The sequence below is a fragment of the Microchirus variegatus genome (assembly GCF_963457635.1).
Source record: "Microchirus variegatus genome assembly, chromosome: 6".
In the NCBI taxonomy this organism is placed as follows: domain Eukaryota; kingdom Metazoa; phylum Chordata; class Actinopteri; order Pleuronectiformes; family Soleidae; genus Microchirus; species Microchirus variegatus.
The window spans coordinates 14,359,214-14,610,184 of record NC_139807.1 but is presented as its reverse complement, the minus strand read 5'-3'; the positions used below and the strand labels follow the sequence as shown (position 1 = coordinate 14,610,184).

The window sequence follows — 250,971 nt, the reverse complement described above, 5'->3', positions numbered from 1 at the left end:
TTTTTTTTGTTTTTGGTGCATTTAAATAGAATAAAATTACAAAATAAACATTCAAACCTAAGATATAAAAAATCGATACAATAAGACACACACATGACATTTACACAGTGGGTTAAAATTAATCATTACCATTACCTTTTAATATGGTTTGTGTTAATATGACGCACAAATATGCATTGTTATAACAGCGTATTAGGCACTCGTGGTGCAAGAATGTAAACATAGTGGATTAAAAACACAATTTATTCCTATTTACCTCACTTTCACAATTTCAGAATAACAGAAATGAGTAAAATACAACAAAATAGAGTGACTGGATGGTTCAGCCTTTCAATCAAATCTGCATAGGATGTGAAAAACACTGCATAAAAAGCATGTCCTCTAGTCTATAGATTTATAATCTTGTAAATGTTCATTTAAGTTGCAATCACTACCACAAAAGAGCCAAATCACATCGACTGTCTCTGCTTCGAGCTGTTATCTAAACCAAACTACACAGGTGCTCTGGATGGTTGGCTTTAATATTTATGATACCTCTTTAATCTTATAGTCTTGTTATGTTGTTTGTTATGCACTGAAATGTCAAATCAAATTTCTTATATGTTTAAAAACTAGAAGAAAAAAATAGATTCTGATTCTAGGCATGGCTACCAAATGCTTCATTACCCACATCACATTGTCCTACATTGACATCTGATTTTCTATTTTATTCTATGGATTAAAATGTAGATGCATTAAACCAGGTCTAGTCAGAATGTAAAACAGGGTTTTGGAATCATTGGACTATGCAGCATATCACATAAACCTGTAGCAGTATTCTGGATGAAATATTGTGCTGTAAAGTTTATTATAGAGAAATCATAACTCTCCACGTCAGAGAAGCATCATTACTGTACCGACTCTGTCAAATAAAGTGCACCTCTGTGAATATTGTGAATCTACGTGATATTACCTGAAGATGGGGCTCTTCCTCAATGTTTGTGTGCTGGTGACACGACAATAAATCTCCCACAGCCTCAACGGTAAATGTAAAATGTGTTGTGAAGGTATAAGTATTAGCTGAAAGGTCAAAAGGTGCTTTTTCTCTTATAATTCAAACTGTACTTATGTTGAAATATACGTGCTTAATGTATACATTAAAAGTACCTGTAACATAATTAATAAATAGTATTTTCCTATCACCAAGACTAAAGCTGGGTCACATTTTCCTCCTCTTACTAATATGTGGAGTTTCTAACTTTTTTTTTTCAAGGTGCAATTTCTAAAGGTGCAAGATTACAAGATTACAGATCACAGATGATCAGCATAAAATATAAATGTCACAAATAATTTCCATTAACAAAACGGCACCCACTTAAGAAAAGGCTTGTGCATGATATGATGCAAGTGAGCGCTGGTGAATGTAAAAGCCCAACAGAATTCCCCTACAGCAGGGGTGTCAAACTCATTTTCTCTGAGGGCCACATCAGCATAATGGTTACCCTCAAAGGGAAATGTAGTTTATGGTCAACGCACGCCTTAAAACTGCATAGACCTATTTTAACGCCGATTTGTAAGACCAATTAATCACTCGCGGGCCACATAAAATAACGTGGCAGGCCACATCTGGCCCCCGGGCCTTGAGTTTGACACACATGCCCTACGGGACCTCTGAGCAGACAATGAATTATAACAATAATAATTTAAATATCATAACAATGGCAAGGATGTGAATAATAAAATAAATAAATAACGTTAAAACCGTTAAAGACAAAATATTCCCCAAGTGCCTACACACTGACACCTCAGTCATTTAGCAGAGACAGGAAATACCCAAGTCACCAGTTAATAACTTGGTTCCATTAAAAATGATCACATTTTTGGGCCTCTCCAAACTGCCCAAAATGTAAGACTATTTTAGGGACAAGATTTCACTGCCTCTGGGAATGTGAAAAGATGCAACGGATTTGACAATCTGTATGTGATGAGGTTAATGTGATCATTAAGCAGCAACTACAGCCTAACCCAGTATTGTGTTTATTGGGATATATCCCTGAATCACTAAGATCACGTAAGAACATCTTTTGTTTACGTTGGGCCAAAAGGCTGTTGTGAACAAATGTGGGTAGGAGATGAACCTCCTCCAATACAGCTGAGGAAGTCTTTGATATCACACTATATTTCTCTGGAATGACTAAGATTGAGACAGAATGACCTTTTTACAGCAAAGTTTGACAAAGTTTTAAGGCACCTGGGAACTCAGAGTGCAACTGCCTGAAATGTAAGACCTAACAAGGATCATTGCGATGGATGTATTCTGGATTTGCTACATATGTCATGTCATCTGCATGCACTGTACTGGACTGTTATCATTTTGAAAATGTTCAATAAAAAGAATGTTAAAAAAAAAAAAAAGATCACATGCAGTTCATTGTAGAGAGGATGGAACACGTGTCATCTTCACCAGTGTTTTTCTGCTGTGACACTTCAAAATGTCATTATATTCGACTGCCATCACCTCATAAGCAGTTAGACTTTCACTGTGAAATAATGGTATTTGGCCATTACATGAGGCGCTAACTCCAGATGTGTTCTGTTTTTTGTTTTTTTTAAATCTATTATATTAGGAAACTTATGGTCTTCGTCCAAGATAATGATCAGATACTTGAGCTGATAATTAATAGCTATAACTGCTTAGTAATACATTACCAGGAAGCCCATGTGGAACATTTGATAGTAAAACAGATACACATCATTGGTTTGTTCCTCTGACGTGTGATGTTCTGTGGTCTGGAGTATTTGAGTGACAGTATATGTAGCATGGGCAGAATGTGTGTAGCATATTCAACTCATTCTGCTCATCGCGACAGTGTCGACTCGTAATCTCATCCATAGACATGAAGAAGTTCAGTGTCGAGTGCTTTGCAGTGATGGCGACGGTGATGGTGATGGCGATGGTGATGGCTGAGACGGCTCGTGTACACAACTCAAAGCATCGTGTAACTCCACATCAAAAAGAGCACCAGCTGAAAGAAATTTTAAAAGAAGCAGAGGCTCTGAAAAAAATAACGGTGATGAACTGCATTTCTATAATCACTTTTGTTGTTTGTTTAATTGTGTACTGACTTTCTTATTCTGTTTTTTAAGGATCAAACTACACATGTGATATATAATAGAATCAAACATGGGACCTGCCCGGTATGTTGTAAACCTTTTATTATTACTGTTACTTGTGCACACAGTGATTTTTACACTCTGCAAGAACTTTGAATCTATTCAAGATTCACACCTGTCTACGAGTTTGTTGGACAGCATCACTAACTGCAACTTTCCTCCACACAGACGGAGTTCTTCTGTTTGGCTGAGAAAACCCTGAATCATCTACTTGAATTAGACAAGCTCGAAAAGCTCAAAGTGCTCGAAAAGCTCAAAGAGCTCAAAAAGCTCAAAGAGTTCGAAAAGCTCCAAGAGCTCGTGCATCATTACAACAATATGGTAAAGGAGAACTTTGTGACTCTTTGTGGACATTTGTTATTAAAAAATGAACATTCTCTCCATCACCTGGATACTGTATTCAGGTAGATTTCTGTTAACATGAAATTAAGTTTTCGATGTTTTCATTTTCAGACCGGGAATGTTAACTGTGACCTGGACGATAATCATAAAAGTGATCTCGGCAGCTTTCTGCAAGACGTCGTCTCTTGCTGCTTAACAAGGAAGACCACTGTCAGCCAATAAGGTGCCCGTGGGCTCACTTCACCTCACTTGCTTGTATCCATATGATCACTCAGTAAAATATCATTGATATTGTTTATAAAAAAAACTGTGATCATCTTTAGGAGTAAGCACTGGAATTAATGTGTATGCAATATCCATATTATTCTCTACCCTTCAGGTAGCTCTCGCACTCAAAAAGATTGGTGATCCCTGCTGAAGAATGTTCATGAAATTTTGGAAGTGATCATATTATTTATTAGAAAATGTCATATTTATTTTCTTACAGATGTATTTTTAAACAATATATGTATGTATAAATAAATTATCATATGAAAGCAGTTTGTTGTCATTATAGGTTGTTTTTTTTCACATCATGTCTGCTTAAAATCTTTTATTTGTCAATGACGTATCCAAATCATTCTAGTATGAATGTTCAGTCAGCCATTTACAGTTGTTGTTTTTGGAAATCAAGACTTTTGACAACACCAATTACTTATTGGGTTTAAAAAATAATAAAAAATAACAATGAACAAATCTCCTTACGGCTGTTATGTGACAAAAATGTCCGACAAACAACTTTGCTCCCACATCTTGAACATTACATTCAAGAACTCCCCAAGATGAATTTCAATTGAATTCAAGGACCCAACACATAGTATGAGACATGAACGACGATAAATTATAATCAGCTATAACACAAAGCACTTTTATTTTGAATATTTTATTTTTCAACTGCCTGGCTTTACAGAAGCAGAAGCACTTAAATTGAGGCCGACTTAAAGGTGTCAGCCCTTCTCAGCTGTACTTTGCTGCAGTGGCGTTGGCAGAATGCGTTTTCGGCGTTATACACAGACAGGATTTCAGAGAGTATCACTAACTGAACACAGAAAGATGAAGATGGGAACAAACATGTAAAATAATTTAATAAATAAAATATCTAGGGTGCATGTAAACACTTGACATACAGTATGGTCCAAAATAAAAGTCAGTTTGAAAGAACATAACAGCAAATGATTTCCACAAAAGCCTCATACAGTACTTATGGTGCATCTCAATAAAACGCAGTATTTTTTTTTGAATACTTAAAATAAAAAAGTGACTTGCTTAGATCTTGAAACAGCACAAACACAAGAGCTTCTGACCTAAAGGTAAAATTACACAGCAGACCTTTCAGTTACATCGTAGTTCTGCTCTTCTCGATGCTATCACACTATCGTTTACTTTTTTGTTTCTCCACAAAAATGGCATATTTAGTCAGTGGAAAGCAACACTAATGGCTATGGCTTGTGCTGAGAAGGATTGTTTATTTTCATTTTTTATTGATTATTTAAGTGCAAGTGCACTCTTATATCAATCCAGTTATGGACCATTAAATATGAAACGCTGTTTCTTCAGAAGGCAGTAAAACGGATACATGTGAAAACTTCATCTGTGCAGCATTCTTGACATCAGACTTGAACTCAGCAGTTACGTGCACAATTCTATTTTCAGCATTCTGTAAATTTTGTCGCTGCGTTCCGATTTTCAAAGCAACTGAAAATGATAACTGTTGCGAGTGAAATGTGCCCATGAGATTAATTTGATCATTTTAAGTCAAGAATGATGTCACTGAAGTGTGCATCAAGGTCTTACACTGCACTATGAATCTCTTAAACCTATCGTGAACAAACCCTTAACAACAGCACTTTCAAATTCCAAACCTAATCAGCTATGTGGTGCATTCAGATAGCATTTTAAATGATCTTCGACAGTGACATATACACACTTGACTGACTTCTTTTCATAAGGTAACATGATAGTTCCGATGACATCTCATCGGCCCTTCCGCCACCTTCACTGCAAAAGGGATTCGATCACAGATTCTGGCTTTGCAGATCTTTTCCTGTGTGGAGATGAGTGTAAGATAAATGTTATCATCAACTTCCGAGAGGTTTCAACTTTCTGATTTCTCAGAAGAGAATACCAAGATAATGTTTCATGCATACATTATATACACACACACACCTACCTACATGCAAAATGTGCAGCAGGGCAGAAAACCAAACTGACAACAAGATGTAGCTTAATGCTCATTTTTTAATTTAAACATCTTTATTGCACATATTGCAGGGTAATTTGACTGAATGTTGTCTCTACATTCCTGAATTGCAGACAATAACTAGATGTTAGCAGGTTGGTGGTTTTTTTTTTGACCAGCGGAAAATCATTTTAATCCACTTTTCTCACGTCCCCATGTGCTCACAGTGCCAAAAACTAACATGTTTAACTGGAGCTTAAGAGGCTGCTATGTTCAAGCTCATGTCATAATCAAGGCAGAGTGGACCTAGCTGAAATAGAGATGGAAAACAAACTTAAATGGCAAGGAGCTACACCTTGAATAAATTCAGCAGGTTTTGTGTCATTTTACACAAAGTAGATTACCTTCGCCCAGTCTTGGGTCGACCACTCTTGCTACTTTTGGAGGTCCTTGGCCTTTCTAGTTTCATCAGTGACTGTCGCATGCTTTCCTCTGTGTAGGCCAGATATACATGGGACAGATCCACCTCAAATGGCTAAAAGACACAGCAAATGAGAAACGTCAACAATTCTTTGTGAAGGACAAAAGGGAGAAAGAAAACGTGACAAAAAAAAAATCTCACATCTTTTTCTTTTTTGTCTGGGGCGGGAGTCTGTTTTCTCATGTTATTGCCTGTGTATGCCACACATTTCTGAAAAAAACATTGATGACAAAGACGACAAAATGTTAATAAGCCATCCTACACATTCAGACTGATGATCATTAAAACGGCGAGTTGAAAGTGTGCTCACCAGCTGCCATTCTCCAATGTCTTCATTCCAGTGCACGTAATTCTCGATCATCTCCTACTCACAAAAACAGGACAAAATGTGACAACTGAAAAAAACAAACATTGTGCTTACAGCAAAGCACCTCCAGGTGCAGAGCTGCTCAGTGTCCGCAGGTATACGCACATGTGCTAGTGGTGCCATCTGCAGGGAAAAAAGGAGCTACTACGTCTCACCACATACAGTGGAACCAGCACAGCTGTTGTTTGTGTGCATGTATTTTAGGTTTGTTTGTTTCATATTTTTATAAATTAAAAACTTTAAGTCCAATGTTCAACAATTTCAAACACGTAAAGCAACAGAGATGGACAGAAACAAAGTGTCACTCTCACGATTCACACTTGTTTCGTCATGCAGTGTGACTGACAGTCTCGTCTTTGTGTGGTCATTTTATCCTCAACTGTCAGAATAGGATGAAATCATATTCAGGCACATTACACCCATTTTTTTCCCACTCCTGCTGTCATCTCTGTAAAAATTAAAAATTACATTTTATACTAAAATTCAAAATACCGAGGTCTTTTAGGTTTCGTTTTCTCCACCATTGTAGCTCAGACGTAACTGGCAACCCATGGTTGCTCAACAGCTGAGACTCTACTGACTGCAATGATTTGTTGACAGCGGTAGGTGGCGCCACATGCCAAAACATGATTTCAAAACATAAACATGATTTGCGGTCTGCAAAAGATTTTTTAATATGAATATTTTGGCTGTACTGTTGTTGATGGTGAGTTCAGTATGTTATCTGAACATTATTCCTGAGTCTCTGTGACATATTAGGAGGATTTTACGGCCAGTTGCTTTAGATTTATTACATAATGCACTTTTAAATTTTCCTCCTTAATTATAAAACAGCTTCATCAAATCCATTCATTACCGACCATGTCGATGTCAATCAGGCATCTCCTCTGTGTTACGATGTCCTGTCTACCCAGATACAGGGTCACAAATGTTTAATGCTACAAAAATACACAAAAAAACACCCAATAAGAGTAACTATGTTTTCTTTAGTAGGCGGTGAGAGTAAGCTGAAAATAAAACGGTGCATTCATGAATACCCGTGGACACAGGATCACATAACAAGTCGGTCTCAGTTGGCCTAAACTACTAAATCAGGCTATAATGGATGTACAATCAAATCCTTTATAAGATGTTACTATATTATATATATATATGCATGTTATGATGGATGACTTCATTTGTATGACTTAAGAGTGGTTGAGGCATAATTACCACGTTTCTCCCAACAACAGTTACAAAAAGTCAGCTAGCGTTTGAATGTTATGCTTCTGCTTTGTGTGCACAGATGTTAGACATGGTAAACAGAGCAGTAGTGACACACACACACACACACACCTGGTAATCCTGGGGAATAAAGTTGTCGATAATGAGCATCTGGAGCCGGAGCTCTCGGCTCAGTTGACGGATATTCTCCAGGAGGCCTTCAATCTCCCTGTGATGCTCTTGCTGTAGATCTGCCATCTAACCGACCAAAACAGATTGAATTTAGAATATGTTCAGCTTAAAGCTTAAACTAAATTCATTTTGATACATTCTAAACAGTTTTGAAGCAAATAATATCATACAATGTACAACTGCTCCCATATATCTACACAAAACTCTGCTGTCCCGCCATCAGGGCTTTTAACTGACCACTCGATATTACTCTTACTTCAGATTTGGCAGCCATCAGCATGGTCCACACTTTCTTCAGTTTCTTGGTCTTTCCTTGAGCCTCTTCCTGCAGACTGGTGTATTTCTCTTCTATGTCCAGGCGTTCTTGCTATTTTAAGGAGGAGAGAGATCAGTGGTGATTATGCAGAAAGAAACTTCAGGAATATTGTTTTATTGTCTGTAGTCACATGGACATGGAGTCAATATAGATGAAGGGGCGACGTAAAAACAAAAATTGATTTCAAATCGTGATGGTTGCCTCACTTGAAACATTGACCCTAACATTAATTTTACATGCGCATGAAGAAAGTGAACGGAAAGAGAGCAAGAGAGCGTGACTGTGGTATTTCCCAACCACAAAGACGCAAATCAAACTAATATTGTGGTTTCTGTTGTCATATCCTGTTTCCCCCAAGTACCACATGGAAGAGATGTAGAAGATGAACGTCATACGTGTGGGAGATTGTACCATTTAAGGTGTGAAAGTGAATTACTTACAACGTACTGTTGTTGTTGTGTGTCACTAAATATTTTAACACATTTTTAAATCTAATTTGACGACATGGATTGCCGTTTGATTGTGATCAAATCGGTTATACACTGGAAATGTGTCAGCTCATAGGAAACAAGGCAGCTTTTAATGGCAGGGTACTGCAAAAGCATTACTTAATCCTTACTTCTTTCTCCTCCAGCTCCTTCCGCAGCTGCTCTGCTCTCCTGCGACGCTCTTCAAGTTCACTGTTGGACTCTTGCAAAAGCTTCTCCTGCTCCTCAGCTTTGGCCAAGAGGTCCACCCCACCCACGATCACCTTCTTCTCTAAGGCTGACAGTTTCTCCTGGAGGAGCTGATGTTCCTGCCTAAGGGGTTAGAGAGGTGTTATTTCATCTGCCATACAGATGTACAAACCATACTCAATAATAAATATTGTATTTTTCCCCCATTGACTCACTGGGCTTTAAGCAGGTCCTTCTCCCTCTTCTCCAGCTCTGCTCTTGCCTTGTTCCTCTCCTCCTCCTCCATGTCTAACTTGGCCTCCAAAGCTTTTCTTTCCTCTTCAATCTTTGCCTGCATTTCCACCATCTTGTCTGGAGAAACCTTCTTCCTGCCTTCAAAGAGACACACAGAAAACCATAGTGTCCTTAAATGTGTTTACCTCATGAATTATATTAGCTGTGTCTTCTCAAATCAACCACATCTCAGAATAGGTTAAATACAGATTCATTTCTTCAATATTGCACTTCAGGGTTAGTATTTTTTTTTAGTACCTATGCAGTTTAGTTCATTCATTTGCATTACATAAATTACATTTATGAGATTTTGGTGGAACCTGGGTCCTAACAGTGAGTGTCAGTGAGATCCAGCTACATTAAGTTATGACTTGCTTGTTAGTGTAAGCAATTTAAACTGAAATATGATTGATGACATTTTTTATTATCAAATTAGTCAGAATTAGTGACATTACTACTAAGATACATCCATTTGGACAGTTAATGGGCACACTGCACCTGGACAGTATGACCATCTCACCAACCTCTTTCTTCTTGAATTAAGAGGTGTTTAGCATGTCACACGGGCAGCATTTGCACCGAGAGGAGAGAAAGAGAGAGACACAGACAGAGAGCAACACATTACAGAGAAATATTGACAGTCTTAAGACCCTAGAGATGGAACACATGAGGAAGGAGTGAAAAAAGAGTGGGCAAACTGAAAAACTTAAAAAAGTGCAATGTCATGATTGAACAAAAATGTATCACTTCACATAAAGCATTAAACATCATGAGTACAATTATGCAATTATGTGTGGAAGAGGTGAAAGCTGAGGTTTAGGGTGCCCAAAAACTAGTAACAGGTAATGTACGAAATTAATGGCAGAATTTCAAATGATGGTAATCCTTTGGAAGGACAAGTTTGAGAGTGTAAGAGGATCTCTACTGAAACATCACTGCAACAGCAGCACATCGAGAAACTTTTTTGTGTAATTCAAATGGCACATGCTGTGTGAAGAACATGAAAGTACAGGAGTATGATCAGCAGCAGTGGGATGATCAGGGCTGTGTACACAGAAGGGGCTATGGGTCTCTGAGGGAAATTATAATGACCGTTAACCTTTAAATTCAAAGTTCGAGAGTAGATTAAGAGAGGCCAATGTCAATCATACACTTGACATAATACAGCGATCTTATGACTTCCTCTGTGTAAAATGCACAACCTTCTCAAGGCAAATAAAAGTATAATAATAATAATCATAATATGAAATATGTATCTTTTTGACGAGGAAAAAAACACGGGAAAATATATGTTAATGATCCAGTGTGTATATATTTGTGATATCTAGATATCTAATAGTGAGACTATAGGCACTAGGGGTGACTCCACTGGTTGCAAAAATGAGTCTGTTTAAATGGAAGTCTATGGGTAAATGGGACTACTTGATTTACAACATATGTAAACATTTTAAGAGTTAATGGTCTCAATCACTAGTTTCAGGTCTTCCAAGGTATATGATTCAAATTTTGGAAATGATATTCCCATTTAGAGGAAAATATACAATAAACTACAGCACATATGAATGGAGACTCATTTGTCTGAGCCAAATCGTGAACCTCAGGCTTCCAAACAGGAGTTCACATTCCTGCGGGTGGTGTCAGGACCAGTTAAGACTTGACTGCAACAAAAGGACATTCTTTCCCTAGTGTTGAGGAGTAGCTATTGCTGCTGCTGCTCTCACTACTGTCTGGAATGGAAGCAGAGGACGTGCCTTACCCACCAGAGCTGTGAGAGAAAGGTTGTGATAGCGATAGACAAATCAAGGAGCCAGTGGCATGCAGAGCTTAAAGCAAAAATGTGCACTTTATGTATGTGAAAAGGTAAAATAGTGGAACAAATCACTCAGTTTCTGGGGGCATAGTGTAGATTCAGCACCACCCGCGTGGAAGATGGTTTGGTTATTATTAACTAATACTATATGATCTAATACTAAATTTGGAAATAATAAGATTGATGACTGAAGAGAGACCAGTATCAACTTTCCAGGAACATAAACCTCACAGGAACTTTGGTGTCACAATTGCAAACCAACCAAGTTCATTGTAATTTGGTGTGACAAGGGGAACTCCTAAATAAGTAGAGTGCAATGTTTATACAGAAGAAAGATCGCTATGAATCACTAACCTTAAATTGACTTCTGCCTGATAAACATCTAAAAGTTACTTACTGCCGAGTCACTAAAATAAGGGCTGGGCTAGATGTTACCAAAATCAAAAACCGCTATCCCCACAAGACAGAAGATTGTATTGATGTGTAGTCATTTTTCTGTACACTCTTCACACTTACATTTGTGCACTCATCATATATATTTACCTCTTCTTCTCCTGCGACCCTCTCCTGCCTCTCCTCCTTCATCTTCACCTTCATCCATCTCTTCTGATCCGCTGCCCTCTGAACCAGAGATCTCTTCACCTAGAATAGCACAAAACAACATTTAAAAAACCCCACAAAAAAATTAGTTGTTGATGCAAAGGGAAAACTTTAAGGCGTGTGATGTTTAAAACAAACCCAGACAGCATACAATTATAACTTCCAAGATCATTACCCTCTTCTAGTTTCTTCTTCAGCTCCTCAATCTCCTTCTGAAACTGGCGCAGCAGTGCATCCTTAGGATCCTCATTGATCCTGGCTTTGTTCTTGATGTTTTTAGCCCTGTTGGCATATCGCAGGGTACTAATGGTCTCATCGTAGTTATAGTCTGCAGGGCCTATATTTGCACACTAGGGAGGAGAAAAAGGTATTTAAAAATGTGAGGCAAAAAAACTGCAATGTCAGCATTGATTAAGTATGGACAATGATATGTGGTGATTTTCTGGAGCAGGTTGAAACCTTTACTGTACCATCATGGTCTTTGAGTTTCCTCCAAGTGAATCCTGCAGAAGACGAGTGAGTTTGGAGTTCCTGTAGGGCACATGCGTACTCTTGCCATCCACCAGGGCAGAGATGACATTACCCAGAGTGGAGAGAGAGAGATTGATCTTTGTCGCTTCCTTTAAACGCTGACCTGTGGCTCCAGTCTTGCCCTGCCTCTCTGAACCCTGTGAACAACGAGTGGGAGATTAATTGGTAGTGGTTAGATTAATTTTACATTTGCAATACTTTTTTTTAAGCATTACTCTGATTTCGTTTATACATGTGCGTGTATACATTTCTGGCCAGATACATACTGCTAGGTCGACCAGATGAAGTTTTCCCATACGAACGTGCTGGTTTCCATCCATACCCTTCTCACTGCACTCGATAGTGATGGTGAAGATTGCATGAGAACGGGAGCTGTGTTCATTCATGTTTGTGGCACCGACAGAGCCTGAACATAGTAAAAGGACACAACTAAATTAATTTTAATTTCGTACTCTTTCATAATTTTATTTTTGCTTCACAATATCATCAAAAACTTGATGATCATCAAATTATCAAAAACATACGGTTTTTGTGTCCCAGTGTCATAATCCGGTCCATATCATCAGCATTGTTCACTACATAACCAGACAGGTCTTTGATATATACACCCACATCTGGTCGCTCTTTCACCTGCAATTAAAACAGTTAATGTTTAAATATGGAAAGAAAAGAAAATCAATATTTCCTCCATTACAGCTAAATAATTGAACTCAATGTTCTGGCCTAAACTATAAATATCTTTTTACCTCAAGCCTCTGCAACTGATCCTTGCCCAACAAGTCCCGCACTTCCTCGTTGTAAATCTCAAGGTATGAAACACGAACCAAAAATCTGTGAAAGTCAAATGTGTACAAAAAGGTTATGAGAATTAAGACCTTTAAAAAATGTGCATAAGTAATGTATTCTGTTTATAACTGTTTATCTAAAAGAAAATCAACAAACGGTCAGTGTCACTCAAACTTAGGCCAAATATTTTGACCCCCCACTTGTGTAAAAAACACACTTGATAACAGACTCCATCATGAGTGATATCTAAGTACTTTTTGATTAATTTAAATAACTGCTGTCTGAGACAGGCGTCATTATTTTGCAGGGCAGTCAAGGGAAAAGTCGCCCTTTATTGAATGAATCTTTGTACATTGAGATGAAACACTTGTGCAAAACTATGCTGTGTGTTTGTGGCAGCTGATTGGGTACTCTCTTACCTGGTATCGCCCTCTGCCTTGGCAATGTGACCAAAAATATGAGCAAAGGAATTTGGGATAATCCCTCTGAGTTCTGGCACAGCTCTCACGCCCTCCATGGTGAACGTTTTACCTGTTCCAGTTTGTCCGTATGCAAAAATGGTGCCTGGAATGAACAGTAGAGTGTAAACTCACACAATCTGTGTCATATGGAAGATAGAAATTAAATAGAAAATAAACAACAGTAGTTCTTATGTAACTACAATTACAACAATGAAAAAACAGAGACGAGATGGGAAAGGAGGATATGATATGACTAAAAGGGTTATCATAATAACAATATTAATTTCAGTTAATACAAGTACCACAATCAATATCAGGTTATTTATTGATATAAACGTATATGTATTGATTTTGTAAAAGTAAGTAAGACATTTCCAGTCATTTTCTGGAGATTAGGGGTGTGGCTCAAGGAAGATATCACTAGATGTGGGAGATGATGGTCATCATTGTTTTATTGCCCATCTCTAGACTATGTGCTCCTGTTTGGCTGTCTGTACTAGATGATGCAGACATTACAATAATGATTCTGATTTTACAGCAAATGGTTTTTGAACAAAAAAAGAAAGAAACTGTGACATGAGATGAGTACCGTTGTAGCCCTCTAATACTGAGTTGACGATGGGGCGGGCGGTGAGATTGTACACATCCAGTTGTTTGCTCTCTGGTCCAAACACAGTGTCAAATGTGAAGGTCTTGGGGGGTTCATGAAGAGTCTCCAGCTTGTTGACTGTAATGGTCCCACGGATCTCGTCCACAGAGACGGCCTGTTTGTGGCCCATCACCTTCTCCTTCTGGTTGAAGGGACGACATCTCACCACCACCTTGACATTATCACTGACCTCCTGCTTGTCAGGCTTATTGCTCTGTAAAAGGAAAATGCAAGCTTATATGTAGTTATAATTACAGCTTGACCTATATGGGTTTTTCTAAGGTCAATGCTGATCTTTAGAAATGAGTGCAGCCAATGGCCTATGATAAAGTATAATACTTTAAGGACAACAAACCGTACACAAAATCGCTTATCTGAAATAAACATTCATGGAACAGTGAGCCTTCTGCACGGCAGTGTCTTGTATATTTTAAATTATAATAAGTAAATATTAAATAGACAAAACTAGGTATGGGGTGATGTGAGGAGGCCATTTCATAATTACTCAGATAAAAATAAAGCAATTCATGATATTATTGTAAAAAATAAGGTTTAAAGTGAGGTTTTAAAGATTCTGTATGTCACACCGTACCGTACATTTGATACGAGAACATATATGTTCAACAATAAAAAAATAAAATAAAATGAACCTTTCATATTTAAACACAAAAATCTTCAGGGACCTGCATGTAAGAATTATTGACATTTATCTGTGAGCCAACAGAAAAATGTCAATAATTTGTGCATTAAGATTTTGTGTTTATCAATCATTGACATTTTGATCACAGATTGCAACAAAGGGAGGACTCCTTCGCCCACCCTTCCTTTTCTAAGCATGTCAGGGACCTCTGGTGGCTTTTGTATACCATAAATGACGTAAACACTCTTTCACAACTTTCCACTCTTTCACTCTCCCACTATCTCTGTCACGTCATCCATCTTTTTTGTTTACGGTTTGGTTTATGCACTGGGTTTATGTGAGTGGAGCTGATGATTTTCTTTGTTAGAGTGGTAAGCTTTCACTTCAAAATGCAAAACGCATATCTGCGGTTTATCAATATTTGGTTTTCACATCTTTTTAAAGCTATTCTAGTCTTCTATAAACATAATTAAGAGTGGTATACTTCATTTCTGACAATAATCCCTCATATATATTACACGCTGGATCCTATAAAGTAAATAATGAGGTCAGAGCCAGCTCTAAGCATAGGCCATATTGCCGGTTTCCTAGGGCGCCATCTACTGGAAGGGGTGCCAAATGAAAACAGAGCATGATTATTAATAATGTATGGAAGTCCAAATGTTGCAAAAAACTGTTTTGTTTATGTCACAATTTTTTAGATACATTATTTTTTATTTATAGAGGGTTAGTAATGGAGTTTTATTTGCAGTGTCCAAACTTCACTGTTGACACCTGACAGCCATACTATATCCTGCTGTATGACTTGTTTATTTCTGTGTTACTCTCATTGTCTTACATTCTTATACATTTTTCAGTTTTTGAGGGAAAACTATGTGGAGGGCACCAAAATACATAGAACAGGCCCTGCATGAGGTCCTGGAATGACTGAATTAAAAAGAATAACAAGAACTGTATGCTCTACTGTAAGCCGTTTTTGAGTGCATGTATTGTTCTATCCTTTCATGAAACTGGACAACTTTGTTACACAGACTTGGGGACGAAAATATTAATGATTAGAGCAATGAGCAGCATTAGATAAGCTTCTGGGAACAACAAATGTGCAATCTTAGATGAATAATTACTAATAAAACCGTTAAGACTACAATGGGCACAAAGAAGCGTGTGTTTTATGAGGCGGTCACTACGATTTGGGGAGATATCAAGCGTGTTTCGTCAGCTGTGCCTTTTACTGGGTTGCTAGGCAGGCGAACGCTTTCGTTTGCACGGCCAACTAGCATCGCAGCTAATTGTCAACCAGGTTTTCTGTCATAACTCAGTGTGGTTAGTACGTCACACTTAACGGTTTGTGGCGACTGAAAAAAAACCCCGGCGGTGTGGACAAAGGTGTTCCATTTCCTTCGAACCGCATACAAAAATGTGCATCATGTCGCAGTGGCAGCTGGTAAGCTAACCCGGTTAGCATCACATCAGTGAGGTCGGAGGAAGGGAGGAACCCGTTTCCAGAGAAAACAAAATGCTAGGTGAGGCCTGACGACTTACCGGCATGGCGAGGAAGCAGAGGCGAGATTATGACGTGATGGTTAGGACAGTGAAATGTTCGCACGCCCTTGTTCATGTGACGCTAAGTTATCCGAAGAATTTAAATGCCAGCGTAGTGTCCATAACATCCGATAGCTTGTTGTTACGAGGGAGTCAACCTGCGCATGCGCACAGGGGCGGTCTCTAACTGGCAATAAGCTGCCAGTTTGAAGCTGATATTATATATATATATATATATGTATATATACATATATATGTATATATATATATATATATATTCATAAAATATGAGTAGACCATTCACATGTTTTTCTTAATTGTATATTTACATGGGGATGTACAGTAGGGCTCAAACATGTGATAGTGTTGTTGAATATTCCAGTATGTCTTGTGATAAATAAACAAATACTTCAGGATATCACTACATAAATGTCCTTCTGCTTAGGGCTCACTGTTTGTATATTGTCCCAGACAGCGAGAGGCCTTTACACAACATGAAATATGTTATTTCCATTAGGGCTGAACAATTAATCAAAACCATTCTACAGACTGAAGAAAATGTCTTTGTTTCTCACAGGTATGCACATATATCACACAGTAATCATCTTAAATGTGTTTTTCAAATGAAAATGAGAATGCTGATGTAAAAATTACCATTTCCTGATATGGCAAATTGTTTTAATCCAAAAAAAAGAAAGAAAAGAAAAGGATAATCTTAATTCCCCCTTAAAAGATTTACAACAACATTTCTTAAAACTGGATTGTTGAAATAAAATAAATAAATATCTTAACACAAATAAATGTGGAAGAAAAAACAAGAACAAATTATCTGTTAAAGAGATCATCATCATTCAGTGTTTACAGTACATACCTCAAGTAAGACACTCAGCTTCTTGTGCACTTCTGTACAGTTTATTGTCACATAACTATCACAGATATTACATTCTAATCTCTCTAAATATATTTAAATATATCTGTTTACAAAGTGGGCTTCGACAAAGGCACTCACCAATGCTTGTCACATGGGTATTAAGCAGGGAACAGTCATTCGGTGGGGTTTTGTGCAAAAATCTTTTGCGTACAGTAAACGAGACATGTGTCACAAACATGCACACATGTAGAAGAACACAAAATATTCTTTAGGAGAATTTAAGTCTTTCTCTCATATCGTACGCTCTCAGGACAAAAAAAACAAAACACCTCCTTCACAGGAGTGTCATTTGGCATTCGTAAAATGCATTTTGTTCAGCAGGTGAGACTGGTCATTTGGCAGTTTGAACGCATGGACTATAAAAATACGACAACAGTACCACAAAGTCAGCTGAGCCTCTCGAGGCCTTGAAGAACACTGCTGTGGAACAACCCTGTCTGACCATTGCTTTCCTGAGTAACCAGAATCCGTCCATCAGGTCGAGGTCTGTGGACAAGGACGAGCTCTCCTTGAAGCAGACTGAGCTCAGAGTCTGTCTGGGCTAGGTGTGATGTGATGACTCTGTGTCTGAGGGAAAAGCAAAAAAGTGCACCAGCTCAATAACAACATTTCACGTCTACTTTGCTGGTCTGATAATAAGTTATTTCTGAGAGCAAACACACAAATCAAACGCACCTGCTGGGGCTAAACTGAGCTGATACAGCAGATAATGACTGCTGTGATGATACTGGTTTCTGGAGATTTGGATTTAGGTTGGAGATGGCCGTTTCAAGGCCTTTCCGGAGCACAGGAGCTTTTCCTTCCTTGAGAATGATCCCTGGTCCATCTCTTCCCAGAGTGAGCGATGGCGCCCAGACTTCTAAAAGAGGAGGACCTGCTTGAGCGCTGGTGGAGATCTGATTTCCTGAGGACCAGGAGGAGGCCCAAGGACTCGCAGGAGGGGAATCTCCATCCGTGACGAACCGCACTGACTTTGCAGGCTATGGAAATTAAGCATTAATTGTTAACGTCATCAGTGTATGAATGCACCAATGCATTCACGAGACATCTGTGTAGCATTACCTTTTCCGTATTGTTCTTGTGTGAAGCAGGACGGACTAAAATTGACTGAGGCCCAATGCTCGGCTGTCGTTCATGCTGAGCGGTCGCCTCATGTGAAGCAGTGAAGTCCCTGTCCTTCAGGACTGCAGCAGCAGAGGGCGCTGTTGGCTCAGTCATCCAGCCAAGTGGTCTGCCAGAATTGGACAGGATGCTTTTGTGGCTCTTCTTCTGTATGGCAGGTGAGTAGCCGGATTCCTGAACTTGTGCAAAGTGCTGTGAGTTCGAGAGGACATCTAAAGAGGACGTATAAGAGAAAATGCTTAGAGTCTAAAAAAAGAAGAAATGAACCTGGTGCAGATGACAATTTTTTACACTGACCTCTGTGAGGGTTAAAGAGTCGCCTCACAGTGTCCCAACCTTGTGCTCGACCATAGGAAGACAGTTTTCCAGCGCCAGTGGATGACATTGCATGATGTGCTCCATTTGCCACAGATGGGATCCGTCCTGTTGAGTGTATTGCTCCATCAATGCTCTGAGTCGGGACCACAGCAGGAATCTTGGCAGAAGAAGTGGGTTTCTTCCCAGCTACCATGTTGTACTGTGAGGATGCATTCGCTGCTTTTGTCTCCAGAAGTCTGGCTGAGGTTCTGCAGTGAGGAGGCACAAAACTGAACTTCAGGTTTCAATATCATGTGCGTGATATTGTAAAACAAAAAAACAAAAAAAAGTGAACCAGGGGGCTGTTACACAGAGTTTTATACCAATTTATTGGATAACTGAAATGTGTTCCGAAGGACATGTCGTCCTGCCCGCATTAAATTACTGAGTGCATCCAAATATCATTTACCTCCCACTCTCTGCAGTCAGGGAACACAGTCTCTCACCTGAGCACTGGCGTGATGTAGTTGCTGGGCAAAATTCCCACTTTGCCCGTTCTGAGCGATAACCCACGCAACCAGCCTTCTTTAAACTTTCCGTACACTCCCACCATCTCTCCTTTCCTCAGCTCCAGCTCCTCTTGCCGCCGCGGTTTGTAGGAGTAGAGGACGGCACACCTGAGGAGTCAAACAAAGACCGTCAATGTTACTTTTTTACGACCACACTGTAATATACCGTGTTCCCTTTTCTGTTCATATGTTACAGCTGCGTGACCCTACGGGGTCACACAATTAGTATAATGTTTAAAATGGTGACTCACACACTGATGGAGAGCTGTTGTGTGGAGGTGTTTTTACTGTCCGCGGAGGCAGAGGACATCTGAGGATTTACCAGGGCCATAGAAATGGTGGGTGAAGTCTCACTGGTCATCTTCTCTCTCTGTTATGGGACAGATTCACAATGAGCATAAAATGGAATTCATGAATTTATAAAGAACGGAAAAATGGAAACAAGAGTCTACTGCCACTCAGCTGGTTATTATTCTGAGCATGTCCATGCTCTTTGTGTCTCATGTCAGCATGCTAGCAGTTGCTAATACAAATTACAACTGAGGCTGATGTGAACTTGATTAATTCTGTATATAGTGAATTCATTTATTTTTAGGGGGTTTTATTTGCCTTTCAGCTGCTCACCACAGGGGATGAGCCACACATTTGATTTGGCAGAGATGTTTATGCTTGATGCCATTATCCCAAGCAGGGAAGCTGGTGCCAATAAAGAGCGTCCAATTAACAATGAGCAATGGGTATTGGGTACCTTGCTGAGGGGTTCCCCAGCCCTCGATCCTGCAGGGACTCGAACCGACTCGAATTGTAAGACAATTAAAAGTGCTGCACAAATACATTTGGATTTGAGGGTTGCCAGTTCGAGACCCTGCAGGGGACTTACAATTAAAATGTGATGGTGTCGATTTTCACGGGCTTCTCTGGTTTCCTCCCACAGTCCAAAAAAAGGCAAAACAGAATAAGTGCCCCCCTTAGGATGAAGAAACCCCCCGCCACCACACAGCTATAAATAGTATAATTTGTCTATAAAATTGTTATAAGTACATCTCTGCATAACATTGTATGCTTATTATCATTAAAGAAAACAAAATATAGATAAACTTACAACAAAGAATAACTTTATTAACATTGTTTTTAGTCTGTAAGAGAAAATATTTAAATTGCATCAATTTGTGGATTTGGATGTGCAATTATACTTTATTTTAGTACAGCAAAAACGGCATGTTCCCCTGGAGTCACATGCGCCCCCCTCAGGGGGGGCCCGCCCCACTATTTGAAAAGGACTGTGCTAGAGGAAAAGTAATGTAAGTCCATCATTATGGCCACCAGAGGATAATGAATAGTAGAGAAAACTTGATTTGTGTAATTCAGACTGCAGAAGTCTCATATTAACTTCAGACTTCAGTAAATTGGTGGGAGTATGAAAAGTACACTATTTCATAAAGGAATATGTATACTGGTTAAGGCTAGAATTCACTATAAGGATATTAAGGAACTGGTCCCACACTTTCTCATGATGCCAGCTCCATTAATCAACATATTTGACTAACATTTGCCTCTTTATACATCAGTTTCTCTGCTTAAGGCTAAGAAACTGTGACAGGCTTAAAGCCAGCAGTCTGTGAGTCAGGTCTAGTGCAGGGAGTGACACCAAGGCTGTTGATGACACAGTATGAGGTTTCAAAGATTTAATTGTTCTTTCATTTAGATTTATACTGAATGATTTCATTTTCTTTTCAGACCAAACAAACTGTCATCATTACAGAGAAGTGGAAATAACCTTCCCAGTGTCTGTTAACTCCTTAATGATGTCCACAGATGCATGACGCTATTTACAGCACAACTACACAAACTGCTACTGAAAAGCATTAACGCTGGCCCGTGGGCATGTGCTTCCCTGGATACAGTACTGTGTATCCCTGGATCTTGAAGCTCTCCCACCATTAAGCTGCACTGTATTCACACTGTAACTCCAAGAAACACAAAGAGCCATAATTAGAATGCAGCCATTGCTTTACAGTAGGCCTCACAGGCCTGCTGATAAAAGACTGAAGTAAAAAGTGCACATGCAGTTGAGATGCTGTTAGGACTGTATGCCCCGAAGAAAAAACAGCGTTTTATGTCATACAGGAGAATGGATGTATAAGCTTCATTCTTTGAGTTATACATGTGCAGTGGATCACTATCGTAACAGGAAAGCACAGCCGGTTCTTAGAATATGTTTTATAATGCAAGGAAAAAGCTAAACATATTTCCTCATGTCTTACATTATGAAATATCATATCTCTCATATCTATGTGGCCTATTTCTTGTCCTGATTTGTGTCAAGATAAAAAGAGCCTACCCTACCCAGCAGTGGTAGTATTATTATTCACATAAAGACAGTAACTTCTAATAAAAATGATAGCGTAAAATTATGATTGTTGTTCCACTGTCATTTACAGGTGGTAAAATGTCTCTTTTCCAAAGATGACCTTGTATCAGAATTCCAACACCTTTGGCATAACAAATGAAACAGACCCTAACACCCATTAATATCAGATATTTTAACCAGTTTTATGATATTTTAAGTCGGCAACACTTATTTTAAAATATACATTTAAGATTAGAAAAATGCGACCTGAAAAGTTTGTATTTAAAGGTGCCATATGTAAGAATGTGGCCAAAAACTGTTACTACATTCAAATTCAAAATACCGAGGTCTTTTAGGTTTCGTTTTCTGACGTAACTGGCAACCCGTAGTTGCTCGGCAGCTGAGACTACACAGACTGCAATTATTGGTAGACGGCGGTAGGTGGCGCCACATGCCAAAACATGATTTCAAAACATAAACATGATTTGCAGTCTGTAAAATATTTTTTTAATGCAAATATTTTGTCTGTACTGTTGTTGTTGGTGAGTTAAGTTTGTTATATGAACATTATTCCTGAGTCTCTGTGACATATTAGGAGGATTTTATGGCCAGTTGCTTTGCATTTATTACATAATGCACCTTTAAAAACATATTTGTTAGCAGTACTGGGCTATGGTAAAACTATGGTGAGTGTGGAACTCAAACATAAAAATAAATGGTGTTGTTGGACAGACATTATAGCCAATGTTATTAGTGAGACATAAAGTGAAAACGTGCCTGAATTAATTACTCATGTCATGACTGTACAGCCTTGGTCTAATTTGACTAGCGAGGCTGAAATTGGCTGTGATTCTGCGACACATCACATTATGTCACTGCTCTCTATTAAATACCTGCATTAGGCTCATTTGAAATGATCCAGCTGTGTGCTGAGTGCTGGTTCTCCCAAGTGTCCCCCAATTAAAACGTGATGGTTCCTTTCAGATTTTTGATTTAGTTCAGACTCACGGTGCCACTAAGCTGACATCAGCATAGCTATTAATATTATAATAATAGACATTTCCTGCCTCTACATTTGACCTGTGACCTGAAAAATGACAGTGAACAAATTCATTCCAAAATTAAACTTACATTGTTTGTTGTATTTGAATATATTAGAAGACACTTGCCACATGACAGATGATACAGGATACACTTGCAACCTGTGCTCCTGCTCTTCTCTTCTCTGTGCATTAAAGTGTTTTCTCACTAACATGCAAATACAATGCCAACCCAAGTGCAGACCAGTACCAAAATGACATGTACAATATCTCATGGACCACTAGGAATATTTAAGGCAGACTATGGGAATTGTAGAATTGTTGTCTCAGCTGGTTCACCTGCATGTTTGTGCTTTATGGGAAGAACATGTAGAGCAGAGTACTCAGCAAATGGCAATGAGTAGTCATGATCCATTATCCCTCTTCATCATGATATTCAGGCTGCCTGGATTTATTTTGATTTTATGGCTGTTGAATTGTCAATGTTCAATGAGTGAGTGCTTCAGCTCCCTTTTTTCCAAGATAACTTTCAATTTCAATTTCTGGCAGTCATTCAACCGTTTAGGAATTATGGTACCGAGAAGCTGACGTCACAAACGTGTGACGCACTGGTGAATCTTGTCTGTGATTGGAAGTCCTGAGGGCCTACTGTAATGACATGTACATGTATATGGGCTTAAAGCTCTATATCCATCCATCCATCTTCTACCACTTTATCCTCCACATGAGGGTCACAGATTGTGCCAATCTCAGCCGACAGGGGTGTATAAAGGCAGTGTGTACACCATAGTAATACGTAATTTTCGAAATATCACGAATACGGTCTAAGAGTTATGGTAATGAGAAGTATGCAGTATGCCAAATCCTGTCTGCGTCGACGGACAAAATGAAAATGTAAATAAAAGAAAAAGCAAACCAAAACAATATCTGCAGATACCGATATCGTGGCGATAATTTTGTGCATCCCTGCCCTGAATAGAAAAATGGATTTCTATGGATCTAAAATATTTTTGGCTAATGTAAGTACGCCACTCGATTAAATACCATTTGTAATTGAAAATAATTGAATGCAGAAATGTTATTTGCAGTAACCTGTGTTGTGTATGTATTATGATTAGGATTCTATAATTTGCCTTTGGCTAATTTCCATGTTAATTTAGCTCTGACATAACTATGCCAATAGTCACACTAATACGCATTATTTCCTCCACAGTTGGTGGGAAGCTGCACCTCTCTGTCCAACAGCCCAGCCAGAGGTGAGGGCTGATGAATGCAGCTCTAAGAATAGCGTGCATGCTGGTTTGGTCAGCGGGGAACTTCACCGCTGGTTTGAGGACGAAGCCCCCGTGCGTCTTTAAAAATGGATGCGCCTGGTTCGTCTGCTATTGCTGGCACTGATGTGAGAGTGTGAGCGTTACCTGCTTAGTGAAGAGGAAGGAGTTTGAGGGCATAGAAAAGAAGGGGAGGGTGTTATGTAACCAACTTCACCAGTGACTCATCAGCATCAGAATAAGAGAGATAAGCAGACACACTGAGGGACTCTCCAATCCTCCCACACCAGCTCTTATTTTGCCTCCTTCATTCGACTTATTCTGTTTTGCCTTTTAGCAGGTCACACATGTTTTCTGGTTCTCTTCCCAGATTTACACCATCTTTGTTTTCAACACTTCATCTCACCTTTTCCTCTTCCTGTCTTATCTTTGCCTTTTCCTACTTTTTTCTAAATCTTGTCATCAGGTCTGCCGTGCCTTCCTTCCTCTCGTGGTTTTTTTTTGAGCTACGTGAGGTTCGGCATTTTATTTTGTGAAATGGTGAAATGTATAACAGCAACGACATTAGAAATGAATCAAAGGAAATGATTATCTCAGTAGGCAGGGAACTTGGCAGCAGGATAGACTGTGTCATTAAGCCCTGCAGAGGTTTTTATGTTGACACTAGCACTCGTTGGCAACGACTGGATTTCACAATGGTTTGTGATACAGATTTTACGGTAACTGAATGGCAACAGTTCAAATTTGGTTAAAGGTTCAGCGTTTTAGCATCACAACACAAAAAGATGTTAAGTTTGTCCACTAAAAACATGGTGGTCCAAAGTGGGGGACTCCACAGAGCTGATCCGGCTCCTGATATACACAGGTTAATTCTGGGGTAATGAAAATGGTAAATAGTCTGGATTTATATCGTAATTTTTTAGTCTTGATGACCACTCAAAGCTGCTTTACACTACAGTTTTGCCATTCACACCCATTCACACCCATTCACTCACCCATCTGTGTGCAGCACATTTTCTATCACTCATCTTTCATACCCATTCACATGCTGCCAGCACAGCCGCCTGGAGCAACATGGGGTTAAGTGTCTTGCCCAAGGACACATCGGCATGTAGGCTAGTGGAGCCGGGAATCAAACCGACAACCTTCAAGTTGAAAGACTACTCGCTCTACCACTGAGCTACCGTTGCCCAAAAGCAACAATCTACACCAGGGAGAAATCTCATTCGATCTCATTTTCACTGAGGGCCACATCAGCATAATGGTTAACCTCAAAGGGCCAGATGTAAATGTCGTAAAGAATAAATGTAACCCAATATAATGTAAAATAAAGGTAACTACTCCGTAAACTTTCTGTATTTATTACTTATTCAATTTCACTCGTCACATGATGCATATACAATGATAAACTGCGATCTAGTAGCGGTGCCATCACTTTGCGGGTAACACAATCGCTATGTATTGTGGGAAATGTAGTTTATGGTCAACGCACGACTTAAAGCAGCATAGACCTATTTTAACACAGATTTTTAAGACCAATGAATCACTCACGGGCCGCATAAAATGGCGTGGCGGGCCACATCTGGCCCCCGGGCCTTGAGTTTGACACGTGATCTACACAATCGCTCATACACAAATAAGTATAATTATTGTATCTTTAATACTTTCACCTAAATTTGACATGCTGTGCCTTTGAAAACCTTTAAGGCTGAATGATCAGAGCTAAATAAATGATTTAGTGATACTGAATGATGTTTCACTGAACATTACTACGCTGCTATTACCGTATGTAAACTGTTGCCATGGATGCTGCAACAGGTTAGGAGAAGCAGGCAATTAGCTGGTCCCTGAGCTGAGAGAGGCTCCCTGAGAATAATGATTACACTACTCCACAACCACAACAATCTTGTGAGAACACCCTGAAATTGTTTGACTGACTGTGTACGGATCATGTTGCAATGTCAGTGGAAAACCCCTCTGACTAGAGCCCAATGCTACTCCGCAAGTCCCATTTGACTGGATGCCCTTAAGTTCTACAGAAACACAGCAGCTTCACAACGTCTTTGTCTGATTTACACAACATTTTTTAAAAAGGACAACATTGTCATTCATCACACATTATGTAAGGTAGTCTCATAAATGATGCAGCAGGTGTTTAAGAGTGAATTATTTAGTCAGTGTTAGTGTCTGTCGCGCTCATGTGGTAGACTAAAGGTGCTGTTTATTAATGGTGCAAAAAGAGCTACACCACTTTGACCAAAAACTGTAGTGGATGATTAAATCCAGAAGAGGGCAGTTGAGCAACATTACCCCTGCAAACTAACTAAAACACTACAGAAGAAGAAATCAAGCTCAATCATGATCATGTTGGTGTTTGGTCATATCTCTGCTGTCTGAGGCCTTTTTTTTAACAAACCTTGCTTTGAACTACCTTCTGCAGTCTCGCCTAACATTACCTCTTCACTAATCGCACGGCTTGTTAGTCACTTTAGTTCCCATGCACAGTTAAGTAGAGCTGAAACAATTAATCGATTACTGAATTAATCGTCAACTATTTTGACAATCGGTTTGAAGCCTTTTTCATGATTAAAAGAAGATTTATGATTAGCTTCTTAAATGTGAATATTCTCTTCGTTTCTTTGCTCGCCATAACAAAGAAATCATTAAAACTGAATCATTTTGGTTTGTGTACAAAACAAGACATTCGAGAACATCATAATTTCCAGGTTTGACAAACTTCTGGCTTTTCTGCCATTTTATGGATCGTCAGATTAATCGATTACGAAAATAATCGTTAGTTGCAGCTCTACAGTTAAGCACAACTACGCCGTTCAGTTGGACAACTGCCAACTGACTCAATTTGTTAAATGAAGTGTGTCTTCATGTGGCACACTAGGTGGCACTACACCTCCTTTCACATAGTTATTCCAAGTCTTATATCACATTTTTTAAGCTGACAGAGCATATAAATTGGTCCCTTATCAGTCCAACTGATGTACTTCATTTTGCCATGTTTTGGTTGCTGTTGTCCTCTTCTCTGTACCTGTGTCTTCTATATTTATCGCTATTAGTCTGGGGTGGGTACAGTCAGACTAACATAAGTTTGGTTGTAGTCGGCCTATCACAATCATTAGTTTTTTCTAATGGTATATGCACATATGGTTACGTACAAAGGCAAAATGTATCTGATGAGTCTTGTAGGACTGAATGTTGCATACTGCATCTTTAAAAGTGAGCTAATTTTTCCACAGTGCTTAAAGACAAAGGTAGTTAATGAAATCATCTGTGATTCACACATAGTTCAATGACTGTGATACAACTTCCTTCAAATACTTAAGAGAAGAATAAAAAAAGGTACACACTTCCTCATAAAGTGCTCTTAATTTCTGAGAGGAAACCCTGGCTCCTGTCCCAAGTCTCATGATTAAGGACCTTTCAAAGTTTCAGTCCACACACCTTCAGTCGTGTAATATCCAGCCCTTTCCCACATCTGTGTTTTCTTAATGAGACACACTTAGCTTAGCACAGGCCAACACAAGGGCGATGCCTCTCTCTCTCTTTCATTCCTGAAGCTTCATGTCATGGTTCCCCTCCCTTTACCCCAGGGGACAATTTGATCATTTTGTGACTCAAATAAAAACAACTATTACTACACAGCCTTCTGCTAACCACATGTTTTCTGTTAAAGAAAAACCACTGCAAACAAAAACAAAGCCAGCTGAGCTCCAAGATTATGAAACTATACAAACTTTATCACATCAGTACAGCACACATTACAAGACACGCATATCTATGTCTGCCAGTGACTCACCTGTGACAGGTGTCTGTGTGTGCTGTCAGAGTGGCGTCTGATTCGGTGAGAGTTCACCCTGGAGGGGTGAGAGTGGCTGCGAGTGGCAGAGGGCGCGAACAGACGCTGCGGCTGAGCCTGATGACTGAAGTTGTGACTGTTGTTCGTCTCTCCCTTGGATATCTGATATAAGTTGCTGTTGCTGGCTATGGGCTGTTTCCTCTGGCTGGAGATGGCCAAAGCATTGATGATGGGCGTCTTAGCTGGGACTTGAGACACTCCGTAATGGGTGGTCCTATTGGATGAGTCAGTGGCCTTCTCTTTGCCCCCTTTCCCAGTTCGATGGTGAAATTCTGCTGAGTCACTCACCCTCCGACTCTTTCCCTCCAGGAATTTGGCAGCCACTGAGATTGGCTGAAGGAGATGAATACACAAACAGAAACCTCAGTGGAAAATGGGACACATCCTAAATCAGAAGAGAAGTTGCTCCTACCTGCTACTAGCACCTATCAACCCGCCGATCAGCCAGACGTCTGTCTAAATACACCCACTTATCACCAATCCACTCACCCCTACAACTTGTTGGACAGGCAGGAAGACAGGAGAATAAGTGCCAGCCAATAAGAGAGGAAGGGTTGACTGGTGCTAGGAGAGGAGCTGCACAAACAGACAGGCATGGCGGGGTTAATGCTTTCACTCCCCACAGTGATGTGATGTTATGCCACCCAAGCAGAGAAAGCATTAATGTGTCTTTACGCCTGGCTGCACGACACGAGGAGAGGCGGGCTCAGAAAGGAGAGGGGAGGAAAGTAGAGGATGAAAGAATAGAGAGTACAGAGGTAAAAAAAGATAAAGAGCATCACTGAGGCGGGGCTTTAGGGAAAGAAATGGCTGCACGGGAGGTGAAAGGAGGCATAAGAGGAGGAGAAGACCAAGGACAGCAGGGGGAATAATGAGTGAAAACTCCAGACGACAGGTGACAAAAGTGAGCAGGAGGTGAATGAGGCGCCACATTACACCCACTGTAAGACCAAATAGTTTTTCCCAGCATGGATGAAGTTAATTCCTGGAGGCAGACTGCACAGAGGAAAACCAGTGACAAACACATAGATAAGCAAGCTCTGCAAGCTAAGCCACACAGTCACAGACTAATGAGCAGTTGCAAACACAGCAGGGCTTCACAAATTAGCGCTCTGCCTCAGCACTTGGCAACACGAGAGCGATATTTGGGGATGAATCAAAGATTTGAGGACGAAGAGCCCCCAATCCTGACCTAGAAATAATGGCATACGGCAACAAAACTACCTGAGTGCCAAACAGCAAGTTGTCAACCTTGAACACACTGAAAAGGCCACATTCAAAAATGAAGTAAGGAAGGAATAAAGAAGAGAGAAGAAGAGCGCTCACCTCTGTAAACTGCAGAGGGCAGATTCCAACTTTGTCCCAGAGTTTGGCTTCGATCCAGTATTCATCCACCCGTCTGATGACAGTAAGGACGTCTCCCTGTTCACCAGAAGTGAGTAATGGACACACAGAGACAGAGAGACTTAGGGAAAGTTGTGGAAAAAGTGAGAGACAGAGAAACCGTGGAGGGGAAAGTCAGGAGGTCGTGAGAGAGTTGGCTTGCCCTGGAGACTGAGCACTCCACTCAGAAACTGTCCGATCCCTGTATCTCCCTCCCTTTCTCTCTCAACTCTCTTTGTGTCTGCAGGCCCAGTCCTCTCTGCAGCCACCCTCACTCTAAAAACCATTTGACCATCTGCATTAAAAAAAAAAAAAAAAAAAAGGTGAGCTCAAGTGTGCTTTAATGGAGAACACGCAAGTGCAGAAGCCCTTATATAATAGCCTCAGAAATCCTTCAGGGTAAAACCACTGTAACAAGGATCTGAAGCTCCAGCTCGACTTAGTACAACTGGGAGCTGCGCTGCACAACATCATGATCTACTTCAAGTGTTTGTCTGAAAAAGACGAAGCATTGATCAACATTAACATCGCCAAAATGATGCACTAGAGCGATCACATAATGAGCAACACTTGTATACTTTATTCTTCCCCTTGCTTAGTTTATCATTTTATTATTCCCTGAAGGCTTTGCTCGGAAACTCGAAGCGGGTTATTTAACAGTTCAAGTGTACAAATGCAAGTGACTAAAGCAAATGGAAATGAGGCTTTCCACCGCATTAATTCAGCACTTTGAGAGTCAGACCTTGACGAAGCTGAGACAATATTTACTGTCTTCCAGATTCATCTCTTCTGGATTAAAGTTGCACAGCGCCCTGCGGAGAGCCAGTGGTTGGGACTGTTGCAGGAGCTGCAGCTGAAGTGTCTGGTTGACGGCCTGCTGCGTGCTGACAGGGACGGTCACGCTGCTGCCAACGTCACCAACGTTTACTTGGTGCCAGTCGTCGTCCACTTTGTGCTTTGGGGCGATACCGTTTTCGTGCGCGACGACCAGCTTTCCGGCCGGATCGCCTCGCTGGTTTCTCATGGAAGCTCTGAGAGAAAGCTGAGAGTAGACAGAAAACAGGCATCAGTCAGCGCGAGTGTGTCCGATAACTGTAACAATAACAGAGACAGTTAAGTCCCTCTAGTCTGTAATGTCTTTATAAGATGATAACGTTCTTTATACAGAGGTGAGTGTTTAGAGAAACAACAGTATTTATGGGTTTATATAATCCAAAATCCACTTTTGTATACATATTATGTGCTCCTGCATTGTCTAGTCGCTGTATAATATTTTTTGTTTCATTTTCGTAGTGTTTCAAAAAGTCATGTAAAATAACATGGTCGCGGGCCGCGGTTGCATAGTCACTGTTAGCAGCGAGACGCCATGTTTCTACCGGAGCCTGTAAGGACAAACGCGAGAGAACGAATCAAGCGTCGCTTCACTTTTAGTGGAAGTCCCGCCTCCACTCTCTCCGCTTCGTCTGCTACGGCCGCGGTAGCTCGCCCTCTCCCTCGCCTCATGAACCTCATCTGCTGACACGGAGAAAGACAACGAGGACGACATTTGACCGACTGAGGATACAGTATCGCTCAGGGAAGGGAGGGGGTGAGCAGAGGAGCAGTTCTTTGTTGTAAATTTCAACTTGCCTCTAGATGTCACTATAAACTACTTACTTCACCTTTAAGTCACTTTAGCGTTTAAGATAGCACAATTTTTAATAAACTTTAAGAAAATCATCAGCTTAAAGATATTTTCAAGTACTGAATCAGACAACAAGCACAAGCATCTTTTACAACTTGTTTGATATTTCATATAATGAAAGTCTTTGCCAACAGCAATGAACATCTAAGTCAGCTATAATATAATATTATCACAGTTTATAATCCATGAATGCAGTCGCTTCCGGGTGAATCATTAGCTACAGAAAACAAACGAACATGCTCACTTTTGAACTTGTAATAACCTCTTTTTTTGTTTCCAGTTTCACTGAAGACGATGGATGGAAAAACATTCTAAAAGGTCATGAAGGGGCTTCGCATCATTAATTAGACTGAAGGTTTGTAGGAATTGAAACCAGTCTGCAAATTAAAAAAAATATATATGAGTCTGATTAAGTGTCTGCATCAACCTCAGTTCTCGCCTGTTACTCATCAGACTCATCACCGTATACGGTGTGATTTGCATATCAAGTTCATTTTTATTTTAAAACCAATTCAAAACAGTTAAGATGAACCGAGTCTTTTCAAAGTGCAGGTTTCTGTAGTGTCTATCATCACAAAGTCTCTCTGTCATGAACTGTGTCTGATATAATAAATGTATTTGTTTATGCAGAGAGGCCTCTGTGTTCTATATTCTTTCAAAACTGTCTTTAAAACTCATCTGTTTAATACAATTACAATTATTTTAACACATACAAAACACTCACTCCTCTCTACTTACTACTCGTTTTGTTTAACGAAAACGTGTATATTTGTATGACAGTGACAAATACAAATGTATATTTTAAAATAGATGTTTCAATTAAAGAGTTATACCGAGACACTTCCTGATGATAATATAGATTTGGAAGTCAGTGATAATGAACATTAATAAGTGTTATAGGCACAATATACAGAGGCTATAATAAACTGGAGTGTATTCCTTTGTGTGATGTGACATTAATGTGGTAAATAAAATTACAGTCCCATGCCTCATTAGTCAGCATTTTAATGTATCTGTTTTTGTCATATTTGACACTGGTATCACAGTAAACATGAGTGACTCTAACTGTGTTTTGTCTTTTATTAAAGGTGCATTATGTAATAAATCTAAAGCAACTGGCCATAAAATCCTCCTAATATGTCACAGAGACTCAGGAATAATATTCATATAACAAAATGAACTCACCAACAACAACAGTACAGACAAAATATTTGCATTAAAAAAACATCTTTTGCAGACTGCAAATCAAGTTTATGTTTTGAAATCATGTTTTGGTAATGTGGCGCCACCTACCGCCGTCTACCAATCATTGCAGTCAGTAGAGTCTCAGCTGCCGAGCAACCACGGGTTGCCAGTTATGTCAGAAATCGAAACCTAAAAGACGTCTGTATTTTGAATTTGAATGTAGTAACTGTTTTTGGCCACATTCTTACATATGGCACCTTTAATCTTACACCTACATATAGACACTGTTTATCACATTATTAAGTATTTTCAGTAATTATTTAACAATATAAATTAGCATTGTACTGCAAAAAATGACTGCTGGATTTCCATAATTGTTTGTTATGTTTGCAGTGAATTGTTTTATTTTTTTTTAACAGGTATTGCAAGGGTTAGAGCCATATAGAAGTGGTGTTTGTATCATATGAAGCCCGTTTGAAACATTTTGTAAGTAAATTATAGGTAAAATATTATTCACTTCTATTTTGTGGCATTTGGTCATTATATTTAGCACTTTACATTTGTATTCTTTTATATCTCCTTTAATTGTCCTGCTGTTGTAAATTAATTGAGGTAAAATGTGATTTCCCTCATTGGGCTTCACCTGTGGAGCAGGACAATGAGAAACAGTTTTGTGAATGTAACCGTAACTATAGTGTCTCGTCACATATACGTCGTGTGATAGTTTTTTTTGTTAATAGAGCTGTTTTATTTTTGTAACTGACGACTTTGTGGAATAAATGTCCAGGATGCCAGTTTCACATCAGTCTGGCCTTTTCCATCGGATTTAACGAGTCAGAAACTTCACATCCTGCAAGAGCGGCGAGGAAGGTTTTACAGCGACACTAAATGCTGTGATATCTAATCTTCGGCATTTTTATTAGCAAGACTTAACCCACCGTTTCTACGTTTTGGGGACGATACAGGAGCAAATTGGTTATTTTAAAAGGAAGTTTTAGAAATAGTTAAAAGGAATTAAAACCTCAATCAACATTTAATGAAAAGGTATCACCTGCTATCAATATTGTAAATATTGATAATATTTAAATACTAAATCGTCACGTGAAGTTACTTTTTTGATTAACTGTGAGTGATTTACACATGCGTGAGTCTCCAGAAGTTTAAATTGTGATTATCTTATGGCATTTTAGTGTTTTGTTCTTTTTTTTCTTGTTTTTTTCTGTTTACTTAGGAATATTTACACGTACGCACACCTGTATGTATGTATACATGTAAACATACCTGTGTGTCAGTATGTGTACATGTAAATACATCCTGTATGTTTATCTTTTCTGTATGTGAGCACTTTTGATTATTGGACCTTAAAAATACTAATACAAAAATGTTGTATACTGGGTTTTAAAGAAACAGATATGAACAGTGTGAGTTGACGCCTTTACAATCAGTAAATGTCACGTGACATATTCTAGACAAACAAATGATTATAAGTGCTGGGTTGGGCACTGACCTCACTGTACCCTTGTGTCTCCCTGTGTTGACCCTCCTGCTGCTGCTGTTGTTGTTGTTGTTGTTGACCCTCCCTGACTGTGGGGATGCTTCTTGCCAAAGGCACTGCATAGCGGCCGCTCTGTCTGTTGTTGCTGGGCCCCGTGGAGCCCTGGAGCCCCTCCAGGAGCCGCACCAGCAGGAGGTTTGCAGGGAGCTCTTCCACCGTCCTGGCTGGGACGGAGGCACCACACTCTGGGCAGAGCAGCTGGGAGTGCTCTGCCTCCTGCCTCTGCAGGCAGGGCATGCAGAAGGTGTGCTGGCACGGCAGGACCTTGGCTGACACATCCAGCTGCTCCCAACACAGAGGACACTCCAGTAATGTCATCAGAGACAGCTCCTCCATTTTAAATGGGGCCACCTCTGTGTGAGACTATGGCCTCTGGTGCATGAGAAACACTGTAAACCATACTGGAAGGAGAGAGGACATCAGTCAGGACTTTGAAAGTGAATGAGTCCCAACATCACTGACCAAAGTCCTCCCGTATATAAGAACAATGTTTTTAATACTAATACTTTAAACACGTATGGTGCTGGAGACACTGAGAGAAAGCACTTCGTAGTAAACAACACAGTCGCGCGCTCAGGCTACAGGTGTCATGCGCTCACCTGGCGGCACAGGTAAGACAGTCCCTCAGAAGCAGGAAATATCCACACATACTGTCCGACCATAACACAGTCGAACCTTCGTGTCTCAATAACACAGTGGTTCCGTACTCACGTGTGTTTCTGACAGCAGCCACAGACACAGGTCCTTGAAACTCCGATCAGGAAACGACTGGATTTTGCCCCGCTGTCGCCATGACGCAGCGTCCCGTGTTCTCTGCGCGTATGACGCACAGCTGGCGTGTTTTTTTCTTTTTTTTCTTTCTCTCTCTCTCTTCTCACAGTAACGCCAATACAAGTTCACTCTTCCTCTGTGTTTACGACGCTCAGAAAAAAACCACTTGTAGAAAGCAGAGGTGGAAGGAAAAGGTAAAGTATGTCGCGTCCCAACCTCAGCTCGGCACATTCATGAAAGGAAATGTATCAGGTTTCAGTGTCCGACCCACTTTAACCCTTGACAGCTGATCCGCTCTTGTTCTGACGGCGCTGTTCAATAATTAAGGACACAATAAGTCAGGAATGTGATTTAATCAATAAAGGCTTGCAGAATAATAGTACAAATATTGACTAATGAAGAAAAAACATGATATTTGTTTACCAATTTCTAATTTCTAAGGTTTTTGAGTGTCATTATGCATCATGCATGTTTCATGTCCAACACTTTTATTGGTTATATTCTACATTTATTTCCCCCTTGTAAACTCGTTTTTATATTGGTTCAACTGAGCAGAATAAGGGAAAATCATGAATACAGCTGCATGAGCAAAGTAATGTGACATGGTCTCCCTCTGCTGGTGCATTCACTGACCATCTCTGCATCTCTCACTTTCCATCATTCCTGCAGAAAACTGGAGGGAAATCAGACAAACCTGAATCCTGCCAACAGCACCTTGATCTCTCGTCGTTGTGTTGCATTTGTCGGGCATAGAAACAGTCACATCTGGAGGTCATTAGTCACATTCAGTGCTTTTTTTTTTTTAAGCATCACTTTGTGTTATTGTTGTTTGGGTTTTTATCTGCAACAGTCCAAAGCTTCCCAGATCCCCTTCCTTGCATCTCGAGACTAAATAATTTATCCACATTGGCTACGTACTGAAAGTTCAGGACATTTGTTTGAATTTTTTAAACAAGCATGAATCTTTCATTTTTTTTCTTCACATCAGCAGAACTCGGGGAATTCTAAAAATGTACATGCCTTTTTACTGAATGGGTAAGAGCAATAGGAACAAGTGAGTGTGTATGTGTGTGTGATTGAGAGAGCAAGATATACTATGCCATCACTTATTCACATGTTCACATGTTGAGTACAGAGGTAAATGGACGCAACTTGATTTAAGTTTTTAACTGAAACTAAAGGTTTGATGTCATAAGTTCTGTTATCCTATCACATAGAGGAGGGAGGAGGAGTGTGACTGCTGCTGCTGCTCATAGGAAGTCAGTGCACACGTATGTGCAAATGTGCTCCGTAAAAAGCCAGCGGCCTGTGTGGTCTCCACTCAGGAGCCTTGGATGTCAAGGGAAGAGCGACCGTGTTTGATGCTCCTGATGTATAGTCTGTCTGATGGAGAGGGAAAGGTCTCCCCGGGGAACGCTCCGAGCTCGGTGTGCTGTCTCTCAGAATATCATAGCTTGTCACAAGTTGCAGTATGAGGAGAAGTGCCTCCTTCTCCCTCTTTCATGTTTAATTTAAAATGCCGTCTTGCTCACAGAGTGCTACCAACTCGCTGAATGTGATTTGTCTCTGCGTTGCCCTTTGCCTCGTTTTCCCCGCTCCCACTCTGCCTCTTTGTGCCTCCGTTTGACCATTTTGCTGTGTGTAGATGTGCTTTTTCTGTGTGATTTGAACAAGGTTCTTATTCAGTTTGATGAGGATGAAGCACATATGAAAAAAGCTCTTTGCCTTACCGCCCAAAACTTAGTGTCTGTCACAGTTACAGTAGCTCCCAACGGTTCACTAAGTGACTCATGTTTGTTTCTTTTTTCTTTTCTTTTCAGAGATGTGTTTTCACTCGCTTTCCCCACAGAGCAAACATAATAGGTGAGGCTGACATCTGTGTCTGGAGCAAAAAGACATCGCTCCGGTTAAACTGGCTCGACAGGAACACCCGAACTTGTTCTCGCTTCATCATGAGTTTGTGTGTGTGTTTTATGCAGATACGTCAGCCTTAATGCAGGGGGGGAGGAGGAGGAGGAGAAGGAGGAGGAGGAGGAGGTGTCCACTCCCATTGTCTGACAGACAAAGTCCTGCTAAAAACAGAGTGATACATTAATGGTCCTCAGTGTGTCGTCACCCTGGGTCAACCCATTCAGTCCTGACTACCTGAAAACACAGGAATGCAATTAAGAACAGAAATATATGCAGACAAGCAGCAGATGCTTTTATATATATAAAAAAACAAAAAACATCCATTCATGAAGCAACTTTGCGATTCTTCCACCCACAGTTTGTTCTGCCTGGTCCTCCTCTGCCAGCTGATTGAGTCATACATATTTCATATTTGATAAATAAATGAAACAACCTCTTTTCTTATTTCTGAGTATAGTGCACTAAGTTGCTCCACTACCTACGTAAGCAGGAGATTATTATCGGAGCTCTGACATTGTTTCAGTCATTGCCCAGATGAGGTTTGGCTGAAGGATGTATGCATTTACTTCCTATTTTATTTGCTGCTATGTCTTTTTTTTAATGCTCTCAATGAGTTTGTAGCCATTATTGCAGAAGAAATGTCTGTGTTTCTATGGGAAAACAATAAAAATCACCCCCTTTTCCCAGGAAGCCTGTGAGGGAAGTGACATGTCTTACTGCTTTAATAGAAGTCTAAGCCCATCATGTCATTAAAGACCTCCTCTGACTGCTCTTAGCGATGCATTTTCCCACCGTACATTACTCACGTGGGCAGCTGTTGCACTTAACAGGCTGCAGGCTAATAAGTGCAGTAACAGTACTATAGGTCATGTGACTTTATGACACACTTCATCTCCATGTCCAAGTGCAGAAGTGTAGAAGTGACTCAGCCTCATCCGAGCGGCAGGACATCGAGCCAATGGCAGGTGAAGCACCTGAGCTGCAGGGAAGCGTTTAAGCCGTCTCCAGTTGTACGCGTTTTTGTTTGCAGAAAACTATGACGCTGAAGTCTTTTGGTGTGCAAATTCTCCAGCAACTGTTTGAGTTGGAGATATGCAAACTAAAAATAGGACGCACACATACACACACACACACACACACCTCTGAGCCAGCTGCTTCTACACCACCTTTGGGACTGCCTCCACGTCTCCCCTCATTCCTCTTTCAGTCCTCGCTCTCCCTCTTCTTTCACAGTAGCTGGTGTCACCTCCCTTTTTTTCCCCATTCTTCTACTTTTCTAAGTGTCTGAAACAGGCCTTCTGTGTCCAGTTAGACCTGTACTGTGCTGGCATGAAAGACCTGAAACAGGACACCACTTGTCCACACTGCGGTACAGTCTATTATCCAGCAGGATGGGGATCTAGAACACTGTGGCTCAATACTCTGTTCCATTAGTCTTGGATCCAATCATTTGAGAAGCACACAATTATTTTAATATCCATCCAAATAAAATCTGGTGGCAAAAAGCAAATGTGCAGCGTTTGAAAAGGGACCCCCAGAAAAATGCCAAACATTTTTGTATTCCAAGTTTGGCAGTACATCAAAATGAGCTCAGATCTGTTTGGAGCTGTATCTTTGTCCTCCTTTCCTGCTTAATAACTAAACTAACTTTCCATCAACAGAACAGAACCTTTCATCTGACATGTGACAATGGTCACTTTGGCATTTTCCATTTCCAAGAGATGTGTTCACACACAAAATAAATCACAGGTTTGTCTTTTCATGACAAACCTCATGAAAAGACCAACATTGTGTTTTCCATTAAAAGTCACATTTTTATTCATGAAAAGAGTTGCAAAATGAATAGAAAATATAGTCAAGACATTGACAAGATTAGAAATAATTATTTTTATTCAAAATAATAATTTTATCCTTCAAACTTTGCTTTCGTCAAAGAACCAGCAAAACTGTATTCAGCTGTGTTAACATCATTGCACAGGGGTTTTCAAATCATCCAATCATTTGTGATGTTTGCTTTTGTTTTACTTTGCCAATTCAGTTCAGTTCAATTGAGCACAGGCCGTAGTCCGACTAAGACAGGCAATTGAGCAACTTGCTTTGCCCGAGCATACATGTGGAGGAGAAAATCGATTTATTATGGTTAGATTAGGGATTTCTTTGAAATTCACTTGTGAAACCAATCCTGTGAGTTTCTTTCTACAACGTTTGTGTTGCCTCTCTCTTTGTTTTACAGCCCTAGTAACTCAATCAGAGCCCGGATAGCTCAGTCGGTAGAGCATCAGACTTTTAATCTGAGGGTCCAGGGTTCAAGTCCCTGTTCGGGCGATACTTTATTGATACATCGGTTTACGTCCTTCAATAGCCTTCTAACACGAGTAGCAAACACAATGTACCATTAGAACACTGCGAAGATAGTTTCTGGGAATGGGTCTCTTTACACCTATATACATATTCCATTAAAACCAGATGTTTGCAGCTAGAATAGTCATTTACCACATTAACAATGTATAGAGTGTATTTCTGACATTTCTAAGTGACCACAAACTTTTGAACAGTAGTGTATAACAAAGAAAAAGAGTAAAATCCTCCCATATGAGAATCTACAAGAGAATGTTTTATGATTTTTCTCTTTTGTGTTGGGAAAAACTGTTAAAATTATCACATCATTTTAGTTTAAAATTGTCCTAAGCTCGTGTTATGGCAAATATGGATGAGCAACTAAAATGTGGTTAAGTTTGGGGCAAGATCAGGGATAAGGATAAATAAATATAACTAATCATGGAGTACGGTTTGCTTAAACCTACCATAGCTGTTAATTAATAAATGAATACACTTTTAAAACTTAACACTGTTTGTGTTTTACACGTGGAAGACATGTTTTAAGATTTATGTCAGGAGGAGCAAATGCCCTTGGGCTGTGGGTCACATTCTGTACATACTGAGAGAGAGACATTGTTGCTTTGGTCTTTTCACTGGATTTGTTTGAAACATGGAAGGATTAAAAACAATCTTAGCATATTTATTGAACTAAAAGCATTCTGCAAAGTTGCTTTTATATTTCCAGAGCATCAGAGAAGCAGCTGCACAGGGGTTTTGTTTCCATGAAGGACAGAAAAGCTATCAGCCCCGTTTGCATGTATGCTGCTGCATGGAATTGTCCCTCAAGACACTGTGAACAGGAAAATTGTGTTACGCAAAGTAAACGCAGTAACACGATTATTGCAGCCTGCTGTATGTGCGCGCGCGATGAAAGTAATTCACGTCTGAAATGAATGGGCTGAGAGTCTTTGGCTCATTTCCTGTGGAACAAACTCCCTCAATCACACACCCTTTGTGTGCTTTTGTGTGTGCCTAATTTCCATTCAGCAGGTAGACACGTCACACTGTTTGTTCGGCATCACTGCTGGAGACAGACTCGTCACATTGAAAATGGGGGTAATTCGGCCTTTTTTTTTTTTTGCCTCATCATTATTCATGCACACCCACCAGAAACACAGTGCTCCAAATTAGATTATTGTTCACACACATGATTACCTGTTGGGATGACCTGCGAGTGTGCAATACAGAGGCTGGAGATGCAAGTTGAAAATGTGAAAATGACAAAAGAATACGAAAAGACATGTCTGTTTTCACTATCCAATGACATTCTGTGATAAGTGGCGTCATGGCAGTGATGGAAAGTATGTCAGAAATGATTAAGGTGACGATGAATGTCATCCACAGGCCAGATCATGACTCGTGTTAAAGCAGAGAAAAAATCTGTATGGACCACAACATGGAGAAATGTCACCAGTCCCTCTGAGTGGTTTATACATTTGCTCAAGGCTCTCTCTCCGTCTCTCTGTGTCAAACACACATACATTATTTTACAGCTCTCTTAATGGGGACACTCAGACATAATGCATTTCCTAGCCCTAACCCCTAAGCCCTAACCTTAACCCACTTACCCTATCCTTAACCACTACAACTAAATGCTTAAAGCCCAATGTATACTCCTGCGTAAAGTGCTCTACGTCGGTTACGGAGACCCCTCTACGTTGTCGGAGAGTCTCTCCGTCGTCTCCGGCTGCACAAAATATTTTTTAAGTGTCCGTCACTCCGTCAAGGGACAACGGAGACGGCAAGGGCTGCGATTGGTCATCAGGATAACGCTGCTCTGTGCCGGCCACTGTGCGCACAGAGCGTCCACAACGTCGCTGCCAAACTATAAATACGTCATATCTTAATACACAAACCACATGGTTAGACACTAAATGGCTAATATTTCGCCTCAAATGATCTTAAAACTGCGTTCCGGGAAACAGAAAAATATTTATTTCAGGTGAGAAACTCTAACCTTTAAACCATCACTATAATAACTGTCACACCAACCCCAAAAAAGGTCTTAACCAAGGGGCAAACAGATTCAAGATTCACAATTTGGTCAGCGCCATTTTGACATTTGTGCAAGTTCAGAGGTGACACTAGCAACCAGGCTCCTATTGGACAATACCAGCTGTCAATCAAACTGGTGTCCACTCCAAATCCGCTGTATTTAAAGGTCGATTTTCCAAAATTGACATCATGTGATATTGAAGAACTAAAATGAGCAATTGAGTTATTCACTGATGTTCACACCTCCTGGTGGCCATTTAATATATTTTGACTTCCCATTTGTCTTCAGGAGAAAAACCGGAAGACTACGTATGTCTATATGTATTTTTTTAGGTACAGTCTAACTCTAAGGTCTTAACCCATTAACAGGTGTGACAGAAAGTGGCCAAAATGAACCCCACCCCCAAAAAAATATCTTTGCTTCCTGTGGTTTATAGGGGGTTTTTTTTGGTCGTAACGAAGATGCAAAGATGCAAGCACACATTTCCTAGCCCCTTATCCTAACTTTAACCATTTCAAGCATATGGTCAAAAAGCCTTTTAAAGTTGTGCCAAATCTCCCCACAAGGTCAAAATATCCTCACAAAGATTGGACAATTGGTCCACACACCCGACTAAAGACACACACACACACCTGCATGTAGGCAGGTGTCAGTCATTAGTGCTGACTTCAGCAGGCATCGACTCTATTGTGAGAGGATGCTTCTGCATTTCCTCGGCGCACCAACACTGAGGCACAACAATGAGCACATGATCATTCACCTCCCCACACAGCCACCGTCAGCACTGCAGGTAGTTATCTGTATCAAATGCGCAGCTTTTCGCATTCTTGGATATTCTTCCATCTCCCCCTGGGATCCATTCAGCCTCCCGCTGCACAAAACAAGGTTCTGATTCCAGGTGCAAAGCTCCTAATGAGACAAAATATCCACGGGTCCCGAGCGCCCGAGAGCCAAAGTGAGGAGGAGAGCGATCCAGGTAGCTGCATACCAATGCTCACCTGATCCCCTCCTGGGACAGAGAGTCCACCAGTGGGAAGAGAAAGAGAGACAAATGAGGGTGTGAGAGACGAGTTACTCTACCGCCTTGTTATGAGGTCAGTTAAGTTTACCTGAAGCTCCACATCATTTCTGCAGATGTAGGCGACTAAATGGTTTTTTTTTTGTGGTTTTTTTTTGGGCTTCTCTGACAGGTGTAAGGAGGATGATTTAAAACCAGAATGTCTTCACCTCGTCATTTTCTCCCTCATTACCTTATCTCTTCTTCAAGGTCTGCTCGGGAGAATCTACAGGCTCAATTAAGCCGTTCTGACCGGAAATCCCACTGATCATAAATCACCTCCAAGGGCTCCTGATCAGCATAGCTACACTGCAGCGCGCGGGAGCATGCAGTGGTGTGTGCTGCTGTGCAGGGCAGCAGCCATTATAAATCAAAGGAACAGTACAAAGTATATTGCAGTTCAGAGAGGGGGGGAGACACTGTAGGTCACTGTATCATAAATCTGGAAAATAATCATACAATAACTACAGCGGGTCAAGTAAACAGTTATGATGTTATGGGAGAACGGACAAGGACTTAGTCACCTTCTGTATCAAGCCAGTGTGTTCTGAGGTGAGAATTATGGCAGGAACCTTTCATACTTTGCATTTTACGATGAAGTCTGTCAGGATGTGAAGGCAAAAGATTTCACTTTTCCACGGAGCCCAGAATGTGCAATGTCAAAATGTGCTGCACTCAGCCATCGTGTCTGCCTATTAAATATTCACTATAGGGGAACATTGATTTAATTCCTCCCAGTGTTTTCCCAGTACTGTGCAATTAGACCCAACCCATACTTCGAGGTGTCATTGCTTTATGAAACATCCTCAAATAGTTTCAGGCCAATTTTCCATATGTGTAACACTTACTGGTGTATAAGTGTGATGATGTGTTGGCTCTTAATTTATGTCATGCCTTTTAACGAGGGCCTGGGGACAAATGCCGCTCTGAATCCATTCTGGTGCTGCTACTGTGTAAGGGAAATAACCTCAGTATTAAAATTGGCAAAAGAGAGGGAGGGGTTAGTTTAATTAAAAGTAATCCTTCACATGATTTGAGTGATGAGAGTTCAAACTCACTAACAGACAAATATGCTGAGCTTTTTATTCTGAAATCATTTTTCCATTGTAGCAGCTTGGTCAGCGGAGATGGCGCACAAACCCCACAGCATCCACACTGACCAGCGTTTGCTTCCAGTCTGTCACAGTTCTTTGAATGCAGTCCCATCTATTATCAGTGGTAATCTGTTGTTTGTAATGGACAGGCTCCAGCGCCGCACAGCAGACACTCCCTATCAATGCCAAGCGCATTATTCCCCACTGCACTCATGAAACAGCATTCTTATCTCCAGCAAAGCTGATGTATGTAAGAACCCCTCCCCGCAATATTCCACACGGTGTTCCGCAGATTAATCCCCCCAGAGATTAAATGTTGAACACAGATGGTGGAGCATGTTGCATCCACATCAGCTGACCTGCTGCCATCACTCTGCAGTGAGCAACAGCGCCCGTGAATATCCCCGTGTTTTCAGTCGTCAGTTTCTGTTCCTCAGATCACTCTGACAATGATGATTATTGACATTTTAATGAATTAATAAAGGGGATTTAGTTCAACAGATATTTTTAACTGCTTACACTGCTGTGAGTTTGTGTTGGCCACAGATACAATCTGCCAAGATGCAAAACTAACACATTCAAACATTTATTTATAAGTAGTGGTTGGCACTATTGTCTTACAACAAAAAGATGGGGGTGGTTTTAGCAACCCAGTCCAACTGGTACCACTCTATATGGAGTTTGGAAGTTCTCCCCGTTTTCCCCGTGATGGACTAGTGACCCGTGTCCTGCTCCTTTTGCCCTATGTCAGCTGGGATTGGCACCAGCACCTCCACAACCCACAGGATAAAGTGGTTGAATGGATGAATTTAAGTGGTTTACAGAATAGAATGTCCCAGCTGTTCATTTCTATACATTGGAAAAAAACTAAAAAAATACAATGACAGGACAGACTAGCAGAGCATAAATCTGCCATATGACCAGAAATTGTTCATTATACTATGATTAGACATTTCCTTGAGACCAACAACATTAACCCATCCACACTACAGGCCTTGAGACTGTTCTTACTGTTTTTCTGTGTACATCTCACTGTCACTTCAGGTATTTATAATCTACTATTTTCTTTCTATTTTCTTATTCACGACTTCTTTAAATTATTTATACTTTGAGCCAAACTTGCTGCCATCTGCTGGATTTTCATCTCCCTGCACTCTCTTGAAAGCTTCAGGCTGAAACACATCGCTACATACAATATGTGCTTTAAACCATTAGATTAAAGGCATTTTAATAGTTTCAAAGAGAGTGCCTCAGAGTTTGTTTTTGTTACTTGGTTCTACTCGTTTTCCATCTCCTACGAACATAATGTGAGTCCAAAAAAAAATCACTCCCTCCCATTGAGTTTTCAGTCATTTATCCCTGCTGCCATTGGTCTTTTGAATGTCTCTTTTAAACGGCTCACTATAATTGCATTTGTGATTGTGTATATTGTTATTGTTTGGTTTTGAGTGGTCACGTCTGGCTGTACAACAAACTGCCGCTCGGGGATAAACGTGAACAGTTCTATGGAGGCCGGCACTGATGATCAGTCAATCTGTGAGCTAATTCGGTTCAGACTGAATCATCGCAACAACCGTTGACGGATGGTCGTAAAAATTATGCAAAATGCAGGCCCATGTTCTATTGTTTGATGACTCCTTGACACAAACGACACCATGAACCGTTTCTATATAATTTGCTGAGGACACAGAACAGTGCAAGTCACATCTGTTCATTTACAAGGAATAGTTTTAGGTTCGGGGTAATTCTAAGACACAATAATATAATATGATATGGATGCGGTAAATTTAAATGCGGGGCCATGGAAGAGCAAAAACAATCCATGTTTGCCAATGTTTCCCAGATGCTGCAATCTCGCACTGGTGGTGACATTTGGAGCCAGACTCCGTGCACTATAGGATTGTGGGGTGGAGCTGCAGGATCAAGGTCCTGCTAACCACTCACCAACCAATCGGAAGCTAATCTCAGCTGTCAACTATGAACAAGACAGGAACTCTTGAACATGCAGTACGTCTTAAATGACAGAAATGTCCTTTGGGAAGTTTTTAGGTGTATGCTGTACTTACTGTATATACTAACCAAATGCCTTGTGTTTGTTCACAAGTTCCTGGAGAGAATAGGTGACAAAGAATCACATTCTCTACTGTATTTTAACACATATTAATATAGTGCAATCATTCAGGGCTGGTGAATAGCTTTTGGTGAGCATGGAAGTATAAACAACACAAAGCTAAGCAGATGCTGTTTGTCTTGGCTCTTTGAAAGTGTAAAGACCCCTGCACTCTCATTAATCTCTATTGGCCTGTGTCACAGCTCAGGGAGAAAGGCGAGATTACTCCCATCCCGGGCTCAGACTCTCATTTAGCCACATACTTCAAGCCATTATTCAGCCATCATTGGAAAGCTACAAAACAAATGGTATTTACCTCGAAGACCATATTACCTCAGGGGGGAGGGACAGGAAGCTTGGAGGCCAAGACCTGGGGAAAGGGAGTGGGGTATAAAGAGTTTGAAACTTAATGGAGCTGTTACACATTCTCCATGTCTGCAAGTGACAGGATGTGATCTGTCATCTAAGAACATGACAAGCAGCTGAAATGGGCTGGAGAGGGATTTGACACAGATGTCTGACAACACATCTAATCCTCCACTACCCTGTGGAAACGCAACTATAGGATGAATTTTATTGCCATGGCAACAAACTCAGAAATAATCCTGCAGACGTTAAGAGCCTGGGTGATTGGGTGTGATTGTGGTGTTAAATCACAGCCCACATCCAAACCAAAAGAATTACTGATTTTCAAATTAGGGCAATGTTAATTAGTCACCCTCCATCACGGTCAACAATCAAAGGGCTTACTTGTGTGGATACGAGGCACAATCTTCTTACACAGCTGAACCAAAGCTTAGCTGTGGCAGCAGCACTGATTACAATCTGAACCTCAGCTCTATCATTTGTGTCACTCGTTCTCTGGGCGCAACCTGTGGAGAGTTAAGAGATCCAATCCAAGTGTGTCAAGTCGAGGTAAAAGTGGAGGAAAGACTATTTGAATACAGACAGACGGCGTGTGCCGGTGTTTGTGTGAGATCAGCTGTAGATAAACACCACCTGCCAAACAGGATCAGAGCTACTAAGCAGAACGAAGAACGCCTCAGTAACTACAGGATCCACATCGGTTATTCTTTAAGAAAATAACACACAAAGAATGTGAGAACAGTTTGCAAATCATAACAGAAGGTGAGTCTAACGAATACCACATTGCAGCAATTGTGCAGTGTGTGTGTGTGTGTACACCTGGTATTCCTTATGTTGTGGGGACTTAAATCCGTTTACACAGTCACATTATTGGGACTGGTCGTCTTTATGAGGAGAAAAATCAAGTCCCGATAACATAAATGACTACATTTTAAGGTTTTAATGTAAGTTTTAAAGTAAGACTGAGGTTATAGGTTTATGTTAAGGTCTTTGTGAGGATCATTTTGACTTGTCCTCTCCATGTAAAGTAAGGACATTGTGGGAAAGTGAGTGACTTAACATTAGTAACCCGACCTAATTATTATTATTATTAACCATAGTTGACCATTACTGAATGCTTTTTCGACCCTTATTGTAAAGTGTAAACATTTAACGCTTGGGTAACACGTTTACACTTTACAATAAGTGTCTAAAAAGCATTCAGTAGTGGTTAACTATAGTTACTAAATAAGTATGATGCACTTATTAATGGTTACGTCAGGTTAAAAACAACAACACAACACCAACCTGGGAATATCACCCAGGGAATTACTCTCAGACACAAGGCACACAGGTTTCTGGTTACTCAGAAGTCAGTTAAAATACACAATTTATTAAATATTAATTGGTTCTAAAATATCAATAAAACTCATTTATACAAACAAATAAAGGGGGAAAAAACCTATTCAGGGCTGAGGCCAAAATTGATGGACGAGGGCTTGTGCAGGGGACAGATCCACCAAAGGAAAACACTGTCAGACACTCTCTGTGAAGAAAACCCAAAGCCAGGGACACAGCAAGACAGGAGGATGGTACACCAGGTAACCAGCACCACCAGCCTACAGCAACTGAAAAGGGGGGAGAACAACAACTTAGTGGGGTTGCACACACTCAAAAAAAGAAAACTCAGAGTCTAACAAAACAAAACTGCCCAATAGGAAGGAAGGAAGGAGGAAGTGAAAGTAAACAAAACAAAACAAAACTCAATTACCTAATTTACAAAACAAATCCCTTTAGTAATTGGATTAACAAAATAGAAACATAAGAAAAGTCCAGGTTCAACCCAGACAAAGCAGCATGGGCTAAATGAGGTGGTTACAGTAACACCTAATCAAGAAAAACATTAGCATCGGCCAAGTACACTAACATTAATGCATTTTACAGTATAACTACATACCGACACTCACTCGCGAGCGGAGGAAGGGAAGCATTTACCTCTGACCACACTAGCATTAGCCACTTAGTAGCACCAACCATAAAGCAGAGAGAGAGCCGACACTTAACACCGCTAAAACAACCACAGCAGAGCACGGAGTAGCACACAACCAGTCGTCCGGCAACACAACGCAAATGACTACTTCAGCATAATGACCAAAAGAAGGTGAAGCAGGGTGCGGACATACCTGTCGGAAACGTGACCTCTGACCCGGAAGTGAAAGAGGTGACGATGGGCGCACAGAAGAAGAACCGGTGGGCAGACTACGGCTTTTGTACAGACTCACCTGAATGATTAGTACAGGTAAGATGACATACACACCACAGCATTAGTAAATGATTAATTAAGACCTAAATTAATTGTTTATTAATGCTCATCCAAGTAACATGTACACCATATAGCGAATGATTAGAAGATGCATTAGTTAACTGGTACTTGCTTATTATGCTTATACCCTCCAAATAAATGTTTAGCACCATTAGTAAATTATTAGAGACATTAATTAACTACTCATTAATGCATTCCTATGCATTAATGTTAATTAATGTTTACTAATGTACTAACTAATGTTAATTAAGGGACCCTTATTATAAAGCGTTACCAGTAATGGTTAGGGCAAAGGGCCGGGGAAGTCATTATATTAGCTGTCAACATTAGCTCATTCATATTCAGCAGTGATTATTTCATCTTTTTGGCATTTTTATATATTTCTATTTATGTTAATACCTATTTTTGTCATATTTAATTGTCATATGGCTTTAATATAGTTACTATCTCTCTCTAACACACACAAACACTCACATACACACAGAGAGAGTGTGTGAGAGCGAGAGAGACCCAGGACGAGTGGTGCTTTGTTATTGGTGCCAAGAAAACTAAAAATCAATATCACACATCTCTTGTTTTGGAAGTCAGTCCTATGGTTCTCTGTGATGGAGAATAATTGACAGGGCTGCAGTGACTGTCTACAGTTTCTTCAGTGAGTCGTTGTTTCAAAGCAGCCTGTCAGTTTTCCAGTGTAAGTGGGACTTGTCCACTGCATTTTAAAATATAAGAATATTTTAGTACTTTGAGAATCACAAAGGAAATCATACTGAGCTTCAAAATATACTCTGGGAATGTTTGTTTGTTGTTTGTTTTTACAGGTTTGTTGTACTGTCCCTTTATGTTTGGTTATTTCTTTCATACCCACACTTCATAAAGAGTTTAAAATTGTGTTTTTTTTTACTTGCTCAGATGCTTATAATGCATGTTTCTACACGTTTCTGGATGTACGGCTGCGTTGTGTCCACATGTGTTTGTCCTCCTCTCCTTTATTTGCATTCTTGCTGTGGAGTCCCAGTCCCACATCGCTCCCAATTTCCTGCACAGGGTGATGACATTCAGCAGGATTTTGTCATCTTTTTTTCTCCTGGATTCATTTGTAATCTGTTCCACTGGTATTTCTGCACACTGGATTTGGCAGAATCAGGCCAGAGTAAGACCCAAATGTACACGGAGGCTGTAAATTGGCTTCATATTTCTCTAACTACGTCCCTGCAGGCTTCCTAGAAAAGAGCATAGTATGTAGGTTTATTATAATCACAGCTGAGAGAACAATGTTACTTGAAAAGGGGGCGAAATTACTGTTAACAACCATATAAGCTATTAATTTCCCCCCCCCCACAAATATCTATATGAAGTGACGCCACAGGGAAAACTGTGTCCATAAGTTGTGACAATTAATCATAAGATAAGCGCCCTTTGGGCAAAGCGGACTTAGTGGCTGTGAGATCATTATCTGTCTTTTCTTCATGAAAGTGCATATTGGAATAATCCTGGGAATGTCACTCTTTGCAATCATAAAACCAGTTATCATCTTGGTTTTGCAACACAAAGGGAAGTAAATTACAGTCTCTTCCAAACCTCGAACAATACAAAAACTAATCCTCTCATTCAGCATATGAAAAATGAAATCTTGTTTGCTTGGTTTTATATCACGCCTATTGTTCCATGTGTGAATAACAGAATTTTCTGGTCACCTCGTATCTGATAAGCAGGGTAATTCTCCTGCTCTTGAATCCACACAGGGGTTTGCATTAATTTTCTTATACAAGCGCTGTAATCACTCTGTCAAGCCTGTCTCATGCTCAAGAAAGGCGTTGTGGGAAATGCGAGGCCTGCAGGCAACCCTGCTGGATAATTAAGGGCAGCCAGCGGTGGCAATGATGCTTTGTGATTGAAGTTTTAATGTTACTTTGCATCCGAGCGGAGGAGGATGTTGGTTATCGACCTTCTATAAAGACTAAAGGGCCAAGGCCAGGATCTGAGGCTATTGATCTGTAAGGAAAGCAGAGTGGCAATAGCTGTGTTGAGGTGCTTCTGTGGGATAGGCCAGCAAGGTCATGTGGGCAGGAACATAGGCCAGGCCAGGCCAGGCTAGGCTATTAGAATTCTGATGTGGTCTAAGGCTAAATGTCATCAATGGTGGCTCTGGGTTTCAAAGGTGGGGAAAGAGGAAATTCGATTTCAAATGGAGATTATTTCATACTGTGTTTGTATTGAATGAAGGCTGTGAAGAAAGTATATGGCTCTGTGTGCAGAGAGGTGGAAAAAAAAGACTGGCCACTATATCCCTGACTAATTCATTATGTTACAGTCCCCCTCCAGGTTGTTGCTATTTTATTCTCTGCTGGGGTATTAAGAGTCTAATGTCCTTGTTTATGACTTTCTGGAGGTCCATTCACATCCTGCCCATGTCTCCTCTTAGTTAAAGGGATAGTTCGGAATTTTGGACATAAGACCTATTTTCCAACTCAGCCGGTGTGATGGAGACGTTTTCAAGAAATTTCATTCAGTTCTTCTAGTTGCCGAGTTCGCTGATGCTATGGCTAGCGCAAGTCAATGATACATGTTAGCATGGCATTAAAAACACTCATACCTACTCCACAGTGCACCCGAGGCAAATCAATTGTAACGGCAGACTATCGATGTACATATCTGTGTTGATAGAATGTTTGAAATAAAACCAACCTTGCAATTTGAAGGATTTATGTCTCAGCAGCAGCAACAGCGCGAAAAACGTCTCCAGACGTCTCCATCACACCGGCTGAGTTGGAAAATAGGTCTTATGTCCAAAATTCCGAACTATCACTTTAAAGGTACAATATGTAGTATTTATGGGTTTATATAACCCAAAATCCACTTTTTTATACATATTATGTGCTCCTGCATTGTCTAGTCGCTGTATTATAGTTTTTGTTTCATTTTCGTAGTGTTTCAAAAAGTTAAATAACATGACCGCGGACCGCGGTTGCATAGCCACTGTTAGCAGCGAGACGCCATGTTTCTACCGGAGCCTGTAAGGACAAACGCGAGAGAACAAAACAAGCGTCTCTTTACTTGTAGCGGAAGTCCCGCCTCCTCTCTCTCCGCTTCGTCTGCTACGGCCGCGGTAGCTCGCCCTCTCCCTCGCCTCACGAACCTCATCTGCTGACACGGAGAAAGACAACGAGGACGACATTTGACCAGCTGCGGATACCGTAGCGCTCAGGGAAGGGAGGGGGTGAACAGAGCAGCAGGTCTTTGTTGTAAATTTCAGCCTCTCCTCTAGATGGCACTATAAACTACTTATTTCCCCTTTAAATAGCAACTAAGTCGAGACTTGAATGTGTGAAATTTCTTTCAACTCTCGGTTTGTGGGCTGGTGACTTTTTCCGTATTACAGGCATCAGTTTGTATTGATGCCCTTATGCTAATAAAGATAGAACGGCTAGTGTAGTGTGTTTAATACTTGTATTTATGGATGTGCACAGTTAAACCCCAGGTGGTGCTCAAGCACTTGGCCCTTTTGCTCCTCACCAGGTAGGAGCCCTTTAAAAAAAAGGAAAAGAAAATGTATATATACACATATATGTACATATATGTGTATATATATATACATACACACACACATATATATATACATACATACATACATACATATATATATATATATATATATATATATATATATATACATATATATATATATATATATATATACATATATATATATATATATATATACATATATATATATATATATATATATACATATATATATATATATATATATATATATATATATATATATATATATATACATATATATATATATATATATATATATATATATTCAATTTCCTTTTATTTTTAACTCTTTCATTCATTTCAAATTACATTTATGTGGCTGATAAAATAAATTATATGGCCAAATATTGCAATTAAGACAGCAGTAATTTTGAAATAATAAACATATAAGATTTTGACCTGAGCCCCTGAAAATGTTAACTTTTATAAACAGATGTAAGCAGTGACATGCACTGACATCTGTTTATTGTCAAAAACGACCACTTGGTAACAAAGTCTTTTTCCCTCCCGTGTTGGAGGACACTCACTGTCCTGAGAGAGAGAGACACGTCTTCATCTATTATCACATGGCTGTTTTTGGGGGAGTTGCTGTGATACAGTCCCCAAGCCTCGCTCCTATAACAGATGCAATGTGGCGACACCGCAGAAATTTGTTTGCTAAAAATAGTGCTCTCTATAAACGCTCCTTGTGATGCACACAGCTACAGTTCTCTTTGTGATTCCTTAAGATTCTCTCGAGACGAAGAGGTTCACATTAAAATATAAACGAGGATCGATTTCACTTCTTGAATAAAGCCAGTTTTGTGAGTGCAGGGTAGCATGACAAAAGTTTTTTTACCTTCAGCCCTGTGGATCTCACAAATCCAAAGTTTAGGAGGGAAAACTCAAATTAAGCCATTCTGTCACCTCTGTTGACGAACACTGCAGTACGTTCCTCCTAAACCTTTTAGAGTAAACTTCAGTGTCAACATCAAGGAAGGTTAAAAGTCAACTAAATAGATACAATTGTGACCCATTTATTCACTTTTTTGCACACCTAAAATCCATTGGCATTAATTTCTACCTACACAACATGGTCTATACAACACACAATGAGACAAAAACGTTAACAAAGAGATGGTGCTTTGCTCAGTGAAGTCAGTCTCAGTCATAACTCCACCATTTTTACACTTTCACACCTAACAGTGAATCGAAGTTTTTTTTTTTTTTGATATTGCATATTTATGCTAAGGGTGAAATGACATGCAGTGCTGTTATCGAAGCGTACATATAAGTATATGTGTCATCAGTGGAGTATTGTGATATTCCATTGCTAACTCACAGCACCATCTGGGTACATCCATTGGAGAAAGAGAGAGAGAGAAATAAAAACACCTATCGAGGGCAGTTGCACATACATTATGTGATAGTTTGATGAATTGAAATGATTGTGCCCCTGAGGTTGCTTTGTTGCTTCAACTTCTGACTCAGTCGTCGCCTTTTTGTGCGCCTGGCTCCCAGCTCTTTGAAGTGAGAACAAGGTTAGCGATGTAAGCCCCAACAGCAGTAACCTGATTTACGCATGTGCATAACATATACAACACTGTGCATATTGGACAAATAAATGACTCACGCCGCCCTGTACTTTGAGTACTCCTCTAGTCATGCTGGCAGGGGAAGTGGCCAAAGTTTTTATTTTTACTAGTACAGTGCGTGTCTTAGAGCATGAGGTCTATTGCCAATGCAGTCAATAATCTTAACTGAATATAACTCAACATTCTCTTCGTTTCCTTTCTTCACACGCTTCACACTTAGAGACGATACTTTCTCAGGAGATCCGATTGCCACATATACTTCCTCTCTGGAAAGCGATCAGGAATTCTTATACGCTGGAAGTCCTGGATGCATTTCTCCAGCTCCTGCTGCGGCGTCATCTTCTCCTTATTAGATTTTCTCTTTGCGGCCTCTCGATCTCGGACCCCGAAGGTTCTCATGCGGAGCATGTCAGTTTTGCGGCGCATCTCTGCCTGCTGCATCATGTGACTTGGTCCTTTAGGCATAGGGCGGTCCAGCGTTTGGATGTTGGTCTGCCGTCTCACCGGGCCGCGGATCACGGTCCCTTGAGGGGAACTTGCCTCCGACTGGGTCTCAGAACAGGATGTTGAGAGGTCATTTAGGGAAGTGCCGCTTTCACCCTCGCGCTCACTTTTGTGGCTCTTGCAGCAGCAGTCGCAGTGAGAGGACGACCACCTTGAGGGCCCACCTGGGAAACACACACAAAAACACACTTATCTAGTTGTATGCACAAAAACACCACACAAATATGACTGCTGTGCTGGCCTTCTTATGCTGAGGTCAGACTCTACAGTATAGTGTGTCATAGTGGATGACAAGCAAGGATAGATCTGGGATCGTTGCTCTGCCTTCTACAATGTGTTTTGTGTACAAATAAAATGATAAAGCACAGTCCCTCATGTTTGAGAAGTTGATGGTCCAGCCTGTCCACTGAAAGGGATAGTTTGGATTTTGAACATTAAGTTGTATGACACAGACCCCAGGAGTAGAGTGTATGCATCATTGTTAAATCATTTAAAGAGGCTCCGGTTTGGAGCTCTTGCCCCGGTTCAGAGCCGAGAAACTTAGCTCTAGTAGAGAGTTTGGGTCGCGGTTGTGTCAAATGGCTGCGCGGCGTAGTGATATGGGCCAGATAGTGCCAAAGTGTTCTGACATACAGTTGGGCAGAGGTTGTATTGCGCAAACATGTTAACATAACCCATGCAGGCATGTTTGTGGTTTAAAACCTGTTAGTTATGTGTCTAAATTCTGTACCAGAAGTACTTTTCTCAACAATATATCCGAACCGGAGCCTCGTTAAATGATTTAACAACGTTGCATCCACTCTACTCCTGGGGTCTGTGTCAACTGTACAACTTAATATTCAGAAATCCAAACTATCCCTTGAGGGCAACAAACACACAGCAGTTCAGACGCCATTGTGAGTTCACCATCTTCTTCAGGGGTGTTTTGTATAAGCTCATGTTCCAGAATGTTCCAGTACCTTCAGGTCAGGTACCACCATGTAGTCTTTGGTGTCTGTCAGTCATGTCATGGCAAACATGTAAACTCTTAGAAATAAGGGTTCCAAAAGGGTCCTTCTACAAGGGTTCTTGGTGGATCTCTTATAAAAAAAAGGTTCTACCTGGAGCCAAAAAGGGTTCTCCTATGAGGACAAGCCGAAGAACCTCATATGGTTCTACTTAGCACTTTTATTTCTAAGAGTGTATGGCTCTGCAATTGTTGAATGTCATACAGTGACCATCATCATCATCATCATCATCAACAACAACAGACCAAGAAAAAATCTCAGCATTGGCTCCCTGTGTATTTTAAAATAAAATTGCATTATTCTTTTTAAGTCTTAATGGCATGGCACCTTCTTATCTGACAGAGCCTTTTAGGCTTCAGAGCTCTGACATCATGATCAACTACTTTTAAATACACATGCCAAGATCACAGCTATAAAACAGGTTTGATAGAAGCGTTTCTGTGGTGACCCCCAAGCTGCGGAACAACCTACCTTGGCTTTCAGCTCTACTTGAGCTTGTAGGTTATTTTAAATGTACTTCTTATAATGTATTTATCTTAGCACATATATTTTTTTTCTGATTTACTTGTTAATATTTAATATAAATTTGTACACAGCACTTCTATCAACTAATGTTTCTTCCTGTAAACGGCCATCTGTGTGTGGTGACAGATTCCACCACTAAACAAAAGAAACAGTTGCACAAATCAAGCAAATGCTGTTGCAGCAGTTTCAATGTCATACATATATCTTTAAATTAAAATCAGATGCCTGCATGTGGGTGGCTATCAGCATAGACATTTAAAATTTGAAGGAGGATGGTGGTATGTGCCTATTGCCTCGTCTTATAAGTCGAACCCAATGACATAGTGCAGTTCACTGTGTCTCCCTAAAAGACCTTTAACATTTCCCAAGGCAACACTTGTCAGGACACAAGGCAATCCACTTTGCCATCGTAGTTTCTTATTCCAAATGTAACCTGCCGACCAAGGAGGTGCTGCAGTATTTTTCTTTTTTTTTTTTCGGATCACTCAGTCAAACAAGAATACAAATTTGCTTTCTGCCTTTAGGGAGACATTAAGGTCAGAAAAAGCAAGGTAGACGCAAAAAAAATAAATCTCGGGTAGTAACAGAACCAGGTCAGTGAAGAGTGGAGTGAATAGATGTACCTGCAGACCCTGCAGGTGTCCTGACCTCCTGTCACAGAGTACTGGAGCAGTGAACCAAGTACAAGCAGAAGACTTTAATGGCCTGCGCCTATTTCTTATCTCATCTCATGTCCTCCTCCTTCACTGCTAATTAGGAAGCAGGAGTTCTGTACTGCACTGTGACGTGTTCAAGGAAAGACAATACGGAAAAAAAAGTCGCTGTTTTATTTGCAAAAATATTCTTAAACTTGTCTTATTAGGATGAACAAACAGGTAGGAAAAACACCTGCTCCCTGTTGAAAACGTCTTTGTTTGCTATAGTATAAACCAGGGGTCAGGAACGTATGGCTCGGGAGCCAGGTGTGGCTCTTTTGATGATTGCATCTGGCTCGCAGATTTATTCAGATAAAACATAAATTATTAAATATTATCACTTGTTTTAATCCATCCATCGATTTTCCACTGCTCATGTCCTGTTCAGGGCTGCAGTTGGCTGCAGGAGCAATTGTCCATTATTTTAATTGGATGATAATAGCCTACGTTGGCTGTTGCTGGGTAAACAGGTAAACGCCCCCTTTTGAATCAGTCTGCTCGGTCATTAGCTCAAAGCTAACCCTTCGACGAAGAAGATGGCGAAAAGAAAAAAAGATGATAAGTATCGTACATTTCAGGATGAATGGACTGAAGAATTCGCCTTTGTGGAGAGAGCAGGTTCTGCAGTGTGCCTAATTTGCAATGACAAAATTGGATCGATGAAACAGTCGAATGTAAAGCGGCACTTCGACACACGCCATGCTACCTTTGCATCGAAATACCCTGTGGGAGACAGCAGGACGAAAGCGTGCCAAGAGCTACTGAGCAGGGTGCAAGCTTATTATACTCACATTTAGTTGAATTCAGTCTTAAAATATATTATATGGCTCTCACTGAAATACATTTCCAAATATTTTGCTTTCATGGCTCTCTGAGTCAATAAGGTTCCCGACCCCTGGTATAAACAGTGGTGTATGAGAAGAAGAAAATACTTGGCACACAAATGCTAAAAACCTCTTAATAGCTTTTCCCAATGTAATGATACACAGTCAATATCTCAGAGGGAACAATCATTTGTCCATTACCTCCATCTAGTGCATGCACTGGTTTATACTGAACAGAGTTAAAGGGGGATTTTAACCTCTCTGTGCACACTGTAATAACGACCTTATCTCTGGTGTGATGATTGCATTGGGCTGATAGTGAGAGACTCACTAACAGCATTTTAATGGCTAATCCATGGGAAAAGAGGCCAATCAGTGCACCAATTTCCCCACACAGAAAATGAATCTAGCTGGAACGGCACAAGGCAAATGGATGCAGGCGCTTTAGAGCGGGAGGGAGGGAGGCTGTGAATTGTTTCTAAATGGCTGGATGCTGTTGTCCAGAGGGGCAACCCGTTTAAGAAACTAGCCAACACCCAATGATAGCGTCATAACATTCTCAGGCTATGCAGGAGGATGAATTGAACGAAAGGCACTGACTGACAGGCTGAGAAGCACCTGGGCTTTCAATTTGCAATTTTGCCAACCTTGACATGAGACTATATACGATACTACATACAGAGCAATTTGATCTCAAGTGGGACGGACTAGTAAAATAATAGCATAATAACCTATAAACAACTTTTTTTCTCCCTTTGGTTGCTGTTCAAAAATTATTATGACCTAGACATTTCCTGGGAAAAATAAATCTAATTTCAAGAATATTATGCTTAATCTCCCATTTACACATGTGTACAATCTATGGTTAGATTTTAATTATAATGTCAATTTTCACAAATTCGTCCTGGGGGCCGGATTGGACCCTCAGGTAGGGCCTATTCTGGCCCGTGGGCAGTACGTTTGGCACCCTTGCTATAAAATTAAGTCAGTTTGATTATTTATTCTATAGAAAAATGAATCTTCCCATCACTTGATTTTTAAAGATATTCCTGAAGAGTTAATGAGTTCCCATTTAGATGAAAATAGGCAGATTTTAAATCATGGCAGATTTGAGTAGACACTGGTGTGATCGACAGCTGGTTTTCTTCCAGGAGTGTGGATGCAGGTGACATCCGTGAATTTCCATTTGCAAAACCTCAACGTGGCTCTGTCCAAATTATCAATCTGAAGGTTTCACAATGAGAGTTCAGAATCTTAGGGGTGACTTCAAAGTTTGACTTGAATGAATGAATTAATCCAGCTCTGATGGCCCTGTCAGAGCCAGGAAACCGCTAAGACCCGGTCCTTCTGCGGTGCACATGAACAACTGGCCGTGCATAACACACTTTGCTGTCTTTTCAGGGAAGCCATCGATTGCGTTGTGTTTTTCCTCAGATCTATACGGTCTCTCTGAGAGATCATATTCCAACCACATTAAGAGACTGGAGCTGCCTCCTCAGACCAGACTCAAGCTGTATCTGACTGTATCTGCACTGAATAACACAGGGAGGGTCGAGTTCTGTGCCCTAGCAGGCAGGCCCTGTGTCACATGGGGTTTCCTGAAACCTCCTCCATGTTTGTCCTCGTGCCCAAAAAGTCTGTTTTATGTTAATTCAACTGGTTATTAGATAATATAATATATAGTAGCACGTGGATAGTGTAGTGGTTAGCACTCTTGCCCGAGTTTGTGACCTGATCGGAACAAGAGCCTTTCTCCATGGAGTTTGCATGTTCTCTCTGTGAGTGTGTGGGTTTTCTCCAGTTTCCTCCCACAGTCCAAAAACATGCAATATCGGGAATAGTAAATTGGACACTCTAAATTAGGTGTGGGGTGGTTGTTTGTCTGTGTATGTGGCCCTGGGATGGACTGGCAAACTGTCCGGGGTGTACCCTCTCTGACAGCTGAGATTGGCACATATCTCCCCATGATCCTCATGTGGAGGATAAAGCAGTAGACAATGGATAGATGGGTAAAGTAGCAGGAGAACATGAAACCTGTGAGCAGTGACAAACTCAAACACCACTGAGTTTCTTGGCAGACACTAGTGGGTTCAACGCTGACTCATTATTGTGTGTCTGATGATTCGTTGTTTTTAAGGAAAAAGCAGTTCTGTGCTTTTCAGACATGTAACCTGAGAGAGGCTTGGCAGAGAGTTGGGAGACAAAACAAATAAACAAAAACAAACAATCAGCAGTTTCATGTTATTACCGTATTATTGCACAGAAAGGCCATAACACAAGTTAGTTCTGTATGCAGACCTGCATGCCCTGCAGCTGTCCGCCTCTCATATTTGAATGTCTACAGTGACTTGAACTGTGCCCATAATCTGAATAAATCAAATAAGTTTTGAAGTCAAAGCAGCATTTTATATACACAGGATGTCTGCTCCAGACACAAAGTGTCTGAATATCTCAAATAAACATGTCTGCATTATTATTTGCTTCCATTACCTGCTTCTCATTTGTCCAAATGTGTGTGTTCCTAAAACACCACTTTTTGCAAATGAGATGGAAATAATAAAGTAGCATTGGTTCAGCACACCAATCAGAGGTCTGTTCACTCTTAGAAATAAGGGTTCCAAAAGTGTCCTTCTACAAGGGCTGACATTCTACTTGGAACTGTTTGCTTCTGAAACAGCAAATTCTTTTTTTATAAAGGTGGAACCATTATGAAAAGGTTCTACCTGGAGCCAAAAAGGGTTCTCCTATGAGAACAAGCCGAAGAACCTTATATGGTTCTACTTAGCACTTTTATTTCTAAGAGTGTAGATGCAAAGCAAGAAGTCCTCAACAATAAAAATGTGAATCTCCACCTCCTTATGGTCAGACTTCAGGACGATTTATTGCTGGACAGGGAATTACAGTGCGAGTACTGTGGACTGATGCCAAGTGCCTCTGCTGTTGTTGAGGTCTGTCCTTTTAGCCTACATGTTTATATTGTTCATTTAGGTATTTACTGTATGTTGAAGTGTCTTATGTATTTTACTCTGCTTCTATTGCCACGTCAATGAAGACTTCTCAGTTGATTAGATGTATTACACACTGAAGAATAGCCCTATCAAACTATTGGAGGGGCTTAAATGTTCAGTATCAGATCATCACATTAATTTATTTTATTTTTAAGAGAGATAATAAAGTAAAGTGCACAAGTATACAAGATCCTTAATGTTTTTTCATGATGGTCCATAAAAACACCTTTGAAGGTGTTTAAAGAAGGCAGTGTCATAGTGTTTTGCAGCTCATTCCATACCCATTGTGCATAGAAGGAGGAAAAGCAGTTTTAACAAATTCAGAGTTTATTCTTGAACATATTAGGAAAAGTCGAGCGTTAGACCTGGTGCTTTAGTGGCTGATGCCATATGATAAGAGGCTAGAAGTTTATCTAACAAGACCTTGATAGTAAAAAATCAGCATATGCATTTTCCTCCTCTGGTTAACAGACAACCAAACCTACAGATTCATACAAAATACAATGGCGAGTGCATGAACCAGCATTTATGACAATATACAGAGTCCAGTTTCTGAAGGAGAGATTAAGCTGCATGCATGCAAATCCCATCACCATAATAATGAGCACTGTACAATTCTCTTTCTTGCCTCTAGGGGAAAACATTTCTTCAAACGATATCAAGCCATATGCTGAGATATTTGTAGGAAATGACTTTCTGTACACTAGTGCAGTGCCCGTAGGAAGTATGTATTCCTATAGTGGGAGCTGAAGAAGATTGTTCAGTTATGGCCAAATGAGGCTGTGTGTGAAGGTTGGATGTACAAATGTGTACTATTGTGTAGTGTTAATATGACATGGATGTACATTGAGATATAAAGAGACAGAGAAAGTGTTATTTTAAGAAAAAGAAAATGATGTGTGCATTGAGAAGATGCAGTAGGTAGTAGTATGAAGAGAGCAGTATGCGACCTGTAGAACTGCGTTGTGGCCACATCCATGCATTTAAAATCACTCGTGGTAAAACTATGTTTTGTCACAAGAAAATACTCATCACTCCTTAAAGTTATGAGCTTGTACACAATGTCTGTACAAAAAATACATGTTTTTTGACACACTGTTTGCGGGGGGGGGGGGGGGGGGGGGGCTGTGCTTACTATGAAAGACAATCCTGACAGCGCCCCTGCCTGGTGTAGGGTGATAAGTCAACGAAAATTAAAGTTATTCCAACAAACGAAAATCAAGGATGCAGACCATCAGTCAGCAAGATATGCCTGTCAGACACACACACAGACACAACTTGCTTAATAGATATATGGACCATCCACTGTTAAAAAAGAGAAATCAGCTGTATGTATTGGAGCATTGTGGAGTCAAAGTTATGTACTTGGTTTTTCTTGAATTCACAGTCAATCATAATTTTATCAGCGAGTGCTGCAGTGTTTTAAAAATGTATTAGTGAAAAGCCAGAGTTGATTGTGCAGCCAGGTTTAGTTTTATTATGCAGTAGAATCCACTTCTACAACTTTTTGTGGTCTTTTCTTTGTGTTTTTCAGCCACAGTCCAGCTGTATACGCCTCCATTTTCAAAAAAAATGTTTTGAAGTTTATATTATGTATTATATTATTATATTATATATTACATTATTATGTGTAGTTTGTATTTAAATGTTTCATACTACAGCTTGAACCCTTTAACACAGAGTGTATCGCAGGCGACTCATTTACGCACTTTGCATTACCGGAATTAATCGACGGTTTGTGCTATCGGAAAAATTCCAGTGGTCTCTGAAAGCTGAAAAATCAAAGCCAACACATGGATATCAAGATAATTTCACTGTCACCGATGCAGGAAGCTGGTGACTCAGCATCTTTTTCACCAGAGAGGAAAGAGTTGGAAAAACACCTGTACATATTTTTCAACTTTTGGCCTGTTTTTGAACATTGAGACAAAAACTGAAACAAAATATGTGTAAATATGTGTTATGCTGTTCAAATGTCACATATAACACGCAAAATCTGGAATTACCTTTTTGTTTATCTTCATTTTAAATTATTACACTATTTTAACATGCAGTAAATTCTAAATAGCTGCCAGATATCCCAACAAATGGACAGTAGCACATTTTCTGGCCCTTTTATGGTTAAAATAAGCAAAAGAAAATCCCAGACAGATATTTTGAGGCTTAGGTGTTACCGCGTTAAGCTCATCTGAGTGGAGATGCTCTGATATGAGACACTGGTCTTTCATTCTGCAGCTCCTATATCCAGCTCCACAAATATTTTTTTGTTTTTCCCTTTGCCTGTGCCTCAGGAAGAGTGTAGTTTACATGCTTGTTAGCTCACAAATTAGGCCAATGTGTCCTTGCAGCAGAAAATGTCTTGCCTTGCAAGGCCAGTGACTGCCCTTACAGGAAGAAGAAAATCCATTTCAACATTTCAAGATTGTCCCATCTGCTGTAAAAGTATCACTTGCAGCCTTACTGATGTCTTCAGCCACCTTCCAGCCAAATATAAAATTGTCTCTAATATTTATTTGAATTTGTCAGTATCAGCTACCTCCACCTCGCCAGCGCACTGTGCCAAAACAACCGTCATTCACCGCAGGCTGAGAAACACCTGGGGAGGGGTAAGTCCGGGTAAACCATGCAGCTTCCCAAGGACACAGAGCATCTCTTCGTCACTCAAAAACTGCCTCGACCCAAATTATCAAAGAATGACAGCCTCACTGGGTGAAAGTTAATGACAAGCCGCTGCCGTCCCCTCCCACAGTCAGAGGGTGACTGCCCACTGAGAGAGAGAGAGATATACAAGTAACGCAGACAGATTGAAATGTCTATATCGGCCTCTCCCTGTAGGCTTGTCCCCTGACCCAGTACCATACCCCTTCACTGCACAACAAATGATGAAGCAAGATGAGGCGGGGAGAGAGCGGGAAGACATCACTGAGATCTTGTCAACACCTCAATGTTGTCTGGAGGAGACTGGATGAAAGAAGGGGGACAATTCCTTGTCCCTCTCCCAGACAAGGAGGACTTTCAGAGAGCAGCGGCAGGTAATATAAGTAAAAGTACTTTCAGAAACACTAGATTAGGTAATTTATATTCACCATTGACTAGCATGCATAGAAGTAGCATAGTAGCCCTTTATTAGTAATCATTAAGCATGTATTAGCACCTTATTCTACCTCTATTACAACATAAATGAAGATTTTTCCAACATAAGGTATTAATATGTGCTTAATATTTACTAATAAAGGGCTAGTATGCTACTTGCATGCATGTTAGTAAGCACCTTGTTAATAATGGTGAATATGTGTTCCCTAATCTAAAGCGTTACCCTATACTTTCACACTCAAATGCTCTGATTTTCCACAAATAATCCACTGATTAATCTCTTCCAACACTGTTTTTGCATTTCTTCCAATTCCAGCCTATACAAAATAACGACAATCAATCAAAATCATATAAACAACTTTTTGATGGATTATATCTGCAACTGCTGATGTGATGCACCAGCTTGTTTCGGTAGTGTCTGTGCATTCTTTATTTTTTATTCTTGATCATTTATTTCTAGTCTGCATTACAAGTTCCATGTGCTGCAGAACAGGGACCTGCATGAATACCAGTTTAACTAACCTTTACAGTTTAACTTTAAAATCTAATGAAAAAGGGCAATTTAATACTGTGCAAGACTTACTGAGATTACAACAGATCTTTGGGACAAATCTACATAATCCCACATTCAATAGAAGCCATGAACCTTCAAACAGAGCTTAGAAAATGAAGAAAAAAAGGTGCAGTCGGTGCCTCGGAGAAGCTTCCCTTTCAGAGGATCGCCTCGTCTTTAGAAAACACTTAGCTCTGCCCACAACGTGAGGAGTTTCACCATCCAGGCTGCCATTAAGTGTCTCTGGGGGGGGAGACGGTGTTAGATGTCAGATGGTAAGAGCTGTTATACCTGTTCTCCCACAGCAGCACGGCGCAAAAAGAAACAGGGCCACAAGTTACTCTACTTAAATATTGTACACATTTTAAGAGTCTTCTTTTTTAAATTAACATGATGCGAGTTTTAAATGCTTCATGATAAGATTCATTGCACGAGTTCCACGTTTCAGAATGCTCGAGATGGGCAATCCATCAAAGTCTGTGCAGTTCCTTGTCAAAATTGCCTTATCATCACTCAGTAATGAGGCAGGGGAGTACTGTGGAAACTCTCTTTGTTGGTGTGTTCAAGGACACTGGAACATATCTGTGAGTCAGCAGCCAGACACAGTATGTGGTTATACATACACTATGAAGTATTGAAGTAGCTTGATTTAGAAAACAATCAGCAGCAGCAGCAAAGTGTTTATAGTAAATGAGCTAAAACATGGAAAAAACCACCAGCGTGGTCCATCACAATTCAGAGCTCGCTGCTTCAAGGAATGATTTATTCCAGAAACTACGTTTTCCCTTTCCATCTGCACCTTTTCAATAAACCCCGATTTACTCTCAAGGTGAGTCAGATTGTCTACTTGAACTGATGTAGTGCACGGAGCAAAAGCAAACACACATGTCTGCGCTTTACCTCTGCCCAGATGCTCTTAAGGACGTATGTGAGTTATTCTTGGGGGCACATTCATCTTTCTCAAGGCACTGCCAATCCATCCAGACTCCAACCAGGCTCTCTGAGAGCCAGGAGACGGCCCAATCTCTGCCTCCATTACACCCAAGCAATTGATTACTTTCCTCCCGTCTCTCCCTGCTGTCTTGTGGCTATTGTTCAGGAGCCATTATGGCGGCACATCATCTCATTCACAGGCCAAATGAAGACTGCAGAGTTATATTAACAGAGCACAACTGACTGGCATAATCATTTTCCATCTTTACCATTTGTGTCTCTCATTTGTGACAGTTCTGCACGTCTCCGTTTTAAAATATGAGATATGAGAAACTTTCCCTGATGACTTTGGTTACGCTAGGACGCTGTGCTATAAATGATGGCTGATATTGGCTCTATTTTAAAAACGGGATTTGCGTTCTGTTAAAATATGACTTGCGTTTTATATTGCACTTAAAAATAGCTGATCATGAATCTCTCTAAATGGCACTTCCAGTGGACGATTGGAGATGAGGAAATATTTTTGGATCACAGATTGCCTTTAAATTAACCAAGACTCTCTCCTCTTTCCCCCCGAGATAATTGCCAAGAAAGAGACCATGCCCGGGCACCGACCTGGAGGTTAGAGTTGTTAATCATTTTAATAATAACATCACTGTCAATCAAAAATCGAATTTTATTATCATGCTAAACAACCGGAATTTCTGCTTGACATAAAACCTGATTGTCTTACACTGTTGACCTACATATTCTTATTCATACAAAACATCACCAAAGCTTTCATACTCTTTCTGGATTAGTGTTGACAAATGTTTCTCTCCGGCTCATTTGTTTATTTGAAGGGTGAACAAGTCATACCAGGTTAATTGTGAATTATTTATCATGGCCATCTAGTGATGAAACTCCTGTTCATGATGGATGCTCGTACACCGTGGCCTCCTGAGGGGAATGCCCTTTTGCTCAAAGAATCATTTGTTTTAGTCTGTGGAGAAACCAAGAGCAAAGCTCCAGCCAGGCAGAAGTGGGTAATCATTATAGAGAGTAAAGTGTTCACACCTTACGAAGGAACAAATTAATCCCTCTACTGTTGCTGTAGATGGAATGTTCTGTAGTATATTTTAGGAAACTCAAGTCCACACTAACACTGACAGCCAGTGGAGTATGGAGAAAACAACTGATGCACTGAACAAGAAAAGCAACAGAAATGATGCTCAGGAAGTGACAGGCTGTAAGAGTGTCTCTGACTTTGCTCACTACCAGGCTGCGTTGCTCATTTTACACTCTCAACAAACCCAGCCTGTTTGTTTGACTCCATATGTGGCTGAACAAGAGGAATGAGGGAAAAGCTCGACTGAAAACAACAAACTATACTGCACATCTGTTTCATGCCCTTTAGGCCGGAAGGTGCACTTCCATGTATTCTTAGTTTAGGACTATCTGCCCTGGGCCAGACTCTGCCCCACATTCAGAATCAGGTTACAGGATGAGTTTTAAAAGTGGATGCAGGCAGCTGTGTTGTAAAGCAAAGGCTCTTACGTCTGTCTGCTTTTGACATGTCTATCCATCATCCTGCAAAGGCCTTCATCTCATAAAGCTCACTGTCCATATATATGTGTGTTTCCCTTCACCCTCACCTTGTCTGCTCTCTTACGAAAAACCAAGTGTGAGTTTGTGTCCGAGTCTGAACACCCCAAACCTTATCCACGCCTCTCCCTCAAACTCAATGATCTTTCCTGTCTGATAGTTGCTTTAATCTATTTTTCTTCCTCGCTTCCTCGCTCCTTTTTTTCTGCATCAGTTCTTTCTCCCCATGGCCAAGCCTCATGCAACTTTTACTGTCTCATCCCTCGCGCTCAGCCGCTCTCCTCCATCTGCTCGTCTCCCTCTTCTTCACTTCTTTTCCCTCCATAAATTCCCTCTCTTTTCCTCTCCTCGTGTGCACTCCTAGTCCTCGCACTCCACAACTTTTCCCTTCCATGGTGTATACATTTCTGCTTGTTTCTTCCCTCCTCCACACCCTCCGTTTACTGCCCTTTGCACACCTTTGTGCCAGAGCCGTGTCTGTTCAGAGGCTGAAGATATGAAGAAAATATCTAGTTGAGATTTTTCTGATAAAATGTTTAAGCTTCATTTGAATATTCATTTAACACATCCTATTCCATCAAAATATGAACCTCTCTATGCAGATATTGTTTGCAATATGTATGCTATTGAAGTGACAGTAAATCAGACCCCATTATTATAAGTAGCCCATATTAACAACCATATTGATTAATCATAAGCCAAATGCATGTTATGTCCTCCTCAGCACTGCACCTCGAGTATTTACCCTCCAACTGCTTTTTCCTCAGCTCTTCAAAAAGAAGTCAGGATAATGAACAAAGTGCTTTTTAATTGGCCATATGGCGCAACTCCTCCCCGTGCAGAGTGGGATGAACCCTACTGACAACTAATTAAAGGCCTTTATTTTAATGAGTAAACAATTATGACATTGCAGTGGCATCCATGTGTGTTTTTGCTGCCCACTGTGGAATCTGAGCAATAACTCATGCTTACTTTACGCATGACGCGTGTGTGCGAGTATAGTGCAGCTTCCTTGTGACTCAACTCCCTTTTCAGCCCCTGGGCAAGAAATTTAAAGTCAGCAAATGCAAGGTATATGTGGATATTCAAGCGGGAAGGGGGTGTTGCGATGCCTCCTGGTGGTGTAACTGAGCGAGACAAAGAGTGTTTGCATGAAAATGTCAAATTTATCACCTTTCACCTTATAGGCTTCTTCATTTCTATTCAGTTCAATAAACCAAACAATATGAATATGTTTAAGGGGAGCGAGCGAGGGAGGGACTTCTTTATTATTTATGACTTTGACACCAGGTGATGTTTAAGTTTAATGTCCCTGTTGTTTAATATTATATGTGAAGGTCGGAATCTCTAATTTAATTCACATCACCCTTGAAAGTATAATATGTGGGAGTAAATCTTCACTCACGGTAGAAGATGTACTGTGCGTAATTGGACCAGAACCTGTCATCCGCGTAATGGCCGATGGGGGACGCAGTCAGGGACGAGTTGCAGGCCACAATGTGAAAGCCGCTCTCTGACAGCATGTCAAAAGCTCTCTCCAGGTGCCGGAACTTGAGGTAGAACCTGCACGAGTACCGGTCTGGCGGTCGGTCCGTGTCCCTGTTCTCGTTCAGGGCGTCTCCGAACACCTCCTTCGCCAAGCCGATCCTGCTGCTGATGAAGATCCGCGGTAACTTTTTGGCCTTAGCATCAATGAGACTCTCTCTGCCTCCGGCCGCACACGCTCCTGTCAAAGCCACCGTGATGTAGCCGTACCTCCTGTCCAGGGAGTAAGAGGAGTAAAACCTCTGGTCGCTGTCCTGAGACGCATCATCCACATCACTGTAGTTCAACTCGTCTGAGACGAGGTTTGACTCCTCAGAGGACAGAAGTTTGACCAGATCTGGCAGCTGGAAATATTCCGCCTCTCGTTTCAACCTCCCTCTCTCGGGAAAGTGATCAGGGAGAACAACTTGCTTGTCTCGAAGGTAATCCAATACATACCGGAACAGAAAGCCATCTCTGTCGATGAAATAACGTCCTTTAAAGTCCCGGGACAAGTCATTTGAAGAGCCCTTCTTATTAGAGAACAGTTTTCCAAGTAAGGAATTTGGAAAGCTTGCCAAGGTGGCGTGGCGAGTGTAATACACCTGCCCTCCCACATTCAGCTCAATAACATCTGATGGAGGGATTTGCACTGAGCTTTGCTCCTTTGCTGGCTGCGTTTTGCAGTTTTCGCTCAGTGCCATTTTTTTATCCAGATTTTGCAAGAAATCTGAGTCTGAATCACATGAGCGCACAAATGTCCCAGGAGTTCAGGATGTGGGATGCAGCTGCATGATGTGGATGCTCTCAGGTCCCAAAGCACAGTCTTGATTTAGGCTACAGTCCTCACAATTAATTGTCTAAAACACAAACAATTTCAACGCGTGCCCTAAAGTGAACCCTTCAACCCCGTGCGTAAATGTGCCCGTCCACGGTGAATCCGCTCGATGATCGCAACCAGCATCATGTTACTCGCATCCACAGCGACGGCTCACTTCAGAGAAATACAATCCCCACTTCAGTCTGAGATTCCCCTCCATGAAAATAAGTAAACACACGCTTTTTTTCCCCACGCTCAAGTTTCTGTGGAAAAGATTCGACCTCTTTTTTGTGAATAGAACTCGAGTTCACACTCATCAGTCAGACTAGAAGCGAAGAGCGTGGACGTGGATCCCTTCATGCCACTGAGCGTCGCTCCTGACAAATGGGATGCTGCTGAAACAGGAACGAAAGCGCACCCATCTCTCTCCAAACTGCTGAGAGCGGAAACGCATGGACCGAGAGAAGGTTGAGATAATGCTGCTCTGAGAGAGAGAGAGAGAGAGCGAGAGAGAGGGAGGGAGAGAATCGTCCCGTGAAGTGATGACTTACATCATCTTAAAGGAAAATGACATTTGCAGGAGATGGACAGAAAATGGACTCCATGCATTTGTGCTGATTTACAACAAATGCTGATCCGGGCGAGCAGCTGCGCAGCGGATTCAGGTCTAATGCAGTCTTAAAATCCGAGCGCTGCGGATTTGTAATTCCTTCTTCCCAGAGGCTTCTGCATTTACATGTCAATGCTCTCAGTTCACGCGCTTATCCCGAAAGAGAGAGGGAGATGAGGGCAATGCCTTGCTCAAAGGCCCATCGGCAGTGACAAAGCTGGTGATATATGGAGTAGTTTCTCCTCTTTAACTCTGTCTCTGCACAACTGCCAACATTAACATTTAATACATTTGAATAAAATTGACAGACTGAGCATGTTGGCAAAAAAACAGCATCACTTCTTTCACCCAAAACTATTTGATTTAATATGAAAATCGATCATTTCAGCATCGATTTAACTGAGTGGAATCCTCCTTCAGCACCATGGACAGATCTCAGCTCTCTGCTGCTATCCACTTTCAAATAAACAAACAGCGTCTGTTTAAAAATAAAGCCATGCACTGGTTCATACGACTTTATTTTACACTGGGATATAAATAATAATCCCTGAGTCTGTTTTTGGTAACACATACACCGTAAATTGTACTTTCTTTGCAGTCTTTAGACACAGGGGGAATTAATGAAGAAGCAACCGTCCTCAATGAGTACGACTGGGGTTTGGGACTTGTACATTATTGCCTGCTCAGTGAATTTGTCATGGAGCCATCACTGTATTCCACAGTGACACCAAAGCACTGTATGGCGGAAAATCCAGTTTGGTCAAAGTGAGAGGCAAGGCTGAATTAAAGGCTTGCATGTCATCATCTGTATATGTAGGCCACCAGCTGTTTAAGGTATATGCGAGGATGTGGGTGTCAATGAGAAAGATGCATCCAGTGGTTTGTGTTGCTCTTAATAGAAGGGACTACGTGCATTCCCATTAGATGGTTTGTTTTAGGGCTGCACAATATTTCAAAAGTGCATCATCATTATCGCTGCATCGTTAAAGATATCATATAACACATGGACTTCAGACTGTTTGTTTGTCTTCCAGCTCGTTTGTTTGTGTGTGAGATCTGGAGCCAGGTGTTTATAAATCAGAGGCCTTCATTGCTGCGACGCTGAGAGAAGGCGTTGATGATGGGAGAGCACCCTTGACTCGTGGTTTGGAGGAGGCAGCGGTCACGCTTTGCCCTGATAATTCAGTGTATATTGTGCTGGTGAAGGGTTGCTAAGCAGCCACAGGGGACTGAGTGGGATTCAAACAGTGGGGATATGGAGCAACAGTGACCATAGCAGCGCTCAGCTCAGCTTTTAATGGTTTTACAGCTTATGTCATTAATAGACTTAAGTTATATTGTGTGACAAATTGTTACCTCTACATAGGAAATGAATGAATGAATGAATGAATATGAATAGTTTTATTTCGGTTACAATATAAAATATTTTTAAAATGATATGCAATTAATCGGCAAATATTACCACAGACTTACAGTCAACATTTGCTCACAACAAAATTATAAAGAAACTCTGTAACCGAAAAAGGAATAGGCTGAAGCCGAGGCTTATTTTTGCCTATCCTGTACATTCCATAAAATTACCCAAAATATCAGAAATACAATGAAGAAGAAAAAAAACAAACAAACAAAAATTAAAAAACATGACAAAAAATATACTCTCAATTCTTATTTCTTTATCATTTCATATTTCAGTCATTTAACATTGTAGTCCTTTATTATTTTAAATAACATTGAACATCATTCTGAATACACATGTTGGGCTTGTATAATAAAATTTGGAGTTCATTACATTGGCCCTGCTCAGGGATGATTGTCCTCCCATATGTGCTATAAAGCCTGTTTCTTATTCATCCTGCTCATCCTCCCATTAGAGCCAATTTCCCTGCCGCCTGCCTTTGTTTTATTTCCTGTGTATGCACTACTCTCAGGTTAGAGTCTATCTTTTAGAAGGGATTGGATTTCACACAACTTCAGCATGAATAATGTAATGCAATACGTGTCCCCGCTGAACATGAAGTAAGAACAACCGTATGTGCTGTAATGACAGTTAAAGGCTTTAAAATTTACAGAGTCGCTTCAGCCAAAAATAAAAACAAATAATTCAGCCACAAATTGCTTTTTGCAGGTTCTCACATAATTTGCGTTCAACATAAGGACAGAACTTAAGATCCTAAATCTGAATCAGACTTGGCAAGCTGATCAGTCACTCCAAGCAGTTTAATTCTCTTTTTAAAGTGAGTTGTTAGAATGATGTATGCAGAGGGAGACACACTCTAATCATCATGTAAATTGACACATCAAATGGTTGACTCTATCCTTAGTGTATTTAATTAGCCTAACATTGTCCCACAGGCTTCATCTCTTGATCATGATTGGATGAAAACAATCATGTGACACATGCAACTGGAAGATGATAAAAGAAAGTTGTGTAATATTCACAAAATAGACAGCTTCCTGATACTAATTATACACCAATTTGTGCCTTATGCTTTATGTTAAGTTATGATTAATTGTGTTTGTTTGTTTTACAATATTAAAGTAAAATGGTCTCCCTTGGAATACTTGTCAAACACTGATGATTTTCATCCTATATGTATGGCTTAAATTAGCAAACTATTCATCATGGTTGCCTGTCATGGTCATGGCCCGAGAGGCCTATATGGTTGAACATGTGTGATCAAATTTCAAGTCAGTCACATTCAAGGTATGAGGGCCTTTGGCCTTGCTGGTTCTTGGGAAGCGTGTGTACATCATTTCCAGTTATTGGTCCAAGTGTCATGTTTCTGTCTCATTCACATTCACACAGTTCAAGCTCTGGCATAATATGATATATATGACGTTATACACTCTTCATCCTGGAATTATCCCAAAGTACATTAAAACCTGACAATATTATGGAGAAAAAAAACAACAGAATGAGCAAGCACTTGGCAACAGTGAAGAAAATAACATCTCTTTTGACGGGAAGAAACTTCCTGCAGAACCAGACTGACTATGGTTCCTGATAAAAGTGCAGACTGAACTGGCACGTCTAAAGAAACAAAATGTAGCTGTAGTTTTGACTCAGAAATGAATAGAGAAAACAGTCGTTTACTAGTCACAAATGTCACATTCCTTGTCACAAATGACCTCTCTCTGGGACAAATGCATGTTATTTGCATTATGCTGGTGAAAGATTATTATCAGAATATAGTAAGATGAAAAAGTCAAATAAAGGAAACATCCACTGCCTCCATCCTCTTGAGCTATGAATTGCAACAGTGTTTTTACTTCAAACTAAGTTACCTTGACTTTATTTGGAGCTTACTATGTTTTACAGTGTGGTATATTATGGAAGTTCTCTCTGTCTGTCTCACACTCATGAATACAAGACAGAATAACAGGAAGATAAAATGAGTGAGGATGTGGTAGAAACATGTAGGGGATCATATGAAAACCACACCCAGAATCATATATGCTAAATAATAGACAGATCATAACTATATGAAATACTTGACCTTTTTGACAGGAGATAATTTCTTCGTTTCCTTTTGTACTCACATACCGTTACAGAAAAATGTATTAAATGCACATTTTGATGCCACAAGATCACTCCAGGATATTTACTTGAAAACGGTCTTCATTTTCTCTTAATTAGCGATATAGGTTCCATATCAATGTTTACACAAACACTATTGCACAAACCCACTTTAATGCAACATTTTGCCTCTTAAATTTCTTTAAACTCAATTAACCAGTTTCTCCAACTTAAACTCACTTAATCAAATCAACTGATGTTAAATACATGAATATATATGGCTTCATCGTCTACTTCTGTAAATATTGGTCTTTTTGTGAGCAGATTTTACACTTGAGTTGGATTAAAATATATGTCATATATATATATATTCATTATTATTTATTTATTTATTTAATTATTTATTATTTACTTGTTCGACCTTTTTCATTTAAATGTATTTTTAATCCTGATCTTTGTAATCGGGGAGTTAGGGCTCAAATCAAAACATATGACCGGATGCAGTGAGCGGCTTTGGCCGATAGGTGTCTCTGTGTGCACTCTAAACAGGTCAGTCATGGGGCTGTCTGCTTATTGCTCTGTTCTCCATTTTGTCGGCTATGTTTTTCCTGGAGGTTAGCGCCTACTTTTGTAATGGCAAGCTGCGCATCAACATAGTTTGACCAGTTTAACGCGGTTTGCGTGGCGGTTTTCGCTTCCATCACAAGACACAGATAACCGACAAACAGTCTCAGCTCTGCGTGCTTTTGTCCTTTTATCGCGTTATGCAGACGGGACACGACGCGTCGAGGAGACACGTTAACAAACATTGAGTCCGTGTTGTGTGCTGTGGACTGGGGCTGCCACTTTCAACCAAAACAATGTTGACTAACGACGTGTGGACACTTAAAAACAGCCAGTCATTTCAAGGGTAAGTGTGCGCGTTTATTCAAATAAACACATATGGTGAATGTGCTGGACAAATGTAGCACTGTAGCACATTTGACACCCAATAAGCAGTTTTAAACGCGGTTGTAGCTCGCATGCTAACACTGCTGTTAATGACAGCCGAGTGTAATGTAAATGTATGCATGTAGCCACTGTCGCTGTTAGCCACATTGCTGTCTAGCATGTCAGTAGTTGGCAACAAGCTAACTAAATATGCGTAACGTTACTCGTGGCCAACCCAGTGTTTACGTTTCACGCACACTGTACACAACGTAAACGACTGTCTGTGCGCTCATGGTAATATTTTAGCATTGATAATAGTTTCCGCAGTTAGCTGCCCTTCGCTATATCAACTGTCATGGGCGCGCAGGTATGCTTGCTCTGCAACATTGCAAGCTTTACATTGACCTAAATGTAGGTAGGTGTGTTGTGTGTGTGTGTGGTTGCTATGCACATGATTTAGCCATATCTATCAATCAGTTCTGTTTGTGTCCCCTTCAAAACAGATGGATAAAGGTGGAGTAAAGAAGAAAACCTGTAGAAGAGATGAGCATTTGAGCAAATTGGTCTACACCGAAAGCCCGGAGGAGGGAGGTCTGTTGAAAGTGGCTCCCCACAGTGCTATGTCCATCACCTCAGTCATTCCTCCACTCAGCCCGTTCATGCAGCCAGGACAAGCACCCAACGGCCTCAGCAACAGCCCCCTTTCAGAGGAGCGCGCCCCTGTTGCCATCACTGCCACAGCCATACTAGGCCCCTTGTTTGAAGACCCAGAGCCCAGGGGCCTGACCAAAGATCAGAGAAATCAGCAACAGCAGTTGCTCCATACACAGACCTCCACAGCATTTGGTCATCAAACCCTGGGTGACAATTTGCCTCAGTTGGAGGCCAAAATAGCAGACATTACCCAGTACTCCATGGATTCACTTATTGGGGGATCAGATCCTAGCTTCTTCCACATGAAAACAGAGGATTTCTCCATGGATAGAGACCCGGATCCCATTGACCTTGATCATGCATTCGATCACATTGGGAAAGATGTGGACATAAGCCAAAAGTTGTTCAGTGACAATGCTCTGGACCTACTCCAAGACCTTGAGCTCACTGTGTCCCCCTCAGATTTTTATGTCGGGGACGATGCGTTCCTGTCGACTCTGGCGGATGATTCTCTGCTTGGGGATGTTTGCTCAGAAAGAGACATAAAGCCTGCCATGGCTGAGAACAGTAATGGCAGTGGTGCTGTCTCTGTTGCTCTCAATGGAAGCATTATGGCAAGTCCAGATCAGTCCAGCGCTAACATATCCACAGCCTCCCTCCAAACCTTTACGACCACTCTGTCTGCATTGGTGAAGAAAGAAAAAGATGATGACTTTATTCAGCTCTGCACCCCAGGCGTGATCAAACAGGAGAAGACATCTGCTGGCCAGATTAATTGTCAATTAAGTGGCTCATCCTCCACAGTTTTGCCCAGCTCAAACCCCATTTCCATCTGTGGGGTCAGCACATCAGGGGGACCGTCCTACCACTTTGGAGTCAACCCCATCAGCGGGGAAACTCCGCAGCAAAAGGATCAGAAGCCAGTGTCCAAAGTGTTTCTCCCAGTGACAACAATCAGTGGAAATTGGAACAGAGGCCAGGGTGTTTCAGTTAGCTCGGGCCTTATGCAGAGGGCGAGTGACTGCTTCTCAAGCTCCCCTACCTTCTCCACCAGCTTTGCATGGTAAGAAACAAAGGCAGAGATGTCAGCTGTGAAGTTTGACTTCAGCTGTCATTGTAGCCTCACTGATGTGAGCTGAAACATTTCGCTGTCGATTCCACTTATGTCATATTTAATACTCCCTTGCATTACAAGACAATCATAAGATATGTAAATTATAATGTTAGCAACAAAGCCCTAACTCTCAGAATATTGGCAAAGAGCCCAGTCAGGAACCTCGTGCAAACAACTTCTCCAGTATCTGTGCCAACATAATTAATTTATCAGCAGCATATTATGTAATGGCAATTTGGATAAGAAATTATTTGTGTAACTTGAAATGAAAACAAATAGTATTACTGGTCACTGCTTCTCTATTGGACTCAATTTCTCTGCTCACTTACAGCCTATGTCAAATCAGATGGGTATTTTGCCTGTTGTTTGGACAAAGAAAGCAGAGTTTGAAGGTCTCAGTCAAGTTTTCTGTGAGATTATCTTTGAATAGCTTATAGCAGTGTTCAGTATGAACACAATACTAACATTTAATTACCATTTTTAGATGCCTGCCCTTAGAAGCATAGTTCACCTGTGAAATGTCACTGAAATGTCAACCTAATGAAGTTTTTGGTTTTCTGATACCTGGTGACAGCTTGGATGTCATGAGTTAAAACTGCTGGCCGTTGTTTGTTTAACCTACCTTTTGCTTCACCTGCTGATTAACCTGTGTGTACGTGTGTGTGTGTACAGCTCAGTAAAGTGTCAGAGCTGGATAGATAACCCTTCATATATACATAGATACAAGTTTGGTTATACATTTCCCACAGTCTCTGAAATCTGAGTTGTACACCCATCTTTTGCCATTTATAGTTGAACTATAAAATCAGGTTCTGATATGTGTTTTTACAAATCAAACATTTATGATTCTGGGTTAGTGTTATCACTTCCTCATAATGTGGTGTGCACAAACAGGACTGATAGAGTTTGCACCAAACACCCAGTGGCATGTGGCATCGTCAGATGAACAAGATATTTGATTCATGTTGAAAGTGTTAATTTGTGCTGATAAAGCAAGACATTGCAGTCGCAGTGATGGATGTAAATTCCAGATTTCAGCAAAAATGAACAAGAATAATAAAGACGAATACAGACATCAAATCTTCAAAGCTGTAGAATATAAATATATATTCTTCTGAATTTTTACATTTTACTCACAGCTAGTGAGTGTGGGGAAAAAGTGTTTGGTTTATGGCACTGGGTACCAAGCAAAATGATTTGATTTTTAAATGAAGGCATCATCCTATGTTAAAAATGCCTAGGCAAATCCCCATGTTTGTCTAGTTGACCCACTAACCCTGCTTTATGAGATAGGCTCATGGAGTGCACAGGATGAGGCTGCAGCAATGATGCACTCTAATAAAACAGGGAAATTCTGCATTTATCTGTGACTGACACTAAATCTTTTTTTCTGTCAGACTGCATGAGCCTCAGCAGCAGTGTGTGTGTGTGTGTGTATATATATCACATGTCCCGACTTAAATGTGTCATTGACTTTGTTTTATTCCAGATAGTGTATTTTTATGTTAAATAGGTTTATTTGGTCAGATGTCTTCCGTTTTTCCAGCTGCAATATGTCAAAAATAAGTCGACATGTGCACAACTTGCTGTGTACCAGATTGTTGCTAAAAGGGCACACCGTTAATTGAACTATAGTGATTAATTAAAGGTCACATAGAGTGGTCATGTTGCACATATATGTTAGTTATGGAGGTCTACTTACATATATTCACTTTTTTTAATGGTCAAAAACCTCCTAGTTGCTGTAAACGAGCCGATTGAAATCCTCTTTTCTGACTCTGTTCGTCAGCCGCGAAACCAATACTATTCAGCACACCCGCTCTCAGAAGCACAGCTCCCCCCTCTGGAACGGTGGATGCACTGCTCCTCATTAGCAAAACATTGTTTTAACAATGTTTAAAAATAGCTTTGTCACGATTCCCCGCCGCAGTCCCTTTTATGACTTTGACCCGGAGTCAGACCCAGAGTCGGAAGACACTGTCTCTCGTGAAACACCTCCACAACGGACATTATTCTTCTTCTGCGGTTCAATGTACGCAACCGGATGTGCCCGGACTAGTGCCCGGAGCAGGACGATCGCCTGTTTAGGAGAACCGTTGTTTCCGTAACTATTACGGGATTTTCAGAGATCTCGCTGAGCCCCGAGATTACAATAAACACAGCGTTCTCAATAATGGCTGAACTGTTTGTTTCGAAACTTCAGGGCTTCATAAACAAGGTAATGACGCAGATACACACTAAAAAACAGCGTTAATAGGAACTTCCGGTCTAGGTCCGCTTTAATTGTCGCCTTCACAGATTTGCCACACTTGTACTGTATGTTAAAAAAGAAGTTCTTCCAGTACAGCGAGGAGTGAAAAAGGCTCTGCTTGTTCTTCCGAATTGGCCACGTTATTTTCTTGAATCCTAATTTCTGCTGTGATTGCGTTGCAGTGAACTGCCATTCAGATGAATCTTGGGTCCAGTCACAGTGTTTGGGCTCCACCCAGCCCCACAAAGTGTCTTTTGTACAGTTATGACTTTGCTGTAGAGTTGTATAGTCGAGCAGTGACTGTGGCTTTGGGGCCCACCTCGCGAAGCAGCTCAAAACGAAGTCTCCACCATGTTTTTTTGCCTCTCCGCTGTCGACACCTATCTTACTCACAGTATCTGTCAGGGTGTGATCTCTTTAAAGATTGGCACGCAAGAGTGTGTCATTTCAATTAGGGCAATGAGTAAATGATTTGTGTATTGTTTGTGGTTAATGTTGTGTCTGACAGTCATTCTCCTGCCAGGTGATCGTGATGGGGATAGACACATGACACACCTAATTTTGCAATTGTCATATGACTTCAATCACGCTATCTTTTTGTTATTTAGAGGTAAGTGTGAGCATAATGATTATGTCTCATGCATGTGGTGTGACCGCAGGTAACTTCGTGTGGTTGTGTTGGCGATTGGTTATTGGATTGTTTGTGTCTTAGCTTAGCATTTCTGTACATGATTCTAGTGAGTTGGAGTATTTTCGTGCCTGGTTATTCACCTCCACTTGTGTCACATGTGGTGGTTTGAAATCAGCTGAGTGAGGGGTTATAGTGGCTTCGGTGTGTCAGGTCTCCAAGGTCAAAACAGTGGTGCCTCTTCTGCATCCTGCTCTGAGGAGCTCGCATACCACAGTGTCTGACTTGACACTACTTTACGTGTTGCAGAACGTCTAACAAACCAGTTTTCTCTCTGTGCTTTCAATTTCCAAACATTGGATCTTAATCGATTACATCATAGTTTTAAAAGTGTCATGACTCCAACAACCGGTTACTCAGTGGAGAATGCTTCACCTTGAGAACTGCTTTGCTTTGTTCCTATTTTTGGAAATAAACACCCTCGTATGCGGTCCAATTAAAACTATGTTGCAGTAAATGAAGGGGTTAAAAAAAACATGAGCATAATGTGACAGCTTAAGTCATTGGTCTGCATTATGTAACCTTTGTTTTTGGTGTGGCATTTCCTCTGCCTAAGATTGGCCCATAGTTTAGAGTTCAGTCTGTGAGTCAGATGTGTAAAGTCTTTTGCTGCTGAGCTTTGCCTGGCACAGAAGTTTCCACAAGGACATGTCTTAACCAGCTTTGAGTTACTAAATGCATAGCTTTGGTACAGTTCTATATTTAATATAAGTTGTTCACTACATAGTAGAGCTGAAACAATTACTCGATTACTATTTTGATAATCCTTTTAATCAGTTTGAAACTTTTTTCATCATTAAAACAAGATTTCTGATTGTTTCAGCGTCTTAAATGTGAATATATTCTTTATTTCTTTGCTCCATATAACAAAGAAGTTGTTACAAGTGAATCATTTTCGTTTGTGGACAAAACAAGACATTCGAGAACATCATCATTTCTAGGTTTGACAATTTTTTTAAACGTTTTCTGATATTTTATGGGCCAAGCGATTAATCGTGAAAATAATGGAAAGAGTAATCGATTATGAAAATAATCGATAGTTGCAGCTCTACTAAATAGGGCTTTTGTCATATTGTCATGTTGACAAGGCAGAGTTCTGTAGCTATAGCTGTAGGGGCATGTGTATGAATAACAACGGCTGGGCACTAATTCAGTAATAATAAACTGTATATTGCAATACAACTTTCTTTCTCTAGAAATATAACTAAGGATCGATATATGTTGATTATGTTATGTCTATGCATTGCACTCATAGAAGTATAACACGTGCAACCACTTTGAATGTCTAACCTCAGACGTTTGAATTCATAAAACTCTTTGAAACTTTCTTCAACTTTCACTCAAGATCGAAATACAGTCGCCGTCTACACTTTTGTAGAGAGAAAGTCAGGGCAGGAAGAGTTAATTATGTACAGTATCTTCCAGTGGTGACTATGTGCCTCTAAAATATAAGAATGGGCGGATAATCTGCATAAAGCAGTAGTAATCGAAAAATAGTTGGTGTTTTCCCTGTCCATTGGGTAACACAAGCAATTTGAGAATGTCACTGTGGTGTTAGGGGAAAACTGGGCATTTCTGGTATTTTATAAACCTTCATTTGGCACAACAGGGGGAAATTGAATTGATTATTGAAATGGCCATTAGTTGCAGCTTGAATGTTAATGATGATAATGCATAGTCACAGTTCTGCAGTAACCTTGATTTGCTGTCTCAGTGCCTGTGGTTATTTCAGTTGGGGGAACCCAAGTGAGAGAGTAAATTTTGAGAATTGGCTGTGACTCACAGCTGAATAGCTCTTGGAGAAAGGAAAACTACATGTAAATAAGGTTTCAACCAACACTGTGCTGCGCTAAAGCAGTTTTCTAACTGAGTTTATAAGTAGACCTAAGCTTTTTTCTGTCTCAGCTGAGAATGTACAAGCTTATACAGTCATTGCAGTGTGTAGACTAATGTCTTGACTTTAGGGCTATGACTAAAACCAGACCAGGTAAAGTCAAACCTGAGACCATTGGTGCCTGTGTCTGGTGTGTATATAAAAGCTTGTATTTAGGATATGAATAGCCTCAGGTTCTTTGAGATAGGTTTGGCAGAAGTTGCTATTTGGTACAGTCGTGCTCTCTCGTCCTCTGCGTTTGCTTCCTGCCACCAAGGGCAAAGACCTTGACTGTGAGCAGCAGCTGTAAATAACCTTTAATCACTTTCCTTGTGAGTGTGTGTGTGTGTGGGACATGCGGGTCTCTAGCTTTTTGTATTATGCATCAGTGTGTAGGTGTGTGTGTGTGCCCATGTATACATGCGGTTTTGTCATGTGCAGCACAGTAGCAGGCCAGGCAGGAGGCGGATCACAGAACACTGCCATGAAACTCTCACTCTCCTGACATACTTTCCCTCCCACCTCTCCACAGCTGGTGCTGAGTTAAAGCTCCAGATCAAATGACAGCCATTCCTGTCGCTTTTGTACGATTGCCGCATTTCCCTGTATCCAGAGTTCTGCCTTTTTTGTATCAAATTTCGTTGATGCTGAATGGGCCTCTCGAAAATTCCCACGTTGGGGTTAGGTGAAAATTGATTGTTCTAAGTGTTGTCCTTTTTACTTTGGTGTGCAGTTGTCGAGTCAGCAAACTCAGACTTTGGGATGGGTTCCTCCCACATCCAGCTGTATCCAGCTGAAGGTATTACAGTTATGCACACAGAAGCAGTGGCAGCAGCAAGTCTTTAATTCATTTTACTGGACCGTGAAGCAGCCACCTCCCCCCTACACACACACTCACTACCAGCTCCCATAATGGAAACTCGGATCCTTTCTGGTTGTTGCTTTTTCTTGGTTTCTAACTCTGGTCTAAGTTAAGTTGTAGATGCTGCTTGGGGCTGCAAATGCAACTGTTATTTAAGCAGTTCAACAAATAGGGGACAATGTCTCATTGTTGACTTGGACTCTGAGGCCCGAGGCTTCATCCAGAATAGCAATACATCGCACTAATAAACTATGGACATTGGCCCTCATACCTTTATATTGGTGGCATGAAGATGTAAATTGTGTACTCATTCAGTCACCAGATGTCAGCTGTACTGAATGTCCTTCTATACATTAATTCTCAACCTCACACTTTATTCGATTGTAAAAGAAGTGTTTACTAACTTTATATCAACACAGCACAATACTTTAACATAGCACGGCTACAGCACTATAATATACAATGCTTGAATTCAATGCTGGAGACCGGGCTGTCCCATCGCAGAGCTGGAATTCATCTTGACCTTTTTGTCAGTTACCATATGTTCCATACCTCAGCCTCAAATGTCCTACTTTTTCTCACCATACGCCATACTTTAAATATTGCTCTTAAGGTTCTTTACCACAATGTTTTTCCTGATCTTCACTAAGGTTTATGATTATGTAATGAGTATTTGCCAGAAATGTCAAAAACATAAACATAAAAAATGCCAATGAACACGCAGTTCGGTAATCCATAATCTCCGAATTGTCAGGTATTGGTTTCGTATGGCAAAGAGTTTTGGTTAGATAGAGCTCTTAACCACCTCAAAATGGGGAAACATTTACAAAGGAATGCTGTTAATACCATTGCTCTGGGGGATGACTCTGGCCGTGGCTACAGCAGCTGTCACAGCTGAACCTCTGAGAAGCATAGAGTAACAGTCTCAGTGGCAGAGGATTCCATGGGGTTAGATTTAATGTGTTGTGGTTGTGACAGAAACAGACTGCCTGCAGAGGACTGTAAAGATTTTATGGATTTTATTTTTGACTGCCCTACAACACAGCAGGACTTCTACTGTTGAACAAGTCTGACAATGACAGACGAGTCAATGCGTTTTAGAGAGGAAGGGATTTGTAAACCTTTTATGAGAATTTTAAAAGTTTTCTATTTATTCTCAAACTCCTGCCAGACAGATTAGACAATAGCGCTCCGGTAGCTGACCTCATGCAACCAAAACGCCATTTTGGCAAGCAGCAATGCCGTTTACATCCATCGACATATATAACCAGCAGGCAGACTGGCTCTTTTCACAAAAAGTAAATATGGTGGATAGCTGTTGTGCACCAGGATGCAGAAGCAGTCGGGGACAGGCTTATTCTACAGCATTTTACTGTGGGTGATCACTTCATATCAGGTACTGTAGTTTCATTGCAACCCAAAAAGTTTGCATGCAGATTTAAGATAGTCGATTTGCAGCTTTCCTGTCAGCAGGTGGGGTTAAACTTAAGGGAAACATGGCTTACAATGATTTTTACACTTCTTACCGCATATGCATGTATGTAAAGCCTTACTGTATTTTGAGACGCACTATGACATTAATAAAACCTTTATAATATTTGAAAAGTTATGGGGCACGATGGTAGGTTAAGTTTCTTAACAGCCAACTGGAACGCTGTGAGCCTACTGAGTGCCAACTTACAGACTCCAAAACCATTTGACTTAAACAGGTTTTTTATTTTATTTTACATGCTTTTGTTGTGATGTGTAAGCATTATCCAGAGTAGAATGAGGGAAGGTACTTTAGGCAAGAGTCTTTCTTTGCAGACACTGCCTTTTGCTGCCATTATTCTACAGTAACCTGAATGGACACAGCCTACATTTTAAAGCTCATGTTATCTATGCAAACAAAGATGAACAACCTTCTTTATGGCATTCAAAGGCCATAGTTCCCTGGTGCTCTTGCAAAAAGGGAGTAGTGTAGCCTTGTGCTATTTCACTTATTCCATGTCACTCATTTTTTACACACTGTTCCTTTAATAGAATCCTCTGTGGTACTCTGAGTTGAAATACTCCTCTATAAGGTCTATGGTTCTATAAGCCCCATATTGTTAAGTTTGCTCAACTCTTGAACGGTCACATAGCGCTTGTATGTATGTTTAGCAACCAAATCCCCAGGAGGCTTGTGTGGCTAAAACCTTAAGACAATTTGTGTTGGATTTTCCTTGAATTTGCAATCTGTTGTGCGTTCATTTGCTGCAGCAGTAGCATGACTTGTAATTAGTGAAGTTGTTGCACTAATATCAGTGTGCGTATAAAAACATACACTGTTTTAATTGGAGGGCCTAGGAGGTGGATATTTTAGAGAAGTTCAGCCCAAATCTTTGGCCAAACAAACCCAGCCTCTCCACTCCCCTCCCCTCACAGAAGCGCTGCTGTTGTTCTGCCTGTAACTATGACCGAGAGCGTGCACACCAGTTTCCTTTTCTTATTTAGTCGTTCTTACCTCAGGGAAGAGGCACTTCCTTCTGACTCTCGTATGTGCCCCTGTTCATGCTCACAGTTTTGTTGAAAATGACAAGATAATTGCACTAAGTAAAGAACTGTATGCCCCATATTCTTTCATCTATGGTGGCATGGTTTGTTGTTGTTGTTGTTGTTGTTGTTGTTGATGATGTTGAAGTCATGAATCATGTGCAGCTGGAAACTCGCAACAAGAGGTTACAGTCGAGAGGAAGATGTGTGGCTAAAATATGGCTACAGATAATGAAACGGTTACATTGGCTCTGGGAACTCCCTCCCCGAATCACAGCCGATAAGCAAAAACAATGCATCGTTCTCATGTGCGAATGAGATAATTCTGACAATGTGATTTTCACAATTAGAGATGGGCCTGAAGTGAAGTAAATTATAACTTTTAAAGTTTCTTTAGACTAAGTTGCAGAGTAAACACACAAACATTGTCTATCATGCATAAAAACAAAGGGCTGGTATGGCAGTCCTATATCTCGAACAGCTGTTTTGTCTAAAGTGACAAAGAAGCTTGGCTTAGATAGGTGCCTGCCAAGCTGTTTGTGACACTCATGACTGAAAGGGGATTATGAATTGTTAAGTAGAGCGCTGGGTCATCAGCATTATCGTGTGCGAAATGGTTTTGCTCAATCCGACCCAGGCTGATTGATCACACTCCTGCAGACACAAACACTTAACGAGGCCCATCTTGGGGGTGTCTCTGCCTTTGTGCGCTGGCTGAGCTCTGACCTATAGTAAACTTTGAGGGAATGTTAGCACTTCCTGTTGATGGCAAGCAAAGCACTTCAACAGATGGTTTCAAAAAGAGGAAGTTTGAGCTCTCCACATCACTTTGCAGCTTTGAGTATTGACAGTAAACAAATCGGTAGCCTGACTAATGGCTTTGTTGAACATCATCGACTGGTCCCAAATGCAAGTTTTGATAACTTTGAAGCTGTGACATCGCCGGAGGTTTACTTTGTTGTTGCAAACCAATAGCAGCTGCAGTAATTGGATTTGAACCAGTGACCTAAAGCTGGTGAGTAAAGCTGTCCCGCTGGTGTCCCAGTGGACCGTTAGAAACCGATTACCCTCCCCCACACCCTCTGACATCATTACCATGACCACTCATCAGCCCCTCCATCCAGCCTGCTGCTCACCACGCCCTCCTTTTCGGCCTTGAAGGCCTTTTTCAATGCATGGTTGTATTTGTGTGAATTTTCTGCCCCACTGGCAGCATGTTAAAGAAAACCCACATACAGTACATCTGTGCAGGACAGATGGCATACTGTCCTGCACAGATGCAGCTTTATAGTGATTGTATTTACGGACTTTTACCCAGAATGCTCTTCTCATTTCAGTGGACTGTTGACTATGATCCAAAGAGCAGCAGTTTACACATGCTGCTATTGTCAGAGACATAATTCCGTTGATGAATGCCTTGTAAAGGCCACATTATACTTCTCCGACTGCGTAATGCGTTATCCGTCTGCGTCACCACGTAGACCACTCTAGCCTTTATACTTCTGCGTCGTGGTGACGGATAGGTGCTGTAATTTCCCGCCCGATCAGTAGGGGTCGCTGCGCAAGGTTGTTATGCTTTTGGCTACAGTGAGCAATGGCGTCCGAGGGAGAAAGACTGTTGTTGTTGAAACAGTGGCCGTTTGTCACTTTTCTGTGTCCCGGAACGCAGTTTTAAGATAATTTGAGGCGAGAAATTGGCCATTCAGAGTCTAAACATGTGCTGTGTGTGTTAAGATATGACGTATTTATAGTTCGGCAGCGACGAAGTCGGCGGGGATCAGCTCCGCCCTCTGTGGACGCTCGGTGCTCACTGTGAGCCGGCACAGAGCAGCTTCGCTCGGCCTGTCCTGAGGACCAATCGCAGCTCTTGCCGTCTCCGTTGTCCCTTGACGGAGTGACGGACACTTAAAAAATATTCCGTGCAGCCAGAGACGACGCAGAGACTCTACAACAGGTTCTGCGTCGACGCAGAGGACTCTGCGTAGCCTACGCAGAGCACTTTACGCAGGAGTATAAATTGGGCTTAACGAGTACATTGTCACAAATATATTCTGAGACACAACTTTTCATTAATTTAAAATCACAATTTGTATTTCCCTTAAAAACTGTTATTGTATCTGATCTTTAAATTGTATTAGTCATATTTCTGAGGGAAAAAGCTGAAAACACATTGTTGATCAGTTGTCAGCCAGCACAGTTAACCTGGCTAAGATGTGGACAACATAGCATTTTATAATATTATATAGAGTATATACAGTACTGTGCACAATATTTACACAGGTGTAAATGCTGTAAAATAAGAATGCTTTAACAAATATAAATTCTAATTGTTTATTTTTATAAATAAAAAGTTATACATTATATAACTATATATTCAAATTACATTTCTCCACCTATGCTTGTTTTTCTTAATAAAAACCTTTTGCCCTTAAAAGCACCTGCTAAAATGTCTCTCCAGAATATGATTTTAGCTTTCAAATTTTCAAACACTGCAAGTCATGGACAATCATAAATGAAAGTCTGTGCACAGTTGTATCTAATACAAGTCAGAAGAGGTAATTGGGCATATTTATGGATCACAGTGTATTATTGTCTGTAGAAAGCTCTTAGCCCTGTCATTGTTAGACATCTTCCTTTCAGGTCTCTCTTGGTGTGTTTTTATCCAGCTGCTTAAAGATTCTGTACTTGGTGTTTTATGTTTTCCTCAGATTTTCTCGGTGCACTGTGCCCAATGTTGACTGTGATCTGGAAAATACACTCCAACTTAGCACACAACTTAGCTCCCTGGCTCAAACGTGCATGTTTTAGTTCTGAGTAGCTCTTATCGAATCAAACTGAATGTTTTTATTGCAGTGGTAAACATGTGGACACTTGGACAGACTTGCATGTCTCATGTTCAATATGCTCTCAGTGTAGGCATGTGTTGCTGTGGCCACATAGTTAGAGAAGGGGGTGTGGACCTCTGGTCATTGGTTGCAGTAAAGCCTTATGTCCTCTAGTGGTAGTTTTGAAGAAGTGCATCTCTAAACACTGTTGACTGGGGCTGGAAATATCTGTGGTTAAAGCTAAGAGAGAAGGGCTGGGGTTGTTTTTTTGACAAGCACTGGATGTGAGATGGTACCACCACTCTCCAGACAATTAAACACGTAAAAGACCCAATTGGATAAATGAATAGGACTCAGTTTTCTTCACCAAATATTTTGGGAATGTAGTAGACTAAATTTAGGAAAAAATTAACACAAGGGACACTATGACTGATGGAAAGATGGAATGTATGTGTAGTTTTAGTGCAGACCAATAAGTGTGGGCTACAGCTGAACTGAGGGCGCACTTTAAGTAGTCGGGGTAGGTTGTATAAATAGACATATTGTAGACATATAGTAAGTGCTATGAAACAGAATGAACTCCATTGTCAAAAAACAAACTGTAGGAGCTGCGATGCATTGCTTTATTTCTGCTCATAAATTGTATCTTTTTGTGCTTAAGCGACAGAGTGAGTTTGCCTAATGTTTTTCTGCTGTCTCCTCTCCCTCTCCCTCCAGTCCTACCTCCAGACAGGAAGGGGCCACTGCCACATCCTCTGGCCCGGTAAAGAGTGCAACTCATAAAATCTGCCAAGTGTGCTCTGATGAGGCTTCAGGCTGCCACTATGGCGTTCTCACTTGCGGCAGCTGTAAGGTCTTCTTCAAGAGAGCGGTGGAAGGTAAAGGTGGTTGTTCGTTTTTGTTTTTTTGATTATGGAGGCACTTTTTCTTGACTGATACTGTACTGTTAACACATTTGTGTTGATGCTTTTACTTCCGACCCATAACCAGCCTTTATAACTCTAACTGTAAAACAAATGTTTTGATCCCACAAATAACCAGCCCACATTCAGGGGACATTAAGATAATCTTTTATGATTTTCTTTGATCTGATCCAGTGATTGTGACCGCTGTCTGACCAATATTGGCTCATTCTTGGCGACATGGTAAAGGATGTAAAACGTATACAGCTCCAATGTTTTTTTGTACCACCAAGAACGTGTCTGCTAAAGCGCTATGCTAATGGCGGTAAATACCAAATTAATCTTGCTCTGCTTTTCGTTTTAGGGCAGCATAATTACCTGTGTGCTGGGAGGAATGACTGCATAATAGACAAAATCAGGAGAAAGAACTGCCCGGCGTGCCGCTTCCACAAGTGTCTGATGGCAGGCATGAACTTGGAAGGTGCATATTAACTAGAATGTCATCTAATGTCATTAAGTAAAGTGTACTCTTGTGGTAGTACAATTTTTCTCCCTTCTCCCTTTCAACTTTCTGTTTTTTTCATGTAACCCTGTCCTGTATGTCTACTTCTATTTTTTAGCCCGCAAAACCAAGAAGATGAATCGCTCTAAGGGTAACCAGCAGAACAACCAGCAGCCCAAGGTGACACCGCCACCTCCACCAGTTGAAGCCTGCACCCTGGTTCCAAAGGGCATGCCTCAACTGGTTCCCACAATGCTGTCCCTGCTGAAGGCCATCGAGCCAGAGACCATCTATGCCGGCTACGACAGCACCCTGCCCATCACCTCCACGCGCCTCATGACGACCCTGAACCGATTGGGTGGCCGACAGGTCATCTCAGCTGTTAAGTGGGCCAAATCTCTGCCAGGTTAGTAGTAGTAGTAAACAGTGCATGCAGACTCTTTGCAGCGAGATAATTATACTGTTCAAAAGTGACAGCTGTGACAGACGGGTTAATGTGCAGGTTGATGTTTACATTCTAACATTGAACACAGACATGTCATACCGTTTGTGCCATGTCAGAGCACGTGTAAATGTTTTACGATATGCGCTGTTCTCCGTGACATTATTTACAGCTTAAACTCAGCCAGAATGTGTCACATTTTATTTAAACCGTGAGTCATCTGCAGCCAGTTTTTTGTTTAAAAAAATTACAAAAATGCTGTAATTTTTTTTTTACACACATTAGGTGTACACACCTTGTGTTTTTGCAACTCGCATATTTGCACCGTGGAGCCTCAAATTCACACCCAAGAAAAATTTGTAATTTGACTGAACCCCCCAGGTTTCAGGAACCTGCACCTGGATGACCAGATGACCCTGCTGCAGTGCTCATGGCTCTTCCTCATGTCATTCAGTCTGGGCTGGAGGTCTTACCAACAGAGCAATGGCAACATGCTCTGTTTTGCACCTGACCTCGTCATCAATGAGTACGTATGATTAAGTCTTTAGTCGATATAAATGTATTATTGTGTCCACACAAGGTCATGTCTCACCATTGATGATGGTATAATAGTGCTGAAAACACATTTGTATAATCAGTGAATAAATGGGCATTTATTTCCTCTCTGAAAACATACTGAGCAATTTCAAATCATTTGTTATTGTAGCCGAGTATAGTTGACAATATACTTTCTTCTTCTTTTAGACTAGATACTTAGTTTTTGCCCAATCAAAAAAACAGTAATTGTGTGCTCTAATGTCATCAAGTGATTCAAGTGATTCAAGTTTTGATAAATGAAGTCCTCACTTAAGGATAAGCCTGATCTATACTCTGTAACACAACACTTTTACAACAATAGACATAAACAGAAAAAATAGCTTTGCTCCACACTGGACTTTCAGGTTGTGCACCTGTAGTAATTTTGCTCAAATTGTGTTGCACTTGAGCATAAATTGAAAATATCACAACTAGTTACGTTGAGCGAAAGTTATCAAGTGTCGAACAGCAAAGTAAAAACCTGCTTTTATATTTGCTGGAGCCAATCCCAGCTGACGTGGGGCGAAAGGCACGCTACACCCTGGACAACACCCAGAAACCAACAAACATTCACTCACACCTTAAGGAAGCTGGCGAACCCAGAGAAAACCCATGCAAACTCGGATTAAGAATTAAAAAAAAAAAAATCCTCTACAGGTGTCGAGTATTTAGCGTGGTCTACACTTACACTTGAACGATAACACAGCTCTGTGAATACTGGAGTGGAACCTTAATGGTACTGGTAAATCCTGTGTTTGTTCGACTATTTAATTTAAAGAAATATCTGCTGTAAAATACGTCTGTAAAGTCTTAATCGCGATTTCAGGTATTAAATTTTGTCCATAGAGTTCGACTGCAAAAAGTATGCATGAATGTATTTATTTTCTTCCCCGCATGTTAAAGACAAGGATACGCCAGCATGCTCGTCCTGCAAGATCGGCCCGGGGCAGCGCACGTACACGTGACATTGCGCATCTTGCGACGCTCCTCCTCACGCAGAATAATATAAGAAATTGCACGAAATAAACTCCAGACATGGGAAAATGTAGGTTTGTGGACTCCTGGTAGGAGATCCCTGAATTTCATCACTGGCTGGAGAACCGGGAGGCTTTTTGTACACAGATTACAGCTTGAAGTGGCAATAAGGTCAAAATATTTTGACAAGGTCTTGAAAAAGTCTTAAAAATGTATTGAAATGAAATTCAGGATTCCTACTTGTACCCTGTATATGTACCCACAAATCTTTATACAAGTCACTGAAATGGTAACTCTGTCTGATTCCACCAGGGAGCGCATGAAACTGCCCTACATGGCTGACCAGTGTGAGATGATGCTGAAGATTTCCAGCGAGTTCGTCCGACTGCAGGTTTCGCACGACGAGTATTTGTGTATGAAAGTGCTGCTGCTGCTCAGCACAGGTGAGACGCCTTTTTCTTTTTTGCTTCATTTACTGAAGTTCAGTCATCAGAAATAAGTGACACAAGCAGTTACTGCCTGGTTAGATAAAGAGAAATGCACGCACACCCAGGTTTTTCTTTCAAAATATCATAATGATTGGCTGTATAAAGGTTATCGCAAAGGTCATTGCATCGTATTGCATTATTGTAGTGCAGGAGGGTGCAGAGGGAGTAATTATAATCAAGGTGGATTTAACTATAAACCATAATTACTGGTAGTTGAACACACCTTATGGTCAGGTTGTGCGTGTTTTGTTCTGGCAGGTGTGTGTCTTATTAGTGCTTTGTGGTAACAGAGGGCGTGTACCCTGAATGTGTTTATTCAAAACATGAACATTAACTCAAATTGTAAGATAGGACCGTGCTTCTTTGTCGTTTAATGGGGAATTCCAGGGTTTTCCAACCTAGATAGATTGACTGGTAGTTGCCACAATGTAATCCTATGTGGTAACTGCAACATGCTTCACTTAAAGCACTTGTTCTCCCCAATAAAGTCTGATAACATAAGTGAAGCACTAGTGTCACTCAGCTGTCGCTCTGAATTCTCACAGGGACTTGAGAGATGCAGGAAGACAAAGCATGAATAGGTGGAATTCCCCTTTACACATGACTAAATGTGAAGTATTGGCACAGAAAGAAAGGTTTTTTTTGCCCCGTCATAGATATTGACCTCACCCTCTCCTCTCTCTGACTTTCTACAGTGCCCAAGGACGGTCTGAAGAGCCAGGCTGTGTTTGAAGAGATTCGGATGAACTACATCAAGGAGCTGGGGAAAGCCATTGTGAAGCGTGAGGAGAACTCCAGCCAGAACTGGCAGCGTTTCTATCAGCTCACCAAGCTGCTGGACTCCATGCATGAGGTACAGAGACGCAGCACTCGCGCTCACATCAGCATTACAGGTTGTCAGCAGGTAGTTGTACCAGCTGCGGGTGATTCACCGTGTGTGTTTGATCTCATTTGTGTCAGTGTGGTAAAGAGCGCTCATGCGGTTAAAGAAATAGTTTCCGTTGTATATTACATTCTAGAATATACATAATACATTCTAAGAATGTATATTACATTCTTAACAGTTTTTAACAACCATAACCACTAGGCTCATGCAAAACCAGATTTTAGGTTTTAATCACGTTTAATGAACATCTTTGTTTTAATGTCTTATTATCTTAATTAGGGAGGTTTTCTGTCTCTTTAGCCTCTTTTATGACAATTAGTAAGTTCACTCTGGTTTTTTTTAATTGCAGGACAACCCACTAAAAATAGGTGATTAACACCTTTCCCAGTGCCAGTGGTTGTTCTGCCCTGTAGCAGTTCACCCCTGTGTCACCCATGTCTGCGCTAATGTCACAGCTGTGCCTGAATCATAAATAGAAAGAACAACAACAGCTGTCATTTTATATGGATTGTGGATTGTTAGGCTGATTAGATTAGATTAGACTTTATTGACCTACCCCACACTGGGGAAAATCACATGTTGCAGCAGTTAGCTAAGGACAGAGCATAAGATAAAACATCTGATCGATGGAATAAATGATACTGAGCGCTGTCTGAAGTTTTAAAAAGTAAGGATCGCTACAAACGTTAATGCTAATTGCTATTCTCTGGTAATAACTGATGACGGTCAGAGCTGCAGTATTTGACCTGGGAGTGAATGATTTAACAGGACTGTGGTGGGTGAGACAAGACTATCTAAACATGGTTTTGGCCCTAACCCTGGATTTCCACTGGGTGCGTTTCAGCAGCGGAACATCCGGCTGTTGCCGATTCCCTTCATTCTTATCAATGTGAGCATTTCCACCGGGCGCGATGTGGCACCTCTCAACAGCTTCCCAGCGCTAACGATAGATAGAGTAGATCGCTCCAGACAGCAAGTCCAACACAGAACCAAAGTAAAACACTTCTGCCCCCCTTTCAAAATAAAACACACTACGCAGTTCATATAGCCTATCGCAGCTTCACATCTACATTACGTGGTAACCGGTGCTACCAGGTCAACAGTCTGGTGTCATAAACATAATTTATGACACCAGATCAACAGTTTTCCATGTCAGAGAATAAAAGAAGCTGTGTTGTTGTTTCCTTTATACACACAGTCTATTGTGGGATCTTGCGAACTCGCGTCCGTTCAGGATTATTGCGTGATATTCCGCGAATATCGCTGGCTCCCAAGGCACCACTGCACTGCTGTAACGTGGAGGACGTTGCAAAACCACGCCGCTGACTCTCCGCTGCTGTAACACGCCCGGTGGAAATCCGCCTTTACCCATATCTAGAGCACAGACACGTTAATAAGGGTTAATAACGACGCTGTCCTCTGTGCCCTGCAGATGGTTGGAGGACTTCTCGACTTCTGCTTCTTCACCTTTGTGAATAAATCCCTGAGCGTGGAGTTCCCGGAAATGCTGGCGGAGATCATCAGCAACCAGTTACCAAAATTCAAGGCCGGGAGTGTCAAACCCCTCCTCTTCCACCAGAGATAACTGTGACCCCCCCCCCCCCCATAATGGACACAATGCCTTAAAAAGAATTCCCACCACGCCCCCACCACCACCCCCACCACCACACATCGCCCTGCAGAAGGAACATTGGAAGGACCGAGGAGAGAATGATGTTATGCAACGTTGTGCAGTGGCTGACAGGTCTGGAGGGAGAGACTGGACATGTTTTGTTTGAATAGGAACCAGACAGTGAGAGCAGTGTTTTGATTATTATTCTTTTTTTTGTCCAAGGTGTAGTGTATAACAACAAGTAGGAATTATTTGTAAAGATAAAAAAGATAATCACACAGAGAAATAGGCTAACATCCATCTTGTCTCAGGTTTCTTACCTTTAAACACAGAACAATATCTAAAGTAGATGAAACAATTATGTACAGGCGCTGATATTTTCTACATTTTCCAATCCTAACAGTTTTTACAGTTTCCCAGGTCACTTAGTTAATAACATGCTCTTCAGTAGGCTTTTTTGACTGTAGGTTCCTCTTTTTTTAGTTTTTTCAAGGAGGTTAACGTTAATATTTTGTCTGTCATATTCAGTCATGTAAAAGCTATTATCTGATTTGCTTTGATACTATGGACAAACCAAACAGTTCTGTGGGACTGTTGAGACAACCATTCAAAGGATTTCTCCCACTCACTAACCTCTTCCAGGTTTACCCAGGTCTGCTATAAAAGGGATAAATGATGTGCCTTGTTTGCTTCAAACGTCATCTTAGCCATTTTCTTCCTACATCTCCGAGGCGTGCTTCTCTTTCACCCATCATGGTCTTCCTCCATTATAAGTTGATTGTACTTTTTATATCACATGCCCTTACAAGTTTTCCATGATCTCTTCCCCCCTCCTCCCAGTGACTCTGTTAACCTTTTGAAAGCGGCAGCTCAGCTCACCATTCATGTGTCAAAAATGATCCGTATTCTTGAGAAAGAATATTTAAAGTCTGCTTCCCTTTAAAGTAATCCCTCCTTCATGTTGGACTCCACGTGTAAGTGCCAGTCGAGCACTTATTTCCCCGCTAAAGGCTTTAAAAAAGACTGTGAAGAAAGACTGTTATGAGGTACAGGCTCTACCATGTGACACAGCCCCTATTGACATTTGATTAGCCCCCAATTTTACCCCAATAGTCAACTGATAGAATGTAAAAATTGTATGCGTCTACCAATCAGAAATGGGAGGGCATATTTTATTTTGTTTAAGACGAAGTCAGGTTTAATTTGGAGAAAAAAATGACTGTGCTTTAGCTCAGACTGGGTGTAAAACACAAGCCTGTCCAGGTCCAGTGTGTAAGAATTGGTGATTTCTACAGATTGCGATAAACGGAGGCTCTATCTAAGTCATAGCTCAATGACACAAAATGGCGGCCTCCAGAAAGTAAAACCGTTGAATAAACTAGATATAAAAGTCTTGTTCCAACGTGAAGACCAAGTGATTTTTATCTTTAAGTGACTGTTAATTTAATACAAACAAAGGTATGGGTCGAACACACAATATCTGCCAAAGAATCCTAAATGTTACACACTGGACCTTTTAAAATGCCTTTAAAGGAATAATTCACCATTTTCGGTAAACTATTGATAGTGGTGTTGTGTCCTGTCAATCCTGCAGGCACCAGATTATTCACTTGGCTTAAAATATGGGAAACCTGCTATTCTGAGTCCACGCTTAACCAGCGTCACTAAGAAATGATGCACTCCTGCAGCTCAGGCAGTGTGAAGTCACCATTTTTGTTTCACTGGAGTCTTCACCAGTTGCCTGGTAACTGGTTTTCCTCTTAAAAATAGTCAGACACACACAAACCCTTCCTTCTTCCAAATGTTTCATCGAACATTTCCTCCAGTGTTGAACTATTCCTTTATGATGAACAGCACTTTGTGGCTCAGCTGTTGGTAGATTGATGATCTTTGTAAATCTCCCAGTGCTGCTGATAAACCCCTCACCATTCTGCTTTAACCCCTCTCTTGCTCTTTTAACGCCCTGTAGGCACCTTGTCTTTATATCTGCGTGTTTCTTAATGCTTTTAAATGTCCGTTTGTCTTTAATTGTGTCCGAAACCCCAATGTTGGAAAAGCACTTAGCATCAGTCACTTCAGAAAGTCACACTTGAGTGAACATGTAGCATCACTGACTGGGAAGGCAGGCAAAATGGATCCTTTATTCTCTGGGAACTATTTCAGTGCCAAACTCCTGTTTTGTCTGTTTTTCGGTGATGTTAAACGTGTGTTTGTTTCAGAAGTGGTAAACAAAGTCCCAGCGTTTGAAGCTGGCAAATTAGAGTGAAAAGTATTTGTGACACAAAGCATTAATTGGTGTTCTGTACTCGCTGAATGACACAGGTCTGTCACTATCCCCAATTTGTTTTCATCAGTTGAGTTTTGTCAGTTTGTCATCGGCGTGTAACTCCACTGTTTCTGTTCAAAGCACAAAATAATCCAGGTTTTAATGTGAATGTGACGCTTGAAGAGAAACTTCACAGCTAATTGGACGTATATGTGGCGTTTTACAGTCGAAAAACAATGTCCCAACAACTAACATAAAAGCACTTGTAATCATTCGGCCACTCCCACACTCAGGTTGTTGAGTCACACAGTATGTGGTCGTCCATGTTTGACTGTAGATGTCCTAACGTAGAACCAAAAAAAAAAAAAAAACGATAAGGAAAGTTCCACGAATGTGCTGTCACTGCTGACCTTCATACACACATTTAGCAAAACTCACTTTTTAACTTCTCTTTTCTAACAGTTTCTCTGGAACAATCTTCTCCTCATTAACTGCAAAGGGTTTGCTCATGGGTTACTTTCACATCCAGTGTGTCCAACTCTCTGCTGCTGCTCATTTAAAAACAGGTCGATATATTTATATCTTATGTATGAACTCGCACACTTTGCCTCCTCTTGCTCAAAAATGTATCCGTGCTTGTGCTTTGTACATTTTTGAGCAGGGCAACTAATATGCAATAGAAATGACAGATAATCTTATCACCATAACGACACGTTTGTTCATTTTGATTTCTGATATAAGCTATTTGCATCCAGGAGATTCACATTAAACTTCAGGAAACGACGCCTCGTCAGTGAACAGTCCACACAGACTGCACAATAACAAAAGCCTATTTGATGTTTGACTACAAGGTGACCAAAGCAAGTACAAACTCAATGTTGGTGTAAGCTCAGTAGCACATAGATGACAAATGTACAGTCCTTTTTTTGTTTTTGTTCAGTTTTTGTTTGTTTTTTTTTAAACATTTTTCACTCTAACATGATGGCTTTGGTCAAATTGTGTAATACTGTGAATAGGATAGGAGTCAAGTCTTTTTTCACACACAAACTGTTTGTGAAAGTAATCAACCAGCTTGAATCTAAAAGAAAAAAAAATTGCACTACCCAAATATTGTTTGAAAATCTATTTTGTATAAAATATATGCAGACATTAACTTTTGAGAATTATCAAGGGCAGATCATGTTTCACTGATATATGCTTTCTCTCTCTCTCTAAAAAAAAGAAAAGGCTTCGTTTTGCTTAAAGAAAATCAATTATGTACATATAATCCATGTAAAGAAAATGTGGTGTTCCCAAATAATAGCTTTTCTATACGTACCCTCTGTATTATTTCTCGTCTATAGTGTGACTCCTGTACGTCTTTGTGTGGTACTTCTCAAAACATGGAACTGTTTGCTGATGTTTGCCATGATATTAACTTGACGATAAAGAATTAATGGAAACGGTTGTAGCTTGTTGTAAGCCACTTCTCATGATCACAGCAAGCACTTCATTCAATAAAAGCGCTTTTCCATTCTGCAACATGGTTCATTGACTCATTACAAAGTCTCTGTGACTTTCAACAAACAAAACAAAAACAAAATCAGCCTCTTGGCTCCTCACAGGTCAAACCTCTGGCACTCGCACATGAAGATGTTACATAACTATTCAAACAATGACACATTTTCGACCTCTCACCCTGAGGGTAAAGGGGAAGCAGCTGTGAGAAGTCACATGACGCCGAGGAGAGCCAATCACAGCCAAGTGTAGCTATAAGGAGTCAGAGTGAAAGTACAAACTGTTAACCATTAAAACCTATAGAGATCTATGATATATTTACACTCATAGCCACTTTATTAGGTACACCTGTTCTTCTGCATGTTCATGCAAATACAGTTGCGTCCTTCTGTTCTATTAATTGTGATTTGATATTAATTTTCCACAATATTCTAATTTATTGAGATGCGCCTGTATATCATCGGCCAATAAAAGAGCAGTAAAGTTCATTTAGACAGTAGACGACCTGCTGAAGTTCAAACTGGAAGAATGGACGATGCTCCATCCTAACTCCAGACTTTTTTAATCCTTTTACAACACTTTATAATGAGGGTCCCTTAATTAATGTTAGTTAATACATCATTAGGCGCTAATTAACTGTTTAATAATATATAAGCAATCATTATTGTGCATTACTTAGCATTAGCTATCATATTAGTTAATGCATTAATAAGCAGTTAATTAATGTTTGCTACTCAAAGTTATGTATGCATTACTCAGCATGAATTAACACATTAGTTAATATATATATTAGCAAGCCTTTAATAATAGTCTTAATTAATCATTTACTAATGCTGTGCATGCCATCAGGTAGCCCTTACCTAACCTTATGTAAGGTATTAACATTGGTAACCTGACCTAACCCTTAATAAGTGCCTCATAAGCATTACTTAACCATAGTTAACCATTACTGAATGCTTTTTGGACCCTTATTGTAAAGAATCTTGGGAAAATTAAGGCCTTTAAAAAATATTTAAAAGTCTTAATCGCGTTAAGACTCATTTCATTAAAGTATTTGGTCTTAAAATTTGGTGAAGGTCTTGAAAAAGTCTTAAAAAAAAAAAGTTATTGAAATTAACTTGAGGATTCCTGCATATACACTGCTTTCATTTTCTCACCATTAAAGGGCTGCATATTTGCATAAACTTCAAAGTAAATGAACAAGTTTACTCCAGTTAACTGTTGTAATGTCACAGTGATGAAGTGTGTCAGATGCTAAATGAACAGGCAAAGACTTTATGGTGTAAACACAGTGAGTTAATTCAATAATGATTAAAAGGTTCATGTTAAATACTTGTATGGAACACAACTCGTCCACTAGAGGGAGCCAAGACTTACAGAGGTCAATGTTCAAAGTGAACAGTCAAAAGCTCTCAGAGAACCTCTATAACTGTAGGAGCAGCTATAGCTCAGAGAGTAAAACAGCTGCTGTGAAGTTCACAAGTTCTTGTGAGGAACAGGAACTTTTTAAAGTTCAACATCCGAAGTTAATATTGAAAAGAGACCAAAAGTCATAAATGTGGGCTTATGTACAGTCTGCAAGGCATCAGACTTTATCTTAGCTCCATACTGCCAAAAAAAACCCTGAACTTTTATTTCTAAACCTCAAGTACATTTTATATCATTGCCAGATATCGGCCCACTTCTGTTCCCTGGATGACCACCACACCTCGGTCAACAGCTTTGATCTTTAAAGCATTAAAAACGACTGAATGAATAAATGAATGACGGCTGTGTGAGATAAGTGCTGCAACAACAGAGTTTAAAAAAATAAATACTCCAGTGAATCGAAAATTGTTGCATCTTTGATATGTTTCATGCATACATGCTGAATCCATATTATCGTCACTTCTTACAAAAAATTAATTCAAAGTCATTTTCTGGTGAGATACTTGTACTTTTACTCGAGTATTACTTTACTTAATGATAGTTTTCGCTTCAAGTGTTTGCTGTGTTTACCAAAACAAAACTTCTTCACCGCCAGTGATATTACACATTTATGTAAACTGAGCTTTGTTTTTATGTTCTTGAGTATGCTGCTGTGTGTTTAACACAGTCTGGTTCAAATGTGGATGCGATAAATCCATGAAAACTCTAGCAGAGGTTTGTCAGTGTTGCCATTGTGCCATTGCCTTGTGGGCAAGTGAAAAATGTTAAATAAAGCAACATGGTAAAGATGAAAATCACTTGATCCTTCAGCTCAGAGGTGGACGTGAGCAGAGAGAACACTAAGTGTTTTATGGCGTTAGAAGTTCAGTGACATAATCTGGGACAAGGCCAAACAGGACTAACATTGAGCAATAAATCATAAAATCAGCCTGGAAAGCAACAGTTAACTAAAAGAGAGATATGGTCATATTACATGGTTCAAATGTCACTGGAGTTCTGGACTTGACATAAAAGTGAGAAGTGAATTAAAATAGAGTAATGATATAGAGATATTTCTGTGATCTGTGAACAGTCAGTTTATGGGCAGGAACTGAATATCCATAATAAGTATGTTTTTGTTAGTATATAATTGCCAAACAAATAAAGATTATTGGGATTTTGTCGCCTTAGAAGAAGCCTCTTTTTTTGGTACTATGCACTTTAGGATTTACAGGGGCTGCCATCTTAAGCAGACATGTTTGTGCAGCGACCTGAACGAACTGCATTTCACATGAAAGTGGGAGCTTATGATGGTGAAAGGTTTCGCCCACACATCAAAGAATGAAGCACACAGAGAGAGTTGTGAAAGTCTCTCCATTTCTCACACAATGAGCCTTTAAAAAGGTTTGTTATGTTTAATCTCGCCTCTTGTCAAAGTTGAGGCCTGTGTTATCTTTTCCAGTTGTTGGGTGAAGCTAAGGAATCGGGGACGCGCCTCCAGCTGCCTGTGTGGTCTCTGCGCTCGTTCACGTGCACGTAAACACCTGACCACTGCAGGGATACACGGGCGGCGCTGCCGGTGTCCGGACTTCGACTTTTTTTGTTTCACCCTGCTACATCATTAAGTGACGGAGCCGTGTGTTGTGTGCGCGCATGGCGGATGTGGGAGTGTTTGCGGCGGAGCGGGAGCAGACTGCGCTGCGGGACTACAGGCGGCGCACGCGGCTCTACTGCATGAATGGCGGACAGCACCTGCAGATCCTGCCTGACGGGACAGTGCGGGGCCACAGGAGGAGTGAGGAGGAGGAGGAGGATGCTCACAGTAAGACCGCAGCACAGTCACAGAGCAGCTCACATCCAGGTCAGGCCTTTACAGCATGATGCGTTCACTGCCTCTGCTGCAGGAGGGTGTCAAAAAAAAAAAATCAGAAAACACTCCTCCCATTCATGACCAGTGGTGTGCACAGACACTTGGAAGGACAGGGGTGAAATCAAAAGGGCACCACATCCTTTATAGCACAGCATTACTTTCTGTCACAGAGATGGACATGTTTTTCTGTACAGCACTAAATATCATGTCCTTTAAGGACACACTTTGGGACAAGGTCATGTGAGGACAGTAGGAGACTTTATAATGGCACTCTTTTTGATTTGAAGGGCACTCATAGGAAGCAAAGTTGCGAGGGGCATCTTTAAAGCTGTGTTTCCATTACAGTTCGGTTTAAGCACTCGTAGCTCGTAGATACGTAGAATGATGTTGTACTGGTGCACCACAACAATCGGTGATAACAAACGTGACACAACAGACAACAACCAGTGTGTCTGTGCATCCTTACATTCATGCATCTAAACTTAAGGCCTTAAAATGTCTTAAATTCATTATATGCTAGTCTTAAATAAAACTACCGTTCAAAGGTTTGGGCTCACCTATACAATTTTGTTTGCGTTTTCCGTTAAAAGTCACACTTTAATTAATCAAAAGAGTTGCAAAATGAATAGAAAATATAGTCAAGACATTGACAAGATTAGAAATAATTATTTTGATTCAAAATAATAATTTTGCCCTTTCGTCAAAGAACCAGCAAAATTGTTTTCAGCTGTGCTAACATCATTGCACAAGGGTTTTCTTATCATCCAATAGCCTTATAACGCGATTAGCAAACACAATGTACCATTCGAACACTGGAAATGGGCCTCTATACACCGATGTACATATTCCATTAAAAAGCAGACGTTTGCAGCTAAAATAGTCCTTTACCACATTAACAATGTATAGAGTGTATTTCTGATTCATTTAATGTTATATTTATTGAAAAAAGGCCTTTTCCTGCAAAAATAAGGACATTTCTAAGTGACCCCAAACTTTTGAACGGTTGTGTACATTACTCAAAGGTCAAATTTCTTTTTCTCGCAGGACTTTGAGAAGGAGATGTAGAGAGGTGGAACATGCAGTTAAACTGCAATTATACATAAAGCTACTGAACCAGAGAGCACCTTCACTTTATGTTCAATAAAACAGACAAAAGTAGACTTGAATGACATACATCTTATAATACAGCAGGATCCCCCCCAACTATCACCTATATTTATAGTGTTTTTTTTATAGTTTTTCTTAAATTTAATTCGTGGCATTAAAAATGGTCTATTAAAAAAAGTCTCAAATTTGACTTGCTGAAATCTGCAGTTACCCTGAACAACAGAGCAGCTCGAAAAACGTATAAACTTTGTATGATAATAAACTGCAGGAAACACAGGTCACAAGGTACCATTACTCTGGTACAACAAGGGAAAGATGGCACAGTTATTTTGGTAATATTTCTAATGGATAATGTGTTCCACACCATTATGAGCATCACTTTTCTCCATTAGAAAGTCACTCAAAGGAGAAACATTGATAATTATATTTAGCTTTAGAGGCCACAAATGAATGTCAGCAGGGCACTTCCTCATGCTTTTACCACTCTAGAGGACACTTTAGCACGCACAATTCAAGAATTCAATAACATAATATTTACGATATGGACAAAAGTATTTGGTCACACCTGTTAATTATGGAATTGGGGCCCATTTTCCTGGATTTTAACCCAGTGAAGGACAATCTTAACACTTCAGCATACAAAGACATTTTGGACAATGCTATGTTTCCAATTGTGTGGCAACAGTTTGTGGAAGGCCCTTTTCTGTTCCCAACACAAAGCAAGTTGTTTTTTGACAAGTTTGGTGTGGTAGAACTTGACTGACCTCAAATCCATCGATCATCTTTGGGATGAACTGGAACAGAGATGGTGAGCCAGGCTTTCTGGTCCAACGTCAGCGTCTTGAGAAAAGTATTCCAAGAAGTGTGGGGGGGGGGGAAGCTGTTTGACGACATCATTACAGTCCATGTTGGTGTTGTGGTCAAGTGTCCCAATACTTTTGTCCATATAGTGAATGTCTCAGAGCTTCAGTATATCAGGGTGTCTCACTCCTGGTCCTGGAGAACCACTGTTCTGCCTGTGTTTCCCTGCTCAAACACACCTGATTCAAATGAGCTCGTCAGTCAGCTCTGCTGAAGCCTGATAACGAGCTGTTCATCTGAATCAGGTGTGTTTGAGCAGGGAAACGCATAAAACATGCAGTGCATATATATGTCAGTGCACTGTTTAAACACAACATATAATTGATATGAGTGTTTTGCCTCAGAATTGCAAATTGTTTGAGTTTAACGTAAACGTCTTTTGTTTTCCGCCCATAAAATATTGTAAAACGACATTTAAAGGTGCAAAGTGTGGCACAAACTGAAAGATAAAATAATTATACTTGACTCTTTGTACAGTCATGTGTCTGTGAGTGGGTCAGGTTCGATAGAGGCCACCATTTCATACCACTGGGTTTTTACAGTAGACGTCAGCTACATAGATTCACCTTGAAGTGAAGAGTGAGGTAAGGGACATTCAGCTGAAACTTTAGTCTGACATAAATGATTGATAACCACTGATAGATAGATAGATAGATAGATAGATAGATAGATAGATAGATAGATAGATAGATAGATAGATAGATAGATAGATAGATAGATAGATAGATAGATGTTCTGTTCGCTAACTTTAAGCTTAGATAGATAGATAGACAGACAGATAGCAATGTGTTCTTTTAGCTAACTTTAAGCTAACATATAGATCAGGGGTCTGCAACCTGCGGCTCTAGAGCCACATGTGGCTCTTCAGCCACCCTGCAGTGGCTCCTTGTAGCTTTAGAGATCAAGGCGACAAATAAAAGTGTTTTAATATCTTGTGCAACATCCAATGTCGACGTAAAATGCAATATTCAGTACATGTTTCGATGTGTCCTGTCCATCTTTGGATCCACATACTGTTTTTCTTGAGCACGAACAACATACAATCCAAATATTTGCTTCATTTATTTCAAAGTGGGTTCATTTTGATTTCTTTAATTTGCCACAAACAATGAAACAATGGAAGAACCAGGTCTACGGGGTATAAATGTTGGGTATAAACTGAACATGTTGTAGTTCTTAAATGTCATAAATGAAAGAGACTATTACTATTAAAATTGTATATAGTTTGTCTGTTTTTTTGCGGCTCCAAATGAATTTTTGGGTGGAGAGATGACATAAATGGCTCTTTTCATCCTAAAGGTTGCAGACCCCTGATATAGATCGATAGCAATATCTTCTTTTAGCTAACTTTAAGCTAACATAGATAGATAGATAGATAGATAGATAGATAGATAGATAGATAGATAGATAGATAGATAGATAGATAGATAGATAGATAGATAGATAGATAGATAGATAGATAGATAGATAGATAGATAGGTGTTCCGTTTGCTAACTTTAAGCTTAGATAGATAGATAGATAGATGATAGATAGCAATGTCTTCTGTTGGCTAACTTTAAGCTTATATTAGTAAAAGAGCTAATTTATTATCTATGATCCACATGTTTTCCCTCTAACATATAAACCAATAATATGGATTCATATTAAATCACGGATACAGCACTTTTCAATTCACTGAAGTATTTCTTTTTAGAACTTTGTTGTTGCAGCACTAATCTCACACTGTCGTCATTCATTTATTCAGTCGTTTTAAACGCTGGCTGTTGTCATTTCACATTTTCCCTCCTCTCAGCTGTTTTAAAGATCAAAGCTGTCGACCGAGGCGTGGTGGTCATCCAGGGAACAGAGGCGGGCCGATATCTGGCGATGAGCGATGAGGGACGTTTGTACAGCTCAGTGAGTATGCACTCTGCATGAGTTATGACAAAGTAAATTAGACTATTAAAGTTGATGATGCAGCAGTCACTTGTACATAAATCGTTCATGATCATATTTATATACGTGTGGGTAAATGATCACTCACCAATACAGTGTTGATCCCAGCTTCACCCCTTAACTAATCTGCAGCTGCTGGTGTGTTTTTGTTTAATGTTTGTTTCTCTCTCTCTCTCTCAGCCCACAGTCACTGATGAATCTTACTTCCTGGAGAAACTGGAGGAGAATCACTACAACACATACCAGGCTCAGAAATATCAGGAGAAGGGCTGGTACGTGGCTCTGAAAAAGAACGGAAAACCTAAATCTGGTCCAAGAACTCACATCGGACAGAAGGCCGTCTTCTTCCTGCCCCGCCAGCTAGACGACTCCGGCGAGTAAGGATGTTTCTCTCCACCTCGACTTAAAAAGGACCGGCGGCTGCTTAAGGAATTTGTTTTTGTGAAATAAGAGGTGAAGTTATGAAGTGGTGGACTACAGGGGGAAAGCAGTGGTACTGTCCTGATATATATTTATTAGAGAAATCACCGGCTGCACTTTCTTTTTTTCCTTTTCAGTCAAAAACACAATTATTCATTAACATTCACATCCTATTTTGAGCAAATCCAGGTCATCTCATGTTGTCACTGGTGTCCAGTCTTTTCACATGAAAGAAGAAGCAAGAAAGCTGTTACTTCAACAGACGCAGCACGTAGCCAAACAGGGCTCTGCTGATAATAACTTATTTATATTAGTTGTTCTCAAACCAAAGGTCATTTCGGGCGGTTGTCAGGCATGAAAAATAAAACACTCCCATCTTTTTTTATTATTATTATTGCAGACAGGGGGAAAAAATAGTTTCCAGATGTAGATAAAAAAATTGGTGGGAATTGGTGATTTATTTCTCATGAGGCTCTGGATTAAGGCATCACGGCAGGAACTGCTTCAAAGATCACTGTGACCTAAGAGAAATATTAAAAACGTCCTGTTTCCTCATACTCTATGGTACCGACTTGAATGTTTAATGACACACGATCTAACCGACGAACTCTTAAGTCCTGTCTAGTTAGATTTTTCTGTAATTTCTTTGATCCTGGGGGTGAAAAATGAAACCAACTTGAGAAATACATTCAACATAAAAGCTTCAAAGTCATGTATGGGCAGAAACAGAGACCACGGCTGTCAGATGTGAATGAAAAGTTACATTAGCACTTATTTTCTCGTCCAGTTTCACCTCCAGTCTGCTCTTACTAACCTATCAATCATTATACATATGATATTTTCTGTCACCGAGTTTTGTTTCCAAACCTCTTCTCTGGGTTCGGATTATAAAAAAAAATGACTCAAGTCACACAGTGGTTATGGTTATTAATCCAGACGAGACGAGGCTCGTTAAAAGTGACATTTATTCAACACTAAACATTTTCTGTACAGTTTCATAACAACAAAACCCCAAGGCTGCAGCTCTACGTCACACAGAAAGAAGCATAATGGGTCTGTGTCAAAGCCATGGCAGAAGTATGAAGTGAAAGGTTCACGGCCAACATTTCAATTTTGCTGGATCAGCATTTGATCGAAATGAAGTCCAACTGACAGCGACTCATTAATTGTTAAGTGTGCAGTATCGCTACTGACTTACCGTGTTCTTCCCGATTAAAAACACACAAAAACTACATCTTTCTTTGCTGCATCATACAATTCATGACCTCCATGTCTGAGACTTGATGAAAACATCCTTTCCGGGTTTTATCAGCTATGTTTTACTAAAAGTGCACCTGCATACAACATTCTTTGATATAGATTTAATTTCCACAAAATAGCTGACATTTTTGCAACTCATGATGACTTTTCTTAAAGAAAAGAAAGAAAAAAAATATGACTAACCCCATATGTGAATTAAATGTTAAGGCAAAGACCATATTGGAAAAAGACTCTTGGATAATGTGCTCCTGATGCTTCAGCAACATCATTAGCAGCTGAAACACTGACAGCCAAACACTGTTTCCTCCAATTACAGAGGGCTTTTTTTCCGCTGACGGCGACTGTGATTCCTAAATCCACTGACTCACTGCTGAGTCACTCAAAGGTCACGCCGTTTTAGGGAACGTCAAGCAGAAAATGTGCTCCTGCGCCCTAAAAATAAAAAACTAATTTTGGTTACGGTCACCGTTAAAAAACGTGTCCCATCAGTCAGCCGAGCTGTGCGGGGATGAGATTGTCACCTGACGAGTGTAGTCATGTGGTTTTTAGTTGCAGCTTATATACAATTATTTTTAAAGCAGCATTATCTATTATATGTGACTTAAAAACTCTTTTTCCAACAAGGTTAGTTTCACCTGTCTCAATGTACAACAGAACATTTTAGAGGCAAAAGCCGTAACATTTAACACACAGCTGTCGTGTCAATGTGCTTTTTGTGTGTGTTGTGTTCATTATTATGACAAAGCCCCTGATGAACAGATTTTAATGTTTAAAAGAGAAAAAGGAAATAAAAACACTGCCATCTTCTGGCTAAAAAGGGCAACACTACTTAAAGCCAACAAGTGAGTGGACGACTGTACTGTGTTGATGCATATAATAGCATTCACAACCTAATTTGCCTTTTTAAGTGTATGTGTGTTGTCTACAAACAGCCCATAATAGTCACAATTAAAAATGAGTGCGGATTGCACTAACAAGTGTGTTAACATGCTATGACCAGCCTTCAGAGTGCTGTATTATACATCATAACCTGTTGGCTTCAAGTGTTACCAACACAAGACTCTCCTACTTCACTGACTTCAAGGGCAGACGCATGCTCGTATGCTACCATCAAATGATATAAGGCGTTACTTAAACGTTACAGACTGAGATTTAAATAGCACTTAACATTCACCACTAATGAGTACACTGAGGGACTATTACTGTTAATAACATTTTCCCATTAAGTTTCAAAACAAAATAAAACAAGTGATACAATTCCTGAATATTTTATTGAGACTCAACTTCACCTAGAACTTGTCTGTTGGATTTGTCGTGGAGCATCTTCAGTTTGAATTCCTCTGTTCTTTTCCCATCGTGTCCATTCTTCCACAACCACCATCCTAAACGTGTGTTATGGGAAGATAAAAGTCTGATTTTTAAAAAAGAGCACTTTCTTTGTCCATGTTCAACTGCCGATTCTAATGATGATTTAATGCCTTTGAATTTCAACACGTTCACTATTTACATGAAGTGTGATGTAGATGTAACAGGGTCCTGGGGAGCCACTGTCCTGCATGTTTTTTGTTTTTTATGTTTCCCTGCTCCAACACTCCTGATTCAAATAAATGGGTCGTTATCATATTTTAATGACGAGCTGACCATTTGAATCAGGTGTGTTGGAGCAGGGAAACACATAAAAAACATGCAGGACAGTGGCTCCCCAGGACCAGGAGTGAGAAACCCTGAATTATAAGAACCAGGGGGGAAAAAAAGTCTAAATTATTAATTAATTGTCCACATAGTTGGAAATAAATTTAGTGATTAATTAGGCGATGAATCATTGCAGCCCCAGATGTAAGATCTAAACATTGCTGTGCTGAGAGACATATGACAATGATTTCAATGTAACAGACATTTGTTTGTATTGTTACTGTTGTAACACGCTCGTCTTGGCAAACTAAGCTTATTCTTAGTGGGTGACGGAGCAAGGTCAGATTGTTTTTAAACAAAGTAAACAGTCACTCATCACTCAGTGTAAAAGGATCATCATGTACTGAGTGTACTTGTATCAGGTGAGACACATGATGAGTGTATACAGTAATGACATTTACCTCTAATAGATGAAGAGCACCCTTGTTCGGGGAAGAGTGGCATAGGCGGGATCAGCTAGTTTCCGCACTCTGGAGTAGTTCACGAAGCCTCTGATGAACAGCATGAAGCCTGAAGTCCAAAGATACAAATAGTTAAATGGATACAACTTTATACGAGTGCTATTTGTTAATAAACTAAAGCTTCTCACTTACCCAGAGCCAGGAAGACCCACCACAACCAATACTGACCATCAAAGTAACCAGGAAAGTAGGTGGAAAACTGTAACAAGATAGTGTGGGTGAGTGTTTCAGGCCTGCTGTAAAATAATACTGGAACAAACTACTACAGTAGCAGTAGTAATCATGCACCTGCAGACCATATTTAGTAAACAGCTCTTACCCTGACGATAAGAACCCATTTGATGAGGGACAGGCCAAAGCCAGAGATGGCTCCATATCGACCAGCAGCTGATGTGGTCAAACAGAACGACAAGAAGAAGCCAATCCAGTTGAAGAGGAACGCCACTGGTGAGGCAGGGACAGGGATTAATGGAAAAGGAAATAATTTCATATAAAAACACTGAGCTGATTTTAATATGGCAGTTTATATGTGCCATATATCCATGACTGATGGAGTGGTGAAAAGATTAAAGCTATAATGCATTCTCCTGCTTAAAGACAACTTAAGAGAGAAAACAAACTTGTACATTGGATGAGCTGGTATTTGCAGAGCCACATTCAGTTAGAAAAACACAAGGCGAGCATGGAATATTCCATGTTCAGCCAACAGATCACTCTGTGTATATACTACATACATAACCTTTAACGGGTTACAAATCAGTTTAATGCAAGTGACAATGTACATCATTCAGCTACTGTGGACTCTCTATCTACTGAATAGCTTAAGGAGTTCTTTCTTACTGAAGAAAGTGAGCATGAAGATGCCGTCATTCCCTATTCGCAGCTGATCAGCATCCTCAAAGTCATCTCGAGCCACAAAGTCGTCCTCCTGAAACAGCAACAAGCGTGTGAACACGTTACATCAAAACAAACTTGTGTTTTTTGTATCAGTGTAAGATGAGAAAGTGGAGACGGATTTACCGTGACTCTTCCATTGACCAGAGGCACAGCAGCCTCTACTTTGCTTCTCTCAGCTTCATCATAGGAGGGCAGAGTGGTGGCAACACTGTAAGACGGAGGGTTGGGAAACCTTCCTCCATCTTCCTTGTATTCAAAGAAGGCTGTGGAGGTAACCAAAAAACAGGTGTGTGTTAATGTATCATATATGTGGGTTGGGATGGAATGGATTTATTAATATGTATTTAATTAAAGAACATTGCAGATTCAGGCTTTACACAGAGGAAAGTGAATTATAAAATGGAAATGAACTGGCGAAAATAATATCTATGAGTGAATGGGAAAGAAACACTCTCCTCTTAACAGACTTACAGACAGAGCTGTTGATGAAGTCAATGTCCAAAGTCCAAAACTAATTATTAGTTTATTGCATCTTTACTGCTGACGAACCTAAATCTGCTTTCACTTCTTTCACACACACAAACAGATAAACACAGGCTGAGGACAGGGAGGGAAGAGGCAGGAAGAAAGACTTTATATGTACGAGTATGTGAGAGAGTGTCTCTATTACTGTTTATGTTCCATCTCAAGACTTGTCTTTTTGTTTTACTTTTGCTTATCTGGGACATTTGGCAGTGATCCAGACTCGAACACAAACAGCATTTAACCCGATCCCTGGACTTACGCAGGAAAAGCTCAAGGCTGCACCCACTTGTGCAACATTTCAACCTCTGTCCTCTCAGGAAGTGAGACAGGAGACATTAGAGCTTTTCTGAAAGGCCTTGCATAAAAACTCCACCTCTCCACAACACTGATCTCAGTCCAGAGCAGAGGTCGTCAGCATACACTCGCATAAATATTGATGAACCTATATCCTGTTCTATTCTTGTGTTCTCCTACAATGAGTATTTTAGACATTAGGTATGTTTCTATAAGCTTGTTTGTTTTATGCACAAATATTATTTGCACAAAACAACACCTGAATGAAAACAGAAAAGTCTTGAAATATTGCATTCAAGTTTTTACAATTGAGGGCAGTGGAAGGCTGGTATATTACTAAAAATGTAGACTGAATGGAAACAACTTCAGTAAAGAGGACATATAGAAATCATGTGACTTGAGCATCCTCCCACTTCCACATTTTGCTGTACTGAAAAAAAACAGCTGAGTCGGTGGATACAGCAGACGAGTGAGGAACGAGGAGTAAACCACAACATTCCTCCACTTAGTGCAAGAAGCAAATATTACTACAATTGTGAACTGAAGCAGCAACAACACTTTGCTTTACTATATTATTATTATTATTATTATAATAATAAAGATGGCACTGATAGATTTTAGGTCAGGGTTACCTTACTGACAAGCTGACCATTTGAATCAGGTGTGTTTGAGCAGGGAAACACCTAAAACATGCAAGACAGTGGCTCCCCAGGTCCAGGAGTGAGAAACCCTGTTCTAGGTCATGAGGCTGTGAAATTTACTGACCTGCATTGGCTGCAGAGACACTGCTGTAGGGCGGTGGTGCATCCTGAGCTGCGCCCTCCTGGGATGGCTCCTCCTCATTCACCAGCTGTTAATTACAGTTAATAGAGTTAATGAATGAACAAACTGGGCCAAACTTAAAACACAAGCCTTCATGAAATCTCATGTTGTGAAAAAAAAAAGCTTAGCAGGTGTCATTTAGGAAAAGACAGAACCCAGTGACATCAAACACTTAAAGTGTTAACAATGTTGGCCAGTATGGCAACGTTTACATTGATATCATGGCAGACAGTCGACATTTGTTAACTAATACTATTTTGTTTTTAATGTGACAAATAACCCTTTAAAATATCAGGTTTTAAAGGGGCAAAAGTGAGGAACTTCACCTAGTATTGAGTCACCCTTTATTACTTTCCCACAGCTATTTATTGTACACAATAAAGATATTATACATCCACATCTGGAATAACATATGTATTAAAATATTAAATTAACAAAAGAGACTAAATTACCTGCAATATTGGGCAAAAGGAAAGACATATATCGGTATCAGCTATCGGCCAATTACTCCTGATATATCGGCATATTAGATATTGGGGAAAAGTATGCAGCTCATGACATGTCACTGGTGTAAAATGTCAACTTGTGCTTTTCAAACCTCTAAATTACAACATCTTCACACAAGTATCCAGTTTCTCCTCGATCCTTTTGTGTACATGCACAAAAAAACAAGGAAATTCACACGTAACGTGCTGAAAAATCACTAACCTTTTACTAAAGAACAACACACTTACATCACAAAGTACCTCATGGTTTGAAATGCCATTTTTACATTTATCACAAAACAAGTTGGGATGTAACCTGCAGTATTTATGCGTCAGTGCATCTTACAAAACATCTGCCCATAATGGACATAATGGGCAAACATGTATATTGTTATTAAATGAGAGAAACTGCACTGACGTGTTAACAGTCTCACCAGATCCAGATCAGCTCAGAACACTCCAGCTTAGGCCTTTTAAAAATGACAGGCACCGTTGACTCACAAGCTGCTAATGTCACTGAGCCACTGATGAGTAACCGATTTGTTACAAATGTGTATTAAACATTCGTATTAGGAGTTAGAAATGTGTTTTTGTACAAGCCAACGGCATTAATCGACAATTGAGGCCTTCTCGTCAACAAGTGTCGGTGCAGCAGCTCGTTGTTTCCTTCGATGACAGCTAGCGGGCTAATGTTGACTGCTGTTAGCAGCTAACAGCGTGGAAGTAAACGGTCGCTTACCTCCTGGTATCTGACGTTGCTGTTTTGTTCCGCCATTGTGAAAGAGAAACGAGACGTTACACACGTCCTTTATTGCACTCGAGTTGTCGCGGTGTGATGTGTGAATGGAATGTCGCCGTCGAAATAGCAGCAGTGAGTTAAAGCCTTTCACCTAGTCGGCCATCTCCTTCCTTCTCCCTCCTGACTGTTTGCTCCGGTGCTGCCTTCGAGGACTGTCGAAAAACTCAACGACTCTATTGTGTCAACAATACATCGAATTATTGCAAAGTAGTGCCTCCCAAAAATAAAAATGCATAGATGTGGATTACGAAATGGTATTTTATATGACATATTGTAATATTGTTTAATGTCGTGTTTTATATAGCCCAGTCTGAGGCCCACATTAAATTGTGTACTGATAGGTTTCCACACTGAAGGGCAGCATTCACAAATTGTATTTCATCTAAGTACTAATTCGTTTTAAGTGCTTTTCACTATGCTTCAAAATCTGAAAAATCTACTTAATTATTTGACAAATTATGCATTGATTTATATAATTTTCATCTTTATCTTACATGTTAATACATTTATTTATTAATACTTGTTTTTAAAGGTCAACTTTGCTTTACAAAGAAGTTATCTGTTCACTGGATTTGTTTGTAAAGTTGTTAAATTGCAAATGAGGTTTACCAACCTGTACTGAATGTTTACAGATAATAACACAATAAAGGAGAAGTACTGTGTGTTCAAACTGTTGAGTGCAGTTAAGTTCGTGAACTTTGCTCCCCCTGTTTCTCTTAAACATACACAAAGAAGGCGGTTTCATTTTGAACGTGTCACTTCTGGTGTTGGGATTTTTTACATGGAGCACGTGAAGGCAGCACGGGTTGTTCCGTGTTGTCATGTGACACGAGACAACAACACTAATCCCAAAACACATTCAAGGTATAAAAATGAGACTCACTTTATTACAAAGAGCAAACATATGCACAGCTGTAGGAACAATCACATGACAGCGCGTAAGCCTGAGCACCAGATTATTTCTGTGTTGTGATCATCACGGCGCTGCTCCATGTCCACCAGCGTCCCTCCATCAGAGGGTGAAGGAATCATTTAAGCAAAAACACCTCACTAACTAACTTAAGTTTAAAGATCTGATGAAATCAGTCCACGGACAGTGGCTCCACCAGCTTATTGTGCACGTGCATCATCCCTGATGAGAAACAGCCAAGATCCTTGTCAGTGTTTTATTACAATTGTGTCATGTCATTTGAAGCTTCGTGGTTTCGTCTCACCTTTGAAGTACTTCACTGTTTTGACGCGCAGCTCCAGCGTGGCGTCCTCATCACATACAAACACGGTCTGCGGGTGCTGCTGGAAAGCGGACACCGTCCACATGTGATTCACACCGTCCTCTATCGCTTTGTATAAAGCGAATGCCTTGTGTGCTCCAGTGATGAGAATCATGACCTGAGAGACAAAAAGAAATGACAAACGTGTGTCAGGAAGGTGACAACATCACTGTGTGATTAACTGTTCTGCATAGGGATGCACAATATTATCTGGCTTTGAAATGTGTTAACGATTAACACATAAAGATCCCTGTGAGCTGAACTTCTGAACTCAGCCAACTATTAGTCTATTTTGCACAATGAAGAAAATGCATATATATATTATGTTGATTTCATTACAGAAGAGACTAAATGACCTCTGCAGTTGGTCATAGGGAAACACATATTGGTATTGGTTATCGGTGCATGCTCTCCCGTTATATCAGCATATCAGATATCGCCAAAAAATTCCAATATTGTGCATCCCTAGTTCTGCAGCTCAAAGTGTACTTCTAAATAGGATATAAAACATGTGAAGCAAGAGAAGGACAAAAATGGCTTCTCACCTCTTTAGCGTCCATGACAGTGCCCACTCCCACAGTCAGAGCCATGGTTGGCACCTTTGAGAGAACCCCGTCGAAGAATCTGGCGTTCGCGATGATCGTGTCCTTTGCCAGAGTCTTGACTCTGGTTCTGGAAACCAAGCTTGAACCAGGCTCATTAAAGGCGATGTGGCCATCGGGTCCAATACCTGACATGGAACAGTGAGAGCAGGCTCAGTTGAGACAATCACATGACGCCACAACACGATATCGGTTCACGGAGGCGTCCTGACCTCCGACAAAGAGCTCGATCCCCCCGGCTGCGGTTATCTTCCCCTCAAAGGCTTCACACTCTGCTTTCAGGTCGGCTGCATTGCCATCCAGGATGTGCGTGTTCTCCGCTCTTATGTCTACGTGTTTAAAGAAGTTGTTCCACATGAAGGAGTGGTAGCTCTCAGGATGACCTTGAGGAAGTCCTAGGAAAGATTTTAGAGCAGGGTGTTAATGGAAGATCACAGCTTTTACCAGGTCCTCTAATCCATTGGTGTCAAACTTTATTATATAATCCAGCTGTCAAAATAACTCTGATTTATTGTCTTTTTCCTTGTTGTACTTAAAGGTTAAAGTGTCTCCTCTTCTACGAGATAACAAGAATCAGCAGTGGCTCTCTAACCACATCATGAGAGTAGTTAAGGGTCGTGACACCTCACCGACATATTCGTCCATGTTGAAGGTCTTTACGAACTGGAATGAGATTTCTCCATTCTTGTAGTACTCGATCAGTTTCTTATAACAGCCCAGAGGTGTGCTACCTGAGAGCAGAAAACACACACATGATGATGACGGAAAACCATTAGACAATTCTTATTGATTCATGCATTCATATTTTACCTTTCTGGAATAATGTAAGAGCTTTTATTCTTTACTTTTTTTCTTATTATTCATATCATCAGTTTGTTATATGAACATTATTCCTGAGTCTCTGTGACATATTAGGAGGATTTTATAACCAGTTGCTTTAGATTTATTACATAATGCACCTTTAAAAATGTAAAAGTATGAGAAGTCAGGCTATTATTGTATGAATAAGTGGTTCAAATCAAATTCTTTCTTTCTGCAAAAGTGATTTAGTGAAGGCATGAACTGAGGCGGTAACAACAACAAAAACAAAACACTAGCATATATCAGAGTTTGACGCCAACCTTTAGAGCAGCCGATATACAATGCTGATTTTGTTTATTATTCTTCAAGATTTCTTAAATGAGATTAACATTTGTTGGATCACACTTATGTCTCTCTAACCTGGAATAGGTAAACATGTTTTTCTTTTTTACTTTGTCAAAGAGACTTTTGGTTGGAAAAAAAAGAGCAGAATTGATCAAGTTTCTGAGAACAAACAAACACATGTAATCTTATATAAGCAATAATCAATAAACAATGGCAGATTATTTAAAATGGCGGCCACAACAAAATCTTTTCAGATTGTGTGACTTCTTTCCGCCTGTAACCCAGAGTCAGCAGATTTCCAGGCAGGAGGAGTTATTTTCTCTTTGTTTATTATTATTTTCCTCCTAAAAATGAGTCACATGTTGATTTAAAGTGCTTTATTGACACTTTGACTTGACTTTATTATTATAATATGATTTATGATATATATATTTTTTCATCATTTACAGCATTTGAACATACTCCCTGCACCTCAGTGTGACTGACACCAATAAGAAACATGATTCCATGATGTTCTGTAGTTTTGCTTGAGGGTATTTATCTGGAGCTCTGCTGGATTTGAACATATTGTCCCTGGCCTTCAGTGTGTGTGATAGTGAGCTGCTGCTGCTGCTGCTGCTTCTTACCTGTGGGCAGCCCCAGAGTGAAGTATCTGTCCGGACCGGGTTTGAAGAGTAAAATCCTGTTTCTGATGTATTTTGCGGCCCATTCGCTCGCCTGATCGTAGTCATTGAGGATGATCAGCTTCATGGTTCTGGTGGGGAAAAAACACACAGAGACGGACGCTGTTTCTGTCACACACACACCTCAAAACAGACTTTAGACTCATGGAGGAGATCACATCATCACATCACACAAGCAGCAGTAACATCTGTGGAGTCAATAAGCTACTACTGATGATGATGCTGCTGCGTTTACGCACCGCGTGAATAAAGGAGATAAAAGTGCAGTTGTTGTTGTTCTCGTCCTGGTCAAACACGAAGAAGAAGAAGAAAAGAGTTAGAACAAACAGCAGCGCTTCCTCGGAGTGTGTGAGTGCCGTTTCTTTTCACACACACACACACACAGGATCTAGACTGATCATGTGATTCCTTCCTGCAGGAGGAGACAAAACAGCGTCTCACCGCGGAGGAGGAGGACATAACCACCACCACCATAATAGACCAGTAAATACTTTTTAAATAATAAGATTTCCCTGCTTTGGCAAAACTGAAGACTCAAAAAAAAAAGTCTTAAAATGATCCAAACCGAGGCACACTCACAGTGTCGTCATGGAAACGTGGCTGAAAATACAGTAAAACATATTTAAAGCTGTTTACTGTCACAACTGTTATTTACCAAGGTCCTAAAATGACCTTGTATAATTAGAAGAAACAGTATTATCATTAATAAAATACTCCATTAATGTGATCATTCACTGATATACAAATTAAAATGTTTAAAAGTATATATATATATATATATATATATATATATATATATATATATATACTGTATAAGAGTTAAAGGTATGGATCTGTGGAAAAAATATATATATAGAAGACACAGAGTAATATAGTAAATAATAATACCTTTTCTTGTTTTTGATCATATGGGTTTTAGTTTAATAAATCACGCCCTGATTGGTAACCAAAGTACTTTGGTCAAATTTGAGGTAAAATAAGCTTGAGCGTTTGTAGAATGCTGCTATTTAATTTATGTGTTTTTAAATATGTGTCAACACAAATGTATCTGCTTTTATTTGTGAATACCTGTGACCGAAATAAACTATGCTTTTTATATGTACTTAGGTAAAGGGCGTTGGTTTATGTAGACCGCCATCTTGCAGCACCATGTTTACATGTTGGACAACATAAGGCACTATGAGCCAAAATAAAGTATTGCATTAACTACTATTAGTAAATGTGCGTGAAATATAAAGAATTAAAAGTAAAAATTGTTGACTGTAATTGGGTAAGGACCATCAGATGAGTCCTGGGAGATTTTTGGAGCATCTGATAAATGTGCAGAATTTATTTCCCCCAGAATTTAAGATTTGATTTGTGTGTACTGTATATGTGTGTATTATATGCGTTTTAAAGAATATGCACACAATTGACAACAAACCGCTTGAGAATGTCTTGAGACACGCAAAAATGGTTGTAGCATGTCATGCTTTATGTTGTATATGGGCTCACTATTGTATCTTTGAAAAGTGGGTCCACATATAAGAAGTTTAAGATTAATAACAGAATTATAGAGGTCTGCCTTCTTCAGTAATTTATCTAACCCATGGCAACACTTACAGTAATTCGACCTATTTGTTTAATAGTCGACTATAGCTGTGCCTTCAATAACTACTTTGCTGCTGGTTGTATATTAGTAAAACTTAATAAATGAAAACCTGAGTTTTGTTTGACCAAACTAATAAAAGCAGTACAAATAGTTTTCAATACCTTTATTTAAAACCATATTGTGACACAGACCAGAACACGTACAGAGCACACAACAGAAATAAATACCATCATGTATGTGTACAGCGCTCATTTTCAAACAGGCTTATTGCGGCTGGCTTTAGATTTATGTCATCCAGAAAGGGAGAGGGCATGCTATGTCACCAGACAGAGATACCATCAGCAGCTGAGCTCTGTGTGCTAATCACCGTGCCTACGTTTTTTGACTGTAGAGTGCAGTTCACTGAAAACACGCTCCCTCCGCTCGGATATAAACCCAGACTGCGTCTCAATCTGAAGCAGCGAGCTCCCGTTCAGCTTTGCTTTCAGTGAGGCGTGAGGCTGCTTTAATCAAGGTCCATGTCAGGCTTGTTTTCTGCCGTTTCTGACGCGGGGTTGCCCGTGTTCTCAGTCGTTCCCTTTTGTGCGCTTTCCTCCTGGGGCTTCTCCTGACCATTGACGGGCCCGTTCTGCTCTGCGGGCGCCTCCTCCTTGGGAAGCTCCACCTTGGGTTTGGGCTTGGTCACGATGGGGTTGCAAGCAGAGAACAACTCCTGGGAAACAAGAGAACACGCACAACATAAAATGTATGAAAAAGAAAGTATTGGAGATCTTAATATTTACAGTTTTATAGTCCTCCATTTAGCACCTTTCAGATTCAAATTCACATGTGTACCCATAATTATTTAGCCCAGCAGTTGTTCTGTCATATGATGTTTGTGTGAACAAATAAGAGAAAGAAAATAAAAAAAAGAGAATAACAACTTAACTACAATTTCTATTTACTGGTCAAATCTCTTAGATGAATTGAATATTTAATTTACATAATGGAATATGGAAGTTCCCATTTCAAGTATTTATGATCATGTCAAACATCGACCCTCACCTTTGTTTTTGCTTTAATGTCTTTGCCTTTGACAGTGGGATCCGCTGTCAAGCTCTGTTTGCTTTGCTGGTTCATGGCGCTGTTCATCCAAATCATTGCATCACTGGCCAGTTTGTCCACTTTGGTGACATCTGCCTCGTCTATGTGGTCATACTGCTCCTCCTGGAAATGAATAGAGGAATAAGTGTTGCTAATTTTATGCAGACATAACAATAACATTATTAAATGACCAAGTTTCCAAATTCATGAGCTGTGCAGCAAAAAAGATCATCTGGACAACTAGTATGCCAGTTTCATTTCAAAGAATTACCAATATACACAATATAAATTGTGTATTTACCTTTATTTTGCATGCTTCGACAAATTTCATGTACTGCTGGATTTGTTTCCCCAGCTCCTCAAAAGCTTTTGGTCTCTCTTCGGCCTCCATGTACCTCTCCTGGACGGGCTGACCGAGTTTCTGTGCATCACACAATGCAAACGTGACTTGAAAATATCAAAATGGTGACCAAGTAATGGATGAAAAAAAAGCTTACAAATACCTTTAACTCTGCCAGTTTGTCAATGTACACCTGTTTCGATTGATCCTCCCCATCTTCATACAACCAGTTTTCAGTGTCCTCCAGCTTTAATGACAAAGCATCTCGATCCTAAAAATAGATTTAAAAAGAATTATGCAACATGTCCGATAATACAGTGGTTATTAAGATGATAATGTTGATCACAATTCTGTCAATTTGTCATGATTGTTTACATACCGTCTCACTGACGTACTTCTCCAGCAGCCCATGCAGTTTGTCCCTCATGTCGTACACATACTCTTCTACGTAATTCTTAGCGTCATTCCTCTCCTTCTCCAGCTTGTCCTGCATGATCATTTTACCCTGAAGAGAAGCCAAGACAAGAACTGTCACTGATAAAGTCCTCAGAGTAGATTAAGAAATTACAGGTGAAGATGTGTGTGATGTTGTGATGGCTAAAGGTTTAGTTACCTCATTTTCAACAAACAGATTGAGCATGTCATCTGCAAGCTGCCACTGTGGACTGTTCTCAATCGGAAGCTCCAGCACTTTTGTTTTGACTTTGGGCTTTTTGGCTTGTGGGGGCTGGTCAGATTTCTTCTCTCCTTTACCCTCCTCCGTGGTAGTCTAAAAAAAGGTAAGGGCATATGCACTGAAACCTTAAACTTCTTTAGAACATCTATAATTTAATGTCATCCAGTGCATGAGTGCTGGACTAAACCCATCTTAATAAAACATATATATTTAGTGGGATTGCGCCCACTATGCTGTTCTGCAGTGGACATTTTCTTTCCTACTTCTTCTTCTTCTTCTTCTTCTTCTTCTTCTTCTTCTTCTTCTTCTTCTTCTTCTTCCACCATATTTGTCCATTAAATAGTTTCACATGCTTCAATATAGAACCAATTAAGGACATTGTAGCTTGTATTATTTCATAATTTCCCAAATATTAAATGTTTTTCACACATTTTCCCCCATTAAAATGAATTGAAAACGTCTTCAAAAACACAAATTGTCAGCTTCTTGCTAGCTCCATACATTTAAATGTAGAAACTTGGATTTGAGAAGCTAAATTAGTGCATTATTCAGACCATCGTCCGACTAGCTGATATGGGGTAAAGGTGGTGAACTACCTAGTCCATCACAGGACCAACATACAGAGAATAACAACCATTCAATCTCACACTATGGTCAATTTAGAGTGTTCCGATTAACTTCTGCATGTTTTTAGACTGGGCAAAAGCTTGAAACAGTATGAGCTTTTTAAAAATGCAGCTAATTGTGGGTTTTAAAATCTTTTATAAAGAATATTATTCATGTTTAAACAAATCCATACCTCCATCTCTTCGTTCTCAGGTGTCTTCTCCTCTGCGTCTTTGGGACCATCTCCCTGTCCCTGCTGCTCTTCCTGATCAGTTTGCATCTTGTTCTGCAGGAAAAACACACACACAGACATTGTTTTTCTGTCTGAAAACACCTACAACTAGAAGTTAAGCTTCTTTGTAAAAGGACAACTTATGGTGGACAAAAACTACTGTGGATGTCGTACCTCTCCCTCTTTGTCACTGGCCTGTTCAGTTTCCATTGGTTCCTCTGTCTCATCACACTTCTGCACTTCAACCAGTGAAGCGCTGGACACACTAAAGATACCATGGATATTCACCCGCACCTTAACTTTCACCTTGGAGCTTTCACCAGATGCTTGTGGCACCACTTTCTGGATCAGAAACTGACCTGTAAAGAAGAAAACAATGCTTACGTTACACTAATATTTCATCAGTTAAGATTATAGGAGTATGTCTGTTCCTTAATAATCAATAATCACTTAAAAGGAGAGGTACATACCAATAGTGGGATCAGGGTAGGGCAGCTCTTTAGGACAGTTGTAGTAAGCCTCCAAAGAGAATGGCTCTTTTCGGTAGAAGGTCAACACTTTGGAGAAAGGAGCTGCGTGGTTCTTGGGAAATACCTCACAATCACTGCAACAAATTAAATGATCAGAATTGTTATATTGAACATTGTAAACTATAGTACACAGCTTTAATGACTCCACTCACTCATGTTCATTCTTGAACAAACTTGTGCTGGGCATGTTAACGCTGCGCTAACGTGCGTTAACTCCATGACGACTGACTGGAAAAAGACGCATGTGATGTCATGTTTATGTGATTCCCGATTTTTAAAATGAGTCACTAAAGTAATGTTCAACTTTAAAAACAGAGGCACACACATGCAGTACACAGGTACGCTATATTTGTAGCGCTGCTCTTTTAGTTTAATAAACAGACAGCTCCTGTTTGACTGTATGGTGTGCTAATGGTGCTAAAGGAGCTAACGCAGCTAACGGAGCTAACTTGTAAACGGTGCTGTGGTACGTAAATACATGAGTCTTTTTCCAGTCAGTCGTCATGGAAACGCGTTGTGTTAACGTTGACACCGTTAACAGCGGTTAATGTGCCTAGCACTAAAAAATATATAAAATTTTTTGGTCATATTGTACTAGATGGGATAAATGCTTCTTGCCCACACCCACCCCAGTGCTACTGCTGTATACACACACAAAGGCTCCATTCGTCAGCTATGATGGTATTGCTTAGTATCGCAGCTTTAAGATCAGAGATGAAAAGAAAGAAAAAAGATCCAACAAAGTTGTTTACCTCAGGCCTTCCTCAGCAGCAGAATGCCACTTCAAGAAGATGGGATAGGGAACGATGTCAGTGATGGAGAACTCGCGCACTTTGAAGGCAGGAGACAGGATTGCACACTGTGGAGACAAAACAACTATTTCAGTAAATGCAGAAAAAAATCACCCATAAATGTTTATTTAAGCCAAAGATTTGCTCTGTGCTGTTTAGAAAAACATCTTGTGTGTGCAAAAGGGAGATTTGGTGAATAGCTGCAAAACAAAGGCTAAAGATACCTGCAGGGCACATCCTCTGGCCACGGCCTCGTCAGCATTCAGTGTAGTGCTCAATTCCTTCCCGAAGAATTTGCTGATTCTCTCTTTGACAGCGGGGATCCTGGAAGCTCCACCCACTATCTCAACTGCATAGATGTCTTCCCTTTTTAGCTCTGACGGAATAAACATGTTTTTTTTTAGGGGACATGAAATCGTGAACAAAAAGACACTGAATTCCTCAAACAGAGAAACGGGAGCAGAAATGTCACGTAATTAAAGGAAAATAATACTCACTGGCGCATTCCAGCAGACTCTGCAGAGGAGCCTCCACTCGGGCCAAAACATCAGCACACATTTCTTCAAAGTGACCCCTTGTTTAAGAGAAATGTAACGGCCAAAGTAAGAAAACGACAATTGATGGAAAATGTTGGGGAAAAAAAAGGTTCACGTCGACCAACCTGTTCATACGTCCAGAGACGTCGATGTCATTCATGAAGCACTCGATGTTAAGCGGTAAGTCTGAGGAGTTGGCGCTCATCAGCTTTTTCAGTTTCTCACACTCCTGGTACAGCCTGACCAACGCCCTGGGCTTTGTCTTGACGTCGAGCTTGTACTTTTTACCAAACTCCTCGCAGAAATGCTTGACCAGTACTTCATCAAAGTCCTTTCCTCCCAGTTCTGGGTCACAGGCCGTAGCGAGAACCTGAGACACACAAAGAAGAAGCCAACAAAGTGTTAAGGTTATGAAAAACCCTGTCTTGCATAGATTGATATATAAAATGTAGGGCGGCCATGAATAGTTCTAAGCTTTGACAGAAACCAATGACCAAAACAGCAAATGTGATTGCAGTAAAATTTACAGGTGACTGCAGCCATTATTATTATTATTATTATTATTATTTCACACTAAACTGGCTGAGGTGTGTGGGCCACATTATGTAAATTACATAACTAATATCAAACAGATGCATGAGCTACATAGATGTTGTGATGTCATACTGGTGTGACACTGTGTAGCTCAGCAGTACATTACAGATAAGAACAACACAGTAAATGGAGATCAGCAATTGAGAGAAAACAGCATTCCATTGTTTGCCACCCTATAGGAGACATATCAGTGTGCTTGGAACCCCAATTCAAGAGTGCCAAAAACTGGGATGCTATTGGGTCAATTACTTTTGTACTTTTCTCAACATTTGCCAATGAAAACGTAAAAACTGCATGACATACTGCACTGAATCTATCTATTCTGCTTGGTGGAAATAGGTATTTTCCAGCTGGGAATCTGTCAGTCCTGTATATATTTTATAATAAAGCTTTGTTGGAAAGGAAAATGTAAAAGTAAAAAGTGCTTTCATATTGAAATGGCACCAGGATTTGTTTGTATGACATATGCCATAGATAAAGATGTGGGGAAAGATCATTTTCACTGTCTATTTTGCTGTGAAACGTTTGGCCCTGCATGGAAAACTGAGTCCTACTTCCAAAAAAGAACAAGGTGGTGCGCTCACATTCGTGAGATGCGGGTCTCACGTGGGCAGTGAAGGTGCTCTAATCAATGAACACATCTGCCTAAATGAAAACAAATGTTCCATAATGCAGACATGCTGCGCACACACACACACTTAGTGTGAACCTGCTCTTATCTAATGTTACCAGCATCTAGACTGAGACAGCGACATCTGGACATGTGACAGGGTTTAGAGTTTCAGCAATGCTAGCAAGGTGTTGAAAAAGTAAAAACAAAAACGTGTCTAGAATACACTAGACAGGGAAGTTTGGAAAATCATCAACAGCTACCCTACTAAAGGGCTGCATGCTCCCAATGCAACATATTGTTTAATCCCAATTCTTCCCTCTCCAACTGTTGAGAAATTTGAAAATCATATTCAGCACAGCTGTAAAGGAATAAAAAATAATTGCATGCACACACCTTGAGTTTGCCCTTGTTAAATGCACACACTGATGTCTGGAATCCAGAATGGCCCAGGTCCACAAACACCACATTCCTGGCCTTCTCCTCAGGAGCAGGCAGATCCTGCTTATAGATTCCATATGCTAATGCAACTGTAGGGAGACAGTTAAAATATTAGTCAACATTCAAAGTGCTGGAATGACAACACAGAAAGTGCAGCAATTTCCAACATGACCATCCTTGCCCAAGCCCAACCCAAGAAACCCTAGTACAGACCTGCAGTTGTTTCATTCATGAGCCTCAGGCAGTTGAGTCCAGCGATCTGAGCAGCATCGACTACTGATCTTCTCTCGGCATCGGTGTAATAGCAGGGAACCTGTTTTATAACAGAGAGGCAACATAAAATAGACCCTTTCTTTTTGAGTTTTCACTTAACCAGTTTGATTAGATTAGATTGTGACACACATACACTGTGAGGCTGCTGTTTTTGTGAGTGTATCTGCATGCAATGCACCGATATGAAAATATCTCATCTTTTTGGAATGTTGAAATTGTTTTCAGTGCATCTTTTCATACTCGGGACAAAAAAAGTAGGTCATGTGTCTGCTCCATCCAGACAACACTCGTCTTTGGTACCACACATATCTAACAGTAAAGCTGGGGTGATGGAAAAGCAACACTGGTAATCTATCTTCAATCATCTCAGCAGCTCCAAGGTTTGGTTGCTCAGTAACGACAGATGTGACAGAAGCACAACCCCACAAGCACCTTGGTTGCAAAGCTCAGTCAGAACTGTAGCAGCAGCAGCAGCATGGTGATACTTACAGAGACAACACAGTCGGCCACAGGCTTCTTCAGTGCACTCTCTGCCGTCTCCTTCAGCTTGGTCAGCAGCATAGCAGTGACCTGTTCAATGCTGAACACCTTCTCCTCCTCCATGTACATCACCTTCGGTCACAGAAGAGAAGATGTGAAAAGAAGTTAAGCTGCCAATGATAACTGTGTTCATAAAAGTGGAGTTCACAATTCACAACCAAGAAGCTCGTAAATCCATGAAAGCACCAAGGGTGGGATGTTTGCTTGAGATTTCAGAGATGGTGGAGGCTATTCAAATTATATTTAGAGAATTAATAGCAAATATTTTGTAAATTTCTTTGTAATTTCATATTACAACAAAGGAAATTGTGTGTTTCTTTAAAACTTAACTTAACTTCAAATAAATCATCATTTGCTTGCTTCGATCTGTCTGTAACTCCTATTTTCATATACTATATTCTTCCAGTCAGCCTATAAATAATTATTGTGAACCTTACACCTTCTTGTGATGACATTTCACAAATTCAGAACGTTCAGATACACAATGTTCTGCTTAAGGTGCAATAAAACCCTGTTCTATTGCTATTTCCAGATATAAAACTGTGGTTGAGAACAAAATAAAACAGCATCTGACACATAATAAAAGAATGACCCAAGATAAAAAAAAAAAAAAAAGTTGGTCCATCAAAAAAAGGAACAAAAAGTTCAGGAATTGAGATGCATGTATATGCATTTGTGAAAGAGAATATTTGTGTTTTCATGAAGGTTCCTTCACTTTTTAGTTATTATTATTATATTATTATTATTTTTGATGATTTGACCATCAAATTTCAACAGGGTGAATGGCTCCTCTATCAAAGACTCAGCAGGTCTGTATTGCCAGCATTGGCACTAACCTGGTTTTGAGTCCGTATCACAAAACGATCTACAATTGCCATCCTTAAGTCTCATCATGTTATTCTGAATCAATACTGAATTTGTTTTCTGTTATCAATTAGCCATCTCCATGTTTCTATGTTATAGAAGACCTATAGAAAGACTGAAACAGCGAGACATTACCATTGTAAAAAAAACATGTCTGTTGCTTTAAATGATAAACAGTTAGATCTCAGAATCCCTTCCAATGATGACTTTGATATTCCAGTAATCTGACTATACAGTAATATAGTTTATTGTGTTATTTCTGATGGGAACCACTACAAATCCCCTAGAATGAGAGCAGTGGAAATGTAATATCGTACAGTACAGTTTATTGGTGCCCCTAATGTGCCGGAATGTGTGAATCTAGTTTATTCTTCTCTTACCTTGATGCCAGCTGTCCCTGTGGGCATCTGTACAATATCATACACCAAGCTGTTTTTGACGCGCTGCACGTACGGATCTGAAAATGCCCTGCCATGAAACCTCTTGAACCCTTGGACTGTGTTCTTGCAGTTTGTGACGATCTGTTAAACAGACAGAAACACTCCATTAAAAAAATAAAAGCACATACATGGACAACAGTGTGTTGTATGTTCATAATTAATGCTCTATTTAAGCACTGGTCCCTATTCATTGTCATTTAAAACATTATTTCTCCAACGTTCCAAAATGACAAATAAAAACATTACCTGGCTTTTTGCAGCTGCTCCAATTGAGCGATTCCGAGGCCCATAAGAAACAAATGCTCTAAACAAAAAAAATAACAACAATTCAGTCATTACTTGAGTAGCTTGTCATATAAACGTGGATGCAACAAGTAATACATGACACATAGTAATAATTATGTTTTAGGTCCTACGTTCTCCGTGTGGTAGAGACTTTGACATCAAATATAATGGTAAATAAGAACAATAGTATGATGCTCGGGAGTCAAAGAGATCTTTGCATTTCCTGATTTCTTTCTATCTAGAACTAATGTTAAAGTGCATGATTAGATTAAATATCTTTGTCCCCATATAATCAATGATAAGGACATCAATAGACTGGTTTAGGGCATATGTACACTGCATATACAGCATTCTTATTAACAAAGCAATATGACAGGTCATATTGTGTCATAAAAGTATACTAATTAATGATGCTTATGATTAATTCATGATTAATCTGCCAAAGTGGTGTGGTTCCAGTCAGATCTGTGTGTTGTCGGCCTAACTGTTATGCCATTACGAGTAGGGCAAATGATTAATTGTTCTACAATTGAAATCACACTTTGAATCAATTGTCAATTTTGTGTTTTATTACTTGATTAATCTATAACCATTACATTATTTTAAATGGCTATAGATTAATCAAATAATAAAGTGTGATCCATACACATCTTACCAAAGTTCTCATCCTTGTATTACATTATAAACATTGACATTTTGCTAGTATAATGTGGTAATGCTCCAGCATGTTTTAATCTACAAATTAAAACTTAAACTAAAATACTGTAAAAAAAAAACAAAAAAAAAACAACTAAATCATGAATATGGCTTTATTGCATGTCATTAACCTTGTTCTTTCTCTCCCTAGTTTTTGTCTTTCCTCATCTTGCAGCATCCAGATCCAGTTTTGAGGCTATTATTATTATTATTATCATTAGCAGTGGTTGTACTGTCATTATTATCCTTATGCTATGATTACAATTGATATCAGTATAATCCGTTATCAACAATATCGGCTACTGCTTGTATAAATTACTATAAACATGTCATAACTGATTCAGAACTGTCCTGTCTGAACCTATATCGTCCTACTGGTCACGTTCTTCCATCTCTACCTCGGCTCCCCGGTTTCCCGTTTCCTTTCACCCCAACCAGTCGAGGAATATGCCACACATTTTCAAGCTGGTTCTGTCAGATTTCTTCCTGTTAAACGTTTTTTTTTTTCTCTCTCCACTGACGACTCATTGTATGAGTGGTCATGGTTGTTCTTCTCTCTATAATATTTTAAAGGCTTCTGCATTACTATATGTACAGTGCCTTGAGATAATGCATGTTGTGATTTGGCACGATACAAATAAAATTTAATTGAATATCTTTCAGAAAAAAATTATAATTTAGACCTAATTACAATATCGACTCATGTCATGTGCAGAATGATAGTTTCAAAAAATACAATCATAACTGTAATATGATAACGTTAAATTATCTTTAGCTAAAATGAAAGAGTTTGATAATTAATTGTACACAAACCAAAACACTATGGTCTGTCTCTGTAAATTGCCTTTTGTGTCTGAAGTACAGTGAATTTAATACTAAAAAAATATTAATTTCATAAATTACGTAAAAAAGAATTGTTTTGTCAAAATACACCTTAAAATGGAAATTAAAGCTAAAGTGCATTTGAGACCATTCATCAATAGTAATAAAACTAGACAATATCACATAAATATGTAACTACAGGCTGACGCCGATTGTTGAAAATGGTACAATTGTAATGTATCGTGACGTTTTTCATCAGGTTTTCATCCAGACTGGTGGAGACACTGTTGCTCAATACTTCCTTCCTTAAAATACTGTTTCTTGTCTCTAATGTTCCTCTGTCTGTTCCTTCTGAGGACAGCGGCTCAGTCAAATGAAAGTACAATGGACTGCTGTGTGGCGGACGGTGCTGACAGTCTGGTTCCGGCCTCCTCTCATCATGCGCTTATTCACGCCTGCAGCAGCAGCGGCACTTTCATCACCTGACAGATAGATCTCTTATAATAGTGGAAAAAAGGTGAACTCGACGACGTTACTGTACAAAAACACCAGACGAAACACCCAAGCCCGAAAACCTGACCCAGTAGTTCTTTCAGGCTCACAATGGTTTAATTTCGGCTACAGTTAGCGTTAGCATACCGCTTCCTGTTGAGAAACCGTTAGCTTGCTAACTAGCTGCGTTAGCTTCACTTCACGTGAGATGCTACACAAGTCAATCCTGTCAGTCTGTCAGAGCAGGTGACACAACGCAGATTAAAAACACGCCACCTCTCCGCTGACACTCACTACTTACGGTGTGCATCGGTCGCTGTAGTCGTTAGCGACTGTTTCAATCCCACCGGCTCTGGCTACGGCTACATAGCAGTTCATGAATCCAACGTCAAACCCGACGACTGACATCTTGAGCGGCTAACAGGACAGCGTGGAGTGCGGGGATTACAGAGAGGAACTTGGCTCAGTGTTGAAATAAAACAGCGGCTACAGTGGGCTTCGATCAGTGGATGATGACGATCCACCCTTGCTCTTCTTCCATGTAACAGAGCGGCAGCATGCGGTAAGAAGAAGGTAGGTGCACCGGCTGATGCGTGAGAGCGTTCAGGAATTTTCTGACCAATAGCGTCCTACTGCAAAGACGCTGTACCCGCAGATCAGGCGCCGCCTACAGGCCGAAAGTGGTATCTGCAGCGGCGTAACTCGCCCATGTACTACCGCATTTCCCACAGATAATGCAAGAATTATGAAATATGCATGAGGAAGGGAGTTCCAACTTCCGAGTGCAGTGGAATTGTGAAATTATTACTTGTCTATACAGAATTTTAAAGCTGTATAGTTTTACTGTAATCTGAGTATAATAAAATTATAGAAAATAAAGTTGTTAACCAACAATGTAAACCAGTCCTTCTCCATTCATTTCATACAGGGACCCACTTTTCACTATATAAACGGTCATAAGTAAATTTGTGTATAACACAACATTTGTTTTATAATTATATTTTTAAGAAACTGGACATTTTCACGCAATACGATCGATACATTAATCACAATATTAAGAAAGTGTAGGGAGGAGGGTTGATGGATGTTGATGAATTTCTACTTTGCATTAAAAAAATAATAATCAGGTATTTATACAATGGTACTGTACTGTGTAATGATCTGCCGTTTAAAAATGTAACACCCACCCACTATCACCACCATCACTACAACTACAGCAGTGAAGTGCAAACACTTCAACATATTACATCAGTGTGAGAGAGCTTTATCACCAATAACACATTCAGCAACACATGGATTTTTATTCCTGCTCTTTACATCTCTACATCATATCTATGCAAAAAAAACAAAACCTTAAGTGTTAAGTTGTATAACTCAAAATGAATCACTTATTTGACATATATTGAACAAATGGCAGAAGACAACTGAAAGTGACCAGTCAAAACACATTTCACGTAAATATTTTTCATCTTTATTGGTTACACACACATATTTTGAATGAAGAACAGAGGGGCAGCTTTCAGAGGTGGCAGAAGTTTAAACATCGTTCTCGTAGTCAGCCGGATTCTTCCTCTTGCTCTGCTGATGGTTGTGGTTGGCCCAGGTGTATGTCATGTACGCGACGATCATTGCTGCAAAAAGGGAGGATCACATCATTGGCACCAGGATCTCAACAATGCAAATACATTTCTGAGTAATGCAGTCAAGTGTTTTTGTTTAACCTTTCCACATAGATATAATTAAAATACAAACAAAGGAAAACAATTTTTTGATTAAACACAATTATTGGTGTATAAACATGTATAACATAACAAGGTCTTATTGTACTTGTTCATTTACATTAATAATGACCTATAATGGAGGAGGGTGTCATCCTCCTGAGCTCCATCTCACCCTCAAATTTGAACATCTCCTTTGGGGGATCAATAAGGGTGTATTTCCCACTCAATACTGAGAAGTCCCAAAAATATAAAGTTTTTTTGTTGACGTATGCAAAAAGGTGTTGGAGCACACATTCCCATTTGAGAAGATGGTCATTTTCAAATGCAACACATCTTTAGTTGTGGCTATGAAGCATCAAATGTGATCTGATGTGAATCTGATTTGAAATCTAAAATGTAACCCGTATAATGAACGTTGACTACAACTGTACACCAACCCAATGCAAAATACAGGCACTATGATGATTTTAGGTTTAAGCTTGACAAGGAAAATGAAGATTTGAAACCTGAAATCCAGATCACTTGAAAAGTATATCTGCATAAATAATAGTATTTATGCATTTCCAGTAGAAGCATAAAGCTATGATATGCCACTCAATCATCATGCCACTGTTCTTGTACTTGAAATATATGAAGCCATGACAGCAGACTGGTCTGTTGTCAAGGACTTCTTCTAGCTGATATCACAATTTGACATTTGAGATATCAAAAAATATGCAACACTTAAATGTAAAGTATGGACCACACCTAAAATGTAGATACACTACGAAGAAAAGACTCACGGGGGGCAACTTTGAAGAACGATGATTTGAACCGTCTCCACACATTGGGGATTCCCTTGGCGAAGTAGTTGGGGAAAGCCCTCTGCTCAAATGGAGACAGGCTGTATGTGACGACATGCCTCAATCTGGCCAAGTTTCCTAAGGCTTTACCCATGTTTACCAGAGAGCTGTTCTAAATCAGAAACACATATAAATTATTACACAGGCAATAACTGGTCATTATTGATGACAAAATGAAGGACAACATGGCTGCATTTCACTGTAGACGACTGCGAGACATCACCACACCTGAACGTGAATCTTTAATGATAATAAATTACTATTTCGTATAAAATATAGGTGTCGGTTTAACATGGTAAGCGAGTCATTTCTTGGTTTACCTACAAACAACAATGTTGAGTTACTGAATCATCGATGATAATTACTTTAGCATATAGAATACAGGGGAACATAATGAATAATAAAACAGAAAATAACTAGCACAGGAAGGTTCACTTCGCCGTGATATTGATATAGCGCGACGTTAGCATCTAGCTCTAGGTTAGATGTTAGCTACAAAAGTACACAGAGACATTTGAAACATTTCCTTCTCCACCACGTTAACGGTGTCGTTACATCAGAAATAACAAAACCCCACTAACTCCTAACACAATTAATTAGACATCTGCGAAACAATTTCGTTGTATAAACTAATATAACGCTGCGTTTACACTGTGACATTGAAGCTTACCGTGCTACTGCTACTCGGTAGTGTTTCCTAATGAAGTCCCGGTGTCCTTCTCCAGGCGTCAGTTGTCTGAAGACATTACTGCCACCTGCCGGTCGGGAGGGTGATCTCAGCGCCCACAAACATTTAATAAGACATTACTGCCACCTGCCGGTCGGGAGGGTGACATCAAAGTCCACAGATCATACCTGTGAAAACTTTGATCTAAAATCGCTCTACATATCCACAACAACAGAAAGATTACGATAATCGCAGGCAGGTCGATATCAGAGTTAATGTAAAAGCCACGTATAGTGGCTAGGGGTTTAATGAGGTCTTTTTTTATGTTGTATTTCTTCCTCAGAAAAAGACAGCAGAAGAGGTGGGAATCACAAGGAACCTCATGATACAATACATGGTCCACGATACACAAGCCATTCTGTGATAATCAATATATTGCCAGACAATCATATAGCGATATGTCGCGATAGCGGTCTAATTTCTCTATTTATGCAACATAGAGAACGAGCTGCATAAAGTCTATGTATTGAACGTGGATGGGGCATCTCTTTAGGTAGCTTTCTCTACCATTGTCCCACATTAATTTGAGTTTACTTTAGAGCACCTTAACCGCCATTTGCCCTGGCATATCGATTATTGCATTGCAACGAAGGACGACGCTGTATCACCAAATCGATATTTTCACCCAACCCTACAGAGGAATCTGCAGTATTATGACTAAAATGACCTATCGGCCTTGAACCCTCACATTAAATCATTGAGTGCGTTTACATGCACACTAAAAAACTGATTATTATCGGGTTTTTGTAGTTATCTGGCTATTCAAGTGCTCATGTAAACGGAATAAACTGATTTCATTACCAGTTTATTGCCATTACTGGTTTTTTGAAAAACCTGTTGAACACACCTAGGTTTCTGTCAATAATCTGATTCCTTAGAGACATGTATACATCTTAAACGGTTTATTCCAGTTACCGATTATTGTCAGTTATCAGTTTTTTAGTGTGCATGTAAACGCACTCAGTGTCTAGTTGAAGCAGTTTGTCACGTATATGCCGTTTGTCAGTATTGCACGTCTTCCGCATAAAAAGTACGGTTCCTGTTTTCATCAGTGAGAGCCGGTCGGTAAATTCTCCAAACACAAATGACAAGGAGCCTCCGTGTTCCCTATAATGTTTATGTGCTGCTAGTGTTTCTATATTGTACGTCAAGTAGTTTCTTGTGTGCTGCATCTGTATCATCATATTACTATTTAACCGCTTGATGTTACTCTCTCAAACTATATACAGTACAATAAGTGAGCATGTGTGTGTGTGTACTAATAGTCAAACAAACCCATCTTTGTGAGGACACAACTTTAACAGGCTTTTTGTGAATTAAGTGCTGGTTAGGTTTAGGGTTAGGGATTTAGTTGTGATGGTTAAGGTTAGGGTAAGTATTATGTCTACGAGTGTCCACACAAAGAATGCAAAAACCAGTGTGTGTGTGATCATTTGGACTCATCACTCAGAGGACAGAGCAAACACTCAGTCAAAAAGTCTTTCTCTTGATTCTTTACTGCATATTTTCCCTGTTGTGGGCACTTTAGCCAGCTGTATGCAGACAGACAATATTTATGCCTTTTTTTTTTCTTTTTTTTTCCAACATATTTTCATTCTTCTTCATGTCTAAACTGAGCACAGACACACAGTGAATTCATTCAATTTGTATAAAGAGACATGGCATGCTTTTAGTCACATTCAACCAGTACAAAGTCAGATGTATGCAGTCAATTCATAATGCATGCAGTCACTCAGTGACCAGAAGTAATAAATACACACTGAAACATTGACAACTTTCATTCTGGACATTATGAAGACAGACGCCGTTCAGACAGCCGCCTGTAATCCCCAGGAATAAAACGATATGTAAAAGGTTTGATAAGGATTTGTAACTGCTTCGTCATCTTTTATCCACAACAGGGCTACTTAAAACTTGACGATTGTGTTAAATGAAAGAATAACAACAGACCACCCAACCAAAATAAGTTAACAGAAAATAACTTAAAAAAAACAAATACAAATAATACATCACACGTTTTCTTCTTCAAGTGTGTCAGACTCGATGCCATCATGCAAACAGCAACTGGAACAAAAGGATGCACACTGTCACCCTCTCTTCTCTCGCCTTAATGAAATGAAAACAAAGGTCACCTTTTCCATGTTTTTTCATTGGGATAAAATACTTCTTGAATTTTAAGTAAACACACCTGCTCCAGATCATGCACAACAATTTTATAAATTCATGAAATCACTGAGGCTCGTCAGAATATCGGATACTTGGATAATGAGGAAACACTCTGAGGTAGAGTCCACCTGTGCAGACTGTTGTGGTGCTGAGCCTTCCAGCCTCGTAAAGAGGGAGGAAGGAAAACAAATATTGGTTGGCAGGCAGTTTAGCGACACGTGCACCTGGTGGCGACCATGTCCTGAAACACCTTGTAGAGATAGGATCCGTCCTCTTCAAAGATCATGACACTCAGTGGGCTGTAGTGTGAGGGAATACACGAGGGCCTAGGCACGGAGGAGTCGAGCTTCTCGTAGATGATGTTTTGCACCATGGTGTGGACGGGTGAGCCGTAGATGAAGCCCATGGTCCTCGGGCAGATGCCTCTGCAGTACCTGGGGTTGTACTTGGGAGGAAAAACAATCCAGTGATCCAGCTTGAGTTGGCTGAATCGCACCCTGAAATCATACAAGGCACAATCACTTGTTGGGAACTCGGAGCTGGGGAGAAGCTCAGGCAGGTGGATGTCCAGGCTTTTATCACCTCGTTTGTTCTTGAGAGATTGTCTCTTCCATCTCCTCTTGCGCCCAAACCTCTGTTCTGGTTTGAGCACCATGTGCTCGTGAAACGTGTTGCTCGGCCTCTCGTCCGGTTTAGCGTCGCCCAATGACCCTTGGTGAGTGATTTTGCTGGTGTCATTGAGATAGAGCAGCAGAGGTGGGGGCCTCAGACTCAACTCCACTGGGCCTTTACGCCCATCGCCTCTGACTCTTTGTTCATCTGGACAGGTGACGTTGATGAACAGGTGCACGTTCTTCTTCTGACCCTTTAAGAGAGGCTTGACAAAGGAGGTGACGTCAACCTCCACCCAGTTCTTCTTGCTCCTCCCATCAGCTGTAAAGTTCACAGCGTGGTGGACGACAGGACACAGCCGACACTGGTCTGACTGCTCCTGCTCCATGACACTGAGGTAGCAAACAGAGTTCATGGGTGCTGCGCGGTTGTCATCCAAACTGTACAGCAGAGCCGACTTTAAAAGCTGTTCTTTTCTTCTTACTTGATCAAGACTGAAGGAAAGATCCTGCATATAACTTTCTGCGGGAGAATATGAAAGAAAGAAACAAAGTGGTGTCACTATTGTGCAGCATGTCATGCTCATAGATAGGGGTGGGAATCACAGGGTACCTCACGATGCAATATGAAACGCGATTCATGGTCAACGATACTAATAACATCTGTGATAATCAATATATATCGAAAACAATCATATAGCGATACATCGCAATATTTGTCTAACTGAAGAAAACAAAACATCTGTCAAAGGATTGTGCAGGATTTCTCCATTTATTCACAACATTGAGAACAAAGTGCATAAAGTCTATGTATTGAACATGGATGGGGCATATCTTAACATAGCTTTCTCCACCATTATCTCACTGTAAACTCCCTCTACTTCAGCCATGTAACTTCTGCCAAAGTTTCCCTCATTCATTTCAGGTTAATGAGGGAAACTGGCAAGGACAGTTTACATTAGAGCACCTTCATTTGTTAAATAATTTGCCGTGGCGTATCAATTATCTTAATGCACGAGGAAGAGGACAATATATCACCAAATCAATATTGAGGAGTTATTATTATTATTCTGAGAATAACTATAAGCCAAAGTTTCAAAGTTTGTCTGCCAAGGACGATTCCCATTTCCACCACTGAGATGATGAAGTAATATAAGTCTAAGCACAAACTAACAGGTTGGTCAAGAAGACTAAGGAAAGAAATATCCACATTTTAGCAGGAAGATCTGTGTAAATGTAGGAAACACGGCTCCTATTTTAGAACCATCGATTCAAACCTCAAAAATCGTTGCATTATTGGCTGAACATTATTGGGGCTCTTCTCTCTCAACTGACCGTACGTTTTTGTCTGGGATAGAGCAACTTCTGGGTAATTAAATTGCAGCATAGCAGAATCTCGACGGCACAATACCAATACTTTTCCATGTCTGATACCAATGTTGCAAACTCCAATATATGCACCGATATCAGCCCGATATAGTTATTTTAGACTTTTTAAACTATGCAGCTGTTAACACATTTGTGCCGAGTCATTTTAAGCTATTTCAAGGAAGCCACAATGATCCAACTGTGTGACATACAGAAGAATTAAACAGCCCACAACATGACTCAGCTAATAATGCTGTTGCTGATTCTTATTGACATTTTTCTCAAGTACTTTATACTTTGTCCCACGGCAGCTTTGTCTATATATTTGCTAATCTAGAGTCATATATACCAAAATAAGTATATAAATATTACATTTATTTTATTAAATTGTTTAATATTGTCTCAGTGTGAGGGACTACTGTCATACTGTCAACCTGTAGCTGAACTTCTGTGTGTGTGTGTGTGTGTGTGTTCCTTTTACCTTTGTTACTCTTGGCGAGACACTCGTCTTGGGGCTTGATCAGTCGGACTGTGCTGTAGGTTTTGCTCCCGTCCAGACTCCTCTGCACTCTGGAGGACTTCTTGTAAACCTCGGTCAGGTACTTCACGTACCTGTGCTCGGGTTTCATCTTCTTCTTCAGACCCGGGCTCCACCTCGGGCCTCCGTGCTCCGCCAGCGCCTTGAGCAGCGGGGAGAAGATGCTGCTGTACGGGTAGCTGAGCTCGCCCAGGCTGCGCAGCGCAGTGGAGGCAGTCGGAGCGGACGAGACCGGCGGGCAGCTGTGGGTGACCAGCAGAAGGAGGACAACGGTGCGAAAACAACGAAGGGCAGCTGATATCAGCGTTGGTTTTTCCATTATATGAACAACGACACCAGGCAAAACTTGAAGACACTCTCCGCCGAGAGCTCGAGATCCACAAGAGCGCGCGCACGTGTCGCCGCTGATCAACACACGCAGGTGTTTGCAATCAACTCCGTCACTCGAGCGGAAATATTATATATCATGAGATATAAAGAGTGAAACCGAACCAAAAGTGAACTAAAGAGAGGATTAAAAAACAGTTTATTTTTATATTTATCACAGTGTAAATTATGTGGACTGTAAAAATGAAGGATTTACTGGCTAAAACCTCACTGGATACAAGTCAACCTTAAGCTCCACTACAGGTATGAATGTTGTGTTCAAGCGGGCAGTGGCGTGTAAAGTCATTTCAGGGGCTTCAGTGAATAAAGGGGCACACACATAACAGTCATTGAAAAAACAAACATAACAAAAAAGTTAGTGGCAGATTCTGTACTTAGTTTAGTTTAGCTTATTAGTTTAGTTCACAGGGACAATGTACAGAAGCGGCACTATACCAGAGTTAGCTAAATAGCTAATTTGCTACTTGATTTATTTCAGTGAACATACACTCAGTCAGATATGGAAAACATGTACATCAGAGACCTTTAGTGGGGAACTAGCATTTGTGGCTACCTACCCTAACCCTGGCGACCTTGAGTGTCTTGAAAGGCACCTTCAAATATAATGCATTATTATTATTATTTTTATTATTATTATTATTATTAATAATAATAGCTTTAACGTGCGGACACAATATTCATTTGTGGCCCCAAAAATACATAGAACGTGCGCACAAAAGATTACTTTGTGTAATAATTCAGAAATGGTAATAATGAATCCTTGCAATGCCAGACCTGTTTTGTGCAGCTTCATGGGAATGATGTTATTATGTAGTATTTCATGTGCATTTTCTACCTATTTTGTGGCCACTGCGTTTAAGCACCCATACATTCATAACTGCCCCAACTGTCTGCTTTATTGTCTTTTAAAATGTTGAACCCATTGGGCTAATTGTAGCATGTCAGCAACAAGCAGAAAATGAGAGTGAAAGTGTCTGCTACAGAGAACAGATGGAGAATTATCACATGATGAGAGGAGACGACAGGGTGAGTGAAAACAATATCAACATTAAGTTTTGTTTCAGTTGATGTTACGGTTATTGTAACCATATGTCTGTATTTTATTAGTTTCTGTTACAATCCCTGCCATTTTTCTACACCGTTATATGTTGCCACGTGACACCTATACTGCACAAACAGATGTGCAGATGTGTATCATTTTATGGCTTATGGCTTACATATAGTGCCTTTAATAGGCCAAGTCAACACTGTTTTACTGTTAAAAAATGTAAGAAATTACATCAGACATGTAATTTGAGGGAATTATTATGCACATTTGATTGAATTTAATTTAATTGAGAATTGTCTATGTCTATGGGCCACATAAAAAAAGTCCTTAAAGGAGCCATAGAATTAAAATAATAATGTTATCATATTAATTTCTGCCATGTCACCCAGGTTAACTTTATAGTTTCTTGCCTGACATGTTTTTTTCATTCTTGAGCCCATAGTTTCGTGTTTTGTCAAACAGTGAGTAGTATCAGGGTAAAAAAACAACCTTTGTATGGCTGAATTCTGTGATGACAGTAGCATAGATTGCCCTCTACTGACTTTAACTGTGAACTACAACTGAGATGACTACAATGAATTCACTACCAGCTAACTTTATCTCAAGTATTTAAATATACAGTTGGTCCTATCATAGAATGGATAAATGACCTAACAGAGTTGTTTTTATAAGAACTTAATTGTCTAACAACATGCAAACTAATTTACCAGCAATGCACATTTTCATTTGTTCAGCACAAGCCTTTGTCATGTTGTGTGGTGAAGCCTTTTTTTAAACTTCCACATGGATAAAATATAAAGCCACATAAGTGCAATCTCTTTTTCTGTTTTGCTGATCGTCGACCACACATTTGAGCATTTTGCTCTCACAGGAAATGACACAAGACCTGGACCAAATCACGCTATTGTTGAAGAGACTCTGAAGGTTGGAAACTTTGTCCAAAGGATCAAATAAAAAATAGGAAACATCCCTGTGCTGCTTTTCCGTTTACAGCCACAGAGAATACTTTGCAAGAAAAGTTTTCGTTGTGTGTTAAAAAAAACAAACAGTTAAGGATTATAATGAATAGTTGTCTGCTGCTGCTCACCGCTTGTTTCTCATAGAACAAGACAAAGCACATTGTTCTGGTGCCGTTTTACTTGTGGCTTCATTGTGTGAGATTCAACTCTGTTTGTGTCATCAGGCATTGTAACTCTCTGGGTCAGAAGAGGACCCTTGCTGTGCATATGTGATATATATGTACGGGATGGGTATTCAGTCACTTGAATAAGTCAGTAGCTTAGGTTAAGTTAAGTAAGGGTTCTACATACGTTATGTTGGTACAGTACATTTTGAACAAGTTTGAAAAAACACTCCTGCAGTGTTTGAACTTGTACTGAGCGATTACTATGTGGTTTTGTGTTTTCCACCACAGCAATCCAAAAAAAGAGGCCCCTTGTGGTTTCACGAAGGGAAGCTCATCCATTAAAACCTCAAGTTCACAAAGAGCCTGATAAAGGAGACATTCCACTAACCTGACCACTCGCCTGCAACTGGCCCCACTTAGTGCCCCACTGGTTTTACTGAAGTACACGGTCTTCTTCTTAAACTTCATTTCTACATTAAAAAAGTTTTCTTTAAAGAACTGGTTCGATTTTTCAAGTAAAAAAGTCAAAGAACAGGTTATGTTTTAATAGAAGTGAATTGGGTGATAAATCACTGACAGAACATAATCAGATTGTAAATACCAGTCATAAATATTTAATCCAGTAGTGAGAGACACATTTGAAAAGTGAGCAACAGCATATTAAACAATAGTATTTCAATATTAACATAACTATACAAATGAAGGCAGTATTACGACTTTAAGCGTTCGTCTCACAGCTCCATGATTCTCACCAGTCATGAGCACACTTTGTTGTCGTCTTGTGTTTCCTCCCCATGTGAGGCTGGAACAGTTTACTAATAGTGTTGAAGCCTTTGCTGTGATCTCTGTAATCGTCCTCCTCGGTCTTCTCCCCAAACCTGCTCTGCCGCAGTTCCCCCAAAAGTGCTCTGGTGTCGGCTGACACACCTTGACCCAGGTAGTGGAAGGCCTTCTTGCCTGCATTGTCCCTTTCGTGAACACTCGCCCCGTACCTTCGCACGAGCAAAACCATCACCTCGGTGTGTCCGTGAATGGCGGCGATGTGTAAAGGCGTGTATCCCCCATGGGTTTTGCTGTTGACGTTGATGTCGGTGCCTCTTTTCCTGGAGACCTCCATCAGCTTGCATATCATCTCACTGTTGCCGTCCTTGGCGGCCCAGTGTAGTGCTGTGAAGCCAGACATGAAGTCCTTCTTTTGTGCCAACCGTGTGTCCCGCAGCAGCAAACTGTGGATTTGTCCCCACAGTCCAGCAGCACACTTCACCAACCACTCATGAGCTAATGGCTCCAGAGGCACAGACTCAGAGTACTTGGCATCATCTGCTGCTGGTCTTAAGGTCCTGCTTTGGGGCCTCACCTGTGGGTGGGTGTCCTCTGTGTGTCTGGGCGTGTTACGGCACTGGTTGTCATTCAGTGCATCCCTCTTAGAAGCAGAAGTTGTGAGAGTTGGCATCACTGGTGGTGCACAAGCTTCACTTTCCAAAGCTTTATGAGATCCATCTTCTCTGGTTGGGGATTTTACTGCTTTGACAGCAAACACAGCTCCAGATTTCCCAGCTCTGCTCACATGATCTGCAGAGATGTTCAGGACTTTGACAGTGCTCGTGTCCACAGCAGTGCTCAAAGAGCCTCCTCCCTTCCCCACAGACACACGTCTGGCATCACCGTAGCTGTTGTTATAGTTTACGTTTTGTGAAAAGTCCACATTGTTGTTGTTTTCAATATCTGAATAGATCACCATGTCCGCCTCTGCTCGGTGTGGGGACGAGAAGCTCGTGCCGTGGCTGTGGGAATAAGTGTCCACCACCGTCTGTGTTTTGTGCGCATCATGCGCCCCGTCTTTGACAAAGTCCTGGTACCTTTTCTTCACCACCACAAACTTCACCTCGTCGATGGGTTTGACCACAGCCACGCTGTTCACCAGCCGCTTGAAGAGGTCTCTATTGTGCTGCCTTTCCGCGGGATCGCTGCAGTTGATCTGACTCCTGAAATTGTTCACCAGCTCCGAGTTCTTCACCTTCCCTCCGCGCTCCAGTAAAAAAGACAATATGGACTCTTGTGTTAAAGCCATGATGTTGTTCTTCGTCCTGGGCAAATCTGACGAGCTGCGACAGAGAAGTGGAGATAAATCCCGGAGATAATCCGCTCCCTCTCCGCGGTCTGTCTGTCTGTCTGTCCACCAACCTGCTGCTTCCGGCGCCTCCAAATATTCAACCGTTTTTCATTCCGACCCTCCCCGTTAGACACAGGCTGCGTGGGGGCAGTGCACACTTTTGTCCCGTGGTAGTTCACTTCATCTATGTCAGAGCCAATAAAAACCGGTTTTCATGTGCGCGGGTCTCCATTAAAATGTGCGCAGGACGATAAATTACACAATGACATCAATAAATGAATGAATTAATTAATATAGCAATTAATAAATGAATGAACTAATGAATGAATACATGCAGAAATAATTAAATGAATGGATACAGAAATAAATAAATAAAAATGTTGCCAACTTTGATTTATTTATTATATTGTTTTATTGTTTTGCTGCAGAGATGTTACATGGCATCACTGCTTCATTATTTCAATGGCAACGTGTGATTTATTTGATCTAGTTATATAAATATTAATGTAACATGAATATCAGTTTCCCAGAGTGTGGACTGTGGCCCACTGGTGGCCATTGGAGCTACTGCAGGAGGGCATGAGATGAATATAAAAAAAATATTTTCGAAAACAAATATGAAATGATTTAAAAAATATATAAATTAATAAAACATTCAAATATGTCTAATACAATGTTTTGCCTCATTTTTAAAAATAAAAATGTTAAACACAACATATGGCTTCTCCGACAAAATGGTCATCACAATTTGTCCTGATTAGTTTTAGAGATTATATATATATTTCCTTTCTTTCCTTTAAAAAAAAGAAAAGTTTCCAAGTTTAATTTAAAAATAGCTCCTGGTCATTTTTATTTTTTTTTTTTACAATGAAAACAATCAAGGGGAACCCTTGAATATATATATATGAATATATATATATATATATATATATGAATATATATATATATATATATATGAATATATATATATATATATATATGTGTATGTGTGTGTGTATATATATATATACACACACACACACACACACACACACACACACACACACACACACACACACACACACACACACACACACACACACACAGTTTTGATGTCTTCAGAAAAAGGGAATCTGTATCGGTCAGTATCAGTCCGATACTGGTCAAAATCACTTATCGGATCGGATATCAAACACATTAAAATGCAAAATTCTGATACAAATACAAAAAATCCCATATCACATGTTTCACTATGCACAGAGTGTAAAAATTTAAACAAAACTCAGTGAAAGCATTTTAGCTGAGTCATGTTTGGGCTGTTTATTTCTTTATTTTTGTGATAACAATATTTGTTAAACAGTTGGAGAATTATGTCCTTGAAATGACTCAGCACAAATGTGTTAACAGCTTCATACGTTCATAACTGGTCTAAAATGACTGCACCTGACAAATATACAAATATAGTAGATACTCGAGTGTGTGACAAAAAAAAAGTGACACAAAATAAGTGCTATGTCCCATAAATGACATATAAAAACATGATATTGACTAATTGGTGAATTGTGAAATGCTTTAGCAACAACATAGTTGTGTGTATTTGACTGTACCTCATACTTTGACATGTCTCATGGCACCAGCTGCAAACCCCTGCATGTCAGAGTGAATACAAGCTTACACTGACCACTCTCACTGTCAGCATGCTGAGACACAAACACTGAGGAGGCTGTTGCAGTGTCGCCCTCCGGCACCGAGGGGGTGTTGCCTCCGAGTGGCCATATTGGAAGGATCGAGTGTGCGAGTGTGATGTGGAGAGCAGCGAATCTGCAAGAAGACAGAATTCCTGCACACAGCCTCCTCCTCTGATGATGATGATGGCGGCCACTGACGCAGTGAGTATGAGGACTGACTGTGTGTGTGTGTGTGCAGCGGGGTCGGTGTCATTGTGATGGAAAAGGGGATTTAAAGCACAGCTGCATGTGTGGATGTCGATGTCAGGTGTGAGTGCGCGCAAGGTGATGAGGTGAGACGTGAGGAGAATGCAGCAGAGTCGGTGCTGCGGAGGAGAGATGATGGTGAGGATGAGGAGGCTTTGTTAAGTGTAATGACTCGACATGACGGCGGATGATCAGCTGCGTGTTGATGCATCGTGCAAACGTTCTCATAAAACTGTGTGTGTGACAGTGACACGCAGGGGAAAGGCGCACGCGAGCGTCCGCGCTGCTGTGGGCTGTTTTATTGAAATGTGACCAACTCTGACCACAGGTGTGCTGGGGTAACACACACACACACACTGAGTTAAGAGGACACGTCTCTTCCTGGAACCATATATGATATAATCATGCATGAAAAAAAACATAAACAATAAGATGAGCATGGTGGATTTCCATTATCTGAAGCGTCACATGGGAAACCTCTATCTTTGCAGTAATTTCAGGACCTCATGTTGATTGATTTACAAAGCTGTAAAATATACTTGTTTTTCTCTAATAATATGTATCCTTAGTGGCATGTTTTTCTTAAAAAGTTTTGTAATTTAATAATTGAACAATAATTTGGACCAAATATTGAAATCTTACTAATACAACCCAGATGAAGGTAGATTAAATACAGGAGGCCTCTGCTTATGTTGAATCAGTCATCCTGAATTTGGTCAGGATATACGTTGCAGCCAATTTTCATATAATCTTGTGTCTATAGTCTGACCATCTTCTTATATCTTGGCAGCAGTTGTAATTTGCCAAATGTGTATTTTTGTCAGTGTGCTTTTCTACACTGGATAGGACAGGACAGTGTGTTTGTGTGTGTTTGTCTCTCTGTAGAGGAGGGTTATGGGTACCAGGGCAGCCAGTAGCTTGGATATCCTCCCAACTTCTGAAATAACATCTACATAAAGGGCTCTTTGTTTGTTTTGTGTGTGTGTGTGTGTGTGTGTGTGTGTGTGTGTGCGCGCGCGTGCGTGCGTGTGTGTGAGAGAGATGACCATGATTGTATCAAATGCATCCCGGTCCTCATGTTGAGCTTTTGACAAGATGCCAGTGTCCCAGAGTACATTTTGAATGGACGTCCTAGTTTTTATAGCCAGGGCAAAACACACAATCAATTCATTTATATCAGTGTGTATACAGATTTATTTTTCAGACATCTATTCATAATACCACTTTAAATATTCAAATGTTATCTGTTTGACTGTGGGTCAGAGGATAACTACTGATGTAAAAACAATTTACTCAAATTTCATGCCACAAAATTACCCATTTAATCTTTTTTTGTTGTTGTTGTTGATGATATTATTTATCTTCAGTTTGGTCTTTGTGATTGATCAGCCTTTATTTGCATGCTGTGTCCTTCATCTGTCAAACCTGACATAGGGAGTGTTTGTATGTATACAGTGGCAGCGCAGGGGTGGGCGGAGCCCAGAAGCATACATAAGAAGAGCAAAGTTCTTTTAAGCAGTAGAATCCAACCTGTAAGCAGCCGTTTATTTTCATTTGTTTATATTTAAAATGACGCAATACGTTTTTAAATATAAGGTTTGAGTTTAGTATCAAATGTTCAAAGCTAAGTTGGAACAATAATGTAAATAAACACTTTTTAAGTGGAACAGGACTTAAAGGAACAGTGTGTATTATGTTTTATTTTACTTATGAGTAAACATCGGGCTGACATTATTTAGATTATTTTATTATGTATTGTTCTAATCATGCATGAATGATAAGCCACATTATTACGGTTCATTGCTTTTCAAATGTAAGCATTTGTAAACATTGTACATAAAACAAATTAGCTTGCTTAAGCAAAAGAAGCCATTTGGATGGTTGCTGTCATTTAGATAAAATGAAAAGAAAACAATCAATATCTTCATCATTACTGAAGATATGTTATTTTAAGCAGTGAGTCAATACTGCAGCCCATTACTGTCAGTGTAAAAGATACCAACGTACATCATGGGTTGTTGGAGCGTTGTAATGCAGACTCTCTCTTTGTCAACAGAGCTGCATTTAAATGGATTTTAACATTCTTCTTCTCTTTTGAGATTTATGTACCTTTACCAGACAAATGAAGTGTGTGACGTTCAAACAGCGGTTTCTTTCAGGTCGGATGATTCACTTGCGTTGAGAAGAAGACATGACTTCATTGACAAAGAATGCTTTTAAGCTTGAGAGCAGAATGTGGGGATGAGATGAAGCAGAAGCCCCCTTAAGTCACACTTATGTGTTGTTTTATTTTGTTTTTGCTGCTGTGTCCTCAGATAGATTCTGGTCTGAAGTAAAGTCATGAAAAATTAATGCGCACATTAACTGTTATGCACTCTTTGTTTCTTAGAATGAAGACAAGCGGAACCTGGAGCTCGGAGGTCACGTGGGCTTCGACAGTCTTCCGGATCAGCTGGTCAGCAAATCAGTTGCTCAGGGCTTTTGCTTCAACATCCTCTGTGTAGGTATGTTTACTCAGGAGAAGTTCACGGCTCAAAGTTGTTGCTGTAAAAATAGTGTGCTCAGAGTACATATATGGCATTTATATATCTTCTCTTAGAGGTTTCATGCTGCATTTTGGCACTTACCTGGTCTGTCTTTGTCTTGTGTTGTATTTGAGTTTGATGATGAGTGCGTGAATTGATTACATATACTCATTCTTGTATCAATATTTTCTTTTTCCTATAGGAGAGACGGGGATTGGCAAGTCAACACTGATGAACACCCTCTTCAATACCACATTTGAAAACGAAGAAGCCGGCCATTTTGAGAGCGTGGTCCAGTTACTTCCTCAAATGTACGATCTGCAGGAAAGCAACGTCAAACTCAAGCTGACCGTCGTCCACACTGTTGGGTTTGGAGACCAGATCAACAAAGAAAGCAGGTGAAAATCCTTCTATGTGTATTATTTTTAATCAGTTCACTATAGGCTGAGAATTATTTATGCTGAATATTAAGGGACAAAATGTTTCATATTCCCACTACAGTTTTGATATTGATCTTTAATAATTCAGTGTCAACTGTAGCATTTTGCAGCAGCTATGTAACACTGGTAACACTCTTGTACAATGGAATAGAGGAAGTGGTTGAGGCCAGTAGTTGGCAAGTGAATATGCATTGAAGAAGGGGAATAAAGGAATGACTGGTAGAACCAATGCAGTCTCAATAGACATTTGAGTGCTCCAACAGCAGGGAGGATAAAAAGACTGGATTCTTGGCTGCAAGAATTGAGCAAGAATTGAGTTTGCAACTAGGACACAAAGAGTCTTTCAACTAACTAAAAAACCTATATAAAGTTTAATTTTCATGTAAGGATGAAATATAGCAATGCTCGGTTTTTAATGCACATGCTAACTTTTTTCTTCTTCTGTGCAGCTATAAGCCCATTCTGGACTACATTGATGCCCAGTTTGAAAGGTATCTGGAGGAGGAGCTAAAAATAAAGCGTTACCTCTTAAACTACCACGACACAAGAATCCACATCTGCCTTTACTTCATCGCTCCCACCGGTCACTCCCTGAAATCCCTGGATCTCGTCACGATGAAGAAACTGGACAGCAAGGTGACGATGAGAGTCCAGCACGAGTGTAAAAGCAAAGAGGAGAGATGACGTTGCTTATTTCTTCAGTCGGTGTCTGGTTTTCTGTTTTTCCTTGTAGGTGAACATCATCCCTGTCATTGCAAAGGCAGACACAGTATCCAAGAGTGAGCTGGACAAATTAAAGATCAAGATCATGAGTGAGCTGGTCAGCAACGGAGTTCAGATCTATCAGTTCCCCACAGAAGATGATGCTGTCGCAGAGATCAACTCCTCCATGAATGTAAGTCGAATGAATGGGTTCATGGTAAAACTAATGGTTCCAGTAAGATCAAAATAAGATTTTGATCCAGAGAACCCTTTAAAACTACTTTCCTGAATAAAGGGGTTAAAAGGGGTTCTTGGTGGAACCCTCCAAAAGGGTTCCAAGTGGAACCTTTATAAAAAGGTTCTACCTGGAGCCAAAAAGGGTTCTCCTATGAGGACAAGCCGAAGAACCTTGTATGGTTCTACTTAGCACTTTTATTTCTAAGAGTGTAGTTTGAAACCGAGCAAATCTTAAAGGATGTGATTTATTTATTCCTTTTGTATTATTATTATTTGTTCTGTATGTTTGAAACAGTTCCAGTTCTCATCCACTGCATGCATTAGAATATAGAGTGGCTCATATTTCCATGGTGTCATGGTGATGCTCCGTCATGTTTTCATATCTATTACAAAAGTTAAAGGGGGGGGGGGGGGTTCTCCGGGTTCTCCGGGTTCTCCCGTGTCCTCCTAGTCCAAAAACGTGCAGATTTGGGGATTAAATTGGACACTCTAAATTGACCGTAAGTGTGAGAGTGAGAATGAGTGAGTTCCTGATTGTTGTTGTAATCAACGCAGTTTACTTGTTAATATTCACTTTCTCCACCACTGTGCTAACTAATCCTTCCCCTGTTGTTTGATGTGTTGTTTTTAATTAGCTCTTGACTCAATGCCCACATGTATTGTTTTTTGCATATTAAATTAAAAAATAATCATAATTTTGTAGCAGTTACACTAGTGGGATATAAAGATGTGAAACATAAATCAATCTGATTAACTCCAGTCATTAAATGGTGGCATGATGCAGAAATTCTCTTTACTTTACAGTAGTGCATACAACAAACAATGGTGTTTTTCTAACCATGTTGTAACGATATTATTTCACCATGTTCCAGGCACATCTCCCCTTTGCTGTGGTCGGAAGTGCAGACGACGTTAAAGTAGGAAATAAGATGGTGAAAGCACGACTGTACCCGTGGGGATCAGTACAGGGTGAGTCCAGGCAGCAGAGCTAATTACTCCCATGCCTGCTGCCAAACTATCCGTTCTCTTTTCAGGCGAGATATCGACACGATGTCTCGATTTCCCTGTTTGCCACTAAGCTAATTTTTTAATACACGCAGGAGGTTAAATAAACAGGCTTTGTGTTTATTTAGTGGAGAATGAAAACCACTGTGATTTTGTGAAGCTGAGAGAGATGCTACTGCGCGTCAACATGGAGGATCTCCGCGATCAAACGCACGCTCGTCACTACGAACTGTACCGCCGCTGCAAGCTGGAGGAGATGGGCTTCAAGGACACAGATCCGGACAGCCAGTCGTTCAGGTAAATGAGCGTTTAAACACATCAGGGCAATTTAAAAGAAGTTGTGATGTTTAAACTGTGCTGATTGAAATCCACGTTGATATAATTTGGTATGAGCTAATTCATCCTAGATTAATTAATATGAAATATACAAATAATCATTTTTATCTGTCGTTGATCACGTTTCAGGACAAATCTTTTGTCATGTTCTATAATTACCTCTTTCTTTTTTGATCTAGTTGGGTCATATGTTGTCTTTTTTTGATGCATTAATCCAGTGATTACAGTGATTTAGACTGAGCCGAGTGTTGCTTCTTTCCTGTTCTTCAGCCTTCAGGAAACGTATGAAGCCAAGAGGAAGGAGTTCATTGTGGAGCTCCAGCGCAAAGAGGAAGAAATGAGGCAGTTGTTTGTCAACAAAGTGAAGGAGACGGAAGCCGAGCTGAAAGAAAAGGAAAAAGAGGTGAGGACTGACATCATCATGGAATAATCACTGACATTATGCTGCAACTGGTTCATGCTGCAACTGTGTGCCCCGTTTCCATTATCATCATCATCATCATCATCATTCAGCTTCACGAGAGGTTTGAGCAACTCAAGCGGCTGCACCAGGATGAAAAGAAGAATCTGGAGGAGAAGAGGCGAGAGCTTGAAGAGGAGATGAATTCCTTCAATAGAAGAAAGGTTGCAGCTGAGACACTGATGGGACAGGCGCTGCAAGGCTGCTCACAGCAGCCGTTTAAGAAGGATAAGGACAAGAAGAAGTAAGTCTGCTTTTCTCTTTTTGTCTGATTTGCATCGCTGCTGAGGAGGTCTTAAATACCCCCTCAGCCTTTTTCATCACAGGAGGAAAATCACAGGTGTCAATAATCGAATGATGTTTGAGAATACATTTAGCTCTCTCAGAGTGTGTGTGTTTACATGCATGTTACATTACATTTGATTTTCTTAATGTCATGTAAACACTTTAGTCTGACTAAAATCGAGTGGGTGTTAGTCAGACTAACATATCTGGATAATGCAATTCATAGTCTGATTACTCCTGCATTTATATGCCCATTTTCCTCCCCAGGTTGTCCGATTTCCTGTCTTAGTCGGACTACGGCCTTATCTGGATTAAACTGCATGTAAATGTACTGACTGTCACACTGTCCTGACCATAGATGTAGACACCTTATTGACTGTGTGCCCATTATGTCATTACGTCCTCCATCTGGGTATGGGCAAGTCTGCCCTGTAAACCATAACAAGTAGACATGGAAAAAAAAAATTCAGAATAAAACACACAAAAAACGTGGACATTAACCTGATTTTGAGCAATTGTTTGCCTTACTTTTGCCTTACTTCTGTGCTACCCAAATAGAGCTAGACCACACACCCAAGGGAAGGGTGCCAAACAATGGAATGGTAGGGGCTGGTTATTTTGGTACTATTCCTAATGGAAACACACAAAAAATACATAACGTACTGTATCAAAACCGAACCGTTCCACTTGATGGAAACATCAAGGAAACACTGTGTCTCAGGCAGGGGGGACGTCTGTCTCACTGATGCTCACGACATGGGCAACACAGGTGATATTCAGACGCCCCGTGTAAAATCCTATTTTCTACAGGTTGAGACAGTATATGCCAGGATTGTTTATGCATGGCCAAAACTTCCATGTAGGTTTTTACCTTTTATCCATCTTGGACAAATATATAATTAAAATACCTTCTGGGTTTGGCAAATTTATATTAAAGGGATAGTTCAGGTTGTTTTTTAAAGTGTGTTTGTATGATACGACATATTTATTTAATTAATTCACATTAATGGTTTAGATTTGCTGAGAATATTTTGTTTTTTAATAGAAAATAGATTTCTCTTCAACTTCCTCCGCTGCTCCCAGAGGAAGTTGGCTTCCGTATTTTATAGTGGTGGAGCGCTGTAGCCCATCCCCCCTGGTATTTTTATATTTATCTTTGTCTCCTCTGTAATATGGAACTGGTTCGGTTTTTGTGCAATTCCTGTTATTATTTTATCAATTGTCAGTTAGTGGTTTGGTCCATTAAATATCAGAACATTTTTGTCCACAAACCAAAATTACTTATTTTAATTATTACTTTTTTATATGGAGCAACAAAGCCCCAGGTAAAATAAGACTTGAGTTTGGTGTCATTAGATATTTACACCAACTTTGCTGAGCACCTGCACTTCAGAGCTGGACTGTAATTTTACATCAAAGCATACACTTAATCCATTGTTTCTGCCATAACAACAGTGAATATAATCCCTGTCCCTGCTGCCAGCCATAATATCTGTGAGAGCATTAGTCCGAGTTAACTAACCCATTTGTTTGAATAAAGAGAAACCTTTGCTGTTGTTTTGAGTTGTGTGCTTTCCAGAAATGCAACGAACATGAAGCATGAATATCAAAGGAGTCTCCCACCTTTCAAACAATTATAGTTATGGTTGCTTAGCCATGTTCAGGACACGGTGTCAATGTTACAGTATATGTGTTGTGGATATGACTTTAATGAAAAAGTGATACTTAAAGAAGTTATAACCTCAACATTGTTGCTATGTTTGCTCCATTTGTTCATTTGATTTCTACCATACTTCAAATCCTGCACGTTTTTCTTTGTTTCCATATTTTGTTATTTTCCCTTTCCCCTTTCAGTTGATGATTTATGGATCAAACGTCCAGGAAAACCAGGAATGTGTCCACCGTCAGCATGGGAAAAAACAGACTGTTAAAACTTACTGACACTGTACGTGTGGACTCATTGACACAGGGACTATGAACATGATGTGAATCAGAATAACGGGATGGCTATAAGCCACTGTTGTATTATGGATCAAAAAGGTAGCTTTGCAGAGTGTATTTAATATTGTTCCTATTGCTGACTCTGCTAAATGCATAATAACAAAACCTGTGGACTGTTTTCACAAGACATAGCTTGTGTTCTTTCATGTTCTTTCATGTTCTTTCTGTGACAACATCACTAATAATAATAATAGGAGACTGTTCCAGAAGCTGAATGGTCTGCCATGGAGTTTGTTTTAATGTATAATACTGTACATAAATTACTGTCAGTTCTTAAGTTGATGTTATTTAATACATGATAAAGAAAATTCTATATTGATATATTTACAGTGAGTCTGAGAATGAACTAATATTTTGTCTTCAGTCACAAACAAGTATTTATTAGAAAGAAATAAAGCTGGAGCTAAATCCATTTCCTTATTTTGGGACATTCCATCAAATATTTTATTAATAGCATTCAAATCATCTCATTTTCTCTCCCGCTGTCATCATTTTGTGCCCATTTTCTGATCTCTTTCATTTATCCATTTCATTCAAGTGAAGCAACAAACAAAATAACAAAGTGCTTATTAAAATGTTTGTCCTGGTTTCCTGTTGAAATAAATAACATGTCTTTTCTTTCCTTCTCATAGCTTCTTTAGTCTTCCATCTGCGTGCTCCTTAACCTCAGGAAGGAATTTGAATTAGAAGATTTTCTACCACAGCAAAAGATCACAGACTAACAATCAAGTGTATTATTTTTACGAAAAGTGATATAACAATTTTATAGAACTGCACTAACCATCGTTGGACGTGAGTCAGTCTGCAGTCTTCATCATCTACTAAATCTTCTCCTCAAAGCTTTTAAGCAGTGCTCTGTAGCATGGTCTTTGCATGGCTCATAACCTTCATTCCTGCAAGAATTAAAAGCTTGTCATTGCCAAAATGTACAACCCTCTTTCATCTGCCATGTTGTGATGCTCGTAGTTTCTGACTGATGACAGGTTACACTGTGAAGTATACAGTATATTATAATGTTTACTGTTAGAGGTTGAACATATAGTACATTATATTATTATTTACAAGCACTTTAAATCAATCATGGTTCAAATGTCTTGAGTCATTATCTTCCCTGTGATCTACATGCCAGTTCCCATGTTGTCTAAAATACCTAATTGTCAGTTTCAAACTATATGAAATAGCTTTGATATAGAGAAATTCAGGATTAAAGATATTAATGTCAGTAATCTGTACTGTGGGTGTGAGTTGGCCCGCTTAAATATTTGTATATCCTTGAGTAATAAAGAGTTACTTTACTGAAATGTGTCTTGTCTTCAAAGCTGCATTTAAATACGCTGAAGGTCTGAAGTACACCAGTACTTTCCAGATTGTTCCACACAGGCCTGCCACTTTAAAAGAGTAGGCAGTTTTGTGACCCTGCTTGTGATTATTACAGCTATAGAAGAATTTACAAATATATGTAGACTTTTAACTATAGTGATAGTAAAGTAATCAATAATTATGCATATTAATGTGTTGTAATCTCACCATAAATAAAAGTAAACCCTTCTTTGGACAGAGAAAGTAGAGTTTAACATGCCCCGCCCCGTCATCTACGATTGGTCTTCCAGTCTCTAGAGGGCGGGACTTGATAGAAAATGCAACCAATCGAGACTTGAAACTGCTGACGTCATCCGTCATCTGACCAATGAGCACTCACTATATTTGGACATGGGCATGGTTTTAGGGCAGCGTCAATTCGTAAACTACCCTTTTCCCCATCGCCTTACGCCAAGGGTAGGGGGGTGTGCATAGGCAGACATTAACCTATGCTTAAAACTTTCTTTTTTCAAAGTTCAGACCTACATTTTTGTGTGTTTTAAACCTCTTTTAACTCGCGTCTTCACAGCGCGTTTCAGCATCTCCCCCGCTACTGTTTTTTTTGTTTATAGCATACTATAAACCTCAACGTAACTTCATACAAGGTAAGTTATCCACTCGTTCTTCATAAATCCTTTAGTAACCACATGTCCAGTTAACAGTGTCATTGTGTTGAATTCTTGTGTTTTTGTTTCGCCGTTTTGGGCTTAAAAGAAACGCTTTCAACTCCTTGAAACGATAGCTAGCGGTTAGCCGTTGTTGTTAATGCCCATTACGTCAAATTTATCAGCCATTTTCTTTTCACCTCCTTTAAGTATACCGTTTGGTTGACATGGTCGAATAGCTTTGCATCTCAGGAGTTTGTGTCGCTGTTAAAATTGTGTTCTCTCACTTGGATTTGTTGTTGTCCTGCGTGTGTGTTTGTTCTCCATTGGTGTGTGCGGCAGGGACATGTCCTGACATGACGCAGATCTCGCCCTGACTCACGCACGGCCTGCTCCTCTTGTCATGAATCCTTAACCTTTACCACCAGGACTCCTACAATCACACGTTTTATAACTTTTAACTTCAACATGACTAAATAAATAGTGATTAAGTAGTTTTGCAGTCCGCGAGGAACTTTGTCTTTGATGTGTCCATGTTGTGTGTATGTGATACCACAGCCCGTCTACTCCAGTTGATTCCGGTTCATTGACAGCTGTTGGGAAAGGCTCGCCATTGGTTAACCTACATTTGTAAGCAGTGTACCTCTCCGCTATTTTAGGCAATACATATCACTAGATAGATAACTACAACTACTAATCGATTAGTTGATCTGTCATCAGATGACTTGATTTGTCGACAAACCAAAAATATTAATTTCTTTGAAATGGAGGGGAAAAAAAACCCCATCACAATGAAGAAGCTGGCAAAAGTTGAGCGGTTTTAGTTGAAGGAAAGACCACTCAAAGCAATAAAACAATCAAAATAATTTGGAATATAGTGAGTAAGTGATTACTTGTTGCAGCCCTAATAGCTGGACGAGCCTGGTTCCTAAAGCTGTGAAATACTTATGTTGTGTTAACATTCTGGTGTAAAGGAGCTTTAAATAAGTCAGAAAATATTTTACAGTGGCAGGATGACTAAATAATACAAAGGGCACACATAAAACATACCAACGTGTACCAAAGTCCAATAAAAACAATAACGGGATATAAAATAAAAGTGTTTGTAGGCACAGAAGGTGATCCTAATACCTGTTAAACAATTGGGTATTCAACTGACTCTTATAACAGTCTGCAGGAGTGAAATAATTGTGCCAAATAGACAGAGGCCTGGTCAGGATGCATTGCTCTTGAGGTGATTGTGATCATTTTAAACAGAATCCTGTCGTGCATCAGGAGAAAGAGTGAGGATGAGTGTTTGTTTGACCTAGTGAGCAGCCTAGCAGCAGCAGCCCTGTAGCATTTATTGTCAACATGATACTGATGGACACTTGTTGCTGTGTGTTCAGCCATCATATCTACATTATGTCATGTGTGTTTTGGTTTTTATTTTTTCTCAAGTGGGTATAATACACTCTTAAAACCCCTAGTGGCTATGACGTGATTGATAGTTTGTGTTTAATACATGTATAGATATATCTATGCCACTGATTACCACTTTACATTTATGAATACTATACAATGATATTACACTCTGTGCTGACAAATTTGATGAAATGCTTGAGTCTGTGATATTCAGCTGAATTTTTCTGTTGGCATAGATGATTGACACAGTCACAGGACCCGGAGCTCAGCCCTTTGCAGTTCAGTTGAAGGCCCTAACAGATCTGGAGGGCAGATACCAACCAAAGCTGAGCGGTTTGAGGCTCATCGAGAGCGCCCAGGACAATGGCCTCAGGATGACCACCAGACTCAGGGAGCTGGAGGTGAAGGACCTGCTCTCTCTGACCAGGTTCTTTGGATTCAGCTCGGATACCTTCTCTCTGGCTATCAGCTTGCTGGACCGATTCCTCTCTGTAATGAAGGTTTGTCCACAGCAGTGTTAGGATATCATTTTATTTATCCTGTGAATAGTTTTAAGTGAGTTTGTTTTAAATGTGTTCAATAATCTTATTGTTTTCTCTGTCCTTGGCAGATTCAACCTAAGCACCTGTCCTGTGTGGGCCTGTGCTGCTTCTACATTGCGGTGAAGTCCTCAGAAGAGGAAAAGAACGTTCCTCTGGCCAACGATCTCATCCGCATTAGTCAGAGTCGCTTTACAGTGTCTGACATGATGAGGATGGAGAGGATCATCATGGAGAAGCTCTACTGGAAGGTGAAGGCCCCCACAGCACTTCGCTTTCTCCGCCTCTTTCACGCCCACATCCAGGAGCAGTTGGATGCCGAGAGGTAAGGATGCTGCTTGAAATCATGAGGATTTGCCAAATGTGACAGGATTTTAAAAACAATTAATCAATTCTAAATCCTGTTGTTTTATGGTGCTCTATTCAAGTTAAAATAGGAAACGGAATTGTCATCTCAAGTTTTAATCTCAACACATTTCTTTCCCTTTTCCAGCAAGACAATACTGAGTCTCGAGAGACTGGAGGCTCAGCTGAAAGCTTGTCACTGTGCATTTGTCTTCTCCAAAATAAAGGTAGGCCAAAATAACTGGGTTCCCAATCTCTCACAATAGCCTATTTATTATATCTTTAAAATTCAATTCAAGTGTCCAGTGGTTGTCCGGTAATGATTACTACTTTATGTTACTGACAAAGACAATTTAAAGTGAGAAACTTGGAAATCCTCATCAGATATGTAATCATTTCTTGGGCAGACCTAGTAAACGTTATCAGTTTTCTGTCAGTAAGACTGTATTCTCTCCGTCTGCAGCCATCTCTGCTCGCCATGGCCCTGCTGTGTTACGAGGCTCAGGAACAACATGAACCTGAGCACTCTGACAAAATATCTGAGGCCCTGACGTGTCTGCAGAAGCAGCTGAATGTAAGCACCAACTATTTTTTACTGTCTTCACATCTGTGTGCTACATAAATAATCTTGGAAGTAATATTTTTAAGTTTTTGTTTTTAGGTGTAAGCTTGGCTTTGTTGATTTTAGGATACATTGAAAAGACAAAGTCTTGTGTGTTGCCTTGATTAAACTTGTTTTGTGTATTTCAGATCAAAAGTGAGGACCTGGTCTGTGTGCGGGAGTTGATTGGGAAATGCCTGTCCGACTATGCCACCGCAAAATGCTCCAAACCAAATGGCCAGAGACTTCGTTGGATTATCTCGGGTAGAACTGCCCGTCAGCTGAAGCCCAGCTACTACAAGATCACTCATCTTCCCACCATACCCGAGTCAGCCATGTAAAATCTGGGGGTACGCCTGTTGACCTTACATGCAGAGGCATCTAACAACTATCCTCAATTTGTCTTTACGTTGGCATTGTCTTGCTTGCAGTAAGGTCACAATGTATATCCCCAATTTTCCTTACAGATCTTCATTAGTGATGGTGGATTTCTTTAAGGAAAAGCAAATTAAGAGTTTTCCGCAAGTTCGGTTGTCATCATTCAAAGAAGAAATGCAGTATTTTCATCTTCCCCAGCATGAAGTAATGCTTTGTCAGAGAGGTTAATCTGCTGCGATGCTGCATTAACTTAGTGTTACTTTCCTGATTTGAGTTTCAAGCACAAATGTACAGTATGTTCTTGTTTAAATCCGTACCAAGGTGTTTGGTTTTTCCTGGAAACGGGTTGCTGGTTTTAAGCTAATAAGTATCGAACCACCTAGGTCCTCAGTCCACCATGTGGAAGAGGAGGGAGAAGGATTTTGTGAACAGCATAAAAGGAACCAAGAAATCGGGCCCAGAATCCTTAACTCCTACCCTAGGTTGATAAACTGTCCTGAATGCACACTCCTACCCAAGGTGATGATTTTTATTTTTTTTAAGTTGATCCAGCGATGGCGCTTTGGTTTTCAACAGTGAAGTGAGGCTAGTGATGAACCCGTCACAAATGGCTAACCATACTATTTGAGCCAAAATGGCAGAGGTTTACAGATGAGTTGTTTTCAGTGCTTCATAATTTGTGGACACGGAGCCACCACAATTATAGATTGATTTCAGTTGTGCAAAGAACACAAAGCAATTGGCCACTGCAATGGAAATGTGGATTTCTTTACTAGTTTTCCTTACTCAAGTTAGAGGTTTGTGAGAAGTTCAATGTCCTAAGTTTAGAGTGGTTAAATGAAAAAACGCCATCTGGTAAACCGATGCACTTGTACCTTTCAATAAAACTTTATTGAAAAGTTATTGCTGTATGAGTTTCATTATTAAAAGACATCAATCTGAATTCATACTCGGAACATTTCCGCTTGGGAATAAGTCAGTTTTGAGCAAACTAGTGCAGTCTGAAGAAAGAATAGACTTATGACCAATAAGATTCTGTCTTGGTCAAACACATGTTGAGTAAACCAATCGGTAACTGTTCCTCTGAAGGCAAACCTTTGGGCTTCTCTTTGCTGACAGTGTGATGGACCTAGTGTTCATCTGTCACAGCATAGGTGTCCTCAACAGTGTCCATTCAATAGAGGTGATGTGTTTGACGACAGCAACGTTCACTTCTGTAGACTGGAAAAGTCGGGACCACCACCATGGAAATTCCCGGAGATTTCCGCACCACTGAAGTCAAATCCAGGATTCTGGAAAACAAGACAAAGTGTAGCCATGGGGCTTACTCATCGATATGATCATTCACTTTTTCCAAACCTGATGGTGTTACACATTATACACTATATCACTCATGCCGTAAAGCTATATTTACCTTTCTTGCATGTCTCTCAGTACTTAGTAAAAATTTGAAAATGAACAACTCCGCCTCCCTCAAAGTCCCACTCACCAGGGCAGGAACGGCAGCGGCCATGTGCTGAGGTTCTCCTCTCTGCTCTGACTTAAGGCACGTGAGAGTCTCCAAACACCACAAAAAGTCGGCAGATTTAGCTATGAAGTCGCCACGTTGGCAACATTGCTCTGTCAGAGATCGGCGAGGCCAACAGATGATAGACAGGAAGCTATTTTATTCAGTCCTAATGATTTAATTGGTCATACTTTTATCATAATGATAGGATACTTAAATAATGATGAGTTTCAAAACCTGGTAGGTTTATCTTATGTTTTAGAGTGCCATATGCTTATTAGGAGCAATTTCAGATTACAAAAGAGAAGTGTAAAAATGCAAGAAAGGTAAGTAAAGCTTTAATTAAAGGAGCTGTACAACAAGTAGATTCTGATAATGTTTATGTTGTGCAATGGAAGCTGTACCAAAGATCTGTATTCCTGTATTTTTTCTGCAGGACTGGTTCCTTAAACTATCTGTCAACTCTTGTGTCTCTGGGTAGGAGGATGTTTCCCTGCTCCATCACACCTGATTCAAATGTTCAGCTCATCAGCATACACTGCAGAAGCCACATTATGACCCATTTATTCTAATCAGGTGTGTTGGAGCAGAACACCTCTAAAACATGCAGGGCAGTGGGTCCCAAGGACCAGAAAAAAAGAAACCCTGACTTTGAGTATATGTCGCCAAATGCAAAGTATCAGACGAACCTCCCGTTGAAACCTCTCCAATGTGAGCTTTCTCTGCATCTGGTCCTGGACCCAGGCGTTGGCACAGTACTCCCCCTCCAGCAGGGAGGACCAGCAGTTCCCTGCCTCTCTGTTGGTCTTCATCAGAATAATCCGGATGAGACACTTGTCCTCTGGGGAACAGACAAAACAGAAAATGGTGAAGAAGATGCTTTTTGGCTAATGTGTGAGTATATATATATATATATATATATATATATATATATATGTATAAGCACCTTTTTATATATATATAAAAAAGGTATGCAACCTACCTAGTGTCCATGTAGCCTCATCAGACATAGTTGTGCCAAACAATCTTCCCTGAATGAGGAAGAAAAAACAAAGTAGGTAAGTACATGTGTGTTTATTTAGCAGTCGGTCTTGTCATGGGCTATTGATTTCAACTTTTTCTTTTTCCATTTACGTGAATGAAGACATTAAAAATAAAACATTGTTCTCTGGACTGTTAAGAAATGTGGAATGAGATGGGATTGGGGAAGGCATACCATTGTTATTCCTGGTTGGATAGGCCTCATTTTTGTGAGTGAGTAGTAATTAATCTTCACCTACCTATCCCTACAATATTAAACTTTTGATTTCATCATCTTAAAGATTAATATTTTATGGTTTCATTGACATTTTCCACATTTACTCTTTAAGGACGAACATATTACAACAATATGCGCAGCCTTTCTGATATTCAAATAAGAAAATGTAAAATATAAAATATGTAATATAAAACCTTTTTCAACATTTTGCCAGACTCGACAACAAACGGATGTAATGAGACACTTTCAGGACATAAAGATAATATGCTCCAAGGGGATTTTTCTCCTCTTTCACGCAGACGTTTAGAGGGAAAAGAGAGGAATCGCTTCAGGATGTTACCTTGAATATTTCCTGCCCTTTGACTTGCAGCTCAATGTCTCTGGATCCCAGGTGACACCTGACTTCTTTGGCTGACGTCCCATGTGGCACATTGACTTCGATAAAGACCTCCTCCATGGTCTGGTACCAGGAGCCCCACGGAGTCCTGCAGGGGATCACCCCGCTCCTCTCCTCGAAGTGCACCGACATCCTGTGGCTGCAGAGAGGCTGTCAGACTCTGCTAACGGCGGCTAGCTCGGTCAGGCTAACAGAGAAGTTACTCTTGACTACTGTTGACGCACGGGCGACTAAACATAATTGGTTTTACTAACGGTTATTTATGTCAACTCAGAAAAAACGTTCTCTGACGAAAAAAAATCCCAATTATTAAGACCACATCGCAATGTGAGCCATTTGTTTTGCTCCTCACGCCGAAAAGTCTTCTTTTCCTGGTGTGGATTCTACTTCCGGTGGTAAACAACACAAAAACGTGGCTGCACCGCCACCAGCTGTCTGATATGTGGAACTACATGAAGAAAAAAACAATGATTAAATTATATCCGTTATATTGTTATCACTACTATAAATGGCCATGTGTCGCCTTCGTTTTGTTTTTGCTTTATTATTTTCTTTATAATGTGGTTTCATTAGTAACCAATACACCAATATAGTGTTTGTCTAAAAATGGAGTGGATTTACTAATCTGTTAATTAGATTACTGTTCCTGCCTCACAGTGCCTCTTGTATACTTTTGCATACCTAGCAGTCACTGTAAGGACACATCTCCTCTCACACAGAGTTTCATTAACTATGAGTTGAGTTTGTGTTAAATGCTGCACAGGATGGCCACTCTGACATTATCTTTAGTTTCTCTTCTATGCTGGTGTAGGTAAGTTGTATCTCTCTACTTAAATGTGGGTCAGGAGTGTCTGGTTACACCGTCTGGGGGCTTAAACCCTATATTTCCCCCCCCCTAACAGTTTCGGTAATGTACATGGAAATGAGAAGATATCCTCAGAAAATATCACTCGTATTTTAGATCGACTTCTGGATGGCTATGACAACAGATTGCGTCCTGGATCTGGAGGTAATTCAAATCTTAGCCTTCACACTAAAGCCTTGCCTGATGCATTGAAGATATATTTTGTACATTTATTAACTAACTATTGCAGGTGGTGTCACAGAGGTGAAGACGGACATCTTTGTCACCAGCTTTGGACCTGTTTCAGATGTTGAGATGGTGAGATGCTACTGTATATGTGCTGACTGAGGGAGATGACAGTGCCTCAGTCACTACTGAATACCTGCCTTATGGGCAATCTGCCATGAAACCATCTAATGAGCTTTAATCTGTTTGACTAGCTCTACAACTCTATTATTGATGGCCTCTAAATCAATATGACAACATGTCAGGCAGGCGACACGGCTGAATGGATTGATTAATGATTATCTGGGATGAGTGGCATCCATCATTGCCTCATCTTTTCTCATCACCTTCCACTGCAGGTTGACATGTATATTTGTCAGTCTCATAGAAACTGATTCCTGACTGTATTGTTTGCACAGACTGGGTCAGGACCTACAGTTGGGTCACAGGAGATAATATTTTGGTTCCTGAAATTTTACTTAAGATTTTATTTCATAGTGCATGCACAAATTGAATTTGGGATTTATATCTCAAACTGAAAATGACTGATAGCAGCGACACGCCTGCTCTTGTTGGGATTCATAGTGTTTTCATCCACTAATGTCTGCTGTTTATGCGTCAGGAGTACACCATGGACATGTTTTTCCGCCAGATGTGGGTCGATGAGCGTCTGAAGTACGAGGGCCCCATTGAAATCCTGCGGCTGAACAACCTTATGGTGGAAAAGATCTGGACGCCGGATACTTTTTTCAGGAACTCCAAGAAGTCCATTTCACATAACATGACCACGCCCAACAAGCTTTTCCGCATCATGCAAAATGGAACTGTCCTCTACACGATGAGGTGACCTCACACCGTACCGCCGTCACCTTGTTTATAAACCTGTATTTTCTCAATAGAAGGTTCATTTGTGTGTGCCGTCTTTCTTAGACTGACGATCAGTGCAGAATGTCCAATGAGGCTGATGGACTTCCCTATGGATGGCCACTCCTGTCCGCTCAGATTTGGAAGCTGTGAGTAAGAAAAGGAAATACAAATGTCCAAATTTTATAAATGTGATCTTGTGAATGTTTTTCCACTTATCTTTTGTCTTTTCAGACGCCTACACGAGCAGTGAAATTATTTCAACCTGGAGGAAGGGACCAATAGCATCAGTCGAGTGTCCTAAAGAGTCCATGAGTCTTCTGCAGTATGATCTGGTGGGACAGACCTTGTCCAGTGAGATATTCAAATCAAACACAGGTAACACGTCACAGACGTCTTCGCGCTCGCGAGTTTAATTAAAATGTATTCTCATGAGCTGATGAGGCAGAAAGAGGTCAAACCAAATGTCTTCAAACTCTGCAGGAGTGGCCACTCTTCCACTGCAGCAGAGTCCATGTTTAAAAGCAGAGACTTCCTTGAGCGGCCATCTAAGATGCTTAAGTGGTCAAGGCCTAATGCGTGTGGTGTGCCTTAAAAAGAACTACAGGTTTTTAAGCCCTAAGAGGAGAGGGGAGGAAGGATGGAGTAGTGTGTGTGTGTAGGGACTTGTATTTATGACCTCTTTAGGACCTTTTCTAGCATAAATGCTGACCTCGTCAGGACCAGTAGTCCTCAGGGGGAACAAAACCCAGTCCTAATGAGGCAGAATCTCATATCTGAGGCATTAGTGCAAGTTTAGGGTTAAGGTTAGGCATTAACTGGTTGTAATTAAGGTGAGGGATGACCCTTTGTTTAGGTTATCCAAATGAATGGAAGCCAATATTGTGTCACAAAAATAGCTGCACAAACACGTGTGTGTGTGTGTGTGTGCTCCCCTGCTGTGTACCCAGCATATTCCTGGAGCAGAGAGGGAAAGGATGAGGCAGGTTCCAAAAACACAGAGATCATACCAATGTAGAGAGCACAGAGAGCCAGAAAAGCAGTCTCCCCCCTCTCTCTTCCTCTCCCTCTCTCTGTATATGCATGATGCAGCATGTTTTTTGCTTTTTGAATGTCAGGCAGAACACAGCAGTGTTACATATAGTGACACTGCATGCTCTCCCTCTGCCCCCTCCTCCATTCCCTTCTCCTTCCTCCTCTTAACTTTATCCCGTTTCCAAATGTCTGTGGTTCTCCCCTTCTTCCTCCCTTCCCCACCCCCCTCACATTTTTGTCCTTCCTCTTCTCTTTCCTCCTGTCTCTCACATGCTGCCTCACAGTCAGCTGGCTCTTCCAGTCTCATACAGCAGCACTTACAGCAGCATCCATGTGATTTGTGTTGCTCTCAGCAGCTCTCCTGTCTCAAGGGCAGGCAAGGGCATCTGTTTCTATGCTACCCTCTATGCTGTTTATCTTGCAGGTCACTACTCTGTGCAGGTGGTCCATTTCCACCTCCAGAGGAAGCTGGGCTACTACCTCATACAGACCTACATCCCCCTCATAATGGTTGTTGTGCTGTCACAAGTCTCTTTTTGGATTAACAAGGAGTCTGTTCCTGCACGCACAGTTGCTGGTACGCACCTGCATTGACCAAACAATGTTCACTGTGATATTAAAATATATGTAGGGCATGCATCACAGTATGTTCCTGTGTGTGTGTGTGTGTGTGTGTGTGTGTGTGTGTGTGTGTCATCCACCAGGCATCACCACAGTGCTGACGATGACCACCTTGAGCATTAGTGCCCGTCAGTCACTTCCCAAAGTGGCCTATGCCACTGCAATGGATTGGTTCATCGCTGTGTGTTTTGCCTTTGTGGCGTCGGCTCTCGTCGAGTTTGCAGCAGTGAACTACTTCGCCACCCTCCAGGCCAACCGTCTGAAGAAACAGAAAGCCAGACAAGACAAGCTGGAGGTGATGGCAACAGGCAGCGACGACGACGAATCCGTTTCAGTGAGTTTTCTAACTTTTTTCTAACGGTGGATGCACTGCTCCTCATTATCAAAACATTATTTTAACAATGTTTAAAAATAGCCGCAGTACCTTTTATGACTTTGGTCCGGAGTCAGACCCAGAGTCAGAAGACACTGTCGCTCGTGAAACACCTCCACAACAGACGTTATCCTTCTTCTGCGGTTCAATGTACGCAACCGGATGTGCACGGAGCAGGAGGATCTGCTGTTCAGGAGAAATGCTGTTTACGTAACCAGACTGGGTTTTTTCAGAGATCTCGCTGAGCCCGAGATTACGATAAAACACAGCGTTCTCAGCAGTGGCTGAACTGTTTGTTTAGAACCTTCAGGGCTTCTTAAACAAGGTAATGACGCAGATACACACTAAAAAAAACGAATAATAGGAAGCTAAAAATTCACTGTCATCTACAAAACATGGTGAACGCTTGCATACGTCACCGTATCTCGTTACCTTTCTGATTTTCAGTAATATTTTTGTACAGTTTGTCACAAGAAAAAGTTTGCACCTAATTTGTTTTCCATTTCTAATATTAGACATAATTGATTTGGAGGAAAGTTTTTATGTTAAACAGAGAAACATAAAATGGCCGCGGTCGCAAAGGTCCAGTTTGAGGCTGTAACAGAGGACTCCGCTGCTCACCCTTTCGTTTCTTACCATATCATGGAGCTATGGTGGCCTTTGTATTTGTGTACATTATTTCTGTTTCAAAAAACTAGTTTGTCTTTTTGGTCTGCTGTGGACACATGGCGGCCTCCGTAAAGCAAGTCCCTCACCTAAAGTACATTCTTATTCTGACCCTGAAAACAAAACAATTGTTATTTTAAAGCAGTTTCTCACCAATGCAAATGTACTGATGGAAAGTAAATTCACACGACTTTTAGTTCTTAGATAATTTAGTGTCTAAAGTTGGTGGTATCAACATTCATTTAATCCTCATCTGTTCTTTTACAGTAGATTACTGTCTCTTAAACTTTAGAACATATGTGTCTGCAGTACAGGAGGTTACAGACCTATACTGGGGAAAAAATAACAGTTTCCTGTAAAAACAACTTGGGATATCTTTGCGACTGTTAAATTAAATGTAATATTACATTTGATTAGATAGAACCTTTATTAATCCCTTTGGGAAGTTACCTCTAGGAAATGTAGGTTCCAGTGGTGGTGCAGCATAAAAATATGAAGCAATTTGCTCAGAAATGTCAGCCTTGGCAAACATTTGATCAAAGTTCAGGTGATTTACTGATGCTATCATTTTAAATACACAATGTCTCACATAGATTTACGCAGCTCGTTTCCATATCTAATGAAGAATGGCGAGGCAGAGTCTCCTCAGTGTTGCAGAGTTTGATGCAGTGATGCTGATAATGAACACTAAGCCAGACCAGCTTCATACTCGGAGGAAAATGAAATCATGGATGGGGGGGGGGGGGCGGGGGGGACCTTTTTTCATGCATTTCCAAGTAGTCACCATTCTTACCATTCAGGGCACACCACACATTAAATAATTATATGTGCTGTTGTAGCACTCTCATCTCCTACTGTATGCTTTATGCTAATACAGTAAGCCACCACAGAATCCTCCTGGGACCTGTCTTACATGTAGGGCTCATGGTAAGATGCTTTAAAAATAGCCTCAGTGTGAGAAGAGAGCAACTCCTGCTCTCCTCCCTGCATAATCTCCCAAAGATCCTATGGGCATCCAGCAAACTGCCTGCTGCGTTCTATAGGAGTGTTGGTGAGTGAAAACTCCAGTGGGAACAAATATGACTTGTAGTTTTGTATTCATGACTCCAGCATGTTAAATTTAGCATATACAGTGTGTTCATGCAAGGCAGAAATCCCCAGTTTTGTTATCTTTAAAATTTCATTGAACCATTTTCTTCCTTACTGTGCAAAAACCCCATTTTACCCCATCCTGCCCCCCCCCCGCCCTATTTCACCAGTCGGACAGCAGCCCTCAGGAAGGCCTGAAGAGGAGAAACCACTCAGTGTGCCGCAGTGAACCACAAGAGGCTACGCCAGTGCCCATCTTCATGCAGCAGGGCTCAGCTGTCCCTCAAATCCCACAGCTGGCTGGCACCAGCCCCATTGACAAGTACGCCCGCATCCTCTTCCCCCTGACCTTCGCCCTCTTCAACTTTGTCTACTGGTACATCTACCTGGCCAAGGACACAATGGAGAAGGCCAGGTACACTGAGCACATTCACCTGTCCTGTACATGTATCTGGCTTCTAGTTTATAAAAATATACATGTAGTCTTCCAGTTGCAAAATCAACTCCTTGAGATTTGCGATTGGCCAGTTCTGTTAAGTTTTTGCAACTGAGCACCTGCTGGACAACACTATCCATCAGTCACACTGGTGTCCACCTATATATATGCCATGCTTTAGGGGAACATCATTTACAAAATCGACATCATGTTCTATTGAAGGAGACCTGAAACTAACAAGTGAGACCATTAACTCCTCCAGGAAAAGGTTTAGTGACATTATAAATCAGGTGTTGCCCCCTGGTGGCTGACTGCTACCTCCCAGGGCTTCACTGTGTCCATTTTTTATATACAGTCTGTAGTTCTAGTATATCCAAAGACACTGCTGAGAAGTACAGACATCTAATTAGTTTCCTGTTCAAACAGATCTCATGGAATATCTCAGACCAATAATGAATTAAGCAGATTCATCACGAGTATCTGTTGTGAGTCCAAAGCTTTAAAGCCCTTATCTCTGTGACTTAAAGCTCCGCTGTGTTAAAACACATAGACGCGCCTGATTGACGTTTACTTTGAGTGGTTGGTTGCCCTAAGCAACATCACAATAACCACAGAAAATGTATTTTAACCCAGTCTGCAAAAAATACATTATTTACTGACCAACTGCTTTTGGTAAATACGTAGCCTCCGTGCATGTTATCATGTCACTTTGTAGTAATGTGACCTTTTAATACGGTCAATTATGGTTTACAAGTTTTTACAAGGACAAATAGTCAGAAGTATGATAAAGTAAATGTTTGTTTTTGTATATCAGAAATAGTTGTTATTATTGCATCCCTTTTACACGCATTTGTTTTAACCCAATGCATTTAGTGGCAGGGTCCCAAGCACTTATGCTTTCGTAGTCACTTTCATAAACATATGCTGCTGTGTGTATACATTTATATATGTTGAGAAAGGTCTGACACAGCAGACTTTTCCCAACAAACAGCAAAAATAGATCTCGCTGGAGAGTTTTCACAGTTGATGCAAGATATCAGAGAGAAACAAACCTGTCGTATTCTTCTTCAATCGTGACAGCTTCAGTGCTAACTAGAAACTGAATTTTGTCAAAGACTTTTATCCAGTAAAGACATTAATAATTCCTCATGCTGAAACAGCCCTGGGAGTTGTAGGCAAAAAAGAGTGTGTGTGTGTTTGTGAGATGATGTTAGGTGGCGTTGTTACTGCATTGACGCGCCAGCACTGTGCCTTTTATTATTATCATCTCTGATTTACAATACAAAAAAGAGGCAGAGTGCTGGGTTAATTTGAGAAGGAAAAACATGCACCAATGTCTCTCCTCTCTATATACGGGGTTTACCTGAGGGCTGCTACAACTACAACTGCTTTAATGACAGCACCGTGTGTCCATGGGGAGTTGGTCTCACAGAGCTTACTTTGAACATTAACTGCATTAAAAAAGTGCAGGAATAAGCGAGGCACTTAAACATGGAGCTGCATGTCCAAGAAAGAAAGAGAGTAATATTGTGCATAGAGCGAGAGAGAGAGAGAGGTGTTACGTAACATTGGGGGAGTGCAAATCTGCTCATCATGCTTCTCATGTTCCTGTCAGAGAATCTTTTTAAGGTTGTTTTGTTTATAACCTTCTGCAGGATAATGAGAGAGACAAGATGTAGAGCACGAGAACAGCTGTATCACATCTGTTTCCTTTTACATGTCTCTGTCTTGGTGTGTTTGGGAGGGAAAGAGGAAAAAAAAAAAGAGAAAGGCAGTGAGAGGACAGAGAGGACAGGCAGCGGCACAGCAGCGGTTTGTGCTGTGCAGTATGTACTGCAGATAGAGCTGCAGCTCTGAATGTGGAAGCAGACGTTTCTGTGTGTGTGCTCCTCTCACATTTTGTGCTCTGATACATTCTGCTCTTGCAGAGACATGGATCTTAACTGAGAGGACCTGGAAAAGGGCACGTGCAGCCGGAGAGACCTTCAGCATCCATCCGTCCATCCGCCATCCTGCTCACTCTCTCTCTTTCTCTCTGTGAACAAGCTCTTTGCATTCACTCTGCTCTCGTCTGACAGAGGAAATGAATCAGAAACTCATTTATTCTCCTGCTGCACATCTATTCATTTCACAGGCTGTGACCACTGCCCACTTGTGTTCTGATCAGTCGTTGAAGAGCTGCCCTTCACGGGGCCTCAATCACTTTAAACATATACTGTACACGCGCAACTTCTTACACCGCTGGAACAAGACAGACATCACACACAAAACTGGAAACATCAAATAGAAAGGGGATGATATAATCTATGATGGCTGTAACTGCCGGTGATGCAACTGTGAACCAATGCTTCCAGAAGCCTGCCCTCTACAGAAGCACAGCTACCCCTACAACAAGATCAAAGACAGTTTAGAGGCCACTCGCATCCCCTCCTCCTCCTCATGGCCTCAAAAATGTGCTCAAACCTGAGGAAATGAATTGTAGGATTGTGTTTTAAACACCATCTCTGCTGCTGTGGCACTGTGGAAACTGCCTTTTTTCATTTTGCTGCAGCTCCTCTGGAAACATGACAGGGGTGAAAGAAGAAAAATAGCATATGACACCTTTATCTGTGTTCCTGTCATTAGTTTTCTATTTTTGTGTGAGTGGCACAGGATTTTTTTTTGTATATAAAGTAGATCTGTGGTTGATGCATAACATGGGAACAGGAGGCATGAACTTGATCAGTGCACCCACACAGCTGTTTGACCTTGTCAGGATTCACACAAACTCATGTGTGTCACACAAATAAACAAATAACAGTTTAAAAACAAGCTCCACATTAACACGGCTGTGCTTCTGTTTTGTCCTGCCTGAGAACGCTTGTTTCTTCATTACGCACATCCACATGTCCCTTTAATATTTTTCTCTGCAATGGAAACTGCTCATCCACCATCATCAGTCTCCACTCTTTGATCTTGGGCAGGCTGCACGCATGCGCCCCTCATTGGCTCCTCTGCACTGTCTGGAGTAAGTTGGATGCGCGCTCTCCTCACTCGCATCCCTACACCACCTCAAAGCTGTTGCGATGGGGAGGATCAGGAAAAACCACTTTGGGATTTTGACTTTTTCCTTACTTGTGACTTTTGTCTGGGCTCAAAGGTAAATCTTTCTGTCGTCTATCATCTCCCCCTGCATGTCGCGTCGTCCTTGTTACCTGGCGTGTGATACTAACCAGCTATTTCACATTACACCACCCTTTTTTCTCCTCTCTCTCTCTCTCTGTCTCTCATCACCAGCGTCAAGGATCTCAAAGATCCCAGCAATATGCCTCTGGTAAAAGAAACCGTGGACAGACTGATGAAAGGATACGACATTCGGTTGAGGCCAGATTTCGGAGGTAAAACGAGCAAACGCCGAAAACCCGGAATGTTATGTTTTCACGCCCTCCTGACGTGCAATACATGTTTAATGAATCGCAAAATCTGCTGTAATTTGCATAAATCATCCCATCACAGCTAAACGGGCCTCTCCAATTAGGCTGTGATGAGGACTAGTGTGCATGTTTCATTTGATGAGGAGATAAAAACGTGACCGATCCTTCTCCTAAGTGGCCATAATTCCACAAAAAAAAAAATACGAGTTAGGGCTCAATCTGCGTATAAGACATGACGGTTTCTGCACAGGCTGATGATGATGCACAAGTGTCCTGTAGGTGGAGAGGATCCTGCATGTGCGCGCGTCACGAATCTGTTCCATTTTTACATGATGGGGAGAATAATTCATACGTGTTGTTTTAACGCCTCCTCTCCTTCACAGGTGCGCCCGTGGCTGTGGGGATGAATATTGACATAGCCAGCATAGACATGGTCTCTGAAGTCAATATGGTAGGTTCATCTTCATAATCATTATCCCGCGTAATGTGCCAGTGGCACGGCTGGAATACTGGGGAGGGGGGGTGTATGGAGGGAGGGAGGGTGTGGGGGGGAAAGTGCGCTACTTATCACGGGGCAAAATGTGTGTGTGACAGAGCCGGGATAACCCGAGTCAGGCTCGAGGCATCTCATCGTCATATGAACCTATCCGCTGTAAACGGGCTGAAAATGTTTGTAATAATAATAATAATGCATGGAAGGCTTTCGCGCAAACGCATCATCGCCATCCTTCTCTCAGTCGCCGCATTTGCAGCTCTGGATGCTGCATTTGAATTCAAAACACACTCTCACTGGCGCACTCCGGACGCACAGCCGAGAGCTGCACACCACACCGTATGTGTGTGTGTGCGTGTGTGTGTGTGTTTTTCAAGCCTCTTTCGTGCTGACTCTTTGTTGACACATCACCCCCCCCCCCACACACACACACACGCACCTCAATGCAGTAACTTACACAATAATTATATTAATAATAAAATAATAATAATACCTCTTCCCTTCATGCAAATTGACATGTCTTTTCGCCTCACATAATCACATAATCACGTAAAGGACAACCCCCCCCCCCCCTTACTTGTCAGGTGACGTAAGCGGTTTGTTAATGATAAATGTATTGGTCACTCAGGTTTTTAAAGTTCAGCAGCCCCCATTCAAGAGCACCACCTATGTTTTTAACTACCTTCTGCTGCAGTAAACAAGTCATCCATGCTGTTTTGTGTGTTTTTGGATTATGGGATGTTGCGTGTGCCTTCAGTCTTTGCAGACAAATCAGTTTTGGGGGGGGGGGGGGGGGGCAGAGATAATTGACAAAGCAGCCTCCTCAAGGGGCAACATAATAGACATGTTATATAAGAGCATGGGGAGCAAGTTTGCCACTAGGAACGGAAGGAGACGTGTTTTCTATTATTAACCTTTTTTAAGGCCATGTCTAAATGTTGCATGTCAGATTTTGACTGGGCAGCCTGTGGTGGTCATTTTGAAGCAGTTTGTTTTGAATCAGGCGTGAATAATCAGTGTCTTCCCTCTTTGACGGAAATCACTTATTCTGTGTCCACTCATAGCGCTGTTTTCTATTTTCCTCTGACTTTCAGTTTCATTTACAAATGTGATGTCATATCCTTCTGAAAAGGAGCTGATTCTAGCGATGGAGACTTTTTAATTCATCAGGAAAATGTTTACTCATATTCGCATAGACTTCCATTCAAGCAGTTTAAAAAACAAAAAACAAACGCCCCCTGGTGGCTACTCACTATATTCTATCTTCCTCGTTGGCCTCAACCAGCAAACTGCAGAGGACTACATCCATTTTTAAAAATGTTAACCTCATTTAAATAACTTGGCTGTTAATGGGATGGATTTGTGTTGATTGATTTACTATAAAGCAATAACTCGCCATTTAAAAAACATTTACATTTTTCTTTTTCCAATATCCAGTCCAGTGATACTGACTAGTCCTGGACAGATATTGATATTAAGTATTGTCCCTAGTGGTCAGCGCAGACAGAACAGAAGTGCTTTAGGGTTCAATTTCAAATAGAAACTTCTCTTCTCTCCCACCACTTTGACTGGATTCCCTGGCTGTGACTCTGGTGCTCAGCAGCCATGTAATCCACCTCTGCCTTGCTTCAAAGGGTTATCTCACTCAAGAACTAGGCATCTATGGAGGCATTCATCTGGAAAAAAACACTGCTTCATACGTGTGTGTGTGTCTCTCTCTCTCTCTCTCTCTCTCTGTGTGTGTGTGTGTGTATATGAAAACACAAATCTGAATGGCAACTGACGTCATGCAACTCCCCGTGGCTATGATAGCATTCATCTCGCTCATTTCTCAGAAAAGCTCATCCTGCCGGATCTGCACAGGCATCCCTCTGACACCACGGACACATTTAGATGAAAAGTTGAACACGCACACACACACACACACACACACACACACACACACACACACACACACACACACACACACACACACACACACACACACACACACACACACACACACACACACAGAGAGGAGACATACTAAGACCTCAATGGACTTGTCATTAGCTTGCGAAAAAAGCCCAGATAAAAAATCTCCTCCTCGTCTTCCTCATGTCCGTCCCTCTTTGGTACGGTATGGATAACTGCCGCGGATGAGATTGATGTGACAGAAATCAATAATATCACCATGCGCCGTGATCACGGGGACGGCGCTGCTGACCCGTGCTCAGAGCCGGGGTCGCTTTGATCTGTCTTTATTGGAGGCGGCCACTTTTAAGATAAAAGTGCTGAGAACAACAAGAACGCGAGGAGAGGTGAGGATGAAACTGATAAAGAGTGGGACGGTGAAGGTCACTGTGATCAGCCTCACTATCTCCTTTAATGACGTCTACGTCCTGGTGGAAGCTGGCGAAGAGTTACTGCAGACACAGCTGTGGCACCAGGAGGTCCAGAACGAAAATGTAATGATTTATATCCTCGTATTTCCATTAAATTCGTATTTCGCTGGATCGTTTTAAACACATTTGTCTTCAACCGTTATGTTATATGAAGCTTTACGTGTCCACGACACCGGACGAGAGAATCATCAGAGGGTTTGAACAATATTTAGCTGCACAGCTTGAGCTTGTAATGGCTGGCTGGTGCCTCACTGAAGTCTCTACAGCAAATGTTACGACTCTCCAGTCTATAGCCACAGCTATATTATATTTTCTCTATTAGTCTATTAATCTTTTGGTACCAAAAAGGAGCTAAAGAAAAGCTCCCGGATCCCACGATGACACAGTAGGAAACCCTCACAGATGTTAGGTTTAATATAAGGAAATAAGCAGACTGTAACATGGTGAAACGTTAATGCAGAACAAAGAGGGAAAACACTGACCACGACCCACGGTCATGGAGTTTCAGTCAAGTCAAAATATTGTAAAGGAATTTGAAAACGCCAACCAGATCCAGGTGATTCCGCATGATAACATCTTTGATTTGAACCTGAAGGAAAATGGAGGAACTGGCTGTAGTGAGTGGGTTAGATAGTTGTTTACTTCTCTAAAGATAGAGATGATTAAACAACGTTGGTGCTGATTGATACCATTGAAGGTGTTTGAGCACATGGCAGGATTTATAGATTTGTTGCTTCACATGTGTTTGTGCCACTGTGGAGTCCACAACTGTGGCCTGTTTGAGGCCCCCAAAGGGTCAGCCATGTTGTAGGGCAACAGAAATGTGCAGGTCAGTCGGCACTCGGAGGTCGGCAGCCTCGTCTGCGGGACATCACACGTGCTATTTTGAGGAGAAGGAAGCGTCCTCTGAGTCTGAGGTGTCACCGCATGTCCTCACTGGGTGGGCTCTGCTGACTCACGGGGGTTAGGGCAGTATATGGCACAGATGTGATGATATTATGGTCAAGAGACACCCTCACCACCTCCTCCTCCTCTGTGTGTGTGTGTCTGTCAACCTGCTCCGTCGCGCGTCACTCCATTCTTACAGCGGCTGAAATTGCAGTTGCATAATGCTGTTTTTTTTTTTTTTTTGCTGCAATCACAGCTTGAGGAACTGAACCCCGGTTTGAGAGTGTTTAAAAAAAAAAGAAGCTCTGTACTCAGTCAGTGCAGCTGATTAAATACAAGTGGACTCTGTTGTCTCAGCAATGCATCGGTGCTGCATAAAAACACCGCAGCATCCCGTCCATGTATATATTATGCACTGTGTGGCTGGAATAAGGAGGGAGGTAAATGAATATTTTCACTCCTCGTCTTTTCGCTTCATCCCGCTCGTTAATTACATGTAAAATACCTGAGGTTGGCGGTTGTTAAGAGGCACTGCCTGTACTATAATACTGCTCTCTGAATGTTAATTAGCTGGCTGTGAATTAAAAGATTTAAACAAACCAGCTGTGGTGGCTTCTGGGATGGAAGAATTAGTGGGGCGTGAGTGTTCCCTTTATTACGATCATTATCCTGACAAGCACTGGTTTCTGTGTACGAGTAACGGGGATGTGGTCATCAGACAAAAAGGAGCTGATGACCAGAGGGAAGGCGACGGCGGCCTCGGCCGTGACGGTGCGTCCACGTGAACGACGCGCGGCTTCTCGTGTCTGTGAATTAGCAACCATTTTGATCTTGTTTGTCCAAACTGATCCTGTTCCATTTTATTTTCAGCTTGTGGAAAATAAGCTTGTGTTATTTTTACTCAGTGTTGCCATGACGACGCAGCCTCCTTTTTTTTTTTTGGTGGATCTAGGAAAGTCAAGGAAAAAGCAAATAAGGCATCTTTTCCAGGGACTTTCCCCCCAAGGATTTTACCTCTTATTACATCTTCACCTTTTTTGTAATGTGTTTAGCTTTGTTCATATCTATATTTTAACTCATATTAATGGTAAATCATCTGAGTGCTTTTCTAGTCTTGCTGTACATGACAGTTTTGTCATTCACCCATTCACTCACACTTTCATATAGCACATCAATTATACCCATTCACACCAGCATAGATGTCAGAGACAATTTGGGATCAAGTGACAGCTGGGAATTGAACCCACAACTTCTCCCGCTGACCCCCAGCCACCCATATATGGAGTATAGTATCTTTAAGATGGCTGTACTTCCAAGTGAGAGTCATTTTAATGAGTTAGTTTTAGTGAAAATGTCAGTAAGAATGTATCAGAGACACTTTTATTGATCTTTTTTTTTGGTCCATCCTAAACATGCTCCATTTATAGACATGAAACATGGTATTTTAATGATTTCAGAATCACAGAATCATCCACTCTGTGGCTGCAAAAATGTCAAAAATCACATTTTCTATACAAATCAGCCACAACATGTAATGCACTTTCCTCCACCGCCGCTCTCTTTCTGCCTGCTCTGCTGAGCTTTCCAAAAAAGCCTAAAACAAGAATGCAGGTTGTCGAGAACAGTGTCATTAGAGATGCTGAGTGGACACAGTGCGCACGGTAACAGATTAATATGGTCAGCAGCGTAATTACGGCACAAGAACAACTCGTAATCCTGCAGATTCCTTATGTGCATGCTTTGTTCTTTGCATAATATTCAGTCCGTGGAGACTTTAATTCATAGATGAGAACTCTGTCGGTGACTGAATGTGATGACTCTATAAAACTGTTTAATAGAAATTGCTTTTTGGTGCACATGGTCAAATTATGCTAAATAATTGATTTGATTCATTTGTAAATCTAATAGTACGTTGCAAAAATGGATTTCTGCCAGTGCATCTTTTTTTTTTTTTTTTTTTCTTAAACACATCAGCAGTCGAAACATAACAATCATAAAAACTCAATTCTTATTTTTGCTTTGCTGTTTTTTTCTCTGTTAATTATCAACACTTGGCCCGGGCAGAGTCACAGTTGTGACGCTGAGGTCCGGCTGAAGTGTTAGTGATATTCTCTCATTAAAAAAGTGTGTGTCTTACAGATGGGAGTACGATCCATTAAAGGCCTTTAATGTGTTGATGGTTTCCTTAATGATTCTGTCAAGCACTTTCCTGACTGAAGCTAAGTAGCTGAAAAATGACCCATTTGAAACAGAGTCAAACTGTGACTTCCCCCGAGGATGTGTGTTTGCCAGAAACTCATTCAGAATGCACCAACTCCACCCTCGGTCCCCGGGATTTAATCTAAAGCCTTTATTTAACCAAGTACAGTGAGCGCCACGAACGACTAAATTCAGCCCGACCAGCTGATGTTCTGTGACGTACTCCTGGGCACAAGAGTCTGCAGTGTGTCCAGTTGAGCTCGTTATTTGCCCAAATGTTGAATTATCTCCCTTTTGTAGCACAGGAGATGTTGTCCCGATCAGCAGATTCTGCTTCCCTGCATCAGCTGAAACGCTCTGCAGCAGGACACAGCAGTTCAGAGTGTAAGCAATATGCTGCAAGTCTGCATGTTGTCACACTTTTATTGCCTTTGCCCAAGGTGACGAAATAAAGAACCATGACCATACACTAAAAAAAAGGGTGAAAAAAAGGTAGAAATATTCAATCCCCACATGTATTTATTACATATTTTGTAAAGAAAAAATGCATAAGCTCGTAAATCTGGAGAAAAATGCAGCTGTTATAAAATTCTGTTTAGTAGGATCTGTTTACCACAGAGGTATATACACAGTAGAGGAGCATATTGTATATAATAATAATAATTATCATATCAACAACAACAATAATGAATAATGAATCGGGAGATGTGATTTAAGCAGATGAGGGAGAACTGGTAGGATGTTTCTTCTAAGTTTTGATGTTTTGGGTCCATATAGAAGAAGATAAATAAATGAATACAAAGAATATATATTATTTATTTAGTTATCTTAAGGAATAAAGTCCTTTTGTATGTGGTTCAGTGAGTTTTGGTGCTTAGATGGTTATCATGGTGGAGAGTTGAGCTTATTGAGTAATATGGGTGTTTTTTTTTTTTTAGATTTCCACTTCTTAAAGATGACCTCAGCGATCGGAGAGAGCGTTGTGTCTCTCGTTCGTCTTTTGTCTTCTCCGTCCTCCGTCGTGTAGCAGCATGTGATGGCTGATGTAGTTGTAATGGAGGCCTTGTATGCTGACTGTAGCATGTCACTTTTCTCAGGGAAACACAAATGTTCCCGCTGCCACTCTGTCAGATTCTTTGTTTTCCCACAATCAGATTCTGTCACTACGTACAACCAGTCGTAATGTTTTACACGTTTAGAATCCACTGTCTGTGTTTGTATATTCTGTGCTATTTTCCTTCTTCTTCTTTTTTTTTTTTAATGTTGGTTCTCGCCACAAGATGTCTCCCTCACTGATGCTCAGTGGCTCAGTGTCTGTGTGTGTGATGTTAATGGAGTTTCTGGGAGGTGCTGACAAGGAGAGTGAAGGTCGCCTTTAGAGACTGAGTAGATGGAGGACGAGATGAAGCTCTTAGCACATAACACTGGAAACGTCTAGTTTATTACTCGGCAGATATTTTTAGTCCAGTTGAGGAAATTATTTATTTTGGACATGTAATGCATACAAAAGGAAGAAAAAGACTTTAAAAGACTATATTTCATGTTCAAGAAGAAGTATGAATTTAATCCTACCCCTATCTGTATTATATTATATTATATACAGATCAGAAGTGTCGAAGGATATTCATTTCTGATATATTAATACATTTTTATCTTCATTATATTATTAACATGTCACAAAGGTAGCAGACTTCACAGCAAATATATAATAAAATATGATCTATATTGGATTATTAAAGGAGACATATTATGCAAAAATTAAATACTTATATTTGGGACTCTGGAGGCCCCATGAGTAGGCAAAGTGCGAAAAAAGATGACTCACTCGTGTTTTTGTGGTAGTACAGAAGATAAGACATGCGATGTTCCACACTCATTGGGACGTCACAATGAGACATTCCTGGAATTGTTGTCTCGCGGAGCTCCGCTTTGTCCCTAAAAACGTGAGCGTGCAGGTCTGAGCTGAAGTCTATGAAGTGTTCTATTCTTGGCTGCAGAGTGCAGCACAGAGTTCTACACAAACTTCCAGCCTCAGAGGATTTAAGTGTCCATAGGATACATTTTATATATGACGGCAATGTGCCGGCTAGAGTCGGCAAATGATGGCTTTTCCAAATGCTAATTGCTGTTAGCTGCCGGAGCCTCAGTGACGCTGACGTAGTTTCCTGTGTCTCATTTGCATTTAAAGAGACAGACACTCAAAACCGAGCGTTCTGAACAGGGCTGTTTTGGCAGTGATTGAACTGCTGTGGTGCTTCATCCTTATGATATTTAGACGAAGCATGTCACAGACATGTTCATTAGGACACCAGGGAACTAGGTTAACTTGCAGAAATAGGGTATAAAATGTCTCCTTTAACATACTACGCATGTAGAGGTGTATTCACAGCTAAATAGCCACGCCTCCCAATTATATACTCACATACCTAAGTTTACATATACACATTAATATATTTATTGTTCCCTGATCCAAATTCCTGTACTTTGTAAAAATGACCTCCTTATATTTCCTTTTAAACTGGATTATGTTTGTTAAGATACATTTGTCATTATGCAGTACAGGTACCATACAACGCATACAACATTTGGGCTGAGGCTTAGTTTTAATTACACATTTAGCTTGTTCCATACACCATGGTTTGAAATACAGGTATTTTTTTTGTATTCTAGAATCTTCAAATGTAATTGTCCCCTTTGATTATAGCCCCAGAATAAAAGTATTGCAGTGCATTCATTTTTATCATGCATAAGAAATGCACCGATTCATAATCGTAAATGTTGCAAAAATGCACATAATTCTTTCTTCTAGTTACCTTTCCGTGCTCAGTTGCGTGTTTAGCTGTTTCTGAAGAATAACTGCTGGAGGCATTCATGTTGTGTCCCTCTCTAAGCTTCAAGTGATGTCCGAGTGGAGGTGAACAGCGCCATCTGTGAGGCTGTAATTATGCTGCCACTTTACAGTGCAGCCAGGAGGCAGTGTGCAGTTTCCAGATGTTACTCTGTGAGTCTCTGTATATTGTTAAACCCACAAAACACAGGCGCACACACAGGGATGAAAGCAGGGGCCTTGCTGCGCTGCTTGTCTGCTGTGAATCTATATGCACGGTTCACTTCCTGGTTTTCAATAGGCCAATGAGCAGAAATACACCTATACAGTAAATCCCTAACAGTGCCACCCTCGTAGGGTTATACTTTAAAACAATTATAGTTAAAAAGGATACAAGAAGCAATAGAAACAATATCAACAATATCATATCAAATCTGATAAAGATGCTAAAGGTGTCCTTATAAATGAATTAGGGTTGCCAAATCCTACGGATTGTAATAATTCCTTTCCCAGCGAGCAAAACGTGTGGATCTAATGGAGTAAAAAAATCACATCCAATAATGTTTCGTCTTGATGTCACCCAAGGCCTTTAAAGCTGCAGTGTGTAACTTTTAAATATAAATGAATGTTTGTAGCATACGAGCCATTGTAAAACGAGTTTACACAACACTGGTTAAGCCTTTCAGCCTCACACAACTCCCTCTGTGTTTCACAGAATGGTCTTTTGTTTTAGTGTCTGCCAACAGTCCTGTGCTGCACACACAGTGATGTGTTTTACGTCAAGACTGACAGAGGGATGATGGATGCACAACAGTTAGTTACACTGGTAACTAGTTTTTTTTTGCTTTTCCATTAGCGATAGCACCTGGTTCTTTTTTTTACCACCTGCTCTGGCGAGGTTCCAAGTGAGCTGAGCCTAAATGTAACGTTGTCAGACTGCCGGCCACTGATTGGTCAGAGAGTGTCGTCACTGGAAGTCATGAGTGCAACATCTGACAAAGGAAGGAATGCTGAACGGTAGATCACTTAAAAAGTCTTAAAAATCCTGAAAACATGCGTTAATCTCCAACATTTAGCAAGGACATTCAATATATTTACATCAATATTTAACAGAGGAATCTGGTGTATTTAGCGACAGCACTGCTGAAAGCTGGCAATCGAGTCAGTGCTCTGGTCATGCAGGAAGTCCTGAACAAATCTTTTTATTGAACTGATTCTAATGATTCAGTACACTGAAAAGAACTGCTTTGCTCGTCACTGGTTTGTGTGTTTGTGTCGCGTCACGGCAGTTTCGTGCAGTATAGTAAAACAGTATAGTAGAACAGTATTTCTGATTTTCCTCCCAAGTAGAGGAAGCTAGTGTACCACTGGTGGTAAACGTACCACAGCTTGAGAACCATGACTCTATGTTTAACTAAATGAATCTGAACTTACTATGGATCAATTGATGTAATCAAACCGAACCAGTTTGATCGCGGCAGTTTCTTGCAGCCGTGCTATGACGACCCTGCTATACTATACTATACTATAGTACTATAGTGATGGAAATGGACGTGCCTGATACCAAACAGTCGAGTAGTGCTCGAACTGTACAATGGAAAAGTGTTTGTGTCACAGTCGCAGCAGGAAAGGACGTGTCTTTGCTGCAGCTGTCAGTCACTGCAGAAGCTCACTTACTTCCAGTTTCTTGTTTGTTTAGCTTTAGAGCGTAAATGCTGATAAAGAAAAATACCTTTGGTGTATTTGATTCACTGCTCTGTTTGTTCCGTGTGCTCCTCTGAGAAAGCAGTTACAACAGGAGTTACTGCAGCTTTACTTTTTGTGCATGGACAGCAATTTTGACATATCTTATAAGCGTTTAGGAGATTCTGAAATCTCAAAGACTAAAGAAAGTATCATCTGATTAAGAAACTATAATACTTAGAGCCATATATTTGACACAACGGTGAACTCTACACTCTACACATTAAGATCTCTGAGTGCAAAACCATTGACTGAATATAATGTTGTCAGGTGCACCGATTAGTTCATGTGCCCAGCTCTGGCTTTCTGCTACTGCACACTGACGAATGCATTCCGCTTTAAAACAACGATGCCAGAGCTTTGTTTAATCTAATTTTCTGTAGCGTTGCTGTATCTCTGTGCTCCTTCATCAATACGGTGAAGGATGGCGCTAACGAAGGGGACATATTGCAGGAGATGCTGCCTCGGGGGAGGTTATACACAGCAAGCCTGCGGGCAGCGGCTAACGATCCTAAAGGTGATAGAGATATCTGATCGACAGGCTGATAATGAGACAGAGAGGGAGCAAGTGAGAGGACGGTGCAGTGGGAACTCTTGTAAGACAGGATAAGGACGCAGACGTCCTCGCTTGACTTTTCCCCACCTGAAAAAAAATCAACATGGCAGCAGCTCGTGTATTTTTAGACGCCCTTTTTGCACAGTGTTTCTGTTGTGCTCGCTGCTCGGAGTGAATGCTGAGAGTTGGGGAGCGAGAGTCGGTGATTGCTCACCAGCGTCATGCGAATGTGAGCGAAAAGGCCTCGGAAACATAGGAGCACCGTGATAAGCAATCTCACTGGCTGCTTAGAGTAAAAGCTCAAGGGCCTTTTTTCATGGAGGGTATTTTTTTAATTTGTTTCCTCACTCATTGATTACACTGCAACATACTGTAACAGAGCAGACGGAACCGCGGTGCTGTGTTTTACTGTGGCTGTGTGGGAGGAAATCATCGTTATTCAAAGTGAGAAAACAGACATGGAGACAGAAAGGAGGGGGAGAGGAGGAGGAGGAGGAGGAGGAGGTGCTGGAATATGTGTAAATGCAAACACTACACCTAAAATGCAGTTTTTTTAATCTGGAACACTCTGCTTATTCTCACAACTCATGGCGCTGTGGTTATGGCGCAGAATAAAAAAGCAAAACCACCTAAGAAAGAGAAGAGTGAGGAAGCCCCAGCTGCAGAGATCGACCGGCTCCGAGCATTATAGCCTGTATTGTCTCTATAAAACAGATATTTTTATCTTGAGACAACAGCCACCCAGCTGAGAAAGCCACCCTCTGGTTATGGTCTTAAAATTAAGTGAGGGAAGTGGGATATTAACCCCCACAACCTCAGCCATCATGGGCTCCAGTATAGGCTGTGGCCTTTCACACCACAAGAAACCTTTTACGCTGACGCTGTCCAAACAGCATGTTCTGACACGTCCGTGGAGTCCATGTTCACGCAGAGCAACGTGACATCTGAGCTGTGATGAAAGGGGGGAAATAAAAAATGCATTCTCTCCTCGTGTAGATGAAGTCACATGGTGTATGTTGAGTTTTTGAATGGCTTTAAAGGTCCAGTGTGTAAGAATTTGTGAGGATTAGTGAAATCTCATGGTGACAACTTTGTGTTGCAAATTGCCCATGTGTAGTACGGCATATTATATTTCTGTAATAAATAAACCCTCCTAGATGTGAAACTCTGGACCTTGAAAACAGTGTAAGCTCTGATTCCTCTTATGAGTCTTCACTAAATGGACTTCCCTTCTCTGTCCTCCAGGACTACACCTTGACGATGTACTTTCAGCAAGCGTGGCGGGACAAGCGTCTCTCCTACTCTGAGATCGCCTACAACCTGACCCTGGATAACCGAGTGGCAGATCAGCTGTGGGTCCCTGATACCTACTTCCTCAACGACAAGAAGTCCTTCGTTCATGGCGTCACAGTGAAGAACAGAATGATCCGTCTGCACCCTGACGGCACAGTGCTTTATGGACTCAGGTAAGCCTTTTTGCATCTGCCCTTTTCTATGGTGCCATAATAGCTGCTGGATCATGGCTACCAAGCTTCACATGCCTGTTAGCTGAGGCAGCATGCATGCTGAGAATGAAGTTGAGAGGTTGGGTGCAGCATTTGACCTGGCTCGTACTTTAAGCATCCACGAGTCAGCACTAAATGTCATGATCTGATGATGGAAAAGGATTAACATGCATCGGCGTGTTTGTTGCATTCACTGACCTGATGTAAATAGTAAACTTTGACTCAAAACAGATACACTCGGTACATTTTTACTCATCATACATCAATTTATTAATGTTTACACCGTCATTTCAATGAAGCAATTAAAGAAATGCCATTTGAATTCGCCATATTTCACTCTATGTCCACCTGAGAAACTATTGAACTCTCAAAGTGACACCATTATCTCCAACTTAGAGTGAAGGTAGAGTGAAATTGGATTAAGATGGAGTAAGAGATAAAGCGACTCTAATTATTATTATCGATTATTATTATCTATGTTTAACGAAACAAACGTGAAATTACAGCACAACTATAATTTCTGGATTTTCACGCGAACCTGACCCAGGTATCCACACTCCAATGAACGCGCGTGTGAAAACACAAAATGAGTGACTGTGCACAGACAAACGTGGAAAATATGACACAGCAGTGGGAGGGACAGGAGTGAGGATGATTCACCTTTGAGGCTACACACACACACACACACACACACACACACACACACACACACACACACACACACACACACACACACACACTCATATATTTTATTTTTTGCCTGGCATCCCATAAAACTGAGAAGTCACTTAATTAGTCACCTCGTTTTTTCATGTAACCCTTGCCCCACGAACAAAAAAAGAAAAAATAGCAACGTCACCTTGTGTGAACGCAACATCTTATACAGCTATAGAATGTACACGCTTGCTGTATGTGAACGTCCATATGTGGTTATGTTTTATTAAGTATGAGCGTGTATTCATTGTGATATAGAGCTAAAACAATATGAAGTGCATAGGATTTAGAGGGATCTAGTGGCAGGAATGGAAAATATGTATAATTAATCACCAGAAAAGTCACCAGAGAGAGACTCCTGCATATTCTACACAGTGTCCGCCATGTTGCAGTGCAATGTCAAACATGATTCAAGAAAGAGGACTTCTGTGTTAGATAGATTCTCCACATGCTCAGAAAGGACATCTGAAATCTAATATGACTAATTTCCCTTTATTGTAGTCTATCTTGTCCAGTTCTTTGATTTGTAGCTTCAGGACAAACAGAAAACAGAAAAGTCTGAATAATTGAAATATTAACTCAGACTAACAAAACCCCATATAATCCCTAAATGCTCACAGCTGTTAAACACATGAAACCTGCGATTGTAAATGTTGTTTTTTGAATGTCGCACACGTTCCCACATCTGAGAAGTTACACTGATTCACCACAACGGTACAGTCTAACTCTTAACAAGCAAGTTATTTTTAGCGGCCGTGTAAAAAAGGTACACGACTCCATATTTAAGCCTCCTGTGTCTCTCCTCGTGGCCTTTAGTGTCAATAATTGATTTTCCCTGTGATCAATAATGAAGCAGATTGATGCAAACAGCCAAAGCGAGTATGATTCTGCAGCGTGGTTCAGCCCCGTCTACAAGACATGTCTTTGTGGTGTTGGACTGTGATGTCTCTGAGGAGGCTGTCATCCATAATTGATATAGCTCATAATCAATAATGTAGTGGTTCAATACAAACACTGAATCTGTATTGGTACTGATGCTACGTATTTGACTGCACAGTCAACCACAGCCCATCCATCACTGTGCTGCTGCTGCCTCCTCTGATCTGTCACCCCCTCTATGTGTGTGTGTGCGTTCTTGAGTGAGGACATTTTGGCTGGTCCTCACATTCTGACACCTCTAAAAATGACTTTTTCAGGGTTAAGACCTGGTTTTAGGGTCAGAATTAGGTATAGGTTAGGGTTAGGCACTTGATGCTATACAAACGTGCGTGTGTGTGTGCACTTGAATTTGTTACCCCTTGAGAACATTTTCTGTCAAGAACACCTTGTAAGCACCAGAAGTCCTCATGGAGACCAAAACCTGGTCATAAATGAGGCAAGAACCTAATTTCTGAGGAATAGTTTTCAGACTAAGATTTAAATTGTGGTTCGGGTTAGGCTGTTCAAATGAATGTAAATCAATTCAAGTCCTTAAATGGATAGCTGTGTGAACGTGTGTGTGTGTGAGAGAGAGAGAGCGAGAGCATGCTAATGATCTCAGATTAGTGTCTGTATTTCAAAAATGAGATTATTGTTGCTAATCCAATTCAAAAACTAAAATTGTTGCAGCGTTCAGTCATTCTCCCTCCAGAATCAAATGTACTGCTTGTGCAAAGGCTGCTTAAAACATTTAAGTATCTGCACTGCACCAGATTATTCATCACTTCATTTTGTTTAAACACTCAAGAAACGTAATTTTTAATGGTCTGAGTCAAGTACAACACGTGTCTTTTTTTTGTATAACATGCAACAAAAAAAACAACCGAAAAAACAACGGAGGCTGGAAGAGGAGAGCAGCAAAGGGATGCGGTTGTTACCTCAAATACATTGTCCTTGTCAGGGCCAGTGCCTCTCGGCTCCTCCATTATTTGGTCTGTGGGTTTGGCCCAGGTTTGGTTTGATGCTAGCAAGTACTAACACTAACTGACACGAGCTGCTGTCAGAGTCAGCCCCGGCCAGATGCCTGTGTGCAGCGAGCACGCTGACACATACGTGTAGAGACGGGCCGGCTGGTTGCAACAGCAGGGCTTTAGTGGAAGTGAAGGAGATGGCCGAGAAAGAGGGGGGAAAAAAAACAGGATTCATGCGAAAATGCACACATGTCCTGTCAGAGTCTGGTGCTGAGCTCATAACCACCATGTTGTTACTGCTGTGAATTCACTTGTAGACTTTATCACCAGTCTAAGGATCAGCTGTGGTGGAAGTAGTTTACAGTACGTAAGGAATACTGTGTGAAGTTGCATATTGAGCATCTCTCACTGGGATACAGTTGTTATCACAAACGTATACAGTACTATGGAACCCTAAAATTGACGTGGTAAAAAAAAATCTCTCCAATAATATTAATAACATTGTCATGAATAACCTGGAGAAGTAAATCGTGCGAAGAGGGCTGAAGCTTTGGGATGGACAGAGATAGTGTGATTGAGTTTTATTTTATGTTGGGAATGAGTTAAGCTCAATTTATACTCCTGCGTAGGTGCTCTATGTAGCTTACGGAGACCCCTCTACGTCGCCGGAGAGCCTGTTGGAGAGACTCTCCGTCGTCTCCGGCTGCACTAAATATTGTGTCTGTCACTCCGTCAAGGGCTGTGATTGGTCCTCAGGACAGGGTCCAAGATTAAGCTGCTCTGTGCCGGCCACTGTGCACACCGAGCGTCCACAGAGGCGGAGCTGATCACATCTGCCAAACTATAAATATGTCATATCTTAATACACAAACCACATGTTTAGACTCTAAATGGCTAATTTCTCGCCTCAAATGATCTTGAAACTGCGTTCCAGGACGGGAAAATATTTATTTCAGTTGAGAAACGGTCACTGTTTTAATGATATTCAGCTGCTATTCAACAGTCTTTCTCTCTCGGACGCCATTGCTCACTGTAGCCAGAAACACAACAACCTTTTGTAGCGACCCCTACTGATTGGGCGGGAAATAGCAGTGCGTATCTGGCACCAAGACGGAGAACTATGACGGCTCGAGGGGTCTCCGTGGTTACGCAGTCGGAGAAGTATAATGTGGCCTTTACATAGATATTCTGGCATTGCAAGTGTCGTGCCAAGCTAGTTTTCCCCGACAGGATTTGTATCCCCCCTGCTGGGGATTAGGTAAATTGAACTCTCTGAAATTGACCGTAGGTGTGAGTGTAAGTCTCTATGTGTGTCCTTGTGATGGACTGGCGATCTGTTCAGGGCATACCCCACCTTTCGCCCTATATCAGCTGAGATTGGGGAGGATAAAGCGGTAGAAAATGGATGGATGTTACATTATACCTATTTCGTGGCCACGAATCAGAGGTATAATCAGAGTTTTTTCCCCCATGTCATGTCTGGAGCTCCGTACACTCCACTTTGTTCCAGCTATAAAAAGAAATATGTGATTGCTTTGTGCAGTCGCTTTGTTTTAGGTGTTTGTGAATTACGTAACAGAGCATTCTTGCATTGTGTTACTTAAGGTTCGGATACTTTTAAACCTCAGCACCAGTGAACGTGTCAAGCCGAGATCTGAGAAGTGTTACAGTCTCGCTAAATCAATGGACAATAAGTGGTGAGAATAAGCGCTTTATTGGCCTGAAAGGACGACGAGGATTTGTGCTGAACTAACCGAAAATAGCCGACACCGTACCAAGAGAACACCAGTACTTTTGTGTTGCTGCATTTGCAGGAGGTATTAGATGTGTGTGTGTGTGTGTGTGTGTGTGTGTGTGTAGGAGCTGTGGGTGGGAGTTTGCATGTGGGCGAGTGTTATTTTTGGGGCGCATGTGGAAGAGGGAGGGTGAGGGTGTTGTTGTTGTTTACTCCTTATTCCCTGAATATTTAGTGCTGCCAAATTCACGGTCTTCAATTATCAGGAGGAGCAGAAAATTACAACAGTGTTCCCAACTGTCACTTTAGAGCTCGCTTTGACTCTCGGGGAGCGACAGTCTGATCTAATTACCCAGCCCCTGAAAAGGCTCAGCCAATAACACACACAGGAAACACACACACACACACTTTTCATTTTAAGCAGTAAGAGAAAAAAAAGCCAAAGACATTCAGTGCGTGACACCTGGTGCATGTCACTCAAAATTCACAGGAGGAACCAGGGAGAAAGAAAGAGAATGAAGGTCAGACTTCATTCAAAATGGATAAATTAATCGGATTCTCGCTTATCCCTCCCCTCACTGTTTCCCCACCTTTCCTCTCTGCCTCTCTCTTTGAATATAGCAACTCCTATTTTGTGAGAGGACGTATCTGTACACTGATGTCCTTTTTTGTCATGGCAAGGAATGTACCACTCAGTAGATGGTATCACACGGCCAGGAGGAGAAAGATGCTGAGTCGAGGAGAAGAGGGGATATAAACAAGCCCCCCCTTTTTACCCCCTCTTCTGTCAATACCATCAATACGGGCTTAGCATCGACTACAGCTGCTGGTCAGGCAGGGCGGTTTAGTATGTGGCCTGTTTTTGGACGTGCCGGTGTTTTGAAATCAAGACACCTCTTTGATTTGGCACGCTTTGGCACACAGTGGAGCCTCTTCATTGAACCATTGCGGGTTTTTTTTGCTGTCACATTTGGCAACAGTGCCCGAGCACAGAAAGATAATCCTGTGTGCCATGTTTTCTCTCCGCTCGACATGCGCTCCGCTATCCAAAATGGAGGGAGCTTCTCCATCTTGATTTAAGTCCTAAACTTAATTTCACTGCCAATGGAATAATTTGTCAGTTTAATTAGAGGCTGCACAGATTTATAACCTGCATGCAAAAAAATAAAATAAGATTCAGCCTCTGCTGTGAAGCTCCGTCCGAAATGAGATTCTGTCTGGGAACTCATTGTGGTTGTGTTATGTCCGCAAACAAGGTCATCTGGAATAAAGGTGCACAGGCTGCCTTGGGGGGGTCCACACACACACACACGCACGCACGCACGCACGCACGCACGCACGCACGCACGCACGCACACACACACACACACACACACACACACACATATAAGCAGCCTAGGCTGAAATCTGACGATACATGCTCAGGAATGATGGGAGAAAAACCCCAAACAGTCTTTTTTTTTTGAACTGCGTGTCCTATTAACTCTGACACAGAGCAAATGTAGCGTGGTTGAATCTACGTGAGCGTGGCCTCTCCTCCGGCAGGACGGGATGAGAGCGGGATCGGCCCTCGTGAAGAGCAAACAAGACCTGTGCTTCATGATCACTATACTGCTGCTGCTGCAGAAGTCTACGGCAGACTCTTTCTGCAGATGATGAGGAGGAGGAGAGGTGAAAAAAAAAGAAGGGAGGGAATCATGCGGAGAAATCCTCACACATTTTCTCCTCCTTGCTCCTCATTAATTGTTTGCGTACACATACAGTATCAGGTAGGCCAGCAGATGCAGTCGCAGGTCTCGGTCGGTGATGCGGAGCCTCAGACAAAAAAGCTTGGAGATCTCTGCTGATGATGTAGGTGGGCTATAAATAGGCCGTTATTTATACCCCTGCAATTTTGGCCTCATTTCCACTTTTCCCCTGTGCTTCCTCCACCACCGTGATGATTTAGTGGTGAGGATGGTGATGGTGAGTAATGAGTGATGAGTTCTGGCGAGCACAACATCTCAGTATAAGTTGGGTCCATAAAAGAGGTAAACTAGGACAGAAATAAGACTCCTGTGTGAAACCCATAGTGCACCATAGCCCTGCTAACTGGCTAACTGGCTCTTATATAAGAGCCAAGGAGAGGGAGAGAGAGACTGACTGGTCCTGGACCTGCAAGTCTTATGTAGAAGGATTTCAAATAAAGGTTTCCTCGTGATTATTAAAGGCAAATCACTCTTCATGATAAGTTTAGAGAGGAGCAATCGTGTGATTTAACTTTTATTGCTCAATGAACATTCATTTGCTGATAATAGAGCATTTTTAATGTGTTTGAATTTTGTGTTAGAACTAATTTGTTGATTTTTCAATTTTATTCAATTGGCATTAACACATATTATGTTATATTTGCACATCAATAATTGTATGTATATATATATATATATATATATATATATATACATAATTCTATCACATATTTATTTGGTAAATAACAAACAGTTAAAAAGTAAATCACTATAATTTGACATCTATTATGACAATTTTTTTTCAGTTTTTCTAGAACAGTACATTTGTAAACAATAATAATTATATTCAAGCATATTTATCATTAAAAATATAATTCCTGTTGAAGAGCTTCTACACACTGATGTGATAACCGTTATATATGAACATAGATATGATTTTGATAATTCCCAATGTCGTTCACTTAAGGCAGCTGTGGCTTTGGGTTGTGGTCTAATGCTTTGTTAAGCATTATATATACACACACACACACACACACACACACACACACACACACACACACACACACACACACACACACACATATATATATAACACATGTAAATGTGTCCAATATATACACGTCTTCTATCCCTCAGGTTGTGACAGGCAGATACATATTTAGCAGCTCGAGCAGACGCTGTCCCCACACTGAGCACAAAGCACAATCTGTGTTTTTTTTTTTTAAGTTAAATGTCAGAAAGTTTTTGGCATTTTCTTTGTAAGTTCAACTTCATAATGTGAGGAGAATGTTTCACAGTGAAGGAGGGAATGCGGCTCGGTTTCGACCTCCCCTGTTGATGAAAGACCAAGTTGCCCCTCCTGTCACTATGTTGTTGTTGTTGTTTGGTTGGTTTTGACTGTAATACAGAAACTTTTGTTTAAATAAGGTGATTTATAATGGCGTAATTCTTTCACTTTAATCAAGACATGAAAATAGGCAAGCTTATTTGATTTGTATTGTCCTGTATGAAAGGATGGACTATAAGCAGTGAATAGATGTGAACAGAGATGACAATAGAAAGACCCAAGGTCACGAGAAAACGCTGGGGTTTTTCCCCATAGGCTGCTATTATTGGTAATGGGTGCATGATGCTATCATGATTTATATCAGTCAGTGTGTGTGTGTGTGTTAGTGTGTGTGTGTGTGTGTGTGTGTGTGTGTGTGTGTGTGTGTGTGTGTGTGTGTGTGTGTGTGTGTGTGTGTGTGTGTGTGTGTGTGTGTGTGTGTGTGTGTGTGTGTGTGTGTGTGTGTGTGTGTGTATGTGTGTGTGTGTGTGTGTGTGTCCAGTCTCTCTCAGTTTGCCTCAGGGCTTTGGCACACGGCTGGGTACCAGCCTGTCTCAGCTCTGGTAAACTCCTTTTGTGTGTAGCAGAAAGTGCGTTACTCTGAGTGAACCTGTCGGATACGACTGGCTCACACTCAGCGGCTCTGTGTCTCTGAGTTGTCCCCTACAACTCTTACTTATTTTTATTTTTTTTTATCAGCTTAGTTGCCTAATGCACATTAGACTAATTGTGTTCTGTTCATGTTAATGTCAGCGATATATTATTATTCTTGGAACGCATGTGCCTCTTACTTTCAGGAAATTATGCAATATGTGTGCACTGATATGGTCTAAAGAAATGGTAATGAAATGGCAACATATGCATTCTGAGATTCTGATTAGTGGTCATTTAAATGTTTCAGTTTTGCATCGTGATCTACAAAATGCAGCCAATTAAAAGCCAAATGTTCTGTGGGCTAGTGTAGAGAGAGTAAATAGAGAGTGCATACACTCTTAGAAATAAGGGTTCCAAAAGGGTTCTTCTACAAGGGCTGAGGTTCGGAAAAACCCTTTACTGAAGAACCATTTTGATCCAGAGAACTTTATAAACCCCCTTTCCCGAATAAAGGGTTTAAAAGGGTTCTTGGTGGAACCCTCCAAAAGGCTCTAGGGAGCCAAAAAGGGTTCTCCTATGAGGACAAGCCGAAAAACCTTATATGGTTATACTAAGCACTTTTATTTCTAAAAGTGTAAACATGAATGGATGAGATCCTTAAAATAAGGAATACATAAATAGAGCAGAAAGATTTGAAAAATAGCGTCCTGTTGTTTTCAGCGGTATACATGTGTGTGGTTTCATTAATAAATTCACCCGTAGTTTTGAGACAATGAGGGTGAGTTTGGCTCCGTAATGTTCTGTTGATCGGCATATTCACCATTTACTAACATATATAAGTAGCATACTAGCCCTTTATTAGTAATCATTAAGCATGTATTAACACCTTATTCTACATAACCTTATTCTACCTCTATTATGACATGAATTAAGATTTTTCCTATATAAGGTGTAAATACGTGCTTATTTACTAATAAAGGGCTAGTGTGCTACTTATAAGCATGTCAGTAAGCACCTAGTTAATGGTGAATATGTGTCCCCTAATATAAAGTGTTACCCTTAAATGGACTAAAAGAAGTTTTTAAGGCCGACGTGGCGTTTTCACGCTCTGTAAGTGTTTATCATCGTCCTGCTTTGACGTGTTGTGCAGGTTAAATGAACCGAAAGTGGATGCTCTTCATCCCAATCTTTGACGATGACACCCGTGTTTTCCCGTCTCGCTTCTGTGTCTAGAATCACCACCACTGCAGCGTGCATGATGGACCTGCGTCGCTACCCTCTGGATGAGCAGAACTGCACCCTGGAGATTGAAAGCTGTAAGTACACCGTCGTCCCTGACAACTGGCTCTCACGCCCACACACACACACACACACACACAAACACAGAGTTAAACACATTCCATGCGCACACATGCAGTAGTTTCAAAACAGCCCGGTGGTCCAATGCTGGCAAGGTAGAGGCAGCGTCGATAAGGCTGTGTGTGTAAAATGCTGAGAGAGGCTGATGAGACATCAGGAGATACACATCAAGAAAAGGAACATCACTAATGGCTCACTGACTGATAACATCCAGCCTAATTAATTCAACTCCAGCTGCATGAAGGAGCCTGCCTGGTTTGGTCCAGTGTTTCAGCATCACTGCTGATTGTGGATGTTTTGTTTTGCTGCTGTCCACTGGAGCTGCCTCCATGTTTGTACCGCACAAACAGCTCGTTTCTTCTGGAGTTGTGTAATTGTGCTGGTGTTCTGGAGTGAAGGGAGGGAGGGAGAGAGGGGCTGTGCAGAAACATAACATAAGAGAGAGAGAGATGAGGTCCTCTGCCTGTTTTATCTGAGTCCCCAGAGAAAAGGATTATGGTGCTGGGCCTCACTCTTTCCGGGTTTCATCACATTATTGCCAGCAGCAGAAAAACAGCGCGGGTCAGAACCACCTCTCGCTGCTGCTCTCTTTTCCTTCCTCTCTTTCTTTGCACAGTCTCAGTCTCTTCTGGTTTTCTTCCAGCCTCTTTTTTTCTTTATCTCTCTCACCATCACTCATACTCTCCTTTTTTCCCTCTCACACACAATACACACACACACATACTCACACAGCTCCAGTTTTGATCACCAGGCAGTATCTGCTCTCATATGGATTAACTGGCAGCAGTTTTAACATTGGAATCGCTGCATGCCAGAGCATGCTATTTTATTCAGACTAATGAGCCCAGAGATTTCTCTCATTTCCCTTAATAAACTTGATGCATTTTTAACAGACACAAGTCTTAAAACCCCACATCCTCTGGTACATCAACAGCTCTCTGCTGTGACTCAGGCCACTGGCCTAAGACGCAAGACTGCAGTAAGGAATAATTGACTTGTACCACTCCAATCCCAAAGATTTATTGTACATACATACACACACCAATACATGCCTGACTTTGTTGTCGTGGTAAATCAAAAAGACTCTCACCGACCTGAGGTTTAAATTATGTTTCTCGACATTTTTCTTGAGTATTTACACCTGCAGGCCATTGTATGTGGGTTAAGGTTAAGATGAAGGTAACTTTATTAATCCCCCTCTGAAAATGTGTCCTCTACATTTTTACTCATTCTGTATCTCACTGTGTTTCGGAGACAGGAAAATGTGCCCCAGTTCACTGGTGTGGATTATTAATGTGTCTACCCCCCCAAAAATAGGCAAAGACATCACGGCTCACCCTGTATCTGTCTTAGCTGAGGTGCTGGAGCTATAATGTGTCAAATGAAATAGAAAAAAAGCATCTCCACACTGCAAAAAAACCCTTTTTAATATACCTTATTATTAAAGATCCAGCATGTAACATTTAGGGAGGGTCTATAGCGCTACGGACAGCACGAGACTCTGTTTCTATGAGTTAGAGTTCACCGTGTTAACATTGCTGCGCAGACTTGTATGTAAGTTAGACTGAGTCCATTATTTACCAAGACCTAACGAAGAAACCCATTCCTGCTCGCTCTGAGCGCGTTTCATATCAGCGATTCACCTCTGGATCTGTGGGAATCCGGTAAAACACTCTCCCGGCAGCCTGTCTCCAACAGTTTTGGCATCCCGGGACACAATAGCTCTTCACTTTAATGATTAAAAACCGCCAGTGAAGAGACGAGTCGTCTGACACATTGCCTGATTTACATGTTGTCTACTATCTACATCTATAGAGGTGAACAGTGTCGTTTCCTGGCAGAGGATGTTACCTTGGTCTCTGCCCTTTTGACAGGAATTGAAAGTACTATAAGTGAATAAATAAATAAATAATGTTTCTGAAGGAGCCTGAACATGCAAACCAGGCAGATAAATGATTTATTTCCAGTGTAAAACAAAACAAAATCCTCGCTGCAGCTGTGAGATGCTTGATTTTGAACTTGTACACCAGGAGATGGAGTTAGTTCCTCTCCCTGCCAGATCTGCATTGTCGTCATCACCGCCTTGTGCAACCCTCTCATCAGCCTAATTAGTGCAGAGTCCATTGTGCTGCTGTTTTGAAATCCTGCGATCAAGGCCCCACATCTGGGGGGAGTTTGAAGAAGGGAGATTTGTGCGTATAAGGAGAAGCATAAGAGAGCATTTTATGGCCTGGACGTAAGTGTCAAGTCATTTTGTAGAACCCTTAGTTCTGCACCATTGATGTTAATGTATTATATCAGTGCACTGATCCTGGACTGTCCCACAAGACTGATGTGAAAAGACCGATAATGAGCTCTGAGTTATAAATGCATTCATAAATAAAATCATCGATCAGCTATTGACCATGGACGGTGTTAGCTTTCTGCTATTAACAACCCACGACTAACTTCACTTTTAATCTAAGCAGAACGGCAACAAGAAATGTGCTGATTTTTAAAATTCAAAGCCTTGGAGTTTAATTATTCATCACATTTGAATAGGTCACTGCCTCTGCTTTGTATGTGAGGCAGACAAACTTTGAAATGGCTCCTCCCCCCTTTGCCTGCGACTGTCCATGTTAGAGACAGACAGTCTGCAACACTGGAGTCCCCCAGACTCTGCAACAATCCATGTGCACCAAATGTGCAAACATGAAATTCTTATTCTGCTTCATAGAGAAGAGGAACCTTATACATATTTAACGTTTAAGGATGACGTCAAGATGGTACGATAAAAATACACAGAATTCTATTTGTCACAGTATATTGTTTTGTGAGTTTTGTGAATGTTTACTTTGATGAGGAGCTCAGTGATCTTCGTGCTTGAGTAGTTATTACTTTAATGACATTGTGCTCAGTAGTCATTAAATGTTATTACATTAATAACCAGTGATCATAATTATGAGTTCTCCCTCGTCGTTACTACATAATAATTACACGAGTGCTCAGTGATCATTATTTGATTTGTATTAAGGACAATGTTGTAATTACTATATAATTACATGAACACTGGGTTAGTCATGGCGACAAAATCTGTCTATTCACAGACAGACGGATAAACATGGTTAAAAATGAAAATGACCAACAGTTGTTTTCCTCACATGCACATGCATATTCATAGTCCATCCATTCATATGGGACAATGAAAATGACACAATAGTATACATGCAGGAGTAATTGCGTTATCCAGGTATGTTAGTCAGACTAAGAGTAGCTCGATTTTAGTCAGACTAATGTGTTTACATGACAGAGAAAGGAATACTTCACTGATCTGCATGTAGCTTAGTATTGCTAGAATAGCAGTAGTATTTATTTAAAGAATTGGGCTTCCTTCCCTCTGTTTTCCACTGAGTTGTAAAAAATATGTTTTTCCCTTACCAACTTTGCCCACCAGTGTCGCGATCCGCGTCATTTTACGTCACTGGTGGGCAAACATTGTTCACGGTTTTAAACTACAATGCTAGTTCTGCACTTTTTAGACTCACCCATAGGGGGATGAGACCTCATTCCCAGAATGTAAACACGGTGTCCGCCATCTTTTCTAACAGTTATGACCGGCTCTGGCTCTCTTGAAGGCATTGGCTCTCAAAGTGCGGCCCACGAGCCAATGGCGGCCCACAGAAACATTTCTGGCGGCCTGCAATGAATTACAGTTGATAGATGTAATCCAGGAGCTACTAAGCTTGTTAAATGTTTATTGGACATTACTGGACACAGACCAATAAGTGTAAACTGTAGAACTGAAATCTGGACATTAAAATTATTACAAATGGGATTTCTTTCTGGGTTTTTTTCCTTTGGCGACCCTCAGTCCAATATTGGGTTCCTAAATTGGCCCTCAGGTATCAAAACTTTGAGAACCCCTGCTTTAAGGAAACTGAATTATTGTCTTAGTCTGACTATAATCAGACTTTTAACATGCATGTAAACACACTGACTGACTCTTAACACTACTGTACTACATTTGCATCACAAACTGCTCATAGACGATGACAACGTCTCTCTAAGTGTCCTTGTGTTTGGTTCCTCCTCTGCAGACGGCTACACCACCGATGATATTGAGTTTTACTGGCGAGGCGGAGATGGAGCCGTGTCCGGAGTCGACAGAATAGAACTGCCACAGTTTTCTATCGTCGACTACAAACTCATCTCCAAGAATGTGGTCTTCTCCACAGGTAAACATCATGCACATCATAAACAGCGCTGCACTTCTTTGTGAGTCCTTTTGTTTTGTAGAGTAGCAGTTATTTGTATTTACTGGCTGTTATGTCTACATTGAAAAGCTTGGAAATGTATTGTAAAAGAAGAACAATGATCCACAATTTTAACGACAAAACCAAAAAACTAACAAACAAAAAACACATTTATTTACAAAAGAAACAACCAGCAGACAAGCTCAGCCCTTCTAAAGTAAAGTCATCACCTATTTTGATAATTAATTATTTGTTTTTTAGAGAGTTTTTATATAAAATAAACAAGCTTTCTTTCTTTCAGATTGTGAATATATTCTGTTTTCTTTGTTCCATTTGATAAAGAAATCATTAAAACAATTTTATGGACCAAAAAATACTTGATTGATGGAGAATTATTGAAATATTTATTAGTTGCAGTTCTAAATCTGAAATACATCTGTATTTGTATAGAGGGTTTTATTGATGCACAACCCTCTTAAATTTACCGTTCCTTCCCTTTACTTGAAAAGCCCCTTTTATTATTATTACTAATATTAATATATTAATTCATTATTATTATTATTTTTTTAAAATTTGCAATAAAACATTTTTTGTAGGTTCATGGTTACCTTTATGTTTCTTAGATAGTTGATAAAAAGATTGATATATACTCTATTGATCCCGAAGGAAATTCAAGATTATTATTCTAAATATATTCTAAATATAGATCTAATTCTGCTAGCTCTTTTCTGAAGTTTAAGTATTTGGTCTGTATTTGTCTACAGCATGCCATGCATGGTAATATAAATGAACAGTGAAATAAATGCATGCATTTCTTATTTAACAGATGGATATGACAGGCTTCCCTGTGTCAAAGGAAATAGCTTTTCATGAGCGTCATTGAGGAAATGACAGCCATCTCTATCCCACTTCTCTTTCCCTTTGTGCCTCCTTCAGGTTCATATCCCCGCCTGTCCCTCAGCTTCAAACTGAAGAGGAACATTGGTTACTTCATCCTGCAGACATACATGCCTTCCATCCTGATTACCATACTCTCCTGGGTCTCCTTCTGGATCAACTACGATGCCTCAGCTGCCAGAGTGGCCCTGGGTAGGATAGCTTTGCCACCGCTGAACAGTGACCATGGGAAATACCCACAGCTAAATGATATTAGAGCCTAAGAAGAGCCATTTAAATCACTCTGAGCCCTTTTACTCTCACACTGGTCTCACATCCACATGTGATCGTGTGTGTGTGTCATGAGCCTGCCCTCACTTTTGACTCTTTATTTTCCCAGCAGTTACTTTATTCTCATTAGCTCTGAGCACACGAGTGATATCAGTGTGTGATAGGCTGCCTGGCTAAATGTCTGTTGTTCAGAGATGACTATATATGCATGACTCATGCAGCGCGGGAAGCGCTTCAGCTCGACCTTGAATCGTGTCGTCTTTCTCTCTGCCTGTCTGTCTGTCGGAGATTCTTATTGGCCAGAGATCCCCCCCCCACTTATCAGAGTGGGATCCAACTAAATTACAACCAAATGAAAAGTGGCAACATTTGTGTAAAGTACATTACACATTAGAGTCAGTGTTTTTTTTACACCGATGTGCAAACTGCACTGATGCTAAAACGAGACGCCCCGAAGCTTCCCTTCACTGTTAAATTTGGGTATGACGAGGCAGAGCAGCAGCAGGAAATGGCTTTGAGCTTTATGTGTGTTGTTCTTGTCACACGCCGTTTGTTTTCTGAAGTGGGACACATGCAGGTTGCGGAGCCGTAGACGGTGCATTTGGAGGGTAAATGTGATTTAAAGATGTGTGCCTGCTCTCCGCGTCCGCAGAGAACGAGGCTCCATGCTACGGAGGCACTGCCGGCTGCGGGGTTATTTTTAATCCGTGTGAATCTGACCAGATGCAGATTGTGCATGCAAATGACTAATGTATCAAACACAATGCATGCATATATATATATAGATATGTGTGTGTGGCATATGTTTTGTTTTGTGGACACATGATTGAATGATGCGCACACACACAGAGTCAGTCTCAGCTGGCTTTAAGAGATTGTTTCTTCCTAAAAAATACATGTAATGTATGCACCTGTACATTATAATGACCTGGTTCACTTTATAATAATGCACATCACCACTGACAGGTGCACAGATGCAGAGTCATTTGACTGCGTAGCATTGATTGTGTGGGATTTTTTTTTTTTGCAGAAAACTAAAAAATAATGAATAATGATTGAATACAGAATAGTGCGTATTCATATCCTGAATGGTTTAATATGATGCAGCTATTTGTTCACCAGGATCTGAAACACAATCAGTGAATTGCTAAATCAATTCAGCAAAATAATTCAAACTCAGGGGAACATGAATGTGTGTGCTGTGTGTTCCAGCAGTTGCAGAAGTTTAACTGAAAACCACAAATGTTAAGCTGAAAAGGAAGAAACTCGGATATATAATTTTATTATTTGAATGTACAGATGATCCTGCAAATACGTTCTACTGTCTCTCTAAACATGTGACTCCACTGACCTCCAGGGATCACTACGGTGCTGACCATGACCACCATCAACACCCACTTGCGAGAGACACTCCCTAAGATTCCCTATGTCAAGGCTATTGACATGTACCTGATGGGCTGCTTTGTGTTTGTCTTCCTGGCCCTGCTGGAGTATGCCTTCGTCAACTACATCTTCTTTGGTCAGGGCCCGCAGCGTCAGAAGAAGGCGGCTGAGAAAGCAGCCACAGCTAATAACGAGAAGCTGAGACCCGACCCCAACAAGGTACATGTGCGGGGAAACGTCCTCTTGAGGTATTTGTGCTGTCAGTTGATGTGTTTGTTTGTTTGTTTGTTTGTCTATAACTTCTCCTCCTCTCAGGGTCAACGTGTGTTGCTTGATGACCTTTTTATCAGCACTCTACTCCTGCTCTCCATTTCTCACTGGTTTAGGCTGTGGTACCAACTTGATTACTCAGACTAGGATCTGAACGAGTGAATGCAGAAGCAATGACTGGCTTTTACTTGATCTCCATATTTCTGTGTCTCTCAAAGGGCGCCTCGGAAAATTCACTGGCTGTGGTGCCAAAGCCTTCCCTTTAAAACTGATTCAGCTGCTAAAGTTGCCGGAACAACAGCAACATAAAAATAAAGCACCCTTTCCTTCTGAGTGTGGCAAGCTACGATTTCCCCTAAGTAACAGTGCTGATTTTGTATGCTTGCAGTGGCTGGTGGGAAATGTAGTTCAGAGAGATGATGCTCTGTATGCCAGAATGAAACAGAGGGAAATTGACGCATATGACTCGATGTGGGATCCCATCTTTGTGGACGATGCCGCATTAGGACTAGGCGAGCAAAGAAATAAGGTACTGGAGGTTTTGAAAGTCAAAACTAACAATGTCATCAATCTGAATCAATCCAGATCAGAGGAAAATGCTGTAGTTTTTGTGCATTTCTTTGATTTCTATAGATTTTCAAGGCAATTTTGATCATCACTCCCACCATTGTGTTTTCTCCTCTCTTGGTTTGCTCTTCATGCATTTTCCTGACAAACATGGCTTAGCAGTTTGATTTCTGCTGGCATTAATTTAATCTAAACCTGGGCTGTACGTCGAAATTGGTAGGAACTGACAATTATGGCAAGACAAAATGAAACAGCAGTAGATTCTCTGAAGATGATTTAGCGACAAAGTCAATTGATTAATCTAAGAAAGTGAAGAAATGAAGAAAAAAAAAGGATTCTCAGATCAGAGACAAAGATAATTTACAGTATGACAAAACTAAGTGGCTTTGTAAAACCAACAAAAATACAAATACAGGCTCCATTTACAGCGGGACAGGATTGGATTTAAGGGTCTCTTCTTTTTCTCTGAAGTCAGGCTATGGATGAAGAAATGTTGATCCGAATTCACCTCCCACAACCGTTTTTTCCTGCCCTGCCCTGAACCTTTTTAGCCTCTCCTCCATCTTTGCAAAGTCCTTACTATTTCTCTCAACCTTCTCCTGTCACATTTTCTTTCCTTTGCGTTCTCTCTCCTTTTGTTTGTTATTTTTGGTTGTTTTATATTCAGTTTGTCTTGTGAATCGACAGAATTTTAACCAAACTCTGGTTGAAATTCTGAGATGGCAATGAAGGTTTTCTCCATGAGAATTAGCTTGTGAAGTGCTCTGTGCTCTTCCAGGAATGTTACCTCATAGTCTTGTGCTCGTACTATCACTAAGATATTTATTGACAGATGGTCAATAACTTTCTTAGTGCCTTTAAAGTGCCTAAAGTATTATTCATGTAAGTAACAGTTTTTGACTCATTTACATTGCCCATTCTAGCACCTCATCAGTATTTTTTTGCACAGTGAATGAATCAGATCATCATAGCCGTACTTGTTATGAATAATAATATCACCAGTTTGACTTTAAGTACACACTCAGATTTTCCTTTGGCAGTAACTTCTCGTGGCTCCACCTGTTTTTTTTTTTTACATCCAGATGACTCCTGACGACAACATCCTGTTCAGCACCTTGGAGATGAAGAATGAGATGGGTGGTGCCGGGGATCTGTCTCGGGGCCTGGGAGCACCCGGAGATCCCCGCAACACCATGCTGGCCTACGATAGCTCGACGCTGCAGTACCGCAGGGCAGCCATGGCCCGCCAGAACTATGGCCACAGCGCCTTGGAGCGCCACGCCCAGAAGAAGTCTCGCCTACGGAGACGGGCCTCCCAGCTCAAGGTGAACATCCCAGACCTGTCCGACGTGAACTCTATTGATAAGTGGTCCAGGATGATCTTCCCCACCGTCTTCTCCTTCTTCAACGTGGTCTACTGGCTCTACTACGTCCATTAAACCCAGCAGCGTCTGGCGGCCATCTTATGGCAGCCATGCAAAGAAGGGGAGGGAGGGCGGGGGGGTGTGAGGGAGGGGAGACAGGGTTTAAAGGGGACACGAGAGAAATCAAAGAAAGAGAGGCGAGAGTCGATGTGAGTGAGAGAAATGCGAGATGAACAGTGCACCGACATTTTTATCTGGTTCATTTTAGAAAAAGGAGAATAACGGAAAAGACTTTTGGACGGACTGCGGCAGCACCCGACACTTCAGTCAACAGTGACTCTTTTAGGATTTTGGAAACACCGTAAAAATGACTGACAAACACTGGAAAAAAGAAGAGCAAGTTTTAAAAAGACAGAAATGGTGCCTGTTCTAGAATTTCAATATATCACTAATATTTGTCATTCGTAGCTTACTCTCTGTGGATCAAATATTTATGCTTGTGTTTGCATATACTTTAAGGATTTGTTTTGTTAAGTATCTATTTACTTCGTAGCTGAGCTGTCTGCATCCAGGAAAGCTTTATAAATGATTTTAAAGGAGTCATCCTTGATAGTCTATTTTCCTATAATTACTGTATATCAAAAACATCCTTTAACAGCATGCTTACGTTTGGTTTCATTTGCATCTCAGTCATAACGATGATGATGAAGCGCAAAGCATTCTCATTTCTTTTTTAGTTTTTTACTATAGTTATGGGTTGTTCTGTCAGTTACTACGTCCGCAACTTTGGCTTTAGCACAGCTCATCTGGGTGGATGGTGTGTGAGCGTCTGTGGGTGACAACAAGTGGACAGCAGGGGGCGCTCTTTTCTCTGGACCTCCCTGTGGGACTCTAACGGTGCCAATGCTGAACAGAAGACACTTCCTCTGTTGTTTAAGGTCCCACATTTATCTGGTGAAAGAGTTGGACACTGACACTTTGGTCAAATGTCTATTTTTATTTATTTATTTATGTATTTATTTATTTATTGGTGTGCTGACAGAATCAAGTCCATTGTTTCTTTCTTTATTTAATAATTTTATTTATTTTGAAGGGAACGTTTGACTCCTCTGTACTTTCCGTCATTGTGTGAGGAGCTTCAGAGAAGAAGAATGGCTTTAAAAAGACTTAAGCTGGTGTAAGAACTTTGCTGATAGATAAGCTGAGTTTCATTGCAACCAGAGTTGCTGCATAAATATGGCAATCCACAATCATCACTATCAGTAGAGGTGAATGATAGACGTATGATGCGTTTCCATTGTGACTAGGTTTCTGTTTTGAAAAACTGTAGATAAAGATAAATCATGTTTAAAGAAAAAGAGATGATTCATTTTTATAGACCAATACTCACATTATTGTGTAAATATTATGAATTTATTCTATTTAAATGGCTCTCTGTTGTTGTTTTTGCAGTTGAATTGCAGATCAAATGCTCCATCCAATCAAGTTAAAAAAAAAGAAAACAGAAATTTCACTGAGGAAAAAAAAAAAGAAGAAGAAAGCATTTCAATTCACAACTTTGCTGACTCTGTACTTTTGGGACTTTTCTCTCTTTTCTTTCTTTTTAATGGACTTTAAAAGCATATACTTGCTGATACTAAAGCACTTCCAGACACCAGTGACTCTTGGGTCATTGTGTTGTTCTCCAGAAACAACAGCATAACAAGGACCCCACTATCCAGGCATTGAAGTCAGGCATATTTTGTACAAAGTTTCTGTAAATTCCAATTGTAATATTTCATAATGACTGTAAATATCTTGTGTAATGATTGTCAGCAATTATGAAGATGTATCTAAATTCAATTAAATTCAGTCTATCACTTAAATAACAGAGTACACGGGTGGCGGTTTTGTGTGTTCTGTGTGAATGTGAGGCTGATTGAGTGACTGAATGGATGAATGAGTGAGTGAGTGCACAACCAAACCGGACAGAGGGAGAATAAAATGTAGGGGTGAACAGAGAGACGCGAGGGCTGCAGCTGAGTACTGTTGGTTGCATAATGGATGGAGAGTCAGAGGCCGTTGTGGTGGTCTGGCCTGAGATGGACTCAGCTGGGGTTTGAGCGCTGACCCTGGCCTCAGGGGACATTAACGCACACAGCCATGGATATGGAGACACTCTGTTGGTCTGTGTTGGCTGCAGGGGACGGAGCGCCTGCTCCAACAAAAGACAGCAAGAGAAGGGAAAGAAAGGGCAAGAAGGAGAGCCATCTATTCTTCCTCGTCATTTCCTTGCATTCACCCCTGGCTCAGCAAACTCGCATCACTCTGCACTCTGTACTCGCTTCCTGACCTGACCACCGCTGTTATGGCCTTTAAAAGCACGCTATCGAATACTTGATGGTGCAAAACTGTGTAGATTTAATATATAAAGAGGAAATGTGTTCCGATTGGAGCTAATGTACAGATCATGTTTGATTTTGAGAAGGAAGGAACCGATGCCAATGCATGGGATATGTTTTGAGTGAGGGTTCACTCTGATAAACACGATGAATTAGAAATATAAGCAGGAATTAAAGAGAAAAAGTAGCTCAGAGATGCTTAATTATGACTTTATTCATAAATCAAAGGAAAGGAATTGATTGAAATTTATATTTATGACCCTTTGAGGACATTTAAACACATTCTTACACATTTTAAAAAAGCTTTTTCAGGGTGAATACTTGGTTCTAGGGTTACGGTTATATTTAGGTTTAGGTCAGGGTTATGGTTAAGCATTATGTTTATTAGTGTCTTCACTATAGAGATGTACAAGAATATTTGTGTTTGTGTAAAACAAGGCTAAGTGATGTAAAGGTTACCGTACAGTAAATACAGTACCAGGTACTTTCACATACCATGAAATGTATATAATTAAATCGGATGCGTTGTCTCACTAACAGATGGTTTGTACTAAATTGGTTAGGGCATTAGTGTGTTGTCATGTAAGAGAGAGGGGGACGGCAGATGCTTTCTACTTTGTAGTGTTTTCATGTCACTGGAGTAATTAGGAATGCACAGACCTCTGCTGTATGAAATAGTTTGTGTGTGTGTGTGTGTGTGGGCTTTGCAAGTGTGTGTGTGTTTTTTTCCCCCTCTTTCTCTGTGTGATTGTACATGCGTGGACTCACAGCTGCGCCACAGTTTAGTCAACGTGTTAGCCGAGCCAAACCCAGTCAAAGCTGACTGGGAAGGGTGAGCGCGTGAGTCCGCCACACTTACGTACGTGTCACCACTCCCCTGCTACACACATATGTGATGGAAAAAACACACAGCGCTGCCTGGAGAGGTGAACCTGTATCTGCTGGTCAAGGACAAAAACAGGAGACCTAATAAATCACCTGGAACTTTCAGCATTAAAAAGGAAACCAAATTTCCAATAACGCCTACATGATCCGTATTATTAAAAAGTAAAGAGGCTGTTTTTTTTAATTAAAGCACAATTAATAAGGGCCCCAATGCAAATCTGGCCTTTTAAAACTGGAAGAACAGCCTGCTCTGGAAAAGACAACATATGTCGACATGAGGAAGTGGAAGGTATGCTACATGCCTGCCATCTGTGTAAAAAAAAAGCTGCTCTGTTGTCCATCACACACACACACACACACACACACACACACACACACACACACACACACACACACACACACACACACACACACACACACACACACACACACACACACACACACACACACACACACACACACACACACACACACCTAAGAGGGCTCTTATATGCACCAATTAAGAATCAAGTCTTCAGGGTGTGTAAGAGGCCTTTGCTGTTCTGAACTCCGTGTTAAAGCTTTGAGATCAGCAATTTGGCCGGCGCCATGTTGAGGTTTTTGCAACTAGAAATCAGAGACGTCACTTGCAACCAGGCTCCTATTGGATGACAGCAGCTGTCAGTCACACTGCTCTCGTGTGTGCTGTGATTTATCATCTTTTTTCCTCTATTGATATCATGTGAACAATTTAAATGATGTGCTACTGAAGAAAACCTGAAACTATTGAGGAAATAGTTGGCCTCACAATACAATTAGAAATGTTTATATCTGCAAATGCTACAGTGTCCTGTTGATGTTGATGATGATTCACTGTCTCACTGTTCAGAAAAACAACGTTGTGTAAAGTATTAAGGGGATGGTGCAGGTGTGGTTGTGCGAGGCTCTGGCACATCGTCAGCACCGACCTTGTCCGGCACACCACCGAGCACGCTGCCGAGAACCAGCTTGAGACGCGGATGCTCTATTTCACTGTCAAAATGGCTTCCAACTGGGACAGAAGGAAAAACAGATTTTTGGGCATTTAACTAAAGGCTTATCTCATAAAATCTGCTCTATGTTAATGATCTCACACTGCTCAGATTACAAATGAGGGTTTTTTTACCTTTTTGCCTCCAACAGTAAGTTCAAATGTGTTATTTTGTGAATTATGTGTTTGAAATCCATTGTTTAGATTAATATGAGCTAAATAAAATTCTGATTGACCTGATGGACTTTGGGAGGATGTGTTTCCACTCACAATTCTGTGTAATGGTGAAATTGGGGAGTCATCATGTTCATAAGACATTTTTAGACCAGGTTTCTCACTCCTGGTCTTGGGGAGCCACTATCTTGCATGTTTTAGGTGTTTCCCTGATACTCTGAACACACCTGATTCAAATAAATGGGTTGTATCAGGCTTCAGCAGAGCTTAGTGACGAGCTGACCATTTGAATCAGGTGTATTTGAGCAGGGAAACATCTGCAGGACAGTGGCTCCCCAGGACCAGGAGTGAGAAACCCTGTTTTAGACTTAAGCAGTCATAGGTGACCCTGTATTCAAGTGGATACAAACAGTTTTGTGTGCCCCTGATGGCAGCCATGTTTAATTAGTGTCTCAGGCTAATTCACAATGGTGTCAGTGCTTGATACAACCATGCTTCAAAACAAATCTATCACTTTAACGAGAGTAAACAAAGACCTGAACATCTACCACCATTTTGGACTATTTTAAATGCAGAAAACAGCTTCTGGTTGAGTAAGTTTGCTGAAATAAGATCACAGTTAGTATAACATTAAAAAGTCACCACAGTAATTTATACGTGGCTGCTGATTGTCACCTGTTTGTGGCCTTTTTTGTCACCTCTGTGAGCCTTGAACAGCTCCTATGCAAGGAATGCAAACCTACCTGTCAATGGAAGAGGCGGACTCAGAAGAGGGTAAGGTGAGCTGTCACTATTCTCACCTGGCATTAGGCCTCACACACACAGAGAATCACAGAGAATCACAGAGGAAGACGATGGGCCCAGGAATAGTCTCTTTAGATCAAAGGAACCATGAATATTGACGGGATGGCGAGGAGAAGTTGGTAAGAGGACAACAAAAGGGACAAGGACACGAAGAGCAATGACGTGGAGGAGCCCCCTGGCTGTGGTCCGGGATACTTGGAGAGGTCAGAGGGCGCGAGATAAGGACCTCCGCAACCTGGTGTCCAATCTACCTTATGAGGGACTAGAGAAGGCAAAGCAACCCAACCGTTACTTCCCTGGTAACGCGATCAAGACCACAAAATACACCCTGCTCTTCTTTATCCCCATGAACCTCTTTGAGCAGTTTCACCGCCTGGCAAACTTGTACTTTGTGGGCCTGGCGATTCTGAACTTTATCCCCGTGGTGAACGCTTTCCAGCCCGAGGTCGCTCTTATCCCCATTTGTGTCATCCTGTCTCTGACGGCCTTGAAGGATGCCTGGGAGGACTTGAGGAGGTACCAGTCAGACAGGAAGCTTAACAACACGCCGTGCCTCATTTACAGCAGGTAAACCACTCTAAAAAAGCATCCATGACCTGAATTCTGGTGTGTAATGTGTAATTATATCATGTATAATGTGACAAGTGGAAGCACTCGTGGCGCATGAGCAGCACCTCCACATCTGTGTTTGTGATTCTTATCATCCAGCGTGTTGATGTCTGTCACAGTGTGTAGATCTTCACGATTGTGTGTGTGTGTTTGTGTTTGTGTTTGTGTGTGTGTGTGTGTGTGTGTGTGTGTGTGTGTGTGTGTTACCTCCTCTGTGTTTCAACACCCTGTGGGAATTCTTGACTTAGAAATAGAAAATGTGTGGGAGATTATTTCTCTTTTGAAGAGCTGCACAACAACATCTCCCACCATCGCATTGTGCACATTAGATGAAATCCTCATCTGGGTGTTACATCAGCAAAGACGCTAAGGTTAACGGTCATCTATTTTTAAATTAGTGGTGAAAAAAATGAATAATTCAAAAAAGCAGGATAAACACTCGTCGTTTTCAACCTGATCACTGCCGCGATGTTAGAAACGAAGGAAATACCTCTGGTGAAGAATCTGCCCACACTAAAGGTAAAGTTTAGTGGGTTTTTTGAAGTGTGGTTGTACGAGGTACTGACACACAGTCAGTGCTGACATCATTGTTTACAACAACAGCTCACTGCTGTCAATGGGAACCAGCCTCACCGAACACATGCCTACCAGAGGGGACACAGGGAAGAACAGATGTTATCTACTTAATTAAAGGCTCAGCTGATAAATGATACACCTCAAACACCGTAAGAATATACTCACAAATTGATCTCACCATTAGACAGCTTTGTCTACCGCTCACTCCCCTGCACCAAAGTGCAGAGAGAGAAGATCTGGGATTTTAGCTTGTCGAGACAGACATAGCTGAAGATCTCCTGCTGCCTCATTTAGCTTAGTTTTTGACACCTGGTTAAATCCAAATGAATGATTTCTAACAGTGAAGTCTCAAAATAACACAATAGATAGCGGAAACAATAGATCAATAACTCGTACGTCCTGTGATGTAACATCAAAGATTTTCTTCGGCTCGCTTGTGTATGTAAGTAGACTGAATTGCTGACAGTCAAAATGCCTCTTCAAACATAACGCGAAAGCGCCGCGATCGTCCATGTTTTCTAACATTCTACTTCAATTCAACGCTTTGAAGTAGGAGCTAGTACAATTCAGGTAGGAAGTCCTACACCCCATTTGTTTGGATGGGCTCTGGAACACAGCATTAATCAGCCACAGATATAATTTAGCTAAGTGGCTCCAATCCAGTGTTATTTGCGTTCCTGTTGGCAGCCATGTTTTCAGGGAGGGCAAGTGTCTTTTGTCTCAAACTGGTACCTCATTCAACCATACTCTGCGAGGAAATATCTTAATAACAGTAATAGCGCCATGTTTAATTAACCTGGTTAAAATGGGTTACACTACTTTTGCTACCAATTTTAGTAGTAACTAAATTATTTACACCTTTCCCATAGGTGGTCTAAGTCTAACATACCCTTGCTGGTTGGGTTAGTGAACAGGCCTAACAGGCCCAGAGGCTCAGGGGGCCCTGAAGCCAAAGCCTCTGCACTACTATCCCGATGTTATTCACCCTAAAGATCTGAATAGTCTCGTACACTCACCTGCAGCAGGATGATCATGGGGCCCTGAAGCCAAATAACACTCTCTATGATGTGATGTCTTTGTAGGACCCCTTAGGCTATGTTATCCACCCCGAACTTGACGGGGCCCTCAGTCGAATAAGAAAGGTTGAGTTATGTGATGTGTCTAATATTCTTGCCATTATCAGCCACATGTTGCCTGACAAAAAGCACATTGTGGTATAGGTTTTAAATGCATGGGAGAATCTCCCAGATTTCTTACATGACAGTTTTTACGACAACCTTCAAACCGCTCTCCATTTGTGAGTGAGCGAGGTCGCACTGGCTCATAATCCATCCCAGCTGCCAGCAGAACAAAACACAAAGAGAAAAATGGCTCATTTAGATGAGTATGATGACACAGATACTTATTCCCACGTGAGCAAAAAAAATCAGCAATTGAGCTGAGCGGGACTCTGCCTCTATTTCCTCAGGTTTGTATTTCATTGAGATATTCTGCCACAGGGTCCATGCAGTGTGTGGTGGGGGACACCATACAAGTTCACAAAAGCACCGTGTGCCAAGCAGCAGCTTTGTGCCAGCTTCTCAACGGGCTTCCGCAGCCACTGTTTACATTCTGCTTTGCATGCTGATTAGGTGGCCAGCTTGTTGTTGTCACTTTATGTGAGGACGAGTAACCACTTTCACATCACTATGAATTTACTCGCCACGGGATTGTGTAAGTTGGTCTGGTCCAAAGCAAATTAGTAAAGTATCTGTAAACTAGCCGAGAGAGGAGGAGTTTAAATAAATTCAAGGTTTCCACTTTTCTTTTCTTTTTTTTAAATTACAAATTAAAGAGGATGCTCTAAAATCTGCCGTCCATTCTTGCGGTTCATGAAAAAGCTGGCCAGAAATATAAATATGAGACACGAGGAATCTGACATACTTTCATCAGACGCTCTCAGATGCACAGACACAGATGAAGTGTGTTCATGTGTGACATGCCTTATCTTCAGGGTCACCCTCTCAATCTTGTCTCAATCTCAAACTCTTGTCAATCCACCTGAGCTCAAACTCAGTGAACACGAGACGCACCAGCTGTTTATCGCTCTGTCTGAGAGCCAGGTTTTGTTATTGCATTGTCAAACATGTCATCTTTCTGGCTGCCCACTGAGAAGCATTAAAACCAGTCACCTCAGCTCACAGCTGCTACTCCTGTCTGTTGTTTAAAAGTTAACCCTTACATTATTTCATTGAATGTTTCATGCATTATATGGAAGGTGTTTCTGTCTGTGGAATTGTTTTCTCTGCAAATTCACAAAGGTTTTATTCACAAAATCATGACTTGTTCTGAACAGAACATGGTATTAATGTGAACAGCTAATGAGGTGAAATAAATATAGTGTCAGGGATGTAACTGATTCTGTGACATGACAACACTTCATACTTAATGTTCCTGACAGAGGAGCTTATTAAAGAACCTTTCCTGTTAGCAGAGTTAATATCTGAAAAGCCTGGTACATGTCATCTAAACACAATACACTAAAAATACACAACCCCCTTCACCTTTGCTTTGCTTGGGGCAAGGTGTGGTGTTATGTGGCCACCACCCAATAATCAGGTCCTACATGCAGGGCAACATACCTGCAGGTCTCTGTCACCGGAGCAGAACCAGCTTCAATATGCTTGTGGCACTGATTTTCTTTCATTTTTGTTTCATTTGAGAAGTCAAAAGTGGTATCTAATTGGAGCAGTTTTTGTTATTATTTCATTTGTCAGTTAATGTTTTTTTTTTTTTTAAAGCTGTGGTGGTGCGTAGCTTTCAAATACAAACAAATGTTAAATGAGTTGACACTAAAGTTAAAGTTTCAGAAGTGAATTATAGTGCTAAAAAAAACCCCCTGGTCATTCAGTGGTATAAACTGCTCTGCCACTGTATACACAGAATAGCTCCCTCAGTCAGGTCTGATAGTAGTGCTTGATTAGGCCCATTATTTATATGGGCAGCATATAAATAATGTTACATTGTTTCTGTTCATGAAGACTAAACAGAGGCAGAATAGCACAGCACAGCACAGCAAGGATCTTTATTGTCATTATACAAGCGAAATTGGTTTTGATGGTGGGAGGAAACCAGAGAGCGGAAACCCACGCAGACATCAGGAGAACATACAAACTCCACACACAAAGATCCCAGACCGGGAATTGAACCCAGCCCCTTCTTGCTGTGAGGCAACAGCGTTAACCACTAAGTCACCATAACATAATCACCAAAGATCAATGGAATGGCCACCGGGGCCGTAGCTCGTGGAGAAGACTGTGAGGTGCCACGCAGGTGCACTTCTTTTTGACGGTCCACATTTTCAATCATTGGAACTACATATTGGAATGCTTTACCGCTCGACATAAGACACTCACAATCACGTCTCCTTCAAATTCTGTCTGAAAAACTGGATGAAAGAAAACCAGAGCTGTCTTCATCAGTAGATTGTCCACATAGTGTTGTTTTTTTGTTTTTTTTCTTGCTTCTGTCCACATAGTGTTGTTTCTGCCTTTTGTTTTTGTTTTATCTTCTGTTAAATGTGTCACCTGCCTAGGGACTACAGACGTAAATTAGCATTGTTGCTATAATCTGGCATATTTACATCCTCAATTGTTGAAGATGTTCATGAATGCATTGCCCCTATCAAATAAAAATGAAATGAAATGAAGACAACGCACTGCAGCTTTAATTAATCAATTACTGTCAGAGGTTAAAATAAAAAAAAATGTTGATCATTGTCTTTTTTCCATCTTTATTGTGCAGTTTAGTGTCATAGCAGAGAAAACAACCCATTATATTCACACAACAAAACATTATTATTATTATTTTACAGGTTATTTCTGCAGCAGTCAATCACTCATCAATTCATTGTTGCAGACTCAGAATCTCACATCTCTGTTTACAGGAAAGAGGTACAGTTCACGGAGAGGCGTTGGAAGGACGTAAGAGTGGGGGACTTTGTAAAGGTTTTTAGCAATGAGATCATCCCTGCAGACCTCCTGCTCCTGCACACGTCAGACCCCAACAGGGTTTGTCTGATAGAAACAGCGAACCTCGATGGAGAGACCAATCTGAAGCAGAGGAGGGCGGTGTCTGGCCCCTGCATCCTGGTACGAAATATCTCCTACATCATTTCTCCTGCCTCACTTTTAAGTACTTATGGGAAACTGCACATCACCTGTTATGGTAAATGACAGACGACAAAACATTCCTGGTGATTGACATGCCTCACATGTCGTCTTTCTGGCGTGGAAATAATGCTGATGTCATACTTGAAGTTCAGGTTGAGTGACATGTGAAAAGTTTCCATTCATCCCTCAGTGACTTTAAACTTTGTCTAATTCCCCAGGATCCGGAATTTGACCCTGAAAGCTTCAATGGCATTGTAGTGTGTGAGAAGCCCAACAACAATCTGAACCATTTCAAATGTTATGTGTGAGTATCAAATACACGGATCACAGTGATTCCCCGAACAGTTTCAGAGCAGCAGAGCAAAACTAATTGCAACCCACTCTCTGCACTTTCTGCTGCTACTGGAGGCATCATTGGGGCTGTAATAGACTATAATCGATTTCCTCAGGCACCACAGGTCTTACAGATGGTCTACCCATGGCCGAAAAGCAGGAGAATTGCTAATGGGGTGTATATATGAGACGTAATGAATATCTAACATGATCTGACAGTACAAAGGAGGTTCCTCACTTTCTTTCTTTCTTTCTCCTGCTGCAGAGAGAGTCCTGAGAAGGAGAAGGTAGGAGCTGGGATTGAGAGCCTGCTGCTTCGAGGCTGCACTGTGAAAAACACGGACCACGCTGTTGGCTTTGTGGTGTATGCAGGTATAGCCTCACTGCTACTTCACTGCTGCAAACTCTGGTTTGGTCTGTTCATGGTCATAGTTTTGTCTTTACAAATTTCCCCCAACCACAAGCCTGTGGTTCACCATGTCAGTGATCCACCATGACTGCACACATTAACGGGTCATAAATGTCGAAATGCACACTTGAACCAAACGGGTGGAAAAAGTGAACAATCGACAATAAGAATCATCTTAAATCTGTGAAGATGAGAAACAAACTTCCCTTAATAATCAGAGGTGGAACGAGTACTGAAATATTCTACTCAAGTAATTGAGTGTTATCAAAGTTTTTGATAACATTTTATTTTAGTACAAGTAAAAGTACTGGTCTAAAAATGTACTCAAGTTAAAGTAAAAAAATAGCTTGTTTAAAGTTTGCTTAACGTAAAAGGTTAATAAGGGGACACACCTCTCACATTGATCATTTTTAATTAAAGGCAAACCTTTACAAATTAAAGTGCTGGCAAAATAAAATATGTAAACACATAATGTATCAGTCAACTGGGGTCAAACGTCACAAATGCTTTAACTTTCTCACTCACTCAGGGACCTGAATTAATGCCAATTCACCTTTCCTCATCATTTATTTTATTTTTTGAAGTACAGTACTTAAAATAAAAACATACTTTAGTAAAAGTGAAATAACCAATTAAAAAAAAAATACTTTAATAAGTACAAGTACTCAAAAAAATTGTTAATAACAAACATCAAATTTACAGAAACATTACATAGGACATGACTTTAGTGTCCTCACTGGAACACATGGCCTTGAATTATGATTATTTCTTGACATTTTTTTCCCTTGACATTCATTGAATATTGTGTGCCACTAACTGAATCAAGACCTTCTGACCACACCTTTAGGGCACGAAACCAAGTCCATGCTCAACAACAAAGGCTCGAGATACAAGCGCAGCAGACTAGAGCGGAGGCTCAACATCGACGTCTTCTTCTGCCTCATTCTCCTCTTCACCATGTGTCTCATCGGGGCAGTGGGTCAGTAGTGAAGTGCATAAGTTAACTGTAAAACCAGCACACTGAGCGTTCATGATTAATGCTTTTACATTTCTGAGTCAGGGATGTTTCATTTTCGATTCATCAATTTATTTAAAAAAAAACGAAAAAAAAAAAAACGCACCCAAAGTCATAGCAGGGGAAAAGGGAGGAGACAGGCGAAGGTGTGGTGCTAAAAATAGCTCTCCTCTCTGCATGTCAGTGGGTGTGATTAATCCTCTCTGTCCTCCCACATGCAGGTCACTTTGTATGGCTGCAGGCGTTGCCCAGCGTGCCACCTTACCTGGTCCCAGACAGCAAAGGTCACCTGGACAGTCCTGCTCTGTCTGGCTTCTACATGTTCTTCACCATGATCATCCTGCTGCAGGTGTGTTTAAGGGACTAATCAACGAGTTTTTATTACCATTGAAAATAAATAAATAAACAAATAAGAATGCTTTTGTCTCCTGTTTACTTCCTTCTCTGTGCTCATTTTTTCTTCTCTCCTCACCAGGTCCTGATTCCTATCTCCCTGTACGTGTCCATTGAGTTGGTGAAGGTTGGTCAGATCTTCTTCATCACTAATGACGTCGATTTGTACGACGAGGAGACAGACAGCCGCATGCAGTGCAGGGCCCTGAACATCACGGAGGACCTGGGACAGATTCAATACATCTTCTCTGACAAGACGGGCACCCTCACCGAAAACAAGATGGTGTTTCGGAGATGCTCCATCATGGGTAATGAGTACCCGCACAAAGAGAACGGTAAATCCTCACACGAAGAGAAGTTAACACACACTGCTTTTCCTACACACCTTTATGTATTTATGCAATAGATATCTATGATAGATACAGTGAATATAGAAAGAATCATCAAACCCTTTGAAATGGTCACTTTTTTTTGTTTTTGTTTGATAATACATAACATCCACAATTTCCCAGCTTTAATTAACACATTTTGCCTTACAACATTCAAGTGAAAAAAAAAAGAAAAACTAGAATAACAGGATTAGAAAAGTGATCAGTTCCTTCAGAATAAACAGCTCAGGTATAACCAATCTCCTTCCAGATTACACACCAAGTTAATTGGCCTCCACCTGTGGTGGCTTTGATTACTTCAGAATAAAATCAGCTGTTCCTTGAAGATTCCACTCCTAGTAGTAACACAAAGAATTCCCCATGGTTGGAAAGATGCTTTCAGGAGAGCTCCAGGATGAAGTTGTAGATAGGCAAAAGTTAGGAGAAGGATGTAAAAAGATTCAGAGTATTGTCAAGAAGTGGAAGGCATATGGCACCACCCAAACCTTGCCTAGGTCGTGCCTCCCCTTTAAAATGGATGACCGAGCCAGGGAAAGATTGATCAGGGAAGCTACCAAGAGGCCCATGGCGACTTTGAAGGAGTTTCAAGTCTTAATGGCAGAGGTTGGTCGATCTGTGCTTGTGACAACAATTTCACGTGTTCTACGTAGTGCTGGTCTGTATGGCAGGGTTGCAAGAAAGAAGCCTCTTCTGAAAAAAACGTCACACTGCGTCTTATTTCCTTATGGAGACTGATGACAGAATATGTATAAATATAAATACAATATAATAAAACACACACACACAGAGGATATGCAGACTCATTGTAATATATTTTGTCCCCTGTTCACCTGGATCTCATGTTGTGTCCTGATCAGAGACTTCAGTATTTGCTTTCATGTCTGGCTTCAATTCGATTTGGAATTTTTTATTATAAGGGATCTTTTAGCCCTGGAGTTTTGTTTCGTTGTACAAGACTCAGGACTCTTGGCCTCAACCTGAGCAAGGCTGTCTATGCTGGATTGATAAACTCTGGCTCTATAAAGGTCCAGTATGCAATTCTGGAGTGTAGCCATGTACAGACATTTCACTGAGGCCACGTTCAACACAGAAAAACACAGAATTGTAGAAATGCTTGCAAATTTATTAAAGAACAACAACAGAAATATCACATGGCCATAAGTATTCAGATGAGTGAAGGAGGAGGTTTAGTCTTGAGTAATTTTGGAGTGTTTGATTGGCTGTATGTTCTGAACTAGTCTCAGATTGTTACGCACTGTGTCTGTTGCAGCATTTAGGCAGAACCCTTAATCACAACTTACACATACAGGATTCTCTAAACACTGCAACTGCCGGACTTAAAACATTGATACTCTATCTATATTGGAGCTTTAAAGTCAGTTGCTAAGGACAAGACCCCAAATCTGAGCATGACCTGACTTAACACCTCATCTTAACTGTGTGCATATTGTGTCTGCAGCCATACGCCTGAATATCCTTGATGACGCAGAGTCAGAGGATGAGGTCATCTTTAACCAGCGGACACAGTCGTCGCAGACTGGATGGTCGCTGGATACTGAGGACACCAGGCCTCGAGGCAAGCATCATCACCCTGGGATTCGAGGCAAGAGCAAGGTTTCAGGAAATGGCCACGGAGATGTTGCCTTCAGTAGTCCACTGGTAAGATGGTCGCTCTGTCAGGAGGAGGAGAAGGGCAGATTGTGTATAAATGGATGTACTCTTGGAGGCAGCAGTTAGCCTCCTATAGTTGCAAAAACAAAGACACAAAAAAACTCTATTCTTAATGGGTCTACTTCTCCATGATTTTTAAAGTCCGTGAACATTTTCCTGAGGAGTTAATGGTCTCTGTTGCTAGATTCAGGTCTTCTTCATAAGGCATTTTTTTGTAATTATGTTCCTATTTAGAGGTAAATTGATGATAAAGCACAACACTTGAGTGGACACCAGTGTGGTTGAAAACTGGTATCATAGTTGCCTATGTGCAGCATGATGACATCTATAAAATTTGAGTTTTTCAAAAAATGTCATGGCTCTGGTCAAATCATGTAGACTTCCAGTCTCAAGACTCATGATTTGACCAGAGATTTGACTTTTTTTGACCGTTCACAGCATGCAGATGCTAACAGTTGCATTCACTCTGAAATAAAACATTTTTTTAATTTTACAGTGTGTAAAATGTAGCAACATGGTGAAGTTGTGGTTGAATATCCCTCATCTCACACTTTCCTTCCATGTGTAGCATCAATACTCAAAAGATCTTTATTTTTGCTCATTGTGGGCTAATGGAAAAACATGGTGATCCAAAGAGCCGACCGGCTCCTAATGTAATAAAAAAATTCTGGGGTAATAAAAAACAATTAATAAATCATTTATACACTTTATGCACAGAATTTAAATTAATAATTTTATCTTTAATTTCTGCTAATATAATTACACTTGAAGTTTACAAACTGGACCTTTAAGTCCAGTTTCTAACAAAGGAGTCCTTTCTTAAAAATATATTATTTCTGAATTTACGCTCAAGCTGCCTCTTGTTTACCCAAAATTCACCCTGCTCTGTGTCAAAAGTCCTCGTGGGCCCAGTCCCCACTGCAGATGGCCAAACTGCTAGGTGTCAGTAATGAGCACATCCATTTTGGCTCAAAGTTGCCCCTGTGTCTATGAGGGGACATATGGTCACGCTGGGCACCATTTGGCTCAAACCCTGATGTGATATAAACTGTAAACGTGCGGTATAGATTAGTCATCGCTGTCTTGGTATGAAGTACAGTCACTCTGTGTCTATTTTTGTCCACAGAGGAGCGAGGAGAGACCTGGAGAAACAGGCTATCTTTAGGTTATCTTTAGCTTTTCTCACACTGTGGCTCTTAGAGAGCAGACTTTTTTGTATGAATGAAACGCCCTCTCGTCTGTCCTACCTGTAATCTTCTCTTGTATGTGCACAAACAAAACTAGAGGAAAAGGTTAAGATATTCAAACTTCCCCCTCGGTCCAGTCGCATTAAATCAGTGTAAGCAAGAATGAGTTTATCACCACAAGCTTTTAATTAACAAAGCGATTAACTTCTACCCCAACAGGAAACTGAGGTGATTCCAGACAGGAAGCTGCTTCAGCAGATTAGCAGGCCAGAGTTCCACGTTGGCAGAAGACAAGGCAGCAGACAGGAGAAAGAGCCCTACATGGACTTTTTTTTGGCTCTTGCTATTTGCAACACTGTGGTCGTTTCCATGGGAACAGCTCAGCGACGGAGGGTGAGTACTCTGTTTGCTGTGTCTGTGGATGGGATGTACAGATGAGGGGCACAGTTGAGAGTGAACATTAACCAATGATAGCATTTAAAAAAAAATTAAAAGAAACATTGGCAAACTTTTTTCAACCTGTATATAAACTCATAAATCTTGATGATTTGATCAATAATACAACAATACAGGATCCATTTTCCAATCTTATTTTTCCTCCTCTCCTCTTCAATGGTCTTAACTAATTGCCTGTCATCTTTAAAACCCCAGTTTTAAAGGTTCAGAGTTTCCACTAAATTAGCTACAGTTATTCATTTGACCATCACCTGGTTGTGTTCTTCTGAGATCTGGCAGATGGGAGAGATCTGTGTTTTTCTTTTGAGTTTGTAGATTTGGTGACATTACATGGAGACGTTTGGTGTGTTGTTTATATCATATTGATAAAAATGACCTTCTAAAATCATCAAATGACATAAGACTTCCTGTTTCAGGTGAGTTGGTTTATGCCCTCCAGCAGCACAAACAATCCTCTGGATACTGTGTCCACCTGGATGAAAAGGGCCGGCTCTTTTTGCCATAATTTCACCTGCTGGCGTCGCAAAAAACCAAAGCAAAAACGCACTGAGGATTCTGTCATAGAGGAGGACCACTTTAATGCTTCTGAAAAACATGAGGAAGCTGAAGACGTCAACGGGCTCCAGACATGTTCACTGCATGCTCTGTCCCAGTTCAAAAAGCCTGCACCAACTTCAGATAACGTGAGATACGAGGCAGAGAGTCCAGACGAGGCCGCCTTGGTGTATGCGGCCAAGGCATATGGCTTCACTCTGCTGGCCCGCACTCCTGACAGTGTGACGGTGAGGCTCCCATCTGGGGAGGACCTGGTGTTTGAGGTGCTGGACACCTTAGCCTTTGACTCCAACAGGAAGAGGATGTCTGTTTTGGTGCGACACCCAAACACCGGAGAGTATGTGCTGTACACTAAAGGTGCAGACTATGCCATCATGGAGCTGCTTGGTACACCATACGCAGGTGTGTGTTCACACACAATTATTTATTCACATGTATTTGCCAATACATTTATAATTAAAGATGGAACTTTATATCTATATTATGTTATTTCCAGAACACCTGAGTGGGAGTCAGAAGAATATAGCAGCTGAAACACAGTACTTCCTTGACTGCTATGCCAAAGAGGGGCTACGTACACTTTGCATTTCGAAGAAGGTGCCGAATCAAATACATTATATTGTGTTCTCTCACAGCAATAGTTGTGTTCAGTCTTTTCTCTGGATATGTTGCAGGTTGTGAGTGACGTAGAGTTTGAGAGCTGGTCAGTGAACAGACGCAAAGCTCTGGCTGCTATAGAAAAGAGAGAGGAGCTTGTGATGGACACTGCTGTGCAGCTGGAGACAAATCTCTCCCTGCTGGGTAACATACAGCACATCAGCGCAACACAAAAAAAAATCACACTCAACACACACACTGTATATTTGTGCGATGATCATAGAATGTGACTTTAGACACGTGTCTTCCTGTAGGGGCGACAGGCATCGAGGACCGTCTCCAGGAAAGCGTCCCAGACACCATCTTGGCTCTGCGGGAGGCAGGGATCCAGGTGTGGGTGCTGACTGGTGACAAGCCGGAGACAGCTGTCAACATCGGCTATGCCTGCAGGCTGCTAGAGGAGGAAGACCTGGTGATTAACATGAGCTGCAAAAACAAGGTGACGAGGCGCGTTTGATTCACAGCTGCTTGATGTGAAAGGATACACGTCTGGAAAATATCAGATTACAATTTGAGCTCGAAAAAAATTAATTGAACATCAAAATAGTTGCAATACTCTCTCATTTAGTAAAATATAATTATATCTGTTCAACTACTCTGAGTGTGCAAGAGCAGATGCAGAATTTAATCAGTGCATTTGTGCTCTTTATATATTTGAGGTTTTACCAAGCTTGGTATATATTTTTAAAGCTCCAGTGCTGAATGTGTATCGCCCCCTTGAGGACTTCTGAGTAATTACCAAAACACCTCCTCACTCGCACACAGAGAGAGAGACAGAGCTCCAACATTCTGCCATGTATGACAATTATTTTGTTTAATAGTTTTAACAAAGCTTTTATCGAAGCATGACTCCTCCAGACTTAAAACTTGAGCTGTGTTTTTTTGTTGCTGCAGTTATTTAGGGGGAGCGCTTGATTTGTTTTGCATTCTATTGGCGGAGCACACATTTTTAACACCGGGCGACCACGTTTTACGAGAAACAAACATTGTTAAAATATGATTGTTGACTCCAATTGAACATCCAGGTTTATTTCTAACAGCAGAATCCACTTCTGAAACATTTCATTGGTGCTTCTTGGTGTTTTGAGCCATTGTCCAACTGTATGATGCTGCTTTGTAGCTGCTATGACATTAAATGTTTTACTCTGAGACACAAAAACAAAAAACTGCAACACTGAGAAATGCATGGCAAAAACAGCAGTGTATGAACATTTTTCAAACGTGCACACTTCAGCTTTAAGGAAGGGGATTGATTTAATATATAATAGGAAAAATATTAGGATTGTTGTTGATTTAAAAAAAAAATAATGATGTTTTGCGTAAGCAGAAGGACTAACTTTGGCAAAATATTAACAGGTCCATTTATATTCATTTGCATTTTAAACCTATCAAGGCAAAGCAGGTTTCATATTCCATATTTTGTGCCAGATTATTATGCCATTATTATTTATTTTATTATTATAACCTGTATTTAACCAGAAAGGTTTCATTGAGATTAAACATATCAGGCCAAAACAAACAGCAGCACATACAACAGGTTTACAGACAAAATAACTAGTACCATTTATAGCATCTGAGAGATAAGATATCATAGTATTCCTAAAATATTAATCCAAAAGAGTAAGAAAAAAACACAATTATACATGAAGTAACATACTCCTTAAGATTGACAACATTCTGTGATAAAACGGATCAGTGTGATTCAGGTTAAACAGCTACATGACTCCAAGTTGTTCAAAGTTAATTTAAAAACATTCGTTGAGACCGGCTCTAAGATTCAGCTGTTTTTGTAAATTGTTCCAAGCTGATGGAGCAAGAAAGTTCAACACCTTTTCCCAGTTCAGCACAAACCTTTGGGAAATTTAATGAAAATGCATCCTGCAAGCATAGGTCATAATTTCCATCCCTTTTACTGTAGAAGTAAGTATGGCGGTAATAAACCCATGGTTGCCTTATAGATAAAAAAAAAATATGCGATAACCGACTTCAACTATGCACAGATAAATATGTCTCTCCAACCCAGACATACAAATATGTCACTGAAAGCTTGATAAGCCATTGTTGTTGTCTTTTGATGGACATTCTGGTTAAGTCACATGTTTTCCAAGTTGAAGAACTCAGAACTCCTCTCCTCAGTTGAAGTGGCCACATCTTTTTAGCTAAAGGTCGTACGATGTCAGCTGTGAGCCTGTGCTTTTCTTAGGTCATTACAGACGTGGTAGCACATGAACGAGCCCCTCGTAACAACCTGACCGCGTCTAATCATCCCTGCAATCAAATAGGCCAAAATTACCTGTCGGTTGTAACGGATATATGGGGAGATTTGTGGAACAGAGGAGCGACTGTGCTTCTCTCAGACGGGACCAGTCACTGATGATGAATGGAGTGGGTTTCCCTAAACACAACACCTCATGCTTTTATATCTAATTACCAAGTCTAATATTGAACCCTCGGAGGAAATACAGCCTTCTCTTGTGATCCAGAGTGGAGGCATATTAGTAATGAACTTTTTTTTTCTTTTACCACTGTAACTCCAGAACCACTTAAGGGATGCACTGCACTCCCACTATCATCCGTGTACCACACCTAATGAAATTTAGCCAGCATTAGACAGATCAGATGAATAAAACCAGGATGTGACCCATTTAAAAAAAAAATAATAATAATAATAAATCATGTTAGTTTTCCATTTGACACAGAAGCAGGGGTTACTTACAGACAATAGTGATGAGTCTGTGCTTATAGTCATCATGAACATGACTCTAAAGCAGAGTGACGACACATAATCTACATTATTTACTGACTTCATTTTTACCGTTCTCTTTAATTACCGCCACCATGTTGTTTGTTTGTCAAACTCAAAACAAAGTTTTGGATTCACTTTTATTGTTATACAGTTATGAGTCAAAGATGATGTCTTTTACATTCAAACCACTGTCAAAATATTGCACACAGTGCTGATTAAGCCCTTTTAGCTTTAGCACTGTGCCCCTGTTTCTTAGCACAGCAGTATTGTGTTTTCATGTCAGGACCGTATCTATGTTCCCCGGGTCCTATGTTGACCCGGACACCTATGTTGACACTTTGTATGTGAACATAGGACCCTTTCTCTAAAATAGGGTCCTATGTTCCCCCCTGTTCACCCAAAGGGTCCTATGTTCCCCGCTTTGTATGTGACCAAGGAAAATAGGACCCTTTTTTAGAAAAAGGGTCCTATGTTCCCCACTTTCACCCAAAAGGACCCGGGGAACATAGGACCCTACCCCTTACCCTAACCCTAACCCTTACCCTTACCCTTACCCCAACCCCAAACCTTACCCTAACCCTAACCCTTTACCCTGGAGCTCCACACCCAGGCTTCCACAAAGTGGGGAACATAGGACCTTTTTTTGGGAAAAACGGGGAACATAGAACCCGGGGAACATAGGTACGACCCCTTTCATGTCTGTGGCGACACAAAAACAGTGATGTCTTTTATGTCACAACTGACTGAGGGAAAGCAGCACAGCTGCTCTTGTAAATTCAGATGGCAGCGAACTGTTCAAATATGGACTGAGAGTCATCGTTTCTTTCACCTGGTCACAACAGTATCTGTCACTCACTGCAGAAGCTCAGTTTATGTCTGTTATTACTTCCACCAGCTTGTTTTTTTTTTTACATCAGACAAATGCCTTTAGTGTTTTTGATTCACTGCTCTGCTCATTAATCCAATGCTCAATATTATTCTGTGGACTGCAACATGAAACTAAGAAAAACACAAAGTGTTCACACTAATGATGCTGGAACCAGCATTGTGTTGGAAAGATTGACCAAAATGATCAATAGTTTCATCAAAATGTTTATGCCTTTACAAGTAATTGTAATCATTAACTTCAAGAGAATGAAGATGATTAGAAAAACAAGTCGATGTCGTTCTGCAGCTCACTTGTACAAACATCCTGGACTGTACTCTGGAGGAGGTGAGGCGGTACAGCGCAGACCCTCGCAACGTGGACACAACCCCCGACATCTCGCTGGTGATCGACGGACGTACCCTGGCCATGGCCCTGTCCTCGGACCTGCAGAACCGCTTCGTGGAGTTGGCGAGGCGCTGCCGCTCTGTGCTCTGCTGCAGAGTCACGCCGTTGCAGAAGAGCAAAGTGGTGAAGTTGGTGCGGGAGAAACTCAAGGTCATGACCCTCGCTGTGGGTAAGGACCTTGACCTTGAACTTTCTGAACACCTTACAATTAATTGTAAACGAAACCTAAAAGACCTCGGTATTTTGAATTCGAATGTAGTAACCGTTTTTGGCCACATTCTTACATATGGCACCTTTAAGTTGAATAGAGCAACACAATCTAGTTGCTTCCCTTGTCATTGAGGATTACTTGAATATTACAAAGGGTGTGATTATACTAGATTCTCTGATTGGTAACACTACATCAATAGGGTTTTGTATAATACACATTAAATGCGTTATTGATACTCATAAGTGCATGTTGTTATCCTCTCTGTGGCTTCAGGTGATGGAGCAAACGATGTCAACATGATCCAAGCAGCCGATATCGGCATTGGGATCTCGGGTCAGGAGGGCATGCAGGTGTGAACTGAGGATTTTTGTTTGTTTGATAAATCCTGTCGCTTCACGACATACGATGACTGTGTCTTTGTCGTCCGCAGGCAGTCATGGCGAGTGATTTCGCCATATCTCGCTTCAAGCACCTGAGGAAACTTCTTCTGGTTCATGGACACTGGTGCTACTCACGACTAGCCAACATGATCATTTACTTCTTCTACAAGAACGTGGTGAGTCTCGTGGCTGCGTTAGAGATCTGCTCTTTCATCAAACATCCCGCCTGGTTTCCTCCCAACTCATCATGTGCAGCTCCAACTGTCTTTCAGGCCTATGTGAACCTGCTCTTCTGGTACCAGTTCTTCTGCGGCTTCTCTGGCACGGCCATGATCGACTACTGGCTGATGATTTTCTTCAACCTGTTCTTCACGTCCGTACCGCCCATCATGTTTGGGATCATGGACAAAGACGTGTCTGCTGAGATACTGATGGGTGTTCCTGAACTCTATAGGACTGGACAGGGTTCAGGGGTCAGTGACATTATAGCCTCTTTGTCTCGAGAAAAAATAAATGTATTTATTTACCCAGTAACAAGTAATAATAGCCTGCATAAGTAATAATATTACATTAATAAGGCAGGTCTCATCAGAAAGAATGTGCAGAAAACCGCTGCTTTGTGTACTTTTCTGACTGTATTTTAAAAAGTGATATAGTAATTTAATGAGTAATGTAAATTACTTTTGATATTCAGTTATAATTGATGCTATTATGTGTCGTGAGTATAATAATTACCCTTTCTAAGTAACTTCCCTGTGATTCCTGATCAGCTCCTGAGAGCTACATGTTTCGTGTTAGGGTCTTAATATTTTGCTTGTTCTGTTTTGTATTTTAAACATATGTGTATCGTTTTTAGGAATACACGTTTTTCACTTTCTGGATTTCCATTCTGGATGCCTTCTACCAGAGTCTAGTGTGCTTCTTTATTCCTTACCTGGTGAGGAAAAACATCCTCTCATCTGTCATGGAGCATCCTCCTAGTCATTTTACTCTTCTGTGTTCTGCGTGAAATTTGACAACGTGTGCTTTACTCTCTCAGGCATACCGGGATTCAGACGTTGATGTTTTTACCTTTGGAACTCCTCTGAACACTATTTCTCTATTTACTATCCTGCTGCATCTGTCAATAGAGATCAAATCCTGGGTGAGTGCTGAATCTGTTGGAGATATAATTGTGGTTGTTTGATGCATTCAAAGACTAATTTACTCCACATTTATACTGCATCACCTTTTTGTGATGTGATCATTACAGACATTATCATAGCTCATTGCTGCTTTACACGTTTGTCTTGCAGACGGTGGTTCATTGGGCAATCATGTTGGGCAGTGTGGCGCTGTACTTCATTGTGACACTGGCCTACAGCGCCATCTGCATCACCTGTAACCCTCCATCCAACCCGTACTGGATCCTCCAGAGCCAGATGGCCGACCCCGTTTTCTACCTTATCTGCATCATCACCACTGTGGTGGCTCTGCTGCCCAGGTACAATCACTGTTATCCTCCCTATGTCTGGCAATCTGAAAACCCAGGAGAGGAAAAGTAATATAATGTAATTATATCACCGTAGTAGCTTTTTTTTTTTTCTATTCTCAATGCAGTTCAATTCAAACTTTATTAAAGGCTCGCAATAGGGTCCAAAGGAGATTTAAAAAATACATAAAAAAATAGGATGGGTACACCAGTATATATGTATACATGTATATCATGTAATTGTGACAGCAGATTCTGTGTTTACAGTTTAATTCAAACATTTTCAAATTCATTAGAAATCACATTTCCTTGTTTATAATTGCATATCCTAACATTACAGATCTAGTCATTCTTAGAGGTTTGGTTGCTTTATTACTGTACAGCACTTTGGTCAACTATGTTGTTTTTTTATGTGCTTTATAAATGAATTGGATTGGATATTGATTTTGATTATTAAAGCAATGTATGAATAATGTAAGAAGAGTGAAAATAGAATTTTAGAATTCTGTGTTAAATCTGAACTTGTAGTGCATATAAAAGCAGCGTCATCGTCAGGTGTCACATTGTAATTTGGGAAGCAACCAACAATTATTTAACAATGTTTGTAAACTGGTGTAAAACAGAAAAGCAACAAATCCTCACAGTGGAAAAACTGACAAAATGAGTCGGCAATTTACTTACAGTTTAGATAATTTAATCTGGATAATTAGATAATCTAATAAAATGAGTCTAATGTCTTACAAGATGATTCAAAGCAAACAAAAAATCTACTTTTTTTCTACTTTTCCTTCATGTTAGCATTGTTTGTGAAATGTTGGTCTGCTTTAATTAAAATCATTTCGTTAAAACAATCACAATTGCTGATTGTGATAATCTGTGATGAGGTCATCTGCACAAACGGTAGCTCTTCCTGTTTAAGTTGATTTAAATGTCCTTATTCAAATGCTGACTCATGCAGATGAAACGCTGTGGTTGTTTTGGAGCGTAGACGTTCGAGGCCAATTTGCAATTAGATAACATTAATTGTGAAGGTCAGGAATGACTGCACCGCAGCGCCTGCCTTTCTCCCCCCTCGCTTGGTGATGCGTCTGAGAGTGCTGAAATTTAAAGGGAATGCTCTGATTTACATCAAAGTGCTGCATATTTTCAATGGCCTACTTTCTCACCACCACACTCTCTCCCTCAGGTACGTGTTTCACGTGCTGAGGAACTCTATCGCTCCCTCCCCACTCTTGCAAGCCAGGTGTCTGGACCGGCTGAACTCCAGCGCAAGGGACCTATGCATCAAGGAGTGGAGGGGTTTCAGGGGCGGAGGGCATGTCAAACGCTCCAGGCTGTCTACGCCACCCTCTCCCACCCTGGAGACCCATGTGGACAATTATCCCCAGTCTCCCAGTGCCTCTGATATCCTGGAGGATGAATTTGTTCTGAATGTCATCACTGAGCACTATCAGGGGCCTGGACACACAGAAGATTCACTGGTAACTTGAAGGGCAAAGGCAACACGGTGATTATTATTTATTCAGAAAACTGTAAATACTTTTAACTGGCTCATAAGTGGAGTCGTTCCATGCTGTGCGGAGCATCATTTTCTCAGGGTTGGGGGAGGTGGTCTTATGTAAAGGCAGTCAGGGAGAAATTCTCCTCTTCTTGTGACAAATCATTGATTGAGATGATGAGTTCATTTTGTAATAAACCGCTTGACTAAAGGCAAGTGGGTCCTCTCCTCCTCACAGTCATCACAACAAGCTGCCACAGTCAACACATAAGCCTGTTACTTTCCTGATGGGTGCTAACGCAATTACCACCCACCCCTCCAAAAAAGTAGCACTTTTCCAGATTGAAATGCTTAGCTGGTTTAATATATTTCCCTCACCTATAGATACCCCTAACAGTCACATTACGTCCAATCATATGTGTGGTTCACATACTTTTCATTCATTTTGCCTGTATTGAAAACATGTTTTTCCTAAGCTGGGTCTGTGACTTTAGTTTTATTGTAAAACTGTTTAATTTGCTGTTAAAATGCATTAAAAGAATGATCAAATGCTTTGTTTTTATGAGTCTGCATATGTGTGACACAGAGATGCTGTCTTATTTAATTTCAGATGCAACATCAAACAAGTGAAAAACATAAATTCAAAGGAATCTAAAGAAAAGGCTTCTGAGCTGCAAACGTCTGATGCCTTTTTTTATGGAAATGGAGTATGCACAAGACAAATCCACTTGTTAAAAGGGTTGAGTTATAATTGGCATTTCCCTGCTTCATTATACAGCAGCAGCCCTGCTTACATAACCTCCCACTGGCTGCAATTATGTCACTGCTGCCCTCTAGTGTTGAGAATAATGAGCGGCACAAAGGTCAAATGGGACAAAGTCAGAAAAACTCATCACATTAGAGCCTTGAGAAACACATTCAAGTCAATTGTATTCAACTGAGAATTAAACATGCACGATAACAAAGCTGTTTCAATGTATCACATGGTACAATTCGTCAAAGTACACTCAAAAATATAAACGCACAAAGAAAAACTTATGTGACAAAACAGAGTAACTATTCAAAAATAACAGTACAACTTTATCAATAAAGTGGCTTTTATTTGCGAGCATTAGGATCTATTTAAAAACAAAAGTCCTGGAGTAATGGCAGGAAGAACACGATGGGGGTCGATGATCCAAGTTCACAAACTTCAATAACGTGTGTGTCCACCATTAGCCTCACACAGAGTGGTACACCTGCGACGCACCAGGTTGTCGATCGTGGTCTGGAATGATCGTGGAATGATGCACGTTCAGTTGTGTTGCCACAGTTGTAACGCTCAACCCAGCACTCAACATGCCAATGGCACACTCCCTCATGATTTGGGACATCTGTGGCATATTGACAAGTGACAAAAGTCCACATTTTGGTGTGCCCTTTTATTGACCATACCATAAGGAGTGTCTGTGTACTGGTCACGTAGTTGACCACCACTCTGCCATGCTCCATGACTCTCTTGAGTTGAAATACTCAATCTGAGATTGTAGTCAATAGGAGTGGTCAAGTGACACTGGACTACTGGGTTTGAGCAAAACAAATCATTCCATAAACAAATGCATCAAGAATATGCGCAAATGTCATGACATTCTATTTTTGCTCACCATTTCAAGTTTGTGCGTTTTATATTTTGTTGAGTATACTTTGCTTAAATTACATTTTGACCATGTAGTAAAATAAATAAAATACCATAAAACATGTCACTCAATATTTGGCCCCTATTTTTAAAGCACAGCAAAGAGATCAAGTCTTAAAACCTTCATGTCTCTTTCTCATACCAATGACTACTAAGAGGTGTTTTGTGTTGACTTGACAATCACTATGACCATTCACTTGAATGTCAAAAGCACTTGTGTTGCGGCATCATTTTAAGCCTTACGTAATTTAACCGACAACCCAGCAATTAAAATGTGAAAGAAAAATGCTGTAGGGTGTAATATTTAAATCTCTCCTGACACAAATAGACGGGAACACAAAAGACTATTGTGTTTGACACAAGAATGCATGAATGACTTTGTCAAACGCAACTGGAAACTCTGGTTCTGTCTGAACAACGCTCTACTCCAGGTGAGTGTCTGAGTCTTCAGCAGTAGGAGACGATGCTGATGCCAAATTTAATAAAGAACAACAAAATAAGAACTGGACTGACATGAGGTGTGATGGCTGTAACACAATCAACCAGCAGGTGGCAGAGCTACATTCTTTTCACATACTGTATTGATGAAATGTGCCATTAAATGTAAGCTCAGGTCAACCAATGCATTTACAGTGAAGTTAAAATAATACATTCAAACTTTAACATCACAATATTGATGCGTTTAAACAAAGCTGTGTGATCACAGGACAGGAATCCTGAAAATAAATGTCTGTACGTGAAAATAAATATTTATCTCTCTTATATCACATTCAAATAAAAAAAATAAATACAGTGATGACCCAGACTTCTCGTGAACCAGTCAGCAACACTGACGACTGAGGAGCTGTCTGCGGCTTAAACTGAGGCCGACTGTCCAAAAGGAGCACAACACAAGCTTTACAACTGTTTCACAATAAAATGTATATCTGTGAACACACAACTCTCATGTAATATCTGTACAGTAAGTCCATCAAAGTCAAATATTTCCTGAACACCTCACCACTGTGGCTTCATTCCTACCAGGTGGGCATCATGTCAGGGAACCACATGCGACCCAAGTGCTTGGACACTTCGCTGTGGATCTGCTCCATGTTGTAGCTGCTGTCCGGGATCAGCACCTCCTCCATGATTGACAGCTGAGTCAGCCTGCCCCCGCACATCTTCACAAACTCCAAGAAGCCACTGCAGGTCACTTCGCACTCGCCTAGCCCGATGGCCGTCAAGCTTTTGCAACGCTCGGCGATACGGATCAGCTCCTCGTCCAGGGGCTCAAGGCCGTTTGCGCACACAACCAGCTCCACCAGCCGAGGGCAGTTCAGTCCGATGCGGCCCAGCATCTCTTTGCTAACCGCCCGGCCAAAGTACAGGTGGGTGACGGGGGTCTCCTCGCGGAAGAAGGGCTCAAACTCCTCCTCATAGAGGAAGAAGTACATGACGATGTTGACCTTGGGCGAGTGTCGCACCAAGGCCTCCCAGCTGCTCCTCTTGATGGTGTGAAAGTGTGTCTGGCCGGGGTTCTCGCTCACCACATCGATGCGCAGGTGCTCCAGGTGAACGTGTTTTTCAGAGGAGAGGGCGAGAAGGAGCTCATCGCTCAGGAGGTGGTAGTTCAACGCCAGCTCCCTTAGACCATGGCACTGGTCTGCCACACACAGGATACCTGTGGAGAAAGAGGAGAAGAGATGTGGTAAGTGTATGATAATCATGTTGTACTATTATGTACTATTATGGTAATCACATTTTATTTCTATGGGTTATAGTTAGCAATAATTTCATCTTTTATTGACTTTGATCGACTGTAGCACATAATGTCAAACTCAAGGCCCAGGAGCCAGATGTGGCCCGCCACGTCATTTTTTGTGGCCCGTGAGTGATTAATTGGTCTTAAAATCTGTGTTTAAATAGGTCTATGCTGCTTTAAGGCAAGCGTTGACCAATAACTACATTTCCCACAATGCATGGTGATTGCATTACCCGCAAAGGTATCACCATCGCGGACCAGATTACATCTAAAATGCATCATATTTGTAATTTGAATAAGTAATAAATACAGAAAGGTATTTAGCAATATGTTTCGGAGTAGTTACCTTTAGTTACATTATATTTGGTGACATTTAGTTACATTTATTCTGTATGACATTTACATCTGGCCCTTTGGGGGTAACCTTTATGCTGATGTGGCCCTCAGAGGAAATTTGTTTGACACCCCTGGACTTTAGTAATTCTCCTTAACTATTAGCTGGATATTACTTTGAAAATAAGATGGTACAATGGATGCATGGATTTAATTTAAGTGTTACCACCTTGATAATGAGCATTAATTTAAAAACAGTCAGCTGTTGTAATTGTATACACGCTATCATCATTCTACTTCCACAATAACTTTTTGGCTGAGAGACACGTATATAAACATGTTCGACTTTTACTTTCCACACAGTGACATCAACTTGTCAAAGTTTAAATATGATAAACACTTGGGTGTTTGATGTCGTATCTGCAAAATGCTCCCATCAGTCTCTAGTGTGCATTGTACTGGCAAATGTTGACATGCTACACTGGGAAGGTGACATGCTGAATGTTTGCCCTTGAATTTTTCCAGACATGTTAGCATTGTTGCATGTGCTTAAAATATTTAATGATGTATTTGTGGTCACAGTAAGTACAGCGACAACGGGCATTCTGGTGGCCTAGAAATTTAAGACACGGACCATAATGTCTTAGTTCAAGCTGTGCCCAGGACACTTGTTATGTATTGTTGCATGTCTCTCTTTCTCTCGTCTCATTACTGTACACTCTGCAAGCAAAACGACATAATCCTTTAACAAGAAGGTATACTGACCTGCCGGGGAGACATGAGGACAGCTGCTCATCTTCAGCAACTTAAGTGTGTCACTGTTGTTGGCAACCAACACCTTTAAGGACGGGTCGTCCACTGGAGTGTCATCAATCTTGATAGAGGAGAGCGACTTGGAGTTGACGAACACCACCGTCAGGGCAGACACAAAGTGAGCCTGAGGAGGAACAAGTGAGTTAAAATTGGTGCTATTTTTAACCAAAATGTACAAAATCGGACACAATAACTAGCAACAACAGAAGCTGCCTCTTCTTACCTGAGACACATCCATGAAGCTTGGCCGTGCTGTGGAAATCAGCCCCAGGGTTTTAATGGTGCAGTTCACCAGCTGGGAGAGAATGTCACAGGCCGCCTCTGCAGATTCTATGCAGCTGTCCACCTGATTTAGCAGCAATCGATCCACCAAAAACCCACACACATTAAATTAGAGATAGAGGTGTAAGAATCATTTCAGCCTGGATGTGTTAAGTCTGCTAATGCTATTGCAGCTGATGCGTCATGAGTGATTCTGCAGCAGATGGTTGGGATTAAAGAGGGCACATACTGTTTTTAAGGCAGCTGTGTTGTGAAAATGCAATGGGGGAGGCGAGGGGGTGTTGACTTTTACCTTAAAGCTAACATACTGCAGGTGCTGTGCATGCTTCTTGATGATCTGCTGAATGAGGTCAGGGTGAGTGGAGCGCAAGTAAGAAGTGGCCGGCTGATTGAGCTCAAACTCGAACCTTCTCCACAGGTCGGGAGTGTGGAAGACGTCATTCCAGTGGCGGCACACGGACGAGGCCCTGGCTCGGTCTATGAGTGACAGATGCTGGAATATCTGCAGGACAACGTGGTGGGGCAGGTTGCCCCAGTCCTCTGCTGAGGACAGAGCGAAGCTGGACGCCCCCCGCTTCTGTCTCTTAGGCCTCTCCTCGCGGGAGGAGAAGGTCGGGCACTTTGAAACGAGACCTGTCCGTCCTCGTTTCATTTTCAGATAAGTCAGCTCACTGTGGGATCAGAAGAGAACAGGAATGTTTCAGAAATCTATGCAGCAACAACAATAGCATATTCACATTAAAACATAGGCAGCATATTTGATTTGTTTTAATGATATACAATATTATAAAAGTAGAATGAACAGCTTGGTCACTATCAGTTTTTACGTTAGAGCCTAGTTATACTATTTTAATATTAATCTCTTCAACACTAATATAATTCATGGTCTACAACATTGCTGTAGAACTTTTTTGTTTTTAAATCCGCAGAGCATCCTTTAAATGCACAGGCAGAACTACAGTGAACCGCTCATCATTTTTGCCACAGCTGATACCACTGTGCAATGAAATGTGGATCCGATATCAAACACTGATTTGAATTTGGATTTTAAATAATGGAAAACTCACCTCAAAGGCTGTAACAACAAGTGGCCAACAACAGCAAATGTGACGCTGAAGCCTTATTACTGAGATGTGTCCCAGTCTTGTTATAGTAATCTTTCTCTCAGTCTGATTATATACTGATGTTCCACACAATTACTGTCTTTATCTGATTTATTTATTTCTATTCTTTATGTAAATGTCTGAGGGTCACTGCATGTGTTTTAAATTCACACTGCAGCTGCAGGCTCCAATTGTAAATACTAACCTTAAAACATTTGAACAGACACGTTGCTTGCACATGTCAATAAATAGATAAATACAAATGTTATTATTGCGATTAAGGGTTGCATTTGCCCTATTACATTGCATATGAAATGTATGTATTATGCAATGGTGTCAAAATGTCAAATACAGCAGTTGCCCTCAAAGATGTTTGCTCGTGTTATATGTATGTATGATTTGTGTGGGGAAAGGTGTTCCTTTAAGTTGAACTTAACTAAGCTTTACTGGAAAAGCACCTGGTTAAGGTTTACAGATCATTTCCAGAGATCTGTACGTTTTATTAATATACAACTCAACTCTGCCCCCTTTCCAGCTCCCAGTTCTCAGGTGATCTTCACAGACACATACACAACACATGTAGTTTATGACACAATACACGACACCAAACGCCACTGCAAACTAGTCATTGTTACTCACATTATGATGATTTAAAAACACTTTGCTGGTCTTGGTGCTGTGGTCTGCTGCCGGTGCACACTTGGAGGCATGGCTGTGGTGGAGGAGTGGTGAAAGGAGGCAGGACAGCAAAAAGCTGCTTCCATAATAAGCTCTCCTCCTCTCGGCTTCAGCGACAGCTTGACGTGCACTGGTCCACGTGAGCAGAGGAAAACATGGATCTGCTCCAGTCTCCTCCGCAGCAGCAGCTCCTAACACCGTCATGCAAGGAGATAAATGAAAGCAGCCCAGACTGAGCCACGTAAACAGGGTACACACACACACACACACACGCGCGGCTTCACCTCTCCGGAATAAAATAATACGTTTACTGTATGTATTTGTGTAATATTGTGCCTTTCTAATATTATTTATTATTGTCATGTCGTGTCCCACGAGCAGAGAGCACAAGATCAGTGAGCGCGCGCACGCTGAGAAAGTAGGTCAATGTGTCAGGTTCTGTATGTGTGTGTGTGTGTGTGTGTGTGTCCCCTCTTCAGGACCCCCTCTGGCATAAACACTGACCTTGTTAAGACCAGGGATGGGACCTACCACTTTTGTGTGTGTGTGTGTGTGTGTGTGTGTGTGTGTGTGTGTGTGTGTGTGTGTGTGTGTGTGTGTGTGTGTGTGTGTGTGTGTGTGTGTGTGTGTGTGTGTGTGTGTGTGCGTGTGTGTGTGTGTGTGTGTCATATACATATCTCAATAAAGGGTCTAATAATTTGAACTGTGAAGTTCATAAAGGGTCATTTGTGCTGCTGAGTCATGAGTCTTTGAAATGACTCAGCACAAAATATGTTGCTGACAAAGACATCATTCTGTGCAACAAATTTGGAAATAAACAGCCTCCACATGACTCTTTTTCTGATTTTTATTTACATTTTTACAGTCTGTACATAGTGAAGCACACAATATATATAATAATATAATATGTTTTTGATTGTATTAGATTTTACATTTTTGATGAGTGATTTTGACCAGTATCGGACCGATACTGATACTGAATGATACTGATTCCCATTCTTCCCAACCATTCGTCCCTCCTGGAGACCTAAACCTGGTCCACATGAAACAGAACCTCATTTCTGCAGAACTAGCATAGTTAGGCATGAACTGGTTATGGTTAGGGTTAAGGATAACACTTTGTCTAGGCTGTCTGGATGGAAGTCAGTGCAGTGTCCCTAGAAAAAGCACTCTTTCCTTTGCAGCAAAAAGACCCTGGTTCGCAACCTGGTTGGAAACAAGAGCCTTTCTGCATGGAGAGTGCAGGTTCTCCCTGTGTGTGTAGGATTTCTCAGGGTTCTCTGGTTTCCTCGCACTGTCCAAAAACATGCAATATGATGTAAATTAGACACTCTAAATTGATTGTAAGTGTGAGTGTGTATCTCTGTGTGTGGCCCTGTGATGGGCTGGCAAACTGTCCATCGCCCTATGTAAACAGAAATTGCGTAGGGCGCAACCCTCATGTGGAGGATAAATCGGTAGAAGATGGATGGATGCTGGGTATAGAAACAGTCACTGTATTGTAAGAGAGTTATTATCATTTATCATATACTTTATTAAAAGCCAATTAAAGCACTCAAACTATAACTCAAACAAAAAAGATTTGTCACCGTTTGGAGAACTGGAGAGCATTGACCATCAGGTCAGGTCTTATTGTTTTTTGGTTTCTTTATATTAAAATAAATTAAAATAGATAAAACACACACACAAATCCATTTATAATACGCAGAAGCGAAATAATCCAATAATAAAAAGGTTATTGTACTATGTATAACAGGCCTACAGTTAAGTATGGATTTGGAATCACGGAGTCACAGGACACGAAATCAATTAGGGAAAAAACAAACAAAAAAAATTAATAAAACAATAGATACCCTGAAGTTAATTTTTTTTTAAAGTGAAGCTGGAAGCTATTGTAAACATGGTTTAAAAATTATAAATGATATACATATATATTTCTCTGCAAATTAGAACTGGAGTATTGAATACATTACTACACTTATGTAAATGTTGTATTCATTATTCAAGTTTTATAGTCAGCATTTAACATGTCTTGTCTGTCAGGTTTTTCTTTTTTTGACGTCACAGTTATTTGTAATGGTAATTCGAGAAAGAATGAATTTTAAAACACTTGCCATGTTCTGTGCGCCTGACAGACCAGATTCAGGGCAGCATGTCTTTCTGGCTGTTGCCATGGGTCTCTGTGGCGCACGTCGGAGCTCCGCCTCATCGAGGTACAATCGTCGGTCACGTCGGCATGTGAAGCAGAAACAACAGCAGGCTTCCTCAATTGAATTTATTGATAACAGGGGAAAAGAAACTGTTACTCCAGTAGACGCAGTTGTTTCCCACAGGCAGCGCGATGCCTGGAGGTGTCCGCGCTGTTGTTTGTAACACAGCGTAGAAAGGAAAGGGTTAGCTAGCATGCTAGCATCATTTAGCCACACAGTCTGACAGTCGACTTTAAAAACACTTTGTGACTTACTCCTGAATAAGGTAAGAGCCTTGTTTTATCTTTTCATCCCGATTGTAAAACAATGTGTATTTTCCAGCCGGTCAGTTTAGTTCAGTGTGGGTGAACATTTATATGTTTAAAAAGCGTAGCGTAATAGATTGAAAAATAAAAGTTGAACACACTGTTTAGCTTAGTCAAGCTAGTTCACTGCCTGAACTCTGGCTAAATTAAATTCAAGAGAAAGAACAACTTTGCTCAGAACAAGTCATAACACGTTTGAAACATTATTGTGAAATCGTTCTGTTATTATATGTCGTCGTTTTCGATTGGTTTTTACTCAAAATGAGCAAAATATACAACCGGTTTATGTCGACTTGCTGGAACCGTCTTTGTCCAGACTGAACATCAATATGTTTTGTTTCTCGTCATAGAGCTCCAGTGCCGAAAGTGACAGTCAAGTTGTTGTCCTGTCATAATCACTGGAAGGCAGTTATGTTATAAGCACCCAATTTGCCCCTAAATGGTCTATTCTCACGCATCACTGAGAATCACGAGAGAATAATGAATAAGCAGCTAGGTAATTTCTATTTTTTTTATGGTATGTTTCAAGCTTCTATGTTTATGTTCATGGTTCAATCGATCACATCGTTACAACCTAGCAAAGAAACGTGAAATTATTAACCTTCCAATTTGGTTTTACATTTTCTTATACATTATATATGAATACATTTACTTTTTTCCCAAGTGAAAGTGTTAGAAGCAGGAACGGTGACTTTGTATAATTGGTGCAGCTCCTCTGTTGTTCATTGTTTTGCATCAGGTTTGTTTTGAACTGCTCAGCCAAACCTCACTTTCATTTAATCCAGTACCTGCATCTCACGCATCGACTGATTCACTTGTATAGCACATTGTCTTGCGTGTCCTCTCTCTCACACAACTGTCTTTAAACATGCTGCTCCTTTATCTAAGACACATGCCAAGTTCGAAGCATGTCAAGTAACCCGTTGGGACACTTATGTGATTAACAGTCAGACAGACATACCTGGACTTAGATGGGTGTCATCACACTCCTTTTACACATTTTACATCAAAAGAATTAAAAACTCATTTCTGGCAGACTGTACACTGAGAGGTGTAATGCTGCCCTCCAGTTACAAGTTCTTTGTCTCTTTTCCTCTCTTCTTCTCGTCTCCTCAGTCTCATCTTATTCTCATCCTTCATTGTAGTTCAAAGCTCTTAAATGCAGTTCAGAGTTTCCGAATGCAGGTTTAAAATTAGCTCAAGGTTCTCCACCCAGCTGCTTTCCCGTCTCCTCAGTCACTTTTTTCTCAGTCTGAAGTTTTCCTTCATCCTCATTCTTTTTTCCTCATCCTCATTCCTTAATCCTTCTGGATTCTTCCTCTCTCTCTCAAAGCGCCCCTCATCTCCTCAGTCCCTGCTACCTTGTCTTTTTTCAAAGTCATCATATAATTCTTGCCTTTCATTACTTTGTCCCAAACACAGACGGACAGATATTCCTTACATTGAGAGAGATGGCAATAAAAATGTTCTTCAAATGTTTTAACGTTTTGAGAAATCTGATTCACTTTAACAGAAATGGTGTAATAATTGGTTTTTCATTTTACCTCTTGTGCCTTCAAGGTTATGAGTTGTAGTTGTAGATACAAAGCGTATTAACAAACAAATAAACAAAAAGAAATGACTACTAGTGTTTTTTCCCCCCAAAAGCTCAGTAGAGCAAAGAAACTAGAACTTATTCGCTAGCATGTTTCAGTTATAAAAAACACTCTAAATTATCAATTATTTTGTGATTCATTTAGAAATTAATTAATAATTAGTTAATCATAGCAGTCCTAACATATAACAGAAGTGTACAAGCCAATAGCCAATGATTGTTTTTTATAATGTTTCAGTTAATTTTCTTTCATCATTTACACTAACGTTGTGGGGCTTTCAAGAAGGAAAATAAACGTTATATTCTTTGCTTTCTTTTCAGACTAAACAATCATGACAGAGGAAGTCAGTCTGCGTTCAGTGTCCCTCGGAGTGGGGGGTATGACTTGTAACTCCTGTGTCCAGTCCATAGAGCAGCACATCGGGTCACTCTCAGGAGTGGTACATATAAAGGTAAACGCTTCGTTTGCAATGATATAAACTCACTTCTTATTTTTAGTGCCACTTATGTTCATTTACTTCTCTTTTTAATCTGCTGACTCAGAAAACCTTGCTTCCCATTTCTTTTTAAAAACAGGATCTGAACTGACGACCATAGATGTTGTAATGATGAAGTATGTTTGGAACATGGACAGAGCAAATATGTATAAATTAAATTAAATGAAGTTTGCGGTCCATAGGGTGATGTAGTTTGATTCATTTTAGCTGTTACTGGAGCCATATGAAAAAAAGACAGAGCCTAGAGCTATTTTACAATGGTTGTGGCCTGTTGTTTTGTATTTTGTATGTTTATCCCTCAGGCTGAGGGTAAATGAGACGATAATGTAATAGATTGATCCAAATAGAGGTCTGCCCTTTGCAGGACTGTGACAACCGGGGTCGAAATGCTGTTTGTACCAACCAGGAAATGTCATTTGTGTCTTGGATGACAATTTAGTGTCTTGGATGACAATTTAGTGTCTGGATTATTTCATGGTAATCTATAAAGACAAAAGTGAATGTTTTTTTTCCGGTTTTTTTTCTTATTATTGTCTCATTCCTAGCCTTCCCCCATCGCTCATTATCAGGCACACTGACTTACGACTAAATCCGCACCATAGTTTGTAGCTTACAGCTCAGTCTGGTGATACCTTCAGTGTGTCACATGTTTGCTTCTAGAAAAGAGGGGGAGCTAGGACTCTTTGTGCTGACATAATATCCTGTAGCTTTCAAAGGCCACTGACTGATTTACCTCCCTCCTCAAAGTGTAAAGTTCTTTTGTTACAATAATGGTTATGGTATAGCAGTCATTTTAACAGAAAGAAGGAAGTGTTGTAAGATGTGCAGTAAAATAAATAATTTTGAGTAATGCTAGCTAATGTTATTACATGCTTACTAGTTTCTTGTCTTCTACTAGAATGAAAAAATATCTATGTTTGCTTTTATTAATCTGTAAAACAAATGCCACGTTTTGACCTAGTCTAACCCATAACTTTACTTATTTACTTTACTTTATTTATTCTGTAGGTGTCTTTAGAACAAAAGGATGCCACCATCATATTTGACAGCAATCGACAGAGTCCGGAGTCTCTGTCAGAGGCTATCGAGGACATGGGCTTTGATTCAAGTCTATCAGAGTCCATCCCAGCTACACTGGTCTCAACAGATACCCAGCTGATACCCACTTCAGGTGTGACACCTGCAGCCCAGGATGAGGCTTTAAAGAAGCTATCCCAGGTTCAGGGAGTGCTGGATGTCAGCAAGAGCCAGGTTGAGATGGGTCTTTCTGTCACCTTTGTTCCCTCCCTGATTTCAGCACTGCAGCTGAGCAAGCTGGTCACCAGCCTAACGTCTTCAGAGGTCCCCACACCTGACAGCCCCGTGGAAAAAGCCTCAAACATGTCTCCATCTCACATAAGGCAGGGAGATGTGTTACTCTTGAAGCTGGGCATTAAAGGAATGACATGCCACTCCTGCACCAGCACCATTGAAGGGAAGATAGGAAAACTGAAAGGGATTAAAAAGATCAAAGGTGATGTACTTGACCTGTTAATGAACTTGTAGTCACATCTGAGCTAGAATGTTGTAATGTAGGTCACAGGTGTCATATTATTGTGTATGTCAGCACAGTCCCGCAGTCATGCAGGTTTATTACTGACAGTTAGACCCATGGAATTTGGCTTATGGAATCCTTTAATTGGCATTGTTATGTTGAGTTACGTGCTAAGAGATAGCATTACATTTGCTAACTACAGATTTGATGTTATATTTGTGTGCTGCATGGAGTGTAAAAATCGGCAATATTTCCATGTTGAAACACTTCTTTCAATTTATGCTGTGTTATATTTTTAATTGTGTCTTGTTTTAATTACCCACAGTTGTTTTAGAGTCTCAGGAAGCTGCAGTCTTGTATCTGCCCAAAGCCATCACCGTCCAGACCATCATCGACCAGATTGCCGTAGCTGGTTTCAAGGCTTTTGTGAAGTGCAAGCCCCGCCCTGTCCAGCTGTCTCCCAGTGAACTCGAACATTTTCTTGATTCTCAAAAAACAACTGTTGCTTCATCATCAGAGATTCCAGAGGAGACGGAAATCTTCATAGATTTAACACTGGTCATGCTCAGGGTGAAAGGCATGCATTGCCGTTCCTGCGTGGTCAACATTCAGGACAACATCTCGTTGCTGCCTAGTGTTTCCTCAGTGGAGGTCTCTCTGGAAAAGGAGAAGGCTTCCATCTGCTATGATCCTCTAAAGATTACAGTGCCTCAACTACAGCAAGCGATTGAGGCATTGCCTCCGGGAAACTTCAAGACTCAACCCTGGGACTCCACAGGACCTTTAAGTCCTGTGTCCATATCACCCATACCTGCCTCATCGTCTCGGTCCACAGTGACAGTACAGCCAAAAGCACCAGCTTCACAGCCTTATTTCACACAGCCTCTGGCATCGGTAGCTAATATCCACATTGAGGGCATGACATGTGACTCCTGTGTTCAGTCTATCGAAGGCATGATCTCTCAAAGGAAGGGTGTGGTAGCAGCTCAGGTCTCTCTTGCTGAACACCAGGGGATCTTTGAGTATGATCCCCTCTTGACTACACCGGAGGAGCTGAGGGAGGCTATAGAGAACATGGGATTTGATGCCTTCCTACCTGGTGAGAGGACAGATGATGCCCTTGCATCAGCCAAATTAACATAGCAGTTAACATAGAAGCAGTTTTATTTGCACGATTTAAAGCTGTAGTGTGTAACTTTTAAGCATAAATGAAGGCCTGCTTCATACAAGCCATTGTCAAATGAGATCACACAATGCTGGTTAAGCCTCTCAGCTCCACACAACTCTCTCTGTGTTTCTCCTTATAGATCTTGTGTTGCTCTGCAACATTCCTTCTCAATGGAAGTGATTAATTTTATGTTAAGTCAGATATAACAGCAACATTATGCTACTAGTTCAGCAGTTTGACAGGTTTTGCCCCTGCACTGCTACTGCATACACCCAAACGCTCCCTCTGTCACACAGTAATAATAACATCGACAGCAACAAAAATCCTTGTTATTCCTACAGATAGTGCAGTATATAGCTTCACCATGTTGCCTCTCTGCAGTGTTGACACGTCATAACTAACTGCAAATTATGCTTTCCTTTAATTACTATAATTTGTTTTCCACAGCAACCAATTCTCTGCTGCCTTCACCAGAACCCTGTGTCACAAAGTCTACAAGACTAGTGCCTGTGAAAGATATAGAGATGGACAGTGATCCACACAAAGAAATGCCACAGGGACACAACAGAGACAAGCAATCTAAATGTTACATCCAGATCGGAGGGATGACCTGTGCTTCATGTGTGGCAAACATCGAAAGAAACCTCAAGAATGAACCTGGTTTGTAAAGACACATAAATATTTCAATGTTCAGTCAGTAATGTACACAGCATGCTATTGCTTTAAATTGAGGCTAAAGAGAAAATCTTTAATGTTCTCCAGGTATCTACTCTGTTCTGGTGGCATTAATGGCCAGTAAGGCAGAAGTGCGCTACAACCCTGAAGTCATTGACCCTGTGAAGGTAGCAGAGTGTGTGATAGAGCTGGGCTTCACCGCCTCTGTGATGGAGAACTATGAAGGTTCAGATGGAAACCTTGAACTAGTGGTGAGTTACCATTTGTGTTGTTTAAACAAGATAAATGACATGCCTTAAGATATTTCTGTAATGTTAAATCTGTAAAAAAAGAAATTCAATCATTTGAGAAGGAGGTTGAATACATGCAGTGGGTGAATCATACAGTTCCCTCTTGATACCATTTTTAATATGTCTTTGTCCCCTTCTCTACTTGTGATCCTCTCTGCCTTCTTTCAGGTCAGGGGAATGACTTGTGCCTCTTGTGTTCACAAAATTGAATCCAGTCTTATGAGAGAAAAGGGGATTATATATGCCTCTGTTGCCTTGGCAACCAACAAAGCACATGTGAAGTATGACTCAGAAATCATAGGCCCGCGAGACATCATTAAGCTGATCGAGGTACGACCTCTCCTGTAGAACCTTTCATACATTACAAGTGCTGAATCAAAAGGGTTTAATTTGGGTTGTTGTTTTTGTAGAATCTGGGATTTGAAGCATCCATGGTAAAGAAAGATCGCACTGCCAGTCACCTCGACCACAGCAAAGAGATAAAACAGTGAGTAAATGTGTTTATGTGTGAATACAGTTTTGTGTATATACAGTATATGCTCTATGTACATTTGTTTTGTCACACAATAACAAATATTTAAAACTAATTTACAAAGTAATAATAACAAAACTCTCTCTAAGGTGGAGGAAATCCTTCCTGATCAGCTTGATTTTCTGTGTACCTGTGATGGGCATGATGATCTACATGATGATCATGGACCACCACATGAATGCTTCACACCACCACAATGCTACAGTAGAAGACCGCAATCATTTCCATTCCACCATGTTCCTGGAGAGACAGCTGCTGCAAGGCCTCTCCATCATGAACCTCCTTTCCTTCCTCTTCTGCGTCCCAGTACAGGTAATTTCAGGACACTCCAGGACATTTCAGTAGCACATTTTTAGATTGTTTAGACAAACTTATTCAGGAGAGACAGGGGAAGTTTGATCTAAATATATGTGGTTCCTTGATTCTAACCTGTCTTTATTTTTTCCTCTCCTCAGTTTATTGGAGGTCGCTACTTCTACATTCAAGCTTACAAAGCACTCAAACACAGATCTGCCAACATGGATGTGCTTATAGTTCTAGCTACGACCATAGCCTTTACCTACTCACTGGTGATTCTAATAGTGGCCGTAGCAGAGAAAGCCAAAGTCAACCCCATCACTTTCTTCGACACACCACCTATGCTCTTTGTTTTCATCTCTCTTGGACGCTGGCTGGAACAGATAGCTAAGGTTTTTCTCATTGTTATTATTATTATTATTGTTGGTGATGTCTTTAACATGTAATATATCTTTGAAAAGTATTACAATTAACAGTCTTGAAATGAATAGCCATAAAACATTTGTTCTCTGCATCTTTCATATAGAGTAAGACATCTGAGGCTTTGTCCAAGCTTATGTCTCTACAAGCCACCGAGGCCACAGTGGTCACTCTCAGCAGTGACATGACTGTTATCAGGTACTTGTCCTCTACACACACTGTGTTCCCTGGTACATTTGTTGTATTGATTTTAGATCATTTGGTTGTTCTATTAGTATAACGACTGAGATGTCTCACTACAGGACGCATGCTATGAACTTAGGAGCCCTAATTCTTTAAATCAATCCATTTTTTTGTCCAGTGAGGAGCAGGTGGATGTTGAGCTGGTGCAGAGAGGTGATGTGGTAAAAGTCGTTCCTGGAGGAAAGTTTCCAGTAGATGGCAGGGTCATCGAGGGACACTCTATGGCTGATGAGTCACTAATCACAGGTTAGTTATTACATATTTTAAATGTGAGTGTTTATGTTTATGTGAGTGCGGTTCCTGCTCTGACTGGTCTCTGACATTGAATAATTATCTGTTTAAACCTAAAATGTACCTGCACTGACAGATGTGAGGAGACGATCTAAATGTCTAATTTACCTGCATCTTTATTAATTGATACATGTTACAGTAACTATAACTAACTTAAATGTATCATATTATCACAATAATTATTCAGTCAACAAACATCATCATGTATTTGGTGATTATTTAAGCTGGGGTTTCTTCCGTAGCACCAGTGTTTCCTCCAGATGATCAGCTCCTGTTTTCTGGTGCCTTGTATTGTTGTGTTTGCTGAGCAGCTGTTGCTCTGTGACTCCAGGTGAGGCCATGCCAGTGACGAAGAAGCCCGGGAGCACTGTGATCGCAGGCTCCATTAACCAGAACGGCTCTCTGCTCATCAGTGCTACACATGTCGGCATGGACACGACGCTGTCTCAGATTGTTAAACTAGTGGAGGAGGCTCAGACTTCAAAGGTGAGTCATGTCATTTCTGCACTGTTGCCCACCTGCTTTGAGGGTAATCTTGGGAAGGTGTGTGATTTCTGACATTTTATATTTTTAGGCTCCAATCCAGCAGTATGCAGATAAGATCAGTGGCTACTTTGTTCCCTTCATTGTTGGCGTATCTCTCGTTACACTGTTCGCCTGGATCATCATTGGGTTTTTGGACTTCTCACTAGTGGAGAAATACTTTCCTGTGAGTCTAACTGCAACATCAGAAATTTACTCTTCTCTATTCCTTTTATTGCTGATTTTAAAATAAATATCAATGCAACTTTTAATTCACTTGAAACAACAGCTCAAAGCACCCATTTTCTTCCTGCAGGGTTATGATAAAAGCATTTCCAGGTCCGAGGCAGTGATTCGCTTTGCCTTCCAGGCCTCCATAACAGTGTTATGCATTGCCTGCCCCTGTTCCCTTGGCTTAGCAACCCCGACAGCTGTCATGGTGGGCACAGGAGTTGGAGCCCAAAATGGCATTCTGATAAAGGGAGGGGAGCCGCTTGAGATGGCGCATAAGGTGTGTTAATGATGACACTTTGACACCCCTGACACTATATGTATGTCGTCAGCCAATCGTGTGCCAGGCCAACTGTCAATTTAAACACTGATATGTCTCTGCTTTACAAGCTTACAAAACCAGGCTTATACATAACTGAATAAATATCTATTCCTTGTTGACTTGTGCTATTTCTTCTCACTGGTAAGCACAGGTACAGACGGTGGTGTTTGATAAGACGGGGACCATCACATATGGTGCTCCAAAGGTTATCCAAGTCAAGATAGTTGTGGAGGGGAACAAGATGCCTCGTTCCCGGCTGCTCGCTATCGTGGGTACAGCTGAGAACAACAGTGAACATCCTCTGGGAGCAGCTATCACCAAGTACTGCAAACAGGTCGGTCTTCATCTTACAAAAATCTCCTATAAATTGTTGTCTACATAATATTAATTCAGTCTTATTATTATTATTATTATTATTATTATTATTATTATTATTATTATTATTATTATACTTCTATTTCTTTGTGCAGGAGCTTGGCACAGAGTCTCTCGGCACATGCACGGGCTTTCAGGCAGTGCCAGGATGTGGCATCCGGTGTCAGGTCAGCAACACGGAGACCCTGCTGAAGCAGGCGGACAGCGACAGTGAGGACAACAACCAACGCAACAGCATTCTCGTCCAAATCAGTGACATCCGGATGACCACCAGCTCACATCCACTCATCATGGACCCACAGCCACTCAGTAAGTTGGGAAAGTGTGCAGTACAGTGCAGATCGGCTCATCACGATGTGGTTATTTTGGTACCCTTCACACATTTTGACATTTGAAACGCAAATAATTGCGTGACAGATCGAATATAACTGAATTGTTGGAAAACGGGGGTTAAAGCACTGTTGTCGTGGATTTAGCAGAAGTGCCTGCCTTGCAGAGTCCACAGGCTCTCTGTCTACATCTCATCCTGTGTAACATAAATCCAATTATTAATTAAAGTAATCAATGATTAGGAAACATTATGGTGAATTAAGTACAATTTAATCTAACCTTTGTGTTTCTTGTGTTCAGGCTCGGTCCACACAGCCACTTACGTTGTCCTTATAGGCAACAGAGAATGGATGAAGAGGAACTGCCTGTCGATTAGTCCTGATATAGATGAGGCCATGACAGAGCATGAGCGCAGAGGACGCACTGCTGTTCTAGTAGCTGTAGATGGTAAGGACTATCTTTCATTAAGTGTGAGGCTAACATTTTGTAGTTCCCTGTCCAGCTGTTAAGATTTACATTACTCTGTACAATTTTCGCAGTAAATATTTGTTGACTTATTGTTAAATATTTCTGTTCTGGCACAGACCTGCTGTGTGCGATGATAGCCATAGCCGACACAGTGAAGCCAGAGGCCGATCTTGCCGTACACACTCTGATTAACATGGGTCTGGAAGTTGTGTTGATGACAGGAGACAACAGCAAAACAGCACGGGCCATTGCTGCTCAGGTACGACTCAGTGTGTGAAGTGTACAAAGCTGTGTGGCACAGACAAAATCAGTTTGTTGTTGTCGCTGGATATTGACAACGTGACGGTATTTTTAGAGTGAAAAGATCCCCTTTTTACACAAATGCTATGGGTCCAACATTGATTGAAGACTAAATAGAACATCATGTCTCTGTGTTTTTCTGAGCCTGTCGGTCTCTGCTTGTCCTCCAGGTTGGTATCAGGAAAGTCTTCGCTGAGGTACTTCCCTCTCACAAGGTGGCCAAGGTGGAGCAGCTGCAGCAAGCAGGCAAGAGAGTGGCCATGGTGGGTGACGGCATTAACGACTCGCCTGCTCTGGCCATGGCCGATGTTGGCATCGCCATAGGAACTGGGACGGACGTGGCCATAGAAGCCGCAGATGTGGTGCTGATCAGGGTGAGAGTTTACTTTCTGTGGGGTATGGATTTGCGGTATCACGGTCAGTATCATATAGTAAAGGAGAATATTTAATAGGCCTTATTTTACAAGCTGCAGTAAGTTACATATACATATGTGTGTTTTCAGTTTGGTGATATAGATATATAATATCCTAAATAAAACTTCTCATTATTACCCTGGGTACAGAACCAATATTGCCACTTTGAATACTCATTTTAATCAGTGGTGGGCTGTCAGTCAAAATCAAAAAAGTTTTTTTTTTTTTTTTTTATAATAATAATAATAATTCAATTAATGTGTGTCTGAACGTGTCTGAATTCAATTACTTTTTCAGTACGTTACGATTATATTTTCGGTATTTCGGAATATGGTTATTTGTTGTGAAGCTGAGCTGGATTTTCCGTATGTCATTAAACGCATCGCAGCTCCGTGGACCTGCTCCAGTCACATTGCTGGCTTTTCGTTGAAGCTGCCATTTCTTATTTGGTTATAACTTTGACTGACGTTTCATCATTCAATCAAACTTTCGTGCATAGTGACAGAACACCCCAGGCCCAGCACTAGCCCCCGCTGACGTCATCAACGAAGTTTGAACCTTTGGCGGGTTTTTTTTTGAGCGTTTTGAGTGATTTTCAGAGCGATGTGAGTGAACTAAGCTATGGCCGCAGCTCTCAAGCGCAAAACGTATTCACGGACACGACTCTCTGCACTGGCATCTATTGCCACAGAGAAGGAGCTGCTCGTTCGTCTTAAGCAGGACGCACAACTGCATGATGAGTTCATTGAAAGATTCATCTGTAAGGATCAAAAGATGGCTTTCATTTACAGGTGAGATACAGTTATTGTGGTGTTTTATTTTATATACATATACACTATCGTTCAAAAGTTTGACATCACCTATAGAATTTGTGTGTTTTTCATTAAAACTCACACTTTTATTCATCGAAAGAGTTGCAAAATGAATAGAAAATATAGTCAAATATAGTCAAGACATTGACAAGATTAGAAATGATGATTTTTACTCATAATTGTGCCCTTTCATCAAAGAACCAGCAAAACTGTTTTCAGCTGTGCAAACATCATTGCACAAGGGTTTTCAATGGTTTTCTAATCATCCAATAGCCTTATAACGCGATAAGCAAACACAATGTACTATTAGAACACTGGAAATGGGCCTCTATACACCTATGTACATGTTCCAGTAAAAAAAAAAGATGGTTGCAGCTAGAACAGTCTTTTACCACATTAACAATGTATAGAGTTTATTTCTGATTCATTTAATGTTATATTCATTGAAAAAAAGTGCTTTTCCTTAAAAAATAAGGACATTTCTAAGTGACCCCAAATATTTGAACGTTAGTGTATATAATTATATATTTTAATGAATCCGTTGTCGTGGCGCGAACACCCAAGGGCACCTTATGTGGAAGCTTGTTTTTGTGTCATATCGTGGCCTGTGAACTCCGGTTTCTGAGTGACATCACGGGTGGTTATGTGGTGGTGATGCTGCATTAGCCTATAGCTGTTATAATACACAGTGGTGTGTGTGTGTGCGCGCTATATGGTTGTTGCAGATCAACTGTGTCGTTGGTGTTAGTGCATATATAGTGCGTGATATTGTGTATTTTGTATGTGGTTGTGTTTGTGTGTGATGAAACCCCCACGGTACGCTACTAATTTTAATACAAATAATTTAACATCCCTGCAGTTTTGATTCAAACCTCTTTCATTTGTCTCGTCTACAGAACGACCTCCTGGATGTTGTGGGTAGTATCGACCTCTCGAAGAAGACTGTGAAGAGGATCAGGATCAACTTTATATTTGCGCTCGTCTACAATCTGGTTGGGATTCCCATTGCTGCTGGTGGGCGACTGCATCATGCTGATAGTGACCATTTAAAAACAATGAATAAATAAATTTAAGAAGAAGATCGGTCAAAGCACTAATATGAAGTTGAACTGTTCACAGGCGTTTTCCTTCCCATTGGACTGGTGTTACAACCGTGGATGGGCTCTGCTGCCATGGCACTGTCGTCCGTCTCTGTGGTTTTGTCCTCCCTTCTACTCAAATGGTAATGAGCTATGGCTTTGTTAAAACCTTTTGTGTTGTTTCACGTACTTTGTTTTATGAGCACTGATTAGTGTAAATGAAAATGAAACTGTCATAATCAGACATCAGCTGAGGAGGCACAGATTGTGTTCATGTGAGCTCACAATTGTGGTCACTTGCATCCATAAAGATTTATGTGAGGACACACTCAGCATTTGAAGTGCTCGTGATGGTTTCCCTCAGGACAGACTTTAATACCAGTCTCTGTCTTTGTCTAGTTACACTAAGCCCAGTGCAGAGAAGCTGGAGGCTCGACTGGGCAACATCAGGCGGCAGAGGAGCCTGTCTGACGTCAGCATCCACATCGGCATGGGCGACGTGCGTCGTCCGTCCCCCAAACTCAGCCTGCTGGACCGCATTATCACCTACAGCCGGGCCTCCATCAACTCGCTGCGGTCCGACAAGCACTCGCTCAACAGTTTGGTTCTGAGTGAACCCGACAAACACTCTCTGCTGGTGGGGGGTGAGGTGCTGGTTGATGAGGAGTTCTGCTGAGCACTTAAAGCCCACATGGTCCGGCTGTGATGACTTTTGATAGCTGAAGTAGATAGTAATTGTATTTATTAAAGGTTAGGCCACACTGACTAATGGTCTGTCCATCTGCTGTAGGTGCCTGAAAGCAGCACTGCTGAAAGCTTATGTGTCCCTTGTTTTCTTTCAGTTCAAGCAGCAGATCACATGTCCTTGAGAGCATGCTGAGATAAAAAAATTTTCTTCCCTCAGCAGCAGACAGTGTTTTGTTGAGGTCACTGCCAGTGGGTGCTTTCTTTTTGCCTAAAGCTCTGACACTTTGATCCCTGAACACAGTGTGAAGGAACATTTACAAGCATCTACAGAACCTTGAAGCAGGAGTCCACATCCAGGAACCAGAGTGAGGATCAGCTCTGCATGTTGTGGTCATTTGTCAAATCTTTACCATCTATCCAAAGACCTTTTAACAGTGGTGCCTGTTTTAAGAGTGGACACTACAGAGTTATATATTTTATCTGATTTTCCTAAAATGGAAAATTATAATAACACGGTTGTATTATTCTATTCCAGAGTATTTATATTATCCTTATTTATCTTTTTTTCCCTTCCGTTTATATCCTATGTAAACAATGAAATCAAAATGTCAATGTTCAGTTTCAGTCTCCCGTAAATGTGTAATCATCTGAACAAGCAAAGACAAAAAAAACACCTCAGTTGTTAAGAAGATTTGTAACTTGCTTAAAGCTTATTGTTAATGTTTTAAGTGAGACGTATGCGTCCGTCTGACCCAAGTGCCACTTTGGCAAAGTCCAACACATTCCAAAGATAGCACTGTACGGATGTTACCTTGGATATATAACATGCACAGAGAGTGAACTGAGATAAGGTCAAAGCAGAGAGAGAGAGAGAAGCGACTGTCTCGTTCAGAGACTCTTTACAGTCGCGTCATCAGCTCTCTGCGTCTTTGGTTAAATATGAAGCTGTTTGTCGGTGAATGTGAAGTTAATACATGAATAACTGTTTGTGCTCGGAGTACTTTATTGGCTTGCTGCAAATATAAGTTATGTCGTGAAAAGGCTGGATTGCATTTATTATGTTTTTAATGTTAGTGGTGTTACCGTTTGTTTGTTTTTCCATTCAATTATGCAACGTTTTCCATTTCTCTTCTCTTTTGTATGATTATTATTATAATTGACATTGTTTGCACACAGGAGCACAATCAGCAGACCAATCAGAAAGTGTGTCCCTGCCGTTCCACCAAATAAGTTACTGAGAAACAAACGTTGATACATTAAGTCAGGTTTTTTTTGTGAACGCAAACTGGACCAACTGTGTCTTGCAGGTGTCAGTTCATATTATTTTTACAGTCTGCTTTATCCAGTCAGAAGACGATCACTATTTTCCTGCCATCCCTTGACTTGTGTCAAAACCTCTCTGGTGGTGCAGAAGAATCTTTCCCGTGAAGGATTATGCTCTGCCGCCGTCACAGCGTCTTTGTGTTGTGATGTCACGTACGTTGTTTTTGTGCTTTGCTTCGTAAAGTTGTCCACGCGGACTCTGATCCTGGACTGATTAAGCGAGTCCAGGCTTGTTGTCTTTCAATGTCCTCCTGGACAGTATGTGCCTTGGAATAAATTGCCTTTTTAACGTCACTTTGTTGCTTTCATTTTCAGCCACAAGATGGTGCTGTAGAGTGATAACGGCACCTCGGTGTTCTGCAAAACGGGTGCCTTTTTATTCTTTTTATTGCAGCATTTGCGTTTTACTTTGGCTGTGGTGATGTTTATTTTAATTATTTAGTAGGTTGAAGCTTGTAAATGTGTTTTTTAAAACACATTAAAGGGCCACTTCACCCAAAAAAATAGACTTTTTATTATTTACTGATTTCTTGAGACTAATGTGTTATTCGACAGTGGATCTGAGATACATGTCTAGTTCCCACAACAACAGAGGAAGTTGGGATTGAAAAAAATGCATAAAATTGACCAGAAATTTGTCGTCAAAGTCACTTCCTTTAAAGAAAATAAAAGCCCTACACTGCTCTTTACTGCGTTTCTGTCAAGTTCTATGAGTAAAAGATAAAAAACTGGTCAAATTTAACCTGACTCTAATCGAATGTGAATGAAACAGCAGCAGCATCATGATTTAAGTTTATTCTTCATTTGACCAAGTGATGAAACTGATTGAAAATTTGTTTTCATTAGAAACGGAGATTTAATTGATATTTAGATATGACATGTATCAAAGGTCCACCCGGTGCAGTAGTGGCTGGCACTGTTGGCTTGTAGCAGAAAGACTCACGGTCTGAAGGCGATGCCTGTTTCTGCATGGAGTTTCTCCTCAGTGTGTGCACGGCTTTTCTCCAGCTACTCCAGTTTCCTCTTCCAGTCCAAAAACATGCAGAGGTTATTACCCATAGGTGTGAATGTGACAGTGAATGTGTGCCACACCTCCAGCAACCCACACCTCTCACATGAAGGATAGAGCAGTTAAAATATGAATGAATGAATGAATGAACGTACCAAAGGTTAATTACATCATTTATCATCTTTCCTCTGTCACTGATAAACAAGATCTCGATAAGCATTGATGTCGGGAAAACTGAACAGATTTATTCATTCTTTAGAAATGTGCAGCATTTTTAATCTGTTACAATATTGTGCTTCTTTTTTTTTCTTTTTGGACCAAGGTACCACAAAACAGCTGTATTTGGAAAAAAAATGCTACATTCAGTCACCTAGAATCACGTCGCTCACTTCAAACCAGCTACAGATCAGCTTCAACTCCTAATGAATCTCTGTGGGAACACACAGATCACCTGAAATAGACACTTTGACAGCAACATTTATATATATATATATATATATATTTATATTTAAGTCCATTTACAGCATATTAAACATTTAACACCTCACGAAAATCACACTGAGACCACAATGAGCAAAAAGATGCACTGGAAATCAAACCGATGTTCACAAGCATTTGATGTTTTCAAAAAAAAAAAGACAAAAACGTAAACATTTGCATTAATTGGACTTAATGATTTCAACACACACTGGATCCAAGAGATATATTTAAAATAATCAAAAGATTGGAATACTTATTCTGAGATTTGTGACTTCAGTCCATCTGTTTCACTCAAATCCCTGATTTAAAGATGCCTTTTGATAAATCTGGTCCACTGTGTATAGTCTCTCTTTCTCTGATAAGAGTCTGGACTATAATTACCTTTGTGCAGTTTAATACAGCGGCTGTTAATGAAACACACACTTGTGGATGAATGTAATCTAAAAACACTGGCTGATGTGACATGAGTTTACAGCTACGCCATCAGGCCACGTCCATACGGAAATGGCAAGAAACGAAAGCAATCTTTTTCTTTGCCTTGTTAAAAAAATAAAATAAAAAATAAAAAACTTTAAGACGACGTTTCAGGAAATATCTACGTCCACATGGAACCATTGTGTGAAACGACTCAAAACACTGTAGTACATATGCCAGGACTGTAAGACGTTGTGAACATTAGATGTAATAACAGAAACGGAGACAGAATGAGTCAGGGCAAAGAAAGAGAAATAATGTCTGTTTGTATACGTTAGGGCCACACGGTTGGTGTAGTGGTTAGCACTCTTGCCTTTGCTGGGCCTTTCTGCTGTTGTTCTGCCTGTCGAAGTGGGACCTCCAACTCATGAAGTCGGAGCTGATCGAACTATCCCCACTTCAGCAAAATGAAGTCGGAGAATAATGGCGACGCCCATGGAGTCACATGAATAGGCTATAAACTTTACTTTTCAGCATGTAGACTTGTTTTAGACACAGCAATTTTATCACAACTTGTTTTTCATGTTATGGTACAAAATTATGTCGTCCTCGTTATCTGTTAGCATGAAGATATGTAGGGCTACGGTAAAAGTATACTCATGACGTTACATATCGTTACGTATCGCTTTTACATATACGGCTCGCTTCTGTATGTAAGTAGACTGAATTGCTGACGGTCAAAATGCCTCTTCAAACATAACCAAAAATCGCCGCGATCGTCCATGTTTTCTAACATTCGACTTCAATTGCTGGAACGCTTTGAAGTAGGAGCTCGTACAATTCTGGTGGGATAAGTCCCACATCCCATTTGTTTGGATGGAATCTGGAACGCAGCAATAGGACCCAGGGAACTTAGGACCCTACATAGGTACGGCCCCGATTTTGTCCGGGTTCTCCAGAGGATAAAGCGGTAGAAGATAGATGGATGTGGAAGTGGTGCAAAATGGCTCTACCAAATTTAACAAAACCAAAAAGTCATTTGCGACCATGGCCTCAACTCAACAGGAAGTCAGCCATTTTGAATTTAGCTACCGTTTTGCCACGAAACAGGAAGTGGTCTGTAACGTCGCCATACATTGACCCCCTGTGCCCTCCTGTGGAGGATAAAGCAGTAGTAAATGTATACGTTAGCGTTTCGGTGTGCGTATGTAGCGACTTCACAGACGTGTTCTTGTGATATCTAGTGTCTTTACGTTACTTTTCACTGACAGTAGTCAAACAATCTCTAAACACAAGACAATGAATGGCAGCGCAAGAGAGCGGTGAGAATATGACGTCACCGTTTTCCTAAAGTAGTGTATTCACTGGGAGGCGTATATTCATAAAATGCCGTCTCCGTGTGGACAGAACGCCTCTCCAGCAAAAAAAAAAAAGTATGCGTATTCACCTAAGCCCCTTTCAGTGTGGACGGGCCCTAACAGTATATGTGCTGATGTGACTGCATGTAAGGACTTGTTTCTCACTTAAAGCAGGGGTTAGTTGAAGGTTTCTCGCTGAGAGAATCCACATTCTCCCAAAGACATTCTGCATTATTATGTTCTACAGGATGAAAAAATATATATGACCAGATTAAAAGTCCAAATGAGTGGAAAGAAATAACAAGTCATGAACATCGATGCAATTCATCCCTCCCCCGACGTCTCCCAATACTTCAAATATAACACAAATTGGCACATAAACAACAGAAACGTAAAACTGAAATGTATAATACTGTGGATGATGGTGCATTCAAAGGCTGATTTCATACTAATCTGTAAGGCATGAATGAGCATGATCAAATTTTGTCATCTGAAATTCCTGATTAACGACATCTTTCACCCGGAAAGGCTTTTTTCATTATTGTTTAAACTGTGAATGAGAGCTGGTGTTTTATTTTTTATCTGAAATGATGGAGTGGTTTTGTTCGTGCGTGTTTTGCAGAATAGGTAGTATGATAAACACTGGTTATAAAGACATCAAATAGCACCATGTCGGCCCCTCAATGGCTGCCATTACCATTAGAGCATCACATTTTTATTGAGTGGATCCCTGGAGAATTGTTTTCAGATGTCAAGAGGCCACGAGGCTTACTGAATGTCACCCATTTGCAAAACTAATGTGAATTAAAGTGAGTGAATTCTTCGAAATGACCTGGACTACTG

The 250,971-nt window shown here is 40.7% G+C and overlaps 19 protein-coding genes across 20 annotated transcripts; 8 read left to right on the top strand and 11 right to left on the bottom strand.

The window, feature by feature from the left end:
• Positions 1 to 4,525: 4,525 nt before the first annotated feature.
• Positions 4,526 to 16,383, bottom strand: kif3a (kinesin family member 3A). Its single transcript, XM_083890600.1, is given in 18 exon segments — positions 4,526 to 5,578; positions 6,118 to 6,248; positions 6,336 to 6,404; positions 6,505 to 6,558; positions 7,897 to 8,022; positions 8,213 to 8,323; positions 8,892 to 9,072; positions 9,165 to 9,353; positions 11,549 to 11,568; positions 11,571 to 11,674; positions 11,808 to 11,982; positions 12,103 to 12,300; positions 12,430 to 12,569; positions 12,688 to 12,793; positions 12,910 to 12,994; positions 13,369 to 13,513; positions 14,000 to 14,273; positions 16,242 to 16,383. Coding segments are annotated over 18 exon segments (2,163 nt in total). The 5' UTR covers positions 16,248 to 16,383; the 3' UTR covers positions 4,526 to 5,529.
• Positions 16,384 to 17,420: 1,037 nt separating this feature from the next.
• On the bottom strand, positions 17,421 to 33,899 carry sh3rf2 (SH3 domain containing ring finger 2; the record flags this gene model as incomplete). The annotated part of the gene is given in 13 exon segments (XM_083891215.1): positions 17,421 to 17,739; positions 17,848 to 18,152; positions 18,235 to 18,506; positions 18,592 to 18,860; positions 19,098 to 19,268; positions 19,412 to 19,530; positions 27,633 to 28,025; positions 28,182 to 28,256; positions 28,260 to 28,268; positions 29,019 to 29,114; positions 29,818 to 30,117; positions 33,452 to 33,844; positions 33,846 to 33,899. Coding segments are annotated over 13 exon segments (2,637 nt in total). The 3' UTR covers positions 17,421 to 17,558.
• Positions 33,900 to 52,839: 18,940 nt separating this feature from the next.
• LOC310928399 (BTB/POZ domain-containing protein KCTD16-like) lies at positions 52,840 to 67,577 on the bottom strand (the record flags this gene model as incomplete). Its single annotated transcript, XM_083890930.1, has 2 exons — positions 52,840 to 53,291; positions 66,755 to 67,577. The coding sequence occupies 2 exons, from the start codon at positions 67,575 to 67,577 to the stop codon at positions 52,840 to 52,842; spliced, it is 1,275 nt and encodes a 424-aa protein (XP_083747056.1).
• Positions 67,578 to 72,456: 4,879 nt separating this feature from the next.
• Positions 72,457 to 95,659, top strand: nr3c1 (nuclear receptor subfamily 3, group C, member 1 (glucocorticoid receptor)). The gene is made up of 9 exons (XM_083891724.1): positions 72,457 to 72,730; positions 73,254 to 74,467; positions 86,249 to 86,409; positions 86,798 to 86,914; positions 87,054 to 87,341; positions 87,759 to 87,903; positions 89,241 to 89,371; positions 90,112 to 90,269; positions 91,735 to 95,659. The coding sequence occupies exons 2-9, from the start codon at positions 73,254 to 73,256 to the stop codon at positions 91,885 to 91,887; spliced, it is 2,367 nt and encodes a 788-aa protein (XP_083747850.1). The 5' UTR covers positions 72,457 to 72,730; the 3' UTR covers positions 91,888 to 95,659.
• A 3,078-nt stretch (positions 95,660 to 98,737) lies between these two features.
• Positions 98,738 to 103,239, top strand: fgf1a (fibroblast growth factor 1a; the record flags this gene model as incomplete). The annotated part of the gene is made up of 3 exons (XM_083890791.1): positions 98,738 to 98,906; positions 102,716 to 102,819; positions 103,039 to 103,239. 3 exons carry the CDS (start codon positions 98,738 to 98,740, stop codon positions 103,237 to 103,239), a joined length of 474 nt encoding a protein of 157 aa, XP_083746917.1.
• A 995-nt stretch (positions 103,240 to 104,234) lies between these two features.
• LOC310929071 (NEDD4 family-interacting protein 1-like) lies at positions 104,235 to 110,636 on the bottom strand. The gene is made up of 8 exons (XM_083891775.1): positions 110,454 to 110,636; positions 109,173 to 109,257; positions 107,712 to 107,851; positions 107,532 to 107,619; positions 107,011 to 107,135; positions 106,824 to 106,890; positions 106,632 to 106,740; positions 104,235 to 105,920 (listed from the first exon to the last, which is right to left on the bottom strand). The coding sequence occupies exons 1-7, from the start codon at positions 110,487 to 110,489 to the stop codon at positions 106,634 to 106,636; spliced, it is 648 nt and encodes a 215-aa protein (XP_083747901.1). The 5' UTR covers positions 110,490 to 110,636; the 3' UTR covers positions 104,235 to 105,920; positions 106,632 to 106,633.
• Positions 110,637 to 111,461: 825 nt separating this feature from the next.
• gnpda1 (glucosamine-6-phosphate deaminase 1) lies at positions 111,462 to 114,580 on the bottom strand. Its single transcript, XM_083891675.1, has 7 exons — positions 114,455 to 114,580; positions 114,159 to 114,286; positions 113,016 to 113,117; positions 112,599 to 112,781; positions 112,330 to 112,514; positions 111,728 to 111,902; positions 111,462 to 111,645 (listed from the first exon to the last, which is right to left on the bottom strand). Exons 2-7 carry the CDS (start codon positions 114,280 to 114,282, stop codon positions 111,596 to 111,598), a joined length of 819 nt encoding a protein of 272 aa, XP_083747801.1. The 5' UTR covers positions 114,283 to 114,286; positions 114,455 to 114,580; the 3' UTR covers positions 111,462 to 111,595.
• A 1,383-nt stretch (positions 114,581 to 115,963) lies between these two features.
• On the bottom strand, positions 115,964 to 127,266 carry hspa4b (heat shock protein 4b). Its single transcript, XM_083890630.1, has 19 exons — positions 126,959 to 127,266; positions 124,609 to 124,666; positions 124,303 to 124,443; positions 123,008 to 123,130; positions 122,459 to 122,558; positions 122,201 to 122,334; positions 120,726 to 120,970; positions 120,562 to 120,638; positions 120,289 to 120,440; positions 120,026 to 120,132; positions 119,214 to 119,347; positions 118,918 to 119,102; positions 118,705 to 118,797; positions 117,843 to 117,998; positions 117,609 to 117,734; positions 117,393 to 117,500; positions 117,191 to 117,310; positions 116,851 to 117,012; positions 115,964 to 116,518 (listed from the first exon to the last, which is right to left on the bottom strand). The coding sequence occupies exons 1-19, from the start codon at positions 127,063 to 127,065 to the stop codon at positions 116,312 to 116,314; spliced, it is 2,535 nt and encodes an 844-aa protein (XP_083746756.1). The 5' UTR covers positions 127,066 to 127,266; the 3' UTR covers positions 115,964 to 116,311.
• Positions 127,267 to 128,111: 845 nt separating this feature from the next.
• uqcrq (ubiquinol-cytochrome c reductase, complex III subunit VII) lies at positions 128,112 to 129,932 on the bottom strand. 2 transcript variants are annotated; one of them, XM_083891703.1, is made up of 3 exons: positions 129,891 to 129,932; positions 129,161 to 129,332; positions 128,112 to 128,288 (listed from the first exon to the last, which is right to left on the bottom strand). In XM_083891703.1, exons 2-3 carry the CDS (start codon positions 129,312 to 129,314, stop codon positions 128,194 to 128,196), a joined length of 249 nt encoding a protein of 82 aa, XP_083747829.1. In that variant the 5' UTR covers positions 129,315 to 129,332; positions 129,891 to 129,932; the 3' UTR covers positions 128,112 to 128,193. The 2 variants fall into 2 exon arrangements, with proteins under 2 accessions (XP_083747829.1, XP_083747830.1); XM_083891704.1 differs by having other exon boundaries at positions 129,161 to 129,327; positions 129,891 to 129,926.
• A 2,389-nt stretch (positions 129,933 to 132,321) lies between these two features.
• gdf9 (growth differentiation factor 9) lies at positions 132,322 to 134,949 on the bottom strand (the record flags this gene model as incomplete). Its single annotated transcript, XM_083891226.1, has 2 exons — positions 132,322 to 133,247; positions 134,574 to 134,949. 2 exons carry the CDS (start codon positions 134,947 to 134,949, stop codon positions 132,322 to 132,324), a joined length of 1,302 nt encoding a protein of 433 aa, XP_083747352.1.
• Positions 134,950 to 137,939: 2,990 nt separating this feature from the next.
• On the bottom strand, positions 137,940 to 139,262 carry sowahab (sosondowah ankyrin repeat domain family member Ab; the record flags this gene model as incomplete). The annotated part of the gene is made up of 1 exon (XM_083890790.1): positions 137,940 to 139,262. The coding sequence occupies one exon, from the start codon at positions 139,260 to 139,262 to the stop codon at positions 137,940 to 137,942; it is 1,323 nt and encodes a 440-aa protein (XP_083746916.1).
• A 4,350-nt stretch (positions 139,263 to 143,612) lies between these two features.
• On the top strand, positions 143,613 to 149,895 carry LOC310928893 (septin-8-A-like; the record flags this gene model as incomplete). Its single annotated transcript, XM_083891553.1, has 9 exons — positions 143,613 to 143,721; positions 143,945 to 144,140; positions 144,632 to 144,818; positions 144,916 to 145,077; positions 145,994 to 146,090; positions 146,255 to 146,423; positions 146,733 to 146,865; positions 146,976 to 147,166; positions 149,841 to 149,895. Exons 2-9 carry the CDS (start codon positions 143,974 to 143,976, stop codon positions 149,893 to 149,895), a joined length of 1,161 nt encoding a protein of 386 aa, XP_083747679.1. The 5' UTR covers positions 143,613 to 143,721; positions 143,945 to 143,973.
• Positions 149,896 to 150,952: 1,057 nt separating this feature from the next.
• On the top strand, positions 150,953 to 155,342 carry ccng1 (cyclin G1). The gene is made up of 6 exons (XM_083891552.1): positions 150,953 to 151,172; positions 152,813 to 153,076; positions 153,187 to 153,440; positions 153,609 to 153,687; positions 153,924 to 154,034; positions 154,211 to 155,342. Exons 2-6 carry the CDS (start codon positions 152,813 to 152,815, stop codon positions 154,400 to 154,402), a joined length of 900 nt encoding a protein of 299 aa, XP_083747678.1. The 5' UTR covers positions 150,953 to 151,172; the 3' UTR covers positions 154,403 to 155,342.
• Positions 155,343 to 155,430: 88 nt separating this feature from the next.
• On the bottom strand, positions 155,431 to 157,942 carry nudcd2 (NudC domain containing 2). Its single transcript, XM_083891554.1, has 4 exons — positions 157,545 to 157,942; positions 156,929 to 156,977; positions 156,636 to 156,787; positions 155,431 to 155,731 (listed from the first exon to the last, which is right to left on the bottom strand). Exons 1-4 carry the CDS (start codon positions 157,731 to 157,733, stop codon positions 155,648 to 155,650), a joined length of 474 nt encoding a protein of 157 aa, XP_083747680.1. The 5' UTR covers positions 157,734 to 157,942; the 3' UTR covers positions 155,431 to 155,647.
• Positions 157,943 to 158,365: 423 nt separating this feature from the next.
• gabra6a (gamma-aminobutyric acid type A receptor subunit alpha6a) lies at positions 158,366 to 164,318 on the top strand (the record flags this gene model as incomplete). The annotated part of the gene is made up of 10 exons (XM_083890789.1): positions 158,366 to 158,412; positions 158,504 to 158,610; positions 158,696 to 158,763; positions 159,293 to 159,513; positions 159,601 to 159,683; positions 159,769 to 159,912; positions 160,994 to 161,146; positions 161,274 to 161,524; positions 163,489 to 163,759; positions 164,305 to 164,318. 10 exons carry the CDS (start codon positions 158,366 to 158,368, stop codon positions 164,316 to 164,318), a joined length of 1,359 nt encoding a protein of 452 aa, XP_083746915.1.
• A 2,501-nt stretch (positions 164,319 to 166,819) lies between these two features.
• gabrb2a (gamma-aminobutyric acid type A receptor subunit beta2a) lies at positions 166,820 to 198,165 on the top strand (the record flags this gene model as incomplete). Its single annotated transcript, XM_083890682.1, has 10 exons — positions 166,820 to 166,893; positions 167,031 to 167,131; positions 167,551 to 167,618; positions 179,503 to 179,723; positions 188,982 to 189,064; positions 193,184 to 193,321; positions 194,276 to 194,428; positions 195,864 to 196,108; positions 196,548 to 196,688; positions 197,809 to 198,165. 10 exons carry the CDS (start codon positions 166,820 to 166,822, stop codon positions 198,163 to 198,165), a joined length of 1,581 nt encoding a protein of 526 aa, XP_083746808.1.
• Positions 198,166 to 203,500: 5,335 nt separating this feature from the next.
• On the top strand, positions 203,501 to 223,315 carry atp10b (ATPase phospholipid transporting 10B; the record flags this gene model as incomplete). The annotated part of the gene is made up of 21 exons (XM_083890788.1): positions 203,501 to 203,910; positions 208,454 to 208,658; positions 208,898 to 208,983; positions 209,278 to 209,384; positions 210,269 to 210,400; positions 210,658 to 210,785; positions 210,912 to 211,164; positions 212,678 to 212,877; positions 214,296 to 214,469; positions 214,949 to 215,489; positions 215,584 to 215,684; positions 215,762 to 215,888; positions 215,999 to 216,183; positions 219,665 to 219,932; positions 220,248 to 220,324; positions 220,405 to 220,530; positions 220,627 to 220,827; positions 221,211 to 221,291; positions 221,394 to 221,498; positions 221,650 to 221,837; positions 223,012 to 223,315. The coding sequence occupies 21 exons, from the start codon at positions 203,501 to 203,503 to the stop codon at positions 223,313 to 223,315; spliced, it is 3,999 nt and encodes a 1,332-aa protein (XP_083746914.1).
• Positions 223,316 to 226,014: 2,699 nt separating this feature from the next.
• fbxl3l (F-box and leucine-rich repeat protein 3, like) lies at positions 226,015 to 228,819 on the bottom strand (the record flags this gene model as incomplete). Its single annotated transcript, XM_083891750.1, has 4 exons — positions 226,015 to 226,658; positions 227,838 to 228,009; positions 228,109 to 228,231; positions 228,460 to 228,819. 4 exons carry the CDS (start codon positions 228,817 to 228,819, stop codon positions 226,015 to 226,017), a joined length of 1,299 nt encoding a protein of 432 aa, XP_083747876.1.
• A 3,495-nt stretch (positions 228,820 to 232,314) lies between these two features.
• Positions 232,315 to 245,533, top strand: atp7a (ATPase copper transporting alpha; the record flags this gene model as incomplete). Its single annotated transcript, XM_083890629.1, has 23 exons — positions 232,315 to 232,423; positions 234,379 to 234,509; positions 235,563 to 236,067; positions 236,414 to 237,187; positions 237,704 to 237,916; positions 238,019 to 238,182; positions 238,390 to 238,551; positions 238,632 to 238,708; positions 238,843 to 239,065; positions 239,209 to 239,442; positions 239,577 to 239,668; positions 239,832 to 239,959; positions 240,336 to 240,490; positions 240,579 to 240,713; positions 240,843 to 241,037; positions 241,231 to 241,413; positions 241,550 to 241,763; positions 242,085 to 242,231; positions 242,369 to 242,511; positions 242,723 to 242,926; positions 244,675 to 244,792; positions 244,898 to 245,000; positions 245,257 to 245,533. The coding sequence occupies exons 2-23, from the start codon at positions 234,390 to 234,392 to the stop codon at positions 245,531 to 245,533; spliced, it is 4,566 nt and encodes a 1,521-aa protein (XP_083746755.1). The 5' UTR covers positions 232,315 to 232,423; positions 234,379 to 234,389.
• Positions 245,534 to 250,971: the final 5,438 nt, after the last annotated feature.

Bases quoted from the DNA above. Each gene is read 5' to 3' on its own strand.
- nr3c1 (XM_083891724.1), top strand. From the start codon at position 73,254: ATGGATAAAGGTGGAGTAAAGAAGAAAACCTGTAGAAGAGATGAGCAT. The intron at 86,410-86,797 runs GTAAAGGTGGTT...TTTTCGTTTTAG, and splicing joins CTTCAAGAGAGCGGTGGAAG to GGCAGCATAATTACCTGTGT. The intron at 90,270-91,734 runs GTACAGAGACGC...TGTGCCCTGCAG, and splicing joins TGCTGGACTCCATGCATGAG to ATGGTTGGAGGACTTCTCGA.
- LOC310929071 (XM_083891775.1), bottom strand. From the start codon at position 110,489: ATGGCGGAACAAAACAGCAACGTCAGATACCAGGAG. The intron at 107,852-109,172 runs GTCAGTAAATTT...TTACCTCCACAG, and splicing joins TGTCTCTGCAGCCAATGCAG to CCTTCTTTGAATACAAGGAA. The intron at 107,136-107,531 runs GTAAGAAAGAAC...CTGCCTCACCAG, and splicing joins CTTCATGCTCACTTTCTTCA to TGGCGTTCCTCTTCAACTGG.
- gnpda1 (XM_083891675.1), bottom strand. From the start codon at position 114,282: ATGAAGCTGATCATCCTCAATGACTACGATCAGGCGAGCGAATGGGCC. The intron at 113,118-114,158 runs GTAAGAAGCAGC...TTCTGCTCTCAG, and splicing joins CACTCTGGGGCTGCCCACAG to GTAGCACACCTCTGGGCTGT. The intron at 112,782-113,015 runs GTGAGGTGTCAC...AATCTTTCCTAG, and splicing joins CAACATGGACGAATATGTCG to GACTTCCTCAAGGTCATCCT.
- hspa4b (XM_083890630.1), bottom strand. From the start codon at position 127,065: ATGTCAGTCGTCGGGTTTGACGTTGGATTCATGAACTGCTATGTAGCC. The intron at 118,798-118,917 runs GTACGACATCCA...TTTTTCCTGCAG, and splicing joins CCAGTGACAAAGAGGGAGAG to AACAAGATGCAAACTGATCA. The intron at 116,519-116,850 runs GTGAGGGTCGAT...CTTGTTTCCCAG, and splicing joins ACATTAAAGCAAAAACAAAG to GAGTTGTTCTCTGCTTGCAA.
- uqcrq (XM_083891703.1), bottom strand. From the start codon at position 129,314: ATGGGTAAAGCCTTAGGAAACTTGGCCAGATTGAGGCATGTCGTCACA. The intron at 128,289-129,160 runs GTGAGTCTTTTC...CCCTTTTTGCAG, and splicing joins GTTCTTCAAAGTTGCCCCCC to CAATGATCGTCGCGTACATG.
- ccng1 (XM_083891552.1), top strand. From the start codon at position 152,813: ATGATTGACACAGTCACAGGACCCGGAGCTCAGCCCTTTGCAGTTCAG. The intron at 153,077-153,186 runs GTTTGTCCACAG...TGTCCTTGGCAG, and splicing joins GATTCCTCTCTGTAATGAAG to ATTCAACCTAAGCACCTGTC. The intron at 154,035-154,210 runs GTAAGCACCAAC...TGTGTATTTCAG, and splicing joins GTCTGCAGAAGCAGCTGAAT to ATCAAAAGTGAGGACCTGGT.
- nudcd2 (XM_083891554.1), bottom strand. From the start codon at position 157,733: ATGTCGGTGCACTTCGAGGAGAGGAGCGGGGTGATCCCCTGCAGGACT. The intron at 156,978-157,544 runs GTAACATCCTGA...TTCCTCATTCAG, and splicing joins AAGGGCAGGAAATATTCAAG to GGAAGATTGTTTGGCACAAC. The intron at 156,788-156,928 runs GTAGGTTGCATA...TCTGTTCCCCAG, and splicing joins TGAGGCTACATGGACACTAG to AGGACAAGTGTCTCATCCGG.